At 32.1% G+C, this 238,379-nt stretch overlaps 7 protein-coding genes, 1 long non-coding RNA gene and 1 other non-coding gene across 38 annotated transcripts; 7 read left to right on the top strand and 2 right to left on the bottom strand.

Moving 5' to 3' along the window:
• Window positions 1-12,882: 12,882 nt before the first annotated feature.
• Window positions 12,883-51,864, bottom strand: LOC105149802 (uncharacterized). 5 transcript variants are annotated; one of them, XM_087403984.1, is made up of 26 exons: window positions 39,861-40,699; window positions 38,935-39,074; window positions 35,003-35,128; window positions 34,263-34,393; window positions 33,207-33,333; window positions 32,981-33,106; window positions 32,423-32,566; window positions 32,162-32,250; window positions 31,234-31,438; window positions 30,561-30,721; window positions 28,237-28,342; window positions 26,424-26,546; window positions 25,213-25,427; window positions 24,746-24,845; window positions 24,281-24,615; window positions 23,952-24,192; window positions 23,703-23,840; window positions 23,163-23,348; window positions 22,399-22,682; window positions 21,485-22,241; window positions 20,800-21,134; window positions 20,537-20,675; window positions 19,235-20,141; window positions 18,564-18,961; window positions 17,421-18,105; window positions 12,883-16,765 (listed from the first exon to the last, which is right to left on the bottom strand). In XM_087403984.1, the coding sequence occupies exons 3-26, from the start codon at window positions 35,117-35,119 to the stop codon at window positions 16,629-16,631; spliced, it is 6,186 nt and encodes a 2,061-aa protein (XP_087260110.1). In that variant the 5' UTR covers window positions 35,120-35,128; window positions 38,935-39,074; window positions 39,861-40,699; the 3' UTR covers window positions 12,883-16,628. The 5 variants fall into 5 exon arrangements, with proteins under 5 accessions (XP_087260110.1, XP_011060795.1, XP_087260108.1 ...); XM_011062493.2 differs by lacking the exons at window positions 38,935-39,074; window positions 39,861-40,699 and adding an exon at window positions 51,594-51,864; XM_087403982.1 differs by lacking the exon at window positions 38,935-39,074.
• rdgB (retinal degeneration B) lies at window positions 24,316-93,021 on the top strand. 19 transcript variants are annotated; one of them, XR_015544391.1, is made up of 23 exons: window positions 53,877-54,008; window positions 69,633-69,875; window positions 70,967-71,303; window positions 72,011-72,150; window positions 72,257-72,374; window positions 73,453-73,888; window positions 74,986-75,167; window positions 75,811-75,840; window positions 76,486-76,590; window positions 76,795-76,980; window positions 77,232-77,394; window positions 77,474-77,869; window positions 78,053-78,327; window positions 78,453-78,605; window positions 78,816-79,078; window positions 79,168-79,276; window positions 79,498-79,654; window positions 80,210-80,359; window positions 80,756-80,936; window positions 81,379-81,653; window positions 82,641-82,757; window positions 83,572-83,811; window positions 87,175-87,316. XR_015544391.1 is itself a non-coding variant. In XM_087403999.1 (22 exons), exons 2-21 carry the CDS (start codon window positions 69,798-69,800, stop codon window positions 82,714-82,716), a joined length of 3,810 nt encoding a protein of 1,269 aa, XP_087260125.1. In that variant the 5' UTR covers window positions 53,877-54,008; window positions 69,633-69,797; the 3' UTR covers window positions 82,717-82,757; window positions 83,572-87,241. The 19 variants fall into 19 exon arrangements, 17 of the variants coding, with proteins under 17 accessions (XP_011060690.1, XP_087260131.1, XP_087260130.1 ...); XR_015544392.1 differs by having other exon boundaries at window positions 84,851-87,241; XM_087403999.1 differs by having other exon boundaries at window positions 83,572-87,241.
• LOC147910293 (uncharacterized) lies at window positions 53,803-64,434 on the top strand. Its single transcript, XM_087404425.1, is given in 4 exon segments — window positions 53,803-53,886; window positions 55,841-61,297; window positions 62,048-62,374; window positions 64,315-64,434. Coding segments are annotated over 3 exon segments (699 nt in total). The 5' UTR covers window positions 53,803-53,886; window positions 55,841-61,045.
• A 618-nt stretch (window positions 93,022-93,639) lies between the features above and the next one.
• Window positions 93,640-95,339, top strand: LOC105149836 (deubiquitinase OTUD6B). 2 transcript variants are annotated; one of them, XM_087404008.1, is made up of 4 exons: window positions 93,640-93,815; window positions 93,953-94,361; window positions 94,655-94,874; window positions 94,991-95,339. In XM_087404008.1, exons 1-4 carry the CDS (start codon window positions 93,746-93,748, stop codon window positions 95,102-95,104), a joined length of 813 nt encoding a protein of 270 aa, XP_087260134.1. In that variant the 5' UTR covers window positions 93,640-93,745; the 3' UTR covers window positions 95,105-95,339. The 2 variants fall into 2 exon arrangements, with proteins under 2 accessions (XP_087260134.1, XP_011060836.1); XM_011062534.2 differs by having other exon boundaries at window positions 93,641-93,815; window positions 95,025-95,339.
• A 1,646-nt stretch (window positions 95,340-96,985) lies between these two features.
• Window positions 96,986-100,560, bottom strand: LysRS (Lysyl-tRNA synthetase). Of its 2 annotated transcripts, XM_011062546.2 has the most exons (9): window positions 100,399-100,529; window positions 100,012-100,187; window positions 99,805-99,940; window positions 99,052-99,501; window positions 98,651-98,896; window positions 98,139-98,561; window positions 97,763-97,956; window positions 97,483-97,645; window positions 96,986-97,296 (listed from the first exon to the last, which is right to left on the bottom strand). In XM_011062546.2, the coding sequence occupies exons 2-9, from the start codon at window positions 100,122-100,124 to the stop codon at window positions 97,198-97,200; spliced, it is 1,824 nt and encodes a 607-aa protein (XP_011060848.2). In that variant the 5' UTR covers window positions 100,125-100,187; window positions 100,399-100,529; the 3' UTR covers window positions 96,986-97,197. The 2 variants fall into 2 exon arrangements, with proteins under 2 accessions (XP_011060848.2, XP_011060856.2); XM_011062554.2 differs by lacking the exon at window positions 100,012-100,187 and having other exon boundaries at window positions 100,399-100,560.
• A 533-nt stretch (window positions 100,561-101,093) lies between these two features.
• On the top strand, window positions 101,094-110,921 carry Dnaaf6 (Dynein axonemal assembly factor 6). Its single transcript, XM_011062567.2, has 4 exons — window positions 101,094-103,845; window positions 105,264-105,478; window positions 106,351-106,478; window positions 106,654-110,921. Exons 1-4 carry the CDS (start codon window positions 103,731-103,733, stop codon window positions 106,781-106,783), a joined length of 588 nt encoding a protein of 195 aa, XP_011060869.1. The 5' UTR covers window positions 101,094-103,730; the 3' UTR covers window positions 106,784-110,921.
• Window positions 110,922-112,244: 1,323 nt separating this feature from the next.
• Window positions 112,245-112,317, top strand: TRNAT-UGU (transfer RNA threonine (anticodon UGU)). The gene has a single exon. It is a non-coding gene; the product is annotated as a tRNA-Thr (tRNA).
• A 19,802-nt stretch (window positions 112,318-132,119) lies between these two features.
• On the top strand, window positions 132,120-189,533 carry LOC105149864 (cysteine-rich secretory protein 1). Of its 6 annotated transcripts, none has more exons than XM_087404875.1 (7): window positions 132,120-132,485; window positions 136,052-136,143; window positions 172,536-172,633; window positions 174,132-174,268; window positions 181,727-181,872; window positions 182,433-182,639; window positions 187,019-189,533. In XM_087404875.1, exons 3-7 carry the CDS (start codon window positions 172,543-172,545, stop codon window positions 187,275-187,277), a joined length of 840 nt encoding a protein of 279 aa, XP_087261001.1. In that variant the 5' UTR covers window positions 132,120-132,485; window positions 136,052-136,143; window positions 172,536-172,542; the 3' UTR covers window positions 187,278-189,533. The 6 variants fall into 6 exon arrangements, with proteins under 6 accessions (XP_087261001.1, XP_011060914.1, XP_011060908.1 ...); XM_011062606.2 differs by lacking the exons at window positions 132,120-132,485; window positions 136,052-136,143 and adding exons at window positions 138,764-139,290; window positions 140,030-140,706; XM_011062597.2 differs by lacking the exons at window positions 132,120-132,485; window positions 136,052-136,143 and adding exons at window positions 138,764-139,507; window positions 140,042-140,706.
• A 28,971-nt stretch (window positions 189,534-218,504) lies between these two features.
• Window positions 218,505-237,766, top strand: LOC147910291 (uncharacterized). The gene is made up of 2 exons (XR_015544394.1): window positions 218,505-234,193; window positions 234,286-237,766. It is a non-coding gene; the product is annotated as an uncharacterized LOC147910291 (long non-coding RNA).
• The last annotated feature ends 613 nt before the right edge of the window (window positions 237,767-238,379 follow it).

Here is a 238,379-nt window from a genome sequence, read left to right as displayed (position 1 = left end):
ACAATCGCCTACTGTTTCCTTCGCCGATGAGAATCGGAGTTGGCGCAGACAGTTTGTCGCTGCGAGCGAAATATCAAGCTGGAAAATAGGACCAAGTGAAATTGTTAAAAGACGACAGAGATAACGACGGGGGGGGGGGAGGGGGGAGTGATTTCGAAACACAAATATCTTTATCTTTTGTTGTATGTTCGATATATATTTCTACGTATACATTTTAGTCAAATACTGTTTTTTTATCAAATCATTCAAAATTAAAAAAAATTTTTTTTAAATATTCCGAATTTTGGGTGTGAAATTGAACACCTACAGGAGTTCTGGGTGTGGAAAGCTCCATATCTTTCATAAGGAAGTTTTCGTCTGTAAAAGACGACATTATTCTTCCAGCTGGATATTTTCGTGTTCTTTTCATACGGGGACCTCGGGATCGAGATGACGTATGCAACTTTTTTTTTAAACCGCAGTCGAGGTCGGAGAGATGGAGAGCTCGAAGAGTCGGAGAAACGTCACGGAAACTGTACGAGAGACCTGTCAGATGTCACGTTCTTAAGAATTTCTTGTCGTTCGTATAAAAATAAGTGGGTTTTCCATCATTTGCATGCGCATGTAGATGTGAAAACTGGGATCATTATTGATGTGATAATTATTGATGTCTCAAATAAATGTAACGTTCAGTATAAAATACAGACGTAATAATAGAAACATATAAGACTATTTTCTTTTATGACATCACGAAACTATACTTATTCTATCTTTGTACAGTCCTCGATGTTTTTCTTGGAACATCATATCGGAACTTCTTTTTATAAATCGAATAACGTTTGAAATCAGCTAACATAAATCCGATTTAACGACTCATTATATTTCATTTATCGTCTTCGCATTTATATCTTTTGTCTATAAATCAGGAATAATCATTACGTTGTAATAGCAACGAAGAAATCTGCCAGCAACTTTTTATATCTAGGTACCTTTATTTATTATATTACGCTTATTTTATTTATATCACATTTACACTATTTATATGTATATTATTTTCATATTTCGATATTTCGAGACTGACAGGACAAGTCGAAATGCCAACTTGTCGTTTGGCAGCGGTAGAAAGCAACTGTTTGTTCACAGATATGCGTTATATTTACTGTTTACTTTTTTACTTTTTCAAGCCGCAGAATGACATTGAATGTTCTATTTTCGATTATTGACATGTAAAATCAAGATAATCACCGGTGTGTTCTTTGATTTTTCATTTTAGACAGAATCTTTCACATCCTTCAAATTGATAGTGGAAGAAAAATTTGATTTAGTTTTCGATCTTCTCTAAAATTTTCATCAAAAATTAAAATAACAATAATATTAATTGTCTGTATAATGTTAATCTTCTTCTCTTTTTTCTTTCTTTTTTTCGTGACATCGGTCCTGATGGAAGCTCGCTTTACCCGAGGGGTCGATTTGCAGTTGCTCGACTAGATGCGCTCACGCATACACGCACACACGCATACGAGCACGTAGGTACACGCTGCCAGTGTGCGAGCGTTTATCGCTTGCATGCAAGTTCGTTTACCCCGATGCAATAATCGCCATCCCTTATCTCGCGATTTCCTGCGGTGCTCTCGCTTTCGCGTCTCGATCGCGGTATACTGCGCTGTGATCGAGGCTTTAATCCGCTGTCCTCTGTTCTCTTTTCGTGAAAATCGAACGAATCATGCTTTGTCGTGTGTGATAATAGCAGAGAAGATTTAATTAAATAAGAGAAATCCTATATTCGATCAAAGCGAATCTTATCGTTAGTGCTCAAGTGTTTCTACGTGAATTTATGTACATATCTGATTCTAGAAGAATATTTGTCATTAAAAAAAAAGTAATGAGTCAAAAGTTACTATTTTTATGATTATAAATAATAACAGATATGTATGATATTACGTTTAAAATCTTGAACTTTAATTTCAATCAATGATTATGTTTATATTAGATATACTATACACTTTCACGTGTTACGCTTTGCGATGTCTATTTATATTTCCTTGTTCAGCTGGAAGAAACTTGCCTTGGGATAATAATAAATATATTTTCTATCCCTCTCGTTCTCTTTCCCTCTATTTATCCGGATTTCCCTATTATGCACTACGCTATGATCCAACCGTTCAAACTTGGAACGCATCTTCTGCCGTTGAACCCTTTTCGGAGTTCATGTTTGCGTAATAAATGGGCAATCTGCCCGCGTAGTCTCTGCAACCAGTCGCTCTATTTTCACTTTGGCAAGGGTGTGTTATACACAAAAATTTTGTGTACCGTATTGGCGGTTGAGAGGGAATCAACCGGTTTTGATGAATTATTCTTAGCCAGGAGATAAAGATCGTCCGCGTACAATCGATCAGCGTCAACGTACTATACTATATATGCACGTTAATGCCGTTCGGCTGGGGATTTACGAAATATGATAACAACGAGAACATGTTGCCATGACAGTAAATCTGCTCGTTGTGATCTGGGGTAGGATTGCATCATGCATTAATAGATGCATTAGGGAAAATTGTATGATTGCTCCTTTCAGGCTTTTTTCACAAGACTATTAATTCATTTAGAGTGAAAATATAAAATCGCTTTATAAGAAATTTAATTAATTAATTCTCAGAAAAGAGATTTAACAAGATATGTATGTCCATTTCAACGAAAACTAACTTTAATCTTGGTTTAACTTATTTTTTTATCTTCTTCCAGTTCTGAGAATTAAAAAAAAGATAAAGAGTAATCTAAAAATAAAAAGTAAAGATTAATCCGAGATTGAATTTATATTGGAAATACATATAGTTATATTATATTAAAAGATTCTGGTAACCTTCTGGCGTTGACGTTAAAATCTATAACATAATTATTATACTGACGTTAAAGTCTGTAAAACTCAATTTATGGATATTAATAAGAAAAAGCAATAATTCATTTCAAAGAACCAAAATAACTCGTATAAAAAAAGAATAAATGTTAAATATATTTCAATAAAAAATAATTTAAATTTGTAAACATTTGCTTACGTAAAGAAAATTGAATCGACATTTTTAATTAAGATTTATGATTAATATTCAATAGACTCACCGACAGTTTTGGAGAGTTAAAAAAATTTCTCCTCAAGAAATTCGAATCACCTCTAAAAATATCTCCGTTTTATTCTTATAATTATATCGCAATATACGTATATATATATGTGCTAAAGTACATCTTTTTTTTTACGTATTTGCCAAGCAATTTAGATTTTAAAAAATTGTCTTTCTTCCCTAAAAAGAGCGAATTTTTTTAGATTACCTACTTCTGGAAGATAGATTTCGATGAGCGGATAAACTAAACGGTAAGCATTCCTGTTCTAAGCTACGTTGATATGAGGAGGCGGATTTGATACGATTTTCGGGAGCTACCTGCGTTACGCGTAAGGGAGGGTGCGGAGAACAAAGCGTTTCTTATATAGGAGTATATTCGACGACGAGGCGAGGGAGCGGACCCATACGGGGAGGGGGGGGGGTGAGAGGGAGAAAACAGGAAAGATCGCCTGGACGAAGATAGCGTGGTACAAAGACGTCTCTTTTGCTACCCTGCTGAGTGCACGATATCGGCATCTCTCTCTCTCTCTCTCTCTCTCTCTCTCTCTCTCTCTCTCAACCGTTCGGCCGACCCGCTATTTTCGCCCACGTTAAGAGTGCGACGTAACGATGGAGGAGAAGGGAGGTACGAGGGAGAGAAAGAGAGGGGAGATCTTGGAAGGAAAATGGAGCTACGAACAGGACCGGATTTAGGGTGAAGCGAGCGAGCTGTAAAATCAACAGATCTTTCTCGTGACGTGTTGCAGTAGCAAAGAATTAATGTATTTCTGCACTGAAGATGTGTGTAAAAATATACTTTATATCGAGAAGACTATCTTGGAGGATTTTTATTTTTTGAACTGACATCGAAAAGAATTGTTCTTTGTGAGACCGTTGTGAAGCAAGATATTCTCTCTTTTTATTTTTCTTCTGGTATCTCCAAGTTTTCATTTGATAGCTGCGCGACAAAGAACTTATACTAATATTTTTAAGAAAATCCTTTACTTTTATACCAAGAAAAAAATTGATTTAGAATTTTAATAATGACTACAGTAGAAACAGTTAAATAATAGTCGAAACTACCTGTACGAGTTACGCTGTTTACATTATCATTTCATGCACGTGCACGCAGCACTTCTATATCTTTTATCACATTTTATCGTTATCTACCTATATGAAAGAGCAATTGCAGTAAAGCCGACATTCGCTTATTTTCTAATAAAAGACGCTCACATTTTGATTGCCTTGAGGCTTTAGCATCCGCAATCCGGCTCTGGCCAGGAGAGAGCTAGAGAAAGAGAGAGAGAGAGAGAGAGAGCGGAAAACCGGGTAAGAGACGAGAGACAGCAATACAAAGAAGAGAAGGAGTAAAGGAGAAAAGGGAGAAGTTGGGAGGAGTCGTAGAGTGGTAAAGGAACGAAAGAGATTAAAGGAAGCGAGGAAAGGGAGGGAAGAGCGAAACGGAGCTGGCTGAGGAAAAAGGAGGGGAAAGGCAAAAGTGGAAGCGTACAGTAAAAGAGAGAAATTGAAGTGAAGAAAGAGAGAAAGACGAGAAAAAAGCAACAGAAGGAGGGGAAAGCGGTAGCCAAGAGAGAAAGAAAACACCATGAAGAATCGAAACGGTAGTCGTTCTGACGATCCTGCTAAACAGGTAGATCGATATTGACACTTCGACCCGTATTTCGGGCCGTTTAATATAGCGTTAAATACGCCTTTTTATTTATGTTCGGCAAATGCGATATAAACCTTTATTTGGGCAGGTTGACCAAGAAATCTCGACTTCGGAATTACACAGATCTCTTTATCAGCTAAAATTAGATAGAAGAGAACGAGATGGTAAGTAATTTTTAATTTTTATGAAGGAGTGTTTTGCAAAACAATAAGTGAACCTGATATTGCATACAAGATTGAGTTTAAGATGTAGCTTCGTCCAGATAGCTTCAATCAGTTCTCATATCGCAATATCTAAATTTGTTCAGGAGTTGCGTTGTAATCAAGAATAAAGCCGAGATTAGAATATAGTGATTTTCCGCGATTATCAAAATCCGAATAGAATAATTTTAAATTAAATTTATATAAATAATTAAATTTATTTTTAGGGAAAAATTTTATACAAGTATATGGACATATTATACAATACATATAATTATATATAAAATATGTCAATTTTATATATAATTATACATAATTTTAACAAATAAAAAGATAGAATATTATTTTATAATTGTCCCTGCTTTTATTTTCAACATTTATGGGATGATTAAAATAGAATATTAAGAATTGTAGAAAATGCAAAGTTCTCAAAATAATTTTATTCTGTTATAATAATTCGAAAAATAATTTAATTACAGACTCGGAAAAAATGTTATACGTATTTTATATCTTATTATATATAATTGTATAAAATATGTCAATTTTTTATATAATTATATATAAAACATTGTTTCCCGGGAATATTTAGAGAAGAATTAATTCATATCTTTTTTTAACTATTTAATATATGAGTATAATCATGTATATACAAATGTGCATTATATTGGGTCATCTAAAAAGTATCCGCGGTACTTTGTCACTAGATATATGACCATCAACACACATCTAGTGACAAAACACCGCGGATACTTTTTAGATGACCCAATATAATGAATAATAATTATTATATATATACTTCGTATTTTTTTATATAATTAAAATTAGAATAAGAGATGAACGATACATTGCGTTATTATCAAAATTACTTGATTAACAAAAACAGTTACATTAGTCAACCGTACAAAAATATAAATTAAAATAAAATAAAAAAATGAAAATAAAGTATAATAAAAAACTGATACATTTTTATGAAATAAAAAGATGTATCAAAGCATAAAATTTGAATTTTATTTTTCTAGTTACTAGTCACAGAGAAAAGAGAGAGAAAGAAAGAGAGAGCATCTCGTAATCTTATAGAGATTATATTGATAAATCTTTCATTAATATTAATTGCCAAATTAATTTTGACATTAAATTTAATAAATCAATATATTACTTTAATACTTTTTAAAAACATCTTAATATAATTTATATTTTTTCTTTAATCCCAAATATTAAAATACCCCTCGATAAAAGCATTTTTCACCGGGCAAACAAAATCATCACCTATTAACGAATGACGAAACCGTTGCAAATTTTAGACGTCAACATAGGTGACATGACGGTTAAGCAGTTAATAGTTCATTTTTCATAGAACCACTTGAGTTTTCTTTGTTGCCCGAGATTTTGCCTGAGAAGGAAAAGTCTTTGTTCAAACGACACAAAAGTCCCTTCCCTATGATTAGGGTGCCAAAGTGTCTAGGCCCCGCTATGATCGACAGTGGTTCGGTGAGTGCATGGGTCGAAGGGTAGGGAGACAAGGGTAGGAAGCGAACGGTAGAAACGGTAGGGAGCGATGGAACAGTCCATGAATCATGATGGGAGAGTGACGAGGATGCCGTTATGTGATCGCGTTGCGTAAGATAAGGACGCCCGCTGCTCGCTCGTGGAATATTCCGCTGAACTCTAGAGCCAGGACTGTGCGGGATCGTTTGGTAAAGGCGAGGGCGACGGTAGGAAGGTAGAGGGGAACAGAGAGCGAGCGAGCGAGCGAGCGAGAGAGAGAGAGAGAGAGAGAGAGAGAGAGAGAGAGAGAGAGAGAGAGAGAGAGACCTGGAGAGTTAATGTTCCACACGGAACTAAACCTAGAGAGACACGAATCCGCGTTTTGTGGAAACGGGCTTTCTCCTCGCGTGAGATACACCGTCGAAAAAAAAGGTCGCCTGAATCTCGTGGAAAAAAAAAACTATCTGAATCCGGATTTTATCGTCATCGGTTGGTTGATTTAATTTGTTAATAAAATGTCGATCGACAAATTAATAATGTAATTACGTGTGTCAATTACAAAGCTTACGAGTGTTAATTAAATTTTCATTGAGTTTGGATACAAATATATTTGAAAATAATCTCTGTTTACTTGCTATCCGTGACAACGAAAATATCACGATGTCAACATCGCGTCTAAGATTTCAATACTGAATTGACTGAAATTACACCAACTTGGATCTTTGATTATGTTTAGATTGACTAGTTGCTGGTGTTGATATCATTTTGTTGACGTTAGTTGAGTCTCGCAGTGACATAATTGAACCTTTAACATTATTTTTAAAAAATATTTTTTTATTTTAAAAAGTTTGAAGCTAAATAGTATTCGACCGATATAATCTTTTTTCTCTTTACGTTAAATCTAGATATGAATCTATTTGGATTTAGAAAGCTACCAGTGTTGCCAGAGACGATATGGTTGTATCACTTTTGTTACGTTACTAACCGAAAGATATTCACATATTTAAATTTAGTATAAACTTGGAAAATTATTTTTTTTACAAAATTGATCATAGAACCTAATAATTGTGTTAATTATGCTGTTATTTTATTTGCAATATAATTTTAATATGTATATATATATATATAACACACACACACACACACACACACACACACACACACACACACACACACACACACACACACATAGTTTATTTGTTGCTTCCTTTTAGCTGTGAAATTATAAAAACTTATAAATTACATTACAATTAATATCTTTGGTTTATGTAAACAAACAAAAAATATTAATAAACAATTTTTTATCTCGATTCGATTATTTCTCATATATATAAAATGCGCTTGCGTCATGTTTCCTTCGCGCCAGTCATTTGAAATTGTACAGTGCTGCACATTCACTCGTCAGAGATCAGAGGTTGATACACGAATTCGAGTATCATGAATGTCGAATGAAATGCCATATTACAACTCACTTTTATCAATAAATAAGTCATATTAATAAACATCAATATCAAATAAATAATAACGTATTTATTTTTGAGATTCTATAACATTTATAATTTAAATATACGAAAAATGCGTTCATTTTTCAATAAAAGTGAAGTATGTATAGGTCTGTTACGTGAGAATCAAACTATTTGATTCTTTTGACTAATGGAAGATATTTTTCAGCAAAAAACACAAATAATATAATATTACATCCTTGTTGTGTGCCGATGTTAAACAAATATGAAATAATAACTGTGTTACACTGTGTCTCTGGAAGTATCATAATTCACAATGGATGCGGTCACTGACGAGATATTACAATATTAAAGACCGACATCCTTACGGGAGTTGGCGTCCTTGTGAATATTGAAGTAGCGTAAAGTTGCTTATTACGAGATACATATTTTTAAAGGCTTGTAATTTATTTAATTTATAACCTGAATTTCTAGTTTCACGTCAAATTTATGGGAAATATATTTAAGTTTTATCGTCAAAAGTTAGCAGCTGTACTTTGTTGTATGTGAAATTTTTTATCAAAAGTGCAGATTTTGATTATTCAAAAAAAAGGATTCTTAATATGAGACATAAAGGTTTTCTTGTATGAGGTGGTATCTCATAACGGGAAACTAAGGAAAAAATAAAGATAAGCTTTTTATACACGCTTTTATTATATTATATATAAGTAGGAATAAAGAATTTAAATGTTATACGTAATAATTATATCATTTTTCAATATGTATGTGTGTATGCGTGTATATGTGTGTGAGTAATCTTAACAATAGAATCGTCATTTTTAACATTTCGTGTTCGATGGTATTTTTAAGACATTGAATTGTTTTGCTCTCATATTAACTAGGAATATCTTGAGTGTCTCATATTACGATTTTCATGCCTTGCAATTTCACGACCAAATCTAATCTTTACAGTTAAATAAATCATTATATCATGTGTTTTCCTATGAATACGATCGTACTCTATCACTGCATGCAGATTTTATTACCCAATATTTATTTTTGTATAATAAAACAAGATTTAAAGACTAACCTTAATAAAATTTGACACATTCAATTTCATAAATCTTTTTTTTGCAACGACTACACGCAAGATCTAATAATGAATTTTCTACTAAACAGGTTTCACGCTAAGAGTAAAAAAAAGTTCATGATAGAATCAAACATATGCGCTTGTTATTTTAGTAGAAACCCCTTATCTCATATTAGGAACCTATCCTATAATAGGCGACTTTACCCTAATTAAAAATTAAAATGATAATATTATACTTTTATGATTTATTAGTTTAGTGGACGTATTTATATATTTAGAACTCAATAATACTCGATTTTTCTTTAAAATCAAGTAATTTCAGTGCTATCGTCAAAGTTTGATTATCAACAAAAATGATAACTGCAGAGAAAAAATTGTAATTTTTCTGCAATATATAAAATATTATAGTTTTACAAGTATATTTATGGAACATTTATGTAATAAAAAAATCATGAATTTAATAACGTATGAACCAAATATTTATTAATAATAGCAAATTTATATTAATTGTCGATAATGTCAGCGTCCTTCAATTATCTCCGGGCCCTTAAGGCTCTTTTTATACCGCCGAAAATTTGACCAGGATTGACAGTCTTTAATAATATCTCGTCGGTGATGTGGTGTACTTAGCGTTATTTTAAAGAATTTAATTGGATAAAATCAGAAGAAAGCATTTCATTAATTGAACAATCAAAGAATACTTCAAAACATTTAATTGTAGAGATATAATAGACCGTACCTACATACAATCTCCAGATATTTTCATATTTGGTTTTCATATTTCGCGCGAAATTTTTGAAACGCGCGCATGCGCAGTCATTAGTTTGCATCGCGCCGCAGTGCGCATCGCGACTGCTTTGTCCTTTTCGCGTTTCAAGTAAAGCCGGTTCTACATTAGTTGCAAGCTGATCGCAAGTTTGTTGCGGCAGCCAATATGAAGCGTTGATTTCAAAATGCAAGCTTCAGATTGGCTGTCGCAATAAACTTGCGATCGGCTTGCAACTAATGTAGAACTGGCTTTATGGAGCGCGCGCAGCAACGTCCGCCATGTTGTCTCGCGCCGCGTTCGTTTGCGATCGTAACGGAATTATGTCCGTGTGTATTTCCCACGTTTCGCTCTCGTTTAAGCGAAATACGTACGCAAATAAGTATCGTGAGTATCGGGCGACTATCGGGACGTATTAATCACCGCGATCGTAATTAACCGATTATTGTAATTGGATATCGGATTTATGTATCAACAAGTGAATTCCGAAGCGATTAGAGTCAGTGCGTTTTCGATCCAAAGTGGGCGCGAAAGGAACGGTTGAGATATATTTTGGTGAGTAAAATCAATACCTGTAGTTTGCATGAGCAATCGCATAGTCATCGATAGCGAGCATCGTATCGAGTTGCTAATTACGATTTACTAATTAGCTACTAATTATCTTGAGAAAAACTCTGACGAGAATAAAAGTTGGAATCGAATGCAAGAGGAAACAGAAGCGTAAATAAAAGCTTCTTCGAAGAGACAAAAATTGAGAAAACGAAGCATAAAAAGGGCGTTTATCTCAATTTTTGCCTCTTCATTCATGCTTTTATTACTCTTGTACATTCATGCGATTTACACTCTAATTATTATTTTCACCAGGAAGAAAACAGCTTTGTAACAGTTGTATAATTCTTTAATATGATTAGTCTTGCCTTTTCACACGACACAGTTTGCTAAGAGACGTTCTGGGGACGCAGACATCTTTTACTGGATATTCATTCTTAAGATACTTTTTGACGAACTGTGTTATGTGAGCTTAGTCCTTCAACTGAATCTAAATGTATAAAGTAATCATATATCAAAGAATCTTATAACATTTGCAAAGTTGCGATTTTTGTTGAATACAACATTATGATTTTATTGATTCATATATCTGTGCACAACTCTAAAGCATTGAAATTGGAATACTCATTTCCGTTATTTTTTACCTCATTAACTGATGCACAATGATAATTTCGTGTTAATTATACAAAAGAGCAATTTTCTCGCTGCTTTGAATTTATATTTAATAATTTGATATTTCGTCTCGTTCCCTTTTAAAAAGTAATTATTTCGTACGTATACGTACAGAATACATACGTCATTTGAGATCGAAAGTTGTAGGCTTTCCTTTAATCATACCGCGTAATTACTCTAATTACGGATCTTCGTACTTAATCGTCCGTTCTTTCCGTGCAATGCACTTTTCGCGCAGCTCGCTTTGCGCTGACTCGACGATTTTTTATTCGACGATTGACTCATGGTCAATTTTGCGAGTCGTCCGTACACCGTCGGGACACCTCGAGATAATGGAGGAGGTTCAACGAGCGGTAGTGCCTCATCCGGGACGGGACATCCATTCAACATTCCCCGATTATCATACTCCAAATGCACCCACTGAAAACATGATCGATCGCAAAAATCGAATATGTATGCACTGAGAAAAAAATTGTATCAAATTTTAATAAATATTTATCAAAATGGAATAGTATTAACTCAACATTTATTTACGGCCCAACAAACGAGAATCGATTAAAATGGATTGAAATTTTTTTTCTATCCGTATGCGTATTTAAAAAAAAATAGCGAATACTTTTTTTTGAATTTAATTAGATTCAATTGGATTCAATTAGATTCAATTGGATGCAATTGAATTGAAAAATTGCATTCCCTATTCACAAAATTTTGAATTGAACAGTATTCACAATTGTGTTTGTGTGCACAAAAAAAGCTAATATTATTTTTAGATTGAAAGGCATAGAGATATGCTCTATGCAATTCCTATAACTGAATAAAAATGCATTCAGAAAAGCATTCATTTTAACATTCGTAAATCAATATTTCTGAAAATCTAAATCCATTTCAATTCATTTCAATCTATTCTCATTTGCTGGGGATGTAAACAAATATTTACTAAATAAAAAAATGATAGTTAAGAAAACTTAATGATTTTTGTATCAAATAAATGTGTTTACTTTCAGTAAATATTCAGCTAATATTGTTCAAAATATTTATTAAAATTGAATAGATATATTTTTTTCCAGTGTACCAATCACATGATGTGTAAAATCATAAGATAAAATCTTAGCAATTTCATTTAAATCTTTTCTTTTTTTCTCGTAATATGATTTATGATATCATTATAATTTTATGTTCTATCTAGATACACTTTTCAAGTAATACTTGATTACGAGACGATGTCGTCTTGACGAAAATTTCATGTCAATTTTACGTTACTGTAACCATTGCGTGTTACTTGGATTTTTGCAAATTACTTGAAACGCGCGCATCCAAGCTTCGTAAGCGCAATTGACAACAAAACCGTAGACTGCTTTTCGAAAATAATCTTCGCAAATCGCGTCCGCAGCCGACCGGACGATTTCCTCGCGAATAAAGCCAACGATATGGCTGACGTGTTCGTCTTCCATTATTTCCTGCCATTTCGCTATTGGAATTCGAGAGGGAGGAGGCAAAAACTCTTCAGGAATTTCGGAGGTGCGCAATATGGGCAACGAATTCGTCGATTCGTTATTGTGCCGCGAATTCCTTGGCATTTCTTCTTTTGATTTTTCCATGAACTATTTTAACCTTGATAAAATCCAGTAGTAAAAACAACACGATGACTGTATCTATACGTTTATTTTTAATGAACGAGTGACAGCTTAGAAAAATCGAATTAGAGAATTTATTACTAAAGAAATTCACGCGACAGATGTATAGTGTCCTTTTCATTTATGCTAATTTTTTTACATAAATACGTTGTGGACTACAAGCAAAAATTATTCTTAGAAAAATAAAATTAATTTTGATTGATTTAGATTAAATTTGGTTATTGTTGAAGATTTACTAGAATATGATATGTAGAATATGTATTATATGTGGGTTAGAAAATTGTTATAAACAAAAGGCCAAAGGTGATGTTGCTCGTAACATTCAATATATATTTTTATTGTCTCAAGATATTGTATTGAAATTTACAAGGCTATCAATAAAAAGATAAATTGCATTAGAAATAAGTCGTGTCTAAGTATGAAATGTTAGCTCTGTTTCGTTGATAATAAATTACCTTTTAGCGTAAATTTCTAATTTAAGGCCTAGCTATATATTTTCTTTTTTGAAACTGTGAATTTTACAAAAACATGATTAGAAGCATTAATGTTGTCTTCTTGATAGAATGCGCGTAAAAGTGGAACTGCAATTTATATAAACGCAATTCATTAGGATACAATTTTCAGCTCATAAAAGCATTGAAGACGATTGATTAAGTTATTAAAATCGATATTAACCCTTTAACCGATATTGTTGATTTACTTTATTTTTCTTTAAACTCAAATATGAATTCATTATTTACAATTATATTGAAATTAAAATTTAAATAATTATTCGATTCAATATTCAATTAAAAGTAATTAAATAATTTTTCACATAAATGCATAATGTTTTACATAATATGTAATTCTTTACATAAATATATTATTGTATAAATTTCGAATATTGTTTATATTTGAAATGTATACAACTTTGATGGAGAATATATTAAACCTTTTTCTTTTAATTCTTTTATTTTTACTTTTTCGGGCATTTTAATAAATTATAATTATATTTTAAGACTGTCATGATTATTTTACTAACAGAATTCAGAAGCACTCATTTATGATCAAGTTTAATCATAATTATGTGCGGTTAAAGGGTTAAATGACCGTCACTTTCGCCTGCAAAAATTCGACTGTGAATTAATTGACGGAATTATTATTATTATTATTAAATTGCAGTGAACGACATATATAAGTGCTACACTGTCCTCTTATTATTTATACTATAGCATGATCTTTCGATAATATTCATGTAACTTTTTTTTTATCGATAATATAAGCAGAAAGCAGATTCGTAATAATACATTAGGCAATCTAGGCGAATGCCTAAGAATGCTAAAAATACTAGTAATCGTATACTGAAAGTGAATAAAAGATAAGTGTACTATAAAAGTATTCGTATGCCATTATTTTATTTTGCAATAGCGTTAATTGGCCATTACGCGTTAAAAAAGAAAAATCTCTGTATACTAATTTTTATTATTTGTATCTTTAATCCTTAAGAAAGAAATAATGTGTAGTTTTTAAATGAATTATTCTAAAACAAATTATTTTTCATTAAATTTATAATTTAAAGAATATTCTTTAATATTTCTGAAAAAGAAACAATATAAAATTTACCAAAACATTATAATCTTTAATTAAAAAAGATATTTACCATATTGCAAATAAAATAAATACGTTACAATAATAAAATAAATATGTTACAAATATATATAGGTGTAATTTTATAAACAATGCATCAGAACAAAACAATATTAATATTTATGTATCTAAATATTTTACATATACATCATAAAAACGAACGTGGTTTATAATTCAAAACGTATGAAAAGAAGAACATAAAAAACCACCGCACAAGTTATAGTTTGTGATATTTAATTATCATTACATTAATAAAAACATTAGACGTTTCGGCCACAATCTGGCCATCTTCAGTAAATTCACAATATTCTTAAAACGCAGAGTTACATATAGCTGATATTAAATTCAACCGTCGTATGATATAATTATATATAAACGTATTCTTTCTTATGTGAAGATGCCTTGTACAATAATGTTACACCGCCAATACTCATATCACGAAAAGTGTAGAATTTCCGGATTCTGTTTTACAGCAAAAAAGTAATGATGAATCTCAAGTACATCCTTTGTAAAGATGGAAATTTGTCATGACATTCGATGTCGGTTGAATTTAATGTCAGCTATATGTAACTCTGCGTTTTAAGAATATTGTGAATTTACTGAGGATGGCTAGATTGTGACCGAAACGTTTAATGTTTTTATTAATGTAATGATAATTAAATATCAAACTATAACTTGTGCGGTGATTTTTTATGCTCTTCTTTTCATACGTATTTATTTATTTTACATATATTTAACATCTATATTTTTTTTAGATGAGTGTATCTATTGATTGATAAAATGAAATTCAAAGAAACAAAGATAATAATGAATGAATATTATTTTATTGTGTAATGTTTTACGATCTACTCATGTTTACATTCTTAATTGCTAATTAAAACATACAGAAGAAAAATGGCTATATACGAATACTTTTTGTACTTACACATGAACTTCGTTAATTACAATCGATCCTTGAATTTTGTCCCATAAAGGAAAATGAATTTATAACTGTATTTAAAGTATCCAAATTGCATGTAAGATAATTGAGAATATTTGCTTCGGAGAATTAAAAACGTTGGAAAATTTCATACAGGTGTACTTTAGAAATAATGTTTTACTGAATCTCTCTTTATTTTTATTGTTAAAATAATAGATTTGCAATTGCATGTTAAAAAGAACATTTTAATTGGCAAAGGAATATATCGCCTAATATAAATCCATGTGTGTAGTTATGTAGATCCTGCTATCAGCCCACTTTAGTATCTTTCCGTATACTCAAAGCTCTAATTCTCTCACATGTGATTAATTCTAATTGGACGAACGAGATGCTTAGACGATTCCACTACATTATAAAGAAATTACATTTATTTCCCGTTATCTGGAGAAATTCGCGTCGCAAAAATTATCTTACTTTGTTTCTCGTTTCTCACTTGATTATCACATTCTTAGATCGAGGTTTGAGAATCATTCAATCCTTAAATCCTCGAATGCTTCTAATCGCTTGCTTATCACTAATTGATTTGCAAATACTCGAATTTCATGCTCTTTAATTCCTGAAATTGCCAGTTTGTCGTAGCATAAATATAACAGATTTTTTGAATGTGCAATAATTGTAGATTTGTAGTTTAAAGTTTCTAAAATTTCTTAGATTTCTTATTTTCCATTTGATTAATGTTAAATTTTTTAATCTTTAGAGCTGTTACATCTGCAAATTATTTGCAGTTATATCTGAAATTATTAGATTTTTATCACATAAAGTTACGTTTAAAAAATTTTTTAAATATAAAATTTTTCAATTTTTAGATAGTGAGAGTTGCCATATTTTTAAATTTTTATTTCTTAAAATTTTTTGAAAGATTCTTGAATTCTTGTAATGTTAAGTCACATATATCATTACAATCCTTTGTTTCTTCATATTTTGAAATTTTTCATTCTTCGAATTCTTCAATTTTTGTATTTGGAAGTCGAAATTTGCTTTTCTAATATTCCCGTTGTTAGAATATTCGAACTTTTGAATCTTAAGATCTAATTTGTAGATGTCACATAAAATTCGAACATACGAATTTTCTAATCTTTAGGTTCTCAAGATCTTTAGATGTTTAATTCATTAAATTTTAAAAGCATTTAGTCCTAGGATAATTCTTTGATTTCCATATTCTAGGAGTTATAAATCATTGGTTTGTTAATAGTTTGAATTCGCGGATTTTCAAATGTTTACATCCTTTCAGATTCTTTCTGAACCCTACAATTCTAGGCTTGTATCTCTCTTGGATTCGTGAAACTTTCGAATCCTCGGATCCTGGAGCACTCTTCGCATCCTTGGATCTCCAAGAACTCTTCCCTTGCCTTCTAATAGTCGATATGACTCTTTCCTCGCGGTACGCGTACACGGTGGATCTTTTGTTGTTTTAATTGGAAGACCAACATCCATCGTGAAGATCCTTAAACACTAACGCCGATTATGACACCACCGCTTCCTGGAAGGCCGGTTTCTCCCATCAAGGCTAAATCAACTTCCTTTGCGGCCAATCTACCTTCTGCGATTGCCCACACTACCAGAGACTGTCCACGTCTGCAATCTATTTTACAAAAATACATATAACAAATATATAATACTCACTTTGTAAGACACAATTATTAAATCAATTTAGACAATTAATATGAAGATTATAATACTATCAATTTTGATTGGTGCAATAATTTTTATAATCAAAAATTTGTGTGAAGTACAAGTTATAAAGTTGTAAATTAAACATTAAAAAAATATATTTTACTTTTAACCCTCAGTATCTACATCTGAAAAAAGTCCCTATCTATCCACTGGGTGTTTGTAACCCAGCGTTTTCTTTTACTTGTCAATTGCTTTGCAATCTCAGATTGTAGTGTATCGATTTTAACTAATTTTTTTTTAATCTATCGTATTTGAAGACTGAAAAATAAAAGAATTTTTGAGTTAGAAAGTCTAAAATGTCGTAGCACAAAAGATATTTTGCAATAAGGGTAAAAAGGGATTAGAAAAAAACGTCTGCACTTTGAAAATCGGGAGGGGGGAGGGGGTTACGCTAACCTTTGTGAGTACTGAGGGTTAATACAACTAAATAAAATTATAAGATTTTTTAAATTATAATCGATGCAAGATATGGACAATTTTTTGGTTGACAAATAATAAATTAGATTAAAAAACAAAAAATTTTTTTATATAACGTATCTGACGCAATAATATTATATACTAACCACCTGCCGCATATATTTTGGGTAAACTAGTACAATATTTTCCGATTGGAGTCTTATAGTTTCCTCTTTCATCCAATTCAGCATTCACTTCCGTGGCGATGTACTTCTCGGGTCCGAGGAAACCCATTGCGAGCAATACTAGATCACATTTGTACACTTTCTCTGAATTTGGTACTTCTTCCATTTTCCATCGACCATTCTCGTCTTTCCGCCACTCCACGGTCGCCGTCCTGATGCCACTCACGTGACCTTTTCCGTCATCCAAGAATTCCTTGCTCACTGTACTGTATCTGCGCGGATCTCGGCCGAATTTCAAGGATACCTCCTCGTGACCATAATCGACCTTGAACACTCGCGGAAATTGAGGCCACGGGTTATCTTTGCCCCTCTGGACTGGTGGCTCGGGCAAGATTTCGAAAGTTGTAATTGACTTTGCACCCTGACGTAGTGAGGTTGCTATACAATCGCATCCAGTGTCCCCGCCTCCGATGATAACAACATTCTTGCCTTTGGCTATTAACCGCATATCTAAGGGCGTTGCATTACCCATTTGTTTCTTTTGCCAATGCTCTAAGAAGCTTACTGCAAAATGTATTCCCTCGAGTTGTCTACCTGGAATCGGCAAATCACGAGGCCATGTCGCCCCCGTACATAACATAATCGCGTCGTATTGTTCCTGAAGTTCCTACAATAATATACATATGTGAGTATCGGAAAGTTATTATAAGTAAACTTTGGAGATAAGTACAAATAGGAAATGAAGAAATCTGTTGGAATATATAAACATTATAGAAAAGAGAAAGTAATTTGTCATATGACGAACATATCTGTGCAAATATAAGCAAAAATATTATCAATTTTTTTCTGTTACACAGAAAGAACAATTTTATTGAAGTATCTAAAAAGTTAGTTAGATACAAACAAAAATAATTTTGTTGGACTATCAAAATAATTGGCTGCAAAAAGTTTTGACTTTTAGAAACCAGCTTGAGCGTCTTATATGATTATTTTATGATCTAACATTATTATTTTCTGTACCTAATTACATTTTTAGATACTTTAGCAAAATCGTTATTCCGGTTTATATACTTATGATTGTACATATAATATTATAAAAAATTATTATCAAACGCGCTCATTTACCTGCATTGTAATGTTCTTTCCTACATCGACATTCGTTCTGAAGATGATTCCTTCAGCGGCAAGCAGAGAGACTCTTCTCTGTACAACCTGTTTAGACAACTTCATTGTCGGTATACCATATTGCAACAATCCACCGATTCTGTCATTTCTTTCAAATACAGTCACTGTATGACCCGCTTTATTCAATTGATGGGCGGCTGCCAATCCCGCAGGACCAGATCCGATTACAGCAACTAATCGTCCGGTTTTTCTTGTCGGTGGATAAGGTATGATCCAGCCTTGTTCGAACGCATGATCGATTATGGCGCACTCAATATTCTTGATTGTCACAGGTGGTTCGGAAATTCCTAGGACGCATGCACCCTCGCAAGGTGCGGGGCAGACTCTTCCAGTGAACTCTAAATTATTTAATTTCAAAGGATACAGATCATCCACATAGTTAACCGATTAAAAAAAATTAGTAAAAAGATGATATCTGTTATTAGATTGAAAAAAATTTGATTACTCCCATTAAATAATAATAAATACAATAGAATGTAGAAATTGTATACGAAAATAAAATTATTATATGCAATAAGTAAAATCAAGTTTGTTAATGGAAGGGGAACGAATTTATCACAAAGTGAGGAAAGATTTGTATTTAGCAAAAATATTCTCATAAATTGGCTTACCAGGGAAATTATTAGTTTGCAATAGTTGATTCAAGGCCTCCTTCCAGTTTTGGTGGAATACGAGATCGTTCCATTTAGGAATGATGTTGCCCAATGGGCAACCATGACTGCTCTGACAAAACGGAACACCACACTCCATGCATCTTGCAGCTTGTACTCGCAGAGTCTTTCTGACACCCTGGAAGTTGTATATCTCATCCCAATCATTTATACGCTTCTCAGCAGGTCTGTACATGATCTTCTGTCTTGAATACTTCATGAAGCCCTTGATTTTGTCCAACTTTCGCTGTGCCATCTCCGCATCCTCTATTGAATCTTCTATATCTTTGATTTTACCGTTTGTTATTTGCGCATTACCGTTAATGACGTTGGGAGTTTGTTGCTTTTCCTCTTCCAGCTGTTTGAGGGCCCGCTGATACTCGTAAGGGAAGACCTTGACGAATCTTGTGGTCGGTTCTGGCCATGTGGCGAGCAAGTCTTGTGCGATCAGTGAGCCGGTCTTTTCAATGAATTCCTCCAATAGTTGTTTCACATAGGCGATTTCTTCTGATTTGTTGAGCGGTAGTAACTCCACCATTTCGGGATTGCACTTACTCTTGAAAGAACCATCGACATCCAAAACATACGCGATTCCACCAGACATTCCAGCCGCGAAATTTCTACCGGTAAGACCCAAAATCAAAGCGCAACCGCCGGTCATATACTCGCAACCATGATCACCCACACCCTCCACTACGACAATCGCTCCACTATTACGTACGCTGAATCTCTCAGCAGCGATACCACGGAAATAAGCCTTTCCGGAAGTAGCTCCATAAAGACAAACATTCCCGACGATTACATTCGCTTCCGAGTTAAATTCTGAATCTTTTGGCGGGTATATGACGATTTCACCTCCGCAGAGACCCTGCAAATAGAATTATTTGTTTCTTCTATGCAAAAGAGCAAGCTATTAAAAATAGCTTAAAGTTTTGATATTTTGATATTTAATACGATACAATACAAAGTTGAATGAATCAATAAAATTATGTATAAATTGTAAATTGCAAATTCAAAATTTTACGGACATTGGTATATAGGTCACTTTGTTGAATCATAAAAAAAATACACCGACCAGTCGAGGTCACTTTGTGGCACGAGAGAGAAACGTTTCGAGAAACGAAAACTTAGGTTTCTTGTGAACAAATAGTCTTTTTTTTTGTGGCATCACAAAGTAGTTTCGTATGAATGGATCAGTGTCTTTTTCTGTAGCCGAATGAAATGGCTAGTGTGTCCGCAAAAATCTAAAAAACTCGTACTTACTTTGCCGACATAATCGTTAGCATCGCCTTCAAGAGTAACATGAATACCCTTTGTCATAAAAGCGCAGAAACTTTGACCCGCAGAGCCTTTCATCTTGATATTAATGCTATGCTCGGACAATCCAGCTTCTCCAAATCGTCTACAAAATAATTGTAAGATAAATAAAATTAAGAAAGCTAAAATCATTGATAAAAATGATGTATCAGTTTTGCTTTATCGATTTTTTTCTACATATAAAAGAATTTTTTTAAATATTGGCGTACTTAGCTATATGATAACTCAGTGTCGAACTGAATGCCCTACATTCGTTGTTGATGTTCATTTCGATGTCGACTCGATTGTGTACCCCATTCAAAACAGGCTCGGCTAGTTCAATTAGTTTATTGTCAAGTCTGTTCTCCAACTGGAAATCTTGTTTTACGGTGCCGCCCTTGATATTTACGCCAGGTCGTAAGTCCAGTGCGCTTCGCAGAACGTTGCTAAGATTCAGAGTCTTAGCTTTCTCAACAGAGATGTCATCACGTACTTTAAGAAGATCTGTGCGTCCAATTAGATCCTGGAACTTGCGGATGCCTAAGTTCGCCATATGCGAACGTACCTGCAGAAACAAGTAAATTAATAGAAATAATTTAATATGTACGTTAAAATAATACTTTATATTTATAAAAATTTAATTGTATATATTATTATATTTAATTTATATTATTTATTACATTTATATATTAAGGTTTCTCAATTTTAATATAAAAATGTAATTATTTAATATTCTATTGTTAATATTCCGGTTTAATAATCATTTGGGAATAAAATACATTTAAAAGAATAATGAAAGAACATGAAAATAATAGTAAAAATGAGCAAGATATAAATAAAGAAACCAAGCCAAAAAATATTAGGATAAATAAAAGACGATGACGTTAAGAATAACAACGCCTAAATCATTCCTACCTCTTCAGCCAATGCAAAGAAGAAATTAATCACATGTTCTGGCTTGCCCTCAAATTTCTTTCGCAGTATCGGATCTTGCGTGGCGATGCCCACTGGGCAAGTGTTCAAGTGGCATTTTCTCATCATTGTGCAGCCCATTGCGATCAATGGAGCGGTGCTAAAACCGAATTCGTCCGCACCAAGCAGTGCAGCCACCACGATGTCGAAACCTGTGCGCAGTTGGCCGTCCGCTTGCACAATCATGCGCGATCTCAGATTGTTTAGGGTCAGCACCTGATGCGTCTCGGCAATGCCTAATTCCCAGGGCAATCCGGCGGACTTGATGCCGGTCCAGCTGCTGGCGCCAGTGCCGCCGTCGTGGCCAGATATCACTACGTGTTCGGCTTTACCCTTGGCGACGCCAGCGGCGACGACACCCACTCCGACCTCAGATACGAGTTTGACGGAAATACGGGCGTTTGGATTAGCGCATTTAAGATCATAAATTAACTCGGCCAAGTCTTCGATCGAATAGATATCATGATGTGGTGGCGGTGAGATCAAACCGACTCCGGGTACCGAATGCCTAGTGGCAGCAATTTCTGCAGTGACTTTATAACCGGGAAGCTCGCCGCCCTCACCGGGTTTTGCGCCCTGTGCCATCTTGATCTGCAAGTCGTCTGCATTTGCCAGGTAACTGGCAGTAACGCCAAAGCGTCCACTTGCTACTTGCTTGATAGACGAACGCTTGCTAAACTCCGGGTCTTGGTTCAGATACCTGTTGGATAAGGATAAACAGTTATAAATTTAATCAATATTATGTTCATATTAATTAATCGCAATAATGATAGTCTTCAAAATCAAATTAGAAGAGATCAAGACATGGAAATTTTTAAATCATTAAATTCCTCATCTTATTTTCTTCTTTATTATACCTATCTGCGTTTTCACCACCTTCGCCGGTGTTTGACTTGCCGCCGATGCGATTCATAGCGATTGCCAGGGTAGAATGAGATTCCATGGAAATGCTACCAAAACTCATCGCGCCGGTCGCGAAGCGTTTCACAATTTCTGATGCGGATTCCACGTCCGTAATGGGAATCGGATCACGCGACTGTTTCAGTTGAAGTTGGCCACGCAAAGTGCAAGCTTTTACTACTTCCATCGTGGTTTTGCGATAATTCTCATAAGCAGAGTTGTTTTTGGAGACAACATATTCCTGATGAAAGAAAGATGATTGTCAAAAGAAAAATATAGAATATAGTGATACAATTTTGAATATAATATCATATAATTTGAAACGAAATAAGATTTGAATTCAATTTCAAGGTTCAAGTTTGATAATCCTGATCTCATTGTGTGAAGAATATTGAATCAGGACAAAAGTAGACATGAACCTTGAAAATTGAATTCGAATCTTATTTCATTCACAATTATATCATGTTTGAAATTATATTACCTTATCCTATTTTACACATTTATATATTAGGTGTTGGAATTAATTCGTAGCGTTTTACAAGTGATGGGAAGTACTTTCATTAATGTATTTTTTAATGCTCATGTGAAATAAATAACATTCTTCATTAAAAAACGCTACGAATTAATTCCAACACCTAATATTTTTTCAGAATAAGAATTTTGTGCATAATTATATTTTTTTGTAGTAGATGTAAATTGTCGATATTTTAATTTTTGTTACCTGTAAACTAGCGATGCTAGCAGGATCATTAATATGTTTCTCGCCGCCGGATCGCCAATGATAAATTCCTGGATTGCGAATGACCAGCAAATCCATCGGTTTGTCCCAGTACGTCATTTGATGTCGCTGGAATGCTTCTTTGCCCAAAATATCGAACGTCACACCACCAATACGAGAATGAGTACCCTGAAAAATTCAAGTCGGTTTGCAATTAACAAAAATATTATTTTTATTATGTAATGTAATAAATTAAATTTTTAATTGACAATAAGACGCATCATTCATGAATTCAAATCATTAAATGATCATTAATTGGATCCTATTTTAATCATATGCATCTGAAGAACCAAACGATATTACTTGAAAAAAAATTACTTATTTTGTAATCACAAATATTTTTAAGAATTAAAAAATTAGATAAATATATATATTATTTATTTACTCAAAACTATTTTTAATAATAAGGTATATGAATAAATAAATATATATATTTTTAAAAACTTTTATACTACATATATTAGGAACTGTAAAAAAAAATACCTTAAAGCATTTATCGATGACTTCGTCGGCCAAACCAACTGCTTCGAATATCTGCGCTCCTTTGTAAGATTGCAAAGTTGAGATTCCCATCTTGGCCATCACTTTCGCGATTCCTCGTTCCATAGCATCTGCGTAATTCTGCGAAATTTAAACAATTAATCATTAGATAATTTTTATATATATTTATTTTTCATATATAAACATTTTTTTATCATTAATATTTCTAAATAATATTTTTGCGAGGCTTACCTTATAAATAATATCGTCAGTAAAGGTTTCATCGAAAACGTGATCGGCTCTTAGGTTTTTTGCCATCTCAAATACCAAGTAAGGACATATAGCATCTGCTCCATAACCAAGTAACACGCAAATATGATGCACCTCTCGAGCCTCAGCGGTTTCCAATATGAGACCGACTTTCATTCGCTGTCTCTCTTCGATCAAATGATGATGAACAGCACCTAACGCCAATAGGCTACTTACCGGAATCCTAAAATCAATAAACAAATTCTAATTTCATTTCTTTCAAGATCAGTTTAGAAAATGTATTAATATTTTTATTCACAGATTGGACTTACCTTGTTGGACCACTTCGTCGATCAGATAACACAAGCAATTGATAACCATCCCTAGCAGCCGTATTAGCCTCATTATTAACACGATCCAGCGTCTTCAACAAACCATCAGGTCCATCTTCAAGAGGGTAAGTGATATCGATCACTTTTGTTCTCCAATTGCGATGGGTCGTATGCTTGAGAACCTCAAGATCACTTAAAGACAATATCGGTTGAGGCAAGAATAGACGATGTACTTGCAGTTCGTTCGGCTCCAGAATGTTACTCTCAGGCCCGATTGGGCAGAGCATCGACATTACGATCTTTTCACGGAATGGATCGATAGGTGGATTCGTTACCTAGATAGAAATTATAATTTGAAGTTGCGTTAACACATACATAAAATATATTGAATTATATTTAGTTGCTAAATTAATTTTTATAATTTTTTCCATTTCTCAAGTTAATGATAGTCAAATTGTTGCGTACCTGCGCGAATAATTGCTTGAAGTATTCGTATAATAACGGTTGAAATTCCGATAAACATGCTAAGGGAGCGTCGTTACCCATAGATCCTAACGCTTCTTTCCTAAAAAAAAAATTTTTTTTTTTCGTTAATATTTATTAATAAAAATATCATTATTTACAAAAAAGTTATAATGTATTATAATTTTTTCGTATTAATTTAATATTAGGATAATAGTATTATACACATATACAATAAAATAATCGAAATCTCGACTTTATTAAAGGGAAAAGAGATATTTTGAATATTGGAAACAGTGTCGCAGTATTGTTTAATAATGATACATTAAATTTATAATAAATCTATGGACAATTCTTTGAATTTATAAAAATTTTTAGTATTTATATTTATTTATTATTCTACATGAAATATTAAACATACTGTAATTAGAAATACGGTATTGATAGGAAAAAATTATTGGTATACATACTTAGTTTGCACCATAGGTAGAAGTAGTAAATTGATAGTCTCCAGAGTATAACCATAAAGAGAGAGCCGTTTGTCGCCGCTCCAAACTTTATTCACGGCCGAAACCTCGTTTACGCCGTTGATAGCATTCTTTTTTTCGACAGATAGACTATTTTCGATTATGTCTCCTGCATTGCTATTGTAAACATGTGCGGCACGCAATTCATCCATAGTGATCTGCGTTCAAAAAAGCATCAACTACTAGATATACCAAAATTATGAGCGTCGCAAGAATGAAGCTAAAGAGTAGAATTGGTATTGCAATTGAATTGCTTTCAGAGTTTCTATGATCGAGCACAGGCAGATATCAAACTGAGAGAGCTCTATTGGCAATTAAATAATTAATAAATTAGATATAACAAAAATAGAAAGAGATAAAGTTAACAGATACAGTGATTTTCCATGCAAAATAGAATTATCTGAGATTTTTTCAGAAACATTTCTACACACACATTTATAATATTTCGCTATTATATTACTATCTACTATACATATTAATTTGTATTTCTTTATTATATTGCTACCTCCCTCCAATTGTACATCATATGAAAGAAATCAACATACTTATAACGATATGAGAACGACTCACCCTCTGCATATATGATGATAACAGCATGTACAGCAGTGCAAAAAAAGTTAATTTTGCATTAGATATTTTTCTTGTGATGATTTCAATGTCAATTTTTATGTTACTGCAATTTTCGTTAAAACCAACGAAATTACTGAGTTAAATATTTCACGAAGAACATTGACACTTAACGACTTTAGAATGTATTAGTTAATTAAGTGTGTTAATTAATAACAAAAAGAAAAGCGAAGAGAGTTATTTAATTTTCGAGCTATAGGCTACAGCCATGATATGTGACATTATTTTTCATGCAAGCACGTTAATTTTAATATAACTTATATATAACTTATATATAAAACATAAATAAATTATGTACAGAGTGCTTCATAATTGGTATCTTCATCATAATAGAAAAAGTCGTGAGAAAAAAACCAGATTATAAAAAACTTCTTGACTTTTATCTCGGACAATCATCTTTTTAAATAGAATTTAAACAGGATTTAAAATTCGGCCTTATATTTTCAAAGTAAAATTTAATCATGACAATATAATCACGACAATTGTTCGTGAATTGTTCTCGATTGACGAAAAGCACATTTAGCTACCTGTTCCTTGAGCCACTTGGAATGAGGCCTTCTTCGAGCGATTTGCAACTTCAGTTCGACATCCTGTATGATCCTCTTCTCTTCGGTATCAACGAGAAGCATCCGGCCGGGCTTCAAGCGACTCTGCAAATAAAAGAGTACACCAATAATCGCCATAGAACGGGTTCGACACGTCGATGATCGACATTCATATGACAGCACTGGATGACGGTCCTACAGCTCTATACAAACCTAGTCCCTAGATGACAAATTATACATCATACATGATACATGATTAAAAAATAAATAAAATACGATATATGTGATTAGCTATTATACATGTATACTAACATACAGCGAATAGGTATTGCGGATCGATTGATGACAATCTGCCCTTACCGACTCTTTGGGTATCGCTATCGATTTACCTTTAATCCTCGAATGTGACATTTCTGCAGCTTTATCAGAGGAATGAAAGAAAATGCACGCATAAAATATACATTTGAGGATTACCGAATCCTGGATGAAGTCAGTGATGATCGTCTCAATGGTTGGTATATTGGTGATCATCGGCCAGTGTAAAGGCAGAGTGCCAGTACATTACATTGTTTTTGCAATATTTGAGATCTATAAAATTCGCACAAAATTCGACGAGCGTAAATTGCTTTATTCTTGTCCGCACGGTAGAACTCTGTTTATTGGACTATTTATACACGAGCATCTGTTTCGATGCGCTCGATGAAACGTAAGTCCTACTTATGAAGACGATACGCTTGTTGCTTCCGACAGAGATGCCAAAATGTAATGAGTAATGTATTTGTTAGACATAGATGAAATATGGTGAGAAAAAAAGTGATTTGTGTAGTAAACAAATCGCATGATGGTGCTTGCATCCCAGAACGAAGACGCCCACAGATTTAAGAACCTGGCCGAGGACGCAACATACGTAACCAAGGAAGTACATGATCAACGATTTGTATAACCAAAGACCTCTGGAACTTAAAATTTGCGTAAGCATGCAATTATCAAGCCATAAATCTGCAAAAACCATTATCCCATGGAATCAACAAGCTATGTTTTCTCCCAATGCTGCCCTTAGAATTTTATTGTTTTCGAAATTTCACTTTCTTGATTTTCTAATAAAGAGAGTTCTGCCGTATCGCCACCTCCTCTTCCTCCTCTTCTAGTAAGAAATCAGCAGGAGGCCAACAAAGCGAGTTTTGTGACATAATAATTAGTCGACGAGACAAATGAGAACCGTCGAGAATGATGGCGAGAAGACGCGTTATCGAAGCTAGATATGCACTTAAGAGTTTCGTTGACACGAGAGTCGCTCTGTTGGAGAGTATTTACGAAAATTGATTAAAAGCTCACTCGTGACGATCAATATTACTGACCATTGAACAATGCCGACGAAAGTTGCTCTCTGACAACAAAACTTTCAAGTGACATTAAAAAATCCAAGGCGGCTTATCGCGCGATTAAACGCGCAAGCATTGTTTTTATACAATTGTAATACGAGCAGGCTCTTTCGTCGCTTCCGTAGAGAGATTGTTGGCCAGAGAGAAAAGGATCCAAACTTCCCTGGGCAGACGCGAGGGTCTCCTTGGTTGCTCTTCCACTAGCTGAAATTGCTGTATTTCGGGGAGAAATGTAGAGAATAGGCGCGGAGATGAGAGAAAGAGGGCTGGGGGGAAAAAGATTGAGCATACGGGGGTTGATTCGTCGGTAAATCATAAATCACTGCGAGCTAGCTGTCTCCGCCTCAGACAGAGTGAGAGACACTCCTGTGGGACCGGCTGGTGCTTGGGATGCGCATATTTCCTTCGTTTACCTTCAGGACTACATTGCTGGGCGGAGTATCATAGACGCCCACTTCGGACGCCATCACCATCATGTTATCCTTAGTGACGTAGAAGCGCGATGGGCGCAGGCCGTTTCTGCCAAACAAAAATTCAAAAAGGTCTTTTGTATTTCACACCACCTCTGTGTCTCGCGCTAGGTATCAGCTGAGTGAACTACATTGCTGTTCGTTCGTTCGCTTGCCTGCCTTCCTGCTGGCTTACTCGCGTTTACTCTCTCTTTCGCTCTATATCATCTTTCTTTCTCTCGCTCTCTCTCAGTCTCTTGGTCTAGGCCCTATTTACCTGCGTTAGCAGCACGTTGGGACAACGATGGACACTTAGTAAATCGTAAACATCGATTCTCACTTCGGCTGTACAGAGCAAGGCAGGGCAAAGGGAAGTTGCGCGAAATTTTTCTGACGTATTTTTCTTTTTTTTTTCTATTTATTTGTTTCTATACTCTTTTGCGTGACATATCGTCCTTTTTACGTTCAAGTGATTACTTTCAATCCAAGTAAATATTCTTCATATTTTTATTTTATATTTAAAAGTAATTTCATGTTTTGCAAGATGCTATAAGTTAACTATGAATATGTTAAAAACAACTTAAATAGCAATTACTTCATAATAAAAATATTGATAAACTTTGAAATAAAATAAAAAAAGAAAGAATATTATTAAAGTAGAAATTTGTTTAATTGCTCAGTATAATAAAACGAAAACTAAAATGTTTTAGAAAACAATTAATTATTTAAAATTTTCGTAAATAAATAACGATGGTAGTCAATTTTTAAATTTTGAAATCTCTATTTGTAATGTTACTTTCACAATTCTAAAATATCCTAAGACAATCAGTTAATGGATACTGTTACATTAATTTTTTCTTTCGCGATCATTGCTTGTTAATGTAAACCTTTCTAGTCTTATCTAAAAATAAAATAAATATTAAACTAAAACTTTAATAACTTTTCTAACGTAATTTTTGTAAAAATATCCTTATAAAGAAATTTCTATTTTCTCTAAAGAATATTTTTATCGTACGTTTTATTCCGCGTAATCTTTTATAGTAGAAAAAAACTGGATTTATGGGATGAAGGGTGTTTTTATTTGTTTCCCCCATTCGACATGCACGACTTCCCTTTGCCTTAGAAATCCATGTTTACCTGTACCCGAGTATATCTCTACGTGTGCACCGTTCTCATGTATTTCGTGAGCACCGTTAATCCTGCTGAATGAGTCTTGCAAAGCGTAGGCAATACGCCCACGTAGCCTAGCATTCTTTCTTCGCGGCTCCCCTAACAAACGACACCGCAAAGTCCTTTCGTTCGGCTCATTTCGTTTTCAATAGGATTCTTTCAACACTTTGAATTTTACTTCAATTCAATTCTTTGCTTCTGTATTTATTTTGGAGCTATACTTCGAAAAGCTTCCACACAACAACAAAGACAGACAACAAAGAAGTATTTTCATATCAAATTAAATTAAAATTGCGAAATAAGATAATAGTGACAGAAAATTAAAAAGTAAGAAAATACTTGCTGCATTACAACAGGAATGCTGCAAAGAATTAATTAAATCGTGTGATTTTAATTTTTAATTAAACTTTACTCTTAGCTGTCGGATTTCAATTTCATCGTTGTGAAACATCTTATTATTTTTTTGCTCAAATTAGATAATAAATATTTCAGATTTTATATTTTTTCTGTTACATGCCTGTGAAATACTTACAATGATATTTGCAATTCTTCTTGCGATATTAATTCGCTATTGTATGGAATTATTTCAGTACAAAGAATTCACTTGCTTACCTGTACAGCTTCCAATCAATTTATGTGAATTCTAATAATTTTCGGGAATTGTATACGATAGCGAATTAACAAACATTTATCTTTCGCATTTTGTGGACACGTCGACAGTTAAGAGTTTAATTTATCGCCGCATTTATTTAGTTTTAAAAATCTGATAGTACATTTACTCAGTTTGTACATTTTAGAAGTTTTTAAACGAATACGTAAGACAATTAATATTTCACGTCGTTAATGTATAAATAATGATAACATTTTCTCTTCGCCATTTTTAAAAAAATGCAGCATGTATAATATCAGCGCGACTGGGCTCAAAGTGTTGAAAGTGGAACCAAAGATCCAGAAATCCGCACAACTACGAATCATTTTCGATCCGAGAAGTCGCAGACTCATGAATCTATGGATACAAAATGTGGCAAAGATTACCAAACAGCACGAACGAGAGGGAAGTGGAGCCTACGTAAAAACGTGTAATAAACAAGATGTAACAAGAGATAAAAAATTTCTACCTGTCCAAGATAGCACCGACGTAGCGACCGTCGGTGAAGGTCAGAAGAGCCGGACCGTCCCAAGGTTCCATGGCACACGCTGCCCAATGGTAGAAGTCCCGCTTTTCAGTAGCCATCGTTAAGTCATTCTGCCAAGCCTCTGGTACCATTGTCATGACAGCCTGGATTCAGTAACGATGTTTCAAGTGTTTGTTCGAAGACCGAGATTCTTGAAATCAAGAAACTGCGAAACTAAAGAACCGTAATGCGCGTAGCAATTCAGAGAATTGATGGAATGAAGACCATTTAGCCATGTAAATTCTGTATATTCAAAGATCAGTGGTATCTCAGATCTTTAAAAGTAGAAGTAAAGATTTTTTTTTTCGATAAAAATTGAAATACTTAGCAAAAGTAGAAGAAAGTATCTCTAGTAAATAAAAAAAAAGTCCTTTAAAACAAAGGATCTACGAAATCAAAGACTAAGAATAGTTATGAAAAATTTTATAGAGATTAAAAAAAAATTCTTAGAATCTGTCTAAATCTGTGAAACCGATGATTTCTGGAAATAACTATCTTCGAGAACGATTTATAAAAATGTGGAATCAATTTTCCGTAAGATCGAGGATCTATAGCAATATACTTTATATTTTAATATTAGGCGACGTTTCTCATATATTTTATACCATAAATTTACCTCGGGCAAAGAGCGTTGTCCCGCCATCACCAAGAACTCGAGTACACAGTCCGCTGATCCAGAGTCAGAGAGATTCGGTTCTACGACTGGATAGAGCAGCTTTAGTTGATCGCCATATATTTGACTGCTCATCACACCTTCTCGCGCCTTCATAAAGTTCACATTGCCGCGCAGGGTATTAATTTCGCCGTTGTGAGCAAGCAAGCTATGGACAAACGTCGCACGTTATATCGGTGTTTGTTGTTTGCGGTTTTGAAACGGAAACCTGCGAAAACTACGATTACATTACGATAAAGTTATTTATCGCTGTAATACAAGACTACCGAATTGTGAAAACAGAATTGTTTTGCAGTATTACCTAATAAAATAAACACGAATTATGGATCTATACCGAAAAGAAAATATGCAAAAAACACAAGATAAAGAGAAGAATTATAAATAATCGATAATTAATATGGTAATCTTATTCGATAAGATTTAAAAATGAAGTTTTTATCTTTTAGTTATTCATAGCATAATATGTTTTTTCCTAGTTTCATGTCAATGGTCGTAAAAAGAAATTCGAAAAAATTTTAAACACTCATTTGTATTTTTAAAGTCTGTTTTATCGACTTTTTTTGCTTCTTTTGATTAAAAAAAGTAATGGCAGTTTTTATGTTTTTTAAAATAGTAACATTAAAGATTATGACTATATGACTGACGATAAAAAATTAGTTAAAATTCTTCGCAGAAATTTTTTATTTATATTACAAAAAAATAATGAAATTAAGAAACACAAATATTTCCTCGTTTTCGAATTCACTATTAAAAGAGATGAATTAATTTTTCAGAGAAGTGATCATGGAAAAATGATCATTTATATTCATATCTTATTCATCATATTTTTATATTTCATATTTATAGAATTTTGTAGGATGTAGTATCTTACCGTAAAGGATGCGCTCTTTCCCAACTCGGAAAAGTATTTGTGGAGAACCGTGTATGTACCAATGCCAGATAGGTTTCGAATTTCGGAGACTGATATAAAAGAAAAAAAAATCATAGAATATTACGTTAAATATTCTTTATATATTCTAATCTTACATAAAATATATTACGACACACGTAATATATTTTATGTAAGATTTCCAGACAACAATGACACTTTTCTGAGAAAAAAGAAACCAGAACAAAAATAACTTGGACTCACCTTCAAATCCGTGAAATAAAGCCACAACTGATCAGCGGTGAGCTGACCTTTGTAAACGACTGTTTTCAACGACAACGAGCAAATGTAGTATCGCAATTCCGGACGTGGAATTGAATGCGATGATCTCTTTCTCAGCACGAAAATCTGATAAACAGAACGCGATAAAAATGTAAGAAACGTTTAATTTACGATTGATCAAAGAATTTGTGTGCATAATCTTGAAAATCATGGCTATCTACGACAAATCCGAGTAATAATTTTTTAAATTAGCAAAGTCGTTTAATTGGAGTACGATATAACGCCTAACTTTATGGATTCATTAACAATTAATTCTTGGGAAATCTTTTGAGAGAAGTCTGAAGACAACGGAAATATTAATTATCAATCAACAGATATTTTCGTAATAATAGTAGAAAATAAATTCTTTTTCGATGTTAGTTAATTATAGTATAAAGTTAAAATTTAAAGATATGACGAAACACTAACCAGAATTAATTGACTTCAGGCACAACTCAATTTTAGTGATTAGATAAATTATTTATTAGATAAATTATTTACCTGTCGCTTAAGTGTTTCCGCATCTTGATCACCAGTAACGAATACTTGACGCATGTACGGTTCGCATTTTTTCGCCACTTGGCCAATCTGGGAGCTATCGGTGGGAACATTACGCCAACATAGTACCTACGAATTACACGATCTCGAGATACTTAATACACACCAAACAATGCGATAATTTAATTATTGAAACCGATTAATAAATAATGATATCAATATATCGTACTTTTAAATTGCACTCCTTAGCTAACTTCTCAAATGCGGCTTCTGCTTCTTTATGAGTCTTCTTGTCAAGGAACAAGATACCGGTTGCGTATTGTCCGAACTCGGGCAGTTCGATTTTTTGTTGTTGGCTATAATGTATATGAAAAGTAACTTAATGAACTTAACTAATTCATCACGTTCAACTATCAAAATCTTATTAAATTAATAAACTGTAGTTTCTAGATTTATTGAAACTAGTACAAGGATTTGTGGATTGGAGAAACTTAATGTCTGCAGATCTATTCGAGATCTGAATGACAAAACAGAGATTTACGACGAATGATTTATAGAACTGTGCCAAGGATTTGTGAAATTAAAAGTCTGCAAAATAGTGATAGGCTATAGGCATTCATAGTCAATCCTTATTTCAAGATCGCCTTAAGTAATGTTTTAAGATGTTACTATGATTGTGCGATTGGTTTATGATTTCTAAGACTATATTTAAAACGATCTTAAATATAAGAATCGATATAAATACCTACTACAGATATAAATGTCCAATTGTAAGAAATAATGAATATGTGATATCTAAAAGTTCTGTAGGAACTATGTTTTGTAGATTTAAGAGAATTTCAACGAGAATGTTAATTTAGAAATGAGATACTTGAAACGAAGGATTAATATTATGAACAATTTATAGATCATAAAAATTATGTATAATTGTCCTTCCAAGTGAAATCAATTATTTCTAAAATATTTTCAACCTTGAATATTTGATATGAATCTTAAATAAATAATGCAAAGATATCTAAATTGACACTAATACAATGGCAAAAATTGGAACAAGATGTGACCTTCTTTCCGATAGCATTACGATCTAGATAATGAAAATTCAGAACTGAAATTAAACTTTTAGTTCAGTCAGATAGTATGTAGCGCCAAATGTGACAGGAACATTTGGCTTGGGCGATTAAATCGGATATCTCTCTCGAGTACATATTCAGAAGTTATAAAGGTTTCAGAAACCAGATTCGATCTCGTCGACAAATAAGATACTTATAGCTAAGAGTTTTCTTACCGAATTTCATTGGCATAATAATCGTGTGGTATTGCGCAAAGCACACCAGCACCGTCACCAGTATCATTATCACAGGCGCATGCCCCCCTATGATTCATTCGCGCCGACAATATCTGAGCATCTCGAACGATCTGAAATTCACAGATAACCGACCATAAATATGAGAAAATCAGTCCAATATATTTATCATTGTGCAATGAAAAAAACATAATTGATATATCCATATATATTATCAACAAGTTCATCTATATAGTAGGTATAAAGTGGAGGTCTCTTATTTCTTTCTGAGATTATAGATATTCCATTAATAAACATTCTCATTTTATCTAATCATTATTCTGCATATTTGAAGCGGCGTCTATCTTTTTAAAGTTACGCGCAATTTTAATGTTTAGATATTTTAATTCATATATTATATAAGCCTTTGAATTTTTTTTTGCAACTTTAAAATAGACATAATTATTCTAAACTTTTTGTTATTAACAATTTTGAATTTTTTCTCGATATTTCAGAATTCATTCGTTTGAATTTCTTAACTATATATATTACTTATTTTCCGCATTTAGCTATTTATCTTATCTTTATTACACTTTTTTGCCCTATGTTTTATGCGATGCAACGCAATATACGGACGTATACCTATAATAGATTGCAAAGATCAAACGCGCGACACTCGAGAGACGTGGGTCGTTCTTTGAACTTTATACGTAAAAGACAGACGAAGCTTAAAATCGACTCACCTTGTGCGACCTCTTCCCGTCAATGGCGACGATGAAACCAACGCCGCAAGCTTCTCGTTCGAGAGTAGGGTCATACAGACCTTGCTTCGGAGGCAAGGTCCACGACTCGGAATTCATAATTTTAATCTGAAAAATCAGAGGAGAAAACTTCAACACGTCATTCCGATCGATAATAACTCTTAATTGTTTCAACTCTTTTCTCTTTTTTTTCTCTCATGACAGTTTCTCTCTAACACAATTTAAATAAAATGTCAATGTTTTCTTGACTTTAGAACACGGTTTGCAAAAAGTAATAGTTTTTTATTCCGGAGAAAAACATTAATGGCAATAATAATTTATACTCTTTCATTACAAACTCATTTTTGCGTAATAAATAATTCGTCTAATCAATAATTGTGTCATTGTCGTAAACTTTTCCTTTAAACGCTTATGAGTTACGTGTATTATCCTATTAAATCGTTTAATTTTTTTATGTAGTTAAAAGTGTTTGTGTTAATCATAGTGTGCATTCATAAAAATGCGCACTTCAACTATATAAAAAAGCAATATAAAAAAATTCATATAAATACATTTTTCAATAAACATTGAATAGGAACAATATTCAAGAGTTACATTTTACCTTAATGTTTCAAATGAGAACAATAAAATTTTCTGTTCCACTTTACAGATTCGCAACTTCACAATTATCATATAATCCACTAATACATTTGATCCTCTGATAGAATGCGTTCATCATAGCTGCGCATTTAGGGATAGAGAACGACGTGGCGGGACGAGAGAGTCGAGATATCGCGGAATGATTCGCAGAATGATTCGCAGTGTTGATATTGCATAAAAGCATACTCATTAAGCGTAACAGATATGCGACGTCGCCGTCATCGTCGCCGCCGCCGTGTCGTTGTAACGGCAGCGAATCGCGATGATGATCGGTGTGTAAACAAAACGAAGAAAATGCGTCAAAGAGATCAATGTTGCGACGCGTTCACGTGGTCGATCGATGTACCGACTAACTAAATGCGCGATACAGGGATGGCCAATTGTTCGACAATCTTTGCTTTTTATTCGTATCCCTTTCCCAAGAAACACGCAAAGGTCAAACAAAAAAATCGAAATGACTTAATTTTAATTCTTAACATCAATATACAGTTAAATTTTCAACAAAAAAATCGTCATTTTGACTCTCATGATGTCAAAATAAAGTCATTTGGATTTTCTTTTGTGATTTAATTCCTTGATTCGAATTTTTTTTTCCTTTTTTTTTCTTTTTGCAATATTTGAGATTGTATATTGGTTGCACTTTGATCACCGATATTTGAGAATATACGCTTGTGCGATGATTTTTGTTATCCAGGAATTTCGATTTCGATTGTTGAAACCTGATCGTTAGTAAAGAATGGCACGTGTTTTTCTCTGATCTTCACTCTTCGTTTTTTTTTTAAGTCTTTGTCTAGTTAAATATTATGATGTACTAGATCTTATCTAAAGAGATAGCTAAGAGCGTTGATCTGAATTGAATTGTAGTATATTCGAAAATAAAATATAAAAAGGAGAGTTGAGATAAAAATACTGTTGCATTATTTTTCGACTGAAAATAAATTTTTTTCTTTGCTCATTGAAATTAAACGATAATGAAAGAACATTTCTCTTTTTTAAGTTAATAACCTATGATAATTTACATACATTTATATAACGTATAAAGTTAAAGAACGGACAGAGTAAGACCGGTTTTGATAATTTCTGATAAACAGTCGTTACAGACTGTTGCGTAAATATAGAAATATATATATATATATATAAACGTGCTTACATTTATTTATCGGATTTCGCGTTTCGCACGCGCTCAAAATTCACGCAATTTCACGCGTAAGTTCACCCAATGCCAGCGTGAAACAAAAATCCGACAGCGTGTCTATTTAGTGTTAAACGCGCGAGTTGAAAGCGCGCCAAAGAATCCGCGGAAAAAGCAGCGACCGAAGCAAACCTTGCGAAGGTTGACCACCTCTGTCGAGTGTATCCACGTGCGATAGGAAGAAGCGAAGGAAGTTAGTTAGTGAGTGAGCGAACGAACAAGCGATCGATGGATACAACATACGGGGTGTGTCCGAAAGCTCCAGCGAGGCCTGATTTCCGTCCTCGCAGGATGCTGGACGTTTCCGAGGATCGATGAGGCAACGGAGAATTTAAGAGGGACTTATCCTTATTTCTATCAACGTAGATTAATTTTAATCTTCATTTAATTCACTTCTTATCTTTTTTAATTCTAAGAATTAAAAAGGGATAAAGAAAAAGCGTTAACGCGCGATTAAAGTTAGACTAATAGAAATGGACATTATTCTTAGAACTCTTCTATAATATACAAAGATAAAAAGTTAGTTGAATCGAGATTAAGGTCATGTTCGCATATCACTGCCAGTTGACTGCCAATACTGAAAACCTATAGTTCGTGACGTTTCCGTTACGTGTACTATACTGTACTGACAACTGGCAATAATATGCGAACACGGTTTAAAATGAATTACATTGAAAGAAACAGACATTAGACCAGTATTCATAGCCCAATCTTATTTAAGACTATCTTGCGTTTTAAGATGTCATAATATAATTACAGACCTGTAGCATCTTAATACATTATTTTACCTAAGATGATCTTAAAATAAGAACGGGCTGGCCTTAGGAGACTATAAAGCTCGAGGTTTGGAAAGAAGATTATGGAATCAACGATTTTTCGCAGCTATCTTATATCACTACAGGTATTTAAATAAAGTAATTTAAAATAAAAAATACATTAAAGTAAAAAAGAAACATGTTCATCACGTTCTTTAGTCATGCTTTCGTGTCAGATACACAAACAGAAAACATGCTCCTTATCAAGTATATAAACAGATAATGACGATGTAATCGTAGGCATTATCTCATATCTCTGGCACTTGTTTTAGCTGAGACTGCCGGGATACTACCGTGTTTCCAGATATTCTTTCAGAGATCAAATGATAATATTGAAGGATAACACATGAGAGAAAGAGAGTAGTTCAGACTCTATATTTATTCATGTAAATACGTGATAATTAAAAATAATTATCGCGCACGATGCTAGTGAATTAAAATTAGAACTAGAGTTCTTTCTAGTATAAAGACTACGAAGCGGCATGTCCTTGAGACTATATCCTGAATAATTATCTGATAAATCATTATGATTAATTGTTTTATGGTTGTTACGATAAATTGTTACTGCGCATGCAGAATAGGCCGTGGATTTTGAGATCGAAGCACGCTAGACTCGCGTGCGGGTCTAATAAGGATCAGGAATCCACGATGGTGGTGTTCCAAAATTATCCTCAAGCTATTTCCGTCATTTCGCGCCCGGAGAGGAAGCTTACTCTCGCATTTGCGATTCGTTGAAATTGCGTTATATAGTTCCGAAAACGAAAGCGATTGACTGGTTAATCGTTCCTGCGTTTATCCACTGCGATAAATGAAAAACGGATATGAAATGTGACAAAAATAGTTCGTTTTATTTTAAGCCACAAATTTCTTAATCATTATTGAGAGATGTTTTTGAAATATCGAAAATTATCATTACAATGATTATTATATAATATATAAACTAAACGAATATGCGGAATAAAACAAAATGTCTGCTGCTTTAAGTATATATATTATAAAAAAAAACGGCTTGCGGTTCTTTATTTAATTGTCTCGAAATTATTTTATATATACATTTAAAAAGGAATAATTATTATACTTTGAAAGAAATAGATATTTTGTTGAAGAAAAAAATTTTGATTAAATAAAATTGATTTTCTCTTTCTTTCTCTCTCACGTACATTCCGTCACGGTAGTGAAAACGTGGCAACTTAAAATGCATAAGAATGCATGTAACATGTCCATCGTATTTTAACCTGTTCATTCTCGTTTCGAGACTCGTTTCTTACCAAAGCGACGCAGAGACGGCAAGAATTAAAAAGAAGAAAAGGGCTGCACGTGTGGAGGAACGTTATATGTCAGGACTGGGTTTACTTATGGGGAGAGCATTGGACACTTGGCGACCAGCGTGTCTCTGTATACACGGTGTCTACAAAAAATATACATTCATTTCATTATTAGCAAATGCGAAATTATGCATTTTTTCTAATGCATTTAATGATTTTCTTTCAATACTTTTTTTTACAATTTTATATGGCGAATCCATCGCGAAAACCTTTTCAAATTAAAGTTTTTATACGTAAATTAATTCGCAAATTTTTAAATTAATTTACAATTAATTTCGAGATCCTCCGTGTGAAATAATGAAAATTTTAAACGAAGAAATTTTCACGTTAAAGAATAATCCTTAATAATAAGATCTAAAATTATTCTTATATTTTTGTTGATTTATAAATTCTGCGTTTTGATATATTTTGAGTTACATCAGTTACATTTATATTTAATACGTATTTCAATAATACCGGAAAACAAGTTAAATATATCATCTGATAACCATAATAAGTAAACTTGTATAATCTTTTAAATAATAAATCACGTATCAAGAATTTTTATATCATCATATAGGTATTACTCGCATTGCCTTCCTTTGACAATAAATTTCTTAGAAATGAAAAACAATATTTCCAAAATATATTCCAGCAGATCTCTATTTATACAGCGAATCCATGAATCATTCTTGATAATTTTAATCATATCTCAGTTTAATTGATTTTTTAAAAATAAAATCTGGCGTTCCTCGTCTTGAAATATAATCAAACTTCCTAGAAAGTCCGATATGTCTCACGAGGGGTTTATCGCGAGCCGGCTGCGCGCGAGTTTGCATTTCCTTCGCTTCGACAGTCGACGTGGCGTAATCATTATAGTCTCCTCTTACCGGTAGAAATTATAGTTACACCAAGACTCTTCGAGTCTTCGAGAATGCGTTTTCCTCCTCGCTGGTTAGCAGGCTGTGTGCCGTCAGGTCTCTCGCACGATTATCAGTAATCAATTCGATCAGTTATCGTCCTATCAATCAGATCGTTGCACAAACTCCTTTTTTTCGCTCAATTTGAGAAACGTGTCTCGTGAAAAGTTCAGGATATATATTTATCGCGATCTCGTCATTATTATAATTCGATTCACAATGGAATTACTAATCCGGTTCTCAATCGGACTATTAAGGGCAATCGTAAAATGGCACGTCCTCGACCCGATCCTGAGGATCACTGTCTGGCGCAATCTGGCGGAGGGAGAAAGGCGTTTTGAGTCCTGAATAACGACTTCTCTGCCTCCTCTCAGTCCGTTCGGCTTCGATTATACGTATATTGGATAACCCGTGAGAGACAAGAAACAAAAAAAAAACCGAGAACCAAACTGCACATACGAATCACGAGTCGGACGGACACTGAAACAGCGGCGCTCGGATGTCGTTAAAAACCGAAAAAGCTCTCCCTTCCCTTCTCTCCCTTTCCCATCCCTAGACGGTCACTCGTCTCTCCTTCTCTCGCTCTCGCTCGACTAGGCGCCTCACCCCATCGCACTCGTCGACGTCGACGAGTGTCTCCCCACCTCCGGCGCGCACTCCCTCTGTGCCAATGCGGCGCTTCGTACCCTCCTGACCCTCCGCGTCCCGCTCTGGAGCGCCTCCGTCTCTCGGCTTGGCACGTCGGGACGAGTTCCGATGCTGAGTCACTCCTGGTGCACACTTCCACCATTCATTCAAAAAGAGAACCAAAAAAAAAAGAACGTCTATTTTTTTTCCTTATCTTTTTTTTTCCTCTCTCGACGTTGATGTTTAACTCCCCAAGGTGTTTAACTCTTCGCGACGAATATTCCGTGGAATTTCAAGCGACACTTTAATCGTAGCCGCTAATCGTTACGCGAAGCACGCGATAAGTAAAATGCCTGCGATTAATTAATTCATTCGTTCGTTCTTAACTTCGCGTCACGTTCCGCTCCGAGTTGCGAGACGTCCTTTTGGAGCGTACGTGTCGCGATACACGTTGTCTTGAGACGACCTCATTCTGAAAGTGCTTTCCGTTTTTTTAATATCTTAAATTAAATGCGCATTGTTTACGGCTTTATTTCATTTTGAAATTTTGAAAAAACTTTGTTTTCTACTTAAGTGTGATAGTTTATACGTGTGAGAATATAGCTTTATACTACTTGGAATGTAAAAATAAAACGAAATTACAAGCTGATTCTTTGAAGAATATCTCAACACGAAAAACTTTAAACGCATTTTTCTCATAATGACATATTTCAAACCGACGTTGTACATCATACAATTTTTGTTCATTTTACTTGAAACTTACAGAGAATCGTAATTTGTTAATTATCTAAAGAAGTAGTCATTTTTTACTAGTTACAAAGCTATTATCGTTATTAACATTTTTATAAAAAACTTTTTGATACAAAATGTTTACTTTTTTCATTTTTACAAAAAAGCACCTTATGTAAATTACTTCCTCAATAAATAATATGTAGAAAATAAAAATTTTTAATTTTTTTATTCTAGACCAACCGTTTCGTCATAATTTTAAGCTGATTGGCGTTTGCTAAATATGAGTCTATTTGAAGCACAATGCTGGAATTTTCTTTGAAAATAATTTTTTTTGTATATTTTTCAATACATGTATAATGTATTGAAGAATACCTTTTTATAGATTTTTCATTTACTTTATCCTTTTTGAAAAAAATTCCCAAAAGTAATTTTGTTAGACTCATCAAAATAATTAAATAGGACGCTCAAGTATTAATAAGTAAAAAGTTTTGATATTCTAGCAACCAACTTGAGTAGTCTATATAATTACTTTAATGATTTAAATTATTTCCTAGCTAAATTTTTAAATATTTTAGCAAAACCGTTCTTTCATTTGTAACTTAATAGAATATTTTTATTACAATACATGGTATGTTCTCTATTAGCTGTAATTAATAATGCGCGGTAATTAGAAATTAAATTGAATTAAATTAAAAAAATTAATGCACTTTGTTATGAACGAAAATGATGATTGAATATGTTTATTATTAGACAACTTGATTAGCGGATAAATAAGTTAGATAATCGGAGTATAAATAATCGAGAGTATGCAATATTTCAGAATATTCCGAGTATACTGCGAATATCATAAATGTAGCGTACGCTATAACAGTACGTTATAACTTTCATTACAGTGATATATGTATACATGATAAAATAAATAACGACATTTAGTAATCGATAGCCTACATCTGACACGTGTCGCATTTTGTAAAAATAAAAATAAATAAGGATAATTCAAGGTCTCTATATCTTGTCGATTTTAATAAATACGATACATTTATTTATTTAAAAATTATTTGAAATTTTTTGCCGATATTCTGATTTAGCGCTGTAGGGTGTATAATGAATGAGTTTGACATTTAAAACACTGAGAAATGTATCGTGAAATTCCATCAGGAATTAACAATAGAAATTCCTACCACTTAGAATTGAGAGATAATTTGTGACGTCTAGTGCGCTTTGTTTTAAGATGTTATTCCAGTGCTTCAACCATTATGATATGTATGTACACCAAGTGTTGTTATTCAATCTATACAAAATGACATGTATCATAATCACGTTTACCGTTAGGAGTAAACCGTTTTCTTATCTTTTTCTGGGACCTTTCGCAGATAAAAATTCCGGAAAAAAAAGTAATGCAATTTCTAATTTCAATGATATATCTCTTTACAAACGAAAATTCCTCGCGGGATTTGAAAAACGTCAGGCTCGTATACTTATTATTTGCAGCAATAATGTCTTTGCTCGGACATAAAAATGCTACTTGCAATATAAGGTTTGTCGCGTTTTCCATTAATAAAATTTAGTGTGCAAGGCCATCTCACTTTATTTTATACTTGTTGTGTTGTGTTCCATATATAGAAGAGGCATATTGTAAATCCAGGACGCACATCTGTGATTTTTTTTCTTCGACTCTCCTACTATCTCTGTCTTCTTCCATCCGGCCGACTCTGTGCATTCACTCATTCACACATCTATGCGAAATAACGTCACTTAGTGCTCTCGTAATCCTTTTCATTATTATTCACTTCGTTATCTCTACGATTCTTAATTCTGTTAACAGTCAGTGAAATATCTCTCCTTGAATTTCCTCATTTGATGAATATATTATCTCGTATGTTAATTCGGGCTTGTTATATTCAACGCATTTCTTAATAAATGCGATAAAATGAACCTTTAATCGATTTAAAAGAGATCTATGCATGTAAAAATGATTTATTGGTATAAAGTGTTTCGTGAATATGCTTTCGAAGAGATGTATCATTAAGATTCAACAAGTAAAAAATTCTATTCCAGGATAAAATGTTGCTTGTAACAGCTCGCATAAATTAACTGAAAAATAATTGCTTTATACTGGCAATAATTGAAACAAGACATTGAAATAATGTACTTCGCACAAGAAACTTGGGGACAAAGTACGTTAGACAATACAAATGCCTCAACTATGAGTTGATCCGATAGAAATGTTATGACGTAATGATATTCTTTGTATTATACTAAATCATGTTATGAGAAAATAGGTTTTGCGCAGCGGTTAAAAAAGGAAACTAGTAGTATATATTTCAGAAAGTAAAATCCCATTCGTTGGCTACGTTACATGAACTTTATATTGACAAAATTTCTCCAAAAATGTGAGCATGAATCTCTTTCTACATGTAATATTAATATTTTAAAAATTATGACGTCGAATTAAATTTCGCTTGACAATAATTTATTTTAATTGCAAGTAATTTATATTATACTATTTTGTTTATGAATTTATTTATTAGTAATCATTCAGCACATAAGCGTGCTTAAAGTCCTAGAATCGAATATTATATTAATCGTTCGAGCGCATAAATCAACTTATCATTAAACACATAAACTCGTAAACATTACAATCCTAGAATCAGATGATTATCTATCAGTAAACACGTAATGTTACGTGAACATCACGTTTAGCATTTACAATATTTAGATTCGATGCAAATTACACGAAGATTTTAATCGTGTATCTGTCAACTTGTTGAAAGATAATAAATAATTAATAAACGTCAATCAATTTATGTTATTGATTACATCATTCGGTCGTGCGCCATTTGCATTTTTACGATATTCGTAAGAATATAACAAAATTTGTTTTGTGTTAACATATTATCTATTAACCTATGAAAGGATTATGTCTTTGGCGCGTATTCATTAATATACATATACCTTGCGAATCAATATGAACGTATGCACTTATATAAGACATAAATATGATGTTTCTTAAATACATTCGCGTAAGTGTAATAATGATTCTGCTTAAAATTAGACCGATTCTACAATAGGGTCGTAAGTCGTAAGCAAGAAATTGATCAATCGCAGTCAAATGTGAGGAAAATAGCCGAGTATGATTGGTTAATTTCTTACGGTTTACGACCTTATTGTCAAATTAGTTTTATAGCTACAATGCGTTTACAATGAGAGCAATATTGTAGTAAGCTATAAACAAGAAATTGATCAATTCGATTAATCTCCTCACATTCGATTATGATTGGTTAATTTCTTATGGCTTACAACTTACTACATATTACTCCTATTGTGGACGATCCTTTAGAGACTAGTTTTCGATAATAATAATAATAATTCTGAAATAATATTATCAGGTTGGTCAGAAAGTAATTTCGTTTACATATAACATTCTAGGATATCCAATATGTATAAATATACTCGTTTGATTTTTTATTTTTTCATCCTTGACTAGTCCAATTAGGAATTAAATCGATTAAAGTAATCATCCGCCTCTTTTTTCTTCTATTTTTAATCTTCTATATTTAATCAACTTATTTTCATCTGCAGTCAGAAATCTTGGATATTCCATTTCTGTCGATATCGTCGCACATTCCTAAAGAAATGCAATCAACCTCGTTATGCGGTTTGACGCAAAACGATATGCGAACTTAGTTCGATCGATAACGCGATTGACGAAGAGGGAGAGAGAAAGATGTAGAAGTAGAATGAAAAAGTGATAGAGATCGTTAAATTTTACTGCGTAATCGCATATTGATATTTGTGGAATAGTAAAAAAAAGTTATTGAACGACGAAGCGTCGTAAGATTGTGTAAATGCGTAAGCGTCGTTACTTGCGTGGTTGTTAGATAACAATTCCATTCTATAATTAGGTTACTGCGCGCAACAAAGAAAGAATATAGACAGAGAGAGTTTAAAAAAGGTGCCACTGTCAACCTCTTTGCGAATTAAGATAAAATATACTACGCGTCGAGTTTTAAGCATAATTATTTTGCGTAGAAAAAAAAAATGGAAAGAAGGTAAAAATATAGTAGAATAGATACAAAATGCCTACTAGTAATTGCAAAATTCAGTCATATATATTTTTAAGTTGACCATTTTATGTTGACGTGATAAAAGACTTTTTTGACTGTTCAAAAGTATTCGAAATCGCAGTTAGAACCTGATATTTCATTCTGTTAATAATTTTCATTCTGCTAATTTTTGAAAGGTTAAAAATAATTACGTGAATTTCACTCACGTTAATTTTTCTTCATTTTAATGATCCTTTTTATGATCCTTTCGACTAATTATAATAATTTGATTATCATGAATTTTTAATCTGGAGTAAAGCTTTATTTCAAGTAGATAATTAATTTATATCGCACATATATGTAATACTCTTATAATAATGTATATAATACTCTTATATATATACAGGTGAAGCTCGTCCTAATTAGAGGAATTTTATTACGTTAAAAGATTTAATTATAATTTCATTTAAAAAAATGGCTATGATCTTTAGACCCAATGTCCGGTTGCACCAATGTTACTTTGATTTTAAGCGAAACTTAAAACTCTCTCTATCTCTTTAAAACCGAAAAGAGACAAGGGAGACAAGGAACAAAGAGAGTTTTAAGTCTCGCATAAAATTAAAGTAACGTTGATGCAACCGGGCCTTATACATATAATTATAAAAAATTAATTTTATTAAATTATTAAATTAATTTTACCATAAATTGATTTCCTTTTAAACCTTATAATTTTTGTCTAAAATATTTTTATCCATACAGATTTCAGTTTTTGACATATTTCGGTAATATGTTTTACGTATCTCACCCTGTATAACTCATTTTGACATAAGATAATAAAAACGATTCAACACTTCGTAATAATTATTTTTGAATAATAGCGTTATTTTTTAAATAAAAATATTTGATGAAAAGAGTATGTGTGTATAAATACCGATTTATTTAAAAATCACTGTTTTAAAACAGAAAATATAAAAAAATTAAATGGTGGACAGCAACGATGAAGAAAATATATTTATAATTGAAAACATTATTTAACATAATTTATAACATTATTAAGTTATAAAATTAACTAAATATAGTTAAACATATTTAATTAAGTTAATTATATTTCTGGTATAAAAATATTCTTCGAATGAAAGAAGGAATACCTTTGCGACGAATATTTTTTTACTCGGTGTTAATTGAAGAACTAACTGATGTCTTCAGATAATTTATTGTTCTGGCGGACGGGCATTCCCTTGGATATAGGCTGTTTGACGTCACGTATCTTAAGAACATAAAAGTCGCACGTCATTTGGTCGTGATATTACATAATCTAAATATATTGAGTGTTGCAATGAGGCAAATCGGTTCTTCGCGGGTGATCTTTTCCATCAGCGCGACTGAAACTTTTTCGTTATCATAAAGATGCTTGATAAACAAAAACAGACAGTTTCGTGCATTTCGTCATGTTTTGTAATATACGTAAATCTCTGTTCGAATTATTTGAAATCCTCAAAAATTTTACTATACGTAAAACGAGATATATATTCGAACATTGACAAGAAAGAACGAAGATGCTGAGTGCAAAGGATGCAAGGAACTCGAACAAATATATTATGTGAATTAAAAACAAGTATGGACTAATGAGTGTCTTATCTGTTAAGACGAGAAACAGAAGATATTTAACTTCCGCGCGTTGGTCAATCATAATTCAAACATTCTCGTTATCTTGAGAGACCAAGGCGTCAAACTGCGCCAAGAGTCATTATCGTGCCAAGGTCGGCACGACGACGATGATGGCAACGTCTCGGTAGAATGGAAAGATTCCGCGTTATCGTACGAGTGAATTTCGCGTCACGATTTGTCTTATCGGCTGCTACGCATCTTCGCATTTCCGTTCTAAAGAGTGAAGGCATACGACGACTGCATGATTCGCACGCATCATTGAAGTTCACTCGATAAGCCTCGTGTTTGATAACAAAGCTCGCATTCCGTACGTAGTCTATCCATCAAAGAGAATTTGTTCCGCCAGGAAAATATCTGTTATAGTATAATGATGAGCGTATGCTATACAACAGTATAGCATCCGATCTATAAATATTTCAATAATGAATATCTATAATAAACCTTTGTATCAGCCACCGGAAGTGGATAGATAATCACGAATGAGTGAAGCATGATAGATTTCTCATTGCACGCTGGAGAGTTTCTAATTTCCAATTATCGTGTTATCAAAGTTTTATCATAGGATAATATTCTTATGAAGAGAGCGATATGAATTCTTACAAAGCGATCGATATGAATTCTTGTGAAGTGATCGATATGAATCACATTGCCAGTGGATCTCTTCTGCTCACTCATATGTTCTCATATTTTTTGAATTATGTATTTTTTGCTTAATCATGTTGAACATGGAATTGTGAAATATGTGTAAAGAAGTCTATTAATGTGCTGCATTAATTAGTGTCTGTATAAATTGTATTAAACTACCAAGAAGAGGAAAACGCAGAGACTCGTGAGCTGAATACGATTTGTGACAATGTTGTTTCGTACATGAAACGTGTTCGAATAATAAGTGAGCGCAAAGTATCAGAATATTCTTATTTATTATACCGCTTATTTATTACTTTAGAAAATAACCGGCATTTAATGCATAATTTATAACTACATCATAAATGATGTAGTTATCATGGTGCAATTACATCGCGCGTATTACATTATGAGTATAATTTTCGTGTCAATTTCATTCGATCGTTGATTACATTCATTAACTGCGGAAGAATAAATTTATGTTGTACATTACGTAAGAGTTATATTGTAAATCAAGTAAAATGTTAGAAATAAAGCTATTTCTACTTTAGAATCACAAGTTCGGTTACTTAATCTCATATTTTTTCATCTTTCATAAAATATTCCTAGGTGCTGGACGTTAGGAAACGATATGGACTTATTAAAATGCAGGTACTGCTATTAATAAAATTTTTATACGGCTAGACATGTAGCCGGTTCGTGCAACCCGCGAGGTCGGTAAGTTTTAAAGGAGAACGAGTGATATCGCGGAATAAAATATGGATCGATACATATACATGTCGGCCGATGAACTGACGTTCAAGAGAGAAGTTTAACTGTCCTCGATGATCTGTGTGTGTAAAGTAAAAATAGTACGCAAGTGTAAATAGGGTGCGGTGAAAGTCTCAAATATAATACAAATGTTTCAAAGCATTTGATTTATCAGAAGAAAGAATTTGGCTAATTGATCAATCAAAAAGTGCTTCAAAGCATTTGCAGTATCACGTTGACTGTATTAATTATTATTATTATTCAGTTGTAAACACTCCGACAATTAATAGCAAGAGTAATTTACTGATTGACGTTTCTCTTACTCTCCCCTGGTCTCAATGATAAGTGTAACTTATCGCGCATTACATTTATCTCGCTGAGTAGTACAACTTGGGGACTTGGTTTCGTTTCTTGAGCAACGAGATATTCTTCGCGTGAAAGTAGACGGCTCACTCGATTATTAAGCAACACCGCCCTGTTCTCATAAATTTTTTAGATAAAAATTAATTCTTCATCATGCACTATTATAGATATCAAAGGAGCAATGATAACTTAATCTCTGAGTTAAATAATATTTTGTTATTTTTAACTTCCATGTATGTCAGAATGTAAATCAATTCATTTCTGTGGTTAGTTTAAAAAAGTAAACATTGTCCATTTAACTTATGTATTTTGTAAATAATAAATTAAATTTGAGTCAAATTAAATTTAATACATTTTCTTGAGTTGAATTGTTTATTTCTACTATTTCAGTCAAATTACGATGTATTGCGGATAGGAACAGTGGCGATCTACTAGAAATGATTAAAAATTCTTCAAATTAGATATAATTGACATTATGAATTTAATAGTGTGCGCTTTTTACAGAAATTTAATACTAGGACCGTACAAAGAATTTTTGGAGCTTTAGTGTAAAGATAAAGGTGGGGTCCTATTTGTCCATTAATTTCGTATTAAAAAAACTTTAAAGAGTTTAGAAAATAACAAAAGAGTATGAAATTTTTTATAAACTTTATGATATAATTAAAATTTTCATAAATCAAAAACTTTTCTCTATCCAACTATTGATTAAGGAATCAAAATTACACTCTTTAATTATTTCAGTTTCAATAGAAAACATTATACAAGCATTTAGCCTTTCTTGTCCCATTGTAGAGCGTAAAATGATTTTATAAATTTTAATTTACTCTCTGAAACTTCTTTTAGCCTAACATTTATAGGTAGAGTGAAATATATTCGTAAAGCTATAACTATATTTAGGAATATTTCTTTCAGATTATTTTTTATTATATAAAGTAATAATTTTTCTTTTCTTGCTGATTTCTTCTGAAGCCCCTTAGCACTGGGGTTCTGATGCGAAGTACTCTCAGTACTCCTTTTTGTATCAACCTGCTGGAAGCTAGTGATTAATATTTAAAATAAGCAATTTTCAGTATTAAAACAGATTTTTGTAAAGATTATTTGTGCTATATTCTAATAGAATGTTTACTATCTGAAAAACTTGAAATTATCAAATATTTTTTTTTTATCCTGGAAAATCAGAGATTCTCATGCTATTTTATTGGGACGCAGGTAAATTTTACTTTTAAATTAAATTTAAATTCTTTCTTTTTTTCTAAAAGTATTGCTTCTTTTTTACTTGATAATACAAAGTGTTGACGATAAATATGACATATACATTCATGTATACCTTTGTATTATCAAGTAAAAAAGAAACAATGCTTTCAGAAAAAGAAAGAATTTAAATTTAATTTAAAAGTAAAATTTACTCGCGTCCCGATAAAATAGCATGAGAATCTCTGATTTTCGTATTTTCGTGTATTTCACGAGTTTTTATATAAAAAAATTAAGATGACGGAAAACTCTTAGCAGAATAGAGTATTTCACTAATTACATTTTATTCCCTACATTATCCTATAGATTTTACGGCTCCAATTGTAGAAATAATACAATGAGAAAAAACATAAATAAATACTAAATTTAAATAATTATAAATAAATAATTATTTGATTAGTATTAATATAATATTTATTTAAAAAGAAATATTTGCTAAATAAAAAATAATAACAGTTAAAAATTAAACTAATAGTTTTTGTTAACCAAATAAATATATGTTTTTATTTAGTATAAGTATTCAACTAGCACTATTTAACCAAATATTTATTAAAATTTAGAACATTTTATTCTCAGTGTGTATATATATTCAAAACTGTATCTATTATGAAATTTCTATCTTCTAGTAATTTTCAATATATACTTTATTTGCGATGCTCTAAAAAATTCTCTAATCTGATCTGGAATTTTGAGAAAAAATACCTTAAAAAAATCCGAGAATTTTTAGGGAATTTTTTAAAAAGATTTTAGTAAACAATAATTGAAGGTTTCGTAAACTATGTAGGTGTATTCGCAGTCAATGATAGAGACGAATTGTACACGAATATTCTACATGTAAAAATATCAGAATGCAGTTTATGAATCAGAGCAATTTATAAATTAGAGAAAATTATTTGAATTTATAATGCTTTGCTGTCACGATTCATTCTCGTGCAGCAATGATTTGCGTACAAGGAAAGCTCTTTCATTTAAGTTGGGAATTCAGTTGTATGAAACTATTAGTTCTACAAAGCTATTGCAATTTCCTCCTGCCAATATACAGTGGTGATATTTCACACCGACGTAGAATTTTCTTGCTATAGATTTCTCTTATCCTCATCGGCATTATCGATTTTTTAACGGTGGTATATCGAAGTGTGGGAGGTCATTTATACGTAAATGTCAGACTTTATCTACGGGGTCACGAATACCGAAATCGGTGGATAAAAAAATTGTTTTTTTTTTATTGCACCGAAGAAACTTATTAATTATTTTTTGAATCTTTTTCTCATATCCGTAACAGTAAATTGAAGTGTTCTTGAAGTGTCCTTCGAGTTTTCTATGTTCCCGACACTCCTGCAATTCCTCCCTCATTTCAAATCCTGCGCATATCTTACTGATCTTCATCGGTTTTCCGATATTTATTCCCGGAATATATCGAAAAAAAAATTGTAAAACATATTTTATCGCGAGAATAAGAAGACCCCTGTTTTATTTGCAGAAATTAAATCAAGGATCCTCCTGAAATTCACGTTTCTCGTATCCGATCTCATTTTCGGCTTTGCGTAATTTTCTTTTCTTTTTCGAACCTTGCCGGTCTTTCGCGGTTTCGACGCGTTACGGCTCGCCCCATCGTAAGAATAAGGGCACACCCGGGATTTACCTGCGTCGTTGAGAGGATCGATGAGGAGCGATACTCCGCTCCGCCTCCACGCGCTGCGCCGCACTCAGCTCAGCTCCGCTCCGTATACCGGTTTTCTCACCGGATAAACGGCCAATTATTAGCGGGATGTTTTCTCGAGACACCTATTTCTTTTTTTTTTTCCGTTGAACGCTCGCTGCTTCCGAGGAAAAGCCGCTCGTACCGGCGACACCGAGAACGTGATGTGCGCTTCCCTGCAACCCCGTTGTAACTGGCGGATTTTCACTATGACGACGCGTGCCTGACGACTAGACGACCAGTGACGTAACTAGAGCGCAGGGGCGTCCATTCAAGTGCACCCTTCTCCTTTCGTCCTTATCTTAAACCTTTGTCCCGTCTACACACGAAAGATATATGTAAGTTTATGTTGTTGGAAATATAATTAAAATTCTCGCAAATCAACGAATATCATAGATTTCAAGTCTCTTTTAATTAATTTCAAGTCATTTTTTTTTTTACGAAGCTTTGGTAACATCTAAGGCACTAATTAAAATAGTTTTGTATCCTAAAGAGTAACATTTTCTTTTTTTATAGAAATTTTAAGAGAATGTTGTAGTTATTAGAGTATTTCACGTCACTATTGTTCTTATCTATAACAATTGAATCATAGGTGTAAAAACGTAATGAAAACTCGTTCGAAGATATCTAGGGAAAAAAAATCTGATGTACGGAATCACTTATGATCTCATAATTAGGATGTAACTAGGACATTAATTGGGTTTGTATGTAATTTTGATGTAATTTTTGATATACTTTGACATCTCAAAACACCTTGTATATTTGGTTTTGTCCATTCTTTTGTTTGTGAATTGAACGTAGTCGTCATGGTGGGTTTTGAATGAAACAGCTGACACGCCGGCGCAATCTACGTACGAAGCGAACAATCATTGGCTGTTCCTATTTCCTATACGACTGTCGAAGTTGTCCACATCAGCGTTATGAAAATGTTGTGTCATCAATATCACCTAATGTATTATTTAATCTTGTTGCATGATTTTTCTTCAATAATGATTGATTTCGAAGATGGATAAATATTGTAAAAAAATGTGAAAAAGAATGTTCGATTTATTTTTTATAAAGCAAATTTAGACATTATATATTTTGAAAGAATTTTAGAATTGAGTGATGTTTGATAAATGTTTGATGAATTCAAAGACGCATAAGTAAAGTCACAAAGATTAAAAAATTAAGAAATTAAAAATAGTGGTTTATACATCAATTCAAGAAATTTCATAATTATTATTGAATGTGTAATATATAAAGTTAAATAGCAAAATGTGATTTTGAAGAATTGAAGAATTCGACAATTTTAAAGTTGATTGGTTTGATGAAAAGGAGACAAGCAAACATTTAAATATCAATAAACAAAAAATATCACAGTTAATCAATGTATACACTAAATGTTTTAAGAAACTTATAATTGTTAACAAAAAGCATGGACAAAACGAAATATGCAAGGTGTTTTGAGATATCAAAATAAATATATTAAAAATTATATCAAAATCCAATTATATACAAATCCAATTAATATCCTGGTTACATCCTAATTATGAGATCATAAAATTCAATATACACATTAAAAATTTATATGATATTGTGGAAATGAAGAATTTGAAAATTTTAGAGTTGAATCGTGCAAACGTTTGATAAATTCAAGGACGTGAAACTTCTTAAAACCTACATTCGCGTATATCGAAAACTAAAAAATACTAAATTAAGATTTATATATATTTGTCAAGAAATTCATATAATTACTATTGAATATATATAACATAAAAACCGAAAGTATAGAAAAATATAATATTATGGAATCGAAGAACTTGAAAATTTTATACAGAGTTGAGCGACAAATTCGAGGACGTTCAAAGTTCGCAAAGATTCATAGATCGAGAAATTAAAAATATAAGGAGGACTGAAAGATTCGAACATTCCAAGGTGCCTTTAGCGCCATTGTATCAAGCTACAAAGATGTCAAAAGCATACATTTTTTTTTGTTCGACTCCTCAAAGATACTAGATACGGTATTGCTCTTTTAATCACGACAGCGCAGGCGTTGAAGGAGCTGCCTTATCAACCGAGATGACATCCCAACGTAGGGTCTCGCCTTGGCCGCGTTCGAGGAGTCGTCGCGTGAAAATGCCGGGGAACACTGCGATCGCACGATCGTCGTGTGTGATCGTTCGTATGTAAACCCCCGCGAGTACGCCTACAATTGGAGCACCTATTGGCGATCGAGAAGCTTATTAGGGAATCGGTAAGTTGGTCGATTGGTGTGTTTTGACGAGTGCGTACAATCGAGCGACAAATCTACTGCATGTCTGGCGAACGACAGAAAATTGTTCGGCGAATTGAGAAACGGCGCGCGTAATCATCATGGTAAGTCGTTGAGTTATTTTATAGCCTGTACTCCGATGATCAATGATGATGGACAGTAGCGTACGAAAGAATTAGAGAAGGGAACAGGATGAAGAAAAGAAGTACTAAAAGGAAGAAAGAAGGCACGTGCGAAAAATATTTAGAGAGGATATATAGTAATATTTAGAGAGGAGATAAATTATATTTAATATTTATTTTTTATGCAGAAACTGTTCCTTTTCTCTTTTTCTCTTTGTTTCTTGGAAATGTTTGCCTACGTGAGCGTTTTAGCCATAGTTGTTATATATATTTTTTCTTTGTATCAATTTATTAATTTATTAATTAAAAATATTAATAAACATTATTGATAACCCTTAGAAAAATTTAATATTCTAAGTATTAAATTAGTTAATGATTAATTATTTCTTTTGAGTATTAAAAATATTGTTGTTTTTAATATTAAAAAAAGTAATTAATTATCAACCAATTTATTACACAGTATTAAATTTCTCAAAAGAAAACCGAGAAGATAAATAAGATAAAATCGGATAAAATAATTCTATTGTGTTTACCGATAAAATTATTTGTTTCATCGGTTGGAAGATTTTGTGATGTTAGAAATCATAGTTGTAAGTGCGCATAAGATGATGCTAATTTCATATTACGATTTTCCAAATAACTTCAAAAATTTCCTTTATCTCTCAATTACTTTAATATTTAAGTTATTTCATATATTATATGGGATAGAATTTCGGTGAAATTGATTCTACTTACTACTTAGAAAACATAGTATTTGTAAGACAGAGCGTCATTAGTTAGCTTGTAATATAATTAATTTATGACATAATATGATTTATAATAGTATTACTTAGGACAGGTCTAAGAATTATAATTTATTTTACGGATGCTGCTGCGTACATCTCAGACGATTAGTCATCGTCAGAATTGTTCATATTCATGGATTCACAGATACTTGACTTCATGAATTCAAAATCCATTGACCTTTGTAAGTTTGCGTATCCTTGAGTTAAATCTTTGATCTTTAAATCTACTAGATTGTTTTATAATGGTCGCATCTCAACAAATTGTGAATTTAGATTTTAGATTCGAAAATTATTTGTTCAACGGTTCTAACTCCATAAAATTGATAAATCATTTGTTGGAATTTAGAGACATTACATAAATAAAATCACTTTTGTATCATTATTGAAAAAATATATTGAAAATATATTATGTAATTAGCAAGTTTTATTTTTAGGATGTTTTTGCTAGTTTGATCTTCATTATGTATGTATTTATTATGTGGTATGTTTTATTTTATTGCAGATAGTTTTATGGATAGCTCTTCAAATATTATAATATCATATTTTCAATTGTTTTTTATTTAGATAAACTTTTTGTTAAATGATCTCTTGTGTATTTTTAATTGTATTATTAATTGTAAATATAGTACAGTCAGATTACCTCATAAAAATTTATTAAATATAATTTAAAGTTATTATCAGTTGTAGAATTTTTTTTTGAGTCGCTGTGACTAATAGAAATTTTAAATTTATAAATCTTCGATTATTAGTCGTAGTTTGTCGTATTTTTAATTTTGTTTCCACTAATACAAACTTAGAGTGATTTGACTGAAGAAAATAGTTTATTATACTTTTAACGTGCTTTTTTAATCTGCCCCTGTCATTATTTTGAAAACAAATGTTTTCCAATCGCGCAGTCACGCTTTTCGCTTTTCACACTTGGGACTCGTTTTAACATTTGCGATTAATGCTCCACTTTGTGGAAAATGTCGCGCCCGTGATGTCCAGTGCAAATAACCGCACCCGTGTCTCGTTATTATTTTACTCCAGTTGACGATAACGGAGGACATCACAATGTTGACGTCACTTCGGCTGAATGAGAGCGAACTTCTAGTATCTCCCTCTCTCTTTAAGAGACGTCATAAATGACGTCAGACATTTGGAAAATCGATTAAGTATAGGCTCGTCCCAATTTTCAACAGGAAAGTTTAATAATAGCCTAATAGTGGAAAGGTGAGATTCCGAGATGAAGAATAATAGGATTTATTTCCTTATCTATTTCTTTATCTATCTCTTTATCTACCTATGCAAAAGAGTCTGATTGCATTAATTCTGTTTGAAAATAGATTAATTAGAATTTTCCAGTTGAATCTATTATAATTTTAGTTGATGTAACCTGAATTCTAATTGATGTGATCGGAATCTTCTGGCTCATCCATTTTCAACCAGAAATTTTTCTCAGTGCATATATATATATATATATCTTTGCGTTCATATTAATCATTTTCCTTTCTTTTTTTTCTATCTATATAAATATTCTATTTTTTTTTTAGTTTTATTGTCCTAAAAATGTTCTATTTATTAAAACAAATAAATATAAAGAAAGAAATAGTTTTATATCAGCTTATCAAAAAAAAAAATCGCTTATGAGTGATGGAAACACTTACAGAAAAAGCTCGTTGAAGAAAAAGTGCTACTTTAGTACTTTCAATTATTCATTCCATCTGTTTAATTATGCGATATGGCAAGCCTGTTATATTGCGGTTAATGGAGATGTACCATATATATGTATACAACACGGCCTCGGAGAATCTCGCGTGCCGAGCGACGCAATTAGGTTTGCACAGCTGAATGATGGGCTATAATAAACCGCATATGTCCACTACTAATTATGATCTACAATAATTAGAAGTTGAGACTCAAGAAGCATCGATTTGTTTTCCGACAACGTTCATGCTTCGAAACGAGAACTCTCTTAGCGGTTAATAATAAGTACGTGACGAGAATAAATGCAGAAGATGCTTTTAAGATTGAGCATGCATTAGGATTGAAGAGAAAAATCTCGAAAAATTACCTAACCCTTATCTCTCATTGACCTGCAAGGTCTCATAAATTTATAAATTAATATAAATTTGTTTAATTTTCTTGCTTCGCAGAATTTCACCCCTATAGACTTTTTTTATTTTAAGGACTTTTCCAATAAGTTGTTAACTTGATTTTCTCTGTTTTCAACTTGATTCTTTAATTCTTTGGATCTATACGTATTCAGAATTTTTCTTTCTATTTTCAGAGCTTTGTTCTCGTGAAACTTCCAACTCTCTGAATCCATTGTTTCGCATATTTTTTTTAAACGATCTCTTGATTCTGCAAACTGTTGAATACATCACACGATGATTTAACAAATAATTTTTGGTATAAAAAAATGAATTTATATTATATACACGCGCGTTGTAGTGAATTCTCTTATTTCTTATAGCTACATATATAATACGTCGTACATTTGATGGATGAATGAATAATATCATCTCTCGAAAAATGAAAACCTTATTTTAACAAGGTATATTGAGTATATACATATATATCATTTGCCTTAGAAGTACAAATAATATTTTAGTAATGATTTAATTAACAATCAAAGAATAATAAATCAAGATTTATAAATATAAATAACAAAATCGTATTTTGGAATTAATTTTGAGCGGATCTTATACCAAGTATCTTGATAGGTATGTTTAAAATTAGAATAATGACCATAATTAGAATAATTAATTATTTGACAGTAAAGTAAAATTTTAAAAAGTATGAAAAATATGATACAAATTTTAATTTATCTTTTACTTTTCGTTGAAAAAGAATCATTTTTTTGTCTAATGTGTACATTATATACTTAATTTCAAGGAAAAATAAAGTAAATGTAAAGCAGAAATCTTTTTCATGCTGCAATGGTAGTTGCAAACATCTTCATATTACAATAAAGCAGTACAAGTCGCTTTTTGAGAATTCTAATGGCAAAGGAGACATTTATATATTTTTAAGCGATATATATGAAATCGAATATTTATACATTTGGAACATTTTTGCTTGCGTGTATTTTTATTTGCAAATGTCACTGCGACGAAAATACAAGGGGGAAGGGAGGATGTATTACGTTTAATTACTGGAAAGAATCAAGGATATGAAGTAAGGAAAAAAAAGGAAGTGAAAGAGATTAACGAACGTCAAGGTCTTAACTTTTTATGAGGCAAAAACTCATTTGTAGTTCAGCAAATTAGTACGTAGATCTTTTATGCGTCGTACACATTTCGGCCGGATGTTGGGTCACACCGGGAGTGTGCCTACTCTCGGAGGGTGAAAAGGAAACTTCGACCCGCCCTTTTGAAATGTCAAAGGTTGCCGCGCAAGTCTCATCGACGTACCCCCGTTTCCCAGAAAAGCCGTTTCCCCGTGCGAATCTGGCAGCATTGTCTCTACTCCTTCACAGGATAATTCGCTATCCACGAGAAAGCAAACAAGCAGAAAAATAATATTTCTGACATTTGTTTAAAAAAATATTAATACAGATCTCAATAACAATCTTAAGATCAATAATAATGCGCTCCGATTTGGAACACATAATTCATACATATTTATCAATAAAACAAATAAACATCGACGAGGCGTCAACGGAAAGGAAATCATGCATAATTCATGATGGATTTCCATTCCGTCGAAAATCAAGTTTACGAAGTTTAATCGAATAAGTATCGTAAATATATATGGGTCTCTCTTCATATATGGGTCAACATTATAACAATTGCGCTCAGGGAACGGAGTTTTATAAAAAAGACGCATAATCGATGGCCGATACATTTCTGGTAAATGTACAAATAAATTAAAAGTGGGCGTTCTTATTTTATCGACAAAAAAACTCCTATGTCTGTCGGGGTTAATAATAATCTTAACGATTCACCGTGATCGATGCTCGGAGCCTTTGATATTTTCGCACAATTATTGTATTAATACCGTACCAGAATATCCGAGCCACTCTTCCCTCGAAAGGTCAGAACCGGTGACATTACAATTCCATCGAATTCTGAAAATTTCCCATTCGTCGACCGCGAAGTGAAAAGACAAATACTCGCGACATCCGAGAGGCGTAATTAAATGCCACGCGAAAGATCCGAGGCAGAATTGAAGCTTGAGCCCTTTGTCGTTGGCTCGCAAACAATTTTATTTTCCTTCGTGTTCGCTCGATATTCAGTCTTTATGGGAATGGAAGGCCAAATAGAGTTTCTTGGCGGATGACGCCGGATATTGCGACTAGGACTAAATTTAGATGTGCAGGCCTAAATTATCCCTCTCGCTTCTTTAGAGAACGTTGTACAAATATATACGAACTCTTTGTTTACATTTATTAGATTTATAATCTGAACAGAACGTTTTTTTCGTCGTAATATTTTGCATATATTATATAATAATTATGCGTTACTGTATATTTGTTATTATATTATTATAAAATGGCACATCATTTTATAATTACATTATAAAATTATGATTACAATTATAATGTATTATAATAATATAATAATTATACAATTGTATTTTATATGCCTTTTCTTTCTCATCATATCAACTCTGATATATAATATAATAACAAGTATTATTATTATTATTATTACATTCAGATAAAAAATTATTTTGAAGAAACGATTGCGACCGAGCTTCCAAGAAAATATTTGATCGAAGAGGAATATGTGTTGCGAGAGGCAAATATGAAAATATTTTCCACTGGAAAAGCAGGTGGCGGACTGTTTACCAGCTTCCGTCTGGTCCAGACATAGTGCCGTATCGATAAAGTGCGGATTAAGCGATGTTTCCTGTTTATCACGTGACGCTTCATGTTTAAGTGCACTCTGCCATTAATCTCATCTTCTGGAGGGATTAAACGGACACATTTTCTTCGACGTCTTGTTAGGCGTTGCCGTAACAAAGAGTATCGAACCGTTGCTTTTAGGGTTTCACAAGTAATTGGGTGTCGTATTATCCAACCCAAATAACACATGTCGCAAATCCAAGTTTATTTTCTATTTTTCATAGATTCTACGTTTTATACGCGCACATAAAAATGTCCATTTTTTTATCTAAGCCCGTTTCCATCAATGTAGATTAACTTCAATCTTGGTTCAATCTACTGTTTCTAAGAACTAGTAAAAAAGTAAAGAATAGATTGAATCGAGATTAAAAATTAATTTACCTTGGTAGAGCGGGCATTAGTTATTTATTCGTACCATAGATCTAATAGGTATAAACTATACATTCCTTGTGATCTTAGCGTCTTTCTTTCATTAGAAACAATTGGAACATATCAACATCTCTCTTTAACTCTTATACTTTAAAGAGAAAGAGAAAAAGAAAGATATTCAAGCTACCTCACTCTTTCTAAACTAATAGTGATAACTTCGTAGGAATGTGCAATTCTTATTACGTTCATAACAGTCTATTCACATTATTTGAAATCTCTTAAGAAGAAAAAAAGGAGATAAATATATTCGGACATTGAAGAGAGAGAAAGCGAAGATGCTGCAAAAGGTACACAGACTTCATAATAGAAGAAAATAATAGGTCCATTGCTTGTACTTTTTGTATCTTAGAAGAAGTTCTTGTTGTATTTTTGTAACCTTCGCTTTTCTTCTTTTCAACGTCCAAACATATATTTATCTCATTTTAAGTGCAAAAAAAAAATTTTTTTTAAATTGTATGCAAACATTGTAGATCTAATAATAGCGATAACATATTAGAATAACCAATCAAATTTGAGCCCAAATTTATTTCCTTACTGCGCATTCACGAAAATATTACTATTTCTGATTACGTGTATGGTTTAAAATGAATTTTCAGCAATTCGCTACTCAATGGCTGCGTTCAGCAAGACACAACAGTTTTGTAACCGTTTTATGATTATCTACTGAGATAGGATCATTCTCTAGATCTAAAAGTATAATCCAATCAACGGGAAGAAAACCTTCCAATTGCAAAATAAACGTCCTGCTAAAACTGAATGCAGTCACTTCTTCTGCTCTTAAACCATGCATGTCAATCGACTATCGCGAAATAATCATAATGATAACTTCAAACGAAAAGAGCCTCCTTGTGGTTAGAATCCTTAGGTCTCGATTGCGCTTTTCATCTCGAATTTCCCTTGAGAGAATCTGAAGAATCTGACGCAACCGAAAGAGGATTCGTAGGCGATACACGAGACGTAACATTCGTTGAAAGATGTCGTTCGCTCGTATCTGGAGACCGTTCGATTTGCGATGCCTAACATTCCGACATTTCCGACGAAAGCTTGGCATATTCGAGAGATCGAAGAGCTACGACTCGCGAACAGCATCGGATCCTTACTCCTCGATGGATGATCATTGCGATCCTTGCTCACCGCCGTGGAGACCATCGTGTCCTCTTCCCCGGAGCCAGTTATCACTTTATTACCCGCACACCGGTAACGTTGGGAATTCCTTCATCCGTATTTCTTGAACTTTCCCGATAAATTCGTAACTACGGCACACTAGGAATTCTGCGGCGCTGAGATTTAGATGACTTGAAATTAGAATGAACGATCGAAATGGAGGCTGTATATACGAAAAAGAATGGTTTTGTTAAAGAATTTAAACATTTAGCTAAATCTGAAAATAATTAATTATTTATAATTAATAATTATGTCGGATCATCAAAATAATTATGCGTTAAACAATGCTGCAAGATGTTTTAACATTCTAGCAATTCTCTTCAGAATTTGAGTATCTTATATAATTATTTTGATGTTTCAAACAAAATTATTTTTAGATATCTATAGCTAAATTTTTAGATACTTCAATAAAAGCGTTTTTTTCATGTACAGAAAAACGAGAGGACAAAATCATGTGTTATTTTAGAAAAAAAATATAACTTTGACTTTAAACTATTATAAAATTTTGTTTATTATATACGCGTATAAAATATAAAAGATAACATAATTATTTTTTTAAATACATAAATCAAATACAAAATTTGATGCAAAAGGAGAAAGTTATTAAATATCATATACTTTAATCAAATTCATATTTTTCTGCAAATTGAAATAAAATTTGAACACAACTAATTAATATTATCAGTAATAATTCGAAATCTAATTGAATTTGCTTTATTTTAATATTTCGCCCTTTATTTCGATATTGCACGTTCATCAAGAGAAATATTTCATAGATTGAGAATTTGGTATGAATTTAATTTATCGTTAAGAGAAATGCCGAATGCAATGCTGCAATGCAATTTAATTTCGCCGTGAAATTCCTAGCGATGTACGTTATTAACAATCACATGTACAATACGATCGATTGTTTAATAGATCCACGCAAGGTTATATTTTGGCGTATGCTGTGCCTTTTCGTCGCGTTGCCGATCGTCGCGATTACGTCGGCAATTATTTATACACAGCATCAAGAAGAAGCGAAGAAGCCGAGGGAACCGTTCCAGAATCTCCCGTACCTGTATCGTCGGACTAAGGTTCTAGTTGGCCCCATTTGTTAGAACTGTCAAGAGAAATAAGACTTAAGGAATCTTTCTACTGTTACAATCCGGTGGTTGCGCGAACTTAGATTCTCGTGTGGATCTCGTTTTATAAATGTCGAATTTTATGATTGATTCTTCATTAGCGAGAGAGTTTAATCGTTGACAAAGAATCAAACAGTTGTATTATAGATTAATTACAGAGCGATCGTATTGCAGATCGCTCATGAAATTTATTATTCAACTAAGTTGATCAGATATGAAGATGAGATATTATTAATCTGCCATTAAATCACATAGTATTGTTTTTGTAGAATTTATATATATTACGAATTGTATTGATTAAGTATAAAGATGAACAATAAGATATGTATTTGCTTTTGTATTTTTGATGCACAAAAAGTGTAAAAGCAAATCAATTTTGATCAATCTATTTCGAAAATATTATTTTTCAAATATTTAATACACAACTGTCTAAAGAATTTGTATCCATATTTTTTTTAATTTTGCATGATGATTATATTTTGGAACTTAAATTTTTTCTTTATTTGGTTATATTTATTTATCACGATAGTTTGTTGTATCTCTTTGATAGCTAGACCAATTTTTTTGGTGGTTTCAGTTGCACTGTCCGACAAAATTTTATATCTTTTTTTTTGCAACACAAATGTCAAGGATCATTTTTGATTTATAAAAATATGGACAAAAGCCTGCTGAATCCATTAACAAAATTTCAATTTTGAAAAAAATGAGATTAAAAAAAATGAAAAATGATGATTTGAGAGTTTTCGTGACATTGTGGCACTGATATCTTATTTTTTCTAAATTTCATTAATGTCATACAAAAGTATCAACTTGTAGTTTTAAAATGCATTTTAGTTCGTTCCGATGATTTTTTATTTTCGAGTTATATACATATATTATAGATACACATATTATGTAGGAAAAAAATTATTTTTCAAATTGTTATATCTTGAAAACGAAAACACATCACCACATTGAAATGAATTAAAATGCATTATACACTGTAAAAAAGAAAATGTTAATTTTTCTGAGACATATAAAAATGTTAAAATTAACATTTTTGTGTTAATTTTAACATTTTTGCATGTCTCAGAAAATCCACTAAACGTCTTTAAATTAACATTTTATTTTTTACAATGTAAAATAAAAAATTGATATTTTCGCGTGATATTAATAAAATTTATAATAAGAAAAAAATTGATACTAATGTTACAACGTTATGAAAATCCTCAAAATCATCATTTTTTGTCACTTTGATGCAACTTTTCTTAAAATTGTGATGTGCTAGTTAAATTTTGTTAACGAATTTGTATTTAGAAGGCAAAAATACGGAAATGTCTATTATCATTTGTGCTGCAAAAAATTGTGTTGGACAGCGTTATCGATTAATGAAGACCCACAATTCTACCGACCTTATTCCAATTTACCTATACAATAAATTTCATTATAATTTTTCCTGCACTGAGAAAAATTTTTGATTGAAAATAAACGAACCATAAGATATTGACTATAGATATTAATCAGAATTTTGGTTATCTCTAAACTAGAATTATCATAGATACAATCAGAAAATTCTGATTTGTCCATTTTCAACCAAAATTCTAATTGACAGACAACAAATTAAAGTAATTAGACTCTTTTTTCAGTATATATTTCGTAAAATTCGCAAAAGAAAGGACAATGAAAGAAAACTCTTCTAATTTTCTTCTAATTTTGGATTTGTAAACAGAGTAATTTTTCAGTTTTATTATTTCTCTTTTGATTGCGTGAATTTTTTTTAGTGACTCGAGACAAAATTATTTATCTACCTAGAAATTAAGAAACCGTAAAATTGCTCATCTGTCAGAGGCTTCACGCAATAGATAGTAAATCAATCGTGAATACTATTATCAAATCTACTTTACAAATTCTCTGAATATTCGATGCATGAAATGCTAAGAGATCCGCATGTATAACTTCTTTTTCTCTTTTAACAGCGATTTCCTTGGGGCGATGGCAATCACTCGTTGTTTCATAATCCCGTGAAAAATCCAATACCGCCGCATGGTTATGAAGTCGAAGATCCGAATGCATTACCCAAGAAAGCTGGCAATTAGTAGAAGCGTGAGAATAATTTGGTTCTGCTAGTGGCAGCTGAAAATAGTGGCGAGACAAATATGACGACTTGTCTGCTCGATACGCGGCGGTTGTTTTAATTTTTAATTGTTTCTTGCCGCTTTAACGAGAGAGAGAAAGAGAGAGAGAGAGAGAGAGAGAGAGAGAGAGAGAGAGAGAGAGAGAGAGAGGAATATTACATGTGAAATATTAAATTTTAATTGGAACAAGATTCTCGATTGCGTAAAGTGATTGCAGCTCGTTACTTACGATTCGATGATATTTATTTATTTGAAATTATTACGGAAATAATTGTTTGAAATCGCTATATAAAAGTTTAAATAAAAAAAATTCCGCCAAAGAGGCGCTTTGTTAAAATTGTTTCTCTTACATTATTTTGTCTTCCAGCATCGAGGTTCTATTTTTCCGCGTGTTTTATAGATCGTTTTAGTCTATTAAATTTAAGCTTGTAAAAGAATTGGAAAACAACGGCTCTTTACAATTTTGAGATTTTAAAAGATGTATAGAAAAATTCATACTGTACTTACGCAAGTAATTGCTTGTTTCAAGTATTTAAAAAATTCATATTTCGCAAATTTATTATAAAAGCATCAAATTTATTCAAAATATATATTCCGAATCTTATAATAAATTTATATAATCCTTCAATTAAGATTATTAAATTAAAATAAATTACTTATTACACAAAGTCGTTTCTTTCTAAAATTGCTTTCTAAAGTCGATCAGTCTTGTAACATTCTTCAAAAGAAAATAAATTCTTGTTTTGAATATGTAATGAGTATTTTAAAAATTTGTAATAAGTATATTTTAGTATTATTATCAAATTCTTTGTTAAAGATAATCGTTACTTAAAAGTGAATCGAGTAACCATTTTTCTTAGCAATAGAATCATATTTTTCTGTATGATGTAAGTACTTGTGGAATCCTTCGGGGAAATTTAGGTTCGGATCAGGTGTCAAAAGGTGCAAAGATATTTTCAAGATATCTCGCTGTCGAATTGGATGACGAATACCCCCGAAAGGGTTAAAGTGACTTCGACAGAGACAAGACGTCGCACGCCGGTATCGCGGCGTCGCGACGCCGTTTTTGGTCTCGCCTTCTCGCGAAGGTTCGTCGGCGCGCGAGTGGCGCAGCTGGTCTCGCGCCTTCTTGGTCGTTCGGGGGCGATCAATAGACCGGGTGGCGGTGGAGGACGGTGGTTGTCCGGGCAGTGGCGAGTTAACCACCCCGGCGTCACATTTCTATTATCTAACAACAATCTCCGGTATCATGTCTCCATTATCTGGAAACGATCCCCGACGAGATCCCACATACCTACATCCGCCACGTAGATAAGAGGTGGAGTTATCTTCGAGCTGTCATTATGACTTGAATCGTCATGACACTCCTTATTTCGGAGATGCGCATACGAGATCTGTAAATGTGTCGATTGTCTTTCACATTATTTGAAGATCATTCTTGGTAATCTTTCAGATTAATCTTTTCAACGTCATTACGCGATTACGAAGAAGCGATCCTTCATGGAGAATTCTTCAGCAAATTGCTTTTGCAATATTTTATTCGTTCTTACACGAGAGATATTACTGGTACACTTTTATATCATACATTACGACATAAAAGTGCACTGGTGGATGCATCGTGTAAAATGTAAAAGTATGCAAATGTAGAATTTAAAAGTACGTATCTTACACGCGATAAACGACGATAGTAAACGTAAACGAGTCTTTTAAATCTTTTCATAATTGAGGGAAAAAAAGAGATCGCCTCCCAGTTGTAAATCCCACCAATATGTAAATCTCTTCAACCATGTGACGTGCGTAAACTACGACGGTGTACGCGTGCGAGTTCTTTGTTGCAAAATAACATGTTTGTTCATTGGCGCCGTTTAATTTACGGCCCTGCCCGCGGGCTCGTCGGGTCGCGAGGTGCGAGCTCCGATTGGCCGGCAGCGATTTCGCGGGTTCGACGAGTCGCGCGTGCGATCGCGCCGCCAATCGAGCAGCCTTCCTCCGCTTCCGCCGTCAGTTCAGTCGGTGGCGACGCGTCGCCGTGTTCGCGTGTTGTGTGTCGTCTTTATGTGTGTGTCTTTCGCTGTCACTTAGTCCCATCGTCGTCGAGCCGCCCCCCTTAGTACCCTTCAATCGCGCCCTCGCCGTCCCCGCTGTGACATCATTCGCATCATTTGACGTCATTGTTTAACCCTTTTATCGGTAATTTGGGCCGCCCGCTTTTTTTGTGCTTTCAAAAGCTTTCAAAGCGTACGTTCCTTCCTCTTAATCGAATTTACGTGAACTCGTGTACAGTATAAAAATAAATGCATGAATATGTTTCTTAATTGATCGCAACGCGTAGAGATGAGTTTTATGTATGTTTCTTTATCTTCTTTGATGTTGAGATTTAAAACAATTCTTGAGTTTACATCGCCGCGATACTGTTGTTCTGTGAGAAGTAATGCTATATCCTTTACAATTTTGAAGAAGGATCGTAATAAACATAATATACATTAATTTATTGTAAAAATAATTTATATTTGAAGGGTTTATATTTACTAAGATTTTTTAAAGTTTTTCTCTTTCTCTCTCTCTCTCTCTCTCTCTCTCTCTCTCTCTCTCTCTCTCTCTCTCCTCGTAATTTATTATTAACTATAATAATCTGCTTCACATCTCATTTATTGTCACTTAAAACTTATTTTTTATTAAATTAACAATTTTGTTCTGATTAATAATAATTCTAGCGTTTTATTTCTGAAAATGTTATATATGTATACTGTATACTGTATACAATTATACGTAAGTTATTTTTTTATTAAATTATTTTTTTATCTACAATTAAAATGATTTAATAGAAAACTGTTTTTAAAGTAAAAATCAAATTCATTCACTGAATTCTGCACTCGCGTGCAGAAGCTACACAAATTGATTCCCTTTGCAATTTTTCGCGCTTGAGCGAAGCGACGAATGAATTTAGCGATTAAAGGATCAATTATCGTTCACAGCGAACGTAATCGCAAATTTCTCCGAATTGGAGTGACAGAGTGACACGCGTAGTTCTCGCGTCTCGATTCCGTGTATCTCACTTCCGCGAAGCGAACTTTAATCGGGACACAGGAAAGATGTAAAAATCCGAAAGTAACTCCGGAAACTGCGCCGTGCGTTGGCGTGTCCGACGTTATCATCGACATCTACCGTTCGTACAGAGTAAGCGTGCATTTATACGGAATTCGCAGAACGGCGATTAAAGTTTGCGATTAAAGTTTGCAATTTTATTTGTGGGTGGGTGTATCTTACACGTGTGTGCGTGCGTGCGTGCGTGGGTATGTGTTTACAGGAACGTTCGTAGTTTCATGAATACGGAATACAAATTTTGTAGCGAGTCGATCTGTACCGCGTAATTGCCGGTTGCTAATTTCGCACGCAGGGGCTGACTCGCGTATAAATAAACATTTTGCGTATCGTTTTGTTGCTTCTGTCTGGATACGAGAACGCAGTTGCTTCCTATCGTGAATTATTCGCTGGAAATCAATGGCTTTATTTTCATAAAGCAATCTTTTTCGCGCAAAATTAGGAATATCGATAGACGATGGAGAACGAATTAAAATGTGATATCTTTAAAGTATTAAATTATAACGAATTGCCTTTCTTTCTGTTCAAATTTGTACAAATAATAATGTACTTTAAGATACGTAGTGATATTTTTGAGAAAATATTTTTAAGCTTGCCTCAAAATGTGACATATATATAATTTTAAATGAAAGAAATAAAATAAAAATATTGAAATTATATGATAATTTATATGACTGTTGACAATGCAATTAACAATTCTTGATTTGCATTGGAAATATATGTGAATATTAATTCATTATGCAATGCTGCGCATAATTATTATTTCGTTTGACAAATCATTTATATGCCAAGGCCACATTCACCTGTATAATATATTTGCATAAATTGTTTACTAAATGCATTGATAAAAACCTAGTTACGCAAGCTTAAACCTTTTATATTTTAGACACGGATTTATATTGTCCGCGTTGATTATTAATGGCTACTTTTAACTATGATTAAGCACCGGAACTACGAATGTTTCCGGCACAGTAAACATTCGCGTCAAAAAGGATGCGATATTTACGTATCGCTGAGCTTGCGATACGATCGACGCGGTTAATGTTCACCACAACGCGAATCCTGCAATCAAGACGAGCTATCAAAGAACTTAATTAACCAAAAAAAGATTCAGCAGCGCATAGCTTGGGTATAATAATAGAAGTTCTCGGTATCTATTAATTTTCTTCATTTTTTAATATATTTTTTTAAATAAACGAGTTGTAATTAAAGTCGCATGCCTCATTTTCAATTCTAAATTATCCTTTAATTACGCAACCCAGTTTCTCACAGTTGAAAGAACACACTTTTGTTACATGATTGTTTCATCGGCAGTGTTTATCAATATGTCGATATTATTGTTGAATTGTCATGAAGTATGACGCTGTAAGAATATAGAATAGACAATACACTGAGAAAAATGTTTGGTTGAAAATGGACGAAATGGAAAATTTCGATTATATGAATCAGAATTCTGGATTATCATAATTAATATTCTATTATTATATATAATTGTAAGATTTAACTAGGAAATTCTGATTCATCCATTTTCAATCAGAATTTCAATTAATCCAACCAATCATTTTTCTCGGAATAGACAATAGAATATAAATTATTGATAATACTTTTGAGACTTCCTTGTTTTCTTCAAGGAAATTTATCTCCGTATCTTAAATATCTGTATCATCGAATGCCAATGTGAACATTACAGTTCACTTCATCAGTGCGAGAAATATCAGGTTGCTTCTCGCTCTAATGAAGTTTCATTGCAATGTTCATGAAACGTTGACATTTAAATGATGTATCAAGACAACTCGTAAACCGCGTAACTTCCTTGAAGAAGAAATTATTTTCTTTCGTATTTGCTTTTTATTTTTCCCTTTACTAATTTACTTTCCGTCGGTGCCTTTTTCCAAGTGGGTTCCTGGAGATTGCATCAAGATTGTTATTATGTGATACGAGCACGTGAAATCGGAGGATTCTCGAATACTATCCGTGAAGCAATCGTAGCGCTCTACTTTAAATTCAGACCGTTCGATGTAACGCGATATGAAGATATCTTCTTTCTTCCATTGCAGAAGATTATACTTGACGACACAAAATGGAGACATCACTCGTGATCTTCGGCGAGAAAAACATCTCGAGATGTTGCGAAAACGTCGAACGCGGCGGCGTCCAGTATATCTGAAGGAGAGATACACTTTGCGAAGATGCACGGGTGATACAGGACAGGTTCCGACAAAATGTTGATCAAGGAGTATCGCATACCGTTGCCTCTCACGGTAGAGGAGTATCGAATCGCTCAGCTGTACATGATAGCGGTAATTATCGTAATTAGTCAGTCGCATCGACACACACACAGTAAAGTACATACTGTGTGTGCGAGTAATAATTACTTGTTTCAAGTATTTAAAAAACTTTATATATCTATAAACCTATCGTGAGTTCGTCACGAGCATTTAGGAAAGTTATTTAAAATATAATATATTCTGAATCCTAGTGGGTTTAATACTTCGATCAAAATTATTAAATTAAAACAAATTTGATTTGCTTATTATATAAAATAATTTTTTCAATTTTATTAATATTCTTTAAAAAAAATTCTTGTTTTAAGTTGTATGATAATAAGTGTTTTTGAAATTAGTAATAATTACATTTTAAGAGATTATTATCAAGAAAATATTCTTTGTTAAAGATAACCATTAAAAGAAAGGTAAATTAAGTAGATAATTATTTATCTTAACAATAGAATGATATTTTTCTGTGTGCACGCTTCGCAAGAAAGGACAGCAGCGCGATTTAATTCCGATTTATTTATCATTAATTGAGATTTATTTATATTTCGCACGTTTTATACGAATCTATAAACATTTACTTTCTACGAAAACTAGGCGTGAATTATAGAGAGTTTATTTTAGACCGTAAATCCCTGATTTCTGTTTTTAGAAGTTTGATTTATTCTGACTTGTCTATTTCCTGCTGAGTTTATTTGTGTATGTTTGATTTCATGATGCAAACTCATATCGAATATTAGTTGTCAATTATTATTGATACATATTAGTCGTAATGAATTGTATATTACTGGCCAATACTGATTCTAATGTGAATTAATTTCTCTCATAAAACGCATTATACATTGAAACGCTCGCTATCCGATATCGTCGACGTTACATTACGTTTTTTGTCTTTTGTAATTACTTATTTTGCATGTCTATCTTTTTTTCTCTCTTTTTGTGTTTTCTCTTTTTTTGTATTTTTTTGTTCTATTTGCGTCCTTATATACTGCGAATATGCCTGTTCAACAGCGACTGTTCTTTCATCGCAATATCCAAGATAAGGATAAAGATGTTATGGTCTACGATGAATTTTCTTTAAGTGATCAATAACCGTTCGCTCTGTGTAACTCGTGCAGAAAAAATCTCGGGAGGAGAGCAAAGGTGCCGGTAGCGGCGTGGAGATAATCGAGAACGAGCCGTACAACAATGGACCAGGCGGTAACGGGCAGTACACACACAAAATCTATCACGTGGGCAGTCATCTGCCAGGCTGGTTCAAAAGTCTCTTGCCCAAGTCGGCATTGATCGCCAAGGAGGAAGCATGGAACGCCTATCCGTACACCAAGACTCGCTACACATGCCCGTTCGTGGGAAAGTTCTCCGTCGAGATCGAAACTTACTACTTTCCAGACGACGGCCATCAGGAAAACGTTTTCAATCTCACCGGCAGTGATTACAGGAACAGGATCGTGGGTAAAGAGGAGATCAGATTAGATTAGAACGAAATGACGGATGACTGAATGACGTGCCATTTAACAGCGATGTAGAATTCTGATTGAACCTAAAAACAAAAGTACCATGAACTTCGTTAAAAAAAAAAATATTTGTCGTAACAATGGGACGAATTTCGCAATATTTTTTAAATAGATTTCTCGATGAAACTATATATTCGCTGTAATTTGTGTACGATTTTGTATATTACTATAGATGAATGCTCATCGTTTGTTTCTGTCTGTTTGAATTCGGATCAGTTAACGCATTCCGTGCTGCGTGGGTCACCGAATTTTCCATTCACGCCATTTGACATTTTGGCTATAAAAAGAAACGGAATTATAAAAGAATTTTTGTATCGTGCGTGGGTAATTACGACATATGATACAATATTGGTATTTTAAGCTTTTTTCTTTATAATAATAATAATTATTATTTTTGTACTTTTTTTAATCACTATATATATATATATAAAATATATATTATTGATATTATTTAATAACTATGATAAACATAAACAGAAATAAAACTGACGCGGTATGAAATGTTTTAATTAGATTTTCCGAGTATTAAAGAGATTTTTTTACCATTGCTCTAATAAGGCAATAAACGATCGTTGACTTCAATAATTAAGAAATAACACGATGTCACATTTACTCCGATTGACTCCGCGATAATCTGTTTCCAAGACATAATCGACATTGTCAAGGATCAGCCGTATGGGACCGACTACGTGAAGGAGGAGGACCCCAAGCTGTACGTGTCAGAGAAGACCGGAAGGGGCCCGCTGGAGGATACATGGCTGGAAGATTATTGGGCCGACGTAGAAGTATACATCCCTCATTTTTCTCACTCTTTCTCTATTTTTTTTTAAGTATCTTTACCTATTCGCTGAAGTAGTTTCACCGTTGATACATTAGCGATTCTCTCGCTAGGGAAAGCAACAGCCAACGCCGTCGGGAAAGTCACTAATGTGCGCGTACAAGCTATGCCGAGTAGAATTCCATTATTGGGGCATGCAAACGAAATTAGAAAAGTTCATACATGACGTAGGTTAGTACCGTTACGTGCTCACCTCTTTGCCCTATCTTGCCCTTTGGATGCCGGGTATTTTGACATTTTTATCTGGAGTCATTTCTTCTTCGTCGGGTCAGATTTGGGAAGATTATTTCTTAGAAATGAGATTGGTGACAATTCTGAGTAAAGATATCGCATGCTCTCTTTTCTTTGTAACACAGAACTGAAACAAAATTGGAAAAACTTTAACTTTGCCAATTAAGTATATGTTTCTCATAACGCGAATTAAGAATTCATACGTTCGGTACATCGAATGCCTTTGTAAGAAGTTGTACATTTTGTCGGAATTAACGAGTCAAAAAGAATTTCTTCAACATTGTGCGAGTGTAGAAACATTTTGAATTTGTATAGAATGGTATTTAAAGTTAAATTCATTAGGAAGCAAATAGTTATAAAAGCTAGAGTGCAAAGTAACTATTTACTAAAAAAAGTAACTGAAAGGAATTTGCACTCTGAAGCATTCTGTACATTGTAACTTATATATTTATCCATTTTTCGCTTTTCTACGAATAACGATGCTTTGATTTGAGTTTGTCAAATTTAATATGATATCAATTTTTATACAAAGAGCCCGGCAGCTAAAGGGTTAACTCTTTCGATCACGAATATCATTGTTTCGTTAAAAATCTTTTAATTTACATTATTTTAAATAAAAAATTAATCGCAAATTAAATTGCTATTTAAATATTTCTAAAGAAAAAGTTAATTCAAATGTATTGGAATTCCAAATCTATTATCTTATTATCTTTAATTTAGATAATTTATTATAGTTTATATTTACTTGCTGATCAAAGTCGAAGCACCCGAGAAATAAAAATAGATTTTTATTTCTCCGTAAACACTTATTATCTTGTTTCGAATTAACAGAATTATAACTTATTTCATTATCAATTCGTGCTATTATTTTTATATTCGCGATATCGGGCGTTGCCATTTGCCGATACTGGAATAGCTTCTTTCTTTCCATAACATACAAGAGGTCGTGATCGAAAGGGTTAATTTTAACCGGTGCACCCGGTCGGCCGTGCGTGAGACGTATTAAGGTCGATTCCAGCTCTGCGGAAGACAATGGTGCGGGCGCACAGGCAGGCCTGGGCTTGGCAGGACGAATGGAACGGTCTGACGATGGAAGATATCAGGGAGATCGAGCGGCAGACGCAATTGGCGTTGCAACGAAAGATGGGTCTCGGTGACTCAGAGGACGAGCTCGAGGATGGCGAGACTTGGAAAGTGAGCTCGACGGCGATAACAATGACAACGACGTCGATCACGACGGCAACGGCGACAGCGACAAACGCAACGATGACGTCGGAGGAGTCGGCAGTAGCCAAGACACTGGCGGCCACCCTGGGCAGCATCGAGAAGAACGAAGAAGTGCAGAGTCCGCCGTCTATCAGGAAGCCATCCGACATTCCCATTATCAATACAGCGGCCAGTTCCGAGGGCGAGATTAGTCCCGAAGACTCGCCGATCGATTTGGATGAGATCAAGTAAGATTATTCCACCCTATTTGCTTCACGCAGAATGCCGACAATTATGCCGATGAATAAACTTATATCTTCTATCAAGATTTTATTTTCAAAAAGATTTAATTGATTTTTACTAAATCGTGGTGCAATTATCTTAGTGAAAAAATGATTTTTCCTGACAATGAATTAAAGATACAAAACAAATTTCTCATTTGATTATTTATTATATATGATAGCTTTTCAGGAAAATTATTTTGTGTAACTATTATTTTGTATAACTTGAAAACATTCTACGTATTTATTTAATATTTTTGTATCTATTGACTAAGGCATGTAATTTATGGTAGAATTTACTTATCGTCATTTTATATATATATATATGTGTGTGTGTGTGTGTGTGTGTGTGTGTGTGTGTGTGTGTGTGTGTGTGTGTGTGTGTACCAAGTAATATTCATTGTCACGGTGTTCATTGTCACGTTTATATTTAGGACTGTTTCATAAGTCTTAATTGTAAGATGTCAAACCAATCACAGAGTTGTATTAACATCTTAAGAAATAATTAAGACGGTCTGGAAATAAGAACCTATGAACCTGAATATCGGCTATTATTCTCTTAAAATGATAAGATAATAGCGAATAATTGTATCTATAATTGTGACGTTAGTAATTTGTAGCTTTCACTGAGACTAACTATCATAAAGAACTAAATAAACAACTGGATAAAATTCTAGAAGATAACAGAATAATATGATAATAATAGTATTATTAATGCAGGTACGATTTATTAGATTCCATTTAACATATGATTAAGACATTATTAACTGGGTGTTTTGCAGAAATTAATGGTGTGACTAATTATTTTTCGTACAAGCATATAAAATTTCATTTGTAATGTATCAAAGGCTTGGAAAAAACAAACTACAATAGAAAGTAAAGGACAAATACAATCATAAATACTATAATGAAAATTATTAATTTTAAGTTCTAACAATTAGAATTAAATTCTGAATATACAAATGAAAGAACTTGTCACCAGTCAGTAATGTATGTTTGATAACAAAAAACGAGCTAATACGTCTCCGATCGATAATGTATTAACAAATTAATTGACCTAAAAGTGAACTGCGTTGTAGAAATGCGACCGGTGAAAAGACCAAGAAGAAGTGGACAAAGAACAACATGTCCGTGCATTCGCCAAATACGAATAAGAACTTTGACATCCAGCTCGCAAATTGGAGGCTGGAAAGCATCGTCAGGGAGTCCGAATCCGGCAGCGACGACGAATTCTTCGATTGTCAGGGTAAGACTATTACGACGCATGCGTATGTATAGCATGTCTGTGATAATCTAGAAAAAAAAACGCATTAACACGACTCATAATAAATAATAGCAAGATGGTAATTCTGTGACACGCTGCTTTCCATTGTACACATAATGAGTCTTAATAAATCAATAAAAGATTTAACAATAAGATGACATTATAAATATCGAATCTGAGTTTAAGAAAAAAATATATTATTTAAAAGACAAATGAACTGAATATTTTAAAGAATTTAAAAAGCTATTGAATATCAATTAATCATTAATGTCAAAATTAATTAACATAGAATAAATAATAATTAATGCTGAGAAAATTTTCCAGGAAATATCTATTGCGAATTCTTCAGACATTATGTTATTTAAAGATATTCTGTGACATTCTGTATTTAAGATATTTCTGTATACGTATAATTTCTCTTGGGAAAGAGAAATTACATTTTCTGTAATCTGATGATACTGATACTGATAAGTCTTATAAGGACGTTTTTTTGTTAATGCTTATGAATCATGCGAAAGAAGTGTGTCTTGCAACAATGCATTGATAACTCAAGTAGAAACAACAGCATGTGCTGCGTTTTTATGTGTATCCTCTTTGTTTTTTATGTCGCACCCCCATACTGCAGCTGGGTTCATTATACCTGTTATACGCAAAGGTAGGACACGTAGAGTGATTAAGTAATAAGCGAGATAAGTTGCGAAGAAAAAAGAAAGGAAGGACAGGAAAAGAAAGAAAAAGAAAGAGAACCGTCACGTACATCTCATTTCTATAAAACTAAAGAATGGCCTTGAAATACGCGTAGACGTTGTAGACAAAATGATAAATCGAGCTGTTTGGCACATACAATATTTGCATCTTTTAGCGTGACATGCGACTAAGATTAGACTCGAGCATGAAATTCCGCGAAAAGCTCACATGCGGCATGCAGCAGCATGGCTATACGTAGTAAAGAGACTTAACAGATTAGTGTTAACGTGTTAAATAAATTAATTCGTTTTGCTTACGTTAGATAGATTTTCACATAGATATTGCATTAGATGAAGTAATATATGCGAAACGATTTCAATATAATCTAGAATTTGAATAATCTATATAATTGCAATTAAATTTTTATTTACATCGTAAATTATTAGGCAAATATTGTTAAATTTGTTATTGTTTGTGAGATCATGTTCTGTGAAACATTATATTTTATATTTTATCTTTCGATATACTATTGCAAGTCCTGTTTCAAAACATATATGATTAATCTGGGAAAAGGCACATTGCATAAGCAGTGTTAACGTTTCTGATTACACAGAGGACTTTGAAGATAGCTCTTCATTAGCTAAATGGAGTTCTTTGGATCTTCTAGCAGAAGGGGAGGATACGAGCGTGCGGACACCATCTGCGACAAACGAGCAAGGTTAATACGTATTTAAAAAAATATCCTTGTAGCATAAATGTAATAAATATTATTAAATTTGTGTCGTATTATTTATCATTTAAAGTAATTAATTATTTTCATTTTCGAAATATATGGTAAAACGTAGAACAAATTTAAATTATTAAATTTTTCTTCGATCTTTTACCGCGGAGAATAACAATGGGGATGCTTTTTCTTTTTCAGAGGATACAATATTTTCACCTTCTTATCTGCAACGTATCACTAACGAACGAAGCAGTAGGAGATTGCAGATCAGCACATCGGCTAGCATCGACGTGTCATGTCCAGCATCTCCTCAACATTCTCCTACACATCAACCATGCAAAATTACTGTTTTAATTATTGTGATACACGGCGGCAGTGTTTTAGGTAAGTACGAACTCTTGTTTTTTTTTTTGTATGATTTACAAGCTTAATTTTTCTTAATTTATGAAAATTATAGATTTTTGTATATGTATAATTATATAGATTCTTTACTACATGACTTTACTACTGTTTAGTTATGGAATTTTTATTTTCCATATATTTTTTTATTTTATTTATGTGGAAAAAAATTAATCAAGAAGATTACGATATATGTATATAACATATATTGATTCAGAATTATTTTTGTGTTTCAGATGCGAATGTTGATTTAACGGCAAAAAAGTCAGATATAACGACATTCCGCGGAGCTTTTGAATCCATTATGAGACAGCATTATCCTAGCATGGTCGGCCATGTATCCATTAAATTCGTCGCCTGTCCTTCCATTTGCACTGAAGGCTTGGGCATTTTGTCAAGGTAATATCATTTGCATTTTTATCTTTTGCGTTTAAATCATTTGTGGATGTTAGTATAATTTTATAATTTCATTGCGTAGCCTGAGTCCATACAGCTTTGACATGTCGCCTTCGTGCATGGACGCTCCACAAGTGACGCACGATACCATTCCGATCGGCGCGATTCCGCTTCTAGCAAGCTCGAGTTCTGAATATCAAGACACAGTATCGCGTGTAGTGATGAGTGCTAACCAAGTGTACCATGATTTCATTAAGAGCGACGAGGGTAAAGGTTTTAGCGGACAGATATGCTTTGTGAGCGACTCAGTAGGGTCGATCTTGACCTATGACGCTCTGTGCAAAGCGACACAGCACTCGAGACACAGCAGCGAAAATAGTATTCTGGAGGGTACCGGTCAGGGCAATGACAATAGTGGAAACGAAGACGGCAAGCATCTGTCCGCACCATCTCCTCGAAGAAGGTCTTCTGGCACGAAGTGAGCACAAGGATTGTATCAATAATCTCTCGATAAATATAGCTAAGAAAAAAGACAAAAAGGAAATTAATTCAGCACGATCCGTTGTCAATTTATTCATTAGACATAATGCATTGTATGCCAATAGAATTGACTCATAATTATGAAAATCTTAATTGATTTTTATTAACATATCGTTTGCAGTGACAACAAGTTGGACTTCGAAGTGGGTGACTTTTTTATGTTCGGAAGTCCGCTTGCATTAGTCCTCGCTTACAGAAAGATCACCGTATCGAGCGACAGAAATAGTTTCATACCGAGGCCGTTAGTCAATCAAGTATACAATCTGTTTCATCCTACAGAACCTGTGGCTGCGAGATTAGAACCCTTAATCTCAGCGAGATTTTCCTTAATTGCGCCGGTTAATATTGCTGAATATGGAAAGTATCCGCTCGGCAACGGCCAACCTTATCACTTGCGTAAGTATATATATTAAGATTGTAAATATAGAATTATGCAAATATAGGAATGGAAGTTACTTTTTTCAAGATTTGTGGCAAAATTAAGAAAAAAATTTTAATGTAGATTATAAATTTAATTTCAGTGGAGACTATCCAAACCAATCCGCAGCTGTACGCTGATGGATTGAACGTTCCCAATTTTCAAATGTCGCATTTAAGAAGATTATCCGATATATCACTTCAAAGTACAATGTCAGGCATTATCGATAATGTTCCTTTACAGGCAGTGTCTGCCCGTAAGTAGAAATTATTTATTATATTGTTATTCATTTGCTGTATCTACGATTCAAATATTTATCTAGAACCTCAAATTTCAAGATTAAATTTGTGATAATTGTTTTACATAAGCGATTTTTTTTATTTAAAAAGTTAATTATTGTGTATAATATTAAGTATATTGAAATAGTCTGACACTTGAAATAGTTTGACTTATTATCTCGTTTCAGTGATGCAAAAATGGTGGGGTACCAAAAGACTAGATTATGCACTCTATTGTCCAGAAGGTCTCACTAATTTTCCTACAAACGCCTTGCCGCATATCTTCCACGCTAGTTATTGGGAGTCTCCAGATGTGATTGCATTTATTTTGAGGCAATTGGGCAGAGTCGATGCACCATTGCTCGGCAACGAGGAAAAAGATCTCACTTGCTTCCGTCCAGGTCAACCCAGAGAAAAATGGAATAAAAAACGTACCTCCGTTAAAATTAAGGTTTATTTCTTTATTAATTTAAATTTCATTTTCAATCTTTTAGTTATTTTAAAATTCTTAGTTGTATTGCTTGCATTAACATATTTCAGAATGTTGCTGCCAATCACAGAGCGAATGATGTCATCGTGAGGGAAGGTGTACCACAAATATTAGTCGCTAGGTTTATGTACAGTCCTATTGATATGATAACTTTAACAGGTATAAATAAAATTTTAAAAAATTGTCTAAAATTAATCTTTGTAAATCTTTAATCAGTATCAAAATCTAGTGTTTAATCTATAATTTACTTATAAATTTATCATAATAATAATAAATAATAATTTTAAAATTTATTATTGATAATCATTTTATGTTGAAATGTTCATCGTTGAAAATGTGACATTAAATATAAACAGAAAATATTTATCATTACGTCGCAGGTGAGAAAGTTGATATCCATATTATGAAAAACGCACCGGCAGGCGAGTGGACATACCTCTCTACCGAGATAACTGACAAGAATGGTAGAATAATTTACAAAATACCAGATGACAAAATGCTAGGTTACGGGCTTTATCCAATAAAGATGATTGTAAGGTAATGTATTGTCCTCTTTAAAATAGATATTATAAATTGTAACTCGTGTATTAAAGTTGTAATCAATAATTATAATTAATTATAATCAATAGTCGAGGAAGATTGAAATTAATATTTCATATTACACCCAGATAGCCAAATATCTGCAGTCTTCTAACAGACTGTCAGCAGGTTCGAGCAGAAAATGACGGCAGTCTGCCATCAACTGCGTCCGTATTAGGCTTGTGTTCTGTTAACATCGCCTGTCGACATAAGGCAAATTATTGGCAGAAACTGAGCAGATCCTGCCGACATTATCTGATGCTTGCAGATTCTGTTACGTTTTTTCTAGCAGTCTGTATTATGTACATCTAATTCTATTTTGTTGGCATAATGTGTAGCAGACATTTAAAAAATCTGCTTTCTACAGACTTGACTATCTGGGACATGAATGAAAATTAGAATACAAATGAATCAATGAAAACAATTAAAGATGTAATTGATATAAATTAGCTCTTTATTTAACGAGAGAAATTGAACTTTTTTAATCCGAATGCATGCGTGTTTACGTTCTAGGGGAGATCATACATCTGTAGATTTTTTCGTGGCTGTGATACCGCCGAGAACTGAATGTGTGGTTTTTAGCATAGACGGTTCTTTTGCCGCCAGTAAGTCTGTGAGTGGTAAAGATCCGAAAGTCTGGGCTGGTGCCGTCGACGTTGTGAGGTAATGCATCATAAAGAACAAATTAGGACGAATTCTGTGAATTGGTTTTATCATTTTATTTTTGTGAAATGTAAAAATATTTAAAAATTTTTATCACAAAGCTTTTTTACTGAATATATATGTAAGATGCCTATAGTTGATGATTAAATTTTTATTATTATTCAACTTGATTTCTATACAACATTAAGAAATAATTTTACAAGTATTTTTTGTGATATCTTTTATTTCAATATTTTGTAATAAGAACAAATTGTTTTATTTAAACAAAAAGATGTCATATCGTTGTATCTATAAATCAACTATAAAAATATATATTTTGACAAATTTATAATATTTTTCTTTTTTAAAAAGATAATAAGAACATTATTAAATAAAGCTCTGCATTATTTCTTGTAGGCATTGGCAGGAACTGGGTTACCTCATCATTTATATTACCGCGAGACCCGATATGCAACAACAGACAGTAGTTTCCTGGCTGTCGCAGCATAATTTTCCTCACGGTCTCGTTTCATTTGCCGACGGCCTGTCCAGGGATCCGCTCGCCCACAAAGCCGCCTATTTGAATAAGCTTGTGAAGGTTTGTGCGAAGTTTGCTAGGATTATGTATAGTTAGTATATATAACTAATAATAGAACTAGATAAATCGATTAAATATTCATGAGGGATCAATTTTCTCAGACGGTGAATATCTTTATTTTCTAATTAATAAATAAATCTACAAATGAATTATTATTGAATTGAATTGAATTTTTTAAAAATAAATGACCTGTAACGATGGGGCAGCGGTTGTACAGATGGATACCGACAACAGATAAAAATATGCATTCTATAATGTATCGTTACAAGTATATCCGTTATAAAATATCAATGTATTAAATCCAAAATTAAGAAAGTGTAATAATTTTCTTTTTTCACATCTTGGAACGAATACAATAAGTTAAGTTAATGATCAATTTGTTCCATATTTCTTTAATCTACACATTTTTGACACTGAATTAATAATGATCAATTGGATGTAGGAGCACGGTATGATAATTCATCAGGCGTATGGCAGCGAGAAAGATATTAACGTGTACACGGCGGTAAGTCTCAAACCGAGCCAGATCTTCATCATCGGCAAAGTATCCAAGAAGCATCAAGCCATGGCGACAATACTATACGATGGATATGCCGCTCATTTGAGCATACTGCAGGCGCATGGGGGTTCGCGGCCTGCTCAGGGGAACGCGCGCATGGTGATCCCCAGAGGTCAGTTCGTCTTACCAGGACAGAATGCATCTCTGCGACGACGAAGGTAAGTTTTTATAATGATACATTCCGGCAATATTGTAACAAATGATCTTCCCACGCTTCGCAAGGATCAAATATCTTTTTTGTCAGATTCTGTTGTCATTATGCTGAAAACGTTGTAGTTATGCATTTACTGCAATGATTGTTCCGGAATCAATTGCACCTGTGATTGTGGCTGTTAAACTCCCGATTAAGATTACCAATCACTTCTGCTTATTCTGACGACACTTAATTTTTTATTATAATTTTTTTTCTTCACAGTAATATATCAGAAAGCTTTTCTGTAATGTCTCTATCGGATATTTTGTTAAAAATATCAGTTTATAATAAATAATAATTCAATTCATTTTTTTTTTACATAAAATAGCTTACTATAATTATTAAAAGTAGAGAGGGGGAAAAAATTCTATTGATCTTCTTCAAAAACGAAGAACTATTTAATTCGTTAACATTGGTGCAACTGACTTTCGAAGTTACAAGGGAAAGATGCAGTCTCAGCATCTTTGCGAGAGCTAGTTTATCCTTTCAACCCTCTGTTGCCCAATTGCTTGAAATTGTTTTCAAACGCAGTTATTTTGTTTTATTTCTTTCGCTACAGATAGAAACAATCATTAAATTAATTCCTAATTTGAATTGATTCAATAATAATAATCGGTCATGAAAATTCGAGAAGCTATTTGATGAATTTTCCAACTTTCTTCCAGAAGATATGCATTTTGGAAGATCACAAACATGCATATCGTTGCTGCGATTATATTAAAATTAAAGTTTATTCAATATGATATGATAAAAACGAAAAAATAATTTTGACATTTTCCCCGCTATCTTGACACAGATTGCTTTCTATGTATCTTTGCGGTCAGGCAAGAAAGGGTTGAGAAAGGACATTCTGTGCAACTTTCGCGCGTGGGATTGCCATAGCTGTTCGGCTAATGGCAAAGTGTGTGTGTATCCTTTGCGTGTGTGAAAACGAGCACCGGCTATGTTCCAGTAACGACACAGCGGTGAACTCCCCGGCGCGCAACAGCGTCTACTTAAAGCGGAAAACCTACCTTACTCACATCTAACACACGCCTATAATCTACGTACAATTTACTTACTCACATTGGTAACTATCTAATAACCGTCTACTGCTTACTCATTGTCATAGGCGCCGACGGTGCGCGATAATCATTCACCAGTTTATATCAACCAATTGAACGAGTACTGCACTTTTATTTAGTTTAATAAGTTTTATTTAGTTTAACTTGCTTGTTCCACAGTGCCTCTAAAAAGTCTCCTCTGGTCTCGTTGCAGTTTTTATAGGAAAATTGCAATACAACCCTTCATCCAACCCTTATTTCTTCACTCTGGAGAATCGGGCTGTTTTAAGACTTACTATTGTTATTGAATTTAACTCAATTAACTTGAATTATAAAATATTTAATTAACAAATTATTTGATCTAATTTGGGTATGCGTCGGCGCCTATGCTCTCCGCTTTTCCCCAAATCTTTATCGTAAATTCCGCAACGCGATCGCTTATTGGTAGAAAGATTACAGGATTGTATTATCTTTTCACACACAGAAATAGTGTGTATGTAACAATCGCAGAAATTGACAACGACTTACATTACGATGATGTCTGTATAGACACATTTAAACAGCATGGTTGTAGCCATCATGTATGAGAAAGGACGTTGGACGAGGAAGAGGAATAATTGAATTACAGAACGTTCGATTGTGAAGACTGATGCGATTATCGCGATTACCACAGATCGACGTTTCGTAATCAATATTCCACCCTGCTTCGTTCTCCCCTTTCCCCGTTATCTCCCATTGGATCTTTTTACCATTAAAGCGCGCTGCACCGTCTCCACGCTGTCTAGTCAGTAAAGTGGAGACCCACCGACCGAATTTCGCTGACCAATCTCTTGATTGCAGGTACCTGCTATGAGGATATGTCGCGTTGTCTCAGCGTAGTTAAATATCACTTCTCTGTCTCTATCTCTCACTCGGCGAAAAGCTGTTGTCGCCATACCTACGCTCGAACTCATTGTTTGCCTATCGGCTAGTACACAATGTCCAGGATCTGTGGTTGATCCGCTCGCTAAATACGCCCGGGAAATAGAGTCGTTTTCGTAATCCTCCTCGAAACGAACCGGTCTCACTTTAGCGACGAAGGTAAACCGCCGTCTCACGTTCCGCTTGAAACTTGTTAGATGAGTGTTTTATGTCACAAAATGCTAGATCCACCACCTAGACTACTTTGTGTTTTATATTTAATGTAGTCTCTCAACTGTCGGGATTCTGAAGATCTTAATCCTAATTTGAGTTGAGTTGCGAGTTCAGAACTTATATGACTGAAAGATACATATTTTCAATGAATAATTAATATCCTTTTTCAATTGAATGAAAATATCTATTTGATATAAATAATTATTTGAATATGGAATAAGTTTTTAATTTATTCTATAATGATTTACCGTGATATAATTAATTTGTTTTATTTAGTTTCATTAACATAATTAAATATATAATAATAAAGACTTTTATTAATGATGTGTACATATATATTTATGATGTACAATTAATGGAATTTTAGAGTCCATTAAAAATGTATGTAAATTTTTTAATAAATATTAAAATTACAGTCTTTCTTTGAAAGATATAATTTAGGAGTTGAAAAAAAATGGAAAATCTTATTTTGTAATAAGAAGTTATAAGTTGTGAATCTCCAAAATATTTCGATTTAATTTTCGAGAGACTATTGCTTATGTATAATTTGGAAAGAAGAACACGACAGAATTTCCGAAAAATATTTATCAGAATTTACATAGCAGTCAAATAAACCAATGGATTTTAATTAGATTTTAATATGCATATTAAAATAAAAGAAAGAAACTTGCCAAATGATCTTGTCAGATGAACGATTTCCTTGGTGGTAGATCAGGCTGAATCGTTGCTTGTGTGAAAAGACCACAGACAGCACGAATGGAGATGCGATAGATTTACAGAAGACACATCAGTGCACGATTTATATGTGAATGTGCAAGTTCCGAGAACTCACGGTTATACCGTGTGATCTCTGTTTTAATTAGAGATAAACGCCGCCCTTCTCACCTAATCATGCATATTCCGCTGTGCCAATCATGATACATGTGTGCTAATGATTTCGTCGCTCTGAGCGGTTCTGGTTCGTTCATAATGTTGCATTCCATAGGTGGCGGAATCATGGGACAAACGATAGCATACACTAACGAGAAAGAAAGCGGTATCAAGAATTACCGAAAAAAAGACTAACCGAAATGTAAGATCAGACTCCAGGCAGTTCCTAATAAGATCTCTTTTTTCTTGGCGTGCTTGTAGAAACGAATTAATCAATTAATTAGAGAATTCTATATGCCCCGCGAATTACGTATTTTACTATGCAGCTACTTTTTTACTATATTATCTCCATAGAGAGAGAAATCGTTTTGCCCTTTTCGCTTATCTACTTATGATTCTTTCCATAGTACTGGCAGCAAGTGCGAAAAAGTATGAAGACTCGATGAGTTTATGATATATCAACTATATAATATATAGAATTTTTATACTGACTTCCGTTTAACTTACTAAATTATTCCGCAGATGCTGACATGTCCCGCATGTGTGATCACAAATAGAAAAAAAAAATCTGCATTTATGATGGAAGCAGAAGAATCAAAATCTATTATATTATATATAAGAAGTTAATTTATAATTAAGAATATAAGGGATTGTAAGATAATATATAATTTTTTTATAGTTGCAATTGTCTGCCAGAGCTATGTTATTTTAGGATCGAATAACAGAAGCTTGGACAAGTACAGAATCGTCTCGCTTAGTTGAATGCTTAGTGCTACGATCCCCCACGTCATTCAAGGACGACAAGATTTAAATAATTGTTTCGCTGTCATCCGCAGGGCGGACAGGTGTCTTCCGTCTACATATCTGGTTCATTATTCATTAACGCTTCACAGATATGTCACGCTTTTCCAGCAGTACAATACCAATGTAAAACACGCCGCTTTTCCACTGCGCTGTTTTCATTCATCCGCTTTCAATGGCGATCTATTTCACTCGCAAGCGAGTTAAATTACGAAGCACATTATTCTATATAGGATGCAGAATAAAATATATAAAAAGAATATAAGGTAATGTCTTTAGAGTTTTTCAGATAATATTCTCTCTATATTTAAATTGAAACTTTAATCAGTCAACATAAATATTAAGAGCTGCAAGATTTTAATGAGTTTTTGAAAGAAATCTAAATGGATATAAAATGGATATTCAATTAATTTCTAATTTGTATACTCTTTTATTTATTGTTAAGATTAATTATTAAAATCGTTAAGTTTAATTATTGAAGATTTAATTATTGAAGATTTAATTATTGAAATATTTTATATTGAAAAAGTCAAAGCTGTAAATCAGCTGTAACTTCTGATGAACTTTTACTGAGGAAAATTTTACTTCGAACTCGTCAAAAAATTCATTATTTTATATATTTTCTGTGCATCTTGTAAATATGTTTTGATGTTATCTATATGTATAGGATATTGAGAAATGATATGTATATACTATGTTACAGCAAGAATGAATAATGTGCTGATGCAAATTAAATCATTAATCGTTTTCAGCCTAAATGTTATAGAGGAGGGGTAAATTATTGTATATTATTGTGCTTTCCATGCGAACGCGACAAACGAATAAAAAAGACGTCATCACTGCTGCTTCTTGCACTCTTCGCACAGCACAGAAGCAGATTGCACAATATATTGTTTGAAAAATAATAATTACTCCAGTTAATAAGTTTACATCCAATTAATAAGTTTACATCTGGATTATCGTCCATTTTTAATCCACTTTTAAATCCAACTTTTAATTTCCAGTCGCTTTTCGATTTATTATTGTACATATGCTATTTTTATTGCATTCATGTAATATAGATAAAACTTGCTCTTTAAAAATTATTAAAGAGGCTTCTGTTTCCAGGATTGATTTACAATTCATTTGTCACACAATTGATACATTTTAATTAGATGTGCGAATAGTCGAGAATGCCATATATACGATGTCTACCTCGCAATAATTATTCTATTTCGCGTGTTGTCAATCGTGTTGATTCGAATGACAATACGCTGAATGTACCGACAATAAATCATTCATCAAGATAACTTTGGGACACTTAGATTCTTTCTTTCCAGTATAATGCCAAAATTATAAGAGTAAAATTTATAGATTCCGATGAAGATTTGAAAACGCATCTTTTATATAATTAAATATTACATAATAATTTGTCATAATATAAAATATTGAATATCAATATCCACATAATAAAATAATTCTAATAAAGATATACATTTATATCTTATTGTTAGCTTTGATTTAAAAATTAATAAGACGAGAGAGATGAAATAAAATTCAGGGAAGAATTGAGCTCACTAAATGTTCTTTGGTTATCTCGAGAAGGAAGCTTATGTGTACAGTTATGCTAACTATTTATTGACTATTGCCGGTCGGCAGCTCTTTTAGGACGGCAAAGCGTGCGATCTCACAACCACCCTTAGGCAAGACATCCTTCCCATTGGAACGATCATCCAGCGTGGACCCATCCGTTACGCCTGCGTCATCAGCCAGCGTTCATCAATCAGCAACAACCGAAAAACTCTGACGATTTGCACGCTGCCGCTCATTCTTCGAATCGCGGCGGTAGCTCGTGAAGAAAGGACATGATTTTTGGTTCCGTATCCGGTAGTTCCTTTATTCCGTAGATCATTATATTTTGTGACGATCTTATAGATTTTTACGCCATATATTCGAGATAACAAAAAGCAGTCTTGCAAATATCTCGTATTAGATCTTTTACTGTCCTCTATATGACGTATATAAATGTTACCTCATTTCATTGTATCTCATATCATAAATCTCTTTAATCTATTTTCGCAAATTTATATGACATTATATTATTATTACATGGTATATTATCTGTTTTTTATTCATTTTATATTATAAATACTATATGTTATAATACTATATGTTAGCCTCAAAATTTGAGTCTCAAATAGAAAATCTCGAGAGTTAAATGAAGAAATTAATATAAACGAGTCGTGCGTAGATGAACATAAATTATCATTCAAAAATTTTTCACTTCATTCCTGACGTATTTTTGATTGTTTATTTATTATCTTCAATCTGTATATTTTGGTAAACACACATTATAATTTAATACAAACATTAGCTAAAATTTCTAGCAAAAATAATGATAAATGTTTAATGTAAATTTCAAAAACGTTTAAGTTAATGACAAGAAATAAATAACATAAATAAATACAAAAGACAGTACAAAAATCTTACAGAAATCTAATCGTGGCAAATTTAAAATATGAAAGATAGTAATTAATTATTTTAAGTATTAAAAGCATTGTTGTTTAAAGCTTTTAATATTTTAAATAAGTAATTACTGTTTTTCAATATAAATTTAGCCAGTATTCGATTCTGTAAGAATATTTATTAAAATTTTATTTAACATTTGTTTTTATTTATATAATAATACGCAATTCAACTAAAACGTAAAGATGATCAAAATAACGTAAACATCCCAGGAAATCATGTTGTTAGACGACCTATATTCATTCATCTGCTGGTCATATATAATAATTTATATATTTCTCAAATTTGATTTTACAAATCTTTCGTTATATATATATTGTATATATACAAATTTTTGATTCCATGATCTTGTATCTAGATCCTTAGTTTTACAAATCCCTTGTACAGTTTTACGAATTCTTGTACGAATCCTTGTACGGTTCCTTGTACTATATAACTTCTATGCGAACTAGCACGTCTCCCTCGTATTATTCCAATAAATAAAATTTTGCTTATATAAAAAAAAATCCAAGATTTATCTTTTATATACTTTGTGTAATTTTTATACCGTAATATATCAATAATCTCATTTTACACTCACAAATACTTATCTATTCTAAGCACATCTTTTTTCCTCGATATGTGAGTGATATATGGCAAAGATATAAATTAAAATATCAATAGAGTTTTGTTTAGCGGAATAATACGTCGAGAAGAAAAACTTGTTGAAACTGTTACCTGAGTCTCCCTGTTGTTATTAAGGAGAAGTAACGTAATGATTATCTGTGACGCTTAGAGGTAATTAGCATAAGAACTGTTAGCACTCTCTATTCATTGCCAAATGTTATACATAGAGATGTAATACGTAATGCTCTGCAAAGTCTGCGACAAGTTCTTTCAGGGCTATTTCCTTGCGTGGGATATTTATATCGGCAAGAAAGACGGTCGTAAAATAAAGGGACATGCTTATTGTTAGTAACACTGATTAATAGGTGTTATTTCTCTTACGTAATTTTATCCATTTGACTTTAAAGTTATTCGTTTTAAGAAGATTTAATATCCTACAAATATTATTTACCCATGAATATAAACATATACAAAGATATATATTTTATATTATTTGTATATATTTATTATTAAATTAGCTGACAAGGCAAATATATATGCGTATAATTTATACTGAAGAAAATGATATGTAAGACAATATTAATGGGGTAATTTAAAAAATAACCGTGCAATTATTTATAGTAAAAGACATGACAATGAGTGAGGTAAAAATATTGATTTTGAGAAATTAGAATAAAATCTTTTAAAATTGTTATCTTAACGCTAATAGATTTGTTCTCTCTAAATCTTTTTTTACGACGGTACTTCAGGAACGTTCTTGAAAATAACCGAGAGAACTATTCGTACATTTAGTTGAAAAAATCGGAAGCGTATCGTATTTATAAGACGAAGCATCGATGTCTATAAACGCGCGCGCGCGACAAGCGATACAAACCTACTTTTCTCTTATTACATAGTCGCGTAAAGCTGTAGCTGGCGATGTAAATAGAGATGTTGTGTAAATAATTACATTATCTGTGGATAAATGTTAGAAAAAGATCGCGATCATATTTACATTACTGGCTGCGAGATGCTTCGTCGATAAAGACGTGTCAAGGAAAACATGCGAATTGGAGCTAAGATGAATTGATTGCTAATTTTTGGTGAAGTGAAACTTGATTTTTCCATAGATCTTTTGTTCTTAGACAGAATCTTCGAGTCTTCACAATTTACGGAAAGAAAAAAAAAAGATGTTTTAGCTCTGAATCGCAGTGATGTGATGGAAATAGGAATGACATAATCAATCGTGTTTTATTACGCTTAAATCTATCACAATCAATGTTAGAAAATGGTAAAATCTTTCCTATAGGCGCGATTCATTATACACGGTGTTCTGAGTCTTGTATCGGAATTCCGGAAGCGTACTACGCTGTTTTGTTTGGTTGAGTCTTTTTCGTAGCAAAAAAAATGGATGATTCTGTTTTCTGTAATTTTTTTCATTTTTAAGACTGCGAAATATACTATCGCTCAATAGTTTCAACACACTCTGTTTGTAGAAATTTTATAATATAAAAGATGATTCCATTTTTATACTTACTGTAAGTATCAGTTCATGCTTGTTGTCTATCAAATATTAAATAAAAATAAATGATTCTTACAAGTACTGTAAATGCAAAATGGAATATACTCAAAGAATAAAATATAAATAGTTTCTATTCATATTTTCATATTAGTTTTTCTATTCATATTAGTTTTTCAAATTTATTATGACATTTATTTATTTTCACTAAAAAAGAACTTATTATAAATTTTATACTTCTCGAAGCCTAATCTGCTTAGGTTTTGATAATGAAAGTCAAGCTCTTGATATTTTTTTAGCAAGTTTTTCAAGTGCCTTAATTAAATCTAACAAGATAAGTAATATCGATATGAGCTAACACAGAATGTTCGTAAATTGCAAATCATTGTGTGCCTATTGTTCGAACTATCAGCATCTCCGTAGAAGTCTCATTCCTTTTGTTATTATATCGAACAATTTAATAATATTTAATATGATACTCATAATTCGTATAATTTGTCTGGCTTCATCAAATCGGATAATTTGATGACCAAGTTTCAACAAGTATTGGACTTCTAATAGTTTTGATCATTAATGTATCAGAGCATTTTCTCTTTAATGCGGTTTTTTCCGAATAATTTAGTTTTGCGTTATTAATTGTATTGATGAGGATCCGAATCGAGGATTGAAATATATATATATATATATATATATATATATATATATGTATTTACTTGCTTAATAAATGATTTGTAATTTACACTTGAACATCCTGTGTTGGCTCATATCGACATTACTTATCTTGTTAGATTTAATCACTTGAGCCTATTTCAGTTATTAATTTTGGTCTTAACTAAATATTTATGTGATAGAGATATTGTTTACGTACTACGTTCTCTTAAACGTTTATCTAGTTGAATTTGTCTACTTAAGAAAACTTATAATTTTCATTTGTAATTATTTCCCAATTTACAGCTTTATTGAATACTTCCGAAATAATTGAAAATAAAAGAATATATCAGAATTCCATGTTTTATGTATGAAAAATGAAATTGTTAGCAAAAATGCAAAGCGTGCTGAAACTTTTGAGCAGTAGTATATATCTTTTAATTTCGTTCCATTAAGACTTAATTTAAATTATCGTTTTAATTTATAATTCTATTTTAATCGTGTATTTTTATAATAGTTAAGTTTATTATTCGAGAGATTAATATTGATAATAGGATTAAGAATTGTTTCGTTCAAGTTTTAAGTTATATATTAAGTTACATATTATATAAGTAATTGAAAGAGATTATTATTATAAATAACGAATTCACAAATGTATTTTGTTCAAGTTATAATTTATATTACATATAAATGATAGGTAAAAATTAAAGACACGAGATAATACCGTGATACTGACTTTCGTCGCTCTCGGGACACCCTGTAGAACGGAATCAAGCGCGACGAGGGTGACGGAGATTAATTTGTTCGTATGTTTTTTGATGATCCGTCGTGTTAATCTCCCGATCCTGATACAAGGAAGCATTACGTATTGCTCAAACTGCTATACTAGCTGTGGTGCTTGCATTACGCAAGTTAACATAATTATCATTAATATTGACTGTTTGTATTGTTGTAATATGGCATGAGAATATATATATAGTTCTATATTATACAGATGTCTACGTATATAAAATATATAAATGAGAAAAAAATATGTATACACATATACAAGTTGCAAACTTGAAGATATATATACACGAATGCATATATACAGTGTGCTTGTGTGCGTCTGTATACACATAATGTGTATATATGCATTCTTGCGAGGTGTCCGCCAAGTCGTGCGTCGGAAGGGGAATCTCCATTTTGGATTCAGCTGTTGCGCTTTCTTGGGAAATCTCACATCATTGAGACGAAGAAATCTTTTTCGAAGTTCTGATCCCAAACGACGTAAACTTTCTCGCAGTCGACGAGAATCATTCGAAAACAAAAAAGGAAAGACATCGAAGCGAGATCAATTTAAGATCGTTCGTGCCGACACGTTAGGGGCTTTCTTTTCTAATGTTACAATAATTCCGACTAAGAATGCTTACCGATAATCAAGATTAATTATTTTGTTAACTAGAGCTAAGCTACGTGAAGTGATCCTAAATAATTAGCTTGTAATCGAATCAATCGTTTACGGTTAAGATTAATCAATTACAGATAGACGTGCTATAAAGTTAACAATAAGATTTTTAATAATCATTAAAATTATGGATGTAATAGAAACTAGTCAACCGTGACTAAAGACGACTTATCAACGCGTAGCTAATTAGTGTCTTTTATTACAATATTATTGATGGTCGACAAAGCGAAACGTTTTTAGAGTTTGCCGGTCGAGGAAAGACAAAGATACGAAATAAATCGCTTGCGTAAAGCTGAAATCTAATAGCAGTCTCTGTGTTGAGACGCACAATTTGGCGAACACTTCACAGATACGTATAAGCGACTGCAAGAGATATTTTACTTATATACTATATATTGGAGACGGACGATCACATTGTACTGAGCGGTAATGAGAGTTATATTTTTATTAGTAAACGAAACGTAAAAGTGGCATATTGTAATAAACTAACCGAAGAATCATTGTTTTTTTATTACGCGCTCTCGCTCTAGTGTGTAACAATTGTTTTATATATACATATATGTATATAATGTTGACGATTCACGGTTCGACTCGGTTTATCCTCCTCTCCCTCTCCCCTTTCCTTCCTCTCCTTTCTCCTTCCTTCCTCTCCCCCGAGATCGAACCTGCCGCAGAGACATCCGTTTCTTTTCCTAGTTAAGGGTGATAATGGAGATGACGCTTAGCGAACAAAACTGTATTCCATTTCCTTTATTGGATATTAATAAATGATAAATCTATATTTCGTTTTCTTTTTTTAATTGTTATTGCGTCGAACGTGAATTTTAATTGTACTTTTGCACCCTCTCCACGTAAATATATCGTCGCAATATATTACAACGCATTTGGAAGATTTTCAAGTATATTAAATTATTTTTTTACATATGTTTCAATGGAGAATAATTTTAAAGGCTCTAAAAGCTTTTTCGAAAGTATGTAAATAAATATGATTAAATGGTAATTCAACTTTTTCCGGAATACACAGCAATGTTTCCCAATAACATAGATACCTAATTTAGGAAGCTTTTCAACAAACGACACTGTGTAACATTTCATCTTTATTTAAACATTAGCGAACAACAAGGATGTAATAATTCATTGTGTTACACTGTCATCTGTCTCTTGTTGGAAAACTCCCTAAAAGATGTCATAGACATGCACGTTATCTGTAATCTAAAGTAAACAAAATCGTAATAAATTCAAGACATCAAATAAAAGTCATATTTTAAGAAAAATCATTTTTCCCTATCATAACGTGAAATAAGCTTTGACATAAAGCCAAATTCAAATAATTGCGGCAACATGGCGATATCTGGTACCGCTCTTCTGATGTTCAAAATGCGCAACAGTACACCATGCGCCGACTCAGCTCACTTAGCTTCCTGTTCCATTACTTCCGTTCTCCGTAATACGGAGTGTGCTTCTGCGAGAACTTTACTTACGGTAGAGGTTATATTTAAAGTACGATGGCAGAGGCGACACTAACAGAGGAAGAGTTAACGCAGAAGCACAAGAAGGAACGCAAGGAATTGCAAGGTATATTTCAGATCGAAAACTACAACCTCTTTTATCTTCATTTTTAATAGAACTTCAGTCGTTCTCCGATTTAAAGTTAAAGCAGATCTTTACATATTGTGGCCGCCTAATGTTCGAACTTTCTTTCTTAATCGTAGCACAAATACAGACCTTGAAGAAATCCATTTGTAAAGGTGACAAAAAGAAAAAGAAGGAAATTACGGAAGAGATAGGGCGTCTAGAGGAGGGCTTGGAAAACCGTCAAACGGAGGAGTTGAACACGTGGAGATTGGCTCACGTTACATTGAACGACAAAGAGACAGAGCCCGAAGAAGCGAGCATAGAAATTAGTAAAGACAATTGTTCGGAGCAATTGGCACATAGGGTTTCCAAAGCGAAAAGAAGACGAGAGAGGAAAGCAATCGCGGAGAAGGAACGCAATCGGAGGATCATTGAGCAGGAAGCTCTTAACGCCTTTGGTAAAAGAAATGTTGAGATAGAAGCCATCAAGAAGATACTTTCTGAGCGCGAGTTGATGATCTATGAAATTCCTAGCGACGGCCACTGGTAAAGATCTTAAAATGTATAGTATGTACTATATCGATATTGCCAAGAAAGAAAAACAAAAGGATATTTCACAATTTATGTCATTTTTGTTAAACATATGCAATCACAAAATTAATTGTTTGGATAATACAATATCATTTTTCAATTTCAATTACTTCTCCAAATTCCATGTATGGAATAATTTAAACCCATAATTTTTAACATTAGTTTGAAGAAATTATCAATATAATGGTACCTTATTCGAACACTTAGTTCTTTCTTGACTGTATATAAAAGTCTAAATTTGTTTTCAGTTTATATAATGCTGTGGCACATCAACTTAAGATAAATGGAGAGACACCTCTTAGTCTGCATGACCTCAGAATAAAGACTGCTGACTATTTAAGAGAAAACATGAACGATTTTTTGCCATTTCTTTCCAATCCTGATTCTGATGAACTGTTAACACCTGAAGAGTATGAAAAGTATTGCAATGATGTAGCAGAAACAAGTGCTTGGGGTGGTGCTGTTGAGGTAAATAACATGTTGTAAATTTGTAAGTGTATAATGACTATGAATCATTAAATTAAATTAAATTCTAAAGTATTTCTTCTTCATAAATTATTAAAATAACACAATTTTTTTCCTAGAACATTTTTTTTATTGGTTTTTTTTTTATTACAGCTACAGGTATTATCACGTATACTGAAATGTTCAATCGAGGTCATACAAGCTACAGGGGCTCCCTATATCATTGGAGATGAGTACAGTAATGGCAAGAAGATAATATTGACTTATCATCGTCATATGTATGAATTAGGTGCTCATTACAATTCTGTTACGAAATACGTTCAGGATGAAGAGAGCTGATAAAGGTTTGCTTTAGACTTTTTATTTCTGTTAACAGTCTTAAAATTTTATTATTAATTGCTGAATTAATCGTAATGAATTAAACATGTTTCAATTTACGAACATGTTTAATCAGTCAATAACACTAATTTATTTTATGTATGAGAAATTTAATATGAATTTTCAAATAGTATAAAATATTTTTATCTATGAATATACAAAAAGATACTGAAAAAGCTGCCAGCAGAATATTTAATCTTCCGACAAGAATTGCATTTTTAAACTTTACATTGTGATGTTTATTAATATATATATAAGAAAAATTCTTCAAATGTGTACAGTGACTGCTAAAGAATTAAACGTAAAATGCATGTAATTAATTTTTCTATAAATTAAGATTATATTACACTAAACGCATAATGAAAATATATATTATGTCAGATGTAATCTTACTAAGACGTAATATATATATATATATTTGGTCAGACGTAATCTTAATAGTCACACACATTTTAGGAATTCTTTTTAATCATTAATTAAAAATACGAGATACATATCAATGAACTATCTTAGTGAAGCATATTTTCTTGGTCATTTCAACTAGTTAACTGACTTACATTTGGATGTACACATTTAGAGCTAAAAATGACTGAAAGTTCTACGTAAAATTTACTGTAATAATATATTTTCTGTAGATTCATAGAGTACATTTTTACATGTATTTAATAAATATAATCACATCTTGAAGTTTTATATATTATGGCAATTGTTTGTTTTATCATATCGTAAGTAGGGATTTTTAACATAGATCAAGTTAATATTTCTTAATATATCATATACTATTGTATATGATCTTCCTGTATTAAATGGGCTTCAAGTAGTCATATTTAGCGCTAGACGTGCGATGGAAATGTGGACTGTAGAGGCGTTTAGACATATTTACTTAAATATAGTAATACAGACTATAAATATCTTGGTGAGCTGATCTCTATAGAGCTCTTGTGTTATTGGAGTGATTAAATTTTACAAAACATAGAATTATATTTATTTCCCAAATGAATGTCAGACAATATAAACATGCTGCCAGCAAATATGCAAATACTTATTAAGATTCGATGTTCTTTGGCTTGTTTCACGAGTTGAAGTACAAAGCGTATTACTCTCTTACTGTGTATATTATTTGTCTTCAATGTGGTGGCTGTCACATTTTGAAATATCAAGCGGCTACCAAATCTATGCTCACAAGAAATGTCCGTGATTGCGTTTCAAAACTCGGAATAGAATAAATTAGCGTTATTTTATTTGGAATAAGAAAGGATAAGACTGTGTAAGAGTGCTTTTTAAATTCATTTTAATTCGTGAAAATCAACTTTGATCCTTAACTTTTTGGACAAATAGATTTTAAACTATGTAGCTTGTTATTTCATATCTTGAAATGGCGAGTAAAGTATTTTAAGAGTCTTGAAACGCAGCTCAATATTTAGAAATGTTTACTTGTAAAAAATAATTATTTTTTTCATTTCCTGATTACTATGGATTTTTATGTAATGTTAATAATAGTTTGAATATTAATTTTGTAATTTATCTATATAAAATGACGAATTTTGGTTTATCTATAAAATGACGAAAAAAAAGATAAAAAATATAAATGATTTAGAATTGTGATGTTAATAGACAAGGAACACTCTAATGTTTACAATAACATTATAGTCTCATGTTTTTGCGATTTTGTAAATGTATCTACTTGATCATATGTAATGAATGTGTAGTCGGGTATCAAATAAATATGATATATATAAGAAACATCATTTATATAATTTAATTATTTTAATTTTAATATAATTTAAAAATAAGAAGAGCACATCTTTTATAAGCCAATTATTGATTGAAAAAAAAAAATCTTTATTTGTGTAAATATGTTTTATTTACACTTAAATAAATAAAAAATTTTGAAATACTTTTTCCAAATTATCGGTTTTATATTTTTTAAAAAATAATTATTTAAATTTTATTTTTCTGCACTATCATTTGACGCTTTATCATCTTCAGTCACTTCCTTATTTTTGTTTGGATCATCCGGCTTCATTTGAGGGAAGAACAATACTTCCTGTAAAGAGCAAAGAAATATACATTTTTATTCGATTTATATATTTCGTTCTTCTTCATACATCACTTCAAAATAATTTAATTATATGAAAAAATAAATTAATTTCATCATAAGATCATGATATTCTTTTTCAAATTTTAATTCATCATTTTAGAAAATATACAAATATTCAATTTATGTACTCACTTTAATATTATTTGAGTCGGTGAGGAACATTGTTAATCGGTCAATACCCATTCCCCAGCCAGCCGTTGGTGGTAAACCGTATTCCAAAGCTGTGCAGAAATTCTCATCAATCGATTGTGCTTCCTCGTCACCGGCTGCTTTATCCTTTGCTTGCTGTTCAAATCTATATACAGATTTTACATATTTAAATTTGTAAAATTAAATAACTCAATCGACGGCTTTATCCAAACATATTGTGTGAAACACAAATCTTCATTAATAAGTTTAATTTTCTATGTACCTTTCTCTCTGAATGACGGGATCGTTCAGTTCGGTGTACGCATTACAAATTTCCTTTTTCATAACAAATAATTCGAATCGTTCAGTAAGACCTTTCTTGGATCGATGCCATTTTGCCAATGGAGACATTGCTTGCGGATGATCAATGATGTAAGTGGGATTGATACAAGTATCCTCGATGAATTCTCCAACGAGCTATTCCGCAAAAGAGATTCCGATCTAGAGTGGCTGATATTATTGTGTGTAATTGAAAGATACAAATGTCTTAACAGTTATATTTCTACAATCTTTCTTATTTTTGGTTACTTATTAAAATTACTAGACTGTTACGTTCAAAAAGAAGTTAGAGATTACATTAAGTTTCATTTATGTCTTACTTTGTCTAGTAATCTCGCTGATGTCCTGGGAGGAGGACATTCGATTTCATGTTTGTCACAAAGATCACTAAGGAACTTGATTGCTGTCGGTGTATTAAGTTGATCAGCTTCGGGCAGTTTGACTTGTAGAACTTCTTCCAATTGCGTCATCATTGAAATACGCTTGAAAGGTGGTGTGAAGTCGATCTCGCATGCTTTGCCCTCCGGTCCATCCGGATGGTACTCTATTTTGTAAGTCCCATGTATAGACTTCACCATGCCAGACACCATGTTCTCCGTGATCTCCATTAGGTCATTGTAATCGGCATATGCCATATAAAACTCACAGGTGGTGAATTCTGGATTATGAGTCATGTCGATACCCTCGTTCCTGAATTGCCTGCCGATCTCATATACTCTGTCGATCCCACCGACGACTAGCATCTATTAAATGATTGCTGTTGCGCTTTATTTTTTCTTTTATTCTAGAATAATGTTTATTTTAAACTCTATGGAGAAAAAGAATTTTATACCTTGTGATACAACTCAGGAGCGATTCTCATGAACAAGTCCATATTGAGTTCGTTATGATGTGTAATAAAGGGTTTGGCAGTTGCACCTCCAGCAATCATATTCATCATGGGAGTCTCGACTTCCAAGAAGCCCATATTATCAAGAAACTTGCGTACATAAGCGACTATCTTCGCACGTATATGAAAGATTTGTCGAACTTTGTCATTTAATATAAGATCCAAGTATCGCTGCCGAAATCTTGTTTCCTGGTTGTATACAAAAGCTCAATTATGAATTATGTATTTACATAATGTATTTACACACACATTGCATGTTGTAATGAGTTAGGAATTATTATAACACAAATTTTTAAAATATATATGTTTAAGGATTATATATTTTTCTGCAATTTATTTCTTACTCTGTCTTTCAGGCCAAAATAGAGATGTGGCAACATATGCAAACATGGACTTAGAAGGGTAATAGATCGTGGTACGATCGAGAATTCGCCTTTTTTGCTTTTTGCAGGTTTGCCAACGACACCTATGATGTCACCTCTCTTAATCTTTGCAGTATCTGCTACAAATTTTTCCTCGTTCTCATACAATCTTGCATTAGCCATCACTTGCACCTTGACACCTTCTCCACGAAGATCATAAAAGATCAATTTGGCGCCAGATCCTCGAATGGAGTGAACACGTCCAGCAACGCTATGTACCTCATTATCCAATATTTCACCATCTTTCACAATATCTTTGAATTTCTCAATGAACTCCTCCAGGGAGACAGATACGTGAAACTTATGCGGGTAAGGATTATCATTAATAGCTTTGAGTTGACTGACCAAGTTTGACCGGAGCTTAAAATATTCCTGCAAATATACAAATTTCATAATAAATTTTTTTGGAATCAGCTTAAGATTTAACCTTAGAGCTATACATTCTATCCCTGTAAAAAATAAATATGTACAGCTAGGTTTAATAAAAATATTAATACGTTGTATAACAGACTTTAGTTAAAGTATAATATTGAAAATCATGCTGCTGAATTCTATTAAATCCAAGAAAAAGAAATTGATTGCCCATGAAATAAAAGGATCCTTTATCCTTTGTTTTCCGCACAAGATAAATTTGTTCTATTATAGTATAAATTTTTACAAGACTCCAGAACTTACATTTGGACTAATCTCTTCTTCATTGATTTCCTTTTTCTCAGACTTTGATTGAGCTGCCACTGCAAGCGTCCTGGCCTCTTCCTTCTCAGCCTTCTCCTTGGCCTTTTGCTCGGCCTTGAGGCGCCTTTTCAGCTCGCTGCAAATTAGGATATCGTCTCAGTCACTTCTCTCAGGATCGAATAATATATCGAATGATCCATTACGCACTTCGTGGCAAATCGACGCGGAGGAGTCTGACGCAACTTCCCGTGGCTCGTTAACCAGGTTCGCCCTACTGGCCGCGCAATCATAACACGAACATTGGTTAACGTACCGAACATGATCGCTGCACCGGAATTAGACTTTACCCATGACGATTAGTTTTTTTTACAAGATACCACTATCTGCGAGAAAATCCGAAACACATAATGAACATCGTATATGACCGCGTGGCAACGAGCCACATGTCGGACTTTTCTTGTTTTTAGGTTATGTCACCCGCGAGGGGAAAAATCGCCGTGTTACGGTCAGAGGAATCGAGCGAAAAGCGTCACGAGATCCAACGGATATCCTACAGATACGATAATCTCGTCCAATATCGTGCACTTTACTTACTTTTTCGACAGTTTCTCGTTCATCACGTCCACCATGTTGCCAAGTGTTGTCGCAGAAAGGACCTCCCTCACCGGCACTGGACACCGTTGCGTTGCGTTGGTCGGACTGCATGTGATCGCACAAGCGGCACATGAAACGTTTTGCGCGGTTTCAGATTTCAGGTTCCTCGATTAAGGTGTGTAAGGTGCGTCCCATTTTCGTTGCCAGCGATCACAATGGAATGCAATTTCTGCAGGAAACTGCAAGTGTTTCAAATTGTCACATGTACGATAGATCTTTAAATTGATGCAGATATAGATCTTTAAATGTGATTAAAAACGAATTAAAGATCGATCGATATATATATATATATATTCAGAGATTGATTATAATTTAAAATCGTTTTGAATTTGACTACGAAAATATTCAGACTATTTCCATACAGCACAGAATTTGCAGTAATATTGCAGCAATAATGCTGCAATGTTGTAGCAATTTTTGTGCTGTTTCCTATGAATAATTGTATAACGTCTCAGATGTTTATTTAGACAATCTTGAATAAATAAGATCGAATATATTCATAATTTTTATATGCAAAATAGATTTCTTTTTTAGATGGATTATTCTTATTCGGTCTCTTGAAATCTATTTAAAGATCATAAGCGTTCTCCTTCTTTATGTCTATATAATTTAATTAAAAATTTCTTTAATTTTTTTTATTTTTACTTTTCTTACATTGAAGACTCTTTAAAAGCTTTCTTTTTTATGGGATGCTTATCATAAAATTTAATTGGCAGAAGCGCAGACTTTGAGGGTGACTTTGCTCAAACTCGGGATTTAATCCTTCAGAGCTGACAGTGGGTCTATTAGACCTACTCAATTATAAATCTTGTCGTAAAAAAGTTAAATAATTTAATTTTTTAATATTAAATTTGTCAAAAATGTCAATTTAATTTTCTTTATATGTTAATCTGTAAATTTAAATTAGTCATCTTAAAATAAGTATTTATATTTTTTTTTATATGAATTACGTCATTTTGGTTCCTTGAAATTAATTAGTGTCTTTTAATTAACATAAATTAAATGAGTCACAAAGTGTCAGTAACAATTATAAATTTTGACGTCAATTTCGAAGGATTAATTGACGATTAATTTAATCAGCAGAACTACTCATGATAAAAGTTCTAAGACAGGATTAAAAAAAAATCAAGAAACTAAAATATGTATATAAATTTTATTAATGAAAACTAACATAGAATTTCTCCTGACTTCAATGCTCAGAATGTCTTTCAACCGTTGGAAGCTTTTGTACAGTAATCACCTTTCGAAATAAGTTTTTCCAATGCGCTCGTCACATTGAAGGCTATTTTGAAGTCAATTCGCCTAGATGTCCAAAATATCATCAAAACGCATTCGCTTTATTTGAATTTTTCCTTTCGAAGGTCAAAGCCATCTGTATCAAAGAAAGTGATCAACTTTATTTTGGATTTTGTCGCCTTCACTTTGATCGATTTTGTTTCCCCTGAGATAAACTATAGGTATGAATTTTGAAACCAAATTTCGAATCTGAGGTTGGCCCATTCCCAGGTTTGAATTTTGAGACAAAATTTGACGGCAGTCTACTATTCCAAAAATTTTTATAAGAGAAAAAATCTAACTAAACTGATACGATTGAAACATTACTTGTAATGCTGTAAAAGAAAATTAAACAATTGTTGGGCTGATTATTTTCAGCACTTCTGGTAAGATAGTTCTGGTCCTTCTATAGGAATATACATATATCAGCACGACACATTTCCGCCAAGTGACGTGCTGGTAGCGATAGTTAAGATTGTGTAAAAAATATTTATAGGGCGGAACAAATAACCTTTGATAATCATTTATTCGTATAAAACTCGAGCGGAACAATTCAAAACTACCGCCAGAAGTACTGAAAATAATCAGCACGACACATTTCCGCCAAGTGACCTGCTAGTAGCGATAGTTAAGATTGTGTAAAAAATATTTATAAGGCGGCACAACCTTTGATAATAATTTATTCGAGCGGAGCAACTCAGAACTACCGCCAGAAGTGCTAAAATTAATCAGCACGACACATTTCCGCTAAGTGATGTGCTGGTAGCGATAGTTAAGATTGTGTAAAAAATATTTATAAGGCGGAACAACTTTTGATAATAATTTATTCGTATAAAACTCGAACGGAACAATTCAAAACTACCGCCAGAAGTGCTGAAAATAATCAGTACGACACATTTCCGCCAAATGACGTGCTGGTAGCGATAATTAAGATTGTGTAAAAAATGTTTATAAGGCGGCACAACCTTTGATAATAATTTATTCAAGCGAAACAACTCAGAACTACCGCCAGAAGTACTAAAATTAATCAGCACAACACATTTCCGCTAAGTGATATGCTGGTAGCGATAGTTAAAGTTGTTTAAAAAAAGTTGTTTATAAGATGGAACATTTTGATAATGATTTATTCGTATAGAACTCGAGCGGAACAAGTCAGATCTATATTGTTAAAAAAAATGCTCAAAATTATCAGGTCGACACGTTTCCGTGCAGTACGAATATTCTAATCGATGTAAAAATTATTAGTTAAAATTTTTTCCTGAAACAATATATAATAATCAATTCAGCTTAAAAAAATGGGAATACTTAACAGATGTCATAATATTCGATGGCATCTGGTACTTTAGAGGAAGTTATGCCGTGTTAGAACGTAAAGTTGCATTTCTTTATTTTTGATTTTTTTGATATAAAAAATGTAAAACATTTTGTTATTTTTGAAAAAATAGAATGGAATAGAATGGAAAGTGCTATTATCGGAACAATCATTATTTTTTGAAAATTAATAAAATATCGTGCTAACATTCACAGATACTCTATTTATCACGTTTTGCTTATATTCTATCTATTTTTATATATATATATATGTGTGTATAATGTATATATCCATTGTACATATATGTAGGATATACATTATATGTATATTTTTTAATTACACAATAAAAATTGTTGAAGTTAAATTAAATTTAAACAAATCATCAAACGTATCACAGCTATACTTTCGACCATTTTTTATTTTTGTCTCCATAACACACAATTGAAATTGTTCTCCGATCGAGGGAACGAGGGCTGTTGCATATTCAATTTAATAGATAAATAGTTTCGATGCCGCGCGACGTCAAGCGGAATTTTTCGACCGAGTCAATTTCTAATCGGGCCACCTTATCGAGTAACCACGAGTTCGTCGTCATAGCGACGTTAATTTGTTGTCGCGGGCTATGCGTTGTAGAGAAAGTGTGAGCTTCAAGTAAAATTTCGCGATATCGTATATAATATTCGCGATGGACGGCTGTTTCAGTCCGGCGGATTTACAGGCTCTCCAAAATTTAATTTGTCCATCGAAGGACGACTCCGACAGCGAGGACGATCTACCGCAGGCGGGTGCGAGGAAATTGGGTGAGTTTACGTTTTACGACTGATTAATTATGGAGATACACCCGGCAAAATTGTTGCGTACTGTTAAAACAATCGGCGTCGCGCGATGGCTAATTTCCCCTGTGCAATTTCAAGCCGGGTAAAGCCCGATGTGTTCCCGAACTGAAAATCTCGTTGTATCGTTACGTTTAATTCGATGTATTATTCAGGATATTATTTAGTCTGGCGAAAACGCAATTAATTAGTAAACACAACAGTTCCATACGCACTCGTTTGCGCGAGCGTTTATTATTCGCGTATTTTTGATTATTTAATTTATATTTTTTTATTCGCATCCGTAAACTTGAAGCTCGCGAAACGAGTGATAACAACGAAATGATAAAGAGAATTTTTTATAATGCTTTTGTCTTAAGTATTTTGTATAGATAGTGTAAAATTCATTAATGTATCCAGAATTTTTTTCGAAGGGAAGAGTTTCAATTCTGATTTCCGTTATCGTATAAACAACATTTTAATGAATTGCTTTTCTAAATATTTTAGAACTTAGAATATCTCCTTCTCATTCCGGATTTTGAATGGAAAAAATATTAAGATTTAAAGTTATAACTTTAAAAAAATACATTTATATATCAAATATATTTATATTAAATACATTTATGCAAAATACATTTATATAAAAGATGAAATATATAGTTCTTCATAATATTACAACTGTTATTATATATTATTATATACAAAATATTCACGATCATCTTATTCAGAAAAAAAATTTTTTTAAATGTAGAAAAGAATGACCTCTTAGATGAGAAACTTTATTTACTAAATATTATTAAAATTATGACACTTTGTTAAAATTATAACTAATGAAAGTTTCCGAAATTACCTACACGGTAATGGAGAGAAAAAAATATCTTATGTGACAATAAAAAATTTATTTAAAGTTAAAAATAAAATTGTTTTTTTTTTAATTATAAAAATGAAAAAATAAAAATAATTTAACGGGGAAGAATCCTCTGAATACGTCCATAGCAGAATCACATCCTCCCTCTTATTAGGATCGTAGGTAATTGCGGTGAGAATTAAACGTGTACCGCGAGTTTTATATGCATATTTCGATTTCCTCTTCGCAAACCGGTAATATCATCGACGTAACGCTTTATAAATGATCCGATGCAGCAACCAATGAAGCAATCCGCGCTGCAAGTTATATTTGCGCTGTCAATCATTAATTTTAATACGACTCGTGCGATTCTCAATTCGCAGTTACGTTTAATTATAAATCATCGTTACACATCCGTTTTTAAATTACCGTTAAACAGCTTACGCGCCGTCTCTGGATGATGTTATCATGCGTTATTCTCGAGACAATGTATTAGTCATTAGTTATGCGGAACAAAAACGAGACAATTGACAAGATGGCTAATGAAATATTTGTTTAGGACCTGGTGACATTGGCGCGCCGAGTGACCTTTCCCAGGACTCTTCCCAGAATCGTTCGGGACCTCATGCACCCCTACAAAGCAAGGGTGACGATATTTGGCATCCCTCAGAGGCGGTCGACACTCAGAGCTTGCAGGATTACGACCCTAGAGAGTCGCCCGAATACGAGATGAAGTTTAAACAGGCAGTGACAGCTGAAGATGTTTATTTAGGAGTGAGTCTCTTTTTGGTAACAATTAAATAAGACTTTGATACAATTTTGAACGTTATGAAACGTTCAAGTATTTTATATTATGAATATAAAAATTTTCATCTCTGAAGAAAAGTACAGATTTACTATCTATTTGATTTATAACTTATGCTTATACATAAAATATTTTCAAAAAAAATACAATAGAGATACAGAACTTCAAATCAAATCCATGATCCATCATTTATCATTAAATCTACGATAATAATAGACTACGATATGTATGAACATATAAGAATATGCATAGGATGAATTATATACAACCTATCATAGTTTATTTTTATTCGTAGATTTAATGATCGATCATTCGATTTGAAGTTCGGTATCTCTATTGTATTTTTTTTTTTTTTTTTTTTTTGAAAGTTTGAGAATATTTTATGTATGAGAATAAGTACAATAAAATAAATCTGAAAAAAAAATGGTGAAAATAAATGATGAATCTGTATTTTCTTTAAAGACCAAAATTTATATTATTGATTTCCATGCTGCAAGTCAATAAAATTTCCATGCTTCAAAGTCAATAAAAACTAACAAAGAAAAACATAAAGAAATGAAACAATAAGATGCGAATTTAATTTAAAAAATGAAAATATATACTTCCGTTTTCGGGTTGCGCTTTAAAAATTAAAATGTATGCAATTTCCCCGGAAAAATAGAATTACCGCTAAAGAAATGTGGTGCAATAAAGCAACAGAGCCAAGATAACACGTGTCTAGAGTCTTTCGATTATTCTCTCTCGCAAAGCGGTGACTTCGCGAAACATCGAAAGAGAATTCATTTTACTCGACACATTACGTGTGAATCGCGGCCTTGAAGACGGACGAATTGTTATTTAGATGGGTTTTAAAACGCCGAGCACGGCGTCCTGTGAGTGGCTGTCGGTGCTGGTGAAATTGCCCCAGGAAACGCGGGAAAAAGTGGAGCTCTCCGTGGAATCCGAGGCGATCGACGTGCGCAGTCCAAGGTGAGGTGACCACGATCAGGAATTTATTAGTGCGATCCATGTGACAGAAGGAGAGCGAAGTTCCTACTGTCGGAGTCGCATTTGATTCCGATGGAGACGAGCGTCCGCCCTTCTTTGACAATTTTACGAGGTTGTAAATCTACTCGATGCGTAAAACCAGTCGCGATTTCACCAGATATCGGCTGCACCTACCGACACCACATTCGGTGGATCCCAACGCATCCTCCGCCAAGTGGCACAGTGACACCTCCACCTTGGAGGTAACTCTGAAACTCACACGTGAGCTGGATAACATAAACTTTTGACTTCGAATCGATGCGTCGTCACTCTGGATCGCCTATCGAAGCAACTCGTAGTGTTTCAGTACGATTTTATTGTTTTCAATATTTTCCGAATGGATAACATTTCACTTCTATACGATCATAATGATGGGTTTTGTTTAACGAGTTCGATATAGATATCTTTTTAGTCATGTGCATTGAGAGAAAAATGAATCGAAATATCGCGAAGTAAATGTTACTTACGACATTTTCTTTGATATGTATTTGTTATGAAAAAATTTAATTACGATAACGAAATATTTATTTCTGTGAAATATAATATATCTCATTAATTGTAGAAAAATAAAATATACGGTTTATTTGCTAAAAATAAAATTTTATTTCCGTATTTAAAGATGTATTTTAGTGAGATATAAATATATTTCTCACAAATAAATTTTGAATTATCTTTTTCTTAATGTGCATTGATAGGTAATTTTTTATTTACGGTCTTTCAGTATTAATCTATCTTGATATAAATTTATATGTATTTTATAATTGATTCTGAAATTAAAATTTTATTAAATAATCCAATTGAGCTCATCTTGATGGTGAATTTTCGATCAAGAATAATATTCTATTATTTATTTCTATATATTTTCTGCAGCTCTTATCTATGAAAAGATTTTTACTTTTTCAATTATTTCTAATTTGAGAAGTTATTCGTATTTCAATGTATCAATCCGAGAAATATTGATATAAAAAGATCTTTTATTAAAATGCGTTATAATAAAATGAAGCATCTTGTATACAGTTTCTATTCATTATAGCATCTTAATATATGAAACCGCATCATTGATCGTAATTGCTCCAGTTTGAGGAATACATTATTTAAAGCGCATATCATTCATTTGCTATAACGACAAGTAAAAAATATGAAATTTTTCACAAAAAAGATTTTAAATATTATAAATCATTGAAATTCTGTAATTTTAATTTTGAAATGCAACTTTGATAATAAATGAGATTATAGAGAAATGAAAATACTTTTAAAATATGATTTTTCTTTTCTTTTTTATGTCAATTCATTTTTTTTGCAAGCAACTAAACAAAATCACAATTTTTTTAGTTATATCATTGTTATAGCAAACGATACATCTGCTTAAATGAACCAAATGATTTTTGAGATACATATTCCCTTCGTACAAACACATTTCATAACGGGCGTACGAGGATGAGACCTCCATTCATTATCAGAGACGTTTATCATTATACCCCATTACATCCTGATAGATTTTTCTTTCGTCGACCTCGCGTGTCGCTCGGTAGCGAGTGTAACATATTGACAACAAAATTGTATTTGCATTTTGTGTTGCATTTTAATACCACGTCCTTGATTGTGTCCGTTATGCGATGCTAATTTCCCTGTAAGTAGAAAATTGCGTCTTGTAACGCGAATCGTTCGTCTCGTAATTATAATGCATCAACTATGCTGATGTTTATAATCAAATATTCATCAACATATAGAGACGATTAGAATAATATTGATGATAATATATGGCAATAGGCGTGCAACTATCAAAGCAGGGTAGATCGGCACGATCGTAGTTGACGAGGACTTCCTGGATTTTGATAGCACTCCAGGATGTCGTGCGGAGGATGCTAGGAATGCACTTGCATCCTCATTCAAGAGAACAGAAGTTGGATTACGAGTTGACCTTTCATTTCCACTTGATCCTAAACTACTTTATAAATAAAAAAAGTTGTTGAAGTTAGCATCAAGTGCGCCACAGTGTCGATCACAATTAATTAATTAAATAGTTAAAAACAAATGCAAAATATTTGTTAGGGAAAAATACTAAATTTTAATAAATATTTATTTGAATAGTGCCAGCTAAATTTAGTTCATTTACTTTTTTTATTGAATAAATATTTATTTAGTAAAATCAAATTAATATTTCTAGTACTTGTGCTGTAAATTTTCTAGTTCTTGTACTAAAAATATATCTTCATATTTAGTAAATATTTAGTTGGTACTATTCAAACAAATAATTTACTAAAATTTAGAAATATTTTTTTCAGTGTATAAATATTCATATTTCCTTCTTCAGTATATAAATAATTCATATTTCGTGTTTATCTAATAAATATTAATAACAAAAATTATAAAATATTAAATATACTGTATCAATAAATTTTAATAACAAAAACGTGCTTGTCCAATTATTTGTCTCTGTCAGTAAAAAGTTATAATAATGAGATGAGTTGGACATACATGTAGCACATTTGATAATAAATGCCTCGACATTGTATGAAATAGTTGACTTCTTCGTGTACTTGAAATTACACTTCACTTTCTAATTATCTTCTACTAATATATGCGCATCGCGATGTCATAATTATATATTGTGAGTTCGAAAGATCAATCGTTGAGATAAATATAGGCAAGTTTTTAAATTCATCGACTGATCAATCGCATTATGTGCAAATGCAACTTTTACAAAGTTGCATTTGCGCATAATGCGATTGATCAATCGATGAATTTAAAAACTCACCTTACGATCGTTACCTCGTTAAAGATAATCAAATTACGTTAGCCGACGTGATAGCAATGACAAAAGACGGCTGCAGACTTCAGCGTGGAAAAGCAAAGCAATTGCTTTTGTAGTAAAAACGGAGGATTACTCAAACGGAAATGTACGACGTGCTTTATAACGCGAAACAAACAAATGCTTCCGCTTCCACCTTCGGCTAAAAGCATTTCGTTTTGCTTTTATTTTTTTCGTGGAACGTAAATGCATAAACTCAAAATAATCGCGCCTTTTTACGTATTTTCCGTTTTAACATTGTATATACGCCGTTAATCAAATCAGCACAATTTTCACGAGTCGATGAATAACACGAAACGCTTCTAATTAGCCCTGTCAGAACTTAATCAGTCCTTGAACATCGTTCGTTAGTTTCTTGCCTCTGTCTTAATTTCCGGTTGTTAAAGTTTTTAATTCCGAGTTTTTTCTTAACCGTTATTATCGAATAATTTTCTATTTCGCATTTTTGCAGTGAGGATGCCCTAGACGGTCGTTCAAGCGTCTAAAAAGTTATAGCGTCGTAAAAAATTACGTTGCAAAACTGTGCTGTGAAATTTCTTCTTTTTTTTTTTTAAAGACTCTTCTTCGTAGAAGAAACTGAAGAACGATTGACATAAGATGTACCGTCGATTTTTACGTTTTGTAAAAAATTAAATTTCAATTTGCGGAAATCACGTTTAATGAGTGATACATTCAATAATAATAGCAACTGTAAGAATGCCTTTGTGCGAGCTGAACTTTATTCAAGCGATGCTGGCATAAAATTTTATTCTATTCTCCTTTCATCCTTAAAGTTTACACCGGCATTGCGAAGTCGGCAGACCTTAAGATAGGCGAGCGATGTAGCGATTTTACGACGTACAGGCGGACTTTGTCGCCTGGCGAACGCACTCAAGGATGCACTCTCCAAGGTATGCGAAAGGTACAGTGGCTGCGCACACAGCAGAACTGGCTGCATTACGACGGGCTGTCCTTCATCGACTTCCTTCGCTGCATTTCGTAGCTTATTTGGCGGAAAACGAGTGATGGAAGGCGCTTTTCACGAGCCTTTTACATCGCACGCTGTTTGTCATCCTAAGATTTATAAGTAAAACGCTCATTTTTTTTTTACTGACAGAATCAAAGACGTAATGGGTATAAACTGCGCGTTTTGCTATTTTAATTGACCTTAGCATCTGTGCTTTGTTAAAAAAGAAATACAACGAAGAATATCAATATCTCTTTTTAATTTATTTTAGGTGAGAGGCGCAATAAAGGCTTAGAACAAATATAGATATTGCTTATTTGCTATAACATAATTAAAAAATTGTGCTTTTCTGGAATTGCTTACAAAAAATGAATGAAAACAAAAAAGAACATATTTTAAGAGACATACTTTTGTTTTTTTATTAGGTGTTGGAATTAATTCGTAGCGTTTTACAAGTGATGGGAAGTACTTTCATTAATGTATTTTTTAATGCTCATGTGAAATAAATAACATTCTTTCATTAAAAAACGCTACGAATTAATTCCAACACCTAATATAATTAGTTATTACACCAAATTACATTTTCAAAATTAATATTACAAAATTGTAATGATTTAAAACATTCAAACTCATTTTCTGAAAAACTCTGTTTTTTAAGTGGTATCGTTGTTATGTAAATGCGATAAGAATAACGAAAAAACGAGAAGATAAGAAAATACACACCAAATTATCTCTTTACAAAAAACCGATAGTGACAATTTCATTGGAGTACACAGTATAGAGAGAATAGCGATTAAGCTTTTGAAAATTTAACTACAGGTCTGAAAATAATTTTGTTGTACCATCAAAATAATTATACAAGAAAGTATTAGGTGTGAAGAGCAATGCTGCAAAAAGTTTTGACATTCTAGCAACTAGTTTGAGCGCCCCACATAATTATTTTAATGGTCTAATAAAATTATTTTCAGATTTGTATCTCGTTCAATTTTTAGACACTTAAATAAAACTGTTCTTTTCGTATTACGTTTATGAATGGAATAGACAGTGTTTTTATATTTAATATATGTTTATTTCGATTGTACGTACTATGATATCTAAATCATTCTTTACTTAGAGTCCTTGAACTTTATCATATAGTCATTGAGATTTAATAATGAATCAAATAAAAGATTAAACATTTATCAAATTGAAAAATTCGGAGATAGCGTAAGTAAACATATGGTTTTAGCGAAACGTGACGATTCAGCAGATTCGAAATTTCTGAGTATCTGGCAAATGCGAAATAAAATGTGGAACGTCAACACGCAAACTCATGGTGGCAGCATATGCGAACATTTCCTCATAAATATGCAAATAAATATTTAATATTTATCGTAGCCCTGAAAGAAAAGATTCAAAGGTACTGAGAATATATTAGCGAATTCTTTTTTAACTAGTAAAAGTGGAGTAGTGTTTCTGCATTGTAAAGTAGAAATCCTACGACATGATTTTCTTAAATAAACAATTTTATTCGTTGCAACACAGCAATCTGGTATTTTACTAGAACAAATTCTTTTTTGTTTAAATTTTCGGAATCCTTTTAAAACAAACTCTTAATATCTTTCTAATATAAACAACATGGAAAAGGAATATTAATTTTATTTTAATACAATACGTAGACGTCTTTGTTTATCAACAAAATTATCAAAAAAATTAAAAAATGAACAATTTAAATTTAATATTATAAAAGTATTTTTATATTTAAATATACTAATTAACGTATTTGAGGATCCTTTTTTACATTTTTCTTTTTATTGCACAAAAATCTTTCATATTTTCTTAAATTAATAATATTTTGTTAAATAAAAAAGGGAGAATTTTGCTACAATTAAAATAATATTTCTGTTTAATGTATTAAATACAATTTACGTCATGTTACCTTTAAGTATATTAAAAGAGGTGTCAATCGAAAGCCTCCATAGCTCAGGGGTTAGAGCACTGGTCTTGTAAACCAGGGGTCGAGAGTTCAAATCTCTCTGGGGGCAAATTTTTTTTTTATAATATTTCTGCATAATATATTAACTGATAAGCTATTTGCAATAGTATTCATTTTTATATCACATATAAATTAAATATATATAAAAATACAGATTAATTTTATCATATAATATACACATGCATATATTCGCACATATATATATGTATAAATATAATTCTACAGTATGTGCAATACTTTGATTCCATTAAAAAAAAAAAAAAAAAAAACCGTAAGAGAAGATTGTGTAAGCACGTGTCCGGAAATGTTTATTTAAAAAGATAATAATATGACGTTAAACCATTAATGACAGTGCACTAAGTTGATATCACGATATAATGACTCATTCGATTATTCGCTTTTGTATGCATCAAAGCAAAGGAGATTGTTTTATAGTTATATCAGAACTCTTGTAAAAGTAATTATTATTATTGATATATTACGTATATTATATTAATAATGTGCATCTTTTTTATATCGAATTTGCTAATACGTTTATTGACGTCAGAAATGTAGTTTTAATTAAGCTTCCTATTTTTATAACAAAGGCGTCTATAAAAAAGAATGAATGACGTCCCTTCTTTCAATATTAGAAGATCGCTAATAAAATTCAAAGTTTTTTTTAACATAAATAGAATCTATTTTTAACATGCTTAAGAGGATTCTAAAGCCGTCTGTATTACCGATTAAATTACTTCTTTACTAAACAATTATTTCTTCCTCTTTTACAGATTCGAAAATCCTTTTCCAGGGTTAAAATATACGCATTAATACGTGTCTGTGAGGTAGAATTTATATCGAGAATGATAAAAAAAATTTCAAAATTTGAAATTTTAAGACAAATTTTTTGTCGTTCCCGGCATAAACTCCACTTTACAAACACATATTAATGCGTATACTTTTATCCTGGAAGAGGATAGTCGAGTTTATTAAAGAGGAAAAAAGTAATTGTTATAAAATTACAATTTAGTCGGTAATACAGATGGTTTTAGGATTCCCTTAACGTATTTCTGCGGAGCTTAATTAAAGCGGGGATTCGTTTCTAATCCGTTAGTCAGTTCATAAGAGCAAGTTTCTGTATCGACTTAAGGAATTGCCACGCGGTGTCGACGTCAACGTTTATTAAGAAACTTTGCTCCCGTACCCTTCTCCGGATTACATCATTTGTGTCTTAGTGTTTTAGTATACATAATATACAGAGTGTACCAGAAATTGTTATATCTCTTTTTCAATTACAAATTCCTTTATAAAGTCCTTTGATTAATTTGGAGAGTTTATTATTCTTTAATGAAAATATTATAAGATTTCCGATTTTGCAATTAGTTAACAATAAAAATTAACAAGCTAGTTAAATTTTAAATATAATAGGTGATGGAATGTTATTATTTAAAATCAAAATGAATTTAAATTGAGTGAGTTTTAATAGTTCTTAATAGAGTCATATATATATATATATATATATATATATATATATATAAATATCACGATATTTCATGTTTATATAACACATCAGAAAGTTACAATTAATTAAACTGCTAAGAAAAACTGCGACTGTGAGTTCACCGGATGCATTTATGATTTAGAGAAAATAAGTGAGTTTTGATACATCCTGTAGATGTAACGAGAATTATTGTTGACTGGCCCTGCGGAGTATATGGGATATTAAACTTTCCAGAACTTTCTCAATTTAGCATTGAGCCATTGTGATTATTGAGTGCCTTGAGTGCTTTCCGGTCAAGACTCAATAAACGGTAATACAACATGATTATGTTTTAGTGAAACTTACGTGAGATCGTTGCGTAAATTTGCGACGGAAACTTTTTTCATTCGTAGATGAAAAATTCTTTTCATACTCGAGAAACCGCTAAAAGTCTTCCAATCTTCTTTATTAATCAGTTTTTATGCCACGGAATAAAAAATACCGTAAAACGTGACGCAATACCTATTATTCGTAATTGTAAAATTATAATAACAATCTGAAGATAATAATATTAATTTAATTAAAAGATTTTGGAATTTTTATTGGATCATTTAAAAAGTATCCGCGGTTTTTTCATTCAAAAATTGAACAAAAAACCGCGGATACTTTTTAAATGACCTAATATATATAACAAAATTGACCGCAAATAAACTAAAGACGGAATAAACTGCGTGAAATGTACGATGTGGTACATTCTCTCGATCTCCGTGATATATTCTCGAAATGCAACCGGACTGACGTATGCATCCGGCCAATTATTTTTCCATTCCTCATGGATAGCGTTAGCCATCTTCTCGCGCCATTGCGCTTTCGTCCAGGATATCATTCAAGAGATGGGAATGCCATAATGGCCTCTGAAACGCCGTCTCGGAAAAATTTCAACGGGTGTGCACGTAGAGCTCCCGCAATAGCTATCGCGCGTCACCGTATGGAACCCACTCGGCGAGGAACGAAATTGAAAAGCCCATAAGCCTGCCAAGTGTGTACCGGGTGATACCGATGCAATACCGGATATCCACGCCGGTATCGACGACAGAATTTATTCACCGTAAGACGAAATGGAAACGTTCTGTGATGGACTACGTCCGGCTTTTTTTTTACGAGAAAATATGCGGCATAAAAAATTTGCAAGTTCTTTTATTCTAACTGTATAAATTTTGACAAATATGCACGGAAAGAATGATTTTGCTGAAGCATTTAAAAATTTCAGATAGTCGGACAGTTTTGATAATAATTTGGTTAAATCACCAAAATAATCATGATAAACAATGCTACAAAAAATTTTGACATTTTGGCAACCCTAGTTTGAAACGTCCTACATAATTATTTTACTGACACAACAAAATTATTTTTAGATCTGTATCTATAATTAAATTTACTACTTCAGCAAAACTGTCGTCTTTCCGAATTTTTCGAATTCATTAGATATGATAATATTATGTAAGGTCTGAATTTTATATAGTCTAAAGCTTTACGATTTTTTTCTAATTTTTGCTGAGTCGGACAGATGGCCTATACGACTTACTAGTGTTTGTTGAATTTACCGAGTAATTATCCACAAGCGAGTATATTAAGCCATATAGAGTCTATGGTTACTTTATAATTTTTTGAAGATTTTATGCTTTGAGCAAAAACTCGAAATGAGTACGTGAAAATATATTATTAAACACATATCGAAATGTTTCCGGCTCTCTTTACTACAGTTATATATTGAACGTCAGGAAATTACATGAATCTTTTTCCAATATACATCACATATTGAAATAAATTATCTCATTTCACACGCGCTGCAGCTATTCGTGCTCGATCGAATAAAATATACCGAAGTCTCCGTCTACGATTCTCTTCCAGTAATAAAAATGGTCGTATAATTTAATCTACACATGTTCTACACAAAAATGAATCTTATGACAGATGATTAAGATTTATAGCTATCTAATGTTCATGAATCGAAAAGAGAAAGTGCACAAGTCATGTATGAACGCAGCATGTGAAAAAGTTATTTATTTCGATGTATATTGCAAGAAAATAAATCACGTTATATTTCTGATGTCAATGTACCGTAGTGATAAATTAAAAATTTTAAGTACTACATTTAATTAAAGTTTTTTAGAAAATCACATTTTATTGATTTAAAAGAAGAGGAGAGGATGCGTTTGATCTAACAATAACATAATAAAAATTTATTATACATTGAAAAAAATCACGTGTAACGTGAGCAATGTAACATTACAAAAGTAATACGAGCTTAAACTCGACGATATTTTGCCTGATTTGCAAAAAAAAGTTTGCAGCATTTAAGATATGTTCATGTTTTGTTAACATTTAATTAGCGTGAAGCAAGCAGTTCGTTGGTGTTCCACTTTAATTTTAAATACGAAGTTGCAGAATATCTTAACGCAGAATGTAAATATACAGTCGCAGAATGCAAATCGAGGATAAAGAGAAGAAGTCCTAGACAAAGGTAACTGCACAGTAACAGTTCTCGATCCTTTTCTCTGTTCCCGAGTAGATTGAATAATCTGAATAAACCGCACGATACCTCTGAGTACCGTCGGATTTGTCGCGCATGAAAATATTAATATTTTAAATCTTCCAATGAAATATCTGAAATCATATTACATTTTTTTTGTACAATTATATTTATTTTAATTACACTTTTTAAATGAAAAGTACTAAATAATATAATATAATTGTAACAAAACGTAATAAATATTAAATTAATGAAACAAAATAATAGGAAAAAGAGAAAAAAAGAGAAGAAAGAGAACATGGTAAAAAATAACTTTTTTTTTATATAAAAAAATTATAAAATAATACAAAAAATTTTGATAAAATATTTTTTTTTCTCAAATTAGATCTATATATACATCTTCCTTATAAACAAAAATATTTTAAAGTAAGTCTTCAGAATGTTGTTCACATTTTAAAATATGTTTTTACAATTTTGTACACATATTGCGTTTTACAATACTTCGTAATCTTAGACTAGCTAACTACAGGTAATTAATTCGCTGAGTTCTTGTAATCTTCGTATTGACCTTGTACATCAATTTCCGTATCACATTTTAAATCAAAGTGAAGAGTGTTCTATTTAATGCCGCATAGAAAATTTAATTCCGTTCATAATTAATGTTTAAATCTTTATATCAAAAATTTGAAGATCACATATATAGAAATCTGATGTAAAAGAGAAAAAAATATTTAACTTTTTATGTATCAAATTTGATTGGATTTTTTTTCTTTTTCTTTATCTTATTTGGAAAAGGTGTTCTCACGATGGCTTCGCATTTTGCAAGACAAACTCACGTTACTAAATCCCGCGGTCTGAATCTCGAAACATAAAACTTGGTGAAATTCCGCAATTCAATAAAAACGATCGAGTTTTTCTATGCCGCATACAGTTTTCCCGGCTTGCCATTCAACCACGAGAAACAGAAGATTCAAAATCCTGTGGATCAGGATCGAGAGAGTCCGCGTGTGCGGAACGATTTTCATTCCGGACGATGCATTAGGGCTGAACGTTTGTTGATTTTCTTCGTCGAAAACGACGACGATTTGTCCGCAAACATTTGGTTTCCCGAGGCACGGCCCTACATATCCGACGGCATTTTTCCTCTTTCATTGACGTCGTCCAACTCTCCCTGCTATGTTCCTCAAAAATGGTCGTTAAATAATTCTGCCGACGATATATTTACGACGTACATGCGTGCAATAAATACAAGAAAAATAGAAAAGTTGAATTTTCACGGTAAGCAACGGCAAAGGCAATTTTTTTCTGCTCTTCTTGTATGTAACAGTAATTTATTGTGTGTTTTATTCGATTTTATTTTGGAAATTAAATTGCAATTTAAACTGTTAAACAAATGTTGGGTTAGTAGTAAAAATTCAAAATATCTTGGCAGATATATGCGCATAATAATGATTAAACAGTGAAAAATAAATGGAAATTTAATAATTTCCATTTACTGTTATCTGTTCATTTTTTTAACAATTTTACGATGAGAATTTTATGTTAAATAGACTATTTTTTTCTTTCATATGTATTTTTGGTAATATTTTAACGATATTATTAAAATTATATTTTATATTACATAAAAAATGTAATATATCATCTACGTAACGTATTTTATAAAAATTTAAAATAAAAAAATTCAGAAAATAACAATTTAACTTTTCATTGTGAAAAAACAAATACAGGAAGCAAGTGTTACTGCCAAAATATGTATATTATAGCAATATTTTTTATCACTTTAAATAACTAATACAATTAATAACATTCGGTTGAAAAAAAGGAAATAAACAATTAGATTTTCCTATAGAAAATTTTACTTCCAGGTTTTTCTTGCAATTAATTTTACTTATTTCTAGTTCACATCCTTCGAGACATCCTGTACTGAAGGATACAAATACCGAATTGGGGGATGAAGTTCTATTTTAGGTTACTTTGATACGAAGTAACGTAATGTGGTAGTGCGAGGATGCGTTTGCCTTCTTGACCTAGTTTGCCGAGGAATATAAAGGCTTTTGCGCAGCGTTGTTACTGATACGCGACAGGAAATTGCAGCCAGTTTCGATATATGCGATATCGTCCATAATCAAGGAATAAACGTCGAACGACATCTTGTTCACCTAGCTGTTAACTCGTCGCGACACAGTTTAATGACCGAGACCGGCGTACTTCATTTCCGCACTTCAATTTGTCGAATTCGGGAATGTAATGTGCGAAAACGAGACGTTAGGCTAAATTGCATTCTAATTACATTGCTGAACTCGAAGACGGAGCAAACCTGCCTTCATTAATTTGAAAAACAGGATTTCTCTTTCTTACATGAAACGATTGAAAAAGGACATTAATATATGAAACATGTTTTGGATACTTTTTTTATATGTTTATATATAAAATACTAAATATTTTAATTATTGAAAGAGACTCGTGATGTCGTTCGTAATGTACAAAACGAAAAGAAAGAATATATTATTTACTTATATTTATTTTTCGGTAATCTTTTGTTATATATGTACATACCATATATTACCAGATTTTTAATCTTCCAATATTTATACATTGAAGATTGCAAATAATAGCTTTGTCATCTCTGATTGAATATGATTCGATTGAATATGGTACTTTAAAAGGATTATTGTATGCATTAGTTTGGAAGAATAATTTATTGTATTTATTATTTATTAAATGTAAATTTTTCTCTCGCTGCGATCTCCAAATATTCAAATAATTTAGACCATTGTTTTTCTCATGTAATTTTTATAATTTGTGGCTTATGCATACCCTACATAATTTCACGTCATATATTTTTATAAAAAGTTAACAAATTAAAATTTTGTTTTCATACAACATGATATTTATTATTCTTTCTGTATGATATTTCAAATGTTGTAATCACACGAAGTTGATCTATTTTGCTTAGCTTCGTACATTCAAAGAAAAAAAAATTATCATCAGTTGAGCGACGAAATGGACTCAAGCAGTTCGACAGGAAGTTTCGTGAAGCTCACGAAATAGTACTCAGCTCACGACTTTCTTGAAATTTTTGTCAATAAGGCAAACGTTCCTCCGAGGGTTAAGTAAGTAACTCGTGGAATTAACGTCGACGGCATTGCGAAGGGCGCGAAAAAAGCGCGGAGAAGGGAAGGGAGTTGAAAAAGTTTTGCCCCCTAGAGAGATTTGCGGTCTGCAACCCCCGGTTTACAAGACCAGCGCTTTAACCCTTGAGCTATGGATTCATTTGTGATATTTTTTTCTTTTACGAGATTGCGCTTCCATAGAGTGCCCTACGGACCAAGTGTTTATCGAAGAAATTGTAGAGTAAAAATTTTTCGTTGAGATTTAGAAATATCTCACAAGTTATTTTTCAAAAGTATAAAAATATTAACAGTAATATAATTTATTCCTTTAGTTCATTCTTTTCTAGTTCCTTAATTTATTTTTGATTTTTCTTTAGATATCAAATATATTTTAATTAAAAAATTATAGAATCTAATTTTAATTAATTGCAAGTACGTCCATTAAAAAAATAGTGATCATTAATTGATAAAAAAAAAGTTATAGTTTAGACAATGACAGAGAAGACTATTATTTATATAATAATTGATCCCGCGGCAATTGTGGTTCAGATTTTCTCAATGATGAAAACGTGCCCTTACATTGTACCCCATTGTACCAATTTATTTCTAACCCTTTCGATTAAATGGCGCGTAAAACTCACGAAGGAATCCTTGAAGAACTACCGGTCTCAATGGGCCATTGTGAAGTATCCCTCGCTTTTAGAAACAAGCACACCGGGACGGCGAGTTATTTTTTTTTTTTTTTTTTATTTCCGGGGATAGAATAACAACTACGCGCGGTGGATACCGGTTAACTTTTATCTTCCAACGTAGAGTTACACAGTGAGTTTTCTCCTTAGCTTTTTTTCGCGGTTATTTTTCAATCTTTTTGCATCCGCTCTTTGTAATCCAATACTCGCACGTTGACGCTACCGTCTTTTCAAAACTTTTGTTCGGAAGCACGGAAGCTTCGTAATAGCCACAGCATTGATTGCTTCACAGTATCGATCCGCGTTATTCTAACAATGTACGATAATTTTTTGGAACTTTTTTCTTTCTGAATTCTCGTTTCAATAACAATCTTTTTTTTTTTTTCTTTCATTTTAGCTTGAGAGATTTACTCTCGAAATTCAACCCCTTTTTAGAAACTAAACATTACAATATCTTAAATTTTGTTTAATTTTGTTTACTGAATTATTAACAAAGAATGCGAAGAGGAACAGCGCACGAAACGCCTTGTGGCCTTCCATCGCCCATGTTGGGCAGGCGGTACCAGCCTTAAAAGTTAATTGCAACGGCGGTCAGGCAAAGCAGCGGCAGATGTTCCGGATGTGAAATTTTCCTTGCCGAGGTCGGTCGGAGAGGGCGCGGAACTTGTGCAGTTTCAGCAGAAATGATGGGAGTTGGGTGAAGTCCTAATGTCCATCGGACTCCGTCTCGCGGCGGCGAAGAAGAAAAAGGATAACTGTGGTGTCCCGAAAAGGGGAGGTTGGACCGATAATCGTTTCGAAAGTGTATTTGTAAATAACGACACGAACAAGTTTCTTTTAGGAGCTTAGGGATGGAAAAACGCGAGCACGCTGTGGATTTAAGAGATTGATGCATTTTACATCATTCAATTTCGTCACTCGGACTGATGAAATAAATTTATCATCTGAGAAATCCCAAACAGAACAGAAGTCACCATGAAATTAAAATGACATCAAAGTGGTTTCGAAATAATTACTAAAATTTTTCAATTATTTAAGATTGATTTTAACGAGATTAAGATTTAAGATTAATTTTCATTTAACATTTTTGTAACTTCTTTGCTTGAGAAAGCTTCTGGTCACTACTATTGCTATTTCAGATTGTGACGTCAGAAGTGAAAAAAATGCATAAAAATTCTTGCAAAACACAAAATGGAAATATTTTTTAATAAAACAACACTTGCAATCAATAAAACAGACTTGTAAAATATATCGAAAATTCTTTTATTTCGTTATCAATAATTAATCAATAAATAACCATATAAATTTTATGCCGAAAATGAAATAAGTTATATTTATAGCTATAAAACTGTCAAATTAATAATAAATATATATATAAAAAATTAAAAGTAAATATTTTTAATTCCTTCTCAAAATAAAAAGAGAGATTTCAGTATATTTTATAAGTCTCTTCTACCGATCAAAAATATTACTTTATTGAAAAATATCTGTATTTTATATATTTTGTAAGAATTTTTATTATGTATTTTTTCATATCTAACGTTATAATCTGACACAATAGTGAGATGACCAGGAGCTTTAACGCGAGATAATTACGGAAGATATAAAGTGACACAAGACTTTTTCATAGGATGCCTTAATTTTGTATTCACATCAAATAAGTTATTATGATGTTATACACAAAACAGAAAAATATCTTCCATCTCGACAAATATTACGTAAGAGATTACTCGCCAATAATGTTAGACATTTGTGAAAAATTCCTGGAATCTAAATATCTAAATTCTTTTCGCACACAAGAATTTATATATAAAAATTTTTTCCTTGTTTACAACGTCGATCTCTTTCATAACGTTGGAAAGAAATAAGTAGGTACTGACCGTAAAAATTTAATTATATTCGCACGAGAAATGAAAGATTTTAAAGAGACAGCAGTCAAGAAAAAACTTTTTTAAAAAAAAAATCGCTTTCTCCGGCTCTTTCGTATGTATCTTCTTAAATTGTTACTTGAAACAGATTTGGGTGCAAATGCGTGCGAGGGTAAATCCTTCAGGTACACAATGCTCCCTTTCTGCGCGATCCCTTTCTCCTCGATCCGTAAATTTCGTTGCTTACGTAAATACCGAGCGCCACGTATCCTTTACTTTGTGCTTAACTTTGTGAACCAGTTCGCCCTGTAATCCCTCGGGAGCGCATAGAGGCGGCGCGGCGCAGGACAGGTCGAGTTTACTACGGCGAAGGAAATTCCCGCGGCAGCTCGCGCGTAGAATACCGAACGATAATTAGGTATCGATTTCCCACGTGCCACGAGGGCGTCAGCGATAATCGACTTCGCCTATCTTAACTGTTGACCCTTTGGCCACTGCCAGCGGGTATGTATACATCAAGTACGTTCGTAGTATTCTTCTAGGTACTCGCAAATTCCTAACCCAGTTTCATTGATGGCATAGTGAAGTATTTCGACGAGACGAGAACGCTCTGTTGGGCACATCCTGTATGACAAATTGAAGGTTCTCTCTCTTCCGGTAAAAATACCATTCAAAGTAAGGTTCGTAGAACGGCAGAAATGCGATCTTCTGCGTAATGGAAAGTTTGTAATTTTTTTAAACAAAGTAGTGTCAAAGCGAGAAAATGTTTTCGGCGACCTAGTTGATCGACAATTTAAAATTTAAGTTTAACGATAAACTCTTTCCAGATTCTGCTCTGTTTCGAGAGATTCAAATATTAAAAAGATTATTTAAGGATACTCGATTAAGATCGTCGGGTAAAGATCTGTTCTTGTAAAAAAAACATAATACAAAAATTAAATTTACATCGCTCAGTAAATGAATAATATAGAGAGGTGGATTGTTTAAAAGGAATTCTAAAAAGACTTAACTATATGGTAGTTAATGTAAAAGCTTTCCATAAAAATAGCGAGAGTAAAATAAAACTTTTTCATCGGTTTTTAGCTTTTCTTTATGTTACAACGCATAATGTTTCTTTCAATTTTTGTTGTATTTTATTTTCTGCGAATTTTCAAACAAAAATTTCTTATGCTAAGAATCAATATCCAAGATGTTAATACTTAAGTAAGTTATAATTAGTTTTTAAAATAAGTGAGACATATTTTAAGAAATTTTACTCAAATACAATATTCTCTATGTATTATCAATATATTTTTTATTAACTCCGCGCGAAATAGAACTATGCGAAATATTGAATTTCAAAGTATGTAAAATCGGTTTAAGTAATTGCTATATCGAAATAACTGATTCTGAAATTTATACCGTTATTCCAATGGGAATATTTCAAGAGATTAATATCTCGGAGTCAATGCATATATGTCCGATTTTGCATATTGATTATATAAAAAAGATAAATTTTGATTAATGTACGCGTATACAAATTAAAAAGTATCATCAAATTTATCATCAATTTAATTTGTAATTCAGGATTTATGACAACCTCAAAATCAATTTATTAAATATTAGAATTTCTTTTTAAAACTATTTATTATAGCATTCTCTTTATCTCCATAACTCTGTTCATATCCACATCTGTACTCACATCCGCACTTATGATTTTATGACATTTTAATTTACTAAAATAAACAGTTTTCTTTTGCATACAAAAATTCATCTTTTTGGCATTCGTTAAGAAAAGATCGATGTTAGCGTTTCGAAATTAAATATGTTTATATATGAGATCAGTGGATAACTAAATTTATATACACTGACAGTTTTAATATTGATTTTGTTTGTTAAGTTATTCACTGGTTCCACATTTAAACATTAACTTAATTTTGAAACGTTAACATCTTTTTCTGATAGTATGGCAAAAAAATGGGTTTCTTTTTCCTTTCACAGAAAGGTACCTTAAAAATGGCTCTGTTCACAATACGTTTCGGAATTTCTAAGCTTAGTATTTTCTATTTTCAAGTGGATAGTGTACATCGATGGATTATACATAGTGACGTCGACTTCATGGTATGAAATGCCCTGTATCTGGCTTGGAGGGCTGTATGAACAGGACAGGCATTCTAGATCAGACCTCGTGGTGCACGAAGAAGAAGCCATCCGTTAAAGTTTATATTCCACACTCGACGCTTCCTACGGCACCGGAACTGCGGTGTTCTTGACGATATACGTACGGTCGTCATAAGTCACGTACCCTACGAGCACCGAAGTATTTTTCACCCCCGCGTATTTCAGAACTTGCTCGTCCCTTTTTTTTCGGTCGAAGTAGATATAAAGCAATCGAATAGGAAACGTTGACATTTAACAAAATATCTGCCGCAAAACATCCCGCTATAATTTGAAAATATTTTCCCCTACGAGAAGTAGAGAATGTAAAATATTTTTGACATAATTTTGAATTTTCGAATAGCTGATTAATTATCCAAAACAATATAAGTGAAGAAGCGTATACGTAATGATTGGACGATAAATATTTTAATTAAATAATTTTACTAATAATAATTAAAGTTAACAATTCGACAAGAGACATTGTTTTGACGAAATATTTATTCACTGTACGAAAATATTTCTAATATAAATCCATAGATTCGCCTAATTCATTCAATTATTCGAGATGTGGATCATTAATTATTTGAGTTTCATGATGATGCAAAGATTAGTAGATAATAATTATGCATCTTATAAATAATAATGACATACTTATCAATTATAATTATAGACTTATCCTTAATAAATATTAATAATAAATATTAATGCAAACATTAAATGATTAAAATCATATAATTAGATAAAATTGTACAAAACTTCTTATTTTTATGCTTTATCACGTATCAATCACATTTTAAGCGGAAAAATATATATACATTTGCATTTGTCGATTTTTCATTAGAAACAAAATCTAATTGTTCTTTTCTCATGCATTCTAACGAATCCAGAGGACAATGAAACGTAAACCTCCGCTTCCTCGTCCAATCAAGCAAACGAGCTCCGATTATACAATATTTGGTCACGCATTGCCCGAAAGTCACAGATGAAATCGAGAGAGCATGGAAGCGATTTAATTAAAATCGTTCTTTTATCATGGAAAGCGGAAGAGTCGCGCGATCGTGGTTTCTTTTGCCATAACGGAAAAGTGCTGAACAAGCGGAATAGATATAACTGAATGTAGAAGGCAATTAGTGTTCGTTCGATCTCTTTGTGCTTCTGACAGTATTTGCTGTTCTGCTATATGTTACTATATGTTATACAAGTAATTCATGTATTAATAAAGAAATCTTCCTGATACCAAGCTGAGCATTCCGCAGAGAGAGAGAAGTAAAATTTCTTTATTATATAGTTAATTTTAAAAAATCATACAGAAATAAAATTTCTTACATAGTGCTTCTAAAAATAAAAATTATTCACATGAGATGTTATAAAATCATTATAATAAAATTTACAAGTATTTGATCGAAAAAATTCAAGTAATCTATTGTACATAATGTCATAATTGTACAATACATTAAAAATCATTTTAACGAGAGTGTACACGAAAAAAATGATTTTGAAATGTTTAAAAATTTAGCTAGACACAGATCTGAAAATAATTATATTGAACATCAAAATTATATTGATAGATGATCAAGCTGATTGCTAAAATTTTTTTGCAGCATTAATTATTAATATGCTTGAGAGTCCTACATATGTAATTATTTTGATAGTTCCACATAATTATCTTCAGATCTACAATACTGCTCAAAAATTTGAGTACAATCTGTTCATGCAAAAATTTTGTAATATTTCCATAAAGAATAAAATATATAATATGTATATTTTTAAATTTATTATTAAATATTCATTAAAACTGAAAAAAAAGAACCTAGTTTTTTAAATACCTATGTTCTTCTTAAAACCTGAGCTTCGATAACAAAAGTCAAATTCTTAGCATTCTGTCAATAAGTTTTTGAAATGTCTTAATCAAAAACTTATGTTTAGTTTGATGTTTAATTTCTTACTCTCTAAAATATTGTATATTACTCTTTTTTTGTTAGTTGCCAAATGTTTATCGGTGCCTAATAAAAAATTTGAAATCGATATTTCTTTCAGAAATCGACAATATTTGTAACATTTATTTGAGAAATTTACTTATAATTTCCGTTTATAATATTTTTTCGGCAATTCGTCACTTTATTGAATACTTGGTGACGAATAAGAAAATATATATCATAATTTCATGTATGAAAGATTTTTAATTGTTAGCAAAAATATAAGGCGTGCTGAAATATGAGGCGTATTTTTTAATAGTAATGTATATATCTAGCTAAATTTTCAAAGACTTCAGCAAAACTGTTTTCCCGTGTAGAATTTGTGAAAATGCTTTGTACCATACGTTCTACACGATGCGAATCGATGCGAACCACGAAGAATTCACCATGCTTGTTCCTGTAAGCGCAATGTAAACAACGAGTATGCGCTAATGAAGAGAAGGATGATATAATTGTGCATTCAGTCGTGTGGCGAGTACATAAATCTCTGTACGGTGTGAGCAGTCCGAAGGAGGGTGAGAGGAAGAAGGGTTGGAAGGAGCGAGAACAGAATAGTTGCTATAAACCTCTTATCTGAAGCAAGGATACCGAGGAAAGACTATACTCCAAATTATCTCGCATACAAGCTTTATATATATGTATGTATATATATATATATATATATGTGTGTGTGTGTGTGTGTGTATATATAAATATATATCACATGCGTGAGAGTATCTCTTATTCTCTTCCTATCTTTCTTGAAAATATTTCCAAATATTTAACATTTTCATCACGAACGTCTCGCTGTACGTGTCACTTCTAGCTAATTTCTATGTGATTGCAAGATATAGCAGGGATATAACTGACTTCGCTATTCAAACGTTCGTCTTGATCGTTTAAACATTCAACATTTAAACATAAAGATCTTTCGTTTTTGTCATGACTACTAATGTTGAATATTCGTAAATGATATAGCAAAATTTAAAAAAATAATATAATCTGCAATAAATACCTAGCATCAAAAGTTGGAAAAATATAATATTTTATCAATGAATTTAAGATATAAGATAAACATTCATAGTAAAAGATAATTAATAAAGATTAATTAGAATAAAGTAAATGGATTTCCTTTTTTTTAATAAAATTCATATTTTTAAATAAAATCTATGTTTTTATTTATACAATTTATTATTCAAATAAAAGTTACTATAATATTATTTTCCTTTTATGTCCTTTAAATATAAATGTTTCTATAACAATGAGTAATCGAGTAGTCGAGTAATATTGGCTATACATTGCAAAAAACAATGGGATATATATATATATATATAAATATATATATATATAATATATGTATAAATTGATTTCACAAATCCTTAATTTTACAGATTCTTGCATCTGTCTCTATCATGTTATCAAAAATCCTTGATTTATTATTGATGAATATAGAATCTCTATTGGAAACTCGTTTTAATGCAAATTCCCCATCGTAAATAATGTACTACCTTGCATTTATCACGGTGACAAAATTTTGCCGCAGAAATACTGATTTTTATACCTTTTAGGTATACCACGCGGGTGTAGCATAGTTAAGAGGAATATTTCCTATAACTTTTCGCGTTAAAAGGAATATTTCTATTCTCAAGCAGGGTGCTATTCGTTTCGTACATGAGTTATGTATCATTTCACGTTTTTCTCCACCGCGTTTCTCCTCAGACCTTTCGTTTTACCTTCCCTTTTTGTCCCTTATACTGGGTGTCTTGGCAGCAATCGCGCTTTCTCTCCATCATACACATTAAATGAGTCTCTAAGAACAATCGCGTTTAAAAAATTTCATACGTCTTTATTATCTTCTAAATAAGATATTATTAAGATTAATGATACGTTAATCTCAACGATATCCTACGGGAACAAGACTGCAATTTTGATTGCACAAAATGTTACGATCGATCAGATTTAATTATTTTGTTTTCTCAAGAACTATCATGTTGTATCATCTTCTCGAACGCGATCCCCTTTAATTGTTTCCGCTCTCGTTGAAACGAAGTGTGGTCACAATGAAGAGCGCTGTATATCGGTGTGTACGCGTAAGTATATAATACATTTACACACATATCACGTCCCAGCCTCCACGGTGGAAGTAACGCTCGCGTTCCCAATTTACATGTTCCGTCTTGGTTGCCCATGAGCGCACTTCGCCTACTTACGTACGTGATTCCACACCCGAACACTATAAAGACTTACCTTCGTCACTTATATGAGCAAAGTGTCAAAGAAGCCTTCGCGTTGCTTCGTCACAAGTCATCTAGGGATCAAAATGTCTGAGCTATCACGAAAATTATCAAAGTCGGAACTGAAAATCGAATTTTCTCCCGGGAAAATTGTCACCACGAGAAAACAAGTTTCTTCTTCGTATACACTTACGATTAAGTTCGTTAATTAACAGTATTAAATTGATTTTCTGTAGAGTTTTTGTTAAAATTGTAAAGGAATAATGTATAAAATATCCCACGTAAATTTAAATAGCTATATAAATTATTTAGGAGTGCACAATTTTAGAGGATATTCAATTAAAGTTAACCCATATCTTAAAAAAGTCCCAATCTATCCACATCCAAGTGGATGGATTTGTAACCCAGTATTTTCTTTTGTTTGTATCTCAGATTGTAGTGCATCGATTTTAACTAATTTTTTTTTAATTTATCGATTTTAAAGATTGAAAAAAAAGAATTTTTTGGTTAGGAAATCTAAAATGTTATAGCATAAAAGATATTTTCACAATAAGTAAAAAGGAATCGGAAAAAAACGTCTGAACTATAAAAATCGGGAGAGGGGAGGAGGGGAGAGGGTTTACGCTAATTCTTTGTGTACTGAGGGTTAATAACGTTGATATTTTTATGACATATTACGAGAAAATTCAGTTTCGACAGATTTAGTGCACAATTATATATTATGCAATTTCTTTATGATTAATGTAATTACGATTCATTATATGATTAAATAATTCAATAAATCATCATTGGATAATTGCTTTCTTTTCCCTTTATATTTAGAGCATAAACTTATTATATATAAAGACACCCTTTTTTTATTTTCATCTGTAGCTCAATATTTTTATTAGTTATTTTATAGAATGTTGACTTTTCAAATCTAATTCTAATATTTAAGAATTTGAAGCACGACCGTGTGTGAATACATCAATACGATAAAGAAAACCAAGAACGGTCAAAGTTGGATGTTTCAAATAATATATTATACATATATTCTTATATTAAATTAATTTGTTTCAGATATGATTAAGAGCTGAAAAATTTTCGGTTTCAACACAATCATTCATAGAAACGCTAATAGAAACCCTCCTAAATTAGAAGAGACAGAAAGAAAGTAAGAAACTTATTGCGACAAATATTTCAAGTGCCTTAATATTACAAAGCTGCGATCTTTCTCTTCTTTCTCCCTTTTCGCTTCTCTGTTTCTCAATGTATCTCATCTTATTTTTCCTAATTTCGTTGTTTTCGCGTTCTTATTTAACAATATCTGTGTACAATCATACTTTAAATTTCTCTGGTTAGACCTTATATCAGTTGTACCGCTGTCGCCTTGCCTTTTGCTAGCACTTTGTATTTTTTCTTCTCTTCTCTTTTTTTGCTATAATATTGTTCCAATTTCCAAAGTGCATGCAATAAAGTTATTATTATTGTTATTGTATATTTCTTAGATTTCTAAATCCACAGATCTCCATCAGATCTCGAATTCTTCGCAGATCCTTGATTATTATGTAGTATTTTTTTTCATGATTTCTTGATTCTCTCAGTAATTCACGACGATTAAATCTGAAATTTCACATATCTTTGATTTCTGTATCAATGCAGATCCGCCTGGATACTTCGTTTCGAGAATATTGTCTCGGTAAATTACCGAGCATGCAAAGAAAAAAGAGAAGAAATATTACGGAGATCGTTAAACGGAGGCGAAGTTTTGGTCTGACTCAGCCGATAACCGCTATCCTTAACTAATCTTAACTTCGAAGGGAATTTCGTGACCAATCCCATGGGAACTTTCGAACCTTAGTTGATCGTGCGTCGACCATGGGAATCATTTCAAACCGCTAGTCACCACAGGACTTCTGGTTCAATCAAGTAATCTCGATCTAATTAGCCGGTAATACAATAATCCACGAAGTGATAAAGTGAATGAAGTGAATCAATCGAGAATCCACCTCGGTCGAAATTCGACGGACTACAATCAAAACTTGCGAAGGTTCGGGTTTCGAAGCAAAGCTGTTGTTTTTGATAAACTGTTAAATTAGTTACCATTAACACAATTAGTCTTAACTTAGATGAAAATCATAGAGACTCGAAGAATAGGACATTCAAACATGTACATAAACTAATCAACGAAATAATACATATCGCACGAACTTATTTGTACCCCTAATAGTAACAACTAGAATAACCTTTATAGAAATCTAAAACCAATGAATTCAATACTAATCAATTAATTTAATGCAATTAAATTTAATATTAAAACACAGGAATTTTAATTATTTATTTTCAAGTATTTAAAGTATTTTAAGTATTAAAAGCAATTGTTCAATACTTTTAATACTCTAAATAAGTAATTAATTACTATCTTTCAGTAATAAATTAGCCAGTATCAGAGTTCTCTAAAGGTAAGAAATATTTAATAGTTCTTATATCGTATCAATTTGGAATTACATAGAAAATTATGAAACTTTCTTTTTATACGTTCATAAAAACACGATCAAATAAATGAGTTTTATACATCACTTACTTCCATAAATTTTTCTTATATTTTTTCAAACAAGAAAAGCTGCTTATACTATTGCCATTCATATTTACCTACATATTATATATTTTGTGCTTGCCATGACGTATCGACGTCATCCATCTACTTTCTATTTTATTAACGCAATTCTTATCGTGAAATAATTTTCATGTTGCAATATTATCGATCAGCGCCGTACGATTGTACAATATAACGTAAATTCGTGAATTCACCGCCAATGGCTGTCGCATCACGTCAGTGATCGATTGACGAAAACGCAAATGACATCGATAGGCGATATAATAAATTACATATCGCGAAACGAGCCGTTTCGATTACATATTTCACAAATTGAACGGGAGCGTAACGAAATTTTTAACGAATTAAGCGCATCGCCGTACAACGATTCGTTTTAATAACATCGACAGGGGAAAATAACGTTTAAATGTACATTTAATTCTAAATCTCGAAAAGAGGGACAGGACAAATTTTGCGAGTCAAAGGATATTCATAAGCCATAAGTGAAACGCGAGTCGAACGGACGGCGATGTAACGTTCGTTTTACACCGGTAATTAACGTTTTATTATCACTACATGCATACACTCGCATGCAATACTTTAATGTGAGCACGTTTAACACATGAGATGCTCGAGTAATACTCAAATAACACACGCTTGTTGCACACGCTGCGGCTCGTAATAAAATTTATATCGCACCGACGTTTCTCTAGCATTTTTTTTTTTTTAATGGAAATTATTTCTCTGTATAAAACGTTCGGAGAATTGCTCGCGCTTATGTGACACAAATAAATAATATGCATCGAAAAAAACCAGTGATAATCAATATCAATTGATACGCATAAAAATAATATCTAGACTTAAGACTATAATTATCCAGAAGTATCCGTGTACATAATATAAATAAAAAAAAAATGTTTTGTAACAACTTTATCTGTACATTTTACGTACTATGTACAAAGTACTTTCTGTTTTTACATAAATATATTTTAATTTTTAATAAATAATCTTGTCATTAACTCCCGCTTCATTAACTCCCGTTTCAAGAAAAGTCCGATGTATACTTTTTCCAGATAGAATAATAAAGACAAAATATGCAGCAGTATAAACAAAACAACCTATGTAATTATTTGTTGTGCGTCGTACACAAAGAAAGAAGAAGCAAAAATGTAAGACAATTTATTATTTCCTACAAGTTCTACAAGTTCAAGCTATAACTTTGCGTTGCATAATAATATTTAATCATATTTAATCACGCTCGTGCGGCGATCGCGCGACAATCTGCAATATAACGATCGTTGCGTGTGTATCGTCATGCGGAATTGTTTGCGTTCAATCAAGCTGCGGCTTATCGTTCTCCGCATTTTCATTTTCCTACAAAGCCGGAATGACTCAAACGGGCTTTTAACGAAGACATTATTACCGCGAGCCTTCGAGACTGATTACTCTTCATCAATAGGAGGGCTCCACGGCGCTACCAAAGACTATAAAAGACAAGCTGGTTGCGGATCGATCGCCAGTATACCGCGACTTTTTTATTGTCGCAGTGCCGAGCAAACGTGCAGTTCGCGTAGCGCAAAAACCTTGCACCAGCTTGTCGCATCTGGCTCGTAATATTGTAGCAGTGACAGTAGGAGCGACGTGCTTGAAGGGTGAGTTTCTTAGTTTGCGAAACGGCATTGCGCTGCAATTGTTAATGTCCCGTGTTATTGAAACGGAACAATATGGAATTGATGAGTTCGTCAACATGCGCATACGTACGCATACACAATAGAAATATTATTCCACGATATTTGTGATTTTCCAATTTTTCTCTCGCAACTGTTTATTATACCTGACTTGTATTTTAATGGAGCAGCGCGCATTGAAACGGTGAGTTCTCAATCCAGCAATATTATTCCACGAATGATTCGTACTTTCTCGTTGGGTCGTTCCTTTATACGTAGTTTATATTATAATGGAGCGATATTGAAACGCGGCGAGATATTTAATTCGGGAATATTATTCTGCGATGTCTGACGCTCTTTAATCCTCGGGCGAGAGGAAATTTAGATTATAATTCTGATGATGGATCTTTATTCAAATGTAAAACACTACATCCGTATTTTATGTTAAAGTCTAAATTATCATGTGGCAACATTAAACATATTGAATTGATGAATATAACGAATTAATATACAACAAATATAAGTGCAAATTTAGTATATAAATAAACTAGACCGACGCGTAAATAAATGAATAAATTAATAAACATAACTAATGACGAAAATTCATTTCTGTAAATATGTATAATTGTGTTTATGTGACGTGTATGCAGAACAAAAAAAAGAAATTACTTACTGATTATAATGGAATAACTATTTCTTTTAACTATATGAAAGTATTAATAACGCGCCCTATCCAATAAATCTTTCCATCGAAATTGATAAAAAAAAAAAAAAAAAGAAATAATAAAAAATTGGGAAATGTAGCATCGATTCTGGTCAAGGGGGTGAGATAGTAAATGGGTGAACAAGCGCCATACGAAAGCCTGAACGGCTTTAACGAGATTCAGGAGGATGGCGCAACAAGGACAAGTAAGAGTGCGAGGCATTGTCCGCAAAAACTTTCTATGTGTACGCGTATAACAGTACGAAACTGTTCGTGTAACAGCTACCAAGCGCTGCCGGGTAAAATCATGGTTCGACGAAGACCGGGAAGAGTATGCGATGGGATTGGCAAAACCGTTTGATGCAGTTCCCAACAAAACTCCAATGAAGCGAACTGTCCAGGCGAAAACGCGAGTGCCCGTAGCTATTCTAATTAAAGCGATCGCTGTTGATATTTCATTAACCTTTGTTGTGCACAAATTTCTTACGAATAACAGCGCATGATTTTTCTTCCCTGATTTTATTTTAATAAATTTAATCCGTCTCTGTAAAACTTATTTATTTAATAGCAAGAAAGTGCAAGCGTTTTACGATCGTTCGCATGGACCATAGATAAATATCTGAGATTATTCATCATTTGTACAATAATAAATAATTTACATAGCGGAAGAATTATGATTGAATATTAATTATGCGCATTAATGTGTGCATGATTTGTTAGCTGATTATCATGAAAAAAAAAGATGTTCATAATCTTAATATTGTAAACATCTAATGACGGATATTTATGGAAAACCCGTTATGAATTCGAGATGTATGTTAAGTAGTATGTTAATAATTTAATCAGACTTGATTTTAAGTTGATTATCGAGTCGGGACTATTGCATCTATGCGAATGATAGCTATTACGTCGAATATTGTAATGTATATTTTAATGACGCTTTCTGCCACTGAGGCGGAAATAATCGAATAAAAAAGTGTTTTCCTTATTCGCAATAATACACAAATGGTCCAATTTTTAATAAATTCAGTGCTCCAGTTATTCCGTAACAAGCTGCCTAAATTGTTGAAATTTCGTATTTTTCACGAGAACTACATTTTGACGACACGGTTTCCAAAATTTTCGTCTTTGTACGATTGAACAGTCGGGATATGTAACTCACACGTGACACATCATCGTATCAGGACAGATTTAAAAAATTTATATTTAAATATAAAATTAAAATTTTGTTTATTTCAATTCCGTATTGCTTTTGCGGAAATTACGTGTATACTTATTATCGAACAGAAATAATTATACTAGATGCTCTAAGGTAATTGCCTTTCCTTTTACAGTACATTTCTTGATGAACTTGGAGTCGATTTTTCTTTTTAGCGAAAATTCTGTCTTCTTTTTCATTTATAATTCTCTCTCTCTCTCTCTCTCTCTCTCTCTCTGAACTTTAGTTATATAACTGTTACTGTTGCAGTCTATTATTTTTAATACATAGCAATTTATTTATAAATTTTAAGTAAAACATGCTGCTACTGATATATTAATTATCAAGATATTAAGGAAATTATCGTCAAATAAAAATTTATTCTTAATTCTCTAAAAAATATTTGTTAAGTGCATTGAACATAAACTGAGTCATCAAAACAGAATACTTAAATAATTACAAATTTTCATATTCTCTTTAAATTTGAAACCCAAAAAATATATGAAATATTACTTGTGCATCCAACGAATAAGTATAACGAAGGAAATTTTTTTCTATCAAAGATAATTTTTAATCAATATCGTTAAAGTTATTAGTGTTTTTCAAAATGGAATTACATATTTTTCTATTTTTTGATTTCATTTTTTCTTGATATTCAACTGATATCACAGTATGACTATTAATAAATAATCGTAGTATCATTCCAAAAAAGTTTGAATTTCGAACTTTTGAAGTTCGTCATTCAGAAGTTTATAATTAAACGAGAAAATCTTTGAACTATAAAAATCATTTTATCATTTTATGAAATTAATCAGGCATAAATGTTTAGTGAGTATCTAACATGAGATACAGATTCCACACATTTATTCATATTTTCAATTCCAGAGGTATTTAAATATGCAACCTTTTTCTTTTGGTGACTGCGTGGCAGACTTGTTTCCGCGAACCGACAATATTACACCTGTAAATTCTGTGCGCGACTTTTCCGACACTACGTACGTCCTGACGCGCGTCGCTCTATGCACGGGAAAACGTATTTAACCGGTAATGAGCGGCTGGAAGTTTTTGTTATAATTAGGTTGCTACCTCGCTTCCGGTATACCGGTGTGCGAGCTCTCACGGAACTGAGATTTCTTCATCAGCCCCTCTTTCTTTCTCTTCCACTCTTCTCTCCATCTCTCTCACACGGTGCCCTAAAAAAAAATGTATCACGCGCATATACCGCGCACATTGTACACGGGAATAAAGATGCGCAAGGTGCACCCTGTGATGCATATGCACGAGAGCGTTTTACAAAAAGAGAAAGAGAAGGTGTATGTGTGTAAGAGAGAGAAAGAAGGAGATAGAGAGAATACTTGATTAGCCCTTTTTCTGACATGCGTCCCGGAAATGTTGCCTTTATTAACCAAGATGAAGAGGAAACTCCGGCACTACGGCTTTTCCTTTGTCGCAGTGAACAAATTTAATTTTCACAATGTTGAGTCTCCTAGATCTTTTATTTATTTATTCATTTATTCTTTATTTTTTTTTCTTCTACCTTTATCTATCTGCGGAATAGATTTACGTCAAGAAGGAACACGTAGTTTTCAAAGTATTTTCGTGCATTATTTAAAGAAATTACGAATAGAGCAAGGGGAAACCTTGTTTCAGACTTTCGGCAACGTGAGCTTGAATTTACTGAGAGATACTACTGTCGCAGCATACTACTGTTCCTAAGGTCCCACAGGTCACTCTGCAAGTAGGTGGGTATAGATTGCACCGTGTGTGTGTGTGTGTGTGTGTGTTTAAGAAAACTTCTCGTCTTTTCTTTTCTTTTCCTCGTCCTATAGGATAAACAAACTTATCTGTCTGATCTGCTAAGGCTAAGAGTAAAAGAACGTTCTCTTCATCGATGTATCTCTAACTCTACATAGCCGAGAGACACTATTGATCGATTCGGCAGATGCAGGACAAATACTGGTTTATGCGGACACATATCACGGGATCGGCATTCGCTTAATGCATTCGCGCATCATTTTCCTTTCGGCTGTTCGCGAATTGCATATCGCGTAAATAAAGTTTGATAAGAGCGTTAGTTGCAGGTCGCAGTCGCAAGAACATCGGACATCGGATATTCCCTGATATTCATGAGCTATGAAACTACACTTGGGCTGAACTATAAAAATTGTAAATTGCGATTTAAATTTACGAACAAAACTACGATCGATGACTTGGACTTTTCTTATTATTGAGATTAATAACGTCTATTATATATAAGCCGATATTATATGTATAGTCCGTTCTCTTATTTTAAGATTATCTTAAGTAATGTTTAAAAGGCTAATACTCTATAACTGCTATGAGATTTTAATTCTCTCTTATTATGAAGGAAACAACTCATTTTTTTTTATTTATAGGAATGCGATTACATTTTGTAATAAAATTAAATTGATATACGCAATATTTTTTCGCGGATCGTCAAAGTTAAAAGAATTCAAGCGAAATTCGAATTTCAAACGTTTAAAGGTCACCAGTACTTTAAAAATTATTTTATCTTTTTTATTTTTGACACTGATTACGGCATACCTGAGCTTTCTTTTACCTTATACACCGTAACTTTTTTTATTAATAAAAATACATACATATGCTTGTTACTATTATATATTCTTTAATATGTAGTATTTCGATTAGACTTCGATTAAAAAAGTTTATTATAATGTGTATCACATTTATACAATATTTTTCACAATACTTAGCCTGATAAATTTGTGACGAAATGCTAGCTACCAAAGAGTTAAGACTGTAACGGTTTTAAGATGGTCTTAAATAGACCAAGAACCGAATGAATGCCATAATGTCTTAAAATATTAATACAAATTATACGGTAAATCTGACATTTATTTGTCTCTCTTTATTTTTTATGCTTTAATCTTTTAAATTAATCTGCATTAATTTTAAATTAATTAGGATTAATTTTAATTTTTCAAGAGTTTTTGCTTCATCTGTAATTACTGCTTTTATAAAAAGTTTATATACAATCATCATATCCTGTTGACCGAAATAATAAGTACAAAATGAACAAAGTCGCCGACATCACCTTTATATTTTCATCCATCATAAAACAGTAGATGTTTTTCCGATTCGATTTCGTTCAAGTCTCTGACAGAGATAAAATGTAAAAATACTGTACTATTTTATCAGTGGGCGGACAGTTATCTTATTCGTTTTCTATGTTTCCATAAATTATTAGTGATATATTTTTATTTTTTCATTTTGTGTATCTGCGAGAACAATACATTTTTAATATCTTAACATTAACGTTATATATATGTATATCACGAAATGTTAATGTTATACTTCGATCTTTTAATAAATTTCAGAGAAGATGTTTCGTCTTATCATCTTATATCGTTATTAGTGACTGATATAAAGCATCAAGAAGTAAAGTATATTTGTCAATTCATATCTGTTTTATAATTCAAAATTTCTTCTCCACCTTTCTTTCGTACCTTCGAATAAAAGAAACGAATAGACATTCTGTTTCCGGGTTCATCTATTACGGTTCCAGAAATTTCCATAAAATTTCTATTCTAAGAGTAATGAGCAGCAATGTATATTTAGGTCGGGGAATTTTATAAAAAAATTGTGAGAAGGGGCATTATCAGAAATTGACAGATTAATGAAAAAATTACACACTCGGAGTAATAATAATCCGCACTTAAGCACAGTGGCCTACATAAAAAAAAAAAAACTGAAATAATCGGTAATGAGCAGCAATATATATTTGGGTCAGGAAATTTTATAAAAATTTGTGAGAAGAGGCATTATCAGAAATTAGCAGATTAATGGAAAAAAATATACATTTGGTGTAACAACAATTCGCATTAATAACAATTACAACGCCCTAAATTAAGAAATTAATCAAAATAATCGGTATTTTGCAGCATTATATATTTGGGTCGAGGAATTTTATAAAAAAATGTGATAAGAATAGACATTATTAGAAATTAGCAGAATAATGAAAAAAAAAAAATTACACACTCGACGTAATAACAATCCTTAGGCATGCGTGCGCTGTGCGCTTTACATAAAAAAAAAATCACTCAAATTAATTAGTGGAGGCGCAAACCATAGAGATCGTTTGAAGTTTGAAGGTATCGCGTTCGTTATTAATAATTTAACAGCGCATCGCATTACTCGTGGGAGTCGCTGGCTAATATCCGGCACGCTGAACCAGCTGCCGCAATATCGCGGAATCAGCGCACGAATTTTCGGTCATCGCTTTATCCCTCGTGTATCTCGGGCGCGCGAGCCGCGGTACCCCTTTCCGAATAATCGAGCTTCCTCTTTGCGTCGAGTTTCCGCCGCTCGCGGGTTCCGCCGCTACACGGACACGTCCCGTGTCCCGTATCCCCGGCTTCGGAAGAGCTTGCGCCAGTTTAACACGCAGAGAGCCGCGCGCCGCGGTACGGAACACTCCGGGACAGGTTCCCAACGCGGTAGCGCGCCGTTGGCCGCAGTACCGTCGTACGGTTTGCGCAAGAACCATCCGCTCGTTTCTCATCTCGGCATGACACTCGGCTCACCTGTCATCGTACTGTCATAAAGACCGAGTCCTACCCTCCGACCCGTTATCGATCTCACATCTTCGAGTCTTCCTAAGTCGTCGGTCTTTCGTCTTTCGTTTTTCGATCAAGATACTGTACCAAGTCATCGGGCTTGCGTGAATAGTGAAACGATCGATCGAACCCATTGATCGCGTGAACACCGGTGAACGATGTGATCGCATGGTTCCGATGGTGTACGACTCGGCCAATGATCGAGAGAGTCGATCGAAACACACCTATCAATGATCTTTCAAAGGATGGACATAAACGCGACGACGCTCGATAGAGACGAGGGCACGAAAGGTTTCAATGCTGGCTTCACTCCTGGCGATATCGTCTTCGAAACGTAGACGTCTCATAACGCGACTCGGTGATTGAGAATCGATAGGCGTGCTGCTGGAAGAATTATGTGACGATCGTGTCCGTGCTTCTTCACAATTGGAATTTCAAGTATCCCTTGAAAAAAGACGAAAGTCTCTTCTTATGAGAAAGATCTTGAAGAGAGGATCTAAATATCCAGGTCGTTCTCGTATTAATTACGAGTTTTCACGCGTTAATCACCTGAGATTGTCAATGCGCGAGCGGCCGCTTTGCTTTTAATCGTTTATTTTTAATTCGTTTTTAGTTCCCGTAGTTTAGATTTTCTTCACACTTGTTATTTTATCATTGTTTAAATTAATAGCGTTAAATTTCAAAACATTTAAACGAACGCAGATGAGATTAAATTTATCTTCTTAGATATTTGAATTATATTTATATTTATTATAGATTTATTTCGATTATTAATCGATTCATTACCTCATTAACCGCGATATATCCAATTTATTTTCACGTGAATTATTCGGTCTTTCAAATTGTTAAACGACATTTATTATTGAGTTTACTTTTCTCACACACATACACATTCAAATTATTTAAATATTCCTAATTGTTAATTTTATCATAAACATAATTGACATATACACGTAATTGGATTTTTCATTAATTATTCCGATAATTATTATTTATCAAGGTTTCATTTTCGGGGCTGTCGAATTTTTAGACATTTTAACAGTCGCCAGGGGACAACGATTGCAATAGGGTTCGAAAAGACCGACGGAGAGATACCTACTGACCTATACTGAGAGCACAGAAAGTTCAGTGATCACATAACTTCACGTCGTCGAATGTGCTTCCGCGAAGACAATCTCGTGAGTGCGAGAAATCAAACGGTGAGACTCAAACGTGATTTATTTTTCGTCGCAAAAGTAAAAATATCGATGGAAGGAACTAGATTGCAACGCTTCGACTTTTCCTTCATTTGATGTAAAATATCAACAGCGACAATATAACTAAATAACTCTAAAAAGCAGCAACAATATTAATTAGAGCGATATTAATTAATGCGTTCGAGTAACCTGCGTATAAATAAAAAAAAACAATAAACTGTGATATAAAACTGGAATAGGTGGTTTCCCTAAATAAACCACTGCCATCAATTGTTAAATTAACCGTGGACAAGAAATCTCATCCTTTGACGTGTGTTTATATGTTTGTGTGCATGTGTGGTTTATACGCGACGGAACGTTTGTAATGAGATCGGACAAGTCAACGGAGTTAAGCATCGCTAATTATCTTAGAGCCGTCGTATAATTGCCACCAATTAATCAACGCGACTCTTGACGCTCCTTGTCTCTGTCGCATTCGAGCTCTGAATTTCACACTTCCTGCCGTCGCCAGGTGAGTCGAGCTGTGCAAATACAATTTTTCGGCTATAATTCGATTATTTGTTGAGCTATTTATAGGCATTTACACTTATTTAATTAAATAAAAGAAATTTGGTCAAAGCAAATCTTAGTGTTTAAATATTTCTATATAAATTTATATATATATATCTAATTCTGCAAACCACGTGACGAAATTTTTTTTATACTTAGGTATCTAGACATAAACGGCACTCTAATCGGGTAAGATACTCGATAAATACATTTAAAATCTTTTTTGCCGCGCTTGCGAACTAATATAATCGATTTTACAAAGGCGGAAGTTTCCGTTGAAACTGTAATCGAGAATACACACCGTGTAATACGATTTTTATAATTCCGTTCGCCTCCCGAGATTCGAGAACAATGATAGAAAATAAAAAAAAATAACAAAAACCGGAATATTTAATATAAAAATATCTGTGTGCTTTATATATTTATAACATTTCAGTGGATGTGGAGTTCTAAGGACTCTTAAATAAAAAAGGAAAATGAAATTAATTGCTCTCTATTTTATATATGTATTTATTGTATTTTCCACATTTTTTAGTATTAATTGTGGAATTTCAAATTTTATTTAATTTTCAAAAAAAAAAAAGGATATTATTGAGGTTGACAATGTCAAAATTACGAAATAAATGGAAAGAATCTCAATGATACTACACCTATAATTAAAGATTAAATTCGCACATATCGATATTGCGTAATAAGTTTTTAGAACTTTATCCTTCTTTTTTCAACTTTGCCCGAGTACGCTCGAAAGAATTGCAGCATTTCTTCGGGTTAGCTGCAGCACTAACGCGCATCTGCCGCCGCATATCTCGCGGCTCGACCTCGCCGATTCTTTACATTCGCATTTACGTTTACGAGCGTGGAAAGCATGAAGATAAGTTGGAGTCGTTGCGGCAACTTTCCGCGGTGAACGAAATTTACCATTGCATTGTCTCTTATCGGCCATAACAGCTTCGGACTCTGGTCTGTCGTTAATCTATGAAGCACGGACTCTGAGGAACTTTGCTTTTTAGGAATTTCTTATTTGCGATTATTCATCAAGCATATAAAGTATATAAAAAACTCATACCTGTTTTACATCTGGTAAATAGAAGAAGGAAAAGGAGAAAGAGAGAAAAAGACAGTTTATTACAAAAATAATATAATATACCATATATAACAAATATTAATAATGTTAACACACAAATGATGTTAATAATAACTTGAATATATTTTTATTCTGGTTATTCTTTCACATCTATATTATAGAATAAACTATAAAGCAATTTTTAAAAATTTTTCTTACTCATGTAAAAAGATAAAAGCAATGAAAATATATAAAATTATAAATTATTTTGATATATATATATATATATGTATATATATCTTAACGAGAGAGTTAAATCTCGCGTATAATTGTTGTGATCATCCTTTTTATGCATTCATTTTTTCCATTGTGCCAGAAAGAAAACATGATTAATCATAATACACACATTTTTGCTTCATTCATTTTAATATTGTTGAATATTGTTGAAATATTTTTAAATATTTTTTCATATTTTCATGGTTTTCATCTTTCGAGGCGAAATTCCGAGAAATAATATTTTCAAGAATCTCTGGAAAGCCTTTGAAACCCACAAAATACCGTGCGACTCGGAAAAGCAGGAACATTTTCATCTTGCGATATGGCATAAAAACTGCCGATTCAGCAGATTGTGTTTTATTTGTATGTTGTTCTTAGGAAAATGCGATATTATCACGGTGAAAAAGTTTAAACGGGGCAGAATACAATTTGTTCATCTATACGCGTTGGAATAGAAGGAAATATTTCTAGTTTAGTAGCCGCGGCGTTTATCTGCCACGCTCTCCTGTTTGCACATCCCGTTTGTATAAAGATCGAGTGTTAGAATGAATAAATCCATTACACGCACTTACACACACGTTACAAAAAAGCACCTCTTAATTCTAAAGCGTTCTAATTTTATAAATGCAAAATTTAATTACATAAACACATTATTCGCAAATTATTATTAAGAGAATTTTGATAATAATTTTATGATTTATTGTGACAATTATATATATATATATAATTATACATTCAATATTATATAGTTATACATACATATATATAGTTATACATTCAAACTTAATTAATTTTGATATTTTGTTTACGACATTGGATTGAAATAATTTTATTTTAATCTATTATTATTATTATGCAATATAGACACTAAATTAATAATAATATCTACAAAATATGTATACGAGTTTATCTGATAAAGATATCTCGATATAATTTCAAGATTTTTTATTATTACATAATACACACAAGGCTCGAATTAATTAATTTATTTATTTATTATAATATTCATAAATTTTAAGACACAGAATGTCTTAAAATAACATAGTAAAAAAGTTTTTAAAAAAAGAAATTATAAAAGTATTTGCCATTTGTTCGGAATGACTTTATACTTTTTATAAAAGTTTAAAACTGGCTCCAATTATAGATTACGAATAACAGTATTTATTATCGACACGCAGCGATTTATAAATAAATAATAGTTTAATCGTAATCTTTAATTAGCCATATAATTTTTATGTTATGTTTTAAAAATTGTTGCTCAGAATGACAAATATTCACAACAAGAAATAAATATAAAGTACTAAAATACTAAAATTCTTTACTAAGTATAATGTAGAATTTTAATAAACCAGCTGTCTCAGCAAAGCGCGATTAATGTATAAAAATTGCGGTTGGTTCTGTCCCCGAAATATGATAAATTAATGTTTATTAAGCATTGCTAGAAAATGATGTCAATTTATATAATAAGGAATTCTGCAAGCTCATGTAAAATTTTCAATTATATTCGCGTAAACACCGTTATCCCAATTGTTATTTCGTTGTCATAAACGTATTCACGTGTTAGTGGTTTTTGCATACGCAGAGAATTTCATGTGGATTATTACGTTTATTTATTCGGCGGAGTTAGCTAGGTGGCCTGCTATAAAACAATATTTATTTTACATTACACGCAATGCGCTTTCCAACAATTTTTTGCAGTATTGTGTTTTGCATGTGCAAATCTACTGTACATAAAAGATCTAAACATGAGAGAAGTGTACGTTATAATTACTCAATTGTATAATAAAACAAATTGGACCTTACTTTGCAGTTCTGAAATATATAAGAAATTGAGATACTTGAAAAATTAATAATTATAATGTACGGTCTACTTTATCAGTATTATATTTTTATAATTCAAGATATATTAATGTTAAATAGAGAATTTTTTAAATTATAATATGACATAATAACGTAATATTTCTAATCATTGAAGTATCAAGAAATTATTTATTGTTCTAATGTTTCTCAATGACTAACTAAAGTATTTACTAACTAAAGTATTATTGTATACTTGAGTATTATAGAAAAATGATAACATTTTAACGGCATTGTACGTAATTAAATATATTGTAATATCTACAAAACTCTCTACAAGCAGAAATTTTTCGGTTTTATAATCATGGACGAATCAGAATTTTCTGGTTAAATTTGTTAGAATTTTGATTGAGACAATATTTCTGGTAAAACCTATTAGAATTCTTATTTTTATCAAAATAATTATATCAGCCAGAATTCTATCAGTTATCTCAATTAGAATTCTAGTAGATTTAGCCAGAAAATTTCTGATTCGTTCATTTTCCACCAGAATTTTTCAGTATGTCCCAATTAACTCTGCATAAAAAAAATTCTCCCTTCGAGGAGATTTATCACGTTAAATTACTTTCTCACGAAATTTCGTTTCTCACAAATTGAGAGTTATTTCACGAGTAGGTTCATCACCGAAAGCATCTCGCATTTCATCCGTGCAAACTTTAGTTCGTCCCTCTTTCCTCGCGATATTGTGTGCTCGTCGAATCGCGAAGCCTCGTTTTGGCGTGTGATATCCGGAGTTTATTTTCGTGCCCTCTCATTCTGCCAAAATGAGGCACGTCGTGGAAATTAAACTCGAGAATAATGAGTTAATTTGAGCCCGCGATTAGTTACTCCACTCCTACCCGATGTGGACGCTCGACTAGAGTTTCGCGCGTGGAATTGCATCGAATTTTTCAACTGTAGCAAACGTTTGTGGCAGAAATGAAATGGAGCATATAATGATAAAGATTGTACATAATTAATCTTCTTTCCGAACTTCCTTTCAATTATACTAATATCGTTCCGATACTAATAATTTATTCATTTGTATACATCGCAACGTCTTCTTCAAAATATGGAAATTTAAATATCTCTTTTTTTTAAATATATACAAATTATCAATTCCGCGGAAATAAAGTTATGAAAATTATTAAAAAGGAGAAAGGTAATGTAAATGTCTTCTTTTTATTTTAATCCGATCTAATAATTTAAGAAATATGTATAAGAATATTTTAGAGATTCTGTATTATTATAGAACTCAAATAGTTTCGTTATTTAATGCAACAACTTGAGCTTCCGATTACATGATGTTTTGCAAGAATGTCAGAAAGTTAATACTAGAGTAACCCAAGTATCTTCCACTTCGCTACTAAGCTGAACCCAAATCCACATGCGTAGAATATTTTGGTGCTATCTTCATTATTCTACGCCTGCTTACGTCAGCTACAAGAATGCGAATCTTCGTTGAAGAAGCCGCGTGATTTGCGAAACTTGTCGACAACGTACATTCCGAAAGTTCCGCCTCGCGAAATTTCGTTTTGCATAGACTTCCTTTCGTGCTCGTTGCGATCAGGAGTTAGAGAGAGATCGAGGAGGAAAGGTAACCACTATTACGGCACACGCAAGGAGTTAATTAGGTCCTGAAGTAATCCTTTGTTCCATTTTAGTTAATGGGACTACGGTTGTAACAGAGCCTCATAAACAAAGGCGTGTATTATATTAACGCGAAACTAATCGCGAAATATCATGCCTTCGTCGAGATGAAATCAGTATTGTCGATCATGTTATTGTTATCGTAATTGTTATACGTAGAGACTTAAATGCAATTCTTGTGATTTATTAACGAAATTTATTAACGAGTGAATTATCGAGTTATAAGGTGTGTTAACATATATAAAATACTCCATACTATATTAGCAAAAAAATAGAAAACAGATTCTTTAATAAATTTGACTTTTTCGTAACAAATGTGTTTTTAATTACAATATTATTATCTTTCTTGTATATACAATAATTTTGTAATTTATAATACTAAATATATTACAATATATGTTGCCAGACATATCTTAATCAAATTTTTATTAAACAAAAAGAAATGCGAAATTAATTAAGAAACAAAACTTTGTTATTCACACTTCGCAATCAATATAATTTTAGAGAATTTTTGTTTTTATTATAAAATAGTTTTGTCGTTTACACACACACAATTAAAATAAATTGAAATTTTTGAGAAAAAAAGATTGATGTTATTTTATTAAATTTTTCTAAAAAATTGTTCACAAATATTTTATTTGATAAACTAAAAAGAGATATTCTAATAAAATGAAACATATAAAAATTCAAAATCAAATTCATTCTTCTCTTAAGAACGTTTGCAAAACCTAAATATCTCAAAATTTAATAAAGTTGAAGAATTAATTTCAAACTATTGGGAGTTAAGAAACACGAGAGATTAATTAAAAGAAGAATCATAAAAGAATTATTAAAGGAACATAAGATGATAAAGCTTTGCTATCAAACACGGTTCTACGATCTTAACTTTCGAATAATATTTTATACAAAAAGATCACTATATAGTAGAAAATGTCGCTTGAGAAATAGTGATAAAAACACTTATGATAAGAAATGCACGATATGTTTGTATATGTCATATCAAATTGCGTAGGTGAGTGTGAACGAGAGGCTGCGTAAATTTCGACAAAATTATAATATTTGTTATGAAAAATCGCAGATAATGTGATAAGCCGACAATTATCCGTATTAATTTTATATTTTAATCTATGGTCTGATTTGTAAAGTTATTCTATGATTCTATGATTTTATAATATTACATATAACACACTGAGAGAAATGATTTTGTTATAGAAACAAATCAAGGGAAAGCAAATATGAATTGTTAAAAAAACGATCGATTTGTTACGATTGTAAATTAATTTGTCAATGTAACAAATAATCAATAGTATCGCGAGCAAATAAGAGGCTCATATATATATATATATAAAAGTCGTAGACGATTGCAGGGTCTCAAATCATAAGAAATTGACCAATTCTAATCAAGTATTCTCCTTATATTTGATTGTACTTGGTCGGTTTCTTACGACTTAAGACTTCACGATCATCTATGAATTCTATGTAAACGAACCTAAAATCTATCCAAAAGGTAGGTTAGATTCTATGTACTTTGCTTTTATTACTAATAATTGGTTGATACAGCAGACTAGCAGCAATCACAACAACAAAATTTGTTGTTATCACATATCATCGGTTAAAGATATTGATAGCTTGCTAAATTAACAAAATTCTTTCTCTCAGTGCATACTAAAAACTATACATATAACTACTAATTACATGCTAAACTTCACATAACTACATACTAAACTACATATAACTACGAATACTACAGAATTACGTAATCGTGCATTAGAAACTTTATAAAGAACCAAGGATTTAATATCGCATTTACAACTCCATTGTTGGCTTGGCCTTCGAGAAAATGATTCTCTCATTACGTACGAGGAAGATTATCATGGATCTTGTATCACTTTTAACATTCAACGCGTTACTTCCGGGTAATCTTTAGTTAAACAAAAAAAAAACCGGAAAGCAATTTTTTGCCTAGCTTGCAATAGTCATCTATACTCTTTAATCGCTCTCTTCTTCGCGAGTCAAACAATTCGCGCAACGGGGAACACCGATAATTAAAGTCATGGTAGATAAATGTTAAGGGACCGTAAGAGCACTCACGATCCTTGAAATGTGGCTCTTCAGCTGGTCGTGTACACGCGCCTTTAATTAAAGCTATCCGCTTCGTTTCCTAGTGCTGATAAATAATTGTTTGCGAAAGTAGTCGACGGTCGTATTATACTTACTCGCGTTCCTTTTAATTTGCGCTTGTTCCATTACTCCTAATTCGTTCGTGTGCAACGTCGAATTCGTCGACGACGGCGGATATATCGCCGGAGGGTGGTACAAATGGGACGCGGGATCGGAGGGAGAGAAAATGAGAGAACTAATTCTACTTTTAATTTCTTGAGATTTCCACTTCGGAGAGGCAGCCGCGGAATCGATAGCACACTGCCATTTTTGCTTCGTATTGGATCGGCCGTAATTAAAAGAGATTCCTGGCTTCACCCCCGATTGTTTTTCTGGAATAAAATCGCAGCTGGTTCCGTATATCGGGCACATTTGTCCGTCTAACTTCTTCTTACGTACAGATGACTCCGCAAGAAGCACTTTCCCATTTATAACGGATTTAACTTTAACAAATACTTTCTGATTTATGCCCAATTTTTACGCGCAAGCTTACAGTTTAATTGAAATTTAATACAAACTTTTGGAAAAATTTATATCCGCGCGTAATTTTCATGAGAAATATATTTATTCAATTTTAGGAAAATCCCACGAAAAAAATGGGATTTGTATATTGAATTTAGTAATAGATGAATAAATCGTAAATAGATTTTTACAACAAGCAGATATCCTATACACGATTCATTTAGCAACTTTGTATTAATAAATAATATAAACAAATAAATAATATAAATAATCTCATAGAAAGATAATTTCTGAAAAATGAATTTAACAAAATATTCTCACGCGACAAGCTGTGATATGCTAACAGAATAACGAATAGCAGTTAATCAAGAGATTCGACACGCAACAGAGAGTCTGCTGCTAATATCTTGCTTCGTAATATCGCGTTGGCATGTCCAATGAACAAATAAACACGATATAAAGCGATATTCCAGCCTCTCACCTCCTTGGAGACTTAAGACCGTGCAATATGTCTGCGGAGCGTTCTCACTTTCGCGTCTTCTCTAAAGTTAAAATACGAGAAATACTAGTATTTCTAGCATGTACTAGTTGTGCAAGTAATCTCGAGATTTGCATGGATTCTATGCCTTTGCGGCGACACGTGTTACGGATATGCGACAGGAGGGCATATTACATCCGCGCAAAACGCAACGGGAATAGTTTCACGGCAGTGCAAGCGAATTGTTCTTACGCTTATCTTTCCGCTGCCCCGCCGCAGAGAAATATCGCGTCATGCGACGTTACATTCACGCAGTAATTATATAAACTATTCTGTAGATATGATAACATACTTTACGCGATCTCATTCCTGATTTCTCTGGCATAAATTTAATTCTTTCCCTACCCTCGTCGCAGGTTGGAAGATTATGCACGTCTCTCAGAGCAGCGTATACTTTTCCTCTATCACAGCTTATTCCCTTAAATTAGCTGATTTGGAAAATTTGTTGGGACGCTTGCACCGTTCGCTGCCGGCTCACAGCTTTCAATATTTCATATCTCGACGCTTGAATTAAGTTTTCCGGAATCAACCGTTCGTATATCTCTCCAAATGAACAAACAGACACAAATCCAAATCAATATATCCCTTTCGTTCGCGCTGTAACGCGCGTCGCTATGTGTGCTTCGCTACACATGTTTTCCTGTTTGCATTCTACATAGATCTCGCCAGCAACAAAGTGTTGTTTGAGGCTTAATTAGAAGCATTAATATGGATAAACTGAAAACCCTTCCGCCATTCGAAATCCTTTCCGGGCCATCCTGAAGGATTTGCATGTTGGCCGTTTGCCGACGAACGAGTTTGCTCTCTCTCCTTCTTCTTCGTCCATTGGATTTCCACCTGCTTTCCTTCCTTTTCGACAATGTCCGGATTTAGTTTAAGACCCCGTAGATTATACTGCTGAGATCCTGGCTCTTCGGATGTCCATATTGCGTCTGATGAAGGAGTTAGGGAGACATGTTACGGTGTTATCTCGCGATGTTGCGACAATGATCTACGTCTTTTCTTAAACGTACGTAGTCGTAGTGCAAAAGTGAGTACAAAGAAAAGGAGGATACGGAAAAGAATCTTATGCTAATCATATAGAAATTATATATTGTCCGGTGAAATGAGTTATGTTTTCTAATAATTTCGTATAATGCAGCTTATAATATGGCGAATAAAAAATGTATAGATACAATGAATAATTTTTAAACTATAGTATATCAAAGATATAAAATTGTGTTTATCTTGGATACATCATAGTTCAGAAACTATCCATTGAGCCTTGTGTCTGACATCTTTTGTTTATCACGTTACATGTGAAAACTAACTTATTTCACCGGGATTCAATACAATTAATGAGGGATCCTTTCAAAAATTTAGAAGACTGAGATTTCTCTCTGCTGATTTGTGCAAAAGCAACAAATCACAAATGTACATTTGCTTATCACGATTTTTTTTGATCTCAAAAAAAAACAACGTGATACAATGACGTCACAATTAATGGAAACTAGGAAGGCGCGTTAATCCGCGAAACCATGTAAAACGCATCTTAAATAGGCGGATCAATCCGTTGAAATCGCAAGGCGTGTAAATGCAGCATCTAATTTTTTTTTCTTCTTGTCTTGTGGAATTTCGATTTAAAAAGTCATATAGTACCATGCTTTCTATTCGGAGAGGTTGTCCAATCTTCTTCAGGAGCGTAAAGAGCAAACAAAGACAATTTCTTTCGTTAACCAAAAGTACAGACTCTATAACAGAGTCTGGCAACAAGCGATTTTATCAAAATTCTACAAGAAAGAAGATATATATTAAATCCCTCTGTATATGTGCTCTTTCACTCTATAATCTTTAAATGAACTGTATAAGTTAGAGTAAAATAGTGTATATATATTGTAAAAGAAAAGATAATAGCATCTTCCTCCTTCATAAGATTTTGATAATATCACTCGTCACTAGATTCTGTTATAAGATATCTAGCGAAAAGTAGGGGTTCTAAAATCTAGGAGAAATGAATCCTACAGTCTAACAATGTCTAATTGATCTTCCAGGGAGTCGGGTTGTCGCCGCGACACATCTGCGTTGCGTACGCGCCAATTAACTAAGTCGGAGCGCGGTCGTAAATACGCGCAAATGAATTGTCGCGACTGTATGCACACGTGTCAAACGCAAAATTGTCACAATTGTTAGGATCCATCTATCGCATTATCCGCGTTAGGATGTTTCGCTAAAGTTGATACAGGATCGATGTGACGAGAGAGCACGCGAGAGAGAGAGAGAGAGAGATAAAGCCATTTATTAATTTCTAGGAAGAATGTAAAAATGATAATGATAAAAAAAAATAAACGATAACACAAAATAATATTTACAAAATAAAAATAAATAAATACAAATATAAGAATAAAAATTAAAAAGATAATGAACAAATTATAAAGAAAAAAAATTAAAAAGTAAAATTTTAACAGAAAAAATTAGCACATGCAAAGATCAAAATAAATTGCAAGAATTAAATGCATCTCTTGTTGCCATGGATATTGGAAGAGCTCACGCTTAAATGCACTCAACAATTCCGATCCCCTGATAGTAACAGGAAGTGAGAGAGTGAGAGAGAGAACGAGCGATGAAATGCGCTTATCGGTGAGCCCCACTATCGTAATAATCGCTAGCGATACATCGTCCTCGCGGATGTAACTGCGGCAATATCTTCCGAGATTTATGATGTGCGGGTCGTTTATGATGCCTTGGGACTGATGGGAGTTAGGAGATAATTCATAGCACAGAGGAAAATGAACATTGGTGGCGCAATGAGACAATATGTGTTATCGAGCCATTTCATTCCTTGATCAATTTGATATCTTCATGACAGAAATATCAGCCGGGTAACAATTTCTTAATTGACAATTGCGTCTACAGAGAGCTTTCTAAAGATTATCTTTGGTTTAGCTTTTAGAACATTTTTCAAACACTTTAAATTATTCTACTAAACTAAATAATCGCATATAAATATTTCATGTTTATTCTAATAAATCCACATAATTAACGGATTTTAAGAGCGCATAAATAGCATTATTATATAATTTATTTATTAAAATTTGATTAAGTGGGGAAAGGGGGGGAGGAGCGGCTAGGCAGACGTATTCGCAAATATAACATTATTAAAAAAAAGTCTTATTAATGTATAATTATTCCGATTTATTTTGGAAAATACTCTTGTTTGATCTATATGTAAAAGTATAAAAAATTTATGAACGCTGCAGATAATTTTATGCAGAATATAATATTCTTTCTATCATTCCGATATTATTCGCAGTTTCCGAAGACATTTCTGCGATTTCTTGATCCAATAAGAGATATAAAAAAAAAAGAAGAAAAGAAGAGAAGAGAAAAAACGCGATGAGACTATCGCCTAAAATCACTCTCAATATATCCAGTGATTCGCCCAGCGCAACGATATAACGACGAATCAACGAGAATAGAGATAATAACAATCCGACGGGACTTCACCGATCCGCTTAATGATTGGCTGGACTTATCTGACCTGATTTCTCAAGCCGAGAGCACTCAAGCCAATTGTATTCTTCGATAGCGGGAGACGGTTCTCGAGTACTACTGCAATCGTGGCAATCAATCTGATTACTTCTTTTCCGTCGTACCGACGTAATCGCAACGAATTCTGCAATCCTAAGAAACGCTGCTGCTTATGAATTGCTCTTGCGTGAATAAACCGCTAATTGCACCCACTTCTCGCACACGTACATTATTTGCAAATTATATTTCCAGATTTCTCTTTCCTTAAGCTTCTGAAGTTTCAAAATATGTAACATAGTTATTAACTAAGTCTGTAAGATACCTTTATTTAATTTATGTTAATTAAAAGGCATTAAGTAATTTCAAGAAATTAAAATGACATAATTTGTTTAAAAAAGAATAAATGCTAATTATTTTAATAATTCAAATTTGCAGATGTATACTGAGAAAAATTTCAGGTTGAACGGACTAGAATATTCTGTGATTATATCAATCAAAATTCTGATTATTTTAATTGAAATTATAATAGATTCAATCAGAAAATTCTAATTTGTCCATTAATCAGAATTCCAATTAATGCAACTAGATTTTTTCCAGGGTAAAATAAAGATTATAATTTAGTAGGTTCAAGAGATCCCTCGTCAGCTCCGGAGGTTAAACACCGATATATATTCCTTAAATATATCAGTAACTTAATGCATAGACGCGGCGAACAGCTAATTTAATTTTAAATTTGCCTCGTAGCATGTTACTTTTCCTGTTATACATATTTACATATTAAAGTCAATTTTGTTGTTTCATATACTTATCAATGAGAATCAGCCACTCATGTATCACGTGCAATAAATATTCTACTCACTTCTATTACGTACTCAATACTCAATTTTATTTTCTTAATTATCAAATAAAGTTATCTTTTAAGAAGCACATCGCTCCATGTAGAGTACCTAATCTAATACTCAAGAAATCGATGAGAAACGATTTAGTTCTCGCGAAAACTACGTTTAACTCGTACGTGACCCGAATTATCGATATTCGACCATTCAAAATTTCAAAAATATCTTTACTATTAAAATTTTTATTTAAAACAAACTACGCGATAAATATCTAGATACCACTGTATAATTCGATTGGTCTACATCGACGACGAAAATAATTAATAAGATGATTTTCGATAATTCGCAGTCATTGAGACTATTGCCGAGACTTCCTGCGAGAAGGCAAACACGAAGAAATAAGTATCCGTATCGGAGGTTGGTGCATTGTGTTTCTGGAGTAAATTGGGGAGGAAGCTCCCGAGAGCCGCCACAATCGTGGCAATCAATCGTGTTCCCTTTTCGCCACCTCTTTGTGCAATCAGAGCGCGCTTCATGCTCGGCCGGCTTCCCCGGATACCGTTTCTTCCGTCAACGTGTCTCGCGATTTTCGCACTGCACTGCCGAAGAGCCGGAGTCGGGATTTCCTGGTCTAAGTTGGCTGGGTTGGACTATCGTCGTGGCCGACCGACGTGCCAAAACTGTAAATCGGCGGTCCTTCGATTCGACCGGAAGACCATCGCCATTGCCCGAGAGAGGCAGAATGAAGAGAGAAGCAAAGTTTCGTCCTGAAAGTAGATGGTCATCCGATGAAAACTAATCTGCTCCTGTTTTCACGAGGTGGCGAATTACGGCAGGATTTTGCTTGTCAGAGAAAAGAATCCAGATGCTTCCAGATGCTTTCTAAAGGCATTTGCATGAGTTAGTTCATCTTTGGGAGAAAAGTTCTCGAACTTTTCGAATTCACCCTCTTTATGACATCTCAGAAAATCCTCGCCGATCTCTTTGATAAAAATTCGACGTAGACTCTGCATTAGTTGGTGATATTTTTCGGCTAATTGCGTGAACAGATAGTATCTAAAGAGAATTTTTCAACTTAATTAAAAAGTGAGCCTTAACCAAAATAGGCATTTATATTTTTTTCATTCTTCTGGAATTCATTTACCTGCATTGTTATCTATTAGTTACCGGCATTATACATAAGTTTAAAAGATTCTTGTACCAAAGGATACAGCAAATGCCATATATATATCTAATTTTTCATTATTTAAATCTTTAAATAATGATCAGGTGCCTAATATTTTTGGCCTGTATATGAAAGTCCTAAAATTACAAAAATGTTACGAGAAAAAAAGTATAAGAAAGATTAATTTCAAATTTCGAAGAATTTCGAGGTAACGAATGATAAGTGCAGATATCTATTTAACACAACCTACATTCACTTCTCCATTGTGTTCAAATGCTTCTTCTTGGTTTGTGTTTACATAGTCGGATAACCGCAAACGCCGGCGTTAATTTACCAAATTCAGGGTAGACAATGGGCAGCTCGTTTAGGATCATGCGGGAAGAACAATAGCACTTAGTCGACGATGAGGTTGGAAGCAGCTTGCTGTTTAACCCCTCAGTTATATTGCTTGTACTATATACACATATATAAGCTTTGGAACATAAGTACCTATACTCTCGTAAAGTGATTATGTACATATTACTATCTGTCAAATATTATTTGTTAATTAAATATGATTGAACATGTTTTATAAATGAAGAAGCTTATAATATCGAGTAATAAAAAGAAGTCAATTGAAAATCAGCGCTGTAAACAGTGCGCTAATTAAAAAAAAGTTAATTAATCGTATTTACATTTACATTAAAAGATTTAATATTCTCAAAAGTATGTCTTGTCATTTATATTATCTGCCTTTCATTTGTATTTTTTTATTATAGATATAACTTTACTCAATTATTTTCTTTTGTTTTTAGGACCTACATAGTTTATTCTAACTAACTTGAATTACATTCAGACAGTATTTAAATAAGATAAATTAAACTTAAATATAATTTCTAAAAAAATAAAAAAAAACTTGATTTTACATTTTACTAAATCAGTATGATTTTGGAAAATATGCGTCACTTTATCACAAAAACATTTTTCTAATAAAAAGAAACAAGCCATAATCATTTCTCTAATAGAGACATTTTATTTGCGTATATTTGTAATGAGTAGCCGAATACGATAAAAGAGAGATGACGATCTTGACTTCCATCGCGTTTTTCAAACGTTTAACTTTCCCCCGATTTTCTGCGACAATAAAATTCGTGTTATCTCTCGCGTGAAAATCACGACACCCTCCTCCCAAGCTACCTTTTATTAACCGTCTAAAGACTACGGGGGAGGGTCTGATAAGGGTGTACTGATAAGTTTGTATAAATGCGACATTTTGAATATGTCGCGAGCCATGAGCTCCATTGTAATCTTGTTGTCGGTCGCCGTGCTGTATTCAGAACTCCGGACATTCCTCTTCGTCGCTTGCGCTGAAATGCACTTTTGATAACAGTTCAAAGCTCGCCCCATCTCGCCGCTCTATTCTTATGAAAGGTAGACGTCGCCGATTTAAAGAAGTCTCGATTCACTCATGCGAGCTGAATGGAAAGTCGAACGGGTGCTATCGCAACGATTGCGAAGTATTTCCAAGCATTCGATTTTTCACACGTCTTGATTCTTCCACGCGCCATTCGCATCTCGTTCACCAGTCGCGCGCGTCATAATTCGATAATTAAGAAAGTTGTTATTGTTAGAGGCAACGGAAAGGAAAAAGAATTTTTTTATTTCAACACTGAGAAAAATGTTTGGTTGAAAATGGACAAATCGGAAAATTCTGATTATCTCATCAACTAGAATTTCAGTAGATTTAATTAGACAATTTTCTATATTTGAAATTCTGATTGATATAATCAGAATCTTCTGGTTTGTCTATTTTCAACCAAACCGGATTTGTTTTTCAATAAAGATTCGCACGTCAGAGGATTGAAAAGGGGACCTCTCTTAAATTTGAATAAATTTCTTAGATTTCTTTCATTTTCTAGAGAATTTCTCTATGTAAGTAATAACAAATTCACGAAGATATTGATTTGTGGAACTGAGAATCTGTGAAATCAAGGTACCGTGGAATTAAGGATTCTTGAAACACTATATCTATCCCCAGGATGTACCCAGGATTTATGAAAGCGAGGACTATAGGAAGCAAGGATCCGTGGAATGAAGGAACTGTGAAACCAAAGATTTATAGTACCGCCTATGTACTTTACGCAGGTACATTTTTCTCATTTTGCGCGAATGTGATTTACTCGGTGGTTTGCGAGAAGTCATTAGCCACGTAACAAATAGCGAATTGCTTATACAGACTGAAATAAAGGAAGCGAGTTCTGCGTAAGAAAAATGTATATTTCGCTCCAGAAACTTTATAAACAGTGCGCGAGATTTAATTATTGCCGATCAAATTCCTGAGTGGGACAATTGATTTCGCGATTAGCGACGCGGCGCTTCTATTTACGAGCGCTGCGTGATTTCCCCTTTTAGGGGTCGTAATTAGAATTTCATGTTGTAACGACAGTTTACTCTTGCCATCGTTCCACGAAGTCGTAAAAACAGAAGTAATTACATTATAATCAAATTGTACACTAAGGAAAGAACAATTTTACTAAAGTATTTAAAAATTAAAGTAAACTTGAAAATAATTTTGTCAAATTAACAAAATAATTATGTAGGAAACTTAAGCATGATGAGCAATTGCTACTAAAAGTTTTGACATTCTAGCAATCAGCTGCATAATTATTTTGAATCCAACCAAATTATTTTCAAATCCATATCTAGCTATACTTTTAGATTTTCAATAAAATCGTTCTTTCCTTAGTTTTGATAATTTTTTAAAGACATAATATTATTTTTAAAAGAACTGCATTTCTTGAACTGCAACAAATGTGTCACATTTTTATCATTTTACTTATTTTCAATATTTTCAATAGATACAAGTAGAGATAAAATACAAGACTTATACGTGCTTTATCAGTAAAAAATAATTTATGTAAATGTACGTTCCAAGTCATATTTTTTTATCAACACTCTCCGATCTAATCTTCGCCTGCTTACAGCCAGCTTTCCCATTTTCGGCTTCTCCGTCACTTTTCAGAAACGACGGAGATGTTATTAAAATTTTCTCACTATCGATGGAATTTCAATAACGACTGTCAAAGCAGCTGCCGTCGGGTGCATTAATTCCATGACGACGGAAAAGTTGCGCGTACCGGATTGCAGTAATCCGTAAACGGTCGCGTCGCAAAAAATCACGTCGTCGTTTTGAAACGAAGCTGAAACGTGTCATAATTTCCTTCAAGACGCGGCTTTTCTAAGCACCATCGCAAATGGAAGATAGCGAACCGATGAATTACTGAAGGTAAAACCTGACGAGGCACGAAGCTTGTTATGTTCGTGCAGATAATACTAGTTAAACGTTGTAGTTCGGAATATTTCACTGTTTTGTAATAGGTGCTTGTACGTGCTCTTAAATAAATCTTCTTAAATAAATCTTCTAATAACGTGACATTTAAAAAAAAACCAGAGAGATGTTGGTGTTAGATAATGATAATCGTTACGTGAGAAGTAAATAATTTTGTTCGAGTATTGTTATTCGTGGGTAAAAGAATAATAAAAAACGCTAAAGGATGGACAAAGCTTGTCACGATGTGAATGCAAATACTAGGCCGATATTATTATAATGAGCTTTCGAACGACGTCGGACGCCTTGCTCGCGCTCGAAAACTCGCCGAGCAAATAATAATGGAAATAAAGCACGCTCCCGGCAGTAATAACTTGCAGTCTCCGAGAGATACCCGAGAACAGAGTGCGCGTTAGGCGACTAGCGTCGTCGGGAAAAATGGAAAATCCTGTTGGATTTAAAGTGAAATAATGGACGACGCTCTCATACGCTGCGAGAACGCTTCGACGCCGCTGTTACCGACTTTTCGTGCTGTTTCGAAAAAAGAGGAAGCATCGGAGATAGAAATATTCTCTTAATGCTACGACGGACTACGGCATGCGCGCGCACTGGCAAATAATTTTAATTAAAAAAGGCAAGAATTGAGTTTACAACACGCAATTGAGAAAGTAATTTCCGGATAAGCCATCGCGCTCGTCGACTTCCGCCGCGACGGCTTACGCAGCGCCAAATTGCGCGTTAATTAGAACAAATTAAAAACAGCGCCAGCGGGAAACTGATCGGAAAAAATTAAGTTGGTGAATCTTGCGTTGCGTCTTTGCGCCATCGTGTACCGTCTACTTTTTTTTTTATCGACTTCTCACAACGTCAAGTATCGATTATGAAGAGTTCTTGCCTATCTCGCGTAGAAGCGTTTTATTTAATTACAAAAGAATGCAACCTGCCGCGACGGCATGCGAGTGCAGCAAATAGTTTCACCCTTTATTCACAAAATTATGAAATACTCCGAAACTCTCCATTTGTCGCATCAAATTTTCCATAGAGAATTATTCTGCAACTTTCTGCATTATGTGCAAACTTCTAAATTCGCCTTTATGCCTCCCTTTAGTTGCAGATTTTTAGCGAAAATGATGACAAAACAAAACTTGATTGCATACCATCATTTTCGACGTGCTTGCAATTTTTGTTTTGTATCAAACAACAAAGGTTTAAATTAAATAGAAAAATAGATGTGTTAAATTTTGTTCAGATTAATTGTTATCGTTAAGTATCATGTTACACATATCTCTGTGAAAAGTGACTGGAATTGGAAATTTTTTTATGTTCTCCGTATATGTATAACAACGAATGTTATATATATATATATGAAATAATTCAGTAAAGTCAATATATTTATATATTTAGCAATTATGATTTTATAATTTAAATTAAAAATTTTTCATTTATCTTAATTATTTTTTAAAATCATGCCTATTTTTTATCGCAGAAATAATTCTTAATTCAGGTTCTAAACTGCTGTCAAACTTTTGTGTTACTTTCACAAATATAACATAGAAAAATCTATAATTTTTTTCATTTAAGAAATACTTGTACTATATCCTTAACTGTATTAGGATTGAGAACGTAGATTGTATGATGAAAATTGGTATATAAATCTTAAGCAAATAAAAAAAAACTCTCTCAAGCTACATAAAATAAAGCAGAAATAAAACTTCCCTGTAGTGTACTGCAAAATGGCTAACTCGTGTACACTGCGATAGTGCAGCGTATAATATTGTCCCTTTGTGTCCATCCAAGCAACCCTTGGGCGTTACTGCCGTTTTGCAAATAAATCAGAATCTACAGTCTAGCTACGTTTGTGACAAACAGGAACCAGCGATTTTCCCTGGTGCATCTATCACGCGTAATATTATACTTTTACTTTCAAAAATATATTATATCGATCCGTGTTACGATTCATATTCAGAATTTATCAATAAAAACGCACACTTTTCTTTCTGAAATTTTGTAACTATTAATATTAACTGTATGATCAATACGTATTGACATCGCTATAAGCGCGTTCTGAATACTAATATGGATCTAAGTATATATTATAGTAAGACACACATATTTATTTGTTAATTTCATATTAAACAAAGAAAAATAGTTATTATGGCAAGAACAAAACGTATATTGGAAATTTAAAATTTTATCGTATTTACCCTAGAATGCTTTTGTAATAAATTTGTGATAAACTTTTTATATGTGTTTAAAATGTGCATCATAGTAAAATATGTTTAATAACGTAAAATAAACGTGTTATACAGATTATTGAAAACTTAGAAGAAAGCTTTTCATAGGTATGATATTGTATAAAAGCAAATAAAAATGTGGGTGGGATAAAAACAGATTATAATTTAGCCCCGTGAAACTTTTGTGAATGATAAAGGTTTTCTGGCTGTGTAAAGATCCAAACCGACAGAAAGGTTTTCCTCGGTACAAGACCACCTATTCCAACATTTAATGGAAATGTAGCTTCATTAAAATATGTATCAGACTACAGAAACTTTCATTCGTCATATAACATTTGCGAGATAACTTTCACCCACGATGAAAAACTGAAATCTGGGAAAAAAGTTTTTGGCAAAATGAACTGTTCAAATATTTAATGTAAATGTTCGATTAAAATTCCAACTGAACCGAACAAACTTTCTTCTGTGTATGAAAAAAAACTCATTGGATAACTCGTATGTGTTAAAAAAGATTCAATTAAAAAAAATGCGCAGTTCAGTTCTAATATTCGATGTATAATCTCTATTGAACTTTTAATCCGTCGGAAATAATTTTTCCTTATAATGAAAAAATTACTAAAAAAATTATGTTTCATATTAGAAATAATTCTAACAAAAAATAATTCCAAGTTTCGATCGACGAAATATTGCGCACCAAATTCACAGCTGATTTTTAATATCAGAAAATCAACATCATACAAAATTCAGATCGCAAAAAAATATTGACTTGACCATATCAAACATTCTGCTGTTTAATCTAGAGTGTATATATGTGACCGAATTAAAATTTCAATCTACCTAAAAAACTTTTTCACGCAATGATAAAATTTCTAAGTTATTGTTTCTTGTTAGAAAAAAATCACGAATGTGAAAAGAGATATAAAACTAACGTCATCACTAACGGATGGACATAAAGAAACTTGCCGTACTGTAAAAATTTTGAAATATATTTATGCTCAGAAACAAAACGTTTTGTCGTATAGTCTTGGTTTTAAAGTAAATTTGCGATTCGCATTACATGGACCATAAATCACAATGGTGGCACGGTTGAAAGGTAGTGCTAACATTCGAAACGCGAGATGCATTCGCGGGGGTTCCTGGCGCAGTCTCTATGCTAGCCTGTTTCGACCAGAGTAATACATCGCTATTTTAATCTCTTGGGTGCAATACGGGCACGCGATATACGCGGTCCGCGCGATATTGACGAATAAATACCGGAATAAACGGTGCTAGCGCTCGATGCTCGATTAAGGGACGAAATTGGAAAATTTGGCCTGCGGCCATCTCGTGAAGAAAATCGCGGGATACTGTTTCGCCGCACGCGATTGGTTTATCAGGTTTTTTTTTTAATTTATATCACACTACCATTGCATATTTCATATCTCTTTTCACATTTATAACGTACGTCCTGGCCACGTGTTTTCTTTAAGCATCAGATATTGGCAATTATTAACCGACATGCAGTTATTATTTCAATATATCGAAATATCGAATATACATTTATATTAATTTCATGCACAATCGCTACTGTTAACGATTATTTCTTGTTACATTTTTATTTGATTTAGTCAAGTGCTATTCCGAACGATATTTGCTTAACATTAGATTCAAAGCGCGATATAAGTTTTATACAGACATTAAGACAACTATTTCAGCTATATTTTGCGCTAGAATTCTTTCTTCTTTGTTCGACTGTGACCCTATTAGAGGAAACAAAGACTTTCGATGCTTTTCCAGAAGTCGTCAAGCTAATTCGATAGCCTATCGCTACTCTTGTTGCGAGCGATCTCTATAAATCGCGGACGGACTCGAGTTTACGAAAACGATTCGAGGTGAATTTATCCCACCGTTGCTGGTGACAATATCGATTGCAAAACTTCGGAAACTACTTAAAACTTTCTCCGCTATTTTTCCTTCTCCTACTACAAACTCTTCTTCCCTCTCTCACTTGCTCGATTCGACTCATTTACAGTTACGAGGGATGTTCCTTTTTCGATGAGATACCTATCGAAGTGACTTGCATTACATGCCCGAAACTTTGTTTCCAACGTTCTTACCATGATGCTATTTTTTGGAGTATTTTGCTATTAGTCTACATACATGCTTTTTTCGACAGCTCCAAGCGAATCTCTAGGATTTAGGATTAAGGTCAACTTGTATGGAGTCTCTGTTCGAGTAAAATTATTTTAAAAAAAGCTGTATGGAAGCTTTTGCGATGGAATCGCGATACTTTGCCTGGAAATTGGAAAATTGAAAATAAGATACCGATCGATTTAATATGATATCAATTACTCGACCTTATATCCTTAGAGAAACATAATTATATTAGAAGGATATCCGATGACCAATAAAATCGACATCTTTAAATGCGACACTTTGTCGTTAAAAAATATTAAAAGTAAGATAATCTTTCTTTTCTTTTCTTTAATTTTTACATAATTAATTATTATGTCATTATGAACGTATTGATTTCTACACAAATATTAACAATTTATTAAAAATAGTGTATTTATAATCATATAACAATGATATCTTTCGCTTGTACTTTATTTAATATTAATTGCTGTTTCATCGTACCAACTCGTTTTAATAATCTTTATACAAAAAAACATTTGTTTTACGTGATATAATTAGTGAATAATTAATGATAAATTGATACTATGACATAGCAGTCAGTATCTTATCAGTATATCCAATGAGAAATGACAATGAAATCGACAATAAATTGATTCGATGTCGATTCCATTATCATTTCTCACTGAGTATTATCCTGATATATATAATGGTACGATATGATACTTATATATCATCTTGATAATGAAAAGATTCAAAAAGATTTTACTAGTTTTTTCTAGTTTTCTTCATTTTTCTCAAACATCCTAGTTTTCTTTTCTGTCGTTCTGATCTCATAGAAAAAAAGGAACCTGATCACCTTATCTAAGATCTCAGATTGCAAACTTGGGGATTCTAGGATTCCAGAACCTAGAATCTCTCCGAAGTCCAAGAAACTTTGGATCTACATGCAAAATGCAAAAATTTCAGAATTCTTGATACCCATCTTAGACATTACCGAGTATATCCAAGAGGGCAATGATCAGCATATCGGGCGGAAACTTTATTCCACGCGAGCGCCCATCGAGTTATCCAATTACTCGAACGGATTGTTGATTCCTTTCCACTCGTTCTACGATCCGTTCGCCATTAAACTCGCGGGACGAGCACGAGTTTGCTTGCAAGAACGACGAAGGGGAAGGCAAGGGAGACGATAAAGCGTTGATGCCGCGCATCTTCCGAATGTTGCCGATGGAATCGCACACGTCGCCAATCCGGGGTTGCAGGTGCAACCACACACGTACATGGGACGAAACTATTTGGCAAACACAGGTCCCAGGTTGAATGGCAAATTGTACCGGTACACGCTACAATGCGCGCACAGAATGAGCGCGCGACTGCGTTTCGGCGAGGAATGCTAGTTTCTTGTTGAGAAACGTGACTTCTCGTCCTTCGAGGAGCAAGAGAAGGGACCTGCTGATGCGTCAACAGACAGGTGTTTGATTCACACGTGACGTATCAAGAGGATCTCAAATGAGAATTTTGGCTTTATGTTCTAACGATATAAGCTTATGTTACGTGAGCTACGTCCGTCGTAAATACGATATAATTCCCGTCTTAGAAGATTCCCAGCTAGAACATCTTGACATTGCATACACGTTTCGCTTTACTTCCTTTCATCATTCTCTCTATCTTTCTCGATCAGTTTAGGGATGAACGACACCTCAGCCGATTTACCATGTTGCTATGTGGTGAATCAGGAGATTCGAGATTGTATATGAGGCTTATGGGATATTAGCACAACATTGATTCTGTGTGCACGGGTGTGACGAAACACTATTCGAGTATCGGCATCAGCTGGTGCGAATATTTCTCTCGCGTCTTTAACGCCTCCGTTCATTTGCGCCGCGCGTTACTCTAAATTAATGTGCCGAATATATTACAAACTTGCTGTTAATTTTAACGAAAAGTAGGTCAAATATCAATCTTTCATTGTCTTTATATATTTAATATCAAATATGTCAGTCATTTAAATTTTGTTCACAACGAAGTCTAACGAGTATATTAAATTAAAATATGTACTTTATTATTATTTTCTAAAGATATAATATTTCTAAAGATTAATTCATAAAAAGATGCATTTTTCACATTTTCAACCATCTATAACAGTGTAAGAATTTTTTTTTATATTTCAATATTTGACGTCATATAAAAAAAGTCACGTAAAAAAGATTATTTGCGGTGTTTTTTAACATCATACTTCCTCCGATAATACTTTTCTAAAAATCATGAAGATACTTACAACTATGTACTCTCGCAGCTATAAAGGATAAGTAAGGCGGATGGTTGCAATCACGAAGCAAATTGTCCTCCTTTCGCATGGCCACCGATCGTTCCGATTTCACCCTCCAGTGAGGTGGCGAGAATTTTTCGCTGTAGAAAGGGTTGGAAGTCTGCGAGAGCTGTCGAGCGACAGACAACGAAGGGTAGCGGCGTTAGAGAGAGCAACCATTGATGGCCGCTCCTTTTTGTCGTCGTGGAAAAACGCCACCGTTAAACTTTTTCCAATGCGCTAGGGCACAAGTAAAATATCGAGTAAATGCGCCCGCTGTAGCGAGCGTCCATTAATTCGACGGAGACGCGAGAAGATGGGTAAAGCTTAACTCCACGACTCCCTTTTACCCTACAAAGTTCACGTACATATTTATCGGCATTGGTGCGTCTTTATCCTCAGTTGAGAAATCCTTGAGTTTTTCATTTGCTTCGTGATTGCAAAGATACAAAAATAAAAGCGATGACTGTAGGTGCAACAAAAACTGCAAGTTTTTCCTCGTCCTCTCGGTGTGAATTTCATTATTTCTTAATTTCATGAAAGTGTTAATTTTTGAAAGACTTCGAAAGAGGTTTGTTGTGATTGTGTTATTCTAGAAAGTAGAAAGTAGAATTCAATGCTCAGCGCATTGAAAGTTGGAAATACCAATGCATCTAATTTTAATCTTTTGCAATCATACTTTTACTTCTCTGTTCAGGTCAAATTTTTTTTTTTACTATTCTAGGCTATCAAAAAAAAAAAATTCAAGCATATTTTTCAGTATCTCTATTACGTTACCAAATGGGTTTTTTAAGAAGATATTTTTAGGAGAAGGACCGAATTCCTTTATTTCAGAGAAATTTGGGAATGAAATTTTGTTTGTGTAAAAAAAGACCCAGATTGTAAACGAAAAGTTAGCCATCAGTACACACAAGGGGTTAGCGTAACCCCACTCGATTTTCATAGTTCACGTTTCCTTCCGATCCCTTTTCACTCATTGAAAATATCTTTTGTGCTTTTTAACATTTTAGACTTTCTAACTCAAAAATTCTTTTTTTTTCAGTCTTCAAACAATAGATTAAAAAAAAATTTGTTAAAATCGATGCACCACAATCTGAGATACAAGCAAAAGAAAACGCTGGGTTACAAATACCTGGATGTGAGTAGATACGGACTGCCAGAGTTGTGTGTACTGAGGGTTAATAACAAGTTAAAGAGTTGCTATTCACTTTTTGCTTACTCAATCGAAATTGTGCGAGCTGACTGAGACTTAAGTGGAACGATGATATGTATTCCAAATGCGCGTTATAATGCGAGTACAAAATTGTCAATCTTGAGCAACATGTGTGCCGTCATAACATGTCCGTTTGCTTGCTCTTGGATGTTGGAGGACTGGCCGTTACAATTTGGACAGTCCGTTGACACTGATATCGACAGTCAAACGAGCATTCAACCGCAATGCATGTACATAAGCCACTCCGATGTCCTCATTATATTTCCGCCCATATCTACTTTATGCAATGAGAAAACGTTGCTCCTGAGTGCAAGAGTGCATTATGTCGCATCGAGCTTGTGCAAAAATTATTGCCCAACATGAGCACTCGGCACGTATTCGCGTCGCATTAAGAAAAACGTTGAAACGTTGCACATTTACGTTGCTCGTAAAAAGGAAAAAATCATTATTCCACCACCACGGTTCGTCTAAAATTCATTTTGTTTTTACTTCCAAGATTTTGAGCATTTGCACTACAGCTTAAATAATTTTACAGAAAATCGAAACAAAATGCACTATGAAATTATAAATTTAATCGAGATACTTAGTTTTGTAACTGTTCAATTCTAGTCATTTGTCTGAATTTAGTTGTCCCATTTGTTGTCTTCAAAATAGCTGATTCATTTGGCTTGTATTGTGTCACGTAATATTATTGTAATATCAATTTGAAATGCAAATGTCAATATTTCAGGAGTTCAGAAATACTTAGTAATTTGTGACATTCACTAATATGTGACATCGTGTTCTATAACAATTGCAAATCTGGTTTATGTTTATTTGATATATTTGATAGCTTTAGGTTGCTCGCTGATCTATTTTGTTATGTCCAATTTCCATTATCATGTAGTTTATTTTATCCGTCTTTGCACGAGCCATCCAGTGGCCAACGTTTTCGCGTCCAGAATTAGCCTCCATATTGGCTCGTGGTGTCTATTGGCAATCGATCGAGTGTTCAGCCAACCACCATGAATATGCACGAGAGAGTACTTCTAGAAAACGTTTCCAGCGAGCACTCTCGTCGAATGCGCATCATCGGCTGTTTGATCATTGTGTTCCGTGACACAATGGAAATTTGCAATTTACTTCGTTGACTTCCAAGTTGGAAATCATTGAAAAATATGCGCGAATATAATACTATGTAAAATGCTAAATAGATATGTAATATCCGACTAAAGACGTAAAAAAAAAAAAAAACAGATTGTGCTCTCGAAAGAACTGAATTTTTTCTAATAAATAACTTTGTGAGATTTAACTCATTTATAGATCTAATCCATATAAATTCATTTTTTTGAAAATTTGTTAATTTGTTATAAATTAAAAGAGTTGTGGATTTATTGTAAATAATAATCTAGTAATTTATAATATTAAAAATATAATAAAAACATCATAAAAAAATAAAATTAATTTCTTTTAAAAAAATTAAATGTCACATATATTACTGTATATTATTGGACAACATTAAATGGTTCATATCATATTTTCCATGATATGAATTATATTTAATCTTTTATTATAATTCCTGTATAATGTCTTTTCATGATTTTCCAAACAGGCAACGCATTTAAAATAAACCACTTTCGTTCTAATTTTCTACAAAAAAAATAATTCAAAATAAAAAATGGTTCTGCAATTTCAATATTCATCGGAATGATATTTCAATATATGCCATACGATACTTCGTAATCGAAGGCTCTTTGTAGCTTTGCTGCTTCAAATTGCTGGCTATATTGCGCACGTGTTATTTCCATGTTTTTTTTATTAAAAAATATAATGCGCATACACGTTCACCGCAAAATAACGGTTGATTTATGCCTCCGTTCGTTAGTAGCGATGTCGCGGCGGCAATGCGGTGACGATTCATTCGGAGTTTAACGCACAAAAGCCTGGGTGTACCCATTAGCGAGATACTTCGGGATTCAGTTGAATGCGAAAGCCGCGTTTAATGGCGGGGAATGCGAAACTATCGATAAAGTTTCCCATTTCCGACCACGACGGAGAGTCAAAGAGGTCGTCCGCGGCCTTGTAATTCGACTTTTGTGCTGCTGCAACGAGGGAAGTAAACGATATAATCGTATTATATAATATTATATCAACATTTAGATAATTGTCAATTCTAACATTATAAAGTAACGATATTATAGCTATAATAAATTCAATCAATCTATCATATCTCAAAAATGTAAGTATAAAAAAGAAAAAAGAAACTCCTTATTATGTATAACTCAATTGTAGACACAATTATTTTAATAAATTTATAAAACTCTTTTTTAATTACAATTTCTTTTATATAAAAATGTTTTTATTTTAAAATTAATTTTTCTATTTTTTAATGAACTTTTCCAGTTTAAAAAATTAACAAAATTAATTTTTTCTAAAACGCGCTAAAATACATCGGTCTTCAAGTTTCCAAACATATTAATTTAATTTTTTATATTGTGCGAAAGTTTATTCTGTATTTATTTTGTCAATTAATAAATATACAAGATGTTTGGAAAATAATAATAAATCTTTCACATAAAGGCAAAATGCACTAAACTGAAAAGAAAAGTCCTCTACCATTTTACAATTTTCGCAATAGTTAACAAGATATTAATTGCTAAAAATTGTCGAAAATTGGTTTTCAATAATTTTTTAAATAATTTTTAATTTCTCAAATATATTTTACAAATACTATCGATTTTACAGAAAAATTGCAAAAGACGAAAATTGTTTAATTTCTTCTCGTAGATCTTTACGAATTTTTTCAGAATTTTTTATCAACTATTTAGTACTGCATTTTCTCATTTTTACTAACATAAGAAAATGCGGTATTAAAAAATTCTGAAAAAAATTCCAAAAAAATTCTCAGAGCTCTCTAAGAAGAAAATAAACATTTTTTTGCCTCTTGTAGTTTTTTTGTAAAGTTGATACTATTTGAATAAAAAATTATTAAAGATTAATTTTTAGCAATTTTTAGCAATTAATATCTTGTTAACTATTACGAAAATTGCAAAATGGTAGAAGACTTTTCTTCTCAGTTTTAATCCATTCTGCTCCTGTGCAAAAAATTTATCATTATTTTCCAAACACCCTGTATAAATAATTTGCTCATCACTGATTACATGTTAAATTGTGTTATATTAATACATATTAATATTTTTTATTAGCACACAAATATCGAGAATTATTACACGATAACAAAGCACTGAATGGCACTAAACCCAGAACCGCAACTTCCTGAAACGAGAAGTTAGATGAGACTAGCTACTTCGCAATTATGATTTTAATTATGGACGGGAGTTACCGAGGGACTTACCGAAGCCGTTGTTATCCGCGCGTCGCACTTTTGATTTACGAAATTAAGTGAAAATATTTATGAGCAATTTACACGCGGCCAATATTACGCACTGCATGTTTCACGTGGTAACACGCGCGTCATCGTCTCACACTATTTCGTCGACCACGGACTTTGTCGCAAATTAAATGCGGTTGCTGTCGGGCTTATCCTCGGCGGGAAATTTCCTCTGAATTATTGACGAACTGCCGCTTTTGACTCCTGATGAAAAGAGCGTTAGCCCCTTTATTCCCCATGTAACAGTAGAGTGTAATGAATCTCGCAATAACTAACTCACGTTCAACAAAAGAATCATTTCTTATAGCAGTCTCGTCGGCCTCATTAATTTTCCATTAGTACAACAAATTAGTTGAAAAAACGCCAAAAAGTAATTTTAATTTTATTTAAGAAAAACAATACTTTTAATACTTTTATATAGTCTCTCTCTTATATTACGACGCGTCCATATTCATTATTGCACGTCCATATTCATATTTTTTTTAAACTATTGTCTTTAAACTATTATAAATTTATAGATAGGTAGATGCTCATGAAATAAAAAATAATAAAAAGAAATAAAAGAGACAGACTAGATTAAGTTATAATATATTTGTGAACGATTTTAGTGAAAAATAACGGTTATGATCAAACATGGCTGACCTCACTTCGCTTCTACTACTAGCGTTGTGCTATAAAGGTGTACCGCATACTCGCATTAGAATAAACTATCCATCTACGCTATGATGCACATCAAACGTGCAATAAATGTAGAATATGTGGTACTATGGCCCTATCATATCCTTTTAACCCTCGGGGACGAGTCGCGAGCATCATACGTGTGTTTCGACAAAAGAGTGTGTTTGTGCTGTCACACACAATTTTGAAAAATGCCAAGGTACATACAAATCTTAAAAATCGAAGAAAGAAAGAGAAAGAAAGAGAAAATGTTTACAATATAATATAATGCTTAACTTACTAAATGTTAACGTTAAGTTTTATATTGATATAAAACTTAACTTACTGTATAACTTCTACATAGCATAGGGATGAAATTTGTAATAATTGGCAGCAAAACTTAGTTTAATAGTAATTTTAATTATAAGCTCGTATGTACATGTTTGCACTTTTTACAACATTTTCAGCTCATTTAACTTTTATTTCGCACTTTCGTATGCAAAAAATGCACTTGCAACTGAATCATAAAACGATAAAAAAGTTGTTTAATAAAGAATCCTTTTTCTTATATTATTTATTTAATATAGCTTCGGTGATAATACAGATAGGCAGAGTTGCCTGAGATTTTTAGCGAGACTTATTAAAATCAAAATGAAAAAATTGATATAAACGGGAGAATTTAAAAAAGGAAAAGATAAAATTTCACGAAGCGACGTTGTAAACTAAAAGACAATTGTTATAAAAATCATGAACGTTTATGACAAATTCGTTGCTTTCGAGAAATTCCTGAATTGGAGAAACTCTGCTACCACTTTCGACGTTTTGTCGTTTCTCAAACATGTATACCATAACTGGTCAACGCGGCCAACAAAATTGCAAATAGTTATTACGACTTGGATTCCACACGCCGTATGCTTAGCATGTCGAAGCAAATAGCAATAGCCCGTACGAAATTCCAAATGTTTGGTGAGCTGGCATTAGCGTTTCTCAGAGTCCCGAGAAACCACGAGTACTTTCCGAGGATTTCAGATATTAATGCACTGGATATTCATAGAAGCTCTGTCTTTATTCGGTCAAATCCAATATCCGGACTGTATGTATATTTAAAAGATATCGTCAGTCGCATTTCTATACACTCTACGTATATTCAATTTTTTTGACATAATATCGATGAAATGATATAATAAATTACAAATTAATATAATATAATTTTATCTGCCTTTAAAATCAAATAAAATTATTAAAATTTATTAAATACTATAAAGACAAATTAAAATGAAATTTATAATTACACAATACAATGATGATAATATTTAATTAAGAAAAATTTAAAAGCTTTGTTATTAATTCTTGTTCGAGTCGTCAAACGGAATGAGAGCGGATGTCTTACGTTTTCCTATGTCGATTTCAAGATTGGGTGATCAAAATCTAATCAACGCGAGAAACGTGCCGAGAGGTATCCATATGTATCATCTGTCTTAAACTATTTTGCATACGCTTCGTCTACAAGAGAGAAAAGCTAGAAGAGGGAGAATCGGAATATCTTTCGTCCGGAAGACGGAGGATATTCTAAAAGAGAAAATGAAAAGTGGCGGACGTAAGAATGTGTGCAGGGCTGAGGAAATAAAATGTGCCTTTGATGTCGTTCAGCTTGGTCGAACCTTTTTGCATTTCTTTGATATTTCAAAGTTCTATAAGTTTTCGCAGTAGATAGAACAGAAGAAGGCAAACTTCGGTTTCATCATCTAAAAAGGCTCGTTATTAAAGAGTATATAATATTATTTGACTATACGTAAGTACATATATTTCAGTAACTTTACATGTTTAAATAATACGTATATTAAAAATTTGAGCCGGTGAATATTTAATATATAAGTATAAAAAATTAAAATTAATCTTTATAGACATTTGAAAATGTTCATACAATTTCCGATAATTAAAGAATAATTTAATGAGAATTAAATTTATCAAAATTATATCACATAATTTATTATCAATTATTCATTATCAATTTAAGTAGATTAATTATAGAATGTAAGAATATGGAACTGCTATTTAATACAATATTTCCTACTGATCTTTACTAATATATACTAACAATAAGTAATAAAAAATATTTAACATACAATATATTATACAATATATTTTCAAAAATATTCCAACTATCAGCGTTTCAAATGTAAAAATGATTAAATTTTTAACTTCAAAATTCTTCGATTAAATTGAGAATTGAATTGGAAACACTATCAAGTCTTATTGAAAGTATTTCATTGTTGTCTAGTGAACTAATTAAAAAGAAAATCGAGGAATTTTGTTCGTTTGGTGAGCCATTGCACGAACGCAAATAACGTTCAGCGTAATCTGTCTTCGTACGTGCCATTTGCCTTTGACGTTTACCACCGCGAAGGGCGTCGTGCTATTGATGATAGCGGCGGCGTTGTCAGGGTTGATAGCGGGGTTGATAACGCTACGCTCGTGGACACACAGTTTCGCGGGCGAGAAATAATGAAATTTGCCGTTGACGAGGCGAATAGTGATTAATGAGCCGCACACAGGTGCAAATGTCGTGTCGCTCGACTGAGGCTGCGCACATGTACATGTACGCTGTGCTGGAAAAGTTCGACGACCGAATGACTAACAAGAACGGGGAGAAAAAGATTGATCGAAATACAATTCGGAGGAGATAAAAAACTCATGTACAAACTTCGTTTGCGGTTTCTTTGACCGATTCGAAGTCGATTTTCCTTTAGCAAAACATTGGAACTTATTCTCTGATATTTTTTTTCATTTTCAACATTATCTTTTGGGAATTAAGTATTACGTTAAAAGTTAATAACGAATAAATAATCAAGACAAACGAATAAATTTACAAAAGGCCAATTATATTATATCAATTGCTCGTAATATAATGCATGAAGAAAGATGTCTTACAGTTCTAAAGATACTTTCAGTTTATTTTTTAATATTCACTATACTCTCCAAGTTTTAGAATGTAATTTTTCATGTTTAAATAATTTTGCGCCTTGTATATTAATAGAACAGAATTTACTAGTAAGAACACTTGGAATATAAACAACTTCATTTCATGTTTCAGCTCATATATGGAGACAATGAAGTGGCTTTGGATAATTGTCTTGGTGGCTTTGGCGCTGCCAGCTGCTGTACCTCGAAAAATCCATAGAAGCAAGCCGAGTAAGTAAATTGTTTTATAGTTTTATATAAATAGTTTTCATACATAGAAAAATTAGTTTATATTTGTGTTGAAATCGATCTTTGTTAAAATTTTGGTGTTGAATTTTTAACGTATTCGAGTATTAATTTAACATAATGTAACTGTGTTATTTGAATATTTTATGTCAAACTGATATTCAATATTTTTTAGCGTTAAAATAACATAATTTATGAGCAGTGAAAAAATAATGTAAAAATAATATAGTTTTAAAACATAGAATTCTAAAATAAAAAAAAATAAAACAAACGCGTTAATTTAACTTAATTTTATTAAAATGTTTCCACAATTTGCTTCTAAACTTTGTCAGTAATATATTTTTCGTATTAACTTTTTACATCGTATTATTGTCTAACATTTTCATTTTGTATTAAATTAATACAGAAATATGAACTATTTGGAGCACATAAAATGTATTAAATTTAACATAAATGTACAACTGTGTGAGCAGTTATAAGGAAAATATTCCTCAAATAAAAATCACATTTATGTGAAGAGAATGGTTTATGTTATCTCTTTCAATGAATTACTGTTTCATTAATTCCAATTGTCGCGATTTGTTAACTATGTTTGCATTCTGAATTCTCCATGAGAAACGGATCTTTGTAAGGTAAGCTTTTGTGTACATCGAAGAACGTATCACGTAACTGTCTGGAAAAATATTCGATCATAACGTTCCGTTTTCACCTATCACGGACATTCCTATATAATAGTCCCTGAAAGGATCGGAGAGCTACTTGATGTATCGCGAGTAGGCAGAAAGTCGATTTTGATCGAGACAAGGCTACGAAGAATCACTTCATATCGTGATTGAAGAAAACTATCATTGCTTGTTTCACCGAGTAACGACGGTAAGCCGATCTCGAAAGATATCTGTGATTACTCAAAAATATTGCTCTGGACATACAATCCTGCTATCTAAAATTGTTTTACGATAAATTCTCGATACTTCTATCTGGATAATAAAAAACGAAGAAAATATTCAATTTTTATCAAACGGCGGAATATACGGAAACAATAAGACATTTAGATATCATCAAAACAACAATTCAAAAAGATATCGTATTACATGTTAGCAGGAATAGCATCGAAACCTTTTCGTTTTTCAGCTGGATAAAGCTGGAGTAATTTTCGAAATGATTGGAAACCTTACGACAAGTCGCGAACAAATGGGAAGTTAAAAAGCACATCATGAAAACACGAATTTCCGCATCCTATATAGTTACACGGAATCCTCTTTTTTTTCTTTCTTATTCTCATATTTTTTTATGTCTTGATCGACATATTTTGCTGGAAAGCAAAATATGCTATTATCTTCACTCTCGCGGCAAGATCTGATCAAGATTTTCTCTTTGCTGCTCCTGCAAAGAGGAAATGAGTAGTCACAGCTGTATTGGACTCGGGCCTTCATCGGTGGCAGATGTCGGTTATTGAAAGGAGATATTTTCTTTTTGTTTTCAGCACCACGATTGTACGGCGACAGAGTCCCCATCAATTTAATAAGGACCACTAGCAGCAAGGTACGGCAAAAGATCGTGGACACCCACAATTACTTTCGCACGCAGGTCAAGCCATCTGCCGCCAACATGCTCGTCATGGTAAGAATTCTATTTCTATATATTTCCATTTAATAAGTAAAGAAAAATCGATTCCCGTCAAATCCCGTTCGTATTTGTCGAAGGCGCATTTTGACTACTAGTCAATTTAATATATTGAAAGACAGTAATTAATTACTTATTTTAAGTATTAAAAGCACTGTTGTTAAGTGCTTTTAATACTTAAAATAAGTAATTAATTATAGTTTTTCGATAATAAAAATTATATTAAATTTATGAAGCATTAGAATTATATGCAATGGAAATGGATTATTTACATATCACGTTTATGAGCTTTCAGAATATTTAATCATGCAATAATAACTAGCTTGTAGGTTATATCGTGCTTTTTTTTAATCATACGAATGTTAAAATCCCGAGTATATTTTACATGTATAAATATATGTACGTAAAGCGGGAAAAAAGCTGTTTGTCAGAAATAGATCTATAATGATGTCGCTTGATAGTGAATCGCTACAGAACAGCGATAAACGGTTTAAAAAGGGAACTTATACTGAAGCATCTTCTGTAGTGTTAGAAGTACAAACGCAAAGTATTTCAGCGAGACAAGAAATCGATATATTCTATTTCCGTTGATCGACGCCTGTCCACGTGACTCGGAGCTTCAAAGTAAAATTGGTTTCGCCGGGCGGAAGTAGATGTTACGCGCTTCATCGGAACGTTTACGAGAACTTTCGCCGATCGCGATAACCACCTTTCTGTAAATTTCATCGGCAGTTCATCGCGATATTTCAGAAACGTTCGCTTTTTGTCTGTCATCGTTTTCGCGCTACAGCGATGCGATCAATAGTCAATATTGAGAACTTTGATACACTTGTTATCGTATTTTATCTACTTGCGATAACATACATATTTTTATTATTTCGCGAATGAAACATAGGAACATGAGAATTTTATCAAGGTACAATATAAGATGATTTCGCGATTTCTATAGTGATAATTGTGTTAAATTTTGGATACACACGAAAAGGACGGTTTTTGCTGAAATATCTAAAAATGTTCTACATATAGATTTGAAAATAATTTTATTGATATCTATCAAAATAATTACGTAGGATGTTCAAACTGATTACTAAAATGTCAAACTTTTTGCAACATTAATGCTTAAGTTAAGCGTTCTATATATTATAATTATTTTAATGGTCCAAAAAACAAAATTATTTTCAGATTTGTATCAACCTAAATTTTGAGATACTTTAATAAAATTATTTTTTCCATGTACATTTCACTATTGATTTGAAATGAATAAAAAAAGAGAATAAAAAAAGATATATAATGCGAACACTATTTTTCACAGATATGTCTATTAAATTTATCTAAAAGGTTCGTTGTATCACTCAAAAAAAGAGTTAAAAGTTTCAGCAAAATCGAAACCATGGACTTCAATGTACTTTGTGTTTTATTTAAAAAGAAATATTTTACTCCTCTTTTCAAAGTAGTCCAGTTTTAACTTTGTTTAATACAGAGCTTGATAAAAAAAAGACAAACCTTTTATATCAACTTAAATGTACTTTGAGTGATAAAGAGACAGAATCATCTTTATCTCTTCTACATTTTGAATACAAAGCATAAATAGTATTTAATACACATAGAAAATTAAATATTTAATACTACTGATAATATTAAATATTAAATATTGTTATGAATCCATTTTAAATAAAGGAATTCTGACGCGAATATATGTATATGTTAAATATAATTTTATTATTATTAAATTATTATTAAATTTGAAGTTTCAAAAATCTAGATTTTTTTGATATCACAGCTTCACTTGAATCTAGGATTTCTTCGCGCAGAATTTGTGAATAATGCGAGCGAGCGGTTTCGCAGTCTGTTCGAATAATAGTAGGGAGGCTTGCTTTGAAATTCTATCGATTTTCCCAGATTTTCATCTTTCGACAATACGTTGTCACTTTTCAAAATGGAATCTTTCCAAACTCTTCAGTGCGCGTATCTCTTTCCTTACAGAAATAGAAATAACTTTTCGACTGCTCTATAATCTTGATAACAAAATATTGTCGGATGATTTCGTTTGAATTCGATATTAAGTATGATATATTTTAATACATTAAATATTTTATGTAATATATTTTTAAATAATATAATAATAAATTTTGTTGTTAAATATTAAACATAAAATAACACGGACTTTCTCTTTGTACACACACATACACACATACATGAACAATATAAAATAATAAATATAAAAAGTAAGTATTGTTATATATTTATACTTAATACATAAAAGCTGTTAAACTATTATTGAAATTTGGATTAGAAATGCATTATTGTATCATATATGTATGCATATTATTATTATTATTATTATTATTATTATTAAGCATTAGAATATTATTTGGAGGGAAAATATGTATCAACACAAATATTTAAATATTCTAATTTAATTTTAAAAAATACTGACAGTTTAAATTTATTTCTATGGGATCTAACCATTTTAAACTATATGATAATCATTTAGAGATCTTTACAGAGTGTTTCTGCATATAGTGTATAAACTGCTACAGCGGCTTCAACATATGAAAACAAGTCGAAAATGTCTAATAAACATTTGTCTGATTTCGGAACGGTTTCGGAGTAACGAGATATTGAAGTATAAGGAAACATGAATCATAGTAAATAATGTTTAATGTTCGTTATTCTGTTGATCTGAATCTTGAATCTTTTTTTTTGATAGATTAGATTTTTCATTCATCCCCAAAATGTAAACAAATGCACGATAAGGATGATTTCCTGTGCGAACATTTCTCTGTGATGACTATCATTGAATTAGAAGAGGCCAGGACACTCCCATTAAATGGCAAGCGAAAAGTCCCGACGCCACTGGATTTTTTTCTTTGGGGACGAATGAAAGATCTAGTCTATCAGAATGAGTTTCAGAATGCAAAATAATTATGATAACTGATACTTAACGCTGCTGATACTTAATCGATATTATCCGCGAAACTCCAAATATTTGTCATCAAATTCGAAACAATTTATTAATTCGTGCAAGAAAGTTTGCTGAAATCGACGAAGGAATTTTTGAACATCTTTTGTAAAGTATTATAGAATAACGAACATTAAATAACATTTACTACAATTCATATTTTTTTACTTCAATATCCCGCAATTCCGAAACCATTCGGAACATACGTTTATTAGACATTTTCACTTATTTTCATATGCTAAAACTACTGTAGCAGTTTATGCAGAGATGCCTTGTATACGTCAAATGACATCATATTATAAAATTAATTAGAAAATACACACACAAATTTAGCCAGTTTATTCTTTGTAAAATTTGCATGGATAATATTCGGAGAAATAATTACCGGTCACGAATGAGAAGGCACTCTTCTGGAAATGCAACAAAAGCAACATAATAAATACAGCAATAACATAATTCAACTTCCTCGTGCACAATGCGCATTTAATTTGAGTTTTTGGCAACTTCGCAGCAGATAACGCGCGCCGTTAATTGGACTGATTAAAATTAAGCGGCAAAAGCTCTTGTTATCTGCTCGTTTTACGATTTTCCGTATTTCTCTGGAAATTTATCAGAATGTAAATCGTATAGCAATTATTGTTTGTAACACGTGTCTTTCTTCTATTTGGATAATAAAGCATGATAATAAGATGCACGATATTTTAGAAATAATGGATAATTAAACAACGGTGATAGATTATATAACAGTAAACAATTCTAACTGAGAACAAAGCATAAAATTATAATAACAATATTATTGTGAAAAGACTAACAAAAATACAATGATTGTGGCATTAACTATTTATTTTATATTTTATTATATAATATATATATATTGTAATTATTTTATATACTCTGCAAAAGTTTGAAAATATTTAAAAAATTAATACCTATTTTTTTGAGATTTTATTTATTCAAATATTTATAACAGTACATTCATTTAACAATAATTCTTCAGATTCAATAACAGTTATTGGAGAGAGAGAAAAGAATTATTATTAAAAAAAAATACATTATTATGGATATTTGAGCAAGTAATCATAAATGTCAATTTTTTTAATGTGTTCCCAAACTTTTGGTCAGAAGTATATACATACATATATATAAAATGATAAAATGATGTTATTTAAATATGAGACTGTAAATTCATTCGTACAGATATATATAATTCTATTACTCTCAATGAACGCTCGATATTAAGATGTTAAACGCACTGTGCATACAAAATAGCGGGTTTTATCAGAGATTTACCTTACGAAGCGGTTTACTTGATCAGAAAACTGAATTTTCGAGGTTCGCCGTCGAGTACGGTGCAAGATTTCAATTTCCGCTTGCATCGACGTTATTATCCGATCTATATATAAACATGTATGTGTGCTATATATCACTCACTTCCCGTTGTTTCTCACGGCGATATAGAGAGGAGATATGTATTCCAGAAGGAAAGGCGATATTCGCTGCGGTTGGTAGTTAAACCCAAACAAATCAAAATGTAGATTAACTCAATCGCTTTTCTTGTAGGAAAAAAAACACACAAAACAGACAAGAATAAAACCGTAAAGAATGTGCAAAAAAAATCGGAATGAAATGACACGATTGTTATTTTCTGATTTTCAGCAACTTGTGCTAGTAAAACGACGATATACATATAATTATATTTAATTATAATTATATCTAATATTAATAAATTTTGTGATTAATTTCGTTTTGTTATACAATTGCACAAAGTTTATGAGTACTTGAACTTAGTTTCCACAACTGATAACATATCTTTTTGGAAAATCCGGTATATTTATGGACGCGGCCAGGTGTCTACGTGGTCAGACCATCTCGAGTCTTCTTGTAGCATTTACTCGTCGTTTCCTCAGCGCTGCCAATCTCAAGCTTGGTTATAAGTTACACGACTTCCCACTTAAATTCTTTTCCCACGGAAACTACCAGGAACGTCACCGTAAAAGCTACTTTTGGCGGAAGTTACGCCGTAGATACGACTGTTATCTGAGGTTTCTCGGCAAAACTCCAGACGCGATGCAGTTTCTTGAAGAGAGAATAACTGGTATCGAGAATCTTATATCGATCTAGTAAGGTCGAAGTTAGGTAATGTCGCGGAAAGAGTTAACGAGATATTATGTTTCTTATTCAGCTTATGAATCATTATAAATTATCAATCATACTACTATTATAATTTAAAAAAAATCATGATTGATTGATTTTTTAGATATTTGTGATTTTATTTTATATATGTGAATTTTTCTTATAGAGACTCATCAGAATTATCATTTATCTTTTTTCCATGTCTATGAATAAATAATTTTTCATTCTAAGTTTTCTTATTCAAAAAAGTAACATTACGTTTTATTGTACATATTTATAAAAGAAGGAGTAGGAGGAAAAAAAGGTGATAACTATACATAAATGTTGATCTATGAAATATATATATATATATATATATATATATATATATATATAATGTTAATGTATCTTCTAAATATATCTTTTACGAGGTAAGAAATAATTAAAAATGTAATTTCAAAGCATTGTGTTACAGAATATTGCACCTGGTACTTAGAATTCAGAACTAACTTTATATAAGCAAGAAAGCAGTCGCCTCAAGATGCATAAATCAAGGAGCGTTTCTGATTAAGGAAACCTACTCCTGGACTTAGATTCTGACTTTCTTAAGCTTAATGTAGGCACGTAGAATGCAATATCGAAGCATCACAGGGAACTTTTGACCGTTTTTTTTACGTCGAGTTATGTAGTTGCAGTTATTGCGATTATAAATGCGATTCATTACGGAGAATTAAGGCGCGTTATAATTTGGTATTGAACACAGAAAATGTGGAGGAATAAACGGAAATGTAAATATGAGCAATAGTAAAAAAAAAAAGAAGCGTAGCATCTTCCTCTGAGAAACTTCTAAGAACGAGGAATTTACCTCTATAGAGCGTACATTATGGCTTTGAAAGCACGATATTTGCATATAACGAGCAATTAAGAAGCCAAAGGAAAGTCAAGAAACTTTTGCCACGGGTTTACGTATGCACGCAGAAGCGAGAAAACTTTTTGCACTCGTAAATGTAGTCGTATTATACGCATTTAATTAAATTTTAATCGTTTTCTAAAATAAATATAATGTATAGAACTTTTCAATTACAAATCCCTCGATCAATTTGCAGTCATCTTTTTTTAAAAAAATATAAAAAAATAGATTATGCGCATTTTCTAAGCACTTTTTGTTAACGTTCAGCTTATTTATTTGGAACTATTTACTCAAAATAAGAGAATTATTTATTTTATTATCTAGAATTGTTATTTATTTTCTTGAAGTTCAATTTATAAAAGGAACTTTCAAAAAGAAATTTTCGATGTGATTTCAAAACTATTAACGGTTTAACGTTAGAAATATTTTTTCATATTTAGGTTAACTCCGCAAATACGCCGCGCTGGGATTTACGTCGCAGGAGTCAGAAAAAATAGAAGGAGTGGGGGTAATTTTCCCACAACTACTTTGTTGCCTTTATGTTATATTAGTATTGTGTTACGATTTATTTCATTTTCTTGTGTTAATATTAATAAAATTATTGTGAGTTGAATCGATTTGTTACTGTGTTAAATAGCGCCGTCATAAATTATAACTCTACATAAAATGATTACTGTAGGACTGTGCAAAAGACTTAGTGGTTATTTCGTGAAACATGAGTGTAGAGAAATAGTAAAGCATGTTGTATAACAAAATACAAGTACTTTGCTATTCTTTATTTAGTTTGTTGTCTTGTATATCCCACCTGTTTGGGATATATGGTATTTTTAACGAGCGGGATTTATGCTAAAGCATACGAAGTGCGCAGATTGAATTCAGTGCACTAAATGCAATAAACGCATTACATGGAATATATATCTCATGTCATAACACTTGTAATACATGTGGGAAAATTGTAATTATTATTTATTACTCCATATCATTTTTTCTTATTCCTTAATAAAACTTTATAACCGTATTTTATGTTATTGTGTCATTTTACGTCTAATTTATATGCATTATTTGTAAATTTTTTATATATATACAACCTTCCTTCCCCCTATAAGTAGCCATATATTCCATTCCTATATAGGATATACGGAAAAAATGCAATGGTTTAAAAAAATTCATTTTTTAATACGAAATATAAATATTTCGGATTTTTAATATTTTTTTCATAACAGTAGACAGTACAAAGTTTTTACTAATATAGTTCGTTTACTTTAAACATAGTAAATAATACTTAATAAATTAATAATTTTTGATAAGTGCGACGTACATACCGGAGTTACCCTATATATTATATTTTTCTAAAATTAGAAATACTTTTTCATTTCAATTTCTAATATCTGTAGTTTGCAATTTCCGAGACAATTTGTCTACAATAAAGCCAGGCACGTCTGATAATTCTGGATGTCTTTCTTTGTTTTAGAAATGGCATTCGGGCTTAGCAAAGGCAGCACAGAGGTGGGCCGATCGTTGTCTCGGTTTGGTGCATGACAATGCGACCGGTCTGTACCTGGACGGCTTTGGACAGAGTGGACAAAACATATTCATCAGCACGGGTCGTACGCTCTGGTGAGATATTATTAAATCTTGTTTACTTCTAGTTAGCGAGTTCGCGTTGCAGTTGGTATATTTGTACAGATGTACTCTGTGCACGCGCGCTAGACTTCCGTGAAAATGCAGTGGTCCATCTGCCATGGATGCGCACCGTTAATTACCTTGCCACTTCATTATTTACATATCAAAAGATAACTTCTTGAAAAGATACCATCCGGAATGATTAATTTTGCCGTTGGATATGCGACAAGATACCTCAAATTTTTACAATTTTATTACGAAACTTCGATATGCAATCAAGATAATTTCAAAGTTGATCACGTTCCGAGCTATTGGAAAATTTAGCTTCGCGCTGTGTTGAAAGAGCATATTGTAATTAATTCTTCAGTCAACAAAGTTAGAATTAGATTACGCAAACAGTCCACGATGGACTACAGCGTAGATTTCGGCATGTATACCAGGGGCTTTACAAACATACACCGGATGTGAATGATTTACGTTACACGCGGACAAATCGCCATTGCCACAAATCGAGAATCCCTCCCACCGTTCCAACATTCGTCGGAATGTTGTAGGAACTTCCCCATCAGAATGTGGTACATGGAGTACAAGGACTTCAAGTACGGACCCAATACGACGAATGAGATCCTCGAGATCGGCCATTACACGCAGGTGGTGTGGGCGACGACACATCTGGTCGGATGCGGGGTGAGCCATTGCACCGGTGGCAAGGGTCCGCTCGGCAAGGATTTCTATATGTATGTTTGCAACTATGCTCCGAGGTACGTATAATGTTGAACAATTGAAGAACCGTCTGAATAGCGAGTTCAGTTAAGCGGATTCAGTTTCATCATCTTACATCTCATATATAATAGAGAACTTCCGGATGCTTATATTGAATGTGTTCTTCAATTGTAAAAGGAAACACATTTTCGGATATGTTCTTTTTTCTCTTCATCTTGACAGAGGTTTTATAATTCATTTTTCATATGAGTTATATATTATTTCTCATCACACATGCATAATCCCTTGCATATAAATTTCATAAAAATATTTGCAATATGATTCTCGTATTAGGATTTGTTTACATGTCGAAACGCAACAAGTTTTTATTTTTTTCCAAATTATGTAGAACAATAAAATACATGTGTAACATGTTACACACAAATACAGATTACATTGATACGGTAGTAACGCGGTGTAATTATTTTCACCAGGGTTGCACGCCGTTTGCCGTGACTGTTATGATACATGGTTGTTTCTGCAACAGCAATTGCAATTGGGCCATGGCTAGAACTTAGTTCATTAGCATGGAATTGACGCAATAATTTGCTGGAGGGAAATGTGGATTGAAACGGTTAACCGTAAACTTGGCGAAAGTAGCGTCGTGCGCGGCATCGTCAAAGCAGATCTTAGTTAAATCGACATTTGCTGAATAGGAGAAGGTCAAAGCAGATTGAATCATTAACATAAGAAAATAAAGAAAGGTGTATAAAGAAAAGATAGAGATTAATAAAAAGAGAAAAGAACCTTATTACATTTCGCAAACAGTTCGCTTTTTACATAATAATAATAGTCATATTTAAATAAAAACTTTAAATAAAATCTTGTAATAAATAAATCTATTGAAAATTTTTTTCTAAAAAAAAATTACACCAATAAAAATTTGCAGACTGATAAAATAGAAGAAAAAAAAAACGAATGAAAAATATATTATTAAAAAAAATATATTAGGAATCAATACATAACAATAGAATTTGTAAAACATGTTTATGAAACAGAAGATATTTGTTACTTTAATATTGGAATATTTTTTTAGATTTTTTTTTTTCTGGAGTCAAGTATTAGTTACTGCATAAGCAGCTAAAGAAGAATGTTGCTTGAGAAAATGTGCCGTCAGTGTTTCTTGAATGAAAAACGATATTGTAGGATGTAGTAACATTAGAGTACTTTAAAAATTATAACTTCTGAATATAATTATATTCACGGTGCAACATCTTAGAGAATTCAATAACTCGGAGCCACATATTTTTCAAATAATTATCGAAGATATTTTCAGCCACTACATATATGGACATATATGGACTTGATTATAGCTTAACCTTTTTCATAAAAAAACAACCAATGTTGCATTCAAGCTCATGTCACGTAAGCTTTCCCTAGACATGCTGAAATATGTAAATCCTATATTTATACACAGTATGTAAGTGACATAACCCGCTTGGAGGAGAACAGGAGGAACGAGGTAAGCAAGGAAAACAAGGAAAATGGTGACACTGGTGTGGAATATATGCAACGTCAGCGCGAGTTATAGCTCGTTCGTCTTTGTCATGCCCATTGTGGCACTTAGACGGCTCTCTTTGTCACCAGTATGGCACACTTTCTCAGTATACTTATGGTTTCGTTGTCGCTACTATACTGGATGAAATATATAATATATATGTGTATGTGTGTATATATATATGTGTATATATATATATATATCTATAATATATATATATGTATATATTATAAATATATGCAGGATGCTCAATGCAAAACATACACATATGACGTACGATGAATAAGAATTTTCTTGAAGCTTGAGTGAGAGAGAGATACGAGTTAGTTGAAAGGAAAAGTACTAATACATATTTTAATTAAGAAAAACTGTTTGTGACATCGAATAATATTAAATTGAAAAATATTAGTAAATATTTGTAAAAACATTGATACTTTAAACGTAAAATTAATTTAAAATAAAGATGGATATTATATATTCTTCTAAGAATACAAAAACGATTATATTAAAATAAAATTGAAAATATTGCACTTTTTTATTTTTCTTGTTAATAAAAACTGAAATTGTTCATGTAATTTTCTTTTTTTATTTATACTCTGTAAATAATAATACTATTCAGGAAGAAAGATACAGAAAAAATAATTTGCCTTAATTTAATAATGTACATTCTTATATAACGTTCTAAAGATTATAAATTGAATAGTAACTTTTATCAACATTTTGTATACAACAATAATTCACTGAAGTAAAGAATTGATTATATATCACAGAGAAAGGGAGAAAAAGACAGAGGAGGGGAGGGGGGGGAAGGGACTACGCTGCTATCTTTGCATTCCCGAGTAAGCTGTCCAAGTGAGTGACAATAAATAAATGATTTTCTCAGCGACATTTCACGCGCGAGCGACTCACGCAATTAGAATTCGCTCCGGTCTTCGGTCTTGCAATTTATCGCTCCTGCAAACCGTACAAAAATGCCGGCGACCCAATTCTGAACTAAGGATTCCTACAAATCGTGACGCTATATATTCCTCATATCGATCCCTGGCAATACGCGGACCCGATAAATTTTCCGCGAGATCCGTTCTAATACGATCTGCGACGAGTTCACCGCAGTTTCATATATTCATATTACAAGACGAGATACTAACAGGCAAATGCGTACACGGTCGTCATATTAGCTTTTCTACCGCAGAGAAACTCGACAAATTAAACTAAATTCAAACGAATTTTCGAAACAAATATAAATTCACTAGAAAAATTTAACAAAATCTAATATAATAGATTTTAAAACTATAGAATATATATTTCGTACATCGACCATACTTTGTAATAAGCTTCAGCTAAAATTAATTAAAAATTAGCACATCCATTCATTGTGAAATCAATTTCCATAGAAAAAACTCTAGCATTTCAGAGAAAACGGTATTCCATAAAACAGTTTTTAGGATCATTTTATATGCCAATTTATATGTCAATCTGTACTTCTTATTAAGCAGCATACATTCTCGAGCAGTGTATTTGACGCCTGACCTATTTTGCGCGAAAAGCGAAGCCGGTGTGGCTGTATGGCCGCCATCAGTGGCCCGAGTCCTGAATAAATAAACCGTGTCAGGTGGTGGTGGGTCACCTTATCCTTCCTTTTATCTTGCCGTTCTTCCACACCGGCTCTATCTCGTAATTAATTTCGTGGATATATACAGCAGCCCGAGCTGGCCGGCCTTTAGAGACGGAAATTCTCGCGGGATCGTTTAAGACGCGCGATTCGTACCGAAAAATACTTTGAATGTAAATTCGGTGGCCCATTTGCAAATTGCTCGACGGTCCTTCTACAGCTTTTCGTTAATGCGCGTGGCTAATGGATTTGGATTAGGATACTGCCTAAAGTATTTTTGCACTATTATGCAGACTGTCTCAGAAATCGGGTATTTAAGTTGAAAATACTGGAAATTATTTTAAAAAAAAACGGGAAATTAATAATAAAATGTCTATGAACTTTAAATTTAAAAAAAGATATTATTATATAGTAAACAAAAATTTCTTTAAAATGATTACGTATTTTTCAGTTAATTTGGAATAAAATATACAATAGATTAAGCAAATTGCATCAATATAGAATTTTTTTTATAAAAATATAAGCTTATCTTAAAATATACAATTATCAAGAGGATACTTGTTGCTATTATAAAATAAGAAATTTAGTCCGAGAAATTTAACACTAAAGTAAACTTTAATCTAATTCTTGTATAATTACTGTTTTAAGTTTTACAAGGCAAACGGGCATGTTAAAATTTTCTCACTCTTATCTAAGGACACACAATTTATTCTTCTCCAACTTGTTGAGTTAATAATAAAAGTGTGTTAAATATCTAAATAACATCTTTTATGTAATTTTTTACTCTCCCTCTTTCGTATTCAAGCAATCATATCTCAAGCAACATATATTTGTAATAGTATATACAGTGATTCTATCCGCAATATATATTTATATATTGAATGAAATATTAATATAACATGAATCAGAATAAGTTAGAAACAGAGATCAATAAAAACATTTTGCAAAAATCCAATGCTGCACAGACTAGTTCGATGCAACAAGAAAAAAACAAAAATTTTCTGTCGTTACAAGTATCGAAATGAATGCTAAATTAGTGTCGTCGATATTCAATTTATATTCCTTGTCGTGCTCGAAATCCAAATTTTTCTTTCTTTTATAGTGGGCCAAAGCAGCTGAAATGCGGAAACGTGCTTCGATCTAACGATATTTAAATCGCAATGAAATATTAAAATTTACTTTTCACGTTTTCATGTCGCTACGGGCTGTTACGGTGATCGGTGCTGAGATCGATATTGTCTAACTGCCGGTATGTTCTTGCCTCGCAGCGGGAACTACAAGGGCCGTCTGGGCTTGCCGTACGTGGCCGGAAAGCCGTGCAGCATGTGCAAGGACCACTGCACGCAGGACGCGCTTTGCACGAACGCCTGCTATCATACCGATCTGTGGTCCAACTGCGCCGAACTGCTCAGCACGTTTGGTTCGTGGGTCTGCGAGACGGACACCAAGGAAGGTCGTGAACGCCGAAAGTTCTGCGGCGCCACATGCAATTGCAAGGACAAGATCTACTACCATCACGAAGGGTAGGAGGGCTTGACTTTGGGTCCACCTCCGTGTTGCATGAATAATTTAATCGCTCTGCAAAACTAAACTCAGACCTAGTGGGTGTTACGACGGCTAAACGGCAGCAGATCGTTTAATGGAGGGTCGTGTTGTTTTATTGATGAGCTCGTTTGTTTAATGATGAGAGCACTGGAGGAACACTCGCGATGTTATGAGCTAAGGCATCGAGAAAGGGAGAGGGTGGGAAAAGAGAAAGAGAGGACACACATAGAGAATGGATAGCGAATAAACGGGATAATATGGAAATATGGTAGATGAAGTGATTGTGGGATTTGTGTGCTATCTGAATCTCTGGGGGCCTAAATTTCGCGGATTCTAAGGATTGTCCAATATGATCTAATAGATCGATAGATTCTGTTCGGCAATTTAACAATTGCTGCACATAATCTTTCGATTCCAGAGATTCCAATATATTCTCGTTGTAATATAATCCTTGAATTTTAGAACTCTGAATTTTATAATTCTCGAATGTTCAGGATCCTTTGAAATTTCACAAATTGCCGGTGTAAAAAGTGTAAAACTCGCGTCTGCCTTTTATGATTTGCACAAAACTTCATTTCCTATGAAAAGATGTCAATCATAATTTAATGTGTTACAACAATATTTAATTTAACATTTAATTTCTTTGTGTATTCGTTTCTTCTAATAATATAAAAACAGTTCAAATAAAGAATCTTAAATAAATTAATTTTTCAGATGAATGTATCGTGATATTGATATCGAGAAAACATATTACATTTAATGTCTATATTTTACGTTGTTAGAGGTTGATATAATTTTCTAATTAATATGCACGCACACGTACGTTTGCAGGAGAACAAAGTTACAGGACTAGGTTTGAAAAGTTTTTATATATATAGTATACACTTAAAATTAGCTTTTTATCGGTGATTCTTTAATCTGCTTCAATCTGTACGTATCGAAAAAAAAGAATAAAGAGACCAACTTTATATTTTATATTCGTTTATAATTATTTTCACATTGCTTATGTTCTTATAAACTTGCATAAAGTAAAGTTTAAAACATAACATTTTATCAGTTTAATGTGGTTGCCTGCGTGAATCATATTTTTGGCTTTAAATATTTGTCATATTATAAAATATTCTATAATACATCAAGTTAATTAAATGGGTAAACGAGAAACTCATTTAAGCAGAAAACATAATAAGCTCATACGAACTTATTACATTTTGTAAATTTAATCGTGAATGTTTCGCATTTCTTCTATTTTTTATCTGAAAAATAACTTTTAAATAAAAAAAATTGTAAATAAATCCAGTGGGTAACATATCGAAACTGACAATTATTAGACGATAGACGTACTTCTAATTTTAGCTAACTTGTTAAGAAACAATGTAAAAATTAAACTAAGCTTTGAGGAGTGTCGATGTTTCTTGTCGTGATATAACGATGAAACTTCCCTTTATTAGCACAATTAACGATAATGATAACAGTTATTTTTATCTTAGATTTAACAACAGCGTGTTTACGTGCAGTGCGATGTTGATTGAAAGCAAGTCGGAATTGTAAAGTTAACTCTTTACCGCATAATTTCTCTTACAATTAAGAATATATTTCGGATGAGTATAACGCGGTGCGTTTAATCTAAAGATATAATATTCTCTTCTCATGAACGATTTACAAAGATACATATCGCGCGACAAAAGCGCATTACTATTATCTTCGTAATAATACGTTTATTATGTAAAACGAGAATTATCGGCCAGATCACGAATAAATAAAGATTTATAATAAACAAAAATGCAAAAAATTTTTATCGAGTAAAAGATAAATTTTTCTAAAAATAAAATATTGCCAATATTTTATATAAATGACATCTATTCGATTATTGTAAAAAGTAAGATATACTTGTAATATAGCGCATCGCACGGTTTGTAAGTGATTATAACGGTTAATGAAAAATCATTGTTGTTATTTTTATAGGAATTGAAAAATCGATATTGTGAAAGATATGCCATAATAATGCGGTAAAGAGTTAAGATAAATCGTAAATCATAAAACACATAATCAATGCGTTGAGAAACAACATATGTGACGAATGGCGAGCGTGATTGATGATAATGTTAGGTGTTTGATTATCGATAATTAAGAAGTTCGGTAAAGAGATATAACAGTGAATGTAACGGTACAGCTCCAAATAAAATGTTTAAACTGTAATACTTTTTGTCCACTTACAAAATAAATATCCTGTAAATATTACATTTTCCTGTGCATTTCATCATTTACTTAACCGTATTCAAATAGTAATCCACCAATAATTGTTTCATTAGCATTTGAATAATTTACAATTGTAATATTGAAATAATAAAATTTATCAATACGTAATAAACGCATAAGCAATCCTTGGCAACGTATAATATCATGAGTTGAGTGCCTCTTTAGTGCCTATAATAAATTAATATTACTGTTAAATTTTGACAAATCGTAGCTATATTCTCGTTTGGGAGAATGAACGCATGTCGGTCGATTATGGTGCGTTTAATCGGTCGTAATATTTATTTGTTACCAGGGAATCGAAGGATTAAACGGAATTATATGGCGAATAAATCGATACGAGCTTTAAGGGAGGGTGGAGAGAGAAGGAAATTATCCCCTAGGTCAAGAGAAATGTGCAGTCGGTGAATTCGAGTCAGCGGTGAACCGAATGCATACTCTCTTTTTGCTTCAAAGGGCTTAGGAATGCTTTTCAAACTGTGTCTGGGAACCGACAATAATGGTTCCGAACTTCGCCAGACTTTTAAATGAAGAGCACTGCATTGAGATTTTCTTATGTCAAATCAGTGTAACTATCGATTTTGATGTTAATCCTTTTGCTAAGCGTAAATATAAGAGTAAGTAATTTTATACGTTTCTCATTATTCTTTAGCATTTTGACTCTCGTATTTTAAATACGAGGAGCAAAATACTAAAAAAATTAAATATTCAGTTACAACCTTAATATAACCAAAAATGATTTTATTTTTCTAAATATTTAATAAGTATTACCAAATAGTTAATTATATTATTATGTTTGTAATACTTATTAAATATTTAGGAAACTAAAATTATTTTTGATTATATTAACCAAACATTTAATTGAAATTACTTCATCAATATTTGATAGCTATTATCGAACTTTTTTTTAACTTTTTTTTGTGTGGCGTTGGATTCTAATTTAGATAATCTATTAGCTAAAAAAAGAATTAAATTAATTAACTAAATAAATAAGATCTTTAAATAAAGTTATATAGACCCCCCCCCCTCCCAGAGGGTATCAAAGAAAGTATTATTTTATGAATCCTTTTGTCAGTTGGGCCGGAATCGGCCGCTCAGAGCGATACAGCCATCAATTTCCAGTGTGGTATCAAAGGACGCGAGCGAAAATCGATTTTATCGTAACGGGCCCCGCCAAGTGGAATAATACTCGTTCGTCGCGAAATTGGGCCGATTTGTCCGTGGGCTGATGACTTCGGCAAAGGCCGAAAGGCCCGTCGACACAGATTCCTTTGAACATACCCCGTCGGAAAGCCGGCAGAACCAAATGGCAATGCCATTCCGTTGCCGATAATGCCGCCACGCGCTTTCGTCAAAGATCGGCGATCGCATTGTCGTGAACGAGCAATTTCCTACCGTACGTCTTTCGAAGATTTCTACGAGGCAATTGAAATCGACTAGTCGGAGCGGAAGGTTCGTTCGCTGAATTTAATCTTTTTTGTAGTTCCTTGAATTCTAGGGTGTAAGATCTAGTGCCCGAGGAGATTAAGAGTACCGCGAATAGAAATAACGTAGGAAAATCTAAAAGAGCACGAGAAAAGAAGATTTATTTTACAAATTGCCTTCAAGTTCGTTGAATAATTTATCTTGCCAAGTATCTTGCATGCATAATTATTGTTTCGTTATATACATGTGTACCTGTATAACAACATCGAATATCAAATGTTTTTTTAATAAACATTTCACTAAACAAAGGAAGCTATTATATAAGACAAAAAGAAGTTATTAAAATTATTTATTGAAGTTATTTAACATGAAAAATTATATTATTGCAAATCTTAAATGTTTCATTACATAAATAGATTTTTGTTTTTCGATTAATTTAAAGCAGATTTTGCTTTAACGAGCTTTATTTAAGGTTTCATTATCAAAATATTTTGAAAACATTTAAAGCTCTGTTATGTAAAAATTAATAGTATTTTCCGAAACACAATGGATGATGGATAACAAAGAAAGAATTTCTAGGTGTGTAAATATAATTGTCAAACTCGCTATACAAGAACGTTGCAATTATTCAAAATCCTGGCAATGTATTAAACAATGCAATGCAATAGGCTTGTGTCACACGTGATTCAGTGTACGTAATTTACAATGACTGCTAAAGCAGGTGTAGTAGTGGGTTGATTTATGAACGTATTAACTATAGATATCCGGGGCACTATCATTAGTTGATTGATAGCCAATAATTAAACTGTAAAGTAGCAATTCTCAGTTCTAATTACTTAGAAATCTAACGGAATTTCTACGCTGATAGTGGTAGGTTAAATATTTTTAAAGTTCCACATCAAAAATTGATCTATGAGTAAAATTAAATTATGATATCGGTACTTATGGAAATTATTACTGATAGATACATTTTAATGTGATATAATATATCCGTAATATGTCGATAATTACTCTGATATGTCATTTCGTTAGAAAACGAAACAAATCTTGGCTATAAGCTATAAAATATATTTGATTTCTACTTATTACAACGAAACTAATAACAAATTGCACTTTGTTGAGTTTTAATAGCAAGAGAATATTCTATGCTTCATTAACAAATGAAGATAATATGTTTCACGATACAATATTTCCGATTCCACATTGCATAGCATCATTCAATTACTCAATGTTCAAATATTATACAAACCATATTTTCTTTATAATACGCGTTCTCGATGTTTACATACGCAAATGTTTATACCATTGTAAATAATTGATCGAAGTGGAGAACATGCAATTATTTGAAATTTCACGTAATTGCGCTTGGCGTGCCTCGATTTGTTATGTTAATTGAATTCCTTGAGAGAAACTGGAACATTAAATTTTATCGAATACTCGGGTATCTCGAGTATTAGATCGATAGCCCATACAAGCAATTTTGTTCTTATTTCTGACTGCCGTGGAGATGCATTTATCAGAAGCCTGTTTATCGGAAGAATAAAGCGAAATTTTGAAAAAGAGATCCTCAGTTTGGTACATTTATGATGGAATTCATTTATGTTACAAGTCTCTAATTCTCTTATACACAAAAGAAGTTCTTCAATACACAAAAGAAGTATTTGCACACATCCTCTCATTTCGAAATGATTTTATACGCTAAAGAAAAATATTATTATAAATGTTTTGTTTCGGAATATATCGTTTTCATTTGTATTACACAATAGACATAAAATAAACACGCGTGCCAATGTATTTCCTTTTTATATAAAATTATCTCGAAGCAAATGGAGAGAAAACATTCTTTTTATCCATTGTACAATTTCATTCTCGTTTTCACAGATTACTCGATTGCAGCTCTGCAGATCTTTGGATTCACATTCATTTTAAATTTATCCATCACTAACAAGACTTGCTAACAAAATATCCTGTTTTTATACACTAAAAGAATGTATCTTCGCGTAAGGGTTCGAATTCCTTTTTTTTTTTTTATAAAGAATGCAAGCAGAGTTTTGCATAATTTATCGAGTGCTACGTGCTATGATTATACACTTCAAAAAAACAGCAATATCGGGAAAAGATAAACAAGCTAGTGCAGCTGTGCAGTATAACAGTGTAAGTATTAAGAACTGCAATTGCCTGCAGTATCTACGATCGGGCGGTGACAAGAGTTTTTCGTCGCGAAGTAACGGAGGACATTCGTTATTTTCGCCTTTTCGTCGACGTAATATCTCGCGCGCCGGTAAGCGGAACCGGAAACTAACCGGTAGGACGAAGCTGACGTAAGCTTCCGAGTCAGTGCGCCTAGATCATACCGAGTCGCTTTACTCGTATAGATGTGCGGCACAAGGTAAGTTTCTCGCAGCGCAGCGGCGGAAACGCGCAGTCAGCGTGAATCTGCTCGGGGCGTAAATCAGCGTTTCATCGACGAGTTCGAAAGCGAAAGCCGCATATCGACATCCGCGTGTAAATTATCCGAGCCATTTCGCCCGATCGAGCGGAAAGTAATTTTCGGTAAGTCGCGAATGGATCGTGTACATCGCACGAGAACAAAAAAAAAAGAGCTTTCTCGCGCTCGTAACTTCGCGATTAGTTATTTCAAGCAGGAAAAGGAAAACGTATGTCTAAGAACTCGATTTTTCAATAAGAGCTACGTAAAAATTCTGAATTATGAACGCGCGTTTGGAAACAAATCGAATACGTAAAGAGAAATAAAGAGAAATTCAGTTATTTGTTAGACAAAGTTTCTGTAAAATAACAGAAATCTTCGCTGTTTGTATTCTCAACGAGTTTTCATGCATTTACTAATAAGACAATATCATTTTTTGTATTATTGAAAGTGATGGAATCTTTTCATTTTGACGTGCTCTGCATTATTAAATCTTTAGATTCTAGGATGCGGCAATTCTCGTGATTTACATTTTGTAGTCTCAAACGCTACACGAAAAATTGTTTATGACGTGCAAAGGGTATGGTGGAGCTGAACATGAATTCTCACGAACATATTGATGCCCAGGGAATGAAGAGAATCTGAATCTTTTGAATATAGCAGAAGGAGAGTAGGTTGTTGCGCGATAGCCAACTTGGGAGCGGCGAATTCGTTTCCGGATACGGCAAATTCTTCCACGGCGAAAAGGTGCGATAAAAATGCTAAGCGCAGCGAAAAGATGAGATGTAGTCTTTCTCATTCCTCTTTTTTCGACCCGTTGCGTTACATGAGGTGTGCGGTAAAGGAGTGTTATAAATTTGAAGATGTAGATAGCCTGTGGGTCTGCAAAACGTAGAAAAGTTTCTTTGATCCTGCGGACCAAAAAATCGAGACTGTTGGATAGCCAGACTGTTGGAGCAGCTAGATTTTTAACTTTAAATCCTTGCGCGTTAGATCTTTAAAACTTGCAGCTACTCGGATTCTAAGATGCTTAGCACTTAGCTCTTTCATCTTATTCTCTCTATATTTTCAGATTTATATTTTCTATAAATCTTGAGAGTATTTTTCAAAAATCTAAAGAGAATTCTTTGGTTCTTATATAATTCTAATAATTAAATTTCCTCGTCTTATAAGTTTCTCGTCTAGTTTTCATTTCTTAAATTTCGACTTTCTATAACTCTTGCATCGAATGTTATGAATAGTGCCTGTCACGGCAAGTTAAAGACGCGCATGACCGTCAATATGTCTGCGCATCGTGGCAATATTTCATGACGATGAAAACTGCCATACAACGACAGTGACGAGCGGCATTGACTGATGTTGCTGGAAAGTCGACACGACGTCTTTGAGTAAAAAGCTTGGCGTTGCTTCGTTTACGGAAGCATAAGGTCGACTTCGTGCGAAAGTTCTTCAGGATTCGCGTGACACGGCAAATTGCAAATTGTCGGAATTCGCCAAAATTGGATTGGTACCGCCGTTAAGTTGTGAGAAATTTTCTTGACACCTACTTTTTGAATCAGTAGGTATATATATTTAGGAATGCGAATAACGTGGAGAATATTTTGCCTCGGTTATTTAACGAACCTTTTCATCACATTATTGTTCTATTTCTGATTGAACTATGTTATACAATATATTATTACATCGACTTTATTAAAATCGGAAGAAAATATGTATAAAAGTGGAATTTAGAAAAATTTTAAATTATTATCAGTATTTAAATTTACAATCTCTTTAATGAATAGATACAATTTTTTATATATAACTAAATATAATTTTTACACATTTTTAATTACAAAAATAATTTTTGTTAAAGAATAAAAAATATCAATGTAATTATTATAATATTTTATACAGAATTATAATTTTATAAAATTTTATATAGTAATATTATATTTTATAATTAATATAAATATATATATATATATATATAAAATTATACAAAATACGCTTCTTGAGACAATTAAAAAATTTTTATATCGTGGGTGAGAAATAATACGGTCTCGGTTATCGTTATATTTATAATTATCTGTAATAATTATATTTTCCTTTCATGTTAATTTATCCGCATGTCATTCGTTATTATGACTAGTTTTCTTGTATAGATATTTTCTCGAACTAAATAAAAGGCTAGCGAGCTTCTTTTTCTCAAACGTTTCTTTCTTTTATTCATTAAGTGCCGCTTCGCGTAAATTATCAGAGCTTTCGTGGAGCTTTAACGCTTCCGCTCGATTTACCCGCTCGCGGCATTTCTTCGAGAAGGCAAATCAGATCATGTTTAGCAATGGCTATTCTATCATTTGTACCGTGCAAAAAATTAGTTCAATTAAGAAAAAATACAGTACATTTTTCGATAGAAGAATTGTATGCGTAAAAAGTTACCGTTTGTGTTAGAATCACATTATAAAAAATCAATTACTGCTAGCTCTTTCTATTAAATAAATTTATTATTATAAATTTATTATTAAATAAATTTATTATACTGCAACATATCAAAGAAATATAAAAATAATGTAGATACATTCTTAAAAAAACTTTTAAAATCAACTTTTTCTAAATAGTCGTTTAAAATAGAATAAAAAATTCAATTATTCAAATTCATTTATTCAATTTTAGAAACTAAAAAAATCCGATAAACTGAATTTAAAAAAAAATTAAATTTTAAACATTTTTTAAGCTATTATACCTATTTTTTTGTTATATGATTTCCTGGATTTAATTATATCTGTTTCTTTCGTGTCTTTCTCTAATGAGCCTTTATTTCGAAATAAATATTTTTTGTTTATTTTTAATGAGACATATGTATATTAGATAATTAACAATTTTGTTAATTAATTTTTTCATTTTTCTATTTTCTTTGCATTTATTTTTAATTAACGGTCACTGACATAAGATAAACAAAAAATGTATTTTATAATATTAAATAATGTAACAAACATTAATAAATTACAATAACCAATGAGCTTATTACTTAGATAATATTAAATTCTAGGTACCAAATGCCAGATATTCCAAGCCCTGATTTTATAATATTAGTTAGAGAAATATATAATAATGCCATAAAAAAAGAAGTAAAATCAAAATAATTTCAAGTATCTTTATTTATTAAATAATATTTTATTTTTATTTATTAAACGTCCCATAGAACACAGTTCTCCTAGCGACATCTTGAAGACATCCTTATGATATAGACGTCCTTTAAAACAGTGCGATATGGAATAATCTCAATTACAATATACTATATAAAGTACAGATGACATTTGAAGTGTATTAAGTGTATATAACAATACATTAAAATGAGAGAACGAAATGTAATGCATTTTTTAAATAATATCAATTTGTTTAAATAAAACAATAATTTTTAATTATATAAGCATCCTCCTTCCTGTAAAGGATATGCCGTAGCGTTTCTTTCATGATACTATATCCCTTCGTATAATATAAAAAAAGATGTTTTTACTGTATTAAACTTCAAAAATATACTTGACGGGAGATGCTACCGCGTTTCCTGATAATCAAATAATGGAACATTAATAAATTACAATAGCACAAAATTTCATCTGATATTATCCTCTGTAATGAGTTTCATGTAAATCTTAATTAATTATACTATTAATTTAATTTCACAAATCCAAGTGCACTGTTAAATTATTGCTAATTATGGAAAATAATGCTGGCTATATTTTTCAAATCATTTTTGACAGCTCGGTATAACAAAATTTATTACAAATTTTGATATTCAAATAACAAATTGTAACAATGAACATTTTTTTATTGCATTTTTTACATATTTATTATAAAAATACAAGATTTTATGTAAAAATTATATACATAGCAATATTATTTTTTACTTTACTTGTAGTATCTTTAGGAAGCAATTATTTGATAATAATGTTAATAGATACTTCATTTATTCCACAATTTTTCGTTAAAAACGTCACATTCATGAAATACAAAAATGTGAAATGACAAGTTATAAGACTTGATATTGAAACATATTTTTTAATATCAGTCTTTTATTAATTTTATTAATTTCAATAGGCAGCTTGAATGTCATTAAGGTTTTCTGGATCACTTGGTTACAAAATTCTACGATCCTCGTTAATTGCTGTGATTATCAGGAAAATATATTGTTACATGATTATGCGGGTTATATATATTTCTAGAGTAACGAGCCGTCAATTTTATCGCAACTGATGTCATTTTATCGAATTTTGAAACTAAATTAATAATTCACGCTAATTAACAGGAGAAACGGTAATATGTCGTTCTCATCAATTCCAGATATGTTTACTAATACGCTACTTTACAGACACTCTCATTTTCGACGATCACGCTATTTGAATAATTGATTCATTTAACATTATTGTTGTTTATTAAAACACTAGTTTGATTAACATCTAAATAATAAAAATTAACAAATTTATATAGAATCTACATATATTCTTCGATAATTTTATTAAAATCATCATATCTTTTAATAATTTACTTCGTTCTATAAATATAAAATAAAAATTCAGAACGAGAGAATGATTATTTGTTTTTTTTTTATACACCATTACATAATTTTTAACAGGCATAAAAATGTTGTGTTTTTGTAATCAATATAAAGACAATAAAAATTGTTGTAAAATTTATTACAAAATTTTAATTTTTAAATAAATTTAACAACAATAAATGTTTTTATTGCAACTTTTAAATTAAACACAAGATTTTCTTCTACTGTACGGCGATTAAAATTGCGACATATATCGATAATAATTTTTAATGTAAAAATAATCAAAAATGAATTTCCTTATCTTCTTTTTCGCCAAAAGAGAATACCCATTACGAAAAAAAAGAAAGGAAAATTCGTGGAATGTGTACGACTAATTTTCCAAATGTTCCTCTAATCTTTTTTTCACTCGCAAATAAGTGAATTTCTTTTTTTCTATCCTGTCCTTAATTTCTCCTTGATAAAGCTGTTAAACTCTAAATGGAACTGAGAGTGATTAATAAAGTTCCTTTTACGGTTTCAGTATTATATATTCCGATTTTTATTATTTATATGGAATTAGCCGTACCATTTTTAATAAAGAAACGTTTTTTGTCATATTAGCATAATTCAACTCGATATATATTATGTGATAATTGCAAAAGGGTTTAAATTTTTTATCTAAAATATAATACATGGAATATAAAAACAAATTTCTTTTATAAATTATAATTTTACATTAATTACTTAAAAAAATAATAGCAGTGCGAAAAAGATATATGTAAAAAAATTGTCTAAAGGATTTATCTATCAAGCGATGCAGTAGCGTCGCGACGCCAAGTGCATAAAAATACAAAACAAGACCACTTGACGTGTGAACGTCATTGTATATATGTTCGTGCTGTTGCCAAATTCGCGACACTAGCTTTATCTAGAGTTTTGACATCAACAAACTTTAGATTAAAATTACTCAGAAAGTAAACCGTAATAAAAAATCTAAAAACATTTTTATTATATAATGTTATCAGTATTTTTCGATTGCGACCAGTCCGAATAAAATTGATGCAGCCGACACCGAGATCTGGAGATCGAATCCCAAAAAGAGACCATTTCAGATTTTCAGATTTTTTCAGTACATATGACACATACATGTAAATCGTTTTGTCCATTAAGCTGACTTTTATAATGTTTTAATTCAATTAATATTACATTAAAATTAGTAACATAAGTGAACATTGATGCACATACATATGTAATAATTATCAATGTATATGAGATAAAAAGAGAATGAGAGAAGGGGTAAGAGGGAGAGAGGGAAGAAGGAAGAGGGAAGAGAGAGAAGAGGGGAGAGAGAGAGAGAGAGAGGATGACGGATGACGATAACGACGTTTTTAAAAATTTATAAAAAGCAGTGAAATTTTTAAAAAATACCTTTTTAAGAAAGAAAAAATGTACTAAGTGCATAAAAGAGATGTCGAATAGTACATTCCTTTTTATAAAATACGGATACGAAATAAATGCAATTAATCAAATATTTCATGATGCAAGACACATAAGATAGATTGAAAGTGATTAAAATGATCAACTGGATTATAATGCAGAAAAAACTTGGTGCGCCTGGATGCAATAAAACGCAATATTCTAGGACCAATATGTTTTCATAGTATGGAAATTATTTGCATTACAAATTATAAAAAGGTTATTATATACAATAATCTGCAGATATACACAATACATGAAAAATCTATAATATTTCTATGCTTAAATATTATCAATATTATCACATATTATTTCTCCATAGTTTATATCACATCTATTATTTGTGAGTATATTTATATGTCCCATAGACTATATACATCACTATATACATACATATATATTATATTTATATACAAATGTTTTGTTTTTATATTTTAATTTATAATGGAAATACTGTGATAAGATAATATAGTCATACAAATGCAATGTGATCCGGGCACACCAAGTTTTTCTTCATTATAATCTAGTTGACCATTTTAGTCACTTTCAATCTATCTTATGTGTCTTGCGTTATGAAATACTTGATTAATTGCATTTATTTCGTATCCATTTTTTTATTAAAAGGAATGTAATATTCGACATTTTTTTTATGCACCTGGCGTACATTTTTTTTTTTTATTTAAAAAGGAATTTTTTTAAATTTATTCAATTAACAGTTGTGACTCGAGGACTGTTAATTTAATCGTTTTATTTACATTTCTACTTTCGATCGAGCAATTCTTTATTTCGAAATAAACAACGGTCAATAGTATTCAATGCGATTGGTAGGTATGCGTTGTTGCAAGTCGGACTAGGATATAAGGCAGCTTTCTCGCACGTTTTACAGAAAGTGTAACGTAAGGAAATGGAAGAATGAGAGCTAGCGTACCAGCTTGTTTGTTTGTGTGCAGCAGTTTCTTTCGTTTTATCTGCAACTCTCCTTAGCAGTCTGAGAAAGCAGCTGAAATTGACAACCGGATAACGCTCCGCATTTATATGTTCCTACATATATACTGTGCCTTTTATACGTAATATTAGATAAATAATGTGAGTTTCAGATTTTTGTTTACGCGTGAGGATATCTCTATTATTATATGAGTGTGGAATTTATTTATGACTCGCGGATTTTAAATCAGCATATCCTGTTCCGTGAATACTTTCAGGATAGTCAAAATGCACAGAATGCACAGTTAAATGCAAAGAAATAACAGATTCTCAATCTCAGGATGGTTTTCTTTAAAAAAAAAAAAGATGTGAAAGAGTTGTCAATATTATATTAACAAATACAAAGATTAAATTTGAAATTAAAAAAAAAATTTTTAATTTTGAAATAAATAGATGACTAAATTTTCGTATACTGAAGATGTTATATACATTATGTATAAAGATTGTAATGTCAAGGACAGAAACAATTAAAGTTTCTTTTGATTTTTTAATCTCGGACAGGACTTTAATGAAATAAGATACCAAAGGAAATATGGCTCAACTAGATTAAAACTGCGCAACTAATCGATTTTTCATCTTGTCTTCGCTCGTACGAGCTGTAGCAACTATGTTTTAGAGAGGTAAGAACGTTGGCTTGGTATTTTTAATCTCGAACAAACTGCGAGAGCAACAACAGCAGCGTGGGCCATCATGCTTGCTGGGATTTGTACAACATCCTATTGGGCATGGATGTTACGTGAGATTCGCGGGTGGTAGTTACACTATGCCGTAAAGTAAAGGGTGGCTTTACGACAGGACGCAAGGGAGAGACGCGGCTCAAGCAATTTGCGGTGGTAGCTAATTACAAAGGTCGTTACGAAAGTACGGAATAATTTCGTTCCCACGCGGATTTTCGTCGAATATTAAATTATTCTTTCGTCGCGCGTCGTTGATTCGCGCGCGTAAAATGAACAGAGTACGTCTGTAATATTCCGTTTAAGGCGCACGTTAAAGTTTATACCCCCTATGAACGTCGAAATTTGTTCTCATGGAGGGATTTTAGAATTATAGTTTTTATTATAGCGTCATCATACGCTACCTTCTATTAAACTTTCATTTATGGTGCTGTCAGATATAGATTTATGAAACTTGTATTAATAACTTAAAATTCTGTTAATCAGTATCCTTGTTGCTTGAATCTGTTTCATATAAATAAATAGCATACGTCATTATTATTTAAACGTTATTATATATATGATATATAATATATGATAACGTTTATTAATAAGTTCAAAAGTTTTTATAGAAACGCCTGATATTGCAGAATGTTTGTGACATTGTCGAGTATTTATGACGTTTCTAAAAATAACAGTTGAGATCGTTCAGCTTCTTTTGGGATACCACGTAAGTACACTTTCCTTCGAAAAACTGACAGCCCGCCGTAAAAGAACATTGAAGATGTTTCACCGTTTATCAGCTGGTTGCTAGCTGGAAAATACGTCCAAGGCGATACAGTTAGTGAGACGAGGCTGCACGAGACTCAACGAGCGGAATCGACGAACATTGGCATCATAAATTCAGACTAACGCAGCTCGACAGCTCGTTAACGGCTAACGCATGGTAAAGCTCGGTTTACACGCAGCCAATAAAGAGGCCAAATCGACTATACGCGGATTATTTGTTTGCTCGTTTTATAACAGAAGAGGGTGTGTTACAATTATCTAAAATATTGGCCAAATATTAACAGCAAGTAATTACAAAAAGATAAACTTACATTAGCAAAGTGAAACTTTAGATGAAAGCAAAGGTTTCAAGTTCGCTTGTTTAATATGCAAGGAAATAAGTAAAAGAGAACCGCCTCAAGGCGTTCAAGTTGTAACATATATCGCGATTATACGAAATCAATCTGAAAGACAATTACTTAGATAAAGCGAATTAGTTATTATTCTTTCGTGAACTTCTGCAAAAAAAATTGTCAACAATATTAACTTACTATTTCTGTGATTTGTTACTTCATTGTGGCTTCGTATATATAGAAAGGACAATTGTATTAACAATAAAATATCTAACAATTTAGCCAGATCTAAAAATAATTTGTTGAACTAATAAAATAATTTTGTGGGATGTTCAAGTTGATGGCTAGAATGTTAAAAATTTTTGCAGCATTGCTCATCATGCTTAAGTTTCCCCTACATAATTATTTTGATAGTTCAACAAAATTATCTTCAGATCTACTAAATTTTTAGATACTTCAGCGCAAAATCATTCCTTCTATTTAGACTTGATATAATTTGTTTTTTTATCCGAAGTTGCATTCTTCGTAATCTTAATGTAATCATCTTACGACATTTGTCCAATCTTCAAACTCAATGTTCACATCGATTGTCAACAATTATTACACATCACATAGATTAAGTACATCATAGATCTCGAGGAATGCGATGCAGATCAAGATAATGATAAACTCCACTGGGGATTGTAGTTTAAATGAGACACAAGAGAATCACGAGATCTATGATGTACTTAATCTATACGATGCGTAATAATTGTTAACAATCGATGTGAACGTTGAGTTTGAAAATTGGACAAATGCTGTAAGATGATTACATTCGAACATATCTGTAAAGTAAAAGTTTTCTGTAAAGTAAAAGCAGAAGTTTCAATGAAACTCAGACGAATTGGCCGATGATTGCGGTTGATCCCGACGATCGTTCTAACTGTTGCGAGCTCACCGCGCTGTTTCAGCACGTGAACGAAGACAAACAACGCTTTCTCGCGTTATACAATAATTTCCAATTACCGCGAATTAACGGCGGTCCATACATTTTACGCTGTCGCACCGGTGCCGCTCGCAAACGCGCGCCTGTTTGCGCGAACTGTGTTTCTAGAACGCGCCGAAATATATCATCCTTGAGTTATAAATGACGGTAATTATATACAGGCCGTTTGGAAGGTCTGTTTATTATTACGGTGAAATTAATACAGTTCACGAAATATACAATATCGATGCGCGACTGCGACAGCTGCATGGACAGTGACGCGGAATTAAGGCAACGCCATTGCCAGTTATGTTTTTCAAGACAAAAAAATGATCAGATTTAAAAGAGAGTCGGAGAGAATATTCATTGTTTTACGAACTAAAATATTTTTTGATCTGTTAATCTTTTTAGATATACGTATATAAATTTAAAACTTGAAATTCTTTTATCTTTAAAAGATAAAAAAATTATTCTTGTTTTTTGAACTGTTGCAGATTTTCCGATTAGAGATAACTTCACGCGTTAACGTGCAACTCTTGAATTGTTGATATAAAAAGTGCAAATCGCGTGAAACAATCCGCTAAAACGCGAACAATCTCGTCGTCCAGTTTGATAAAACTCAAACGTGCGCTTCCAATCAATCTGGCGTTTTTTTTTAAAGCAAATAAATTACAATCGCCACTCTCAATCCGTTTCAATCGTGCGAAATTGACGAGCAGTGTACATTTCGATTTGTCATATCCGAGACATGCGATCGATTGTTCCGGTAAACTACGTCAGACTGGCACCCGTGTCGAATAATTCATTGATGCATTACGATGGAGCGTTAAAAATGCAGCGCGTCATATAAATATCCAACGAGACGATGTACTATATTAGTAAGCGTTTATCGATTTTTTATGCGGCGATAGCGTGTTATAAAGTGCGTGTTAACGATAATAATATAATCATAAAATAATGCTTGTAATGAGCTGGCTTATTTGCAATTTCGTAACATTAGCGTTGATCAGAACAATAAATTATGCTTTAAGCAGCCTCCAGTGACAACGTAATCAACGACGGTTTATTCGTTCGAATTCGTTGCTGAACGTGAGTCCGTGTATTCGTTATATAACGGGTGAACAGTATAAAATTTGCGGCAGTCGGCACAATGCAATTCCCGTCACGTCCCGGCTCGCAAATAGTTAATTAACTTAAGGTTAACGATTTATCTGTTCTATTCGTATAACAATCATGACAAAGACGCGTGCTGGAAATACACGGCGAATGGAGGAAAAGAATACAGTTATGCTTTTTTTAACCAAAGAAATGAAATTTTACGCATCATAAATCTTCGCGGAGAGTATTCGAAGGAAAATCGAATTTAAGAATCTTAAAGTTCAAGGATCTTAAAATCACGAAGACTTCAGTATAAAATATCTTAAATGTCTGGTAATATCAGGAAATTCGAAGATCTCGAAAAAAATAGGCAGTATCAGAATCCGTTTTCTCTTAACAAAATCGCTCGGTTTCGCTCGTTTCATAATACATTTAATTTTATCTTAACAATAAGTAGCAAAAATGTATAAGTAATAATATCTTTTTATCCAGTCTGTTGATTAAATGCATTTTAACTTGAATTAGCATATTTCCTGGCTAAATCAAACTATGCTTTCAATTTAAAATCTGAGTTAAAATTTTATTCAATAAAAATGAATCCTCGTTTGTAGGCTTTTCATCACTTGATCGACTCGTATTTATCATCTTTTTTTATATTATCAATTATTACTATCGCGAGTTTAATATAGAAAAAAAATACATGTTGGGAAAAAATTTGTAGTTAGATATATCTAATTGAATAGAGAATTGTTTAAATTCAATCTTTTTTATGAAAAACAATTTTAAATAATATAAAATAATATATAAAAAATTAATTAAATTTATAAAATTGTTTTTTAATTTATTAAAATTATATGGTATTATAAGTTTTTGCAAATATCATTTTTACAAATATTTCGTTTTTTTTCACATGTATTTTTGTCTTTTTTTGAAAAAATTTAAAAACACAGTAACCTACAAATGAAATGTCCAAGCATTCAATAACGGGTTGGTCATCGCGCTATAAACAGTCTCGTGTAAGTTCGACCGAGTATTTCGTGACGTTTCATCTCTAAAAATCTTTTACGCGGCTGTGACAGCTACGGGCAACGCCTGTTAATGAACAACAGTGCACTGTGTATTGTACGCACGATAAACCGGGATTAATCGCGAGCTCCAGTAATATCCGGCTTGATGGACTTACACCAGACCGTGGAACGCGAAGTCTCGCCGCGGATTTTAGCGCTCTACCCCTTAATTCGTTAAAACATGACCGGTACCGAGCAAACCAGCTGACGAAGTACTCGTAAACCAAGAACAACCTGCGCTCGACGTCAGACTGAATTTAAAATGAGAATCTCGTACCGCCGTGCCGGTATCTTGCTTTACTACGTTCTGCAATTTTGAAAGCGTCCGTCTTCTTGTCCTTCCGTTTCTCTCGTATCTTATACATCTAGAATTTTCTTTTACTATAACGTGAAAGAAAGTGTCTCTACTTCATCAGAACTCCATCAATCATTTGCACAAGTTTTAACTGATTTGATATTGTTCCAGAGACAAAACTTACGTAAGAAACAACTAAAGGATATGAAGTTCGAATTTGTCTCTCTTATTTAAATTTCTTTAAAAGATCAATAAAAGATTAACAGATCTCTCAAATTTAAGAAACAATAAAAAGAAATAAAATTCTTCCTTCTTCTGAAACAAAAATATGAAAAATGTACTCGTAACTTTTCATTCGTGTGCATAATTATTTAAATTAGTATGATTGATATAAAAGATTGTTTGTAATGATTGATATAAAAAATTAAGTTTTTTTCAGAAAGAAATATTTGCTCGGTTATATTTATTGTTATTTATATTAATTATACATAATACAATTCTGTAATTGTTCTACTATCGATCATGTGAATTCTTTCGTCTTATCGATGATGTCATTCAGCAATTGTTATTTGCTATAAATCTCAAAGAAGTAACTGTCTCAAGGAAGCTGTCTCTGAATCGACATTTACTCTCTATCTATCCATCTTTCCATTTCTTTTCGTTCTCTTTTAAATCAAATATACTTACCTTCTCTTTCTCGCTCTCGTCTTAGCTATCTTTCACGATTTTATTAAGACCCATTCTCTCATGAAAGTGCCGCCGTTATCAGATTAATTGTTCAGCCTCAGCACGTCTGCACGATTTGTTCGGCTCATTTCCGCCTCACGTGTCAACAAGCAAAGGGAATTTCAGTCGCAGGAATCCATTTGTAGGAATAATAATGGGAATATAATTTGAACAGAGGGGATTTGTACAATCAGAGATAAACAAATTTATCACAATATTTATCTATATGTTTTATAGTATATGGTAATTATTGTAGTTATATAAAGAATTTAAAAATTATTTCTAACATCTATTTAATCGCAATCATATCACGCAAAAACGTGTCGTTTTATGTAAAAATGTTATTTATCGTAAATGTATCTATGATATATAATTACCGACAAAGCTAGCAATGATTTTTCGATCAAGATCAATTCAAGTTTACACATAAGACACAAAAGTTACTTCCGCAGCAATCTAAAGTGAAACGAATGTTCATAAGCGAAGAGCATGAATACAAGTACGAATGAGAACAAGAATCGAGACACAATGAGAAGAGCAGGAGTCGCTTCTTTCGGGTAGACAACTGAAGCACAGTCACGAGTACGAAGAATGTAAGAATGGAAAAAGGTAGAACATTTGATTGTCTTCAAGAGAGAACGTTAGAAACGCTCCTCACCGGAATGTCTAGTTGCTACTCGCGCAAGAAAAGGTCGGATGTAATCGAGAAGAAACCAACTATGTAAAATGGAGCGAAGTCCATTCTTGCTCTTATATTGCTTAAGTAAATATAGAATAACTAGAACAATCACCGCTACCTTTCCTTTCTTTCGCAATGTCTTTTAACAACCTCTTTAATTAAAAATTTATCAAATGTGTAATTAAAGCTTATATATATATTCCAATATTATATCAAATTTTCATAGATTTTTAATAGTTTTTATTAAATATTTAATTTCTTTAATAGAAATCAGAATGAAATATTTGTTTTATACGAATCAAGAGAAATTCAAAGCAATTTATTCATTCTATTTATTTTTAAATGTATGGGATTGCGAGCTCGATAACGCGAGTGGATTAATCAGATAGTCTAAAAAATTATGTTGCAATAATCCAGAAATATTGGAAACGATATGGCACGTTTATGATTGTTACATTTAATTTACTCGCGTATACCGTTGTAATTGCGAAAACACGAGCGAAAAACAGAGGTGTACATAACGCGTGCTCTTAAAACGAGAGAATTTAATTTTGCCTCGCGTTGGACAATGTAGCGAGAAAGAAATTAGTTTCCAAGTTTTTTTTACCTCTTTGCTTACGGGAAAAACACGCTCATATATTAATAACAACGTGCACGTGTAGTAGGCTCAACATAATTATTTCTTCCTCGTGTAACAGCTATCTGCAAAACGATTTTACGCGCGTATACGAAATAATCTCTTTTGCCGTTGCATAATGTTGCCGTATCACTGATATTACTGCACACACAACTACTACAGCAATGGAAATCAGTATACAAATATCTTTGATATTCTGCTAATGAAATCTTTTCTTCTCCCTTTTAATACGGAATGCAGTATAACAGAATTATTTAATGAGAAAATTATATTTATTTAAAAAATATTGTTTTTTTATAACTAAATTATTCGTGTTTAATATTCCCATTTACAATGCATGTTATTATACGATTGATATTATTGCGCGAGAAACATGAAATATAAAGTAACAAGCGTGTATATCGTAGCATTTAATTTCTATGCAGTTTAGATATTTTATATGTGTAACTGTAAAATGCAAATCTCTTTTAAAATACCGCAACCGTTTTACTACAAATGGCCTTTAATGGACGACATTTTTACGTTCTCCTTTACTGTTGAAATATTTTTACTAGCAGAATATAAATTCTGTTTCGCACCATTTTTGCAAATAAACATCGACATCTTTAATATCCATATCTTAACAAATGTAATAACGGTTGATTGCGCTTTGTAATCTTACGCTTGAGATTTCCGCAAGGGAAATCTTGATTCATAAACATCAACGTAATTTTTGCTATTTCTCTCATTTGAATGTGTACTTTATCATTTGGGACAAATTGTTGGTGTAATTTACCAAAATTATAAGAAAGTATTGCAAAAATCGTTGTAACTTTGATAAATAATATTTAAAAATATAAAAATATAAATATAAAATTTAATTAGTCTATAATAAAATAAAGAGTCAATGATTAAAAAATTTTAAACTCTTAATGAATGTTTTAAAGTCTCAAAAATTAAGACATCTAAAAATTAAATGTAACAAATCCTATTCGAAGATCCAAATGTCCAACTAAAATTTTCATTTTGTTTAAAAATATATTTAACAGGAGTAACAATATCTAATATTCATACAATAATATGCAATAAATATTACTTTTAAAAATAAAGTCAACAAACAGATAAAGATTTAAGGAAGGAACAAAACATACACACAAATAAAGATTTAAAAGAAAGGCGTGCGGTAAAGATAAGAAACATAGTAATAATCTATTCGTAAAGACGATTTTTCAAATAAAAGTCGACAGTTAATCTAATGGAAAGAAAACGCAGGTAAATGATAAGCGGGTAAAAAAAATTAGAATCGCAAAACGCGTGCGGTAAAATTACGGCTAGGATAAGATTTGCTGTATAGTAGAGAACAGACGGTCGTCCTTTTTAAAAGCACTCGCGAAGGATGTAGCGCGAGTGCGGAAATACAAGGAGAAAAGTGCAGGAACTAAGACGCTGCGTTTTCGAAGCTAAGCTTTGCCTCGTAAATTCAAGTAAGAGCTTCAAATAAGTTCCACAATAACGGTTACAAGATTGAAAGGCTATGTTCTCGTGTTTTTCCACTTCTATCTTTTTTTCTTTTGCTTTTCCTTGAGCTATGCAAATTATTTAAATTGTAATAATATAATGTGACATTGTATTGCTTTACATTATATTATTATACATCGTGCACGTGAACTATTCTATTTTTATAATATTTGTCTTTTTGTAAACGCTTAATTCAATATTTATTACGGTATATACACATACCGAGAATCCCTCTCAAATCTCACTTTTGTTTTAAACTTTTGATTCTTTAAATAATAACGTATTTGCATTTCTGAATGTCTGTTTTCAAATATCTAGAGCGGAATCCCCACGACGTTGCTCGAATTTTCAACTAAACTCTTCGCTCCTACATTTTCTTTACATTAGATCTATCCTGTTATATTAGTCCTACCTGCCTTCATTTTTTATTTAACATATGTTTTTTATAAACGTCGCAGTCAATGATTCACTTTTCGCAGAAAACGCGCACCAGAACCAGATTTTATCGCGTTATTTTATCAGTCGCGTTACAACGTTTGCTATATTTGCGGTGACGCATCTTCCTAACTACGTTTCATACGTTTTCACGAAATCATGCTCTGTCGTTTAGTTTAAGTGCTCGTAAAATAACATACTCCTCTTTTATGGTCGACCCGCCTGTAGCCTTCCAATATTCTACATGGAGCATCTCGTCCTCGGCTTCCTCTGACTCGCGCTTTCGCGTTACCCTTGGCTTCCCATCTCTTACTGTCTGCAGTGCAAACTCAAGCAGCATAAATGCCACCGCTGACAGCCCGTAATGCGACGATACAACGTGCGAATAAAGGAGAATACCGACGTATATCACGGACATGTTGCACAGAATCAGTAGTATATCTGCGAATGCAATGAAAGTTCGCTAAGTTATGCTTCGCGTATGTGAAACTAGTAAATTATTTGCAGTATAATTTTAATATTAATAGTTTCATTTATAATTTACATATAATGTAATATTAAATTTAGATAATTTTATGCACTAACAAGATTTCATTACAAAATATTGTCAATTAAATAGATATATTTTGTAATTTATTTACTTTGAATATATACGATGTCTGTCTCAAAAGAGTTCGATTTCTGTATATATCCTTGAACATTCTGTCCATTGTGGAAAACATGTATTCAGTATTTAGAGAAAGACTTTGATAAGATATCCTCACCAAGCAATTGATCCAATAGTTGTTCAATCGGCAATACGTAGTTGTGTGGGCATTGCATTTCATCTGCTCATTCATCTCACCTGATTCAGGACTTTTCAACTTAGAAAATAACCAGAAGTTCCACGAGGCTATATCTGGACTGTACGAGAGTTGGCGACATTGAATAATGCCATGTTTAGTAAAAGAATCAGGTGAGATGAATGAGCAGGTGTGTAAATGAGCAACGCGATGCTTCAAAAGTTTTCGATTTTGACACTCACATGATTATGTATCGACTGAACAGCTGTTGGAACGTATCATTTAGTGAAGGTATTTCTTAAAGTCCTCTCTAAATACTGAATGTTTTCTATATAATAGAAATAAAGATAGAGATAAAGATAGAGAGAGAGAGAGAGAGAGAGAGAGAGAGAGAGAGAGAGAGAGAGACAAAAATATATGCAGAGGTCAAATATTTTTGGGACAGATCTCGTAAAATTTATTTACAATATTTTAAGAATAAAAAAAGTATCACATTTCGTCATTAAGTTGAAAAAATTAAAGTATACAGAGATTTTACAAACTATGGCTTGTACATGATAATAATGATTTTATTACAGTATATAAAAAGGGGCTAGATATAGATATGAAAATAAATAATGTTGAGCTATTTAAATAATTGTATTGGACACTCAAGCAGATTGCTAGAAACTGTTCAAACTTTTGACAAAACCTCTCGTAAGAAGAATCATCTGTTGAATGTTTAAACATTTTACATAATTTTAATGGTTCAATTTATTTTCATATCTGGACTTCAGTGAAAAACGTTCTTTACAAGTATCATTCGTAATTTATCATTTCACTTTGACTTTACTTTAGTTCAAATATTATTCATGACATTTGATCTTATTTTGATATTTTTAGAAATATGATTCCCATGTGACCGTTTTTGAAAAAATTCTACTTTTCCACATTTCCATCTGTTGTCATATATTTTTATTTTCCTTTACATTATTCTTATTTTATGTTATCTTTGAAACAGTATTTCGTTATAAAGTTATGAAAATGTTATCCTTCACAAAGATAAATCTAGAAGTAACATAATATAAAACTCAAGACTAGCATTTCTATAACAAGAAATGAAAGCAACTACAATAAGTTTTTCCTTTACATGGTTAACATTCGCGGATCGCAATGCTGCGTTGTAGAATCTCTTGTCAATAGCCATTAGCTTGCATGTTTGCCAATGTATTATAGTAATCGCGGGTCGATATAAGTTACCACGATCCGTTAGTATACGCAAGTAGCGAGTATAGTGTTCGGGTTCAGGTTGAAATCGAAGTTCTCTCGCATTAATACGTCTTGGTCAGGCTTTAGGAACTCTCTCGCGGGATCTACGAAGCTTCATTACCAGCACTAAGTTTCCATCGGGCGTCTTCGAAATCCGAAATGGCATTAGCCAACTTGCCATTACTGCATCAAATCTCTTCGAAATATTGCACAAACTCGAAAGCAGAGATGCCTCCCATATATAGGTTTGAATAAAGTGCATCTGGTTGTTTTAATGAATGAAAATTAATATCTTTCTTCGTTAAAAAATTAAAAAAAAAAATTTTTTATTATATTTTCATCCGATATTCATAAGAATATGGGAAATTATTATCAAATTAATTTTTGCAAAATACAATACTTTAACGTGATAGTCTAAAAAGCTGATTAATAAAAGTATTTTAATTCAAACAAATTAAAAAAGTTAATTTTTGATTCCTACAGTATTACAACAAAAATAAAATTTATACAATTCTATTTCTATATACGTAAAAATTCTCTCTCTCTCTCTCTCTCTCTCTCAAACATTATTTTTAAAAATCTTAGAACATCAGAGATCGAAATGCGGAATAAATATACTAAAGAAAATGTCGCATTTAAGAGTCTCACGTACCTACATAGTCATTAAAAATTAAATTGTCTGATAGATGGTACAGAGATTAGATCGTATGCGGATGCAAGAGATGCTCACGAGATTGCGCCGACGAGATTAACGGAGAACATGGCAAGAACAGCTCGGCAAGTGAATCTGAGTTGTGTTTCCCTCGCGGCCTCGGCGGCCTCGGCGGCCCCTTTTTTCCGTGATTTTATAGCGCACGATGGCGAATGCTCAACGACAGTTTCTCCCGCGTGAATATACATACATATACCTGGGCAAGCTCGTTGCAATGCCGCAGACGCACTCGAATTTTATCGATGCACATGACAGTCCCTTTCGAGCGGCAAATAAGATCGCGGATTTAAGTACATCAATGCGCCTCGCTACAGCGAAACGAGATTATACCGAGTGTGCGCTGACGGTTCGCGTCAATTTACATTTTAACAATAAACGACCGAGATCTCTCTAGCAACGGCATGGTAGCAGATGCATTAAAAATATTCCAATGCATCATGTTCGAGCACGGCCGGTTAGCATTGCGTCAATGAACTTTCTGTACGAACTTTTCACGCTGAAATTTACAATGAGTGTATTTTTTTACCATGTATGTCTCTGAACTCTGGCACCGGTTGCGAGTAAATTTATATGGTTACAGAAATGAATGTTGATGAATATGTTCTACTTTTTTCATTTCTATTTTTCATTGTGAAAGATTCGTAGGAAAATTAAATAAAGAAAGATTATATAATATCCATTTTTTTTATGAAAAGAATTATCGCAATAGTGTCGAGTTAGCATCATTTGAAAGAAGAATCGTATAGTTCTATATGTATGTGTGTATATATATATATATATAAATCTAAGTGTTTTATGTAATAAAATTATTATACAAAGTCGTATTCATATCATTTGTTCGTAAGCGTTTTTAAAATTACACATTATGATTCAGAGGAAATAAGATTATTTAATTACGTGAGTTAATTAAATTATTCTTAAACATCTTAAAATGAAAAAATAATGTTCTTTATTAGGTATTAACACAACTTTAAAACCGGTCACTTTTAATAAATATTGTGAATAATCTAAGAAAGAATAACGTTAAAGTATTATAAAAAAAATAATTTGTTATAAAAGCAGTTTAAAAAAAATTAACTTTTTTTAAAACATTGCAATTTTTCGTTCTTTAAAGAAAAAAAATTCTTATGTATAAATTTATATTTTTAAGAAGTTATTTGAAAATTTTGTTTGAGATTGAATTAATAAAACAAGACTTATTGCTCATATAAAAGATTTTCAACTTTTCGACAAAAAAGTTAGTGTCTTACCCTATCTCGAGCAACATTATCCGCCATGTAATTTGCCCCGACTCCTATATATGCATTGTATTCGTGAAATCCTTCAACGAAATCCGTGTCTACTAAATCGAACAGTTGATAGTCTAAAGAACTTGCAAGGTAGTCGAATGTATGTCGTCGAGTGCAATTCGAAAACGGAACGCGTGCCGAATACGAAAAAGAAGTGAGGAAAGTGCAGGGATAAAGCTGGAAGACGAGCCACAAGGTGAAGATAAATGCTGTAATCTAAGTTTTTCCATCTTGTGGCGCGCGGCGCTCCGAGAGAGAATAGAAGAAGCTCTTCTAGTTTTTTTCGCCATGTACGCACTAGAGAGATTATTTTCAAGTCGCTTAACCCTTTCAGTCTAGCCCTCATCACAATCGTAATAAATGACTTCTTTAATAAAAGCATCTATTTTATTGTTATCACTGTGTGCATTAACATTTAAATTTTTATTAAAATATTAAATTATGAGATTTTAATATCTGTCACAATTTAATATCTTCTCTCTCTCTCTCTCTCTCTCTCTCTCTCTCTCTCTCTCTCTCTCTCTCTCGAAAATAGAACTGTATTAAATTTTTGAAACATTTTTGAATTCTTGAATTCTTATATAGGAGGAGGAAGCAACATAAATTTTTCGATTTTATATTTCTAGATCGTAACACTCCTAACTTTATCTGCAAAACTTTCGGAATGTCAAAATCTAGAACCGTTAAACTTACTTTTTACAGATTTTATCTGTTATATCAAAAAATTTTCAACTCCTTGAATATATCTTCTATCAATTTTAAATCTTTATATTGCTTGCTGCTGATAGAAATAGGATTCATTATTCTACATACTATTTGACTGTTATATGTATATGTATTTTCATTTTGCCTAATTAAAAATATGTTGACCACTAAATATGTATTCCATTTCCAAACCTCTCCATCGCACGATACTCATCTTCATAGAGTTTCACTCCGTCGCAATTTTCCTCGCATTGCACCCTCCAAAAAGCTGCCGAGTACAGAAAACTTTCGAGAAACGCCGCGGACTCCATTCCGACATTTCCCTCTTTACTCCGTAGTGGGATTTTTCCTCTTCCTCTCCATACCTACTATATCCCGCAGATTTACGAGCAACGCGAGCACGTACTTCACGAGCCGTAATTTGAAAAAAAAATTCGCTCTCGCGGTTGGTGGGTTGCACCGTGGTTTACAATGACGGCAAAAAATGGATTATACCGCACTTAAGTTTCGTTACCTCGCTCGCGAATTTTTACCCATTTCGTTCTCTACGAAGTACTAGTTGAATGTAACCAAATATCGATAGTTCCCCGATCTTATCGCCATTCTACATGGCACAATCGTTTTCCGGTTTGTAAATCGTTTAGTGTGTTGTATATCTCGATGTGTCCAATTTGCAGCATTCGAGAAGCTTCTCAGAAATATAATCTTTGAACCAAGTGTAATCAAACTTTTTTTAACCCATTCAATACCAAGAAAAATTGTAAAACTATCCTAACGACTCTCTTCGAATTTTAATCTAGATTAGAAGTTTAATTAGAAGTTGATTCTTCATACGAAATTCTTCATACCAAACAAAATTAGAATGAAATAAAAAAATAGAATGAAATTAAAAATAGTTAAAATACCGTTTTTAAAATTTAATATAAATGAAAGGGTTAGATAATTCAAGAATTTAACAAAAATATAAAAATCAATTCAAAAATATAAAAATCACCGGTATTAACTTATATCCAAGATTATCGTGATCAACCATTAAGCACATAGATAAATTGAAGAATAACAAAACGACATTGTTTCATTATTGATTATGCGGCCGTTCGATATCCTTGTTCTCTACTCAGCTACATCTTTCAAGATTGGTTCTATCAAAGGATCGATGAGTTGGAACGAAGGAAATTGGCTGATATTTCAATCTATAAGTTTCTACTGCTATATTAGCTCTTCAATACAATCTACATTTGTTCTAATAAGAACTATCTTAAGTCCGATTGAAAATAAAATTTGAAAACTTATCTGCTTGATTCTTCAAATATCTTCAACAGATTTATACAGTCGTGCACCAAAAATTTTCAAAATTATATATAATATTCTCAAAAATATGTGTAATACTATATCTTTATCGACAGAACAACTGAAAATAGTAATATTAATGTGATACATTTGATAGCCATTAAACGCAAATAATATCTACTAATAAATATCATAAATGTTATAAAATACAATATATACACATATTAATATTCTCAAATATCATGAAAAATTATTAAAAAATAAAATGAAAATTTATTTTATAATAAAATCCAAATTAATATATTATCTATATTTCACCTAAAAATAAATAATTTTTTAATTTTTAAAAGTTAATATTGTATTGCTATATAAATATCAATATATCTATTCAATAAGAAGTTATATATTATGATCTTATTTTCATCAATAAATATATACTTCATAAATTTTTAATTAAAGAGGAGATTTAAAAAGACTCGTTATCTTTCGAGGTCATTATTAATAAGTCTTCATCTCTGAAATTCCGCTCGCGTTCTCCACCAAGGAGAACGCCGTTTTCTCATCTCTACTATACAAACATCGCTGACCCTTCTCAATCTTCCGAAAACAACGTTGACCCTCAGTCGAGCACAATGAAACACCCTCACGTACGGTATGCTCTTATATTTTCCTGCGTTTCGGCGCCCGAGGCCAGCCTGATTAAAGTATCTAGGAATCCAAGATAATAATTCTGTTTCAACTTCAAAGTATTTTTAAGTATTCAGGAAATCATTTATAGAAAAATTTTCTTAAAGAAACACTCACAACATTAATTGTACCAAACATATTGCAAACAACTATATTGCAAACGGAAGGGTTAGAACTACAAATCTAGATTTCCAAAGATCAATAAACCAGGAATGTAATATATCGAGGATGTGCAACAATACTATGACGTGACATTCAGATGATCCATAATTAGTAAATTTTATAATTCATATGAAAATTTTCAAGGAATTCATAATGCTTAAAGCATAATTAGAATTATTTCATTGCTCGTCAAAGTGAACTGAGATTTCGGCAAACTAATGAAAAATATACAGTTTTAAATTCATGGTTTTTTTATTATCCTGTATTTAAAATGTATTAAAATTAGTAATTGTTGAAACTTTTCAAATTATATATTGATAGATTCCGAATAGTACTAATAGAATCTGTAATTAAAAATGGGAATATTTATCTTTTTCTCTTTAGAAGGAAAGTATTACAACCGTAATTCTGTTTAAAAATAATTATAGAATATAGATCTCTGTTAGTATTAACGAGAAATATCGTTGGAATCATGATAAATTATCAGCACACATTCTACAAGTATCACACTGTCTTTTATATAAGGTACAAGTAATGAACAACAATGCTTCTAATACTTAAAATAAGTAATTAGTTACTGTCTTTCAGTATTAGTTGGTATTTCTGTAAGAAATTTATATATATATATATATATTAGGTGTTGGAATTAATTCGTAGCGTTTTTAAATGAAAGAATGTTATTTATTTCACATGAGCATTAAAAAATACATTAATGAAAGTACTTCCCATCACTTGTAAAACGCTACGAATTAATTCCAACACCTAATATAATAAATGTGTCCTTAATGTTTAGCGAAATCATTACATTTAAAATTCTTTCAAAATAAATAGTCAAAATAATATCGGAACTATTATGTTTCTTGTATGAATTATACTTGAAATTCGAGAGGACTATCGTGTGTCGTGTCTTAAAATAGTCTGATAGAATAAGATGGCCATTGACGTTAGCTTAAAATGGGGCAAACTGCAGATCCTTTCAATTCCTTCTCAATAACATGGAATGTGCAGTCATCAACAGCCTCTTGTGCTATCTCAAATATCCTAAGAATGTCGACAGCATGATACCTCTGTATTACATCTAACGCGAAACTAGCACGAGAAATGAAATACTATGTGAAACCATTTCTCCTTCTAATATTTTCCTTATTTTTATTAAAAATTTTATATTTGAGGAGATACTAAATAATTATGCATCTTTTTAAATATTAAAAAATGCAAAAAAAATTATATATAGATTAATAACTCTTATCAGAAGCGATACATTTTTATTGTATACGTATTCTCTGTATTTCTTCTTCCCATCTTTTAATATTTATCTGTTAACATCTGCTATCATGAAATTATTTTGCCTTGCCATTCATAATTCCATTCTAATCTTTTTAATAATAATAATAATAATAATAATAATAAAAAAGATTATTCCAGATCATCATAGATATTGTCACTCATTCTCTCTTCTTCTCTTATTTCTTCTCTCTTCCTCCTTTGCTTTCTCAGAATAATAAAAGCTCGCGAATATTGCTGAGTTCTGCAATTTCGCGAACCAGCACTCGTCGTCTGCTTTAATGTTAACGGAAAAAACTTTGTGTCATCGCATATCCATAGACACATTTTACGACAGTCTGATCCATGCTATATTTTCACAGATTTTCCTCTTGATTCTTTATGCAGGTTATTCTTTTTATAACTATATATATATGTCGCGACATTTGAATGCGTCATAAAATTGATAGTTAAAGAAAGATCATTTTTTCCTCTAAAAGCCTCTAAATATTTCATTTTAACATGAATCAGCTTCTTTTTTCAGATTTGATAATTTCTATTTTAAGATTGTAATTAAAAACACATTTAGTAGTCTTGAAGCGTCGTGTATATTTATATAAATCTATTAATTACTCTCTCTCTCTCTCTCTCTCTCTCTCTCTCTCTCTCTCTATATATATATATATATATATATATATATATTAAACGATTATATTATTGATAAAATATAATAATAATCAAATAATTTAGTCTATTAAATAATAAACGCAGAACTTCAATACATATTGCAGGTTTTTCTAAATATACACTATGACCTAAAATTATATTAAATGCATTTTTTATCACAATCTAAAAATAAAAGTTAAATCTGATGTATACATATGTATGTGTGTGTATGTATATAAACAACTCTTTTTAAAAAAATTTTTTTCTATCACAGATAGGAAGCTAAAATTTTTCAAAAAATCAATTTTCTCATTTTCTATTCAAGCATTGAACATTGTATTGCTTATACCAATCCCGAAATAAAATGGGTTACGCATGTAGAATTGAAAAGAGTTTTGCGGCTTTCCAGGCGAATTACTTCTCAAGATTTTTACGCCCTTTGCACGCCATGGAATGGATACATAAGCGAGGATCATTGCTATGAATATGTCCGTGCGTTGGAATGTAAGTAAGCGAAAAGCTCTGCTCGATCCGCTTTGCAATATGTTGATAAAGTTCGAAAACTCGTACTGCTTGTACTGAGAACTTTTTCGCAAACAATCTAGAGCAACACTCTAACGACCGATTGTTTTACTAGCAATTAGCGACATATATAGATAAGCTTAGAAGTCCATAAAATCACACTTGTTACGAACTGCAGAATTTCGAAGTAGTAAATTTTGTATGTTTTCCTGACCTAAACCACTACTTCATACATTCGTGTGTAAACCGGCAAAGTTTAGAAAAAGAAGCACAAAGTAAAGCAATGTAAAATCAATAAAACTAAATGTATAAACAAATATTAAAACAAATATTATCACGCTAATAATCGTTTTTTTACTATATCCGTTTTATAAATGAAACGGATTTTAGCCATAATTTTTCTTTACTCTTCCTTAATTAATACCTCTAATAATTAGAATACTCCATAAAAAGTCCACACAGAAAAATACGACCAAGGAAAATACCGTCCATTACACGCGTAAGACCTTTCAGCTTTTTGTCCGCTTTCTTTCTTTCCATTCGACCCCTTTTTTTCTTTCTAACAAGACGTTTGAGAGTGAATAGTGAGGTCAATGACGTAATTACGAGATTGAAAAGGCTACAAGATCCCTCATCAACGGTGTTTCATGGTTCTTACATCTGATTTGTAGTATCCGTAATGACTGTCAGATCTAAAAATATAAACATATAAATTCGAGATACATACTTTAATTAATATTTAATTTAAAAGTAGATAGAAATAACCAAGAAAATTTTTGCATCAAGATGTGAAAGATTTTAACAATGTCTATGTATGAAATCAGACATTCTTTGTGTAATCATTCAGTCAAACAACTGTTCAATATAAAAATTTTTCGCACGGAAACTTATTGAAAAATGGTCGCAACAGAGGAATTATTCGACCGGAAGGTCTACGGAACTCGATTCCATGGGCGATGATCTTCTTAACTGGCCGTTTCACAACGTGAGAAAGTCGCAGAATTGGCTACCGGCCAGAGAGATAGCCGCGGAAATACGATTGGACGATCATGCCGAGTTCTTGGACGAGTCGCTCGAAAATGCACATTTCCCTCTTTTCTTTCGACGCTATTGGACGTATAGGAGTGTCCGTCGTCACGAAATTGAGAAGGGTCGACGTAAAGGAGGCTCTTGGAAAAACTATAGAGAAATAGACGAGAAGAGGAAATCTTGCTTACAAAAGGAACGATAGTCCTTTTGCAAGAATATCCTTCGCGCAGCAACTGTGTTACTTTAAACGCAGCTGTGCGAAAAGTAAGTAGAGGAACCATACATAAAACGCGAGCTGTTATATCGTCCAGATGATCATAAAGCCGTGAAATTTCATTTATGATAATTTCTACAGAAACTAGAAACTAATCGTGTATCGATAATGAGTCAACAAAATTTTATATTAGAAAGGTTGATATAAAGCAGAATGGGAAATAATATGTTACTTGCAGTAACGTTATCGTTACAGTTACTTTTTTGGTAACGATCGATACTTTTTTGTCTGTAATGGTTAGAACGGTAACATCGTTACATTTGAGCAGTAACGGTAACGATTTCGTCATTACTTTTATTATTATTTTAATCCTTTACTATCTTTTTCCTTCCCTTATTCTATTCAATTAGATTCAATAGAATACAATATATTTTTGTATTGGAAATTTTATTTAAATGGAAATTTAAATATTGAAAAATTTTATATTAAAAAAACTTATTATATACTTATTATATAAAACTTATTATATATAACGACTCGTTTCTAGTTTTAAGTTATTTTAATATTAATTGTTACAATTAATATTGATTATTGAATATAATATTTTTTAATCTAATATCTTACTTTAACATTACAAAAATGTAACAAAAATAAAGAATCGTTATGATACAAAGTAGGTATAGAATAATATGCGTATAAAAATGTGAGAGAGGTATCAGAACGTCTTATTAGATAGATAGATTAAAGATTAAAGATATGACATATTTTTCTTCTGATATGATTAGAGTAAAATTGAATTTTGGGATGATACAACATCATTAGATAGATAATGTGCACTCAACATGTAAAGCGAGAATCGATCTGAGCTAATCGATGGCCACGTTTCGTCGTGTAACTGCAGTTACTTACGGGAGTACTAATTTCCCAGATTAATTCGGACGACCATCCACGGGAGATTAATCGTGACAGAAACTCACAAGCCATTCTCCATAGAGCGGAAACGAGCAGATTGAGCCGCGTGGTCCGATCGAGCTAAATCATGCACCGGGCAGCAGACCGGCAGGGATTGTTGCGATAAAATACGTTAGTAAGATCGTTACACCAATCAAGTTTATTATACCATGCGGTATCATGATACGTCACGTCGCAATAATAACGGACCGCAAGCAAAATTCCGCACACGACAACATAATTCCCACGAAATTACAAGCTGCGAGAGCTTTCAGTGTTTTTGCACGAGTAAATCGTGATAACGATTGTATCTATACATATTGCCTTTGAACAATCCAACCGCATATTCCTTTAAATCCTACATGAATAATCATGTCTATATAAAAAGGCAAAACCGATAATTTCTACATGTAAATGAGAAATAACAGAGATACTTATAATATATTCTTGCTGATATAGAGACGTTACGATTATGTTCATGTAACACCTAATTATGTAATTATTAATCAAGTTATGCGACAATGTTAACAACAACAACATACATAATATTAATAATAATGTTGATACGATTTTAACTATAGTATAATTCGAAAGATATATAGATTATTATTATAGTTAAAATAATTTTCATGGAAAGAATAATAAAAAAGAGAACTGAGAACCCTTTAATAATAACAAAAGCAAGTTCCTAAATTATTACACGTGTGATTCTAAAAATTAATTACAATTAAATTTCAATGCCTTGCAGGCCATGCGGCTTTGCTAATATAAGTAAATAAGCGATTTCCGCGATTTTTAACGTTGATGTAAACGAGAAAAGTTTCATCGATGGTCATGGCGTTACAATGTTTCATAAAGCTTATTTTAAAAAAAGTTCGTGCACACGTCACATGCATAGCTGCATATGTTATGTATCGCGTCTCTAATACAATGTAACTGTAACAATATTATCGTAATATTATCACGTTTTATGCTTTAACACTTTCGTTCCAATACAAGTCTTGTGTTTTTGACATTCAAGAAAAAAAATTATTAAATTGATATTTCATATTAAATTCACTTTTTGTATTTACTATCTTATTATTTTGTCTTATCGCTTAATTTTTCCACACTAGGATCATACATATTTCGAATATATGACAAAGTGTTTTATAGGATACATAAATTATTTATAAATTAAACTTCGGAAAGACAGAGATTTGATATTTATGTTTTTATAAAAAAATTCCAGCTCTTCAAGATGTAATTTAATTTATTTTATATTATTTGACATATTTACGAATCAAGATGACCGCTATTTTAATACTGTTGTTTTGTTCGAGTTTACTGTACTGCATTGCTCACGTCAATATAACCCGACATGTTATTTTATATTTTACATTTACGATATAAAAATAAAATGGACTGTTATAAACGTTAATTATTGAAAATTCAGAAGTAAATAACAAAAAATATAAATGAAAAGTACATTTATCAAAAAATTAAATAAGAAAAATATTTTTTACGATTTGATCTGAACGAAAATAACTTGAGTATAACATACAAATGTGTTTTTTATATTTATTTCTTACAAATGTTAAAATATTGAATTAAAATAAGATATAAACTTACAGCAATTTCTACACTGATTATGAGAGAAAAATTGTTTGTGACTATAATATATGGTATAATTATATGATACAAAAAATTATATTACTAACATTACAGCATTAATAACTATAAAAATGGAGCTCTTAACCATATTTATATTTAACATTTTTCTATGCAATTAGTCATAAATACCAAACACTTTTTTCTCAGTGTAAGTGACTTACAGTATATTGTACAACAGACTATACAATAAAATAATCAACATTTAGTAAAATTATAATCCATAACTATATGTATGTTCCATAATATAATAATATAATTAAATAATATGTATAATAATATAAATAAATAAAAAGGACCAATGTATGAAAATTGCTTTTTTTTTACAATATTTGGTAATGTTTTTAAAAATAATTCGTTGCCAAACATTGGTCTATGTACAGCATAATAAATTCTTGGTCAACCCAATAATGTTTTTTTATTATTAAACATTATTAAGCTTTAGTAATTGACATTATTAAAATACTAATTTCTTTCCATCGGATTATACTGACTCAAACATTATGCATATAATAATTAAAAATTTAAAAAAAAACAAACAAATTAAAACTTTTCACTGTTAATCAAATTAATGTTCATAAGCTGTAAAACAAAGTCATAAAAAAAAGAAATGCGCAATTACCATATAAAAATGTAATAGGGATATAAAAATTATTTTAGGTTAAATAGATTCGGACATTCGCAAAGTTAAGGAACAGTTTTAAATGACAAAATCTTTATTTGTGTGTTATTTATTCTACTTTCTTTCGAGATAACGGATTTTTCTAATTTTTATAAACAGATTATAAAATGAGGAATATAGAAGTGCCAATGAAAGTAGAAACATGAACAGATTTTAAATTAGAAAATGCAGTGACACACATCCGTATACTTCCTCTGATTTTGCCCGATGTGCAACTAGCAAAACAGGTTGTACTGAAACGTGATTAAAATTGTAACTCTCTGAGATCCAAAATGAGGTCTAGAAAAAGAGAGGGAACATCATTTTCTTGTATAAAAGAAGTAAAAGTTTAAAATTTTTAATTCACTAATTATATAAATAGAGAGAGAAAAATATTATATAAGTATTTATCTCTCTATATTCTACCTTTTTACGTTTGTTAATAAAAATTTATTTGAGTTTGTGAGTGCTTGTTCTCGACAGTTTAACAATATTTTCTTTTAATTATAAAAGTTCTATTAAATAAAAATCGACTCAAAAAAACTGTTCAACATAAATAAATAAAAAATGCCATATTTATGATCTAAGTGTCTATAATAATATGTTATGTGCAAAATTTTTACAATTTCCAATTCATACAAACTGTGCGCCGATTATTTGTCGATCTTGGAACACAGTCCTATAACGAATTTGGTTGGACGCACTAATGCGCATTAAAGTCGTACGCTGATTTAACTTGCATAAAAATAAAAATGCAAATATTTCGAATTATAAAATACAGATTTTACTTAACAACCCAACAAAATATATTGAGGACTTCATGGTTTAATCCATTTTTATATTTATATTAATCACACATTTTTACATCAATTTGTGTACATTTTATAAACGATGATTTTAATGCGCTTCAGTGTGTATTGAGTGTATTCGATCGAGTTCGCTATTAAACTGAAGCCGAAGTACGTAACATCACAAATTAAATTGACAAGCAATTTAATATTATATTTATGCTAATAAACGTGACTTCAGTTGAATTGGTAAGATGCCCATACAGAATTCGAGAAATCCTAAGTTCCAGTCCTGATTAAGGTGATATCAATAAAAAATATTATTAAATTGCTTATTAATTTAATTTGTGATATTATGTATTCTGATTTCATTTTAAAACTGTATTTTAGGATTGATGAATAATCAGCGTACAGTTTGTCTGAACAGGAAATTGTAAAAATTCACATTATTATTAAACATGTATATACGATCTGTCTTGGCCTTCCTCACTCATTTATGTTGCATAGAAGTTCTATTATAGTACTGCAGATCTTTTAACTATAAAAATAATAATATAAAAATATAAAAAAATATCTCGCATCGATAAATTAGGCACAAACGTGGCTCGTTAAGAATTTTATGAAATTTCTTAGTATACGAAGAAATTTACGACGTAAAGTATGATCGTGTCATATATGATGCAATCCATTTTACTTTCCAACATACATCAAAACAAATGTTATAACAAATGTTATGTTGATAATGAAAGGGTTGATTGATTATACATTATAATTAAATAATTAGATGTCTTAGATGTCTCTCGCTATATATTATTTTCGCATTATTTTTAATAATTAAACTAACGGAATAATAATTAATTAAACTGAAAGATTTTTATCGTTTATATTTTAAAAATATTTTTATAGATCATATACGGACACATATATGTATTGTATATATAAAATATATATTTATTTGATACAAAATTATGTGATTGAAGTTTAGAAAAAAAAATTAATTTAACTATCATTTCTTTATTGGACATATAAAGAAATAATAGAAATAATAGAAATAAAGAACTAACACAAAGAAATAACAGTTAATCTTACAATAAGTAATATTTGCTTATTGTAAGATTAACTGTTATTTCTTAATCGTAAGTAAATAAATATTATTGAGAAAAATGCGAAATAAATGTCTCTTATAACTGTAGTTATTATTTCATTTTTATTAATATTTTCAAGTCATTCTTCAAATATTATTCTTCTCTCTTCTTTTATTTATATTTATGTATCTTTTATTTATGTATATTACTCATTCCATTATATTTTTAACATAAATAAGTTTATAAAACAATTAATGATTTACCTCAATGAATTTAGATTTAATTATTATTGTGTATTAATTATAATTTGCTACGTTATACCAAACTGTTTATTCATGTACGCACGATATTAATTTTTTTTTAAAGAGAAAGAAAAAAGAATAAAAGAAATAGATTATACGTACAAAATATTGTTTATCTTAACAGAAATATCGTATATAAAATTAACTTTTTCATTTTGTCCAAGACGTAGCTTAATAACCATTAGCCAGTTTTCCATTTATATAACGGATCGTTAAACTGCGTCTACGGAGAATTATAAACGAGCTCATTCCATTAAAGTTATACATAAAAACAATATCTTCTTGTAACATTATTTCTTGTTAATATGCCTTAAGGAAAAAACAACCAAAAAGTCTTTTGTTTCTATACAATCCAAAGCAAAAACACGTAAATGCAACAAATCTCAGATTGATGCTTACGATATTCCTTAGGTCGCAGTCCGATTCGCGCTCACAACGCTTAAAAATCATTTCATTCTTGTTGTTTGTCAAATGTTAAACGAAGACAAACGATGTTCATGAGCGTTGTCAGCATCGGACCACGGCCATATTCTCATCCGATTTCATATTTATGTAGTTACAAGAGTAAGTTTATTTACACTATAATTTGCATAATGTATAATCTTCAGAATACATTACACATAAAAAGATTACACTGCAGTGTGTTGCAGTGGAAATATTTTATATAATTAATACATTTGGCATTATAAGTTGGCGAGTCTCAGAGCTGACATTTAAAAGTTAATCTAAAATTTTAATTTTACACTGAATTTTTTCATTTTATAATTTCAAGAATTTTGATTATCTTATAGAAAAGTCGTTTGTTAAGAGAAGCTCTCCCAAGTTTACTACACATAGAGTCAGTTTCACTCTACTACCATAAACCCTTTTCTGGGAAAATCCTGTGTATTATAATTTCGTTACTGAGGGTGGTCGAAATATCGAAAGAAACATTGCGCGGCGTAGTGCTTAAAGCTTTTTCGTGGCCAAAAGTTATGGCAGTGTATGTAGCGAAAGAGCGGAAGCTGTTCTTTCGAAGGAAGTACGTGAGACCAATGCGAATATTGGTCTCCTCGCAGTCGGTGCTGATTTCTTCTTTAAGAAATCCTTCCTTATCTCAAGACCGCAGGTAATACGATACAGAATGCGCGGGTTCCACGAGTGTTACAGGATTACAGTAGATTGCGTGTTCAAGTCTGTGAGTCTAACGCTCGAGTGCTGCTGTCGTTACATCTTGTAACTTAACCGAGGCAAGATTAAAACGCTCAACCGGCTTTATCCAGGAGAACTACGGAAACGTTCAAATATTATGACAATTCACCTATATATCTATAAAAATTTTTCTTCAAAGTTACAGATTTTTTAACTAATATAGATGTAAATATGGATATAAATATAGATTCAATAATTATAAATTTTTTTCAGTAATCTGATATTTTTGGAAAGTATATATGTAGTTTCCAAAAAATTCTAATGATTACTATCAACATATACAATAAGACCAAAAATAATAAAGTTTCGATAATTTTTGGTTTCAAAATTATAACTATTATAAATAGCAGTGATTTTGTGAAGGATTTGTCAAAACAGTATAAAACGATTTAAAGAAAGATTTTAAATTCCTAGTTAAAATATTATTTTATTTAATAAAAACTTGTTGATACTCTTTTTATAAAAAAAATATTAAAATCTCCCGTTAAAATCTCTGTTGTTAAAATGAAAATATTTCAATGTAACGTAATATGATAACAAATTTCTTTATAACAATGATTGAAATCTCTTATTTACAATTTTTATAATACGTAGCTTAGTTCATTAATTTTATTTGTCACGGCCCTTTCACATTTTGTTCGTATTCCATTGTACTCCACAATATTTACCGTCAAATTATTAAATATAGTTAATAATAACACTTCAATGAGTTTGTCATATCTTTAATGGGAAGCATTTTATAGATATCATTCCAATATATTGTGTGAGATGAAGTGTATTACATAGATACGTTAAATATGTTACAACATATATTGTGGTGGTTTTGACAGTATGTTCCGTTAAAGTTACTTCCTGTCGAAACTCTATAAGCTAGTCCTTTGAGTCGCTTCGTAGTTAAAGGTAAAGTTCTATCAGAATATTCATGAAATGCGTAAATCAATGAATACAATCAGTGCATTAAAATTAGAGATTGTATTATTTATTATAATTATCAGACTTTAATCATGACATAAGTGATTTTATACGTCAGTTTTACTTTATGTAAAATGTATGTAAAAGGTATGTAAATTATACCACTAATCAATATTTTATCACAATATTATAATAGGATATTTTACTTTCGTTTTAGGCTTCGTATAAATATGCATTTAATAGATTCTGTAGGAACACAGATAAACAATAATATAATTTATGTATTATAATATAATATAGTTAATTATAATAATTTTGTGTAAATATAATTTATGTAATATAATATAATAGTTATAATTATACTACATGTAGAAGAAATATGAGCCTAATGTGCTTCAAACAATTTGGACCAAAACATATGGATCAATTTAACAAAAACCCACTATTAAATGAAAATACGTAAAAACAAAGTAAGACGGAAATTAAATAACTTCTCCATTCTCATTGATTAACTTCGCAACATTATTATATGTATTTTATGATACATAATGCTGTATTACTTTTCTACAATATATTGTAATTAAAACAATCTTCTTTCGTATCAATATTAATTAATAGATATTAAATTGATGTAACTTTTACTATTCATATTTTTTCTATTATTCTTCAAACAATTTTAATCATTAAAATCTTGGAAAATGTCACGATTCTTATCCTTAATTTTTATTTTAACTACATAATTAAGTAAAAGTTATTATACAATATTATATCAATATTCTAATATACAGAAAAGTTTTAAATTTTGATATAGGTGTGTAAAAAATATAAAAACAAAACAAAAATAAAATCTGCATAAATTCGCAAAAATTTTGTTAATATTAATTAACAAAATTTTTGCGAATTTATGCAGATTTTATTTTTGTCTTTGTTTATACTTTATTTTATTTACTTCATTTTATACTTGTTATACATATAATAAAAATATACATATAGTATAATAAACATGTGTTAAGAGAAAAACATACTTCTAAGAAATATGTATTCTTACAATAAACGTAATACAATTTATATAAGATTAAAGATATATAATGATGACGTTATATATAACACTTCAAATTTTGAAGCAGATAATTAGTCATATGCAATATTAGATTTACTTTATTTTCATCATCGTTCGTAATCATCACTTAATAGCTTCATATCACGCAACCAACGAATAATTAATATCGCTCGTAATGTTCATTAATCATTGTCATCCCTAATACATAAAAGCGCAGAAAGAACATTTGAAGCATTATCTCATTATCTCTTAAGAATATTTTCCTTTTAACATAATTGCAAAACAATATCTAATATAAAAAAAATTAGCAAATACAAAATTAGCATTCTGGAATTGTTGTAAACTAAGAACTTTATACAAATCATTAAAAAAAATATTTTTTAAATACAAATATAATATAAAATATTATAACGCCAATCAATTCTGATTTAAAATAAAAAAATTATCAATTTTTATAATGTAAATATAAAATTAACCATATTTTTTCGGTTCTCTCTTTTTACATTTAACCGGAAAAATTCTTTCTCAATTATATTTTTAGAAACTTTAGAATTTATTGAAAATGATTCTAAATGTTTATCAATTAATTCGAAATTCTAAAAATAGAATTCTATTACATATATAGAGATATATTAATATGACATTTAAGAATAAAGCAATTAAATGTTATTTTTCAATGAAAATTTTAAAAAGTAAAATATACAACAACGAAATATCGATCCGACTATTGAATAATGATAGGATAGAACCAGATAAATTTTGTAACAGAAGAGAAAGCAACGAGGATAAAAATGAAAGAGGAAAATAAACTAAATAAATTCGGAATCGTAAAAATATTTTTTAAATATATCCTTTAGCGAAGATGGACAACGAGAAAGATTCGTGACATTTTCCTGGATTTTTGCCGCTCGAGAAAATCAGCAGAGTGTAAGCGAGCGTCGAAGAGAGAGAACAAGAAAAAAAAATACTAAAAAATGCTCATTAACGGCGACGAAAGTATCGGCGGTTTACCACAGTCGTGCTAATCTTGCGATAATCACGTTTCGCGTAATTAGCAGCTGGTTCTCATTCGTTTTTACCCGACCATGAGCTGGTTAATGAGTCACAGACCATCGTATGCACGGCTATATACAATATTTTTACGAGTTAAGTATCATTCTATCATATCTCTGAAATTAAATTCTTAAATTTCATACATCTGATTTTTTTCAATATTACAATTAATTTTACAATTAATTTAGTTTACCTTTCAGAAAAAAAATCCCTGTTTATTGAAAAATAAATCAACAAAAAGCGTTAATTTAAATGCGATTAATTTTATCAATAAAAGAAGAGATAGATAAAGATTTAATCTTACTCGATAATTAAATTATCAAGCATTTCTATACTATTATGTATATTATAATGTAGAGTAACTTGGGGGGGAAGATGCCATGTTGGGTAAGATGCCATTTGTTAATATTTTCCATGTTTATCCTTAGACAGCATGACACTTGCTGTTCGTTTATTTTCAAAGATTGTGAATTTATCGAAGTAAATTGAAAAAGTACTGTTCTATTAACATTTTATACAAAATTTAGAATTCACATTAATCTTTTGTAGACTTTATTTCACAAATACGCAGTGAATTATATTGAAGTTTAGTATCAAGAGAATTTTTTAACCTCTTACATAATTTTTGATAGCACATGTTTTTGATATAGAAATTTCTGATATTTTTTCTAGTCGTGTTGGAGTAAAATGCCATTTGTTAATATTTTCGATTTATCCTTAGATAGCATTAGCGACGCGCTCGGTTTATTTATTTGTAAGCCAGCTACAATATGACACTCGATGTTCGTGTTTATTTTCAAAGATTATTAATTTTAAGAAAAAAAATAATTCTTTATTTTTGGAATAACTAATCTCTATTGTTGAGAAGAATAGTTGTTAATAAAAATTTTTATTCTTACAGATCATATATTGTGTTTTATTTAGTTGCGATATCAGGTTAGGTAAGATGCCACTTTGTAAGGTTTATATTTTTTTATTGTCACATGAAAGTCTTTAGATATATTTATGTAATTCAACCATAATAAATAAAACTAATTAAACTTTTTATTGGTTTTATATTCTTTTATGTATCAAAATAAGTTAAAAAAAATATCGCGATCCAAAGTTAATGGCATCTTCACCCGACTTACCCTATGTAAAAATGCAAAAGTGTTCAATAGAGTTTGGTAAATCAATAGAAACAGACAATTTCATGTAAATTTATGAAGCATGAAAATACAATTTTATTCTAAAACCGTCGTCGTGAAATCGTTAAAGTTGAAGAATGTGTCACGGACTGTCAAAGAGGTGATCTTAAAATGGGGTTAGTACACACGGACGGAATACTTTATCGAGGTAGCTTTAAAAGACTTTCGCAGTTTCTGCCAATCTCCATCAAGTATGTATAATAATAATGTCGGAAGAAAAATGCAAAGAGATTAATATGGTATCATCATCAATCAGCGATAAAATCGGTTGAAAAATGATGATTTTCATCGTTACAAATATTGTATAATTATTGTTTAATGCTAATAAAACATCAATTTAATGTTATCATGTACAAGATAAGGTAATGTGAATAAAACCAGAAAATGGCACATAATCGTAAATTTTTGAAAATTAATTTCGCAGCGTAATCCCAAATGTAATGTAACACACGTAACTCTGCCGTATAAAATAAATTTAAAAGATTTATAACATTTCGCAAAATGTAAGGAAACTTTTTCTATCTTCTTTTTTTAAAGATAATAAATCAAAAAAGACGATGAAACCAAGACGATGAGAGTTTTTCGGACTTAGACGCCTGTCGTGAAACGTGAAACTCGCAGAATTATTCTCTCCGATTGCGCATAAAAAAGGAAATCACTCACAAATTTTCGTCATCGTCCAATCGACGATGTCAAATCCATTCCATACTTTTTATTTTTTTCACCGATGCTCGGCCATCGAACACGGATAACAAACGCAGTACGATGTGACGCGCGCGCGTGATTTTTCGATGGAAAAAGGCGACTGGCGCGAAAAGCGTGTTACACGCGAGCAGCATTCGTCAAAGTTACACAAAAGAGCTCCCAAGTTATACAAGTTCGACAGTTCCAGGAACTTCGGGAACTTCGGGAATAGCGTTCCGCTATTTTTGCAGCACATCGCATGTTGCACCGAATAAATTCTCTTTCGCGCTTCCACTATGTACTTTAGATAGATCGCTTTAATGCTTTGAGCGCTGATCTTCATTTATCAGGAAAATTCTTGTAAAGAACTGTAATTAAAAGACCTTTTCAAATAAGCGATTATAAGTTTCTTGTCAAGCTATGAATGTTATAATAACGTCGAAATATACGTACAATAACATGATAAAGAATTTCTCGTTCTTGAGCAACAACGAAAAGAATTCAATACTCGCAAATAACTCTTAGATTTGGAGAATTGTAAGTAAAACTTTTCGAAAAGCATTGTGTTTACAAAATTATGGCTCTCCTCCGATTTTGGCGAATCGAAAATTCGCTTCTTACTGGTCAACAAAGCGGATTACTTATCCAAAGGAGATTTTCATCGAGAAGAGAGTCGATGGTTAGAACGCGAACGAGACGGGAAATAAAATGAATTCCGACGGTAACTGTAATCCAGGAAATGCGACCCGGAAAAGCACCAACCCTTTAAGCCTTGAATTGATCTTATCGCTAAAACTCATTTCTTACTAGTAGAAACAATGTAACAGTTCAGAAACGTGAAACTTTTCTCTAAGTGAACAATTTATAATGTATATGTTTTCTTGACAATAAAGTTGACTTTTTGAAAATTAAGTATTAATAATAAAGTTTTTGGTATTAAAAAACATGAATTGAAAATAATATTGTAGTAATACTTTTATCTAAATAAGATTAAATCTGTTTTCTATATTTCCTAGGAAAAAATTCGAATAAAAGAAAAGTATAATAAATTGGGCTAATGGAAATCGATGTAAATTACGCAAAACTTAACATGCTGATTCCCATTAACCCAATTCATTGTACGTTTGAATCATCAGGAATCTCTTTGCTAAACTTAGTATTAGAATTGAGAAAACGCAACAAATAATTTATAGAAAATATATAAAAGATAAATATCAATTAAATAATATCAAAGTTGTACTAATTAATAATAAAAAAAATCAAACCTAATTTAAATTAAAAATGTTGAATTATTTTCACAAAAACTCAACTTACTTTTTCTTATTTACAATAAATTTAAGATACTTTGTTCCGTATCAATCACACTTTACCTCGAGAAAAAAAAGACATAAATAATAAATGAGTAAAAAATGCTCTTTAGTTTCTTATTCGCAAAAATTTTTCTATTTTCTGCAATACAAAGAAAGCGACTTTCATTGATAAAAATGGAACGTGCTTTGCAAAGGCTATTTCTGTCGCGTACAAATTTCACGCGACCTTTTAGATAATATCCCACGACATCGTGCATAACGTTTAAGATCAATTCTGCACGAGTCAGCAAACAGATATTTCACGAATAAACATATAACTTTACATCATTAATTGACGTTGAACTCATTTTTGTGCTACAAGTACAATGCTTTCATACGGTAAATTCGATATTCGCGGACGCACGCGAATTGTAAACCAGGTCGGCTTTAGATCGCGTTACGCCACCCCTGGTATACATTCGTGAATACGATGCGGTACTTACTGTATCGCGTGGCGCATCTCGTTATCGTGCGCACACTTCCCCATTTTGCACTTACATCGCAACGGCGCTCGCAATGCCGGCGATGACGAATGCCTTCCCGTACGCGGCGTGCGCCGTACCTGTATTCTTGATGCAAATGCCGCTTTTCGCGCGGCGATGCCTAATGCATTTACCACGACGGTCGTAGATGCGCCGGGAAACGATCGCACCTGCAGTCTGCATCTTTCGTCGGAACATTAGTGCGATATACGCGGTGGCGCGAAATACGGTGCAATTTATAAACGGTACAATTGCAATATTCATTTATTCGAATAAAGAGTCTGGAATTAAATGTTTCCAGCAAATTGAATAAAGCATTTCAAATGTATGGTGAAACAAGAAGAAAAAGGTTCGTTAATCATTTATGACGGCGGTATTACGCACACGCTCGTTTGTTATAGGTCAAACAGAATTGTCCTAATTAATGGTGCGAAATTAAACGTATAATTATATTTTCTGTGCAATGATACTACTTCTCAACAAGTCTCATTACGTCTATTATTAAAATGGCCCTCGGTAGGAATTACAGTGGCAATGAAAACATGGAATGTCGATAAAATTCAATATAGGCCAATTACGAACTTGTCGCGCAACATATTACTCTTCGTTAATTGAATTATAAAAGTGCCATGCCCCGTATTTCGTCGAACCATCGTCGAACGATGACTTTCATGTAATTCGCAAGTTCGTTAAACACGACCGACACGTACATATAATTATGTAAGTGATGGTCGAATAAGAGATCAGAGAAACACAGCGGTAGTTATAAGTAGTCGAAAAAGATTTTTAAAAATCCCTGTTTATTATTCCAGGAATAATATAATAGTATGGAATTCTGCTCCACGTGTTATAATGCAAGAATAACTTTGGCGTTTTGACTTCACGAGGAAACGTAGTTATAACCGATAACGCAAAAATAACGGCTGCTATATTCCAATTTAAACTATCCAAAAGTACAATTTTAAGTTAGGGTATAAAAAAAGAAATTTTGATTATTATAATCTTGAGTTGTTGATCAAAATTTAGAATTTCTCACGCATTTCTGAAGACTTTAAACAACACAATATCTATACTTCAGTCGTTTTATAACAAATGGTGTCACAAAAAACTCGTATTGTTTTATGCATTTACTTTCGAGTCACATCGTGCATCATCGTGGCTAATGGTTGAGAACGCGGCATTGCTGCGTTCTCTATTCGACGGTCTGGCATAACGATTTTTCTTCTAACTTATGTGCACCAGTAACCTTGATATGACCTCCGTTCAAAAAGCAAAACGATAGTTTCTTATATAGATATTTTATAGTGATTCTGTGACTATTGCTCGCCGCAAGGCAATGCAAACGCAAGTTGTTGTAACATTAAATATGTACATTTTGAGTTTTTTATTAATAATTTTTTAAAATCTTGAAAATTAAATTATAATTACAATAAAAATAATAAATTATGATTGACATAATTTAGTCATACTTTAGCCATTTTTTTTACATTAATTATTTGCCTCATTCAAAAAAAATCTAATTTTGTACACTGAAAAAAGAATCTAGTAATAATTACTAAATGTTGAGAGAGTGAAATAATCAATCAAATATTTGGTTAATAAAATAAAAATGTTACTTTTGTAAATATTTAGTAAGTATTACCGAACAATAAACTGTTTAGTAATAATTACTAAATATTAAAAAAAATATAATTATTTTTTGTTATATTACTGAATATATTTGAGATTATTTCACTCAATATTTGGTAGCTGTTATCAAACTTTTTTTAGTATAATTATTTATATTCCAATAAAATATACTTAATTTTTTCAATTTTTTTTTTCAATTTCATTTTTCATTTTTTCCTTTCCTTACAAATATCCAATTGACTATCGAAAATTTATCGTTGCCTCTCGGATTTCGATTCCATTCATCGTCATGCTTGATAAACTTTTTATACGTCTTATTCCTTTACTTTGTCTACTTAAATGTGAAATTTCCTCAAGGATCTCGCCTGTTCATGCTATCGGTCTTGGTCACTCCTCGCCATCCATCTACTTCTTACCTTTGTTTTACTTTTATCTTGCAGAATATGTTAGGACCGATGAAACAGTATTTCTTAAGATATTACAGCGAGCAAAAGTCAGGTTTTATTATATTTTGCTATTTCTTATTTTTTTTTATAAACAAGAGATATATTATAGCTGCATATACGAGCTATTTATATAATATTATTAACAAGAATGTTGTGTATTTAATCTGGAATATTATTTTATAAATATATTAAAGAAAAAGTGTCATGCTAGATTTGCGAATTTAGCATGACATCATATTTACAGTTTTAATTTGTTAGTATAAAAAATATGTAACTCTTTTTATTTTGATAAAAAAAACTGTAGAACTACAAAAAAGTGTTACAGTTTCTTATAAAAATAAAAAAAGAGTTTCGCATTTGTTATACTAAAAAACCAAAATTGAAAAAGTATAGCCGGAACTCTGTTTAAAAATTATCGTAGAGCATAGAATTCTACTAGAACTAACGAGAAATGTCGCTGAAATTGCGATAAATTAACGATATGACATTTTTTTCGATAACAAGTGTCGTGGTGTCTTATTTTTTATTTAAGATCTATTAAAATTGGTAATTGTTGGAATTTTTTATTTTCAATTACACATATTAATACAATTCGAGCAGGTACTAAAGGGAGAGTAATCAATAATCGAGCAAGAGATGATTTTTTAAATAGTTTTTTGAAATTTTATTCTCACATACGATAAAATGATAAATTAAAAATAATTAAATCCGAAAAACGATTTAAAAAATTAATAATAAAAAATTGATTTAAAATCAACTATTTTATAAAAACGTAAAATTCTGAATTCGTTTCGTCAGAACCTTTTATAGAATGTAATATGCAATGTAAGTAGAATTTTTCAAAGTAAAGTATGTATACAGTATAATAATTTGACTATAAGCCAGGCTATTTCAAATGATATACTCGGTAAAAGGAGTAGACGGAAACTTAATTTTGTTGTATGTATATATCTTGAAACGTTCAAAATATTCATTAAATAAGAGCTTAATGAGATCTAAATGCAGATCCTTATTAAGATGAATACGACTATGTCAACGCGTTCTAAATGTGCAACGTACTGATAAATCAAGAGATAAAAATAAGAATAGCGCATTTATGATATAAATAAAATTTAAAAAGACTACTTTCGTGTCAGTTCTACGATGAAGATGTTATTATTCTCCTATCAACTGACTAGTGTGACGCGACAGACTTCGTTTTATTATAAACGTCACCGAGTTATTATAGTCGAAAGAGATTATATTGGCTATGTTGACCCGCGGTACGTCGAGTTTAATCTATCAGCAAGAAGATCGAGCACCTGAATACATTAACCCCTTAAAGTTTATCTTTCGTTTTCTATCGTGTACATAAAATGTGTACATAAAATGTGTATTGTATATGTTGATTGCGAAACTGTGTATGACGATTCCTATTTAATAAATAATAAAGATATTATGTGATTAAATATATTATTAATCATTCATATATTATTCCCGCATAAAAGAATATAAGACAATTAAAGTATTTTTTCATTACGTAAATGCAGCTTTGTAGATTGAAAAATTTTCTATCGATTATCTTATTCTAATTTTTAATTTCTTGTGAATCGCGATTAAGAATATTTAATTACAATTCGATGTAACCAAAACGATTTGAGTTCAAAATCGTTTCAGAATCGTTTGATTATGATTTCTCTTCTCTGCGAACTCACAGTATATTAAATATTGTCACATGGTTACTACTATGATATCGACAGTTTTCGATTTTATTGGAAGGCCGCAATTGCACGTGCTGAAAAAGCTCAGTATTTTATATCGCGCAATAGTTACCAGAAAAATCGTAAGAGACAGAGAGAGGCATAGAGAGAGAAAAAGAATAGGGACGAATGCAGATGCTCTGATGACACAACGAAACGTGATATCGCATATCGATTCCGAAATCCCTTGTGTTTCCTCTGGCGTAGTCTCGATTAATCCAACATCCAGACCAGTGGTTTCCGAGAAAGTTTTTTCAATATTCAAAACGAAAGTTACAGAAGCAATGATATGTTACACATCAAGAACATCAATGAAAGTTTCACAAGTTTATTGTTAAAGTGATTAATACGAACGGTTAAATCCAAGATGAACGGAACGTTCTCTTTCATTTCGTGATCGTTTGCTTTTTATTATCTCAAGGGAGAAGTTTTGAAAACCAGTAATACTGTATGTAATGTGCATAGTTCAAGGAAAAGAATGCTTGCAAGTTTATGATAGGATAATATTTAGTTACTTTTGAAAATGCTTAATATTCTACAGTATTAAAAAGTGCATAAAAATATTATACTTAGTTTGCAACTAAAAAATTGCTACGTAAAAAACCCCCTCAAAAACACCTCAATTCAAATCGCTGTACTCAAAATGACATGAATCGATAGGCTTTCGTTTACACATTCCAAAACAAGTCGATTTTTCGATTGCACACTTTTAATTAAATCTAATTTCACACTAGCTCTCTCAATCACGAACAAATTAGATTTAACTCTTCTCAATCAATAAATTCTCATTTGCACATTCGAAACAAGTCCATTTTTCACACGTTTACACACGTTTAATTAAAAAGTCATTAACAATTAAAGTTTCGAGGACAGTCGACCTAGGTAGATATATCTAAGATTCAAGTCACTATACTTTTATCCAAAATAATCATAATTTTAAATAAAAGTTTATTTATTAAGAAAATTTATTAACAAAATAAAGACAATAAATATCTCTGTCTCTCTTCTTTAAAGATTTCATTAGAGCGTAATTTAAAAAAATAAAATAAAATAAAAGGTTTCAATATAGCAATGAATTAATATTATCAAAAT

This window comes from Acromyrmex echinatior, chromosome 3 (genome assembly GCF_024713525.1).
Source record: "Acromyrmex echinatior isolate Ae372 chromosome 3, ASM2471352v2, whole genome shotgun sequence".
NCBI classification, from domain to species: Eukaryota; Metazoa; Arthropoda; class Insecta; order Hymenoptera; family Formicidae; genus Acromyrmex; species Acromyrmex echinatior.
The sequence above is the reverse complement of the archived record's forward strand: the minus strand, read 5'-3'. Positions and strand labels throughout refer to the sequence as shown.

Excerpts from the sequence above, each read along its gene's own strand:
- LOC105149802 (XM_011062493.2), bottom strand. The coding sequence starts at position 35,119 with ATGAATTCCGAGTCGTGGACCTTGCCTCCGAAGCAAGGTCTGTATGAC. Across the intron at positions 34,394-35,002 it reads ACGGGAAGAGGTCGCACAAG|ATCGTTCGAGATGCTCAGAT; the intron begins GTGAGTCGATTT and ends TGTGAATTTCAG. Across the intron at positions 26,547-28,236 it reads CCAGCAATGTAGTCCTGAAG|AGTCGCTTGAAGCCCGGCCG; the intron begins GTAAACGAAGGA and ends TTTTATTTGCAG.
- rdgB (XM_011062388.2), top strand. The coding sequence starts at position 69,798 with ATGTTGATCAAGGAGTATCGCATACCGTTGCCTCTCACGGTAGAGGAG. Across the intron at positions 78,328-78,452 it reads CGGCCAACCTTATCACTTGC|TGGAGACTATCCAAACCAAT; the intron begins GTAAGTATATAT and ends ATTTAATTTCAG. Across the intron at positions 81,654-87,174 it reads GCATCTCTGCGACGACGAAG|CTCTTTTAGGACGGCAAAGC; the intron begins GTAAGTTTTTAT and ends GCCGGTCGGCAG.
- LOC105149836 (XM_011062534.2), top strand. The coding sequence starts at position 93,746 with ATGGCAGAGGCGACACTAACAGAGGAAGAGTTAACGCAGAAGCACAAG. Across the intron at positions 93,816-93,952 it reads GGAACGCAAGGAATTGCAAG|CACAAATACAGACCTTGAAG; the intron begins GTATATTTCAGA and ends TCTTAATCGTAG. Across the intron at positions 94,875-95,024 it reads CTTGGGGTGGTGCTGTTGAG|CTACAGGTATTATCACGTAT; the intron begins GTAAATAACATG and ends TTTTTATTACAG.
- LysRS (XM_011062546.2), bottom strand. The coding sequence starts at position 100,124 with ATGTTCGGTACGTTAACCAATGTTCGTGTTATGATTGCGCGGCCAGTA. Across the intron at positions 99,941-100,011 it reads CCGCGTCGATTTGCCACGAA|CGAGCTGAAAAGGCGCCTCA; the intron begins GTGCGTAATGGA and ends CCTAATTTGCAG. Across the intron at positions 97,957-98,138 it reads CAGCGAGATTACTAGACAAA|CTCGTTGGAGAATTCATCGA; the intron begins GTAAGACATAAA and ends TTTGCGGAATAG.
- Dnaaf6 (XM_011062567.2), top strand. The coding sequence starts at position 103,731 with ATGGACGGCTGTTTCAGTCCGGCGGATTTACAGGCTCTCCAAAATTTA. Across the intron at positions 103,846-105,263 it reads GGCGGGTGCGAGGAAATTGG|GACCTGGTGACATTGGCGCG; the intron begins GTGAGTTTACGT and ends ATATTTGTTTAG. Across the intron at positions 105,479-106,350 it reads CTGAAGATGTTTATTTAGGA|ATGGGTTTTAAAACGCCGAG; the intron begins GTGAGTCTCTTT and ends ATTGTTATTTAG.
- LOC105149864 (XM_087404875.1), top strand. The coding sequence starts at position 172,543 with ATGGAGACAATGAAGTGGCTTTGGATAATTGTCTTGGTGGCTTTGGCG. Across the intron at positions 174,269-181,726 it reads CCGCCAACATGCTCGTCATG|AAATGGCATTCGGGCTTAGC; the intron begins GTAAGAATTCTA and ends TCTTTGTTTTAG. Across the intron at positions 182,640-187,018 it reads GTTTGCAACTATGCTCCGAG|CGGGAACTACAAGGGCCGTC; the intron begins GTACGTATAATG and ends CTTGCCTCGCAG.